This window comes from Delphinapterus leucas, chromosome 3, assembly GCF_059928025.1.
Source record: "Delphinapterus leucas isolate spDelLeu-1000000601 "Yukka" chromosome 3, BTC_Dleu_Yukka2, whole genome shotgun sequence".
NCBI classification, from domain to species: Eukaryota; Metazoa; Chordata; class Mammalia; order Artiodactyla; family Monodontidae; genus Delphinapterus; species Delphinapterus leucas.
Window position 1 is genome coordinate 83,334,545 of NC_143131.1, and position 288,358 is coordinate 83,622,902.

Sequence of the window (288,358 nt, forward strand, 5' to 3'; positions counted from 1 at the left end):
ACAGGTGGTATTTTTACCAAATGTTTCACCACTATCATATGTATGCACCAGCAAATGTAAGTAACCATTCTGCAGTTTCTCACAACAGTTTCCTTATACTTCCCACCCAGTTGTAAAGCTATTTTTTTTTTTTTGGTTTATTGAAGTACCTCATTTCTAGGTGCCAAATCTTGTTTTAGAAATTTGTTGCTCTAAAAATAGGCTATAAAATAAACAACTTCAAGTATCACAATGATAAAACAAGTATTTATATTTCATTCACAGGTCTGCAGAAGGCTAGGAGGTCAGTCAATCAAGACAAACCAGCTAGGATTCTATGCTTTAGGCTATGTATTGATTGGACTTGGCTTAGTGCTGAAGATTAGGGTTTAGAACTGCTCCATTAGAATTTTTGTAGCTCAATAATAAAAAGAAAACTATCTTAATTAAAAATGAGCAAAATTATGAATACACAGTTAACCAAAAATTATATATAAATGGTAAACAGGCATGTGAAAAGATGCTAATCATTGTTGGTCATCAAGAAAAGACAAACTGAAATCACAATGGGATAACCACTACACTCTACAATGGGTAAAATTTTAAAAAAATTATTATTTAGTGTTAGTGGAATTCTCCAATATTTCTGGCAAAAATATAAAAATGGACAAGTACTTTAGGAAATGGTTTGGCAGTTTCTTATTGCTAAATATGCAGTTACTATTTAAACTAGAAGTTCTGTGATATGCGTTCTAGGGCTTGCTCACACTGGCCTCATGAGTGCTTTCCAGGCATATCTCTTCTTGACTCTGCCTTTAAGGTGTAATGTTTGTAGTGTGAAATCATTCATGGTGAGAATATTTACACTGTGGCAGTCAGCAAAGACTACAATCAAAGTTTTCTCCTTCGACATCCAGAAAGCTGGCTGTTAAACATTTACATCATGCCTCTACAGCAATTCCACTCTTAGGTATTTGCACAAGAAATTAAAACATATATCCACAAATATTGTACACAAATAATATAGCAGCATTACTAATAATATGAAACATGTAAAGAATGCCCATCAAGGACTTCCCTGGTGGCGCAGTGGCTAAAAATCCGCCTGCCAATGCAGGGGACACGGGTTCGAGCTCTGCTCCGGGAAAATCCCACATGCTGCAGAGCAACTAAGCCTGTATGCCACAACTACTGAGCCTGCACTCTAGAGCCCATGAGCCACAACTACTGAGCCCATGTGTCACAACTAGTGAAGCCTGCACACCTAGAGCCTGTGCTGCACAACAAGAGAAGCCACCGTAATGAGAAGACCATGCACCGCAACAAAGAGTAGCCCCTGCTTGCCACAGCTAGAGAAAGTCTGTATGCAGCAATGAAGACACAGTGCAGCCAAAAATAAGCAAATAAAATAAATAAATTAAAAAAAAAGAATGTCGATTAAGACATCTATCAAGAGGTAATGTCCATTAAGAGGTAAATGGATAAACAAAATGTGGCATAATGTTCTGCAATAATAAATGGCATAGAATAATGATGTAGAATGTAGCAGTAATAAACAATGGTTGCAGGTACATGCAACAACATAGATGAATCTAAAATCATTATCCAAATTAGACAATCCAGACATTTGGACTATATACTATATATGTCCACTTACATGACATTCTAGAAAAGATAAAATTATAAAAATATAAACAAGAGCAGTAGTTGCTAAGGGCCAGGGCTTGGGGGAAAGCACTGACTGAAAAGTGTTCCCCCAACTTTTTGCGGTGAATGAAATGTTCTAGCTTGATTTTAATGAAGTTTATATGCCTATGTACACTTTATTAAAGTTCATAAAACTCTACTCTTCAAATGGTGTATTTTGATACAAGTAGATTATATTTAGATTAAGAAAATATTTTAAAAATTTAGCACAGTCTAATCTTGGGAATCTAAACAATGAATTTATACTGCATACCTGATAGAATTATAATTTATGTACAAGTGGATAAATGGTAAACAGGGGAAATTATCTAGGCAATTTACAATAAAGAATTACAGAAATAAAATAAACTTTTAAAAAGTGTAATTAAAATGTTAAATGGTCCCTGAAAATATAATCATTTCTGCCTGTGTTTATTTATATATGGAAAAGATTTTAGTTCTATGAATATATACAAATGGCCTCTAGATTTGATTTACACCAAAGCATGACTCTGTAATTTAGGAAAAAATTTTACTGTTAAAAATTTTTTTTTAAAAAGCCCTGCATGTTAAAAGGGAATTAATTTGAGAAATAACACTTTTTTCTTTATGTGAAAATAGGTCCAGTGTCACAAAATCATAGAAGGCTCAGTCAGTGTTTGTAGAATAAATCATGTACTTAATATGAACTCCTAAAAAGTATTCCTAGATTCACATTCTCCTTATTAAATATGAAAGATCATGTAAAAAATCAATACTGGACATAAAATGTTTCCATTAATATATTTGTGAAAGCAGTTCTTATGCTTCACAGTTCAAGAGATGCAATAGGCATAAAGAAACACCCCAAACCATGGTGGAATTTGCTTTCAGTCCATTATCAAATTATCAGCTGTATACAATCATTATTACATAATCAGCATAATGATGTTTACTTACTTTCCCAACATGACTATTAAGAATCTAAGTATTCAGTAAAATGATTTTTTTCCTTTAGAAATACATAAGTATTAGTTATGAAACTGTTGATGTTACAGTCCTTTTAAAAAGTTACATTACTAGAAGTGTTATCAGAATCTCAGGTTAGTGATCCAATTCTTATACAGAGTTTGATATAGTCTAAAATAAAAATGAAATAAAAATATAATAATCATCCCAGAAAAATCTACTCTAACAGTTTCTCTTAGTTCATGGTCCTTCTTGTACTGCAGTAGATACCCAAATTCCCTTGGTTTTAATATAACCATTTAATTTGGCTATTTAAATTTGTATACACTAATCTTTAAATTGATAAGAACTACAAATTTGAAAGAAAATGTGAAAAGCCTCCTTCTTATAGATGGGAAAGTGGGCAATACACAATGGAATTACCAAACCAAAATCGAATTAGGGTAAAACTTATTAAGTAAACTAAAGTTGATATCATTTTTATCCTGAATAGCATTGCAAAGTCTGGTTACATTTTTTAATGTAAACATTTCTATTAACATATTATATACACAAAACAAGTTAAATATTTTAGATATACAATTTGTTGAATATCCACAAAGTCAACATACCCATGTAACTAACATCCAGATCAAGAAACAGTACATTACCAAAACATGAGAAGCCCTCTCCTGCCTTCTTAGTCACTACCTGGCTTACCCTTCCAAGGGCAACCATTGTCCTGAATTCTAACACCATTTATTAGTTTTGCTTACTGTTAAACTTTATATAAAAGAAATCATTCAGTATGTACTTACTTGTGTCTGGCTTATTTTATTAACTGATATATTTGCCATGTGTATTTGTAGTTTGTTCATTCTCATTGCTGAAGAGTATTAAGCTGTATGGCTACACTACCATTCTACTGTAATGATGTTTAGGTTATTTTTAGTTTACACACTCTGAGAATAATGTTGCTATAAGGATTACTGTACAAACCTTTTGGTAAAAATGAATATGTTTATATAAGTGGAATAGATGTTCTTAGTATTACACATATTTATTTTTAGTAGTGTCAAGAAATTTTCCAAAATGTTTGCATGATTTTTATTCCCACTAGCAATGTACAAGGGCTTGAGCTGTTCTACACTGGGTATGGCCTGTCTTTTTCAATTTAGCCATGCTGGTAGATGTCTAGTGGCTCTTACTGTGGCTTTATTTTGTATTTTCCTGATGACTAAAGAGATTAAACACTTTTTTCATATGTTTGTTTAATTGCCAATCTGTTATCCTCTTTGGTGAAATTTATTACCTTTTAATACATTTTCTTCTGTCCATTCTTCTATTTATTTCTCTGCTCTTTTCTTACTGATTTGTAAGAATTTTCAAATATTATTTACACCAGTCTGTTGTACTGTATATACCAGATATCTGTATTACAAGTACCTTCTTTCAATCTGTGTGTTGTTTTTTCACTCTATGAATGGAGCCTTTTGATGATCAGATGTTCTAAATTTTAATGTAGACTACTACAGCAGATATTTTTCTCTCATGATGTGTTTTGCTCATTTCAAGGTCATAAAGATATCTTCTAATATTTCTTTTATATTTATTGTTTTAACTTGCATATTTATATTTGCAATCCATCTGCAACTAACTTAGAAAATAGTTTAACAGGTTCTGTTTCTTTTTCCCCATATGAATATCCAATCAACCCAGAATTATTTGTTGAAAGACTATCCAGACTATCCTTACTCTCAAAATTTTAATGGCACCTTTATCCTAAATCAGGTGACCATAAATATGTGATCTACTTCTGAATTTCCGATTTTGTTCCATTCCTTGGTTTATCTATGTATAATGGATTGTAAGTTCATTTGAATTCTCTGCATTTATGTCATCTCTGAATAACAACTGCTTTATGTATTCCTTATCAATAATTATTTTCTTTTTGATGTACTCCAGTAGTTATGTCCTCTAATAAATTTTTTTTAAATAGAGGTAGCAGGAATATTTGTCACATGCCCAAACTCAGGCAGAAAACTCAATAATTTGCCATTTTATCTAATACCTAGTAGACAGTAGATGCTCAACAAATATGCAGATATGAGTCTCCTCAAGGGAGCAGTGCTGCATAATAATTTGTAACACATCCTGAATCACAGAGATATGACTATGAACACTATATCACTTTAATTTATGAATTAGAAGAAATTACTTTGATCTATGCTTTGGTCAAACATTTGTAAGACAGGTATAATAACTAGTAACCTGTTTCTTAGAATTAATGTTATAATTAAAATGTGAAATCCTTAGCTTAGTGCCTGTCTAAACACTCACTGTATGTTAGTTTAAATACATTTATATTTACATGGTATGTTTATATACATAATGATTCTAGGATGAATATGTGAACATAGCAGTCAAATTTCAAAAATAACTGACTTTTTAAATATGAAACCCCTTTCTCACAAAGAATAGTACCAGGTTTATAACAGAACAACAAAAACACATTTGAGAATTGAGATTCTATTTCCCCTTCAGATTGAAATTCATCTGCCACATTTTGATGTAATCCAAAATTTGGTCTCATTTTGACCAATTTCCAAGTACATTCCTTGCTTTTAGACAGCTGGTTTACTCAGTCTCTTCTTAAAGTAACCTGTACTTCTCTGAAGCAATTCATCCTACCTAGAATACCCTCCTTTCTTTGTTTTACTTCTGCAAACCTCATATACACTTGAATAAGACCAAGATCAACCCTTATATTAAAACCTTCCATAACTCCTATGCTTTGTAATAAACTTTTCAATTTATGATACCCCATTAGCACAAGCTTTGGTTGAAATATCATCTTCTCAATGAGATTTCTAAAGACAACTCATTACTTTCCATTACTGCCATTATTGGCATATTAATACCCCTTACTCTTTCCTGCTTGTTCCATAGCACTTATTCCTTTTCAACACACTCATAATATTTATGTGTGTATATCATTTCGTATTGTCATAAGTACATAAGTACATGTCTATATCTATATAGATAGGTAGGTAGGTATTTATTTGGTTTACTTTTTTATCTGACACTTCCACTAGAATGCAAGCTACTACAGTGCAAGTATTTCATCTCTTTTCCTCATAATAATTCTCCCCAGTTTATGACATACAGTTGATACACAAGAAATATTAGTAAAATGAATGAATAAAAGAACATATATTAATCTTTCCTCGTATGTATGTTACAAAATGACCTGATAATAACCACTGTGTCTTTTTATTCACCTTCACAACAATAAAATTAAATCCCTCACAAAGTAGAATTCTTTAGGATAGTCACCATTTCAAAAAGAGACACATCAAAATCTTAAAAATACAGTGGGGTCAGGATGTTGGTGTTTAATGGTAATATAGAGAAGATGGGAAATGGGGTAAAGGATGTAGTAACAATAAATGTCAGAAAGGCCTGAGAATGTAGCAAAACCCCTAGCCTTTGCAAGTCTGGTTTCAGAATTGATCTATGACTCAGAATATGCTGGGCTGTGGATACTTGCAAGGCTGAGTGAATAAATAGCACTGCAGTTTGGGAAGGGGAGTGGGCCAATATAATGCGATGGTTCAGAGAAGAATTATAATACCAAGTTCAAATCCTGGCTCTGTCACTTATTTGTAGTGTGAGCTTGGCAAAGTCGATATTCCTCCTCTGTTCCACATTTTCCTCAATTGCAATGAGAAGATGAGAACAGCACATGTCAGTTCTTTTGTGTATATATCCAGAAATGCAATTGCTCTACCAAATGATAATTCTATGTGTAAAGTTTTGAGGAAACATCATACTGTTTTCTGCAGCAGCCACACCATTTTCAATTCCCACCAGCAATGCACAAGGGTTCTAATTTCTCCACATTTATGTCGACACTTGTTTTCTGCTTTTTCTTTTAGTAATAGTAATCCCAATGGGTGTGAAGTGTTATCTCATTGTGGTTCTGATTTCCATTTCCCTAATGATTAGTGATGGTGAGCGTTTTTCATGTGCTTATTGGCCATTTGTATACCTTCTTTGGAGAAGTGTCTATTCGTCTTTGCCCATTTTTGAAATGGGTTGTTTTATTGTTGTTGAATTTTAGGAGTTCTTTATATATTTTACATATTAATTTCTTCCCAGATATATGCTTTGCAAATATTTTTCCTCATTTTGTGGGTTGCCTTTTTACTCTGTTGATAATGTCTTTTGATTCATAAGTGTTTATACTTTCGATGTAGTCCAGTTTGTCTTTTTTTTTTCTCTGCTTCTGCATTTGGTGTCATACCCAAAAACACAACATGGCAAAGCTATTCTCTAATTTGTTGGCATAAATAACACAACAATCCTGGAGTCAGAGTTGCAATTCCCAAGTCTTTCCATATATTATTTCCAACGTATAGTTATCACTGACTTATAGGTAAGGCAGACTAGTACTTGGAGTAATATGGGACACATTACACAGTCAAAGTTAGGCCAAGGGAGTGAGTGTCATATGTATATTATATATTACAGATTTCATGAAGGCATTAGGCATGAAATGTACAGGATTTGAAGCCCAACAGACCAAAAGCTAGTATATCTATTCATGGCACCTTGGGCAAGCTTTGAAATCTCCCAGTCCCAAACCCCAAGTACCCAAACTCTAAAAATGACAATAATACTTACTCAGAGTTATGTAAATAACTTGTGCAGTTCTTGGAATCTACTACTAGGAACTCTACTGATGGTAGCTAAAACAACCATTAAAAAAATGATACGTACGTCTCAAGTATTCTCCCATTCTGTGTAGCATATTGGTTGACATATAGGAGTTAAATAAAAGCTGTGGTTTAAGTATATGTATATCACGAGCTCACAGTGAAATGACTCTACTGCCTCTATCCAGAGAAAGGAGACTCAATTTCTCAGTTATCACCTATGCTCTGTTTGAGGTCCTTACAGTATGCATGTGAAAAACATATGAACTAAAAATACTTGAATTTGCTAGAACAAAAGATGACAAAGTATAGTTGTAATAATCACAAAGTCATTGTAGTTGTATGCTTTCTTAAATACCGAAACAATTTTGCTGCTTAAACTGGAGGGGGCACTTGGGGACCACACAAATAATACATAGAAACAAAGGAGGAATTCAATTTGATGCAAAATTGCATTGAATTTGGATACTTTACATTTGCTTTTTAATTGAACAGAAACTGACACTTTTAAAGAAAAACAAATATAAAGCTATTCATTGGGCTTCCCTGGTGGCGCAGTGGTTGAGAGTCTGCCTGCCGATGCAGGGGACACGGGTTTGTGCCCTGATCTGGGAGGATCCCACGTGCCGCAGAGCAGCTGGGCCTGTGGGCCATGGCCGCTGGGCCTGCGCGTCCAGAGCCTGTGGTCCGCAGCGGGAGAGGCCACGGCAGTGAGAGGCCCATGTACCGCAAAAAAGAAAAGAAAAAGAATAAAAGATATTCATTAACATTTTATCTGAAAGCGGTATGGGAATATAATCCAATGTCTTCTTTTGACTGTTATTTTTGCTAAGAACAAGTGAATTGTCTATTTCTTTATAAAGCTTAAACTGCTTTTTAATCAGAGGACTATTTTAAACATGGTGAATTATTTTTCTTATTGTAAAAGTAATATACGTACATTGTTGAACAAGAGAGAGGAGTGAAGAATAATAAAAAATAATAAATAGAAAATAGTTGGTAGTGACAACTATTAATGTGTTAGTGTACCCTCTTTCATTTTTCTTCTTTTTATAAGTTTTAACATTTTAGTATCAACTAATAGACTCATATTGTTTGTATCCTCAATTTTCATGTAATATTATAATGTAAACAATTTCTTAGGTCATTATTTTTAAAATCTGATTTTTCATAGTTGCATAAAATTCTATTATATGAAAGTGCCATAGTTTACTTACTATGCTAAAGCTGGAATTTCACTTTTGTTGCTATTACAAATACAACTGTGAATTAGTCAAAGTCTTATTTTTGAGCAACAGAAATCTAACTCAAATCAACTTAAGCAAGAAGCAGACCAAAATTATTTTATTTGAAAAATACTAGTATATCTCCTGCAGATGAAGGATGACTTCCACCAACAAACCATAACAAATGTATGAGTATGGCAGGGTCTCATGAATCACTGGGACTAGGGTTTCAATTCCTCCAAGATCCATCTCTCACTCTGTATGATATTGTGATTTATAATAAGAAATATATATTTGGTCTTTGTCCTTGTTTCTGGTATAGAGCTCCTAAAATCTTTGAAATTTCCTGAGTGATAAAAGGTGTGTTGTTATGTTAATGGGGTTACTTTTGGACCTGTGGGAGCTGGTTGCCAGGAGAACCAGCCACACGATTAGAGGGTTGGAAATTTCAGTTCCACCCCAGATCTCTGGGAAGGGGAGAGGGACTGGAGGTTGAATCAGTCAACAATGGCCAATGATTTAATCAATCATGCCTATGTAATAAAGCCTCCATTAAAAACCCAAAGGGAGTGGGTTTGGAGAGCTTCCAGGTTGGTGAACATGCAGTGATTTGGGGAAAGTGGCATACTTGGAGAGAGCATGGAAGCTCCAAGCCCTTTCCCCATACCTTGCCATATGCAACTCTTCCACCTGGCTGTTCCTGAGTTATATTCTTTTATAATAGACCAGCAATCTAGTGAATAAATGGGTTTCCTGAGTTCTTTGAGCCATTGTAGCTAAGTAATCAAACAGCAAGGTAGCAGGATACAAGATTAACATACAGAAATCAGTTGCATTTCTTTACACTAACAATGAAATATCAGAAAGGGAATGTAAAAAAAAAAAAAAAAATCCCTTTAAAAATCACATCAAAAACAAATACTTAGGAATAAACCTGACCAAGGAGGTGAAAGACTGAGAACTATCAAACATTAATAAGGGAAACTGAAGATGATTCAAAGAAATGGAAAGATATCTCATGCTCTTGCATTGGAAGAATTAATATTGTTAAAATGGACATACTACCCAAAGCAATCTACAGATTTAATGCGATCCCTATCAAATTACCCATGACATTTTTCACAGAACTAGAACAAATAATCCCAAAATTTATCTGAAACCATAAAAGACCCAGAATTGCCATAGCAATCCTGAGGAAAAAGAACAAAGCAGGAGGCATAACCCTCCCAGACTTCAGACAATACTACAAAGCTACATTAATTAAAACAGCATGGTACCAGCACAGAAACAGACATATGGATCAATGGAACAGAATAGAGAGCTCAGAAATAAACCTATGCACCTATGGTCAATTAATCTTTGACAAAGGAGGCAAGAATTTACAATGCAGAAAAGACAGCCTCTTCACCAAGTGGCATTGGGAAAGCTGGACAGCCACATATGTAAATCAATGAAGTTAGAACACACCCTCACACCATACACAAAAATAAACTCAAAATGGCTTAAAGACTTAAATATAAGATGTGACATCATAAAACTCCTAGAAGAGAACATAGGCAAACATTCTCTGACATAAATCATACAAATGTTTTCTTAGGTCAGTCTCCCAAGGAAATAGAAATAAAAGCAAAAATAAACAAATGGGACCTAATCAAACTTACAAGCTTTTGTACAGCAAAGGAAACCATAAAGAAAACGAAAAGACAACCTACAGAATGGGAGAAACATCTGCACACAATGTGGCTGACAAGCACTTGATTTCCAAATATACAAACAGCTCATACAACTCGACGGCAAAAAAACAAGCAACCCAATCAAAAAATGGGTAGAAGTCCTAAATAGATATTTCTCCAAAGAAGAAATACAGATGGCCAACAGTCACATGAAAAGATGCTCAACATCACTAATTTTTAGAGAAATGCAAATCGAAACTACAATGAGGTACCACCTCACACCGGTCAGAGTGGCCATTATTTAAAAATCTGCAAATAACAAATGCTGGAAAGGGTGTGGAGAAATGGGAACCCTCCTACACTGTTGGTGGGAATGGAAATTGGTGCAGCCACTATGGAAAACAGTATGGAGGCTCCTCAGAAAGCTAAAAATAGGATTACTATATGATCCAGCAATCCCACTCCTGGGCATATATCCAGACAAAACTATAACTCAAAAAGATGCATGTACCCCTATGTTAACAGCAGCACTATTCACAATAGCCAAGACATGGAAACAACCTAAATTTCCATCAACGGATGAATGGATAAAGAAGATGTGATACATATATACAATAGAATACTACTCAGCCATAAAAATGAATGAAATAATCCCATTTGCAGCAACATGGATGGAACTAGAGATTATCATACTAAGTAAAGTAAGTTAGAAAGAGAAAGACAAATACCATATGGTATCACTTACATGTGGAATCTAAAATATGACACAAATGAACTTATCTATGAAACAGAAACGGACTCACAGACATAGAGAACAGACCTGTGGTTACCAAGGGGAGGTGGTAGGGGAGGGATGGATTGGGAGTTTGAGATTAGCAGATGCAAATTATTGATATTATATATAGAATGGATAGACAACAAGGTCCTTACTGTATAGCACAGGGAACTATGTTCAATATCCTATGATAAACCATAATGGAAAAGAATATTAAAAAGAATGTATGTATATATGAATAACTGAACCACTGCTGTACAACATTGTAAATCAACTATACTTCAATAAAATAAATTTTAAAAAAAGAGAATGAGAACCAAAAAATAAAAATAAATATAGCCAGTCAGTCAGAAGTACAATTGATAATTTGGACTTGTGATTGGCATCCTGAGTTGGAGGGGGACATTGGAACCTCCAGTTTGTAGTTGGCTGGTCAGAAACACAGCTAACAGCCCGGGCTGGTGACCTGTGTCTAAAGCGGGTAGCAGTTTGGTAGGACTGAACCCTAAACCTGTGGAATCTGATGCTATCTCCAAGTAGGTAGTGTCAGAATTAAATTGACTTCTCCGGCAACCTGCTGGTGTTTGAGAGTTGTTTGATGATGTAGGGAAACCCCCTCTTCCCAATGGAATTGGTACCAGTACCCTTTTATTCCCTCTCCTGTCATCTTGTTTCCTTCCTTTTTCAGTTTTTTTCTTACCAGATGCAGACTGATTTCCACCACATGGCAAGATGTTCATTGATAGTATCAAGCCTTATTTTCCTAGTTTCTTCCACAAATAAACAACCCAAATTGCTTTACACAGTTTTGGTGAAGGATTTTAATTGGCTTATCTTGGTTCTAGGCAGATGCTACCAAAGCCATGAGGAAGTGAGCTGTGGTGGGGAATGGTGTCTAGGAGAAATGAAGGGTACACTGCTGACCACAGTATAGTGATCCATTCAGTGTTGCAAAAAGCATCTTGTGCACTTATCTTTCCCCATATTCATGATTATTTCTCAGGATAAACTCCTAAATGGGAACTACTCTTTCAAACCAAAAGAGTGCTTTTAAGGCTTTTGATACACATTGCTAGGTTGACTCTTAGTAATGTGTCATCAATTTTATACTCAGTAAAAGTGAGTTTATAATGAAAATTTCACCAATGACATCTTAGCATATTTAAAAATTACGTCAAATTGATAGATGATATTTGTGTATTTTTTATTGCTGAGTAACAAATTATAACAAACAGTGGCTTAAAACAATTACTTGTTATCTTACAATTCTGTAGGTCAAAAGTCCAGATGTGCTTAGGGTCTCTCAAGGCCAATAATAAGATGTGGACCAAGTGGGACTCCTATTTAGAGGCTCTGGGAAGAACTGCTTCTGAGGCCATTCAGGTTGTTGATACAATTCAGTTTCCCGTGATTGTTGAACTGAAGTACACGTTTTATGGCTTGATGTCATTTGTGAATTGCATTTGGTTCCTAGAAGCTGTTCTTCAGTCTTTACATGTAGCTCCCTCAGTCTTCTAGCCGGCAGTGGTATGAGAAATCCTTCTCATATGTCAAATCTGTCTGACTTCCCCTTCTGCCACCATCAGGAGAAAGCTCTCAAGATATTAAGGGCTCATCCAGCCCACCTGGGTAATTGATCTATATTAAGGTCAACTGTGACATACAAAATTAACGTAATCATGGGAGTGATAGCTCATTATATTCAAATTCTAGGGACTAGAGCTGGGTATCTTTGGGGAAACATTTTAGAAATTCTGCTTACAGGATACAGAATATTACAGGTTTAAATACATGGTTTTGTGAAAAGTAATACTATAAGGAAGTCAAGATATTTGATATCTAGATCTGACATATCCACTAGTTATATGTGTCTCCATGAGCAATATATTTACCTGTCTAACCTAAGTTTTCTCCTATGCAAAAAAATTGTATTATATAATCCCTAGCTTTCTTTCTATTCAAAAAGAGCCTAATATTTGAAAGACTAATATGGATCAGTAAACTAAACAATACACTATAGACTCTGTAGGCTGTTTCTTTGTTTTCCAGAGATATATCCCTACACTCTAGTTTGACCTATATCACAAAGCTGGACTTATCCTTCCAATCGGCTTTCTCTCCATAGTATTATATCTGCCAGTATATCCATCTCTTCCTTTGATATCCAACTCCTATGCCACTAACTTCACTTATGATGATCTAGTAGTAGGAATCTCAGATTCTTTACAGGTCATAAATGGGCAAAAAAATCTTCATCAAGAGGGGAGTGTTTTGTTCTGGCTAGCTGTGGGAAGAAGAGAATTAGGAAAACAACAGATCAGGAGATAAGTGAAGAAAAAATGAGGTCTCATTGTTTAGACCTTATTCCATTTGGTGACACATCGAGAACTTGGCAGGAACGTGACAAATTTCTAAAACCGATTCATCAAAATTTTTATGAGTTGGGTACTCTTAATCAATTAAGTGATGCCTCTGAAAACTGTATGCAGTATTGCACTACATTTCAACATATTCTTTATGCCTTAGAATAAATTCCTTATTGTATTCTAGAGGACTTGAATGAAATTTTATAAGACTCTCCTGACATAAGTTGTACACAGGGCTCTTATCTCAAATATTAGTACATCTCGATTAAATGTAAAATGAAATCTTAGAACAAGGGGGATATCTTATATAGAGCATAGGTCCGTATACCTTCTATGAAAAACTAGGGGTGGATTTTTTTGAAGAGAAGCATTCTATAATTAGAACTTTGTAAATGTATCAGTATGTTTCCTTTGAATAGATTAGTTTTGGTAACTTACATAAATGTGCAGAAGATGGTATGTTTGTGCTACTGTTCTGAAAGCAAGGGGATATTCTTATTAGCTTTATCTCCATCTGTGTATAAAATAACCAGACAGCACTTGTTAATAATGTCAAATTATCTTTGTGAAAATTTGACCAAGGAGCTCTCTTTCAAAACCCTTTAGCTAGTATCTTTCAGAAAACTGAATGCCATCTGCTGATGTGAGACCATGTAACATAGCAACTACAGCTCTTTAGCAGGAAGATACTACACTAGCCAGACAGCTGACTTTGGTTGGGTAATAACAATACCATTTGTTTTTAAGAGAAACCATGTTCAAATATTTCAGTTATTTTCACGCTTTCCAGAAAATTATCAGACTTATGGTATCTAGTTTGCTTCCCTTTAACTGGGAATGTATTATATTTATAGAACGAAGAAAATCATTTACACACATAATTTATCTACTTTCATAATTCAGAGTATTTCACTACTTGCATTTAGAATTCAATTCCAATACAAATTATGAAACCAAAAATAATTGACTTATCAAGCACTACCTGAATGTGCCAATAGTTATATTTAATGTGCCCTGTGGATCACTGGACTGCAGGAAACAGTGAATGAATGATGAATACTTCATCATCTGAAAATAACAGATTATATTACGACTCTTTGGTCTGGCTGTGGTTGGTCAGCCTATCTATCTATCTATGTAGAAAGAGAGGGATAGGGTTTTACAGATTTACACAAGATGAACAAAAACATATCATGAAGAAAAAATACATATTCAATAGCATTGATGCATACTGAGCCTGCTTAGCCTACTCCTACCTTAAAATCAACAGCAGATGTTTTTCCCACTATTCTTGCTTAAATGTCTGTTTTCCATTCTCAACTCATGCTTACTCAATTATTTTATCTCTTCGTGCCATAAATTAACACTTGAAAATACCAGTACATTACATAACTGATAAGTATATCCGGGTAATCTTTTCCACCAATGTCTTCTTCTAGCACCTTCACAGACAGCATATTTATTGTGTAAAGAAAAAGAATGAAAAAAAGAAAATAGACAGTTGTAGCCATATTTATTGTGTCTATGTGTACCGATTATCAAGTCATAGAGAGTGAATGTCCTTTTAATGGTGCCTATATTGAATTAGAGAATAGCGACGGGACAAAGCAAATCTGGCAGTATAAAATTTACTCTGATAATAATTTATCCTAATTGCTAGACTACCACTTAATCCAAGTGGTCTGAAAGACTTACTGCACTTCTCTATTTATATTACTCTCTAGGAATAAGTCATAGCTGTATGAAAGAGTTCTTAAATTTTAAAGAACCACAGAAGAGATCTACCCAACTTATTTTGATCCAGAAAATGATTATTACAACTACAGTTGATATATATCAGCTTTGGTTGCCTTTGATTATGAAATAAGACATGTTCATATATTTGCTAAATTTGCTAAATTAAAACTATTTGAAGCTCTCAACAGGTTTACTCAGAAACTAGCCCAACTTCAAGGGGCCCTTTTATTTTGGGGGGCCCCTAAGACACAGTTCACACTTCTACAGGTCAGTCTACCAGCTGCTCCCACCACATTATGCTACACTTGATAACACATTTTCTTTATTTTTTAAAAGAAATTATATATTTTAAGCTATACAACAAGATGATTTGTTATACACATAATGAAATGATTACTGTAGTCAAACTAATTAAGGTGCTATTACAGGAGTGGTTTTTATGGTGCAAGTGTGCCTCAGCTTTTCCTACCATTTTGATGTGGGTATTTTCTTAGTAGCCCAGTGTAGTGTGTAGAAGTCTCTCAACTAGTTCTGGATTTCCCTCAGAGGGAATTGATCTATGCGTAGCTCTGTATTCTGTGGGTCCCTGCGAACAGGGAAAGTCAGGAGCCTACTATTCTGCCATTTTCTTGACCCATTAATGTATTTTGTTTTCTTGCTTCAGCTACTATTTCTTTAGAGCCATAATGCAGATTTGAGGGTTGAAGATTTGAAGAAAATTGTTAAAAATAAAATCTCCTGCCAAGCCAGTAAGACCTCCTCACAAAAAAATAGAAAATGAAACAGTTTTATTATTAAATAAGCATTAAACCAGACCATTATACACATCACAGGCAATCTTCTAAAGAGATTACAAAAAAAAAAAAAAAAGGAAATCTTACACTTTCATATGGTCAGGCAGATATAATCTATTACATATGTGTTAACTGTCTTTATCCAAAGGAAAGATAAAACTTCATTTTCACCACCAGCAGCAGACTACTACTTGGAGCCTGGCATCTACACTAAATTCCCACAATGACAAGGAGACAGGATGCCAGTCTCTTTAATAAACATACTTAAAAAGATGGTTCTATGTCCCCCAAGAAAGACATTTCTGGGATGCAGAACTGGCAAGAGTCTTATTTAGCTTTTGAAAAGATTTACATACAACTTAAAGGGACAGACAAAATATTTACAATATCAAGTTCTCTAAAGAAAATACTAAAAGAAAAAGGAAGTGGAATTCCCTTTCTCTTTTGACAACAGAAAAAAGTTCTTTATTTGTTTGTTAGTTTTAGATTTGTATTTTCCCTTACATGATCCTTTCACCAATCTGTGCTACAAATATCACTGGAAATGAAGCAGTTCTGCTTAGGGAGGTTTACTCAAAATTATACACAAAACCGTTTAGTCAGTTTATACCCTTAATTCTCCTAATTTGGGGGGTTGAATTAAGGTCTTGAGGCAGATAGTAAAGAGATGCCCTTCTGTGTCCTCCTTTTTCCTCTTCTCTGCACCAAGTCAACTTACCTCCTCCTGTGGTTACAAGCCCCCCCTGCATGACGCTGGAGTCAGGCTATAGTGGTGGGGGTCATAGGATCACAGACCCAAGAGGTTACCAGCCTAAATATGCTATTAGATGGCAAAAAGTGGAATAAGGCATATTGGTATACAGAGGAATTTCAGTCCTTTTATAAAATCAAAAGGTCTGTAAATAATTTATGTTACTGAATGTGTGATTTCCTATTTAATGTCAGTTTGTATGTGTGTGTGAATGTGCAGAAAAAATTACTTTACTTTGAAAATATGTATAACTCTTCTTTTCCTGTAACTGAGTTCCTCATAAGTCAAATATTGGTCTCAAGACTCCTAGTCTACTCTGTTAAGAACTACTGCAGTTCTGTCATTTATTTAATCAAAACTACAGTGAGGTATCACTTCACACTGGTCAGAATGGCCATCATTAAAAAGTCTACATATAATAAATGATGGAGAAAGTGTGGAGAAAAGCGAACCCTCCTACACTGTTGGTGGGAATGTAAATTGGTGCAGCCACTATGGAAAACAGTATGGAGGTTCCTCAGAAAGCTAAAAATAGAGTTACCATATGATCCAGCAATCCCACGCCTGGGCATATATCCAGAAAAAACTAATTCAAAAAGATACATGCACCCCCTATGTTCATAGTGACACTCTTCACAATAGCCAAGACATGGAAGCAACCTAAATGTCCAGCGACAGATGAATGGATAAAGAAAATGTGGTACCTATATACAATGGAATACTACTTAGTCCTAAAAAAGAATGAAATAATACCATTTGCAGCAACATGGATGGAACTAGAGGTTATCATACGAAATGAAGTAAGTCAGAAAGACAAATACCATGTGATATCACTTACATGTGGAACCTAAAATATGACACAAATGAACTTATCTACGAAACAGAGATGGACTCACAGACATACAGAACAGACTTGTGGTTGCCAAGGGTGCGGGAGTGTGAGGGAGGGATGGAGTGGCAGTTTGGGGTTAGCAGACACAAACTCATATATAGAATGGATAAACAACAAGGTCCTACTGTATAGTACAGGGAATTGTATTCAATATCCTGTGATAAACCATAATGGGAAAGAATTTTAAAAAAGAATGTATATATATATATATATAAATATATATATATGTATAACTGAATCACTTTGCTGTACAGCAGAAATTAACATAACACTGTAAATGAAACCATACTTCAATCAAAAAAGCTTAAAAAGCAAAAAATAAAATAAACTTGATTTATTGTATATGTATATCTTTCAAGTATGTTTAAGACCATATAATATAGATTTTAATTGCTAACTAGTTATAAATCTGAAAAGAGTTGAATATAAGTTGCTCAGGCTAAATTCTGCAAGAATGATTTTACCTAAGGGTAGTGCTGACAACCAGCAGTCAATATTTTGATTTAACAATCTAGACCTGTAGTGTCAAATAAGATAGCCACTAGGCACGGAGCACTGGAAATGTGGTTAGTGCAAACAGGGAATTGAATTTTTACATTTTTTTACTCTTAATTAACTCAAATTAAAAGAAACAGAGTTTCAAAATGGTTGTGCTATTTTCTTTCTCACTAATATCACACTGTGTATGAAAGAGATTAACTTGAAATAGCAAGGGAAGGAAAAACTGATTTGTGACCTGACTAGACAGGTATGAGAATTCATGTTGAAACTGAACTTTTTATAATACAACAGATCAATAATAATGATTTTATACATTTTTCTAATGTGAATCAATATACATAAATTTTTATCAACAGCATTATGTTTATTGGGTGTAAAAACTACATAATTTTGTTTATATTGATAAAATTATAGTTGCTTTTCAATTTGATATTAATAATCCTGAGTAGACTCAACAGTGAGGGAATTTTTCTCTTGCTAGTCTTCTCTCCTATGTAAGGGTTACCTTGTGAAGCATATGAAATAATAGTCTTTAGCCTTTCTTCTTAGAAAAGACAGGCAGAATAGTGAGAAGTTATATCTGTTGTTTGAGCCTCCTGGAAAGACTGCTTTGAAACCTGACAAATTTCCTCATATATTCAAGGACTAGAACAATGGTTAAGAGGACACTGAGAAAGCATGAACATATAGAAGAAAACCAGAAGTAAGCATGAAAAAGGAAATACTTTCTATGCAAATCAATACAATTTTTAACCTAAAAATTCACTTTAAATTTATAATATTTAAATTTGGCTTTTTCTGGGTTCCCACTAATATCCATAACACTTTCCCTAAATGCATAACTGCCATCTACTTTACCTACTATTTGTTTCATTACATTTGAACAGTGGTCCTTCAAAGGAAGGAACCCAAATCCAAAATATTATACACATAAAATTGGATTGGGATATTTAAAAAAGACATTTCTTTGAGAACACTATAGGCAATATTGCCAAACTGAATACTCTCTAGTGAGGAGTCCATGTCCTCATTCTTATGCTATTTTCTGATTTTTTTTTCTTTTGCTAGAAGTATGGTCACATTTATTTCCAATAAGGCATTGCTGTCTGTCTTTGAATTCTTGTGCATTGATTTTTTCTTCTACTGGCTCTCTTTTACCATGGTTTCTAAATAGTCTCTTACAAATATGGTTCTCTGATTTGCTTTTGCTTCTCCTGTTACCTTTCTCATAAAGGACTAGTTTCCCAGTAATGCTACTAGGAGAAACATCCCTCAAACATGTGATCAAGCCCTCTACAGATGATATTGCTTGGTTCCTGCCTTTGAAGACCCCTGTTCATCAATGATGCAAATACCAGGAAACACAGAAGTAAATTATGATTTTGAATTTAAGAATATAACTTTAGATTTAACTCTTCTATGTGGTAACTACCCTCAAATAAAAATCGGGAGCATTCCAAAATGTAATCTGGAAGTATCTTAAGCAAAACTTAGTAAGTTTCAGGCACAGGAACAGTTAGAAACACATTCAGTATATTTAGACATTTTATTTTACTTCTTCTGGAGTTAGTTAGAAGAGAAAAACTGAAAGCAGACTCTCTATGTGAAAGGACTTACTCCTGATAATTTTTGTTTTCTTGTACCCTCTTCCCAAAATAGATGGCATTTTTGCAAAAAAGTAAGCTAAGTAAGTCAGTAACAAAATGAAGGGAAGGCTGAAGAGAAGCTAAACATATTTACCCCTCACTGGAGATCACACATACATAAAGACAATGAAAGAAGTTTAGAGCTAGAAAGGAAACCAGTGACCAACAAATCTGATGCTTTCATTCTGAATATGAGGAAAACAAGACCCAGGGTCGTTAAATAATAACTAGAAATTTTAGATCTAACTATTGCTGTGTCCAAACCTTATCCCCTTTTATTCTTAGCCTGGGAATCAGAACTGATGGTTCAAAGGCCCTCAGAGATACCAAGGGTTCTACAACCTGGCTGCATATTAGAACTACTTGAGGATCTTTTAAAATTAACTATGATTGGCCCTGCTCCTTGAAATTGTTGTTGTAGAGTGAGGCGGATATATCCAAATATTTCAAAAGCTTTCTGTGTTTCTCTAAAGTTCAGCCAGAGTTGAGATCCATTTCCAAGGGACCTGAAGCCTTTTTACACCAAAGTGGTCACCAACTTAGAATTAGTGATCTATTAGCTCAAGTTTGATAGTATTCATAATTTTTGTAATCTTTAATACACAACATATTTTTCTTTGTGGAACCCACTAATTCATCTAGATATACTGGATTTTACTTTTAAAAAATCTCCATTCAAAATCCATTACCTGTTTGACACATTATTTATAACATCAGACTCTGATATGCTGGGTTGAAGTTCAAAACATTTATCAGCTGATAAACTTCCATGATGAATGAAACAGGAAAGAGAAATCTTGCACAAACAGCTTTCTCCCTCTGTTCATAAGCAACACTGTCTTTTCTTCTAGTAGATTATAAAGATATATCAAAACAATTTGCCAATAAAATATACCTGAATGACATAATGTTGGCATATGGCCAAATTATATTGAAAAACTAAATATGGTTGAGAAAATTATTATTCCCCAACCTTGAAACCTTTACAGACTGTTGAACACTAAAATAGGGCAATATTTCTTTAAAATAGCTAAGAACAGTAAGTAAAGTTAAATAATATATCCTCCATCAGCTCTCAAGGAAAAATAAATCTGCTTTGTCAATTCACCTCAAGGGAATAGTTTAATTATATTTCCATTGTAGCTGTCCTTTCTGAGGTTATCATATCTGAAATAAACTAGCCATAAAGCCTGAACTAGGCATCTTCTGGGAGCCCTAAAACATACGAACATGGATACAGGAATCAATGAGATTTCTTTCCTGATCCACACTCTTTCCCAGAAAGTACAAAATAGTGCCCTTATATTCCAAACACTGGAAAATGTAGTTTCTTTTTAATCAAGATATGTCTTCAAGCAATAAAATGCACAAGTCTTACGTTCAGGTTGATGAAACTGACAATTACATAGCCCCAAATAACTACCATGCAATAGAAAATATAGACATTTGCATCACCCTGGAGTTTTCCTCAATGTCCCTTTATAGTTATTTTGCCCAACCTTGTCCACCCAGTGGCAGCAACTTTCTAATCTCTACCACCAATAGTTAGTTTTACTTGTTTTCTCAAGTTTGGCTTCCTTCATTCAAAATTATGTCTTGAGGTCTTGAAGTTCAGTCATCATAAGTTCATTCCTTTATACTGTTAAGTAGTATTTCATTATATGGTTGAGCCATACTTCATTTATCTATTCTCTTGTTAATGAACAACTGTTCTTCTGTTTTGTTTTGCCTTTGTTTGTTTCTGCAGTGCTAGCTCTTATGAATAATGCTGCTATGAATATACTGTTATGAGCATATATTTTCATGGAAATTAATTGCAAAGTATAGTGTAAACATATGTTTAAAAGAAACTGCCAAAGAATTCTCTAAATTGTATTACCACTTTTACATTCCCAGCTGCAGTACATGAGGATTCCATTTGCTCTCTATCCTCACCAACATTTTGCGTTGTAAGTCTTTTTGACTTTAGCCCTTATGTTTTGCAATGACAGGGAAGACTTAAGAGCTGCTATAATGTGCAGTTTTTGTGCAGGCATTTTTGTGCAGATAGTATTTTTTTGCAGCTTTTTCTATAGAAATTGGAACACAGTAGAATGTAATATATTTTTATATCAATTATTACTTAAATAAAAATTATTACTCCTGGCAGGAGAGAGTTAAATATTTTGAGCAAAGCTAACATTTTCAAGATTTCTTAAACTATGTGAGTGGGATATAAATATTTCTGACTTTAATCATGTGGGTGTGTATTTTTCTCCTCTAGTTGTCTACAGCTCTTATTTAGAAACTGCTGCCACGATTACGTGAATCAAAGTGTTAAAATAAGCATATATTTCCAAAGCTAAAATATGTATTCTGAAATACTTCTTTGCTCTTACCACACAGGACACTAACTCACTAATAGCAGTGACTGACGCAAATTACTGTCAAAGCCTGTTGAGCACCCTTAGCAGATAATTTTGTTCTTAGGAGAAGTCACAAGTGTGCTATAAAAGACTTTTTCCCTTTGTGCACTGATATTTCTTGGCTCCACTTTCTGTCCCAAACTGTGGTACTTTCTTAATGACCTCAATTGGGGAATATTTGCTTTGTAAAGTTGTTTTTCTCTGTTTGTCCAGTGTGTTCTGTATTTAACATTTTGTCCTTTTCCCTTTGGTTCCAGAACCTACTTATACATTTTCCCTTTTAATGTGTTGTCTAAGGTCATAGGCTAATTCCAGGATACACCCTTGTCTAGTCACTCCTGTGAACAAATGCTGGATCACAGATTTTCCATTCTTGCTTGCCTGAGAGTGAAGTGTAGAGGTTTTTCTCTGAAGCCAGGGTTCTATGTCTGGTTACAGAAGTCACAAATGGCAAGCAAGGTGACCTTAATATTCCTTAATTATAATACTATCCTTCATCTATAGATTTTCCATATGCAGCTGAGGATACTTTTTGCTAAAACTGACTTTGCATATTCTCCCAACCACTGTACCCTCTCAGTGGAAGGCGACTGGAGGCATGGAGCAGTTGAACTAATGTTCAACTTAGACTACTCTCATGCACTTGACACAGAAAAAACCTTCAAGTTCATGATGCTGTCAGTTCTTACACAAGTTATCCTTTAGGACTTATTCTCACATTGTGAGTATGATGGCGCGAGTAGATTCAAGCTTTCTTTCTATGACAACTTACTCCCCTTCTCTTTTCAACTTTTTACTGAAGTATAACATACATATATAAAAGTACACAAATCACAAGTGTGTATAGTGCAATACATTTTCACAAAGTAAACAAGCCTCTGTAACTGCTAATAAAAGCAAGAAATTGAATATCTCCATTGCACAAGCAGTGCTCCTTGTATGCCTTCTAGTCAACACTACCCCCTGCCCCAAAGATAATCCTAAATTAACTGGGACACCAACTATTTGATTTGCCTCTTTACTAAATTATAAATAAAGGAAATCTTACAATATGTCAAGCTCCTTTTAGTCAACATTGTTTTTGAAATTAATCCATGTTTTAGTAGAGTAATAATTAGTTTATCTCAATGCTATACAGCAGAGGTCAGGAAACCTTTCCTGTAAAGGGCCAGATACTAAATTTTGTATGCTTTGCAAGCCATATAGGTTGTGTTGTAATTATTCAACTGCTGTTGTAGCACAAAAGAAGCTGCAGACATATGTAAACAAGAGTGTGACTGTGTTCTAATAAAACTTTATTTACAAAAACAGGTAGTAGGCCAGCTGGGCCAGATGGTTTTAATTTGCTGATTGGCAAAATCCCCTTGAAGGGGGACTGCCCAGTCCCCTTGAAGGCCTGGTTTCTGAACTGCCTTGGCAGTTACTTGGCTGAGTGATGAGATGTGCAGTTCAAAAGGAGTGTGGCAGGTACCACAGACAGGACCAAAGCAAAACAAGCCATTATCCTGCCAGGGTCTGGGTTGATTTTAAAGACCGCTCAAAAAGTCTCATACTGAGACCACTGCCAATTTTCAAGTAGTCGATAAAAAAATTTTATAGAGTTTTATGGAAATAAGGCAGAAAAAACATATGTATTGATTTTTAGAATAATAAAGAATGAAGATACCCCAATACCTTTATAACTAGCTAGTTCCTTTCTTTTTTTTTTTTTTTTTGCGGTACTAAGGCCTCTCAGTGTTGTGGCCTCTCCCGTTGTGGAGCACAGGCTCCGGACGCGCAGGCTCAGCGGCCATGGCTCACGGGCCTAGCCGCTCCGCGGCATGTGGGATCTTCCCGGACCGGGGCAAGAACCCATGTCCCCTGCATCGGCAGGCGGACTCTCAACCACTGCGCCACCAGGGAAGCCCTCCTTTCAATTTTTGAAAAGCTATATAATAAATCGTATTGCCAGATTTGTTTGCTGTTGAGTTAACATGAGCAAAAGAAAACTATTTGTTCCATCATCAAATTGCTGAGCTTGAAATATTTACTTCTATAGAACCCACAAGCCTATGTTGACCATGGGTAATTGCCTGTTTTATGATTTGAGTCACTCTGATTAACTTTATAATTGACTAGGTCACCCTAATATAAAGTTTCAGCTTTTTAAAAAAGTCTAACACTTTTTTGTTTTAATTATAGTTTTACTTCATATCTCAGGGGAAATTCCTAGCCCTTTTTTTTAGTTCCATATTATTTTAATTTTATTTTATGTTAGAATAATCTATGTAGTATACAGTCAATGCTCTTTTTCTAAAGTTTTAAAAATGACTTAAAAATGTCTGTATTAAAGATCAAAAACTTGAATATTTATCCATTTTCATAGTTAGTTTTAAAATACATCAAAGTATTGAATGACATGTGAAAAACACTAAGCAGAGCTCATCATTATTATCTTTCTGTTTCATGAATAAATTAGCAAGTGAAAATTAAGTTTCATGAATTAATATCAAAGGATTAGTCTGTTCCTGATGATAGCTTAATAGATGGCAGAGTAAGCTACAAAGACCTTGCTTTTAAATAATTGGTATCATCTATTGTATACTTAGATATAGGAATTTATTCTATGAATATATTTCCTTGGAAATCTACTGAATCAAATGTAAAGACTTATGTTGCAAGATGAATTATTTTTTCCTTTCAAATAATTTTCAAATGTACACATCACATAAATCAATATGAATGGGTTACCAGTTACCATCAGTTGGCAAAATAAAATGTATTAAATGTCATAAAAGGTAGGCAATACAGTAAAATATCACTGAAAGCAAGACATAAAAATTAATTTGTTACTCTAACAGCTATAAATTATAAAATAGTTGAAGAAATAGTTTTTCAGTGCAATCATATCAGTAAATACTTACACTTCATCTGTTAATGTAATCTCCTAAAGTACTTGGACAAGTTTTTCATTGTCATAAATGGTTTAATAAACATTACTGTAAACATATTTATAAAACTCAATTGCTGAGTAAAACTTGTAAAACACATGGAACAAATCCCAAGATGAACTAGACTTTCCTGTTCTGTTTTAGTTTTCTACCAGAAGACTGAATTGATGCTGCTTTATTATTTATACAGTTTTAATTCATCTGTATCAACTATACTTTCTTAAAGTTGCTTTAGTTCCCAAACATTATATCTAAAGAGTTACAGACCTGGTATTTTGAGCTGTCCAGTTCTTCACAGGAGCTTATAATTAAAACATAGAGCAAAACCTGAAATCAAGGACTACTCTGGTAACTCAGTGTCCAAGAACCTCCAACTTGCTTTCTGAGAAAAGGAAAGAAACAGTGCACTAGACACAGTACATTGGAGGTGTCTCTGGACTTGTATTTTCTGCTAAAGGAGCTCAGAACATTTAGGAAGAGCCACTCAATCATTAATATACTATGGGCCAATCCAACACCACCTCTGACATTGATTAATTAAAATAATTTCTTTTTGTTTCATTCATATGTTTAAGCACTTATTTTTTAATAATGTTTTTAATAATGTTGCCTAATAATGGAAATAATGGAATAGAAACTAAGGATTTTTCTGTTTATTTATGCATTTCAGAAATATTTATCCAGGTGAACAAGCCCATGGATAACTACATTTAACTCTATACTTAAATCTCTAAACAATGCATAAAACAAATATGTTTCTGAAAAACATTTTTTGCTTCTTTATTTCATTATTTATAAATGGAACAATAATTTTTTGTATAGATCCTGGCTATCTATAGATCATAGATTTTATTGACTCTGATCAATAGTAGCCATCAAATTATTAATTTTCTCTGAAAGTAAAAGAGAGTGATTATCAAGCTAGCATTGATAGGTTCACAATAAGTGAAAATATTGGAAGCTGATTTAAAAGTGAAATGACATAAGTTGTGAAAAGACAGATGTGCAATAATTTGGAAGAAAAAATTACACTTAAGTATGTGGAGAGCATGCATAAAATTTTTTAAAAGTCATTTCTGGGCTTCTCTGGTGGCGGAGTGGTTGAGAGTCTGCCTGCCAATACAGGGGACACGGGTTCGTGCCCCGGTCCGGGAAGTTCCCACATGCCACGGAGCGGCTAGGCCCGTGAGCCATGGCCGCTGAGCCTGCGCGTCCGGAGCTTGTGCTCCGCAGCAGGAGAGGCCACAACAGTGAGAGGCCCGCGTACCAAAAAAACAAAAAACAAAAACAAAAAAGTCATTTCCACATAGGTTCAAATACAGCATTTTCTTTGCAGAGAGTATGAGTTAGTACTACATTTGTTTTTTAAACATCTAAAAATAGGCTGGTATCCTGTTAGTAAGGACTGAAGTAACCCAACCTCTGTTTTAGCTGCCATGATAATTATCAGAGAATAATGTTCCAGTTTGAGACCCTGTATTTTAATAATAGCAGAGAACAGCAATCATGATTAATGACTTAAGAAACAAGACCTATAAGATAGATAAAAAGAACTAATTTTATTAATCTTGGAGGCAAAGAAGAAAATATATATAGGTGAACCTGAAATACAGGTTAAACAAAATAATTTCCTTGGTCAAAAAAGATATACTTGAATAAAAATAGGTAGGATTCAGCTCATTATTTATCATTTGTAGGAATTTTTCATTTCAGAAAATATGTATTTAAATAAAACTAGCTTCATTTTTTCCATAGTTGAATATATATTGACCTTAATGTGCTAGTTCAGAAACTTAATCTTAATGCAAATAAATCAGTGAATTTTGAGTTTTTTTCAGTGAATGACACATTTCCTGTTCCTCCTTTTTGTTTCCGTGTACTTGAAGTTCTGGGTGATTTGGACATAGAAGGGCAACTGACAATTAATCAACATATTCTTTCCCTGCTGGCTTTGACTGACATTTCTATGCAACCCTCTTGTTCCCATGCAAGCCATTACGCCTCCTGTTAATCCCAGACATGACCCTTCTTAGATCCCCTGGTCCTCTCTCAGATACTTCCATACTCCTTTAACAGAAATATTTAGATAATCTCTTATAACAGCAGTCCCCAACCTTTTTGGCACCAGGGACCACTTTCATGGAAGACAATTTTTCCATGGACCGGGGGTGGGGGGATGGTTTGGGGATGATTCAAGCACATTACATTTATTGTGCACTTTATTTCTATTATTAGTACATTGTAATATATAGTGAAATAATTATACAACTCACCATAATGCAAAATCAGTGGGAGCCCTGAGCTTGTTTTCCTGCAACTAGATGGTCCCATCTGGGGGTGATGGGAGACAGCGATACCCGAAGTATGTTGCTTATGCCCAGTCTACTCCATAAAATGCAGCTTAATTGTCACTTGCCACTCACTGATAGGGTTGCAATATGAGTTTGCAAGCAATTTATTTATTATGGTCTCTGGGCAGTCAAACCTCTCTGCTAACGATAATTTGTATTTGCAGCCGCTCCCCAGCACTAGCATCACAACCTCAACTCCACCTCAGATCATCAGGCATTAGATTCTCATAAGGAGCATGCAACCTAGATCCCTTGCATGCGCAGTTCACAGCAAGGTTCATGCTCCTATGAAAATCTAATGCCGCCACTGATCTGAGAGGAGGTGGAGCTCAGGCAGTAATGTAAGCGATAGGGAGCAGCTGTAAATACAGATGAAGCTACACTCAGTTGCCTGCCACTCACCTCCTGCTGTGCAGCCCAGTTCCTAACATGCCACGGATTGGTACCGGTCCATGGCCCAGGGGTTGGGGACCCCTGTCATATAACACTCTGAGGCATGAGCAACTTGTAAGGTGTCTCAGACCTTTCTATTTCACTGAGCCAGGGATGTATTTCTAGCCTTCTGTTGCTACAATGGAACTTTGGGAAAGGGACCAGTGCCTCCCAAGTTTTACATTGAAAGGGAAGCACCTGTTGTCATTGTTGTTTCATTCTTTCCATTAACAGATTCTAAAATTTAACTAGGATTCTAACTTTCCCTTATTCCAAGTTGTGGATTAATGAGATGGGTTTGGTAAAAAAGATGTCTTCCCTCAGGGACAACAATACCTTGCTTTAAATCAACATTTAGCCCCTCTCCTATCAATGCCCACCATTTCATTTCTTTCACTGAAATAAAATAGAATCTTACACCATTTTTCCAAATATTTGTTTTTATGCCATAAATTTCATTTGTGAAATCCTTCAGATATTTTCTTTTCTAATCGGATGGCAGGCTGTAAAGACTCAAATCCTCCTCTCCCCCCAAAAAAAAATCAAAAGAAGACTAGTGAGTTGCACTCAGTGTTTTTCTCAGAGATGCAAGTTAAAAAATATTTGAAATTCAATTATATAATTGACTACATTAACAGAATTAGGGAAAAAAATAAAAGATTGGTTTCACTAGGGGCAGAAAAGGCAATTGAAAAATCCAACATTCATTCATGATAAAAAGAAAAGAAATCTTACAGATTTGGATTAGAAGGAAATTTCCTCAACCTAAAAAGTGACATCTAAAAGATGTTATAGATAAATTATTCAATAATTGGTGAATTATTGAACTATTTAAATCCTTCTAAGTTAAGAACTAGTCAAGGATATCAACTCTCCCTCTCCTATCCAACATTATAAAGAGATCTTAGTACAGTGAGAAAAAGAAAAAGTAGTATAAACTTAGAAAGGAAGGCATTAATCTGTCTTCATACAACATAACAGTTCACATAGAAAATCTAAAAGGTTTACGGAGTTTGAGGTCAAGATTTAAAATCATTAATATTGCTGTATATTAGCAACAGACAATTGAAAAATAAAATTTTAAAAATTCTATTTACCTTGACATCAAAGTCATAAAAAATCATATGCTTAGCCAGCTTTACCAAAATATAAATAACTTTATTGAGAGAAATTAGGAATGAAAATAGGTTAATGGTTCGAAAGAACACTCTTCATATGTCAATTTCCTCAAACTGATTTATAGATTCAATTCAATTTCAATGAAAACAACAGACTATTTTGTAGAAATTGAGGAGCTGAATCTAAAATTTACAGATTAGGGAAAGCACTGATTTTAGACAATATGATAGGATCATTCCCTGGTGTCACCCTAAATATATATTTTATTCTTTTGTCCTTTGCAGACAGAACTCTATGCCAGGTGACTTGAAGAAAGAAGTAGTGTGCACATATTTAAACAACTCTTTTAACACTTTATAAGACTACCAATTCAAAGACATATTTTCTTTTATTTCTAAACTTGATCAACTTAATTATGATTTGACAGTTGTAATAACCCCAAAGTTACAAATCTCCTCCCTATATTTTCTTTTCTAAGGTTATATAAAATATGATTACTGCAACTCATACAGACTGTTAAAATTAGGAAATTAAATGTTCCTATGGTCAGAGCACTTTGGGATAAAAAAAAATTCTTCAACATTTTGAGAGTTTATATTTCATTTGATAGGCTATTAATTTTTAATAGCCTTAATATTTGAACACAGAATTTGCTCACAAAAGGTATTCAAAATGAGAAAATATTACATTTTGAAAGACAAATAATTAAATGTTAATAAAATTTATTCTAAATGTTATAGTTTGTGAAATTAGCACAATGCTGTAAATCAACTATACTTCAATAAAAAAATAGAGAATAAGAAAAAGAATTTTTTAAAATTATTAACTGAGCACCTACTAATGCTCATGTACAGTTTTAGCCCTTGGGCTTCAGCTTGTGGAGGGCATAGAGTGAAGGAGATGACCCCTATTTATTCTTTAACTCAAGCACTTAACTCATTTGCCAAATAGCGCTATCTTTTCCGGATAAATTATTCAAACCATATTTTTTAAAGTATATTTAGTCATAAGGTTAAGCATGAACTAATGTGGGACAGAAATGCAGACAATATGGGGCAACACAAACAAATCCCCCCAAATGAAAGTATATTTTGGAAAGTCCATGCAATCTTCTCTCTCTGAATTCCACTTACAACTAACATCTCTGTATTTTCACTATTCTCAACTGGTTCAGGGTATAGGTTTGATATTTACACAACTTACTGGAAAAACATCTTAAAATGTGAATTTTTTTTGTTTTATTCAAAGAACATGACACTGAAAGATGAGAATCCAGCAACACCATCTTGCTAATCTGAAACAATCATACTAATTTTGGAGGGGAAAATCTGGTTACTTGAGCTCAGAAAAACAGCATATTTACCACAAAAATTCAGAAGGCATACTTTAAGCAGATAACATGCATGGTTTCATTCAAACTTTTCCATATTTTCCATAATTTGAGTAAATGCATGTCTAATAAAAGATGTGTGTGTAAATACGGAGTTTAATTTCATATTGCACTGCTCCACTGACTGAATATTCAAGTGATCACCTGCTCAGGAATTTCTGGTTAGCTCATTTGAGAGCTTCTGACCTATGAAACTTATTACAGAAAGCTGAATCATGTGGCCCAGAGTGGCAGTATTAATTAATGTCCTCATAATGATCATTGGCTTAATCACACATATAATTTAACTTTAGGAAGTCCTGTGTCAGCTTTTATCAAGGTGTTTAGAGTTATAACACAAAGAGTTATCCATGCAATATTTGATTAGTAATCTCTAACAAGCTCACTTTTTTCTTTAATTTTTTTCTTTTCTGATTTCCATTTCCATTTGAGGTTTCTTCCAATAATAAAAGGCAAAAAACATTGTAAAGGTAATAATGATGAACAAATACATTCTTTATTACTGTACCCATGTTTTGTATCAGCCAAATCTGTCCATTATAAATAGGTTAATACATAAACAACATTGCATATATACTTAAATAGATATTTAACTAAGCAAAAAACTAAATACATAAAGAAATTTTAGTGCCATCCATCAAGAGCATACTGTCAGACACTCTGTTAGGTGCTTAATATATATTATGTTTAATTCTCACAGCAACTCTACAAGGTTAATGAGAAATCTCATTACATATAAGAAGACTGCTTGAGCAGTTAATGGAAACTCGTTTGAGCCCACACAGCTAACAGAAAAGAGGCCCAATTAAAACCAAGTCTTTTGGCCCCAAATCCTGTTCATCCTGTTATGTTATGTTGCTATCAGGTGCTATGAGGTCAAAATGCAACAGATTAACTGTTTTACATGTTTTATTTTGTTTTATTGAGAACAAGGTTTTCAAAGTCCAGTATGTGTTCACAAAAATTAGAAACAAAATTTTCATTTTGCATAATGATACAAGGACAGTAACCCCGACACTCCTTTCCGTGGCAGTATGAAAATTATGCATTCCTAAGGTGATCCCCAAAATTAGTAGCATTAGGACTCAAAGCCTTCTTCTTTTTTTTTTTTATTTACAGCTCCACTGCATAAAACCAACACCCACCCCTACCTGCTCCCAAAATGACCTTGATAAGAAACAGATATATTAACAAATACATTTTCCCTCTTCCTATCTTCTAAACTTTCTACTCAGTTGCTTCTGTTTTGAACTTTGCAAACAGGGTTTGGGCTTTCTGTGTTGCAGGACTGGTAGAAAAATGAGAGGAACAGAAATAAGAGAAAGCTCTGGTGAATGCTATAGAGAAAAGTTGAGGGAGCAAAAGAAGCTAGAAATTCTCAGCACATAGAAGGTATGGAAGTGGATGAAGTTCAGTGGGGTGAGGTTAAAGTGTTGAGATGTCTGTGAGAACACAGCCTGGAACATGATTTTCTAGACATTGAACAGTGAAAATCTTAGACACTTGGAAGGAGAATTTTTGAGTTAAGAAAAAGGGATTTTTATAAGTTCCATGGATTACATGTTTGGTTTTCTGGGTCACAGAGCCCTTATAACTGTTTGATGGGCCAAGAAATTGTTCATTTTCCCAGAGGCAGTGCTTTCTCCATCTTCGCATATCTAAATCTGTTAACCATCACTGAGAGAGCCTGTTTAACAAGTATGCTTTGTAATATCTCTGTTAGAGAGCAGAGGGTGCCTATGTCTCAAACCCCAAAGAGAAAAAAAAAGGTTTTATCTGGTTATTATTTCTGCCAATACCCCAGCATATAAAAGATGGAAATGAGTTACTTCACTGACAGAGGAGAAAGCAGTGAGTAAATCCGTTGGGTTGGCCAAAAAGTTCAAAACCTGAACTAATGTTTTGTCCAACCCAGTATTTGACTGTCCTAAATCAGTGCTATGGGTGGAGAGTAACAGAATTGTTTGAATCACTGCTCAAATTTCTGTAACTGTTGAAGAAGAGTGACCTCATCAGTAGAGAGCTGAAATACCTGTGTAGGTCAGATCTGATACTCACTATCTACTAAATTAAGAAATTAAATATCACTACGGTCAGAGCCCTTTGGAGTAAAAACGTTTTTCAACATTTTGAAAGTTTTTATTTTATTTGATGAACTGTTGTTAACTTATTTTGTAATTTCCTATAACATTTCAACAAAGAATATTCTCAAAGATGATGCTCAATATGAGAAAATAATATGACACTTTGAAAGACAACGAATTAAATAATATGTTAATAATATGTATTAATTCTATTGAATTATGAGGTTTTTTTTTTTTTTGCCGTACGCGGGCCTCTCACTGCCGCGGCCTCTCCCGCTGCTGAACACAGGCTCCGGACGCGCAGGCTCAGCGGCCATGGCTCACGGGCCCAGCCACGTGGGATCCTCCCGGACCAGGGCACAAACCCGTGTCCCCTGCATCGGCAGGCGAACCCCCAACCATTGCGCCACCAGGGAAGCCCCGAATTATGAAATTTTATTGCATATTTCTTCTCTGTAGGAGATGCCAACATTTTATTTACTGACTTGTTTTAAAAATAATTATTAATTAATGTATATCATAGCAAAGAGAAAGGAATCTCTTCTGATCTCTAATTTGAAAAAATGTCCAAAAATAATCCTTTTAATCCTTAACATAGTATATTTTGTTAGCTTATTTGAAGTCAAAGTCATTAATTTTGGGGATCTTGATGCTTATATCTTAGAAAATACACCTGACTCAGAGCAGTTGGAGGGCAGCACCTCTGTCTTTGGAATAACTCAAACAGTCAGGGTGCAGATATGGCAGAGATGTAACATTTGCTCTGTCTCATCTAGTTTGGCCTATTCATTCATCGTCATATAAGTGATGACCAAAACTTAACCTTCAGTTGTTTTCAGAGGAGACATAAAGAAATAGATTTTCCAGCACTCAATAAAACGGAATTTCATATTAGCCTAATTTTCAAGGCTAGTAAGAGTAAAATATAACAAAATCTTCCATAAAACACTTGGAAAAGCACAAGCTTTATGAAAGTGGTTGATAACAATAATTTTCTTTTTGCTGAAAGGAATATAAAGTGCAGTAAACAAAGCTATGTTTTTAGTGCATTCAAATAACATGCACACTCTGGTCCATTGGATGTCCTACATTCAACAAATTAATTGGGACAAACCACTTCAGGAAAAAAAACCAGTATGCTGAAAATTATTTTATTTCCTTTTAGTTATGCTTGAAAGACACACTGATAAAAAGGTTTTCCAAAAGCAAGGTTGTTAATTTCCAGGGTTGTTCTGCTCTCAGATCACATTTAAACTGCAATTACTCTAAAAGCAAGAATATAGTTACTGCAGTTGCCCAGTTCTAAACCTATATCAACGGGAAGGTTTTATAAGTATTAAATGGATTGTGACTTCACTGTTTTCTCTAATTATTGTGTTTATTTGGGAAAGGAAGATAATTGTCATAAAATTAAATGTCTAATCACATAGGCTCAACTGACAACTTGCAACTAAACTATTTTGTAGACTAAAACGATTTTACAAATGCACTTGGTCCTAAAAAATAATGTCTGTGTTGTATCTCTCAGACTTCAATACCATTCTAAAGCATAAGAAGATTGTATCTTAAAAAAAAATGGGGGAGGAGAAAATATGGTTATAGTAAGTCAATTTTCAAGGTGCTCATCGTGTTCTGTGACGGACTACACTGCCCTCATGAGTTCATGGGAAATTTCTTACAAATTTTATAATATTTTCTTTATAATATGCAACATGTTAGGATATGGAGAAAAAAATGTCACATGAAGAAAAAGTCAGTAATCTGTCTCTCTTTTACATCATAAAAACAGAAAAATGCCAAGCAAGAGCAAACTAACACTTCTACCTCATTGAGAAAGTATCTTACCAAACTTAGACTCCACAGTTCTGAATTATTTTACTACGTTTTACTATTAGTTGTAACCTTGAGTTTATATCTATTGTATATGGTTGGTGGACATGTTATATTAAATGGTCTGCTACTGCACTTATCTTTGCAACACCATGGTCAGTGATGTCACAGTGATAGCTTGGCATTTGCCATGGTGGAGTATTTATATTACAAAAATTAACAAATGGTACAAATCAAGGCTTAATTTGTCTTGGTTCTCCAGACTTTCAAAAGTGACAATAATGCAAGGTTAAACTTAAAAGTGTATCCTGTCTGTAACTAGTGCATTGTGACTAGCACAAAATTTTAAGAAAATGTTCTTCCAGCATTTAACAACTATCACTTAATTCAGCAAAGAAGTTGTTCACATCATTGACAGAAGAGTAAAGGTGTGACATATGTTTTTTCTTACACTGGTCTTATAAATGAAAATATCAACAAACATTTATGTTAGAATTATACTTGTTCATCATTTGCAATCATAATTTGCCTCCAGATGTAACAGTCTGCCAAAAAGCAATGATGGCATTTAATGAGAATAAATTGGCTATGTGGAATTTATTGTTTTGTAGAGTTTAGTATTAGAATTTAGTATTATTTAAAAATTGTATTCTACATATCTTGTATATCAATACAGTTTACAACATAAATTATATATACATATATAAATTATATATGTATACATATGATTTTTTGAAAGGTGATTGTTAAACATTTAACAGCACACTGCTGATTCCAACATATTGTATCAATAATTACATAAGATATGAGAAGACAAAAACCTCATTTAAAAGACAAAGATGGTCAGAGTTGATCGAAAATAATGTGGAGCCTACTATATACTTCTTTGAAGATATTAATCTTACACATAGTTATATAAAAATAATGAAAGTAAAAATATGTTCAAAAAAACATAATACGCAACACTTAAAGCAGTATCAGGCAGAACAGACTTGAATGCAAGAAGTATTATTTGAAAAAAAGAGGAAATTTTCGTTATATGAAAATAGACCTTCTTCCTGAATTTAAATGCTCAATTAATGTGCAACAAATAACATACTCATACAATATAAAAGAAAAATTGGCAAAACTAAAATAAGAACTATATAACCCTCAAAAATAAGAGACTATTTTAAGATACTGTTCTCAAAAACTGATACTGAAAATGTGGAAAAAAATCAGTGAGGATATAAGAGATTTGAACAATAACATGGGCAGAATTGGCACAATGGCTATATAGTTAACAGAAAATTCATCAATAACAGAAAAAAATCCTTATATAGGTACACATGTGACTTTTACCATAATATACTATGGCCTGAGCCAAAAAGCAAGTCTTATGTTAAGTAAAAGGATGAAAATATATTATAGAACATATTATTTGATAACAATGGGATTAGTGTATAAATCCATAAAAAATATGTTTAGAGAATGATCAAATGCTTGGAAATTTAAGAACAATACAATTACAAATAAGTCAGGGGTCAAAAAGAAAGTGCAAATGAGTTTTGTTGCTCCTCTGCCGAACGCTGGTGGAAAGAAACAAACAAATGAACCAACAGACTCTGCTATAACCAAATATCATAGCCTGGGGGGCTTATAAACAACAGAAACTTATTTCTCACAGTTCTGGAGGCTGGGAAGTCCACTTGATGGCACTGGTACTTCCCAGTGTCTGGTGAGAGGCTGCTTCCTCAGTACAGGGCCTTCTTCTCACTGCAACCTCGCATGGTGGAAAAGACTAGCTAGCTCTCTAGGGTCTCTTTTATTAGGTTATTAATCTCATTAGCAGAGCCCCAGTGATTGAGGCCTCTTGACCTAATCAACTCCCAAAGGCCCCACCTCTAATTATTTCACGTTCACCTTGCAGGTGAGGATTTCGGCATCTAAATTTTGGGGTGACAAACATTCAGGCCGTAGCACACCTCCTGCCTCCACACCCCACCAAAGTTGTATATTCTGTATTTGCCGCAACTGATGAGCCTACATTCACACATCATTATCACGCAGAGTCCAAATAATAACTAAGGGAGAAAAGATGAACAAACTGTATAAATTCCTTCTGTGGGGCATTACGGGCATTTAAAAAGAGAACTTTAGATTTATTTGCATTATAAACACACGCAGGGTGTGTCTATGTAGATATGTATACATACATATATATTATGGACTTTTTGTGCATATACACAAAAAATTGTAACATATACAGTGTTGTCACTTTTTTAAAAAGTCAACTGAAAATAATGGGTATAGTTTAATCCAATTTTTGCCAAAAATTACAAAACAAAAACATGTAAAACAACTTACAAAAACATGTAAAACAACATGTAAAAAAACTTAAACAACTTAAAACAACTTAAAGACATGAATGTAGTACCTTCTGTGAGGATGAACATAAAAAATATGTAAGTGAAGTGAAAATGCATCAATAACCTTTAAATTTGGCACATAGTGGCATCATCTGGCCTTCACTAGAGGCCAAGGCATCATTTCACTTAAATATTAAGACAACTCCTGTTTTTATTTGCTTACAATAATAAAGAATTTTTACTTGGCACCAATATAATTATGTAGAAAAATGAAACCACAGGCACTGAAAGCATGTGGCAAAACTCAGGTACAAGGTAGTTCTCTAAAACATTTATAAAATGCTTATATTATTGTATATTTTAACATAGATAAAAAGTGCAAAAACATTGAAAAATAATCTTACAGAAGGAATGTCTCAGATCCCTATATCTATTTGTTTACCATCTATGTTCTGCTTACCCATTTGTGAGAAAAAGAAACATTTTAAACACATATTCTTTTATGCAGAACCCAGCTTCCAGTTATGTTAACCTTAGGTAAAATTATGGAGAAAGGTTTGTCCAGTTCACTGAGAAGTCTCAAAAAGTAATACATGAAACTCAGTGAGTTTTTTTTTTTTTAATTCCCAGATAAATGTCTTTACTGCCATTTTGTCCAAACTCCATACTTTTTAGCATCTTAGATTATTAGGAGGATCTTACTCTATTATTTAGGACTCAACTGAATCCATTTTCAATGCTCTCTCTGCCCCTCAGACACCATTATAACTCAGAAGATAGGAAGTGGACTGGAAGAGAGACAAAGTATTTTAAATGTCTCTAGTCAGCTCTCTTTAAGGCATTAGATCCACAGATGTTGAGGGAGGAGGAAGAAGGAAAGGGAAAGAAAAAGGGAGAAGGTGCTCTTACTTGAATGGCAAGGTGTTAATCCTCTGGGACTCCTGCTATTTTCTGGCTAACACTGACTGGCTTTCAAAAACCCATAAAGGCAGGATTCTGAATGCATTTTCACTTGGGCGTGTATCTGTGAGTACTTTGGAAAGCCCAATGCAGGACTCTACTCAGCAGAGTTTCTTAATGTAGAAGATCCTGCTGGAACTCATCTCCATGCCTGTCTCAGTCCTATCCAAATTTGAAATCTTTCCAAAATCTGGCCTCCTTTCTTCCAGCTATTCCACTGTACTGTTTGGGGAATGAATACCATGATGATGCTGGGACTGGTTCTAGCACCTTTTAAAGCAGCTCTCTACAGAAGTGGCTGAGCCCACTGATTAAGGACTCTGAAAACTTTGATTTTGGCTACTGAGCACTTTTTCTCTAACATTGGGCTTTAGTCACAATTCTGATGTGGTTGGGAAAAAAAAAAATCCCCTGAACATAAAACTACAATAAATATTAACACTTCCAAATTCCTCTGACTGCATGTAGTAATTTTCCTTATTTTAACTAGCTCCAAGACCACAAATTGCCTGATATTCTCCTTCTGTCCTACTCTATCTGGTACATAAAATACATAAAAACAATATTTCTCAATAAAGATACTTCTAATCATGTCCCACATTCAGCCCTATGATTTGTGCATTATTACATGCATTTTGCTTTTAGCTTTTTCTGTGTTTTGACTGATATTTACTCATCTCCCCCAACTCTCTTAACATACAGTTGGTATTTATTCATTAATCAAAATTTATGTAGTTCATCCCATGTACTGTGTACTGGCTTAGAGAATATAAAATCAACAATGAGCAAATTAGATACTGTCCCTATTTTTATGGTATTTTTTTCCTTCAATTCTAGAGAGTATTAAACTAATTTAGGGTTAGGAGTGTCTCAGAGAGTGCTAGTATTGTATAGTAAAATGATAATAAAAAGATTTTTATCAGAGCATTAAAATGAGATATTTACAGCCAACATAATCCTTAATATCCAAGGATAAATGCAAATATAGCTTCATTTATTGTATCTTTCATAGCATTACTATTTAAAAATGGCTTATGCCATTTAATACTGAGCAAAAGGGAAAATCCAAGCTCTCCTTAATAATTAGCACTTTCCATTCAATCATTTATATGTACCAGATGAAAAGTTTATCTCCCTCGCACTTTGTAAACATAAAGTAATGAAGAATACTTCTGAAGACTGTGGACTTTCAGAAATGTTAAGTCTTTATCATAATACTGTACTGTAAATGAAATTCAGAACCACAGCAAAACAAAGCTGTATTACATCCTTGATAAGAAAGGGGCACAAAAGAGCAAGTACGTGGAGGGGGAGTTTTCTAAAAAACGCTGGTAGTATGAGCAACTGTGGAACACGAGAAAGCTTGTTGTTAGTCTGAATATAATGCTATCAAGAAAATGTTAAACAGAGTTAGACAGATTAGAATTTTTACCCAGTTATATACCATGCAGAATTGTATTGCTTAAGGTATTAAAGTCCCTGCATCTATTTTAACGACAGGAATTATTATATGCCTTATGCAATTCAAAGGGGTTCTCTGAGGCACCAATGTACAAATGTATGTAGAGTTCCATGTGCTATAAGAAATATTGCAGTGCATAGTATTATTATCAAGTATATACATCTTTGTCATTTATTAAATAGAAAACATGAGCCAAACGTTTATGTGCTTGAATTATTTACAGTATAAGTTGAATATAACTGGTATAATTAAAATCGCTTGATTTTTCAGCAAGTATTTACCTAAAAACATTCTGTCAAATGTAAAGGAAGCTTAATAATGCTTTAATCACTGCAGAACAACCATATGGAAGCCAGGGACCTTACCTTCTGACACATCTTGAAAATTTCCAGGAGCTAATAAGTTTTTTTTTCCTGCTAATATTCCTAATCAATGTGTCTAGTTAATACAATATTCCATTTGTTGCTTCACTTGCAGCTCTATGATCATCACCATATCAAGTCCATATTCTTAATTTTTGGCTATATTTATAACAACATTAACTAATGTAGCAAATAAACTAAGAATATAAACAAGCAAACAAAATCTCCTCAAAATTAGAATGGAGTAAATCCTCACTGTTAAACAAACAATGTCCTTTGATGTTTTCAGAAGAAGAAGGCAGTCTTTAAAAAATGTAGCAAAATGTGTGGAATACTGTTTTTCTGTGTTGAAGGGTGTTACTTTAAAAAAAAATTTGTTGATGATTTAATCACATCACAGATTTAAGAGCCCTTTGAAAAGCAGTGCATATAGTGTACATATATCCATAAGTGTCCATTAAAATTACCATTATTTTTACTAGTACATATACTACAAATAAGTAGAAATAATGTGCAAGTCTTTTACCCTCACTGAGCATTACTTTCTCCAGCACACTTCCACAAAAATAATGGCATAGATATCATGTCTAAAAAAGAAAATGATTGAATCATCTAACAAATGTGTATATTATATATATTATATACCAGTTACTCATTGTCTAGGCAGTGCTAATCTACCAGTGGCCATGTAAAGAAAAATCTCTATTCTCACATAACATAAATTACGTTAAATTAGATAAAAAACTAATCTGGCACATGAATAAGCAAAATGAATAAAAATTTAAAGTAGTGAATGCAAAGCAACACAATAATGTGAGGAAGGAGGATGGGACTAATCAAGCATAAGAGAAAAAAGGGTTACCTAGAGAAGGCTTTATTGAACAGATGACATTTTAGTGACGATGTGCAAGAAGTATGAGAACAAGCCATGCTAACATCTGGGGAAATAAAATTACACTCAAGGAAAACAGCAAGTGCAAAGCCCTGAGGTAGGAGCTTGCCTGGCGTGTTTGCAGACCAGCAAGTTGGCCACTATGGTTTGATCAGAATGAGGAGGAGAGAGAATTATAAAGATGAAGTCAAAAAAGTAATAACAGGAGCTTAGAAGACATACTTGCTTATAGATCATTTTAAGGAGGTTGGCTTTTACTTTTAGAGAGATGGGAAGCCATCAAAGGGTTTTGAGACAAGACATACCAGAATATGACATATTTTAGTAGATTCACTTTGACTGCTGTATTGTGCATAAATTTCAGGGATGGTGAATAAAGGCAGTTTAGAAGTCTATTAGAATAACTCAGGAGAGAAATTTTACAAAGTTGGGCTGGAGTGGTTGCAGGAGAAAAACAAAGACTGTCATGACTTTAAAGCTAAAGTGAAGGAAATACTTCAGGCAACAGTTGTGATAAGCTGTCTCAAATGTTGATGAGTCAAAGAAGAGGGTAAAATATTGGCAATTAGGAGTAGCATCATATAGATCAACTGTGACCTTGCCTAGAACAAATAGTTATGAAGAGTCAGTATTTCCAAAAGTAAACTGAGTAGATCATATAATTAGCCACTGCTTTGAGACATCAAGTTTCAAAGAAAATTTTAAGAATTAGGTATTTCATTAAAAATACCTCAAAATAATTTCTGAAACTATAATTTTATAGCAGAGCTTATATCAAAATAACTCAGAAATATGATTTTACCATCTGAAGTGGGTCATAAATTTTCATTTTGGTTTTTTTTTTAACATCTTCATTGGAGTATAACTGCTTTACAATGGTGTGTTAGTTTCTGCTTTATAACAAAGTGAATCAGCTATATATATACATATATCCCCATATCTCCTCCCTCTTGCGTCTCCCTTGCACCCTCCCTATCCCACCCCTCTAGGTGGTCACAAAGCACTGAGCTGATCTCCGTGTATTATGAGGCTGCTTCCCACTAGCTATCTATTTTACATTTGGTAGTGTAGGTATGTCCATGCCACTCTGTTCATCCCAGGTTACCCTTCCCACTCCCCGTGTCCTCAAGTCCATTCTCTACCTCTGCATCTTTATTCCTGTCCTGCTGTAGGTTCTTCAGCACCTCTTTTTTTTTTTTTTAATTTGGATTCCATATATATGTGTCAGCATACGGTATTTGTTTTTCTCTTTCTGACCTACTTCACTCTGTATGACAGACCCTAGGTCCCTCCACCTCACTACAAATAACTCAATTTCGTTTCTTTTTACGGCTGAGTAATATTCCATTGTATATATGTGCCACATCTTCTTTATCCATTCATCTGTCGATGGACACATAGGTTGCTGCCATGTCCTGGCTATTGTAAATAGAGCTGCAATGAAAATTGTGGTACATGACCCCTTTTGAATTATGGTTTTCTCAGGGTATATGCCCAGTAGTGGGATTGCTGGGTCGTATGGTAGTTCTATTTTTAGTTTTTTAAGGAACCTCCATACTGTTCTCCATAGTGGCTGTATCAATTTACATTCCCACCAACAGAGCAACATTTCTCCACACCCTCTCCAGAATTTATTATTTGTAGATTTTTTGATGATGGCCATTCTGACTGCTGTGAGGTGATACCTCACTGTAGTTTGATTTGCATTTCTTTAATGATTAGTGATCTTGAGCATTCTTTCATGTGTTTGTTGGCAATCTGTATATCTTCTTTGGAGAAATGTCTATTTAGGTCTTCTGCCCATTTTTGGATTGGGTTGTTTGTTTTTTTGTTATTGAGCTGCATGAGCTGCTTGTAAATTTTGGAGATTAATCCTTTGTCAGTTGCTTCATTTGCAAATATTTTCTCCCATTCTGAGGGTGATCTTTTCATCCTGTTTATGGTTTCCTTTGCTGTGCAAAAGGTTTTAAGTTTCATCAGGTCCCATTTGTTTATTTTTGTTTTTATTTCCATTACTCTAGGAGGTGGGTCAAAAAGGATCTTGCTGTGATTTATGTCATAGAGTGTTCTGCCTATGTTTTCCTCTAAGAGTTTTATAGTGTCTGGCCTTACATTTAGGTCTTTAATCAATTCTGAGTTTATTTTTGTGTATGGTGTTAGGGAGTGTTCTAATCTCATACTTTTAAATGTACCTGTCCAGTTTTCCCAGCACCACTTATAGAAGAGGCTGTCTTTACTCCATTGTATATTCTTGCCTCCTTTATCAAAAATAAGGTGATCACATGTGCCTGCGATTACCTCTGGGCTTTCTAACCTGTCCCATTGATCTATATTTCTGTTTTTGTGCCAGTACCATACTGTCTTGATTACTGTAGCTTGTAGTATAATCTGAAGTCAAGGAGCCTGATGCCTCCAGCTCCGTTTTTCGTTCTCAACATTGCTTTGGCTCTTCGGGTTCTTTTGTGTTTCCATACCAGTTGTGAAATTTTTTGTCCTAGTTCTGTGAAAAATGCCAGTGGTAGTTTGACAGGGATTGCATTGAATTTGTAGATTGCTTTGGGTAGTACAGTCATTTTCACAATTTGATTTTCTTATCCAAGAACATGGTATATCTCTCCATCTGTTTGTATCGTCTTTAATTTCTTTCAACAGTGTCTTATAGTTTTCTGCATACAGGTCTTTTGTCTCCTTAGGTAGGTTTATTGCTAGGTATTTTATTCTTTTTGTTGCTATGGTAAATGGGACTGTTTCCTTCATTTCTCTTTCGGATTTTTCATCATTAGTGTATAGGAATGCAAGGGATTTCTGTGCAATAATTTTGTATCCTGCTACTTCACCAAATCTATTGATTAGCTCTAGTAGTTTTTGGTACCATCTTTAGAATTCTCTATGTATAGTATCATGTCATCTGCAAACATTAACAGCTTTACTTCTTTTCTGATTTGGGTTCCTTTTCTTTTTTTTCTCTAACTGCTGTGGCTAAAAGTTCTAAAACTATGTTGAAAAATAGTGGAGAGAGTGGGTAACTTTGTCTTGTTCCTGATCTTAGTAGAAATAGTTTCAGTTTTTCACCATTGAGGATGATGTTGGCTGTGGGTTTGTCATATATGGCCTGTTTTATGTTGAGGAAAGTTCCCTCTATGCCTACTTTATGCAGGGTTTTTATCATAATTAGTGTTGAATTTTGTCAAAAGCTTTCTCTGCATCGATTGAGATGATCATATGTTTTTTCTCCTTCAATTTGTTAATATGGTGTATCACATTGATTGATTTGCGTATATTGAAGAATCCTTGCATTCCTGGGATAAACCCCACTTGATCATGGTGTATGATCCTTTTAATGTGCTGTTGGATTCTGTTTGCTAGTATTTTGTTGAGGAATTTTGCATCTATGTTCATCAGGGATATTGGTCTGTAGTTTTCTTTCTTTGTGACATCCTTGTCTGGTTTTGGTATCAGGGTGATGGTGGCCTCGTAGAATGAGTTTGCGAGTGTTCCTCCTTCTGCTATATTTCGGAAGAGTTTGAGAAGGATCGATTTTAGCTCTTCTCTAAATATTTGATAGAAGTCGCTTGTGAAGCCGTCGGGTCCTGGGCTTTTGTTTGTTGGAAGATTTTTAATCACAGTCTCAATTTCAGTGCTTGTGATTTGTCTGTTTATATTTTCTATTTCTTCCTAGGTCCGTCTCAGAAGCTTGTGCTATTCTAAGAATTTGTCCATTTCTTCAAGGTTGTCCATTTTATTGGCAGATAATTGCTTGTAGTAATCTCTCATGATCCTTTGTATTTCTGCAGGGTCATTTGTTATTTCTTCTTTTTCATTTCTAATTCTATTGATTTGAGTCTTCTCCCTTTCTTTCTTCATGAATCTGGCTAATGGTTTATCAATTTTGTTTATCTTCTCAAAGAACCAGCTTTTAGTTTTATTCATCTTTGCTATTGTTTCCTTCATTTCTTTTTCATTTATTTCTGATGTGATTTTTATGATTTCTTTCCTTCTACTAACTTTGGGGTTTTTCATTCTTCTTTCTCTAATTGTTTATGTGTAAGGTTAGGTTGTTTATTTGAGATGTTTCTTGTTTCTTGAGGTAGGATTGTATTGCTATAAACTTCCCTCACAGACTGCTTTTCCTGCATCCCATAGGTTTTGGGGCGTCATGTTTTCATTGTCATTTGTTTCTAGGTATTTTTTGATTTCCCCTTTGATTTCTTCAGTGACCTCTTGGTTACTAAGTAGTGTATTGTTTAGCCTCCATGTGTTTGTATTTTTTACAGATTTTTTCCTGTAATTTTTATCTAGTCTCATAGCTTTATGGTTGGTAAAGATACTTGATATATCAATTTTCTTAAATTTACCAAGGCTTGATTTGTGACCCAAGATATGATCTATCCTGGAGAATGTTCCATGAGGGCTTGAGAAGAAAGTGTATTCTGTTGTTTTTGGATGGAATGTCCTATACATATCAATTAAGTCCATCTTGTTTAATGTATCATTGAAAGCTTGTGTTTCCTTATTTTCATTTTGGATGATCTGTCCATTGGTGAAAGTGGGGTGTTAAAGTCCCCTACTATGATTGTGTTACTGTTGATTTCCCCTTTTATGGTTGTTAGCATTTGCCTTATGTATTGATGTGCTCCTATGTTGGGTGCATAAGTACTTACAATTGTTATGTCTTCTTCTTGGATTGATCCCTTGATCATTATGTAGTGTCCATCTTTGTCTCTTGTAATAGTCTTTATTTTAAAGTCTATTTTTCCTGATATGAGAATTGGTACTCCAGCTTTCTTTTGATTTCCATTTACATGGAATATCTTTTTCCATCCCCTCACTTGCAGTCTGTATGTTTCCCTAGGTCTGAAGTGGGTTTCTTGTACACAGCATCTATATGGGTCTTGTTTTTGTATCCATTCAGCCAGTCTATGTCTTTTGGTTGGAGCATTTAATCCCTTTATATTTAAGGTAATTATTATTATTATTATTATTTTGCGGTACGCGGGTCTCTCACTGTTGTGGCCTCTCCCGTTGCGGAGCACAGGCTCCAGATGTGCAGGCTCAGCGGCCATGGCTCACGGCCCAGCCGCTCTGCAGCATGTGGGATCTTCCTGGACCGGGGCACAAACCTGTGTTCCCTGCATCAGCAGGTGGACGCTCAACCACTGCGCCACCAGGGAAGCCCTAAGGTAATTACTGATATGTGTGTTCCTATTACCATTTTCTTGTTTTGGGTTTGTTATTGTAGGTGTTTTCCTTCTCTTGTGTTTCCTGCCTACAGAAGTTCCTTTAGCATTTGTTGTAAAGCTGGTTTGGTGGTGCTGAATTCTCTTAGCTTTTGCTTGTCTGTAAAGGTTTTAATTTCTGCATTGAATCTGAATGAGATTTTTGTAGGGTAGAGTAATCTTGACTGTAGGTTTTTCCCTTTCATCCATTTAAATATGTTCTGCCACTCCCTTCTGGCTTGCAGATTTTCTGCTGAAAGATCAGCTGTTAACCTTATGGGGATTCCCTTGTATATTATTTATTGTTTTTTCCTTGCTGCTTTTTTTTTTTTTTTTTTTTGGTGGTATGCAGGCCTCTCACTGTTGTGGCCTCTCCCGTTGCGGAGCACAAGCTCAGGACGCCCAGGCTCAGCAGCCATGGCTCACAGGCCCTGCCGCTCCATGGCATGTGGGATGTTCCCAGACAGGGGCACGAACCCGTGTCCCCTACATTGGCAGGCGGATTCTCAACCACTGTGCCACCAGGGAAGCCCTCCTTGCTGCTTTTAATATTTTTTCTTTGTATTTAATTTTTGATAGTTTGATTAATATGTGTTTTGGCATGTTTCTCCTTGGATTTATCCTGTATGGGACTCTCTGCACTTCCTGGACTTGATTGACTATTTCCTTTCCCATATTAGGGAAGCTTTCAACTATAATCTCTTCAAATATTTTCTCAGTCCCTTTCCTTTTCTTTTCTTCTTCTTCTGGGACCCCTATAATTTGAATGTTTGTGCGTTTAATATCGTCCCAGAAGTCTCTGAGACTGTCCTCAATTCTTTTCATTCTTTTTTCTCTATTCTGCTCTGCAGTAGTTATTTCCACTATTTTATCTTCCAGGTCACTTATCCGCTCTTCTGCCTCAGATATTCTGCTATTGATTCCTTCTAGAGAATTTTTAATTTCATTTATTTTGTTGTTCATCACTGCTCGTTTGCTCTTTAGTTCTTCTACCTCCTTGTTAAATGTTTCTTGTATCTTCTCCATTCTATTTCCAAGTTTTTGGATCAATTTTCAATTATTTTTATGTTAAAATATTATTATTTTAAAATAATATTAGTCCCAGTAAGCTTCTGAGTATTATTGATCTTATTATTTGTGTAAAATATTGCAGAGATGCTTTAAAGTAAATTATTAAAAGGTACCTGAGAAATCTGTTGCAAAGAGATATTGCCTGAGGTGAGAAAGTGAGTAGTAAGAAAAGGTGAACTAGTAAGCATCCCTGTAACCCATGCCTTCTCTATTCCAGAATTCCCAGGGAAAAGGAATGACTTTTGTCAAATTTCCTTGTAAACATGCCAGAAAACAAACATAAATGGTATTTACCAACTGAAAAATAATAGGAAATCTTCACCTATGAAATGTCCCTGGCCGGATTCATTTGATCTCACTAGGTTGCATAGGATAAATGAACCTGAAATTTATTGACTTGTGGAGCATGTTTGGTAGAGACTTTCATGCAAGCTGACTATTTAATAGGATAATGACAGAAAGATGTTCCATAACTGAAACATCTCTCTCTGTGAAGGCAATATTCTGCATGTATCACTTAAATATTGCATATTAAATCTGATCCAGAATGTATCCTAAAGCATAAAAGAAAGAATTTTTAGGGTTTTTGCTGACAGTCTGGGACTTCTTTTGCAAGAAGAGAATGCTTTACAAGCCTCAAGATGGCCTGTATACTTTGAAATATTAATAAAGTTTGTCACTGGTTAATATTAATGATTCATGTAATTCTGGTTTAGCATTCACTAGACATCTGTGTTTTTTATTTTATTTTTTTGTTTTTAATTGAGGTTTAATTATAGAGTAAAATGCACAAGTCTCAAATATACATGTGAAAATGTATACACCCACGAAAGCAACAGCAAAATAATATAACATTTTTTCTGCCTGAAACGTTCCCTTACAACTATTTCATTTTAATTCACACTTCGCTAATAATGAGCTATACTGAGCTCCTTTTAGGAATTGCAGAGCAATCTGCATTTAGTTTGAATTGTTGATTCATCTCTTTCGTCCCTTTTTTCTGTTATTATTTTTGCATCTCAGATTTAAAGAGATCTTTATATATTACTGATACTGGCCTTTTGTTATTGTATTTTTCCTAGAATTTTATCATCTTTTCTCTTTGCCTATGGTACTATCTTTTTCATGTAGTTTTTCTTTTTATTATGTAGTAAACATTTATATTTTCTATCATTGACTTGGGGTCAGTCACAGTAATAAAAGATTTCTCCATTCTTGTCTTATAAATGTTTTCCTTTAGATTTTGTATAAGTTTCATTTAAATATTTGATCAATTTACCTTCCAAAATGTTATTTTGTATATTTACATTTGGATGTTAAATTGACATATAGAAGGTATATACATTTGTCATGAAAACTCAATTTTCCACCCTAGAACAAAATATCTTATTACATTCTTGATTTTTATAGTGAAAATAGGTGATAAAAAACATTTTTGTTACAATTAAAATTGACTCTAGAGTAATTCATGGGGCCTTAGAGATTATGTATGACATAATCTGTTCAAATAAAACCCACCCAACAACACTGACTGAAGACCATAGGCCTCAATGAACATTTCTAATTATTTGAAAATATTATTTCAAAGAGATCATATATCACTGCTGGAAATACTACATGATTATTCCTTTAGTAAGCCAAACTTTATTTCCTTTCAGTTCTCATCTTTTGATCTTAGTTTTTGTTTTTCCATAATATTACAAGAATAATCCTACCATTTAAGTGACAAATTAACAAAAATTTCAAGTCAGCTGGTAAATATTTTGTAACGTTTTCTTTACTAACTTAATCTTTTCCAATTAATACAGTGATTTCTCATAAAATATTATTTCTAGTCCCTCCTCACCCTGATTATTCTAACCTTGTACACTCTAGTTTATCAATGTGCCTCTTTTAATACGTTGCTATATCTAAGCCTAATTCAGCATAACCATTACTTTCATTGTACTTCTATTAACTAACACTGCCTAAAAGTTCATTTGCATTTCTCATATTGTGACCTTTTTGTTGTACCTAATTTGCTCTGTATTTTCTTCATGGATTATAACCTATTCAAAACTTCTACATTATGCTTTTAAAACTACATGCATGACTTTTAATTATATGACAAATTCATTTAAGCAATTTCTTGGTTTATGTGTGCTAGAGTATGACCCCTACAGTTCATGTTCTAGTCTCAGAGCCACATCTCTTTTTTGTAAAATTGTTAGCACATTTAATAAATAAATGTTTTCCTCTTGAACTAAAATCTGATCTTCATTCAGATGCTTATTTCAATACCTGCCTTCGGAACAATACAGAATAATTCTATTTTTCCATATCATTATCCATTAAATATTTATTTATTTACTTTTAGAATATTTTAAATCTAAGTATGAAGAAGGCTTTTATTTATTTTTTTTTAACTTTTTATTTTATATTGGAGTATAGCCAGTTAACAATGTTGTGATAGATTCAGGTGCACAGCAAGGCGACTCAGCCATAGATATACCTGTATCCATTCTCTCCCAGACTCCCGTCCCATCCAGGCTGCCACATAACATTGAGCAGAGTTCCATTAAATATTTAAAAACCACTTTCAGGGACTTCCCTGGTGGTGCAGTGGTTAAGAATCTGTCTGCCAATGCAGAGGACATGAGTTTGTTCCCTGGTCTGGGAAGATCCCACATGCCACCGAGTAACTAAGCCTGTGCTCCACAACTACTGAGCCTGCACTCTAGAGCCCACAAGGTATAAATACTGAGCCTGCGCCACAACTATTGAAGCGTGTGTGCCTAGAGCCTGTGCTCTGGAACAAGAGAAGGCCCTGCTCACTGCAACTAGAGAAAGCCCATGAACGGCAATGAAGACCCAACACAGCCAAAAGTAAATAAAATAAAAAAAATATATATATCTAAAAAAATAAAAGTAAAAGCAAAAACCACTTTCAAGATAAAATTTGCATATAAATCATTAAAATTATATAAAATATTAGGCTAAAACTGACTAAGATAAGGATCTTAGTTTATCTAATTCCCTTAGAAAATCTATGCTTATCATAGTATTATATTTGGATTTCATACCATTTTAGATTGTGCTCATAAGTTTATACTTTTTTAGAGTTGACCAAATAATTTTGACTTCATAATGACTGATTAGTAGTTGAGATATATAATTTTATTTATCTTAAGACAGCTGTAAATAACTGTTATTTCCTATGTATCATCTTCTAAACGTTAGCCTATTTCTGTTCATTATTCTCTTTAATTTCCCTGATGCAAGAATATCCTAAATATATACAAAGCAGTGATCACTGGTATAGTAGGCATAGTTTTTCTTTGACTCATAGCTAAATAGAATATCTTTATAGATATTAAAGATCAATAATGATCCTATAAAAATGAGCTACAGACAAATGGTATGTAATCAGAAACTTGTGTTCGAGAAAATAAACATGCATGAATAATTCCATTTTAGCTAGTCAACTTTAATTAAAATGAGTCTTCTAACTAGCTAATTTTTATCATGTTTGCTCAGTAAATGGCAGCATATTTAGCTGGAATTTGGGTTACTAATAAAGTGATAACATTCTCTTCTATAATTGAGGTTTGAGTTATCTAGTAACTGGTACCTAAATGAATAAATACTTCTAATTTGTTCAATGGGCTTAGGAAGGAAGCATTACCATATTAGTTGGTAGGGGGATTTAGATAAATTATGACAGCTTTAGAAAGTAAAAAGAAAATCAAATCTACCTACAATTAAAAGGAAAGAACTGAAATTTTTTTAGAGCATAAATGCCTTGCCTACAGTGATAGGAACAAATAAACTTTACACTCTAGCAGAATAGTTGATTCTGTTGGAATGATGAAATGCAATGGTTGGTTAAGTTCCCCTGAGAAAATATACTAGTCTAGACAATAAATCGATCATTTCATTATACCAGTCACCACTACAGATTCTTGAAATACACACACATACATCTCACAATAATCAGGATTGAAGTCTACAACAGAGTATGTATAAAAATAGAACTCAAACATCCTACTTAGTGAAATATAGCCATTCAATCCAGATTGTTGAAAGCTTCTGACATGAAAACAGTTATGGTCTGAATGTTTGTTCCCCTCCCCCAAATTCACATGTTTAAATCCTAACCCCAAAAGATGATGGTATGTGATATTATTCATGAATGGGATAGTGTTCTTATAAAAGAGACCTCACAGAGATTTCTAGCCCTTTCCACCATGTGGGGACACAGCGAGAAGTCACTTACTATGAACCAGGAAAAGGGCCCTTACCAGAACAGGCCCATGTTGGTGCCATGATCTTGGACTTCTCAGCCTCCAGAACTATGAGAAGTAAGTTTCTGTGGCATTTTGTTATACTGGCGCCAAGCAGACTAAGAAATGTACCCTCTGAGATTCTAGATAATGAGGTTTTTTTAGTCACATAGTGGAATAAAAAATAAACATTAGAATGTGGAGAAGTAACATCTATTGAAAAGTTAATATTATTTCGAAAACAATACTTTCCTAACTTTTTATTCTGAATTGTTAAGAGTGTGTGTGTGTGTGTGTGTACATAAAGTATGTTAAGACATACACCTTGAATTCACAGTAGACCTTCTGTGTTAAAGTGACTAACAGACATCCATCAAAGTTCACATGTTGGGTAGATATTGTAGAAGAAATGCCAGGTATTTATCAAAACTTAAAAATGTTAGATGAACTTTTGCCTTTTTGTGGTCAGAATAGCTACATTCTATCCTTGATTTTGTTAAATAGCTCTAATGCCTTGCATAAATCATTTAATCTAATTGGGCTAGAGTTTCACACTATAAAATGAAGATGTTTCAGTAATTTTTGCAGTACCTTGCAGTTCTAAAATTCTACATTATATATCTCTTGTGTGATGGTAATTGTCTTAATTTAATCCATAGACTATGGAAAGTCACTGTTCCTAAAATTTTATTGATTATATTTTTAGATCACAAAGATAAGTGCTCTTGAAATTTACCATAAATGTTTCCTGAAATGTTTTATTGTGATGAATCAAAGAGCTTATTAACTGCTGTAAAGGGAGATACTCAAGTTTTTTCAATTTTTTACACTCATCCTCTGTATGACAGTCTCTAGATCCATCCATGTCTCTACAAATGGCCCAATTTCGATCCTTTTCATGGCTGAGTAATATTCCATTGTATATATGTACCATGTCTTCTTTATCCATTTGTCAGTCAATGGGCATTTAGTTTGCTTCTATAACCTGGCTATTGTAAATAGTGCTGCATTGAAATTGGGGTGCATGTGTCTTTTTGAATTATGGTTTTCTCTGGGTATATGCCCAGGAGTGGGATTGCTGGATCATATGGTAATTCTATTTTTAGTTTTTTAAGGAACCTCCATACTGTTCTCCATAGTGGCTGTATCAACTTACATTTCCACCAACAGTGCAAGAGGGTTCCCTTTTCTCCACACGCTCTCCAGATTTGTTGTTTGTAGATTTTCTGATGATGCCCATTCTAACTGGTGTGAGGTGATATGTCAGTGTAGTTTGATTTGCATTTCTCTAATAATTAGTGATGTTGAGCAGATTTTCATGTGCTTCTTGGCCATCTGTATGACTTCTTTGGAGAAATGTCTATTTAGGTCTTCTGCCCGTTTTTTGATTGGGTTGTTTTTTTTTAATATTGAGCTGTGTGAGCTGTTTATATATATTGGAAATTAATTCTTTGTCTGTTGATTTGTTTGCAAATATTTTCTCCCATTCTGAGCATTGTCTTTTTGTCTTGTTTATAGTTTCCTTTGCAAAATCTTTTACGTTTCATTAGATCCCATTTGTTTATTTTTGTGTTTATTTCCGTTACTCTAAGAGGTGGATCAAAAAAGATCTTGATGTGATTTATGTCAAAGAGTGCTCTTCCTATATTTTCTTCTAAGAGTTTTAGAGTGTCCAGTCATACATTTAGGTCTCTATTTCATTTTGAGTTTATTTTTGGGTATGGTGTTAGGGACTGTTCTAATTTCATTCTTTTACATGTAGCTGTCCAGTTTTCTCAGCACTACTTATTGAAGAGACTGTCTTTTCTCCATTGTATACCCTTGCCTCCTTTGTCATAGATTAGTTGACCATAGGTGTGTGGGTTTATCTCAGGGCTTTCTATCCTTTTCCATTGATCTATATTTCTGTTTTTGTGCCAGTACCATATTGTCTTGATTACTGTAGCTTTGTAGTATAGTCTGAAGTCAGGGTGTCTGATTCCTCCAGCTCCACTTTCTTCCCTCAGTACTGCTTTGGCTATTCAGGGTCTTTTGTGTTTCCATACAGGTTGTGAAATTTTTTGTTCTAGTTCTGTAAAACATGCCACTGGAAATTTGAAAGGGATTGCATTGAATCTGTAGATAGCTTTCGGTAGTATAGTCATTTTCACAATATTGATTCTTCCAATCCAAGAACATGGTATATCTCCCCATCTGTTTGTGTCATCTTTGATTTCTTTCATCAGTGTCTTATAGTTTTCAGAGTACAGGTCTTTTACCTCCTTTGTCAGGTTTATTCCTAGGTATTTTATTCTTTTTGTTGCAATGGTGAATGAGATTGTTTCCTATTTTCTCCTTCTGATCTTTCATTGTTAGTGTATAAGAATGCAAGAGATTTCTTTGCATTATTTTTGTATCCTGCAACTTTACCAAATTCATTGATTAGTTCTAGAAGTTTTCTGGTGGCATCTTTAGGATCCTCTATGTAGAGTATCATGTCATCTGCAAACAGCGACATTTACTTCTTCTTTTCCAACTTGTATTCCTTTTATTTCTTTTTCTTCTCTGATTGTTGTGGCTAGGACTTCCAAAACTATGTTGAATAACAGTGGTGAGAGTGGGCACCCTTGTCTTGTTCCTGATATTAGAGGAAATGCTTTCAGTTTTTCACCATTGAGAATGATGTTTGCTGTGGGTTTATCATATATGGCCTTTATTATGTTGAATAAATAAAATTCCTCTATGCCCACTTTCTGGAGAGTTTTTATCATAAATAGGTGTTGAATTCTGTGAAAAGATTTTTCTGCATCTATTGAGATGACCATATGGTTTTTATCCTTCAATTTGTTAATATGGTATATCACATTGATTAAATTGCATATATTGAAGAATCCTTGCAAACTTGGGATAAATCCTGCTTGATAATGGGTTATGATCCTTTTAGTGTGTTGCTGCATTCTGTTTGCTAGTATTTTGTTGAGGGTTTTTGCAGCTATATTCATCAGTGATACTGGTCGATAATTTTCTTTTTTGTAGTATCTTTGTCTGCTTTTGGTATCAGGGTGATGGTGGCCTCACAGAATGAGTTTGGGAGTGTTCCTTCCTCTGCAAGTTTTTGGAAGAGTTTGAGAAGGATGGGTGTTAGGTCTTCTATAAATGTTTGATAGAATTCACCTGTGAAGCCATCTAGTCCTGGACTCTTGTTTGTTGGAAGATTTTTAATCACAGTTTCAACTTCATTACTTGTGATTGGTCTGTTCACAGTTTCTGTTTCTTCCTGGTTCAATCTTGGAAGGTTATACCTTTGTAAGAATTTGTCCATTTCTTCCAAGTTGTCCATTTTATTGGAATAGAGTTGCTTGTAATAGTCTCTTAGGATGCTTTCTACTTCTGCAGTGTCTGTTGTAACTTCTCCTTTTTCATTTCTAATTTTATTAATTTGAGTCCTCTCCCTCCTTTTCTTGATGAGTCTCGCTAAAGGTTTATCAATTTTGTTTATCTTCTCAAGGAAACAGCTTTTAGTTTTATTGATCTTTGCTATTGTTTTCTTTGTTTCTATTTCATTTATTTCTGCTCTGATCTTTATGATTTCTTTCATTCTACTAACTTTGGGTTTTGTTTCTTCTTCTTTCTCTAGTTCCTTTAGGTGTAAGGTTAGATTGTTTGTTTGAGATTTTCTGTGTTTGAGGTAGGCTTGTATTGCTATAAACTTCCCTCTTAGAAATACTTTTGCTGCAACCCATAGGTCTTGGATCATTGTATTTTCATTGTCATGTGTCTCTAGGTATTTTTTGATTTCCTCTTTGATTCCTTCAGTGATCTCTTGGTTATTTTGTAATGTATTGTTTAGCCTCCATGTGTTTGTGTTTTTTACGGTTTTTTCCCTGTAATTGATTTCTAACCTCATAGCGTTGTGGTCAGAAAAGATGCTTGATATGATTTTAATTTTCTTAAATTTACCGAGGCTTGATTTGCGACCCAAGATGTGATCTATCCTGGAGAATGTTCTGTGTGCACTTGAGAAGAAAGTGTAATCTGCTGTTTTGGGATGGAATGTCCTATAAATATCAATTAAATCTCTCTGGTCTATTTTGCCATTTAAAGCTTGTGTTTCCTTTTAAATTTTCTTTCTGGGTGATCTGTCCATTGTTGTCAGTGAGGTATTAAAGTCCCCCACTAGTACTGTGTTACTGTTGATTTCCTCTTTTATACCTGCTAGCACTTTCCTTATGTATTGGGTGCATATATATTTATAATTGTTACACCTCCTTCCTGGATTGATTCCTTGATCATTATGTAGTGTCCTTCCTTGGCTCTTGTAACATTCTTTATTTTAAAGTCTATTTTATCTGATATAAGTAGTGCTACTCCCGCTTTTTTTGATTTCCCTTTGCATGGAGTATCATTCTCCGTCCCCTCAGTTTGTCTGTATGTGTCCCTAGGTCTGAAGTGGGTCTGTTGTAGACAGCACATATATGGGTCCTGTTTTTGTATCCATTCACCAAGCCTGTGTCTTTTGGTTGGAGCATTTAATCCGTTCATGTTTAAGGTAATTATCGATATGTATGTTCCTATTACTAATTTCTTACTTGTTATGGTTTTGCTTTTGTAGGTCCTCTTCTTCTCTTGTGTTTCCCACTTAGAGAAGTTCCTTTAGCATTTGTTGTAGAGCTGGTTTGGTGGTGCTGATTTCTCTTAGTTTTTGCTTGTCTGTAAAGCTTTCGATTTCTCCATCAAATCTGAAGGAGATCCTTGTGGGGTAGAGTAATCTTGGTTGTAGGCTTTTTCCTTTCATCACTTTAAATATATCATGCCACTTCCATCTGGCTTGTAGAGTTTCTGCTGAGAAATCAGCTGTTAACCTTATGGGTGTTTCCTTGTGTGTTATTTGTCATTTTTCCCTTGTTGCTTTCAATAATTTTTCTTTATCTTTAATTTTTGTCAATTTGAGTACTATGTGTCTCGGCGTGTTTCTCCTTGGGTTTTTCCTGCCTGAGACTCTCTTCACTTTCTGGACTTGTGTGGCTATTTCCTCTCCCATGTTAGGGAAGTTTTCGACTATAATCTCTTCAAATATTTTCTCTGGTCCTTTCTCTCTCTCGTCTCCTTCTGCAACACCTATAATGCGAATGTTGGTGCATTTAATGTTGTCCCAGAGGTCCGTCAGGCTGTCTTCATTTCTTTCCATTCTTTTTTCTTTATTCTGTTCTGCGGCAGTGAATTACACCATTCTGTCTTCCAGGTCACTTATGTGCTCTTCTGCCTCAGTTATTCTGCTATTGATTCCTTCTAGTGTATTTTTCATTTCAGTTATTGTATGGTTCACCTCTGTTTGTTCTTTAATTCTTCTAGGTGTTTGTTCTTTAATTCTTCTAGGTCTTTGTTAAACATTTCTTGCATCTTCTCAATCTTTGCCACCATTCTTTTTCCAAGGTCCTGGATCATAATCACTATCATTATTCTGAATTCTTTTTCTGGAAGGTTGCCTATCTCCACTTCATTTAGTTGTTTTTCTGGGGTTTTATCTTGTTCCTTCATCTGGTACATAGTCCTCTGCCTTTTCCTTTTGTCTATCTTTCTGTGAATGTGGTTTTCCTTCCACAGGCTGTAGAATTGTCATTCTTCTTGCTTCTGCTGTCTGCCCTTTGGTGGATGAGGCTATCTAAAAGGCTTGTGCAAGCTTCCTGATGGGAGGGACTGGTAGTGGGTAGAGCTGGGTGTTGCTTTGGTGGGTATAGCTCAGTAAAACTTTAATCCACTTGTCTGTTGATGTGTGGGGCTGGGTTCCCTCCCTGTTGGTTGTTTGGCCTGATGCGACCCAGCACTGGAGCCTAGGGGATCTTTGGTGGGTCTAATGGAGGACTCTGGGTGGGCTCATGCCAATGAGTACTTCCCAGAACTTCCGCTGCCAGTGTCCTTGTCTCCACAGTGAGCCACAGTCACCCCCTGCCTCTGCAGGAGACCCTCCAACCCTAGCAGGTAGGTCAGGTGCAGTCTCTTATGGGGTCACTGCTCCTTTCCCTGGGTTTCAACGCACACACTATTTTGTGTGTACCCTCCAAGAGTGGATTCTCTGCCAAACCCTTTTTTAATCCATTGAATCTTATGCTAACTTAAGGTCTCCTAGGAGTTATAAGGATTAAGAAAAAACCCTCTTTGTTAAAACAGAGTCCAGTAATTCACAAAGAATAACAAAAACAAAATCTAAATTCTATAAGTTTGGTTCATAACATATCTTCTTTGAGCTATAATATCTTTCATAATATTTTTTTCCTGTAAAATACTAAATTTTTATAAGAAATAGTCCTTTCTTTTATTTTAATAAGTTATCTATCTTCTTGTTTCTGAACATACAGAAATGAGATTTATGTTATACCAAAATTACATTTTTGTTATGCTATGGGTGTAATATTGAGTCAGAATATTCTTCCTCCTCCAAATAACTACTTTTATTGAAAGAGCTCAACATCTCTGCTCCCTGGAGTATAGATGGTTAAAGTTGTAATTTGTTTACATTTTCTGTGCTATTATTTTGCTGAATAAAATTGATGATATTAGAGCTCACAATTCCAACAATTTAGAAAATATTATTTATCTTATTGAATATTTTTTCTTAATCAGCATGCTTGGAAATATCAGTCAATTTATTTATATAATGACTTAACTGCTAGCAAGTTAGCAGTTACTGTATAATGTGAAATGATAAAAATATATTAAATATTTGAATTCTTGTCCTCTATCCTTTGTCAGAGAAAAAAAGAAAATTCCAGTAACTAATTTTTTTGAAAAAACATTTAAATGAGACTATATGCAATACAGTATATTTATACTTTGTTCTCTATTTTTAAAAATATGTTGTTGATGTGTTTAAGTATTATTCTTCTTCCCCTTTCTTTCCTCTGATCCATTTTTTTACAATGTCTGTTTTAGCACATTAGAGTAGACTTGACAGTTGTTTACTTCTTATCTGTCAAATGTTCCAAAGAAAGTACAAAGAAGTAACTGGAGATTTCCTTTGCTTTGTTAAAAGTTTTTGGCAGACACTTTATCTTAACAATACCCATCTCTACTTCTTCCTTGAAAATAGAATCTTTATTTAGTTTAGAGTGTCAAAATAGGAACGAATCATGGTAATCACACCCTGATTTCTCACTTTTCCCGTAAAAAAGGTGAACTTGAGGTATGGTTTTGCCTAATGAGAACCACTGAGAGAAGTAGTCATCAGGAAAATCTTTCACTTTTCTTAGACAGAAGGTATGACCCACTAGCATCATTCTCTGTGTTTACTTCTTCCTCCAGTTTTAAATGCTTCTGTAGTAACTGGAGCTGCACGAGACATCTTGCAGACTCAGGGGAAAGGCCAAGCTAATCACAGGTATATTGGCCCTACAAATGCTAGCAACTTCCTACTTATGTAAGAAAAATACATTGTGTTCTTTTTTTTAACTTCGTTCTTGATAATGTGCTCAATGAGATATTTTATCTGTTAGGAACACATTCTACTGTATGAAATAGTGAACCTGACTGATAGTGGCTTAAACAAACAAGTATTTATTTGTCATCACATGGCCAAAAATCCCTAAAGTAAGAGAGCTGCTGCTTTTTATTCAGCTTCAAAAGTACTACCAGGGACCCCATTATTTTACTTTTCTTCCACATGGCCAATCTGCCAATGTTAGTGGGATAGCCTTCTGATAATTGATGCCTCTCAGTTGCAAAATCCTTGCTCTAGTTTCAAGCATCATGGATATTTTTAAGGCAGGAGGAAGGGAAGCAGGTACTGGCACCAGTTGTCACCTACTCTTTAACAAGGAAAGATAGAATTCCACATGCAACGTTTTCATATGCCTTATTGGCTAGAAGTTGTGGTTACGTAGACAACTGTAGCCAAAAGGGAGTCTGGGAAAGTGGTTATATAGTTGGAAACTTTGCACTGATGAATCTAATCAAGTGGGAGGGGGGTCAAGGAAAATGGTAGGGGAGGGGTTAATATTAAGCACCACACTAATAGTTTCTTTTACAGGAAGCATTTTTTACTCTTTGATTGTTTTGTATCATCTACCCAAATATTCATTATAGACATAGCTTTATGTTATTTAATTCCTATCTTTCTAACCGTACAGTCCTCTTTAACTATTTCTCAACTTTTCTCTCCTAGGTAACTCAGGAGTATTATTCCAAAGGTCTTAATTTTTGTTAATTTCTGTATCTCATTTAAGGCTTCACTGGAACAACCTCTACTTTAGGCTGCTTTTTACCTCAATTTCCAATCTTCAATCCCACTCCTCTGTTTTTAATAATAATCTCAAGTGAAGTGACATTGCAATGTGTGTGTGTGCATATAAATTTTCATGTTTTCCCCAAAATAAAAAATACTGGAATGTATTTGAATATACTAGAAAAATATAAAGTCTAGTAAAGGAAAATATAAAAGTGAGGTGTGTACTTAAAAGAAAACCCTAGGGCTTCCCTGGTGGCACAGTGGTTGAGAGTCCGCCTGCCTATGCAGGGGACATGGGTTCGTGCCCCGGTCCGGGAAGATCCCACATGCTGCGGAGTGGCTAGGCCCGTGAGCCATGGCCACTGAGCCTGTGTGTCCGGAGCCTGTGCTCAGCAACGGGAGAGGCCACAACAGTGAGAGGCCCGCGTACCGCAAAAAAAAAAAAAAAAAAAAAAAAACCCTAACAAAAAATTGTAAATCTTATCGTGTTGAAAATGTTGGGATTATCAGAAGGTATTGATGATTTCTAAATACATAAACACAAAAGGGACAGAAAATAATTACTTTTACAAATTCTACAAAAATACTTCTTCTTAGAGAGATAACATTAATGGGCCTGTCCAGAGGAGAAGGGAACCACAGATGCCCCAGACAGAAATCTCTGACAAAATACCAACCCTCCCCTCTTCTCCCCATCCCATTCCTCAATCTTCAAGCAATGCTCCCATTAGTCAAACCACCCAGAAGCAGATTACACCATAGCCCAGGAAACACAATCTACAGAGATCTGCACTTCTGAAAGAGCAGGGAAAGGTGAGGAAGAAAGATGTAAGGGATAACAACCTCAGGTTCAGCTTGAATTCCTCAGCCATTTCCCACCAGGTTTTGAAATTAAGCTTGTTGGGGTTAAAGACGGGGAAATAACACAATAAATAAACTAAAATAATAAATGGAGATTTTTTAATATATTTACTTAGATTTTGGAAAATTCAAATCTAGACTCTTAAAGATTAACAAATATCTCTTAATTGGATGCTTAATAGCATTTAACACTTCAAAATAACAGGCAACAACAAAGACATATTTTCAAATATATGTTGTATTTTTTTCTAACCAGAGGATGTTCTGAAAATGAATGAACTCGTAACATTTTATTTTGCTTAACTTAAATCATTTATTCTGAAAAAAAAAGAATTAATATGAGCCCAAGCCAATTTACATAGTTAATTAGCCAATTATGTTAAATCATTATATTTACATTCTAAGTAATTTAAAAATGCCTGTTTATGGGGAATAGTGATACCAAGAAACTGGAGGCTACTCAAGAGGTGAACTGAAATTTCTTTCATTGCTGAATGAGTCAAAATTTAGCTGACTGTTCACCCTGGGTTTTATAACATTAATAACCTACCACAATTGGAAATTATCATGTCCTTCCAACTCTCTTTAAATAGAAATTAAGTCAATGGAGTAAAGTGGCATTTTCTCACAAAGTCCCTATACATAAACATAGTTCATAATAGCGACCAACTTTATAACAACTTATTCATCCAAACATCTTGTATTAATATTTTCTGAACTCATACTTAAAAATAAGAATTAATTGCTGAAAAATATAGTAGCACAAGCATATTTATAAACCAAGACCTTAAGAATATAATGTAGTGTTTCAAGATTTTTATAGTTTTAGAAGAGAGGTCGCAGAGATATCTGTTGTAGTTCAAAATGGTAATGATATAGTAAATAATAAAAATAATTTAATCTTGTAATTGTGTAGGTCAGTGAAATTCTGATGAAATGGGTCTAGAAGCTAAACATCATATACATCCTGAATTACTTTTGTCTTATCAGTGAGACCTAGAGCTCCCAGGGCTAACTCTTAACTTAACCAAAATAACTGCATACATTTGTAAGAAATTATGTCCCATGAACCATATTTTTCACAATCTTACTAAAAGAAGTAAAAAATGTGTGTTTGACACAAAGGTTATGTTAGGGGCTGAACTGTGTTCCCCAAAATTCAAATGTGACTATATTTACAGATATAAATCTCTTTAAAGAGATGATAAGGTTAAAATGAGGTCATTAGGGTGGACTCTAATCCAACGTGACTGGTGTCCTCATAAGATGAGGAAATTAGCATACAGACATGTACAGAGGGAAGACCGTGTGAAGACTCAGGGAGAAGACAGCCATCTAAAAGCAAGGAAGAGTGGTCTTAAAAGAAATCAACACTGCTGACAGCTTGTCTCAGACTTCTAGCATCCAGAATTGTGAGAAATAAATTTCTGTTACTTATGTCACCCAGTTTGCAGTAAACTTTTGTTATGGCAGCCCTAGAAAACTAATACAGATTGCAAACAAGGCATTTTAAAAAATCAAGTAAAAAGATAATTGTCATATTAGTAGTATACTCTGCCCTAAATTCATTTCTGTCCTTGACTTAAATCTGCTAAAATGGAATTGTCAACCAGGAGGACTCAATTCTAGGCCCAATTTTGGCATAAAATTCAACTCTGCACTAACTAAATGTTTGTTGAAGGAAGATACACATAAAATATGGAGCAATTATGCAAGATGTGAACATTCTTTGGCCTTTAGTTCCAATTTTCAGATCACCATAAGCTACTGAATATTTCTTTCCAGTCTTTATATTTGCATGTTATCATCTTCTTTTGTATTATTTTCTAGGTCATTCTGTATTTTCACGTAGTGACTGTCTTATTGAAAGTGACTTTTACCATATGTGGAAAAATATAGGATTATTATTTCTAAAATTCATAATTTGACTTGTTTATACAAGAAAAATACCATTTTTCTTTTCTTTTTAAATTTCATGTATTTATGAGTATAATACATTTTAAGTTCTTTTTTAAACAGCAAGGTAAGATGAAGAATTTAAAGGCAAATGACATACAAATTATAATAAGATTGAAGATGATAGCAGCACTAGTTATATAGAAGAAGGGAAATCATAGAAACGTAAAATCATTAAGTCACGTATATTCCAGTCTATAATCTTGTCGACTTCCTGAACCCCATTTGATATTATTTTACCCTCCAGCTCAGGAGATGTACGTGAAACAAAGCAGCTGTAAAAGCCTGGAGTTTTGAAATCATGTTGCTGAAGCACAGGTTATATATGCATTAGATTTATTTATTTTTTATCTGTTTTCCCATAAACAAATCTTTTGCTCCAGGCACACTAGTCAGTCCACTGTCTCTATAGAATTCTATGCATATTGCCAACAACACTTTGTCTAAATCGGAAAGCTCCCCCCTTCCTCTGTCATCTGTCTAAATGCTACTCAACCTTCAAGGCTCTGCTAAAGTCTTATTTCTTCCAGAAGCCACTCCAGATCATATTGAGATCATGTAAATTTTTCACTCCTCTGACCATCAAGCCCCTAGAGTCTCTAATGCACAAAGTAGTGCAGGATGGCTTCATCTGACACTGGAACTTCACCCATGAGATTTTAAGTAGTCCTAGGATAGAAGAAAAATGTCTTTTTTTACGTTTGGTGATGTCTCAGAGTAATGTCAGCAAAATGGTGGGGTAGGCAGCTCCAAGCTCTCATCCATTCATAGAAACATTGAAAAACAAGCATAAACTGGCAAAACCAGCTTTGTCAAACCCTGGAAAATAGTCAAAGGTTTATAGCAACTAAGTAAAGCTGAATCAAGGAAAAACAAGTTGAAAATGCGAAGAAACCTTTGCGGTTCTTTTACCACACTACCTCTCTGGTGTAGCAGTGGTCTTGAAGTGGCAGCAGCCCATGGTTCTAGTGTGGGATCTTAGTCTCCAGTTCCAGAGAGAGCAGAGAAGACCTTATTCACAGGTTATTGTTTAAGTCTGTTCTCACCAGTCTGGAGGGATACCTGAAGGACTGACAGGCAGTGTATACCTCTGTTTTGTATAACTTGGAACTCACACTGGAAAAGTAACATGTATTGCTCAAAAATGTTGTAAGGTGAACTAACAACAGATTGATGGAACAGAAGATACAAATATTACATGATATCACTTATATGAAGACTCTAAAAAATCCAACTTATAGTAACAGAGAGTATAACGGTGGTTACCAGGGGCTGGGAGGTGGGGGAAATGGGGAGTTCTTGGTCAAAGAGTACAAACTTACAGTTACAAGGTGACTAAGTTCTGGGGATCTAATGTGCATGGTGATTATAGTTAACAATATTGTATTATATACCTGAAAGTTTTTATGAGAGTAGATCCTAACTGTTTTCAACCAAACAAAAGGAAACAAATTATTTAATGTGATGGAGGAATGACCTAACTCAATGGTTGTAATCATTTTGCAACATGTAAGTGTATCAAATCAATACATTGTACACCTTAAATGTATACATTTTTTAAAATGAAAACTATATCTCAATAAAACTGGGGGGGGCAGGGGAGAAAACAACTTCACAGACACACACACACAAAGAAATAGAGAACTGAACAATGCTGTAATCCAACTAGCTCTAGCAGAATACACTTTATTTTCAAATGCACATGGAATATTCTCCAGGATATACCATATACCACGACAAAACAACTCTTCTTAAGTTTAAAAAGTGTGAAATCATATACACACACACACACACATACACACACACACATATATATATACACAAAGGAATGAAACTAAAAATCAAAAACAAAAGGAAACTGGAAAATATACAATGTGAATATCAAACAATATATTCTTAAACTACCAATGGGTCAATGAAGATCACAAGGAAAACTAGAAAATACTTAGAAATGAATTAAAATGAAGTACAAAATATTAAATACTTATTGGAGGTAATACTGGCAGTGCTAAGTGGGAAAATTATACCTGCAAATACCAATGCAGAAAGCAAGAAAGACCTCAAATTACTAACCTTAGTTTATAGCTGGAAAGAAAAAGGAACTTTATATCTTGAGGTACTCTCAAACAAATAAACGAACAACAACAACAAAATCAACTAGGAATTAGGAGAGAAAACTAAACAAAAGCTGTCATAAGGAAAATATTAAAAATTAGAGTGTTAATAAATAAAACAGAGAATATAAAAACAGTACAATCACTGAACCCAGCAGTTGGTTCTTTGAAAAGATGGACAAATTGACAAACCTTTAGCTAGTCTGTCAAGAAAAAAGGAAGGAGGCATAAATAACTAAATTTTGCAATGAATGTAGTGAGATATTATTACTAACTTTACAGAAATAGAAAAGATTGTAAGAGAATGCTATAAACAAATGTACACTGACAACTAATCTAGATGAAATTTACAAATCCTAAAAATACACAAATTACTTAAATCGACTCAAAAAGAAATAGAAAATAAAAATCTCAATAGTTCTATAACAAGCAAATCTACAAGTAAAAAGATTAAATCAGTAACGCAAAACCTGCTAACAAAGAAAAATCCAGGATCAGATGTCTTCACTGTTGAATTCTACCAAACATCTAAAGAAGACTTAATAACAATTCTTCTCAAATTCTTCAAAATAATAGATTAGGAGCCACTTTAAAACTCATTCTATGAGATTAGCAATACTGACACCAAAACCAGATTAAAAAGTCACAAGAAAAGAAAATCACAGAACAATATCCCTTATAAATATAGATGCAAAATCCTCAGCAAAATATTAGCAAATCAAACCCAAAAGCGTATTAAAAGAACTATACATCATAAGCAAGTGAGATTCATCACAGGAAAGCAACAGTAGCTCAATATAAGCTAGTCAACCTATGTAATAGATACATCATATGAACAGAACAAAGAAAAAATTATCATATTAATTGATGTAGAAAAGAATATTTGATAAAATATAATAACCTTTCATGATAAAAAGTCAGAAAACTAGGAATAGAAAGGATCTTCTCGAACATGATAATAAGCATTTATGAAAAATCCATACTTAACATCATGCTCAACGGAGAAAGACTGAATGCTTTTACCCAGATATCAGGAACAAGACAAAGATGCTGCTTTCATCACTGCTATTTGACATTGTACTAGGAATTCTCACCAGAGCAATTAGACAAGAAAAAGAAAAACATTGGAAAAGTCAATTATCTGTGTTCACAAATAACATAATCCTACATATAGAAAATTACAAAGAATCCAAAAGGAAGGTACTTGAGCTTATAAACAAATTTAGCAGTTTCATGGTAAAGATCAGCACACAAAAATCAGTTGTGTTTCTATAAAGCAGCAATGACACTTTGAAGAATAAATTATAAAAGCAATTACATTTACAATAGTGTCTATAAAATACAATAGAAAAATATCTATGAATTAATTTAACCAAGTAAATGAAAAACTTGTGCACTAAAAATTACAAAGCATGGTTGAAAAAAATTTAAAGAAAACTTAAACAAATGAAAAGACATCCCACCCCGTGCTCATGGATAGAAAGACTTTATTAAGATGTCAATACTACTCAAAACAAGCTACAGGTTCAATACACACCCAATCAAAATTTCAACAGCTTTTTTGCAGAAATAGAAAAGCTAACGCTCAAATTCATATGAAATTTCAAGGAGCCCCACATAAAACAATCTTGAAAAACAAGAACAAAGTTTGAGGACTCACACTTCCCAATTTTAAAATTTACTACTAAGTTACTGCAATCAAAACAGTGTGGTGGGACTTCCCTGGTGGCACAGTGGTTAGGAATCTGCCTGCTAATGCAGGGGGCATGGGTTCGAGCCCTGGTTCGGGAAGATCCCACATACCGTGGAGCAACTAAGCCTGTGTGCCACAACTACTGAGCCTGCATGCCACAACTACCGAAGCCCTTGCACTAGGGCTCATGCTCCACAACAAGAGAAGCCACTGCAGTGAGAAGCCCGTGCACAACAATGAAGAGTAGCCCCCGCTTGCCGCAACTAGAGAAAGCCCATGCGCAGCAATGAAGACGCGATGTGGGGGAGATACAAACATTCAGTCTGTAGCTAACTAAACAACAAAAAGACAAACAACTTAATTTAAAAATGGGCAAAGTTGAGTAGACATTTCTTCAAAGAAGATATACAAACGGTTAGTAAGCACATGAGAAGATTCTCAACATCACTAATCACTAGGGAAATGCAAATTAAAGCCACAATGAGATACCACTTCATATCCTTTAGAATGGCTATTATGGAAACAACAAACAAAATAAAAAGTGTTGCTGGATGTGTAAAGAAGTTGGAATTCTTGCACATTGTGGTAGGAATGTAAAATAGAGCAGCAACCGTGGAAAACAGTTCAGTAGTTCCTCAAAAAGCTAAACATTACCATATGACCCAGCTATTCCACTATCTCAAAAAGCTAAACATAACATTACCATATGACCCAGCAATTCCACTTCTAGGCATAAAATCAAACGAACTGAAAACAGGGACTCAGACAGATATCTATATGCCAGTGTTTATTGTAGCATTATTAACAATAGCCAAAAGGTAGAGATAATCCAGTATCCATCAACAGATAAATGGATAAAGAAAATGTGGTATATACATACAATGAGGTATTATTTAGCCACAAAAGTGAATTAAATTCTGATACATACTACAACACAGATGATCCTTGAAAACATTATGTTAAGAAATAACTCTGACATGAAAAAAAAATATTGTAAAATCTATTTACATGAAATATCTAGACTAGGAAAGTTTATAAAGACAAAAAAATGGGTTAGAGGTCAGCAGGGGCTGGTGGAAGAGGGAATCTTTTAGATAATAGAAATTATATATAAATTATATATGTCTCCACTGACCTAAGAATAGAGTGGATGAAGGTCTGGATCAGGACCCAAGTTTGTTAGGTCAAATGACAGAACAAAGAAGAGCAATCAACTGAACTGGTCTATTTTAAGAATAGAGAGGGTATGAAGAGCGAGACTGTTTGTGTTGTATACACCTCTCTTCCCTAGTTTTCCCTCCCTCTGAGCCTTTCCTTCTACCCCTGACTTCTCTGGTGTACTGGCAGCCTTTTTCTGTCATGTTTACGAGGAGGAAAAAGAAAGTTAGGCTCCTATACTTTGCCTAATTGAGCCATTACGATGTTTGCTGGCGGCTTTGGCCATATTACTCGTGAGGTGACTTTCTTTTTTGTGTTCAGAGTGACTTTTGATTCTGATCTTTATGTGTTTTGTATGCAGCAGTACTTTGTGTTTTAGCAGAACTGTTCCTCTATACCCTTTATGGTTTTTCCTTGTTTTTGTCTCCTTTTAAAACTATGCATAGACTTTTTGTGTGTGCAATTAAAGCCTTTATTAACCTTGAATAAAATTTTTATACATAATAAAGATTAAGTATTATAACATATACATGTAAAATATTATAAAATTAGGTGCATATAGAATAATTCTTAATATTCTCAACTTTTGTGACACTAATTTACAAAGTTGATTGTCTCTGTGGCTCCACTTTGTGTTTTCTAGAATTAGTTTAAGACTAGGCAACAAACATGCAACTTGTCATTTTCTTTTGCAGGGTATTTACACACCACTAGACATGAAACACTCATGATTCAATGTGATATATTTTTAAAAGAAAGTCCTAACAAGAAAGTAAACGTTATCATGTTGAAAAATGTTGGGACCAGATAGAAATGATTGATTATTGCTGAATACATAAAGGAAAGAGAACAGAAGAGAGTTACTTTTGCTCATATCACTTCATGAAATGCTGTGGTTTTCCTTTTCATGTACCCAGTTCCTAGCTATAGTGTAAGGCTCAAGCTCTGTGTTGTTTGAGGATCCCCTTTATTACCACATTACACAATGAATTCCCTTCTCTTTTAAGGAGCTGGTCTTGAACTTGGTTGTTAATTTACAGAACATTATTATTTATATAAACATAATACTGACAGGTTATATGGTGTCTACTACATGCCATTCTCTATTCTAAGTGCTTTACATATATGAATTCATGTCATCTCCAAGCAACACTACGGGATAGGTAAATTAGCTGCATTTTATAGATAAGGATAGTAAGTCTCAGAAAGGTTAAGAGCCTTGCTCAAGGTCATAAGATAAAACCTGTCAGGAGCCACATATTTTTAGACATTTCCTCAAGCTACTGTATGTCTTCAGGAATAAATATACTATACTATACTTACCTCATAAGGGTCTGTTGTTAAATTGTGTCCCTTGAAAAGATACACTGAAATCCTAACTCCTAGTATTTATGAAAGTGATCTTACTGGGAAATAGGATCTTTGGAAATGTAATCAAGTTGAGATCATATTGGATTAGGGCGGGACTTAATCCAATATGAATGATACTCTTATAAGAGTTGAGGATGCACAAACACATATGCCATATGAAGAATGACATATGAAGACAGAGGCAGAGATTGGAGTGGTGAATCTACAAACCAAGGAACGCCAAGGATTACTGGCAAACACTAGAAGCTAGGAAGAGGCAAGAAAGGATTCTTCCCTGGAAACTTCAGAGGAATCACAGGCCTGCAGATTCCTTAATTCCATACTTTGGTCCCCAGAACTGTGAGAGAACACTTTTTTAAATTAAGTAATTAATTAATTATTATGGCTGCGCTGGGTCTTCGTTGTGGCATGTGGGTTCAGTAGTTGCAGTATGCGGGATCTTATTTCCCCAACCAGGGATCAAACCCAGGTCCCCTCCATTGGGAGTGTGAAGTCTTAACCACTGGACCACCAGGGAAGTCCCTCTGTTGTTTTAATACACCTAGTTTGTGGTACTTTCTTATAGCAGTCCTAGGAAACTAACAAAGTATTTCAGTCTTTTTATTAATAATTTAGAATTCTAAAATTATTTTAGTTCAACAGTATTACCGTAAAATTAGCAGGAATCTTAAAACAAGCCAAAAAACCCAACAAACAATGAAGCAGCTCTGAGGATTTTCCTGCTAACCCCCTGTCACAACTCTATGTCCTAGGGCTTCATAGAGCACAGTTGTGAAAAATAATGAATCCAATGTAGTGTACTTATTTGATTGATGTGGAAACTGAGGCTTAAAGAAATTTCTTCTCTGATGGAAGGTCATCCTGACTGGTGGTGGCAGACCACTCCACTCCAGTGTGTATTTGATTTTTTATTGCTTTATAATATTCTACACTATACTGGCTTTGATTTAAAGACTGACTTTAAAAAATAGCTCTTACTGATTTTCTTGTCATAAAATTAATATTAATACATTTTATCTTATGAAAATGTATTAAATCAAAACAGTAAAAAGATGAAATTAAAGGTCTAATTAACACTTTATAAAAGAGCCCTAAACATTTGGTGGATTTACATGTAAGCATTTAACTCCCAAATTAAACCCTGAGGCCTTTGTTAGCTAGTCAGAAAGCAGTCTCACAAAGGAATAAAATCAATCCAGCAGCCAGAAGATATTTACACAGAAATAATGTTTTTTTTTTCTTTCTTCCTTCCTTCCTTCCTTTCTTTCTTTCTTTCTTCCTTCCTTCCTTCCTTTTCCTCTTTCTTTCTTCCTTCCTTCCTTTCCTTTCTTTCTTTTCTTCTTTCTTTCTTACCTCCTTTCTTTCTTTCTTCCTTCCTTCCTTTCCTTCCTTCCTTCCTTCCTTCTTAATAATCCACAACTGTGAACATTCCTTTTCCCTATCACTCCACAATTCTCTTACATTCTGTAACCACTAAGCACCCTTATTCTCATGCTTTACTTTCCACAACTTACATACTTCCTCTCACCACAAACCTTTTTGTGCCCTTTTTGTACCCTTTTCCTCCACCTCTCTCCTTTAATCTCTCTCTCATTCTCCACATTCTTTATTACAAAACCTAGGAAGTAGTGTCACAGAAAAAAATTTGTACAGAATGTGGAAATAACCTAGGCAGATATATTTTATCTGACCCTACACACACGCACATATACTAGTTTGAATCCTACTTCAATCAGAAGCATTTTCTATTTTCACTGTTTTCTCCTAAAGGTTTGTTTTGTTCATCCTTTTAAACTACATTTTTATTACAAAATTAACAAATATCATAGACCATTATACTTTATACAAAAATTAAGTAGATGCATTTGTGCTACATATTTAAAAAATATATATCAAGGTTATTTTAAGAAAATAAATGCAGTCCATACTGTTGTAAAAACCTAAACCATGGAAAACTGAAATGTGAGACTTCTATCTTCATATCCTGGCTATAGAGAGCTTGAAGGTGCTTCACTCCCATATTTACAATGAAAAGAAAAACAACAAACAAACTTTCAATTATGACTTGTTTTGAACCTATGATAGAACTAAGTTCACAGAACAACCCATGCTCCAAAATCTAATAAGAGACAGGAATCTGAAGAAAGAGAGAAGAGGTGAGCACTGACTCATGTGGTATAGATGCAAATGGATACTTGCAACAAAAGTTCAATGTGAATAACTGATCAATTGCTGAAGGCTGCGTTGGGACCCATGGTACACTGTGATGCCCCTGAGGTTGAAGATATCAGAGGACTCCATACCCTGTTGAAGGCACTTATAACAAACCTCACTGGGCATTCACAGAAAAGATCATAAAGAGCCCTAAGAAAGTCTCCATTGTAGTGCAATGGAGGAAGGGAACGGCAGTTATATGGGATGGACCCATCTCGTCCATACCCACTGTGGAACAGAAGTCTTAATCTGTAGCAGAGGTGGGCAAAATACACCACCATCTTTAGGACACTGGAGACATTTTATTACATCCAGGGGAAGGAAACACAGGAAAAATTCTACTCCTGGGGAGGTAGAAGACTGTACACTGGGCTCAGAACTAAACTGAGAGGAAAAGAAAACACAACCTTCCCCAAATTGAGGACACTGTGACTGCCTAACACTACAGCTTAATCAAACAGACAGAGAATGTCCCTGAAGTCCCCACGGCCAAGCTGCCAAGCCTTGAAAAATAAGTAACAGTTAAAAACTGAAGGAGGAAGGACAGGAGAGCATTCAAGAAGACCCTCGCTGAGGCTCAGAGCAAAAGGAAGATAAAGGTTCAGGGTCAAGCAAATATTGCTCTGGCAAACATCCCACATCCTAAAGAAATGGTATTGTACAGGAATTTACAGCCAATTGTGCAGTGATAAAATAACAACAGCAAAAGCACCCCAGCCCAAGTTCTAAGTAGTTTAACTCAAACCCTTATAGTAAAGATGTTAAAAAAGAAAGGTGTACCCATTTCCAGGGCTAAAAACTATTTACTTTAGTTTCTATTGTTGTACACAAGATGGCAAGCTTTCAACAAAAACTGTAAGACATACACTAGCACATGAGAAAGCACACTCCCAAGACACAGAGTAATAATCAAAAGCAGACTAAAATATAACACATGTTACAATTAATGATAGGAAATATAAAATAGCCATAAATAATATATTAAAAGATCTAATGGAAAAGATGGACAATAAACAGGATCACTTTGGCAATATCTACAGAAAAGTGAAAACAGAAAGAATCAAATGGAAATGCTAGAAGTTAAAAACACAGTAACAGAGAGATAATGTCTTTGTCAGACTCACCTGTAGACTTGACATAGCTGAGGGAAGAATCAGTGAACTAGAAAATAGGTCAATAGAAGTTATTCAAACTGAAAGACAGGGCTTCCCTGGTGGTGCAGTGGTTGAGAGTCTGCCTGACGATGCAGGGGCCATGGGTTTGTGCCCCGGTCCGGGAAGATCCCACATGCCGCGGAGCGGCTGGGCCCGTGAGCCATGGCCGCTGAGCTTGTGCATCCGGAGCCTGCGTGTCCGGAGCCTGCGTGTCCAGAGCCTGTGCTCCGCAACGGGAGAGGCCACAACAGTGAGAGGCCCGCGTACCGCAAAAAAAAAAAAAAAAAAAAAAAAAAATTGAAAGACAAAGAGAAAAAAAAAAGAAAAGTATAGGCATACCTTGGAGATACTGTGGGTTCAGTTCCAGATCACAGCAATAAAGCAAATATCACAATAAAGTGAGTCACAGAAATATTTTGGTTTCCCAGGGCATATAAAAGTTATATTTACTATACTGTAGTCTATTAAGTGTGCAATAGCATTATGTCTAAAAAAATAAGGTATATACCTTAATTAAAAAAATACTTTATGGCTAAAAAATGCTAATCATAATCTGAGCCTTCAGCAAGATGTAATCTTTTCACAATGGTAACATCAAATATCCGTGATCACAGATCACTATAACAAATATAATAATAATGAAAAGCTTGAAAGAGTGTGAGAATTACCAAAATGTGACACAGAGAACACAAAGTACGAAAATGCTGTTGCAAAAACAGACTTCCTTGATGCAGGGTTGCCACAAACCTTCAATTTGCAAAAAACACAATTCTGTAAGCACAATAAAGGGAAATGCAGTAAAACAAGGTATGCCTGTACAGAACACCTGAGATCTGTGTGACAATATTATATGATCTGACTTATGTGAAATTAGAATCCCTGAAGAAAAACAGAGACTACAGCAGAAGAAACAGTATAAGAAAAAATGGAAGAGAATTTGCCAGAATTAATGACAAACATCAAACTACAAATCCATAAATCTCAGAAAACAACGATCAGTATAATTTTTTAAAAGGCATATCATATTCAAAGTGCTGAAAACATAAGATAGTGAAATATCATGAAGGCAGACCAGGCAAAAAGATGCATTACATAAAGATAAACAAATATATGAATTACAGAAGACTTCTTTTCTGAAACCATACAAACCAGAATACAATAAATTGAACAAAATATGTGCAGGATCTATAAAATGAAAACTAAAAACAAACATAGAAAACAATCCACTGATGAAAGAACTGAAGTCCTAAATGAATGAAGAGATACACCATGATCATGGATTGAAGGACTCAATACTGTAAAGATGTCAGTTCTTCTCAGAATAATCCATAGATTGAATGGAATTTCAATAAAAACCCAACTAGGCCTTTTTTTTTTTTGGTAGCTATCAGTAGTAATATTCTTAAACTTACATGAGAAAACTAAGGAACTAAAAATAAAGAAAAAAATTTTTAATAAAAAAAGAAATCTTGAGAATCATATCCAAATATATAAGTAAATGGGGAAAAAGAGAAAAACTCTGTTACAGAATAATTGACAGAAATAGTAAATCACCATAAAACACCACATTAATAATTTCCACAAGCAATATCTTCTGGAGGATGCTAAAATTAGTGGGTAAGAGTTTAAGGAGAAACAGGATATTTGCATAGCTTCAAATATCATCCCCCAAATATTTAATAATTAGAAGGGGAAAAATAGTAACAGTGGAGAATCATTGCAGACACTACCTTAATCAAATGATCAAGTTTACATCAGCAGTAGCACTTATCTAAATTAAGCGCTACCTGATACAGTACACTGAGAGGGGCACATCACACTGTGGCATTGTTCCCAGTAATATATAACCTATATTTAATAATAAAGAAACCCACGGGGGAAAAAACAAATTGGGAGATATTCTACAAAATAACTGACTGGAAATCTTCCAAAGTGTCCAGGTCATTAAAGATTTGAATAAATTCTCTACTTTAGCTAATAGTATGTTACCAGCATTAATTTCTTAATTTAGGTAATGACATTATGGTCATGCAAGATGTTAATATAAGGGGTAGTTGGGTGAAAGGTATATAGGGTACATTATTTTTGCAGTTCTTCCATAAATCTAAAATTATCTCAAAATAAACATTTAAAATGAGGTCAAAATCTACAAAATTTACAAAAAAACAAATGAATAGAAAAAAAATCTACATCTCACCATTCCACATTTAACATTTTATAAGAAAATAATATATACATAATTTTAAGTGCTATTGATTATATCACATGATGTATACACTTTTCTGTAAACAGTTATTTTTACTTACTAGCAAAATATTGAGTTTGTGACCATCAGAATACATATAAATACAGTGCATTTGTTTAAGAAGTTTAATCATATTCCATTATGTGTAGTGCTTGTTAATTTTCTGTTTTCCCTCACTTCTATTCTTGTTCTTTCTTTTTTCTCCTATCTATATCACAGGAGGGCTGAAATTCAGCAAACTACATTTCCTAGACTCCTTTCAATTTTGTTTCAGGTTAGTTTCTCTCTGTGGAAAATTAGAGTAGTTTCTGTCTTCTTGAATGGATATTAATGGATATACATGGTTGAACCATCACTTCTTCAATAAATTCTTTTTAGAATGACAATAGTGATTTTTCTGTCCTTTTATCTTCTATAAAGAATGTTGGAATGAACATACATACGTATCTAGTAATTTCTTTAGAATAAATTATTAAAAAGGAACAATCTGACCATAGAGAATGATCATTCAGTTTTTAAAAATATATATATTCCATATTCTTCTAGAAATGTGAAATACATTTTTACTCTCTCAAGTGGTATATGATTACATACTGTCTTATCTCTGTGATTAAGATAGACTAAAATAGTGGTGTATGGATAGTCAATCGGTGAAAAATGGGATGACACAATGATCTAAAATTTTAAACAAAGATTTCATAAGAACAGAGTTTTTATATAAAATATAAATTTCAGGGAAATAGTTCCCATGTTTTAACTTCTCTCTCTTATTGGATTTTTAATCACACTTTCAGTGATTAAGCTCATAAGAGGCAGAATAACTACAGAAGTACAACTCATAATCTTCAAATGTTTAGATTTTTCTCTGTTTCCTGGCAAATGTGAGTATGTTTGCTTACATCAACAGTTTATTTTCTAATACTATGACACCAGGCAATTTCAGTGTGAATTTATGGTCTTAAAACCTGTCTGTAAATACCTTGACCCCTTCACATCAAGATAGTTAGACCATGCCCATTCTTTTGAATCTGAATGAGTCGTTACGACTGCCTTCTCAAATAATACGCTGTGGAAGTGATTCTCAGTGACTTGAAGCTAGGATAGAAGATGCCATGTACCTTCTGAGAGCCTCAATCACAACGTAAGATTGTCAGTGACTATGTGGCCACTATATAAAAAGACTACAGGAAGTGACAATACAGACAAAGAAGGAGGGGGAGAAAGAGGAAAGAGGGAGTGAGAGAGAGAGAGAGAGAGGGCGAGCAAGAGAGAGCTACTGAATAAATCCAGCTGCTTCAGTGTCCAGATGTTTCTCAGCCAGGCACAAGAAAAGTGACAGAAGAAGCCTTCAGGAGGACTGTAGGCACATCTGACTACAACTGTATGGGTTACCCAAAGAGAATTGCCCATCTGATCCTAGGCATGTCCAGGTTCATGAGCAAAATAAATGATAGATATTGTTTTAAGTCACTGACTTGCGGTAGTTTGTCAGCCATAGATAACTGAGAGTGAATTTATTTAGAATCATCCCTAGGACTGTTACTGCATTTAGATACATAACCTTTTGTTCCAACTAAGTTAATAGCCTTGAATCTTAAACTCTTTGAAGTGATAATCTTTCTGTAATCTCTTTGTATTTTTTTCTGAGATAGTCTTTCTGTGTATCTCAAGAGCCCTTACCTTTATTAACAACTAAATTTGTCAAAATTCCTCCTTCTTCATGAATTCAATTGACTTGCTTATAGTAATGGAAAACAGTTTTGCATGAATCATCTTTCTAAAGCCTTCAATTAAGCAAGTTTCCTGGTAAATCCCCTTCATTTGCTTGGGTGTCTTTTGACAGAAGAAATTTGAACTGTGATGTTTAAGTCAACACTATGCTCTCTATATTTTAGGGTTTTTTTTTCTTTTTTTTTTTTTTTTGCGGTATGCGGGCCTCTCACTGCAGGGGCCTCTCACTGCAGGGCCCTCTCCTGCCGCGGAGCACAGGCTCCGGACGCGCAGGCCCAGCGGGCATGGCCCACGGGCCCAGCTGCTCTGTGGCACGTGGGATACTCCCGGACCGGGGCACGAACCCGTGTCCCCCGCACCGGCAGGCGGACTCCCAACCACTGCGCCACTAGGGAAGCCCCTGCTCTCTATATTTTAAACAGCAAGAAAAGCTCTAGTCAAATGCTTTAATAACTATAGACTATTGTCTTCATTTCTTGGTCATCCTTTTCCTTTCAAAACCTTAGACAAAGTATGTAGTATTTAACTATATCAAGCAATAGGGATACCGGAGTCCATATTACTAAATTCTGTTTTGAGTCTTACTACAGATTCACTATAAGAAACTGGAAAAATTGCTTAAACTTGCAGGGCATAAAATAACACATCTGAGAAATATGTCCTTCATTTTCACCAGTGCTTATTCTTCCAATATTAACATCTGAGTATATTTGAGAAATACTTTTAGAAATGCCTAAATGTTGAAGTACAGCAACTTCTAAATGTGACATCATCTCAAATCTCAAAAGCTGAAACAGAGGTAAACACTTCAGCCAAGAAGTTCAGAAATTAAAAAAAAAAAAAGTACCCATTGCATATAGAAGTCATTGAAAGCTGCCATTAAAAAATGGGGAGGTAAACTTAGCTCTCCTCCTTTCACCTCTGTGGTGACTTGATTCTCAGAATATTCTCTCCTTACAAGATTTGTTTTTGGCTCTTTCCTGCCTTCTGACATCACAAATTACAGGCAGAAAAGAAGAAAGAATACTTAAGTAATAGTGTCAGGAAATGGAAGTAAATTTGTACTTTAACAGCTGTGTGTCATATACATAGTCAAATAAAAACTGAATTAAAATAGGAAACATATTTCATAATACTTCCCATTATTCTCATACTCTAAATTGATGTTAGATATATTAAGATTTTAAACATTCCTTGATCAACTCATTTAGTTATTTTATCAACCCATTCCTTAGCCAATTTATTAATTTTTCCAACTTTTAACAATAGGCTATCTGAAGACCCTAGGAAATGGAAATAGGATGCAAACAGTTATAGTTATTTCCATCAAACTGTACTACTAGAATTTTAAACATGGATAAAACAATTAAATACCTATAAAATCATGATGATTATTAATTCATTCTCAATAGAGGATGCCAAGTGTGAAATTCCTTAAAATTCTGGAAAATCATAAGTAGCCTAGAGATCAACCAATTATGAATTAATAATTAAATTTTAGTACCCAGATGCAATCAAATAGTCATCCATTAAGTGATTAAACAAATATGCATTCACATGAAATAATATTAATTGCATATTAAGTGAAAAAAAATTTTTAATTTTAAAACAATAATGAATTATACCTTGTTCTATGAAATAATGAAATAGCAGAGACTAGATTTACCCTCCAACATTAAAATGAAAACCAGAAAGCTGTACAAATTATATAGAAGAGCAGTTTTTACACACTGGACATCATGCAGAAAAGGACTGTGATATCTAGAGAAAGACTTAAAGGCAAGCCCAGAAGCTATTAAACTGATGACTAAGTATTTAAATGCATGCCAGGACAATGTCAAAACTAATTAAAAGAACACAACAAAACCCTGGAACCAACAATGTAAAATTGACAATGTACATTACCCAATCAAAAGTGACCAGGCATGCAAAGAAACAGAAAAATATGTCTTTTCACCAGGAGAAAATCAATTACTAGAAATAGAGTCAAAATTATAGAGATAATAGAGTTACGAAACATAGATGTGGGTAAAGAAAAGCTTTTATAACTATGTTCCACACATTTAAGAAAGTAGAGGAAAAGATGAATATAATGATGAGTGACACAAAAGATATGTGGAAAAGTTCAAATGAACTGCCACAAATTTAAAATTTATTAAATGAATAATACACTGGATTGGATTGACAACAGATTAGACACTGCAGAAGAGACTAGTGCTATTGAAGACAAAACAATAGAAAATATCCAAAATGAAACATAATAGAGAAAACAGGAGTTGAAAAAATAAACAAAGCCTTGTTAATCAGTGGGACAATATCTCACCATCCAATATCTACATATGCTCCCAGTAAAAGAAGAAAGGTAGGGGAGGACCAAAAAATGGAAGAAATACAGGTTTAGCAAAGCTCTCTTCATTTGTAGGTGATATGATGGTCTATATAGAAAATCTTAAGTAATCTACAAAAATGCTATGAAAAATATTAAATCGTTTCATCAGGTTGTGGGATGGAAATAAATGAAAATTTATATTAACAAAAATCAGCATTAAATTCAGTAGCATCTGAAACGTGAGAGAAAAACATAAAGAGGAAATAATTTGTGGAGTATGTTGAAAAATTCAAATGCAAAGAGGATTATCTTAAGCAATATATTTTCATGTCCCATAAAGGAATATATGTCAATTGCCAAGAAAGGGCTATGTAAAACCTACACACTGTGCTTAATTTCCAGAGCCATGTTTTCTCTTTTCATGAGGAAAAGCCCCAATTTATATGTGAATACTCTGTCTGTGGGAAAAGATTTGCAATGAAACATTCTCAGTTAGGTGTGTCCTGTGCTTGACCTGACAGGAAGAAAATGAAGATCAAAATAAAATCATCTCATGAAAAAAAAAGTTTACCCTCTCATCTCAGTGAATATATCCCTCCTAAAAGGAAATGAGGACAAGGATTACTTTGCCTGAAACAAAGAGTCACTGAACTGTATTAAAAACAAAGTGCTTTCCACAGTTGTAATACTTATCCCTCAGCTAAATAACAGACTGCTTTGTTTAAAGGACTACAGACAAACAAGCTTATTTTCTCTCAGAAGCATATTTTTCTTTATTAAAATCACTAATTCAGTCTGGAATATCTGTTCACTGATGTCAGTGGGGTGTTAAAGTCTCTTATTATTATTGTTTTTCCATTAATTTCTCCCTGTATGTCTGTTAGTTTTTGTTTTATGTATTTAGGTGCATGCTTCCAGACAGAAAATCAATAAGGTAACAGAGATCTTGAATGACACAATAGAACAGATAGACTTAACTGTTATTTTCAGGACATTACATCCAAAATAACCCCAAATATACATTCTTTTCAAGTGCACATGGAATATTCTCCAGGATAGACTACATAATAGGACACAAAAGAAGCCTCAACAAAGTTAAGAGGATAGAAATTATTTCAAGCATCTTTTCTGACCACAATGGCATGAAACTAGAAATCAACCACAGAAAAAGAAAGGAAAAAAAAAACGAATAAAAAACATGCTCCTAAACAACCAATGGGTCAATGATGAAATCAAATTAAAAAAATACCTTGAGATACAAGACAATGAAAACACAAACATACAAAATCTATGAGGTGCAGCAAAAGCAGTCCTAAGAGGGATGTTCATAGTGATATAGGTCTTCCTCAAAAAACAAGAAAATTCTAAATAAACAACCTGACCTACAACCTAAAAGAATTAGAAAAAGAACAAAACGTAAAGTTAGCAGAAGGAAGGAAATAATAAAGATCAGAGAGGAAATAAATAAAATAGAGATCAGAAAAATTAAGAAATCAATAAAACCAAGGGCTGGTTTTTTGAAAGGGTAAAACAAAATCGACAAATCTCTGGCCAGTCCCACCAAGAAGGAAAGAGAGAGAACCCAAATAAACAAAATAGGAAATGAAAGACGATGAATAACAAATGATACCACAGAAATACAAAAAAAATAAGAGGATACTATGAACAAATATATGTTAACAAATTGGACAACCTAGCAGAAATGGAAAAGTTTCTAGAAACATATAGCCCACCAAAACTAAATCAAGAAGAAATAGATTACTTGAACACCAATCACTAGAAGTGAAACAGAATCTGTAATTTAAAAAAATGCCCTGGGGCTTCCCTGGTGGTGCAGTGGTTGAGAGTCCGCCTGCTGATGCAGGGGACACGGGTTCGTGCCCTGGTCTGGGAAGATGCCACATGCCACGGAGCGGCTAGGCCTGTGAGCCATGGCTGCTGAGCCTGCGCGTCTGGAGCCTGTGCTCCGCAACAGGAGAGGCCACAACAGTGAGAGGCCCGAGTACCGCAAAAAAAAAAAAAAAAACCAAAAATGCCATGTAATCAAAAGTCCAGGACTGGATGGCTTCACTGGGGAATTCTACCAAACGTACAAAGAAGAACTTATACCAATCCTTCTCAAACTCTTCCAAGAGACTGAAGAGAAGGGAACACTCCCAAAGTCATTCTATGAAGCCACCATCATCCTGATACCAAAAACAAAGACACTAACAAAAAAGAAAATTACAGCCTGATATCTTTGATGAATATAGACGCAAAAATTCTCAACAAAATATTAGCAAACCAAATCCAACAACACATATAAAAGACCATACACCACGACCAAGTTGGATTCATCCCAGGGTCACAAGGATGGTACAACATATGCAAATCAATCAATCTGATACACCACATCAACAAAAGAAATGACAAAAACCACATGGTCATCTAAATAGATGCAGAAAAAGCAGTTGATAAAATTCAACATCCATTCATGAAAAAACTCTTACCGAAGTGGGTATAGAGGGAACATATCTCAACATAATAAAAGCTATTTATGACAAACCAACAGCCAACATAATACTCAATGGTGAAAAGTTGAAAGCTTTCCCACTAAAATATGGAATAAAGCAAGGATGCCCACTCTCACCACTTCTATTCAACACAGTATTGGAAGTCCTAGCCAGAGAAGACAAGAAAAAGAAATAAAAGGTATCTAAATTGGAAGAGAAGAGCTAAAATTGTCATTATATGCAGATGACATGATACTATATATAGAAAATCCTAAAGACTCCACACAGAAACTACTAGAACTGCTAAACAAATTCAGCAAGGTAGCAGGATATAAGATTAACATTCAGAAATCTGTTGCATTTCTTTATACTAACAACAAAATATCAGAAAGGGAAAGTAAAAAAAAAAAACCCTTTTAAAATCACATCAAGAAATAAAATACTTAAGAATAAACCTGACCAAGGAGGTGAAGGACTTACATGTTGAGAACTATAAAACACTGATTGATAAAGTAAACTGAAGATGATTCAAAGAAATGGAAAGATATCCCATGCTCTTAGATTGAAAGAATTAATATTGTTAAAATGGCCACACTACCCAAAGCAATCTACAGATTTAATGCAATCCCTATCAAATTACCCATGACATTTTTCACAGAACTAGAACAAATAATCCTAAAATTTATCCAGAACCATAAAAAACCCAGAATTGCCAAAGCAATCCTGGGGAAAAAAGGACAAAGCAGGAGGTATAACCCTCCCAGACTTCAGACAATACCACAAAGCTACAGTAATCAAAACAGTGTGGTATTGGCACAGAAACAGACATATGGATCAATGGCACAGAATAGAGACCTCAGAAATAAACCCACACACCTAATGGTCAATTAATCTTTGACAAAGGAGGCAAGAACAATGGAGAAAAGACAGTCACTTCAGCAAGTGGTGTTGGGAAAGCTAGATAGCCACATATAAATCAATGAAGTTAGACACTCCCTCACACCATACACAAAAATAAACTCAAAATGGCTTAAAGACTTAAATATAAGACATGACACCATAAAACTCCTAGTAGAGAACATAGGCAAAACATTCTCTGACATAAATTGTACCAATGTTTTCTTAGATCAGCCTCCCAAGGCAATAGAAATAAAAGCAAAATAAACAAGTGAGACCTAATCAAACTTATAAGTTTTTGCACTGCAAAGGAAACCATAAACAAAATGAAAAGACAATATACAGGATAGGAGAAAATATTTGCAAATGATGTGACTGACAAGGGCTTAATTTCCAAAATATACAAACAGTCCATACAACTCAATAACAACAACAAAAAAACCCCCAGACAACCCAATTAAAAAATGGGCAGAAGACCTAAATAGGCATTTCTCCAAAGAAGACAAACAGATGGCTAACAGGCACATGAAAAGATGCTCAACATCACAAATTATTAGAGAAATGCAAATCAAAACTACAATGAGATATCACCTCACACCAGTCAGAATGGCCATCATCAAAAAATCTACAAACAATGAATTCTGGAAAGGGTGTGGAGAAAAGGGAACCCTCCTACACTGTTGGTGGGAATGTAAATTGGTGCAGCCGCTATGGAAAACAATATGGAGGTTCCTTAAAAAAACTAAAAATAGAGTTATCATATGATCCAGAAATCCCACTCTTGGGCATATATCCAGAGAAAACTATTAATTTGAAAAGGTACATGCACTGCATCCCAATGTTCATAGCAGCACTATTTACAATAGGCAAGACATGGAAACAACCTAAATGTCCATCAAGAGACAAACAGATAAAGAAGAGTTGCCATATATATATGAATACTACTCAGCCATAAAAAAGAATGAAACATGCAGCAACATGGATGGACCTAGAGATTACCATACTAAGTAAAGTGAGTCAGACAAGGAAGGACAAATATCATATGATATCACTTATATGTGAGATCTAAAATATGATAAAAATGAACTTATTTACAGAAGAGAAACAGACACACACAGAAAACCAACTCTGGTTACCAAAGGGGAAGGGGGGAGAGGGATAAATTAGGATTTTGGAATTAGTAGATACAAACTACTATATATAAAATAGATAAACAACAAGGTCCTACTGTATAACACAGCACAGGGAATTATATGCAATATCTTGTAATGACCTAAAATGGAAAATAATATGAAAAAGAATATATATATATATATATATAAAACTGAATCACTTTGCTGTACATCAGAAACTAACACAACATTGTAAACCAACTATACTTCAATTTAAAAGAATGAAAAAAATCACTAATTCAGAAAAAAAAGACTTCAAGGAAAGTTCTAGAGATGACAAAGAAATGTCTGAAATTTAGAATAAACAGCATAAGATTCTATATATATAGGTAGAAAAAAGATTAGTGAACTTTCATGCACAGCAATTGAAACTATCCAACATGAATTACAGAGAAAAAAAATTGAAAAATAAAGAGCATCAGTGAATTGTGGAAAATTTTCATATGACTGAATATATGTGAAATTTGGATATGAATAGGTTCTGAATAAATAATGGCTGAAATTTGTTGAAATTTGTTGAAAACTATAAAAACATTTCCAAGAAGCTCAAAGAACCTCAAGAACAAGAAATATGAAAAAAATTACATCAAGACACATCATAAATAAATTTCCTAAAACAAATGATAAAAATTATAGCAGCTACAATAACTACAACAACAACAAAGGTTTATTGTCAGGAACAATGAAGCAAATATCTTTAAAGCAGTGAAGGAAAAAATAGGTCAACTAGCTCATTCTATGCTCAACAAAAATACATTTTGAAATTCAAGGCAAAACAAAAACTTTTTCAGATGTACAAAGGCTGAAAGAATTCATTAGCAACAGATCTTTGCTACCAGAATTGTTAAAGGGAGTAATCCAGACAAAGTCATTTACAATATCATCAAAAAACAAAATAATTAAGGATAAAGCTGACAAAACATATGAATGTCCTGTACACTGAAAACTGCAAAACACTGCACAAAGAAACTTAAAGAAAAATAAAAGAACAGATATACTGTGTTTATGGATTGGAAGACTAAATATGGTTTAGATATCAATTACCCCCAAATTGATCTATAAATTAAACATAATTCTAATCCACATCCTGGCAGGCATTTGAAAAATTGTATCTGATTTAAAAATTCATGTGGAAATGAAAAGAAAATTGAATAGTCAGAGCAACTTTGAAAAAGGAAAGCAAGCTGGAGGACTTACACTGCCTGATTTCCATACTTACTATAGAGCTATTCCAAAAAAAAAAAAAAAAAGGAGGATATGTGTGCTTGTAAATTAACACTAAAGTCAGGACATGTATAAAGAAGGCTCTATTATTGGTTATTTCTGAGGAGGAAAATATGATTGAGGATTCAACAGAGCTTCCACTTTATTGAGAAGGTTTGACTTCTTTTTTACTAGAACATTGTGTATGTATATTACTTGGGCAATTACAAATACATTTGAAGTAAAATCAAAAATTTTCAATGCCATTTTTTCTTATTATAATTGCATTTATTTGGAACTGCAGTTATTTAGCAAAGACTGGATCAGGTTTTATATTCATTTGACAGTTGGAAAGGAAAAATACTAATACCAAAGAATTAGATAGTATTACTGAAGGTATTTAACACGTTAGGTTATTTTTCTTTTATTCTATAAGTCACAGTCAACAAGCTATGGTAGTTTCTTGAATAGATTTTAAGGAATTGTACAAAATTGCATATAAGAGGATTGCAATTTTAGGTGATATTGCATGAATATTTTACCAATTGGAAATTCTTGAGACCACCATCAATATATTAGCAATATACTGCAAATTCATTTGCTATAAAAGGGGATGGGAGAGTCAGAAGAGACTCACCCTAAAATCACAAATGAGAATTTAAAGGAATGTACTTTTAACTTCTACTGCTGTGCTAACTTTAGTTGTGATGAGTTTTGAGTGTATAAAGTACTTTCAACTATGTTTGACTTTAATGTATGACAAGCATTTGATTTTGCTATTCATCTCGCTATATAATAACTATGCCTGAAGGCCATAACATGCATCTATTTTAGAGTCTCAAATATCAGTCATAAACTCAAGTTATTAAAACTCAAAGAGATAAAAGTTTCTATATAAATTATTATAATACAAAAGGGAAATGAGTCCGTAGCCTGGTTGGAAGATAAGCTCTACATCTGGGAATAGGCTTAGAGAGTTTAGTAGCATTGATGCATTTCACATTGCTCTTCACAGAGAAGAAATTGCCATAGAAAACTCCGGAATGTAAATGAGACAAAGGCTGCATCCTATGCATCTCACTTTTAAAAGTCTAATTTAGGGCTTCCCTGGTGGCGCAGTGGTTGAAAGGCCGCCTGCCGATGCAGGGGACACGGGTTCGTGCCCCGGTCCGGGAAGATCCCACATGCCGCGGAGCGGCTGGGCCCGTGAGCCATGGCCGCTGAGCCTGCGCGTCCGGAGCCTGTGCTCCGCAACAGGAGAGGCCACAACAGTGAGAGGCACGCGTACCGAAAAAAAAAAAAAAAAAAAGTCTAATTTAAAAGATTTTAGCTGTTCAATTTAATTAATAACGAAGCAAAAATTTTCTTCTATGATTACAGACTGCTTCCTTCCTGTTTCCTAGGAGAAGTAAAGCTTAGTGAGATATTCTCACTTTAGGGAAAGAACTTATTATAGGTTCATAGAATGTTTGCTTCAGAAAAAACTCTTAGATCTTAGTTTTCTCATCTCCACATTTTACAAATTGGAAATTAAAAAGATGTTTCTTCAAAAGGCAATAATCCCCCTTATTTTACCTAACCATTATTCAAGAAGTCTTGGCTAACTCCAAAAGACTGCATTGTTTTCTTGGTTACATGTACAGGTGACTCACTACTCAGTCATGAAGTACAGGAAAGGATCAGCTGGAGGATTTTAGGAGACAGTAAACATGCGGATCATAACTCAAGGCAGAATATGGCTTTTATCCTTTTTCTTCTGGGAACAGGTTACAGAGGATCCAAAAGAACAAGAACAACATCAACAAAAAATAAGCAGAGAAACAAAAAAAAAAAAAGAGGAAAGAAGTACTGTTCCCACAAATAACCCTCAATAATCAGTATTCTATTGTTCATAGTGAAAAATATATACTATAGAGGAACATGATATTCTGTGGTTTTGAATGCCATGACCATTTTTATTTTGAGATTTTTGAGTTAGGTCCTTTTAATGTTGTTGCATCATATATTCTTAGCTTCTATGGTAACAGATATTTATGTTCAAGAATGGCATTTTTAAAAAGCCAATAAATACTATAATTAACGATGTTTTCAGGTGATGCTTAGAATTGTGAACTATTACACAGGGCTGGATCAAGTGTCGAGCCACATCATTGATGAGCCACCTGACCAGCAATGAGATCCTCAGAAAGTTGTCTTTATTAGGACAAAACCATGCTGTGTTAAAGATGACATGATGAAAACCGGAATGTGAAAGGTGCTATGCAGGATGCCCACAACTCAATTGCTAGCCACCCTCCTACACACTGTACAATCCCAACCAGTTAGCTAATGTTAATACAAGACAGAGACAGCCTCATATAAAGTAGGAAGGGAAACTCATTTCTAAAAGAGAACATAATGGAACTGTGTGCTGTTGTCAAGGTAAAAACCCCATGGCAGTATGAAATAGAAAGGATCTAATTAGAATATGCAGTTTAACTTCTTACTAACTTAAGATGCAGTTCCCAGGGAGGGGACTTAATCCCTAATTTTAGTCAAAGGGCAAATGTACAATTAAGCTAACACAAATGCCTCAGCCAATCATTTAGGAGAATTCTATTAGTCCTGGACTCCCTAACCTGCCACAGCTTAATAAGAAGTTCCAACTGCACCAAACTGCTGTTTGTCAGGCTGAAAAGAGCACAGCCCAATGCACTGCTTTACAGACACTTTGCTCTGAACAGAATGTGAATATAAAATAAAGCATGCATAGTTGCTAGAACTTAAAACATACTTCATTTCTTCATGCACGGAAAATACCTCATTTAGTTCCAACCCCCAAGTTTCCCTGCCAGCCACTGTTGGAGCCACCACATACAGGCAGACTTTGGCCACCAAATGAATTTGAAAATAAGTAAGTATATGAAATCACAGGCTTTATTTTAAAAGTTTCCAGAATAAGGAAGTTCATAATTATAGGAATGCTTGTGCCAGTACCTCCGGTGGCCTGAGTCTCCTTATGTGTTAACGGAGAGGTATTTCTAATCTACAGAGCTGGTGATGGGTTGAGTACTGTTGGTTCACATTGCTTGCTCCTGTGAATAAGTATCTTACCCTTCCTGATGATGAAGCTTGTCTTTTGACTGGTGAGGGTTCACTAGCCCCTCTTCACCTCCTGCAAAGGACCCTTTAGGAAAAGGAAATAATGAGGGAGCTTTGAAAATTAAACCTGATTTAAGAAAATGGTCTGGCCTTAGCTAATATGATGCACTGCTTCATGGCCTCTACTCAACCAATTTAAATTTCAACTCAAATGCACTCAGTTACGTTTATCCAATACTTTTAACATCCACATATTAAAGTTGAAGTCATCAAGGTTTCTGGGAATGCACAGGAAAACAAAACAGACTCTACACTCAAACTTCCAGTTTATTAATGAAAATTAAAAGTTCACAAATAAAAATATCTCAAATAAGAATATAAAACTATGAAATAGTACAAACAACATGTCAAGAAGAATAAAATAAAAAGTTATCAAACCCACCCAATCATGCATATCTGCCCCTGCGCCTCCAAGTTGGACATACTAGGAAAATTGGTTCCTTGCTCAAATCATGCTACTGTTACTTGCTTAAAATTTGTCACAAGAATCTTCCATGATTAGAAATGTGAAAATTACCTCTAGAGTTGCACTCATATATCAGAGACATGGAATTTTGAAAAGAAGCATTAAAAAGGATCATCACTTGCAGATAATATTATCATTTACTTAGAAAATCTAAAATCTTTTGGTGATTACAGACAAACTATTAAAATTGCTCTGGAGTTCAAAAAGATGGTTGTTTACAGGTCAACATGCTATGTATCAGTGTCAGAACTGTACCTGGAAAAAACATCTAGTTACATAGGCAAAGTATTTGGGCTAGTTTTTGGCAAAATTGTCAGGTAGTAATTAACTAATTTCTCCAATGATCATATTAGACAATGTAAGTTACTCAGTATTCAACTGTTTACCAAGTGTTTACTGAATGTTTATTGTTTTGGTACCTTACCAGGGCAACTGCAGTAAATTACAATGCAGGAATTAGTTACTGACTCCAAAGGCCAAAGGCCATCTGCTCCTATGCATAGATACATGCTTTGACTAAAATCGACATGAAACCTGTGTGTGTGTGCGTATATGGGTGTGTATGGTGTGACGGTCATTTATAATAGTTTACATAATATATTTTCTAATCAGGAACTGAAGAAACAAATCAAAAAGAGATGCATTTATTCCCCATTTTTAAATTATTCTTGAAACACTGCTAAACTGAGATCTTTGTTCTCTTTACATTTTCTTTGTGATTGGCAACATTCTGTGACTCAAACTTCAGGCTGTCATATTATGTAACTTTGGACTTCACAAAGAACACATAATGATTAGTATAAAATTATTACCACTAACATAGTGGTAAAATAAGCATAATAATTATATCACAGACTTTAGGTATTCTTTAGTTTTTGGGGGTTTTTTTTGGCCACACCCAGCAGCATATGGGATTTTACTTCCCTGGCCAGAGATTGAATTTGTACCCCCTTCAGTGGAAGTACAGAGTCTTAACCACTGGACCACCAGGGAAGTCCCTAGTGGTTTTTACATTAATTTCTAATTACACATTTCTAGACACTTAAGCATATATGGTTAGGAGTATTATCTCTCTGGTCTAGATTTCTCTTCTCGTGCCATCCAGACCATGTCTTCTCTGCCTTTTCTTTAGGTTCTGAGTTCTCGTTATTATGTGACTCTATGCAAGAATGTTATTTTTTGCAGGGCCATTGTTATGAAGCACAGCAGCATTATTTAAAAAATCTTGTGTGCAATCAGACTTCACGTTCTTAATTATTTTTGAATCTAGTGAATTTTTTTTTTTTTTTTTTTGCGGTACGCGGCCCTCTCACTGTTGTGGCCTCTCCCGTTGTGGAGCACAGGCTCTGGACGCGCAGGCTCAGCGGCCATGGCTCACCGGCCCAGCCGCTCCGCGGCATGTGGGATCTTCCCGGACCAGGGCAAGAACCCGTGTCCCCCGCATCGGCAGGCAGACTCTCAACCACTGCGCCACCAGGGAAGCCCTCCAGTGAATTTTTAAGAGGACACTGCTTCTCTTAATTATCCTGTTGAACACGTGCCATTTTCTGTTTACTTTAAGATAAATATTTTGTCTTTGGGTTAACCTGCAGCTTTTGATTTCTCTTTCATCAGTCATATTCCGGTGGCTGCTTCTGAGTTCGTTTCTCTAGTCCAATCCCATGCTCTGTTTGTATATATATGTGGGGGGTGATGTCAGGAAGTGAAAGAGGGACAATTTATCATGGATTTAGTCTGGTTTATCCTGGTTCCTAGAAGAAAGTAGAAGTAGATCTAGAATGTATTCACACAGAATGTAAATCCCTGATCTGGCCAGAAATGAAGACACCATAATACTCCTAATGTCATGTTATCATACTTAACCATGGGCTGCACTGGCTCAGGAATTTACTATGATCAAATCATGGTAATTATGAAAGTTTGGGGGACTTAATAATTTATCAACTTTCTCCTCAGGCTGACATACACAACAAGCTAGAAAAGAGTCAAAGAATAGTTTCGATTTTATTAGTGGCCATACTGTGCCTATAAACTTGCAAATATAAGGATTTTGACATATACTGCTAGAAGTAATGACCAGGACTTGAGGCCAAAATGAAGTTGTCTACTGCTTACCCCCCAATCTAAACTTTAACAACCGCTATTGTATTTGTGGGGTTAGGAATTTACCCAACTGGCCATTTGGAAAATATTGGTCTGCTTCACAAACCTGGCATCAGAGCTGCATTATGACTTCCATAGGCCCTAGACAGTTTGCTTTCATGGCAACAATATGACTGCATTGATATAAATATAAATATAAATATACTATACTGTATGTTAAAATATTTCCTCAGCTTAAAAGTTTATTATTTTCTTCCAATTTTAAAAGAAGTTAAAACATTTTTTGGGGCCCCTAAAAGTACTGTATGCTCTAGACAGTGCACCTACTATGCTTAATGGATAATTCAGTCCTGCCTGGAAGAACAGAGATTAGCAGAGAAGGCTGTTGTTGTTGTTGTGTGTGTATGCGTTTGTTTGATGTTTTGTGTGCATAGGAAATTTTTCATTGATTAACATGGCCTAATGGGTGTCTGGCTCTCCTCTAGCATCATAACTTCTCCCCTGAGAAAATTATAGCTTCTCTTACAGAGAGGAGAAAGTGAAAGGATTAGAAGGGAGAAAAATTATCATTTCCATACTACATTGCCCTGCAAAACAGAGTGAAGGTCTCCTTTTTTCAATGGAAAGGTGTGCAGCAACAGGTAAGCCTCCCCTCAAAGACAGGAGGGTCTACATTTGACTCTCCCCATTTCTATAGAGTACCTCAGATACAGCAGGACAGACATGGTTATCATTTATGTGAAAATGTATGTAAGTCACATTTGATCATTTCAGAGGAATGTGGGTTTTCTGCTTTTTCTACTTTTAATAGTGAGTGTCTTCCTTCAAATTATTGAATGCTGGTCCCTAACATCATATTTGACACTTGTAGGTACTTCAGCTCCCCTGTGAAATAAGTTGTCAAATTCTAGAGTCTTTTCTTAAACCATCTCTTACACCTAGGTCTTTATTTTTAAATCCTTCAAAATATTTTTTCTCCCAATTAACTTATTCTAGATTATAGGTACAAGACCAAAAATTCTACTGAGCTCTATCAAAGATATGAGTCTGAATGTGGGAGCTATGTTAATTTCCTTATCATGAGAAAGATATTCCAGATTACAAATCCAAAGTTAGTTGTGAACCAACCTTCTGGGAGAAAGAAACAGTTAAGACCACAGAATTGTTAAAAGGGGAGAAAATGGAATGTGATCCCAGCATAAAGATAATACAGACAGGTAGTTAGTGCATGTCCAAAAAGCATGCAGTTAACAGACAGCTTTAGAAAATATAAAGCATTTATTTATATATCAATAGTATAGATAAATAATGATTTTCAGTGAGATCTGGATGCAGTTCTCAAAATAAGAATCAAATCTCCAGATGGGAAAGGACATCAGACAGGGAATGCAATTCACTAGAGGGCATTAAAGAAAACATACACATCCCTCTTTGTTTTACATGCATCCTGTACAGTCTTGAAAAAAAAGTTTTATTTTGACCTTACTGGCATTTTCCCTATAATAAAGTTTTCTTCTTGTTATCATGAGACTATCTTACTTCTTGATGTATCTATCCCTCTGTAAATGAACTATTTATTATCTTAATTATTATTCCTCCAGTAGTCAAGTCCTTAAAGAATTAAGATTTCTGGGAAAAATTAGGTGCTATGGTCAAGTCAGTAGTGATTTCAAGTTTACAAGGTAACTTAGGGCTGCATGGATGGCGCTGGCCTAGGATCAAACCTGGTCTCACATTCCAGTAAGGAGTTAAACCTACTGATGGAGGTTAATTAGTTGACCTGTGAAGGCTAAAGGAACTTAAGGCAGGAAGTCTGCATCTTTCTCGTCTCTACTTCTATGTCACATTATAAAGCAAGTATGTCTTAGAAGTTACTCCCTTGTTATTCATTCTATAGACCAATATATTTTTTTTCTTAATTGTGAATAATCGTGTTTAGGCAAAAGCCTCCAACTTTATCTCAATATTTCAAAAGAATCAATATTGTCCTACATTTAATGTACATTTCATTGTCCTAAATTTCACGTTTAGTGATTTTTATACTTTGACAGTATATTTTTAGTTTATTAACTCATTTATTCATTCATTTGATATTTATTGAGCACTTGCTCCTTGTGGATACCGCAGTGAACAAGACTGAGGATCCCTTTTCTTATGGAGTTATCAATGATGGAAAGAGATAAAATAAAAACAATTCACTGCCAATCACATATCCTGAGATGTGATGTGCTACAGCACACATATTTTTTTTAACCAATTTACCTAAAGAAAATAATAATAATTAGTCACTTTATATATTGCTTACAATTTCCCAGGCATAATCTTACTTAATTACTTACAACAAGAATGTAACAGATGAAATACAAATCTCTGGGAAATTAAGTGACTTGCCACAACTCAAGAGTCAGGAATTTTCAATGCTGGACTGAGATACAGGTTTCCTGAGGCCAGACGCTTAATTAACATAATATACTTGGTCTATTCATTTTCACAACAGATGTTTGGACAGCATGAACTCCACTTTATATATCCATTAAGACTGTATTGACTGAATCGTCAGGTAAAGAGCACATTTCATTAAATGTAGCTCTAAACAAATTCATTACTCTTTGGGGGAACCCACTTTCAGTTAGGTTACAACATTTTAGAAATCACAGAAGAAAGTCAAAGGTAAAGACATTAATGATGAATAAAATGTCTTTGGAGAATTAAAATGGTAATTTACCTCAAAACATGTGATTTATATATTCCAAATTACATTTCTCATTACAAAGAACAATTTGTAAAGGATTCATTTTATGAAGCTCAATGGATCGTAAAAGTCAAATAAATAAGGTGATTTTACCACTGAGATTTCTTACGTATTTCCTTTATTGCTCCAATAGCACAAAATATTAGGATTTTTCTCTCAATTAAAATTATTATTATTTTTATTCGTTATAAAGTCCCTATGGCTATCTTTGACAAAATTTCAAAATTCAGCTACTTACCTATTAAAAATAACGTTTCGGTTCTCAGAATGTCTTTTCTCAAATCACCAGAAAAAATAATGCCTAAAAACACTACCAAGAAAGTTCCTTTATCTTGATTGCAAGCATTTAAAAATAAAAATAAAACCCTCAATTTCAAGTGATAAAATTCTTCAAATTTTAGACATGGAAAATGTGATCCTATATAACCTAACACACCATTTACCCTCTGGACTACTGCTGCTGAACATTTAATTGTGACCCAAATGAATGTTCTAACATTTTAGAAACCATTTTCTTTTGAACAATAACAGCACTAAGATTCAGGTGGCTGGAGAATACTCACAATAGGTGGCTTCTAATTAAATGGTGGTACCCTTGAAAGCTTTTGTGTTTAGGCAGCAGGGTGGGAGTTATTTATTAGCCATATACTAGCCACTCTAAAAAGAGGAGGTCAGGCCATTGCATAATACACTCACTGTTTTATTTCTGCTTTTTGAAAATATGTTGAACATCAGGACAGTGATAAAGAAAACCATTTATAAGTAAGCATCAGGAACCTGGCACCAAATGGATATATAATAGATATGTTGCATCTCTGGAATTTTATCCCTTATTTCCGACACAGCTCTCATTGTTAGGATCTCCGTGAGTACTGTATGATTACTGCTTTTCACACAGTTCAAGGAAACAACCATGTGGCATCGTTAAGGCATTTCTGTGCAGAAACTTAAAAAGAATTCCCAGAGGTGAACACTGATAAAAAGGATGGATGAGAATAGGTATTAGAGGGAGACCTGTCTAGAAAAGTTAGGTCAAGTCACCTCTGGTCATGTGGCTAGAAGAAAAATAGAGTGTGCACACCAAGAAGCCATTCTATGTCTCCCTTTACCATTCTTCATTCTTAATATTTTTTCATGTAGACATTTAAGATCATCAGGACTCAATTAAAAAACTGAATTTCTCACCTGGCTTCTCATTCAGAGTAATGGAAAAAAGACAACTGTGTTCATTATTTGTCTAGTCTGATTTATATCCTAGAAAAGTCCATGGGAGTAGGTGCATATGTAAATTCTTTCTAGTCATAGTTATTTAAAAAATATATAATGATAAATAAAAATGACATCTTCAGTAGTACAAATAGATAACCATACTGTAAGGTGCTATTTTTATTCACTTGATAATTCTAATGATTTCTATCTGAATAATTTTAATAAATTACTTTAAAATCTCATATATAACTGATTCATATAAGAGAAGTTTTTACAGAGTAGCATAAGTTCAATGTTAGTTATTAATTATTGACCATATTAGAGTTATGACTGACAACTACCATCATGATTTGAATGTTGATATTTGATTCCTTTAAACACCATTGATATATAGGAAATATGGGAAATCCTGGAAGAGTTTAGTTATTCAGAGCACTTGGCAACGTTTTTCCCATGGACAGTAATTCAAGATGAACTTTCTTATGTTAATATAGCTTTTTGATCAGATACTACAGCCAGGAAATAAATTAAAGATGTATTGGACATAGAAATCAGTGAGAGCACAAAATAAAGGCACTGTTCCTTCTCTGAAGGAACATACAGTCTACTTAAGGGGATTATACACAGATCCATAAAATTACAACTAAATATCTCTATGTGAAATTCAAGTTACAGACAACAGCAGAGAGAGAAGGGAGATAGCCATGAAGGATGTGAGGGTGGGGGGTGGTAGAAGCCTGAGAAAAAAGTAAGATACATATAAATGAAGAGCAATGGAATCCCGCTGTAAGCAAGTATTAAGAGGTGAAAGTGGATTTTGCATATACAGAAAAAAAAAAAAGCTCCTGGGCTTCCCTGGTGGTGCAGTGGTTGAGAGTCCGCCTGCCGATGCAGGGGACATGGGTTCGTGCCCTGGTCCGGGAAGATCCCACATGACATGGAGCAGCTGGGCCCGTGAGCCATGGCCGCTGAGCCTGCGTGTCCGGAGCCTGTGCTCTGCAATGGGAGGGGTCACAACAGTGAGAGGCCCGCGTACCAAAAAAAAAAAAAAGCTCATATTGACTCTAATGATTGAAGAGTTCAGATTAGGAGACAGAAAGAAGTCTGGAAATTTTGAGAAACAAGTTCAAAGTGATCTTGAATACTAAGCTAAGTAGCACAACCCTTCTTGTCAAAATATCGGGTTGTACTGATGTCATGTGTGTGTTAAGAGAATGACATGAAGAAAGTAATCTCTTACTATGGTCTAATCGGGCTGTAAAATAGAATGGATTTGGATGAATGAAGAAACTACTCTGGTGGTTAGGATAGAAGTGTTAGGACCTGCACCACAGTGGTTTTTACGTGGAAGGACATTTTAGATAGAGATTATATTAAGAAAGAGGACCATAAAAGGCTTTTGGATCAACCAGTTATACAGAATAAAGTAGGTACAGGTTACAGATTTTGCTTGTCTGATTTATGAGCAATTTAATCATGAAAACCAAGAAAAAGCTTTCTTTATTTCTTCCAGACCATATTTGCCCTTAACCTAAGGTCAAAATTCCCCATCTACTGTTAATTCAAACAATAAATAAATAAACTAGACATCTGAAAGACAGTAACTGATAAAGTGATAACAGCAATCTATCATAACATCCTGCATAAATCATTTGAACCTACCTTTATCCAATATTTTTCAATTAATTATACAATTACACACATTTCTTTTCATTGGAAAGTGACTGGTTACTCATGCTACTGCACTATTGGAATTAAGCAAGATCATTTCAGATACTTTTCTAAGTAAGTGTCTAAGGTCTATAAGGCATCTCTCATAGTTTCATAATATGCAGTTGCTTTGTTTCTCCCCCTCCCAAGAAGAGTTTGATTATGTTCAGGTCACTTTACATTTACTATATCTTAATCCTTTAGCACTTTCAAGGTAATTTAGTCATACCATCCCTTAATATTTAGCCTGGGCAGGGAAATCCCTTCTCTGTATAGCACAGAACAAACTACCTCCCATGTGGAATTTTCCACATACTGGAATGTAGATTTGAAGTATTGGTCACGAAATGATAGCACATGGTTTGGGGTTGGGCAAATCTGAGTTTAAATCCCAACTCAAACTTATCTAATAATTCCTAATTCTTTAAGGCCCAATTGTTTCACCTACATCATGGCTATAATGACCTTAAATCTAAGATTTCTTGAAGGCAGCAAATGAAGAAAAATATGTAAGACACTTGGCATACCTGGAATATAGAGTTAATAAATCAGAAAAATAATAATCATCATTACATTTGTATATTCATTGAGAGAATATATGGATTTAAATTTCTGTTGTGCCACTCACTAATTTCATGACTTTTGTAAGTTATCTGATCCTGGTTTAATAATACACACTTATAAGGCTTTAATTTTTTTTTTTTTTTTGCGGTATGCGGGCCTCTCACTGTTGTGGCCTCTCCCGTTGCAGAGCACAGGCTCCGGACGCGCAGGCTCAGCGGCCATGGCGCACGGGCCTAGCTGCTCCGCGGCATGTGGGATCTTCCCAGACCGGGGCACGAACCCGTGTCCCCTGCATCAGCAGGCGGACTCTCAACCACTGCGCCACCAGGGAAGCCCCTAATTTCCAATATTGACAAAGTGTTATCCTAAACAATCCAGAACTTATACTATTGTTACTATTTCATATTGAAAATATTTGCAATTATATGAGCCAGTTAATTTTATTTACTTTTTTCACTATACTGTATATTTTGAACCCCCATAATGCAGTATTAAATATAACCATTACTATAGCAGAAAGAAAAGACAATTTGGCACAAATAGTGAGTATAACTAATTCTTTGTAGATAATGAGAGTGTATCTGGGAGGCAAAGTTGAAAAAGGTGCATCCCTCTCTGTAAAATGTTGAATTCTAAAATATTTTATATATTACAGTACACATACAAAATGAATTTTTCCAATTATAAATATACACAGGTAAAGTATTATATAAAATAATATATATTCTGATTAAAATATTTCCCTTCCATTTTTTAGAGGTGCAGTTGTATATAATATCACATACTACACTACTGTCAAAGCAAGAAATTCCATATGACCAATGTGGATTTATAATCCTGGTGAAGATGACAATGTAGCAGAAAATGTCATCTTTTGTACTGAGCAAATAACCAATATTTAATATGTTTACATTAGTTAAGTGGTAACAGGAATAAAATATCATTTAAATTTACGTTATTAGTGAAAAGATTGGAAAAATAGAGTTTTGAAAGTTCAAAGGAGAAATCAAGGTGACTATCACAATAAGAAATTCACTTTTAAAACATAAGTTCAGTGATATTCAGAAGGAATTAGAAAGAAAAGGACTTCAAAGGTCTCATAAGCATAAAGAAGTCAAAGAAGGTCAATCTTGAAACTGCTGCTGGAGGGGATCAGAGAGATAAAACTTAAGCCTCATAATTACTGTTAGAAAATTAAAGGAATAAAAGTGGCTGACATCAAATCAAAAGCTTTCAAACTGGAAGAGGAGATTCCTGAGAAACAGCAATAAAATCCATCTGGACATAGTGATCAGAATTCACATTAAAAGATGATTAAAGAAAAAAACAGCCTTCATCAATACACTATCAGAAAGTCCCGAGAAATCATTCAGAATAAGTAGTAAATGACAGAAAATAGGAAAGATGACATTTTCCTGAGTCATGGAAAATTAAAAACCTTGAGAAAAAGAAATAAAATTCTAAATTTGAAATCTAACAAGACCCAAGTCAAGGATGAGCTCCTGAATGGCATTAGTAAATTCAACTGAAGCAGCTCTGATTCTGTGGGCAAACGGTCCAGTGACCAAGTAGATCAGAAAAAATTTAATTTATGTGGTTCTTTGAGATAGCAATTTGTATACTATTCTCAGTAATCAAGTATAGAAACTATGAATCAGTGTGAGTTTTTCTACTTTCTGAGTAAATTCCACCAGAAAGCATTCATATCTATAGGAAATTAATCATACTTAGTAAAAAAGCTTAAGTAGTGTGAACCCATTCTGATAAAATACTGGGTAAATAAATAAATGGAGGCGAATAGACCCATTTCCCTGTGCACAAGAATTCCAAATAATTTACATATACACTCCATACTCAAGGAGGTAGAGCATAACTCCCCATCCTTTAAGTGTGGGCTGTGCAAGGAGACTTCCTTCCAAAGAGTACAGCGTGTAATGGGGGAAGGAGAGTAATGTTACAATGGAGAAACCTGACATAACACTACCTCAAGTCAGATAATCAAGGTCAACATCATCAGTGGTAAGTTATATTGATAGTGTGTACCCTTGATAGGACGTGATGAGAACGGTACTTGGCCTCTGTGCTCTTCCTCCCAAAACCCATAAACACAGTTTAATCATGAGGAAAACATCTGGCAAATTCCAACTGAGGGACATTCTATAAAATATCTGGCCAGTGCACCTTAAGCTGTCAAGATCATGCAAAACAAGGAAAGTCTGAGAAACCATCACAACCAAGAAGAGCCTAATGACACGTGACAACTAAATGTAATGTGCTATCCTGAGTGGGATCCTGGAACAGAAAAAGGATGTGAGGTAAAACCTAAGGAAAACTGAAAAGAGTATGGACATCAGTTAATTAAAACAAAACAAAACCAAAAAACCTTATCAGGGTGATATTAAAAACTATATAAAATATCTTCAATTTTTAAAACTATTCACATACAGGGAATTACTAGCTATAAGTCCTAAAAATTAGGCTATAGCCAAAAGATGACACTATAGTCGAGGGGTGCAGACATCTCTGATTCCACAATTATTCATTCACCTTAGGTTGTCTGCCAATATAATAATAAAGCATACAAGTATAATCTTAACTCTGTGGAAACAGAAATTCAAAAACTGAGAGGTCCAAGTAGAGTGAATTATAAACACAAAAAATTTTATCACTTGCCTTGGGTTTGTCATTAAAATGATTTAAACAATTTTCAAACACTAATTCACAAATATATTGGTGGATGCATACATGTGTTAGTAATATTCTTAAAACTGGGTGAGAAAAACTGTTAAATTTTTACATAGAACCTGTTTAATAGAATTTCTTCCAGAAAATAACTTAAACTACACACACATACACATAGGTACATTCACATGCACATATGCACATATATATACACAAGTATTTTGTTTTCAATTATTAACACATGATTCCATTAACCATCAGCTACTTGGAGCAAAACTGTGGTACTGTGGAAAGTATGTTTTAGCCTTATCTTTAATGGTGGGTTCTGTGATAAATACACTATTTTCCTGTCATATTGATGCTATTAACGAAGGTGTTAGTACACATCAGTAATAGTATTTAAAATGACACAAGACAATCAAATGGAGTTGGAATGTTTCTTCCAGGGTAAAGTTGATAAAAGATTAAGGGTTTTGCCTTTATGAGTTTAATGAGTGGAGAAGAATTATCACATAAAACAAAGTAGTATCTAAAAAAATGTGCTAGGATAAACTTCTATAAATAAACACTTTAAAATTGAAAGTTATAAATGCTCTTCTGATACAAAAAATAGAAAAATTTTATCAATGAGAAATTTAGTTTTGAAGAAAACACTCTAATCAACTATTATAAAAGCAAATGATCAACAAATTGAAAATTATCTGTAAGCATGATAGGTCAGATATATTGTACTCTGTAGAAAGTATTGACTAAGAAATATTAATAATTCTGATGCTACTTCTTTATCAAGCCAACATCACCCTCTCAAATGATTTACTGTAATAGCGTTCTAGATGTTCTCCCTACTTCCATGTTTGCCTTTCTAGAATCTATTTTCATATAGCGGCCAGAGCGATGTTGGTAGAATATTAGATCATTTCACATCTCTATTGAAAACTATATGATAACTACTTGCTTCTTTCAGAGCGGAGGCCAAAATCTTTACAAAGCCTAGAAGGCCCAGTGGACTCTGGCCCTTAATTAACTCGGTGATGACTACCCTCCCTCTTCCTATTCCCCTCCCCCTCACTCCTTTTGCTCCATCCATATGGAATATCACAGCTGAATCTGGTCCTTTTTAATGATTTTTGTTCAGAAATCTAAAAGAGGAGTTATTAGGACCTTGAAAAGGAAACGGAAGGAAGTAATGTAACAGGTAAAAAATATATTAAAGAACATATCCTACTGAAATGAAAAGCAACTCAGCAACCCAAGAACTAAGGAAACTTTATAACTCGGATAAGCTGATGTCTGTGGCATTCAGACAGGTAAGAAATCTTCCAGGCCCTACATTCTACCCATCAAAATTGAGAGTATATAGAGAAAAGCTGTTAGGAGGATTGGTTCTGGAGTCATACTTCCTGGCCTGGAATTCCTGCTTCTTTGCTTTAAGAACAAGCTATTTTATTTATTTTGCTTCAATCCCTGCTTAGCTCATACACTTTATTTATTTATTTATTTTTGCGGTACGCGGGCCTCTCACTGTTGTGGCCTCTCCTGTTGCGGAGCACAGGCTCCGGACGTGCAGGCTCAGCGGCCATGGCTCACAGGCCTAGCCGCTCTGCGGTATGTGGGATCCTCCCAGACCGGGGCACGAACCCGTGTCCCCTGCATCAGCAGGCGGACTCTCAACCACTGCGCCACCAGGGAAGCCCTTTTTTTTGTTTTTTAAAGAAGATGTTGGCGGTAGGAGTTTATTAATTAATTTATTTATTTTTGCTGTGTTGGATCTTCGTTTCTGTGCAAGGGCTTTCTCTAGTTGTGGCAAGTGGGGGGCCACTCTTCATCACGGTGCGTGGGCCTCTCACTATCGCGGCTTCTCTTGTTGCGGAGCACAGGCTCCAGACGCGCAGGCTCAGTAGTTGTGGCTCACGGGCCTAGTTGCTCCGTGGCATGTGGGATCTTCCCAGACCAGGGCTCGAACCCGCGTCCCCTGCATTAGCAGGCAGATTCTTAACCACTGGGCCACCAGAGAAGCCCCCAACAGCGCCTATCTTTGTCAGATTTTTCTGTCATTCCTAGATTTACTTCATAAAAATAAATGGAATATTTTCCTTCCATTTGCAGTAGTTGTCCCACCATCTCTTGAACTTCCATAAGATGGAAGTTCATCTTATGTAGTCTTCTTGATTGGGGATCAGGAAAAAATATTCTTTGTTCACCTAACTTCAGGACTGTTGTCTACAGCAATTCTGTGTGAAAGACATTTTAGCCAAACATAAAATACATTTCTTGCTTCATCTTTCTTTCCTTGAATGAATTTGCAGATTTTGCAGACATGTTCCAATAAGTGAGTGTTTTTATTGAGAATTCTGAAATTCAACCTGATATATTTCATTTTATAGGTGAAAAAAAATTGTTTTATTGTGTAAACAATCTGAAGTTCTAAAAACGTAACAGGTTATGCCAAGGTGTTGACTTTGTATTGACATTCCAAACAATTTGTCCTGTTATACACTATGACATACTAATAAGTCTAATAAGTATCCTTTTTATTGCAGAGAATTCTTCTACAAATACATCTTTAATTTTTGGTTACTTCAAGTGTTCTGGTTTTCTTTTTTGGGTTCTCTAATTATGTGTACATATTAAATGTCCTTTAGGTTCACTGCATTTTTAAATATTTTTAACCCACAATTTATTTGTATTTCATGCAGTTTGAGTCCCTGCTATGCTCTTTTTGGACTAGCAACAAGATAGGATAGAAATATCGATCAATCAATAAAAGTGAACATTAGAAACAGACTCAGAAGTGATCACAATAATGATGCTTATTAGATAATTATTTTAAAATAAAAAAGTCAATATATTAAAAAATAACATTGATTCAAAATATTTAAAGCAAAAACTTGACAGAATTGAAAGGAGAAAAAAAGACATATTGATCATTAACATAGGAGATTTTAGCACTTTTTCAATACGTAATAGAAAAAGAGAAAAAGTCAGTAAGAGTACAGAAGATAAGAAAAATAGAAGTAACAGATTTGGACTAATCAGCATGTGCAGAACAGTACACCCACAAAAGGCAGAAAAATAAATACATATATATATATATATAAATGGCAAATGGCTCTTTTCAAGCACACATGAAATATTTTATAAGTATTGACTATATTTTGGGCCAAACAACAAAATTTAAAAATTAGAAATCAAAACCAATCAATGACAAAAAAATCGAATAACAGAAAGTTAAATTAAGAAGTATACAAATATTTGAATGAATGTAAAACAGTATACTTCAAACATGATTCAAGGAATAAATCTCAAAGGAAATTAGAAATTTTGTACTGAAAAGATAATGAAGATGTGACATAGAAAAATATATGGAATACATCTAAAATTAATAGGAAAATATTTGGCTTTAAATACATATGAGATAAGAAGAAAGGCTAAAATTCAATTATTTAAGTATGAAAGTAAAGTTTAGAAATGAGCAAGAAATCAATCAAAAGAAAGTAGAAGCATATAGTAATAAATAAAATAACAGAAATCAATAAAATTAAAAGCAGTTGTGCAATAGATACAAATCACCAAAAGTTAATGGTAGTTCTCCAGAAATATTAATAAAATTGCTAAAGTCCTAGAGAGGCTGATCAAGAAGAAAGACATAAAACACAAATTTCCAATATTAATAATGAAAAAAGTGGACTTCACTATAAATCATACCTACATGAGAACAACAGCAGAATAACATAATCACAACTTGGTGCAAATGTATTTGCTAATCTAAATGAAATGGGGAAATTCCTTGAAAAACAGCATTTATCAAAGCTAAAAATAGAAAAATCTCAATAGTATTATATTCATTAAAGATATGTGCAATTCCATTTTTGTTTTTTTAATCAGTTTTATTGCTGTATAATTTATGTACAATAAACTACAACCCTTTAAAGTTTATAACTGAGTGAACTTTGAGAAATGTATTTAGCTATAGATCCCTTGTCAGAACTAAGAACAGTTCCATCACCCCCAAAAGTTTCCTCATTCCCCTTTGCATTCCATCATTTCCTCTCCTCCAGGCCTCAAGCAACAAATGATCTCATCCTTGTCACAATAGATTAATTTTATTTTCTAGAACTTTACATAAATGGAACCGAACTTTATGTACCCTTCTTGTCTGGATTATTTCACTCAGCATAATAACTTTTAGATTCATCCACATTATATCAGTAGTTTGTTCCTTTGTTGCTAAAGAGTATTCAACTGTGGTAAATATCACAAAGTCTTTACATATTTATCTATTGTTGGTTGTTTGGTTATTTCCAGTTTGGAGCTGTTGTGAATAAAGCCCCTAACAGCAATTGTATCTGAGCCATTCTCTGGAATATATTCCTTTTCTTTGTTACAAGTACCTAAGAGAGGAATGGATGGTATGGTGGATATAAGCTTAAATTTTAAAATTCTGTTAACTTTTCAAAGTGCTTAACATTTGCATTCACAATAGCTGTGCCTGAGGGTTCCAGTTGCATTATATTATCACCATTGATATTTTTAAAAGCCTTTCAATTTTTACTCATTTTAATGAGTCTGTAGTGATATTTCATTATACTTTTAACTTTAATATTCCTGATGACAACTGATGATGAGCATCTATGTGTGTGCTTACTGGCTTGTTGTACACCTACTTGGTAAGTTTCTGTTCAAATCTTCTGCACATTCTTTTAACTTTTTAAAAATTATTTTTTATTGGAGTATAGTTGTGTTAGTTTCTACTGTACAGCAAAGTGAATCAGCTATATGTATACATATATCCCCTCTTTTTTGGATTTCCTTCCCATTTAGGTCACCACAGAGCATAGTGCAGAGTTCCCTGTGCTATACAGTACGTTCTCATTAGTTATCTATTTTATACATAGTATCAATAGTGTATATATGTCATTCTCAATCTCCCAATTCCTCCCACCCGCCATTCCCCCTTGGTATCCATACATTTGTTCTCTCCATCTGTGTCTCTACTTCTGCCTTGCAAATAAGATTATCTATACCATTTTTCTAGATTCCACACATACGAGTTAATTTACGATATTACTTTTTCTCTTTCTGACTTACTTCACTCTGTATGACAGTCTCTAGGTCCATCCACGACTCTACAAATGACCCAATTTCGTTCCTTTTGATGGCTGAGTAATATTACATTGTATCTATGTACCATATTTTCTTTATCCATTCCTCTGCTGATGGACATTTAGGTTGCTTCCATGCCCTGGCTATTGTAAATAGTACTGCAAAGAACACTGGGGTGCACATGTTGTTGTTTTTGGTTTGTTTTTTTACCTCTTTATTGGAGTATAATTGCTTTACAATGTTGTGTTAATTGCTGCTTTATAACAAAGTGAATCAGCTATACATATACATATATTCCCATATGGCCTCCCTCTTGCATCTCCCTCCCACCCTCCCTATCCCACCCCTCTCGGTGGTCACAAAGCACTGAGCTGATATCCCTGTGCTATGTGGCTGCTTCCCTATCTATTTTACATTTGGTAGTGTATATATGTCCATGCCACTCTCTCACTTTGTCCCAGCTTACCCTTCCACCTCCCTGTGTCCTCAAGTACATTCTCTACGTCTGTGTCTTTATTCCTGTCCTACCCCTAGGATCTTCAGAACCTTTTTTTTTTTTTCAGATTCCATATATATGTGTCAGCATATGATATTTGATTTTCTCTTTCTGACTTACTTCACTCTGTATTACAGTTTCTAAGTCCATCTACCTCACTACAAATAACTCAATTTCATTTATTTTCATGGCTGAGTAATATTCCATTGCATATATTTGTCACATCTTCTTTATCCAGTCATCTGTCGATGGAAACTAAGGTTGCTTCCATGCCCTTGCTATTGTAAATAGAGCTTCAATGAACATTGTGGTACATGAGTCTTTTTGAATTATGGTTTTCTCAGGGTATATGCCCAGCAATGGGATTGCTGGGTCATATGGTAGTTCTATTTTTAGTTTTCTAAAGAAACCTCCACACTGCTCTACATATGGCTGTAACAATTTACATTCCCACCAAGCGTGTATGAGGGTTCCCTTTTCTCCACACCCTCTCCAGCATTTATTGTTTGTAGATTCTTTGATGATGGCCATTCTGACCGGTGTGAGGTGACACCTCATTTTGGTTTTGATTTGCATTTCTCTAATAATTAGGGATGTTGAGCATCTTTTCATGTGTTTGTTGGCCATCTGTATGTCTTCTTTGGAGAAATGTCTATTTAGGTCTTTAGCCCATTTTTTGATTGGGTTGTTTTTTCATATTGAGCTGCATGAGCTGTTTGCATATTGTGGAGATTAATCCTTTGCCACTTGCTTGATTTGCAAATGTTTTCTCCCATTCTGAGGGTTGTCTTTTCATCTTGTATATGGTTTCCTTTGCTGTGAAAAAGTTTTTACGCTTCATTAGGTCCCATTTGTTTATTTCTGTTTTTATTTTCATTACTCTAGGAGGTGGGTCAAAAAAGATCTTGCTATGTTTCTTTTTTTTTTCGCAGTATGAGGGCCTCTCACTGTTGTGGCCTCTCCCACTGCGGAGCACAGGCTCTGGCCACACAGGCTCAGCAGCCATGGCTCACGGGCCCAGCTGCTCCGCAGCATGTGGGATCCTCCCGGACCGGGGCACGAACCTGTGTCCCCTGCATCGGCAGGCGGACTCTCAATCACTGCGCCACCAGGGAAGCCCCTCTTGCTATGTTTTATGTCAAAGAGTGTTCTTCCTATGTTTTCCTCTAAGAGTTTTATAGTGTCTGGCCTTATATTTAGGTCTTTAATCCATTTTGAGTTTATTTTTGTGTATGGTGTTAGGAAGTGTTCTAATTTCATTCTTTTACATGTAGCTGTCCAGTCTTCCTAGTACCATTTATTGAAGAGGCTGTCTTTTCTCCATTGTATATTCTTGCCTCCTTTATAAAAGTTAAGGTGACCATATATGCGTGGGTTTATCTCTGGGCTTTCCATCCTGTTCCATTGATCTATATTTCTGTTTTTTGTGCCAGTACCATATTGTCTTGATTACTGTAGCTTTGTAGTATCATCTGAAGGCAGGGAGCCTGATTCCTCCAGCTGCATTTTTTTCCCTCAAGATTGCTTTGGCTACTTGGGGTCTTCTGTGTTTCCATGGAAATTGTAAAATTTTTGTTCTAGTTCTGTGAAAAATGCTATTGGTAATTTGATAGGGATTGCATTGAATCTGTAGATTGCTTTGGGTCGTATAGTCATTTTCACAATGTTGATTCTTCCAATTCAAGAACATGGTATATCTCTCCATCTGTCTGTATCATCTTTAATTTCTTTCATCAGGGTCTTATAATTTTCTCCATACAGGTATTTTGTCTCCTTAGGTAGGTTTATTCCTAGGTATTTTATTCTTTTTGTTGCAATGGTAATGGGATTGTTTCCTTAACTTCTCTTTCTGATCTTTTGTTGTTAGTGTATATGAATGCAAGAGATTTCTGTGTGTTAATTATCCTGAGACTTTGCTAAATTCATTGAAGACCTCTAGTAGTTTTCTGGTGGCATCTTTAGGATTCTCTCTGTATAGTATCATTTTATCTGCAAACAGTGACAGTTTTACTTCTTCTTTTCCAGTATGGATTCCTTTTTATTTCTTTTTCTTCTCTGATTGCCTTGGCTAGGACTTCCAAAACTATGTTGAATAATAGTGGTGAGAGTGGACACCCTTGTCTTTTTCTCGAGCTTAGAGGAAATGCTTTCAGTTTTTCACCATTGAGAATAATGTTTTTTGTGGGTTTGTCGTATATAGCCTCTATTATGTTGAGGTAGGTTCCCGCTATGCCCACTTTCTGAAGAGTTTTTCATCATATAAGGGTGTTGCTGTTTGTCAAAAGCTTTTTCTGCATCTGTTAAGATGTTCATATGGTTTTTATTCTTCAATTTGTTAATATGGTGTATCACACTGATTGATTTGCATATATTGAAGAATCCTTGCATCCCTGCAATAAATCTCACTTGATCATGGTGTATGATCCTTTTAATGTGTTGTTGGATTCTGTTTGCTAATATTTTGTTGAGGATTTTTGTATCTATGTCCACCAGTGATATTGATGTGTAATTTTCTTTTTTTGTGATATCTTTGTCTGGTTTTGGAATCAGGTGATGGTGGCCTCATAGAATGAGTTTGGAAGTGTTCCACCCTCTGCAATTTTTGGAAGAGTTTGAGTAGGATAGGTGTTAGCTCTTCTCTAAATGTTTGATACAATTCACTGTTGAAGCTATCTGGTCCTGGACTTTAGTTTGTTGGAAGATTTTTCATCACAGTTTCGATTTTATTACCTGTGATTGGTCTGTTCATATTTTCTGTTTCTTCCTGGTTCAGTCTTGGGAGGTTGTACTTTTCTAAGAAAAACTTGTCCATTTCTTCCAGGTTGTTCATTTTATTGGCATGTAGTTGCTTGTAGTAGTCTCTTATGTGCACGTTTTAAAATTGGGATGTTGGGCTTCCCTGGTGGCGCAGTGGTTGAGGGTCCACCTGCTGATGCAGGGGACACGGGTTCTGCCCCCATCCGGGAAGATCCCACATGCTGCGGAACGGCTGGGCCCGTGAGCCATGGCCACTGAGCCTGCGCGTCTGGAGCCTGTGCTCTGCAACAGGGGAGGCCACAACAGTGAGAGGTCTGCATACCACAAAAAAAACAAAAATAAAAAACAAAAATAAAATTGGGATGTTTATCTCCTTATTGAATTGTATGAATTCTTCTATATTCTGGACCCCATTCATCTGACAAAGTATTTCTCTTGCAGTATTTTTCCTTTTCTTTGGCTTTCTATTTTATTTCACTTTAAAAACAAAGTCCATAGGTCATCATAAGTAATGTAAGTCCATATCAGTGATAATCAGAACAACAGGGCAGTTAAAATATATTATAATAAAGTACCTATTAAATACGTATTTCTACTTCGGTTGTTAAGACTAATTGTTATTTTCATCAAATGTTTCTATCACCTGGAAACTCAAGGAAAGTGTGATTTCCCAAGAGATTAAAAAAAAAATTGCATAGCATCAGCATCCATGGAATGATATAAGAAGGCAGATGATCATTTTATGTTCATTCACTATATGAAAAGAAATATTCTAATATCAGAATTGTCCGAATGCTAAGCTTTTTAAAATAATTCATTCACTACATGTTAACATAAAAAACACACTTTTAAAAAATTTAAAATATTTTCCAAAGCAAAATAAATTTTTGAGAACAGTAGCCTTGTTTTACTTTTTTTTTTCCTTTTGGTCTGGCTTACTGGAAGATAGTGGTACTCTCGTATAAGATTCTACATTTAATCTGTTACAATACATTGTTCCAATTGAAACATACAATGAAAATCCAGCCCAACTTTTCAGATAAGTCTGGATATACTTTGATACTACACCAACACTTTAGGTGCGATGTGGTGCTTGTTGCAATAATATTTAACTCTGAGGAAAAAATGGAGGGAAATGGAAAGAGAAGAGTGGTAGGGAGTGGAAGTGGATTCAAAGAGCTCACATTTATCTGTAATGTTCTGTATATTTTACTTTAAAAATCTGGAGGATATCTGAAAAAAATGCTAATGGATATCTATTCCATGAAGTCTCAAAATCAGCACCATAGATTCTCTATTACTTTAAATTTTCTCAAAGTAATGTTTGAAAGTATGGCTTTGATATATGGAAGGTAAACCAGTAACTACTACTTCAGAAAAATGTTCCTTCAAGATTAAAATAATCAAATAAAACAATTTTGACAATTTACCTAAGAAATTTTACTCTGTTTTTTCTAAAGAGTATTTTTTTTAATTAATTTTTAAAATTTTTAATTTATTTTATTTTTGGCTGTGTTGGGTCTTCATTGCTGCACGCAGGCTTTCTCTATTTGCGGCGAGGGGAGGCTGCTCTTTGTTGTGGTGCACAAGCTTCTCATTGTAGTGGCTTCTCTTGTTGCAGAGCACTGGCTCTAGGCATGTGGGCTTCAGTAGTTGTGGCATGTGGGCTCAGTAGTTGTGGCTCGTGGCTCTAGAGTGCAGGCTTAGTAGTTGTGGCACATGGGCTAAGTTGCTCTATGGCATGTGGGATCTTCCCAGACCAGGGCTCAAACCTGTGTCCCCTGCATTGGCAGGCACATTCTTAACCACTGCGCCACCAGCAAAGCCCTTACTCTATTTTTTATGTAATAATTAGGGAGATTAATTGCAATGAATTTAACAGAATAGAACTCTCATGTAATGAAAACCCAGAGAAGTACGATAGCATTAACAAAAGACGCTTAAGTTCTAAATATGAAAACACGGAGAGATATAGGTTAATGTACACATATTTAAAAATTGTGAATATAAAAAACTAAAAATATAACTTTTCTTTGCATGATATATTCAAGAGCATTTGATAAAATTAAATTTTAATATTACATGAAAAACCAGCCAGCAGGGACCAGCTGTAATGAAATGACTGATTCTCCTACTTTCAGGGCTGATTAGTTATGTGATTTGGATGACCTACTGTGTGCTCCTAACATGTTCTGAAGCGACTGGGAAAAATGATTAGAGTTATCACTCCTTATGTTTCCTGGAGTAAGTTGATCACTGCCAGAGCTAAATAACAAATTAAATCCACAGTGCTATATCAATAACTAATTCAGCACCCTGGAACCACAATTTATTTGTTTCTTTCCCATTTAACAGAGGAAAAGAAAAACTTTGTAGACTAGTTTGTTAAAAGTTCACATCCATACACCAGAGACAGACAGGCAAGGTACAAATGAGCACTACTCCCACCAGCTACTCCTTCCTGAACATTTATCCCTTCTCCCCAGTAGCCGAGTTGCATCTATGTCTCTTCTATGAAACTGCTGTACAATGCTGCTGGGAGAACACTTACCCAATCCTTAGGCAAGAAATCTTTTGAAATTGTTATTTTTGGTATATCTCTTCTCATTGTTACTTGACAGGCAGAAGGATTTCAGACATTTACTTATTTTGGTGGAGAACTTAAGCAACCACTTTGATCAACAATGTCAATGAAATCTCACTTTTGTTAACATTTTAATGCTTTCAAGAGCTTTTACCTACATTATTTCATTTGCTTTTTATCACATCTCTGGGGGGGATGAATTTATTTTAAAGTTTGAGGAGTATAAGACATTTAGAGACTTTCAGAAGCTCTTAAGGAAATACTAACAAAAGAAGAACTGGAATCACAGTTCTTTTGAGCCCTTTCAAACACTCTTCCCATGATACCTTGTTTCTCATGATAAGCAGTGCTAGGGGCACTTGAAATAATACTTCTTAAAAATAACAACCCCAGTAGAATGCTGCTCTAGAAACTTTATTTGCAAACAAACACATTAATCCAGAATTTGTCTTTCAATAGACAATCACTTATTAAATCATGATTAACAAATCTTTGTATTAAGTTTCCCCTGTTTAGTCTAGTGTGTGGTTTCTGTTTCTTGCTTAGACTGACCCAGGCTGCTAGAGTTCTCAATTCACACAGCATGAATGTCAAACTTGTCAAATGAGAGTGATCCCAGGCACTTGTTTAAATTCAAAAACATAGAAATTTTTTCAAATTAATTCATTGCTTTCTCTATCTCCTTTGCTCCAGGGGTACAATCTATATACAAGGCATACTAACGGGTTCTCACAGCTTAAGAGAAAATACCTTGTTTGATATTAGCATCTGTTTAAACTTAGGTCTATTCAATTATGCACTTCCAAGAAATTCTAAATTCCTCTTTTTCTGTCTTACTCTTCTTTCTCTGCAGGAAACACTCAACAAATGTTTGTGGGAAGAATACAAAATGAGCAGGGAACTCTGTTGTGTATGCTTGGTCCCACATTCTAGTAGTCATGAAGAATGATAAAAATTGCAGGAAAAAAGTTGCAGATTCTTATTAATTACTTAAAGAATTTTCCCAATAACTGAACGTATTAATGGTTCAAAAGACAGTACACATACCCTAAGTTTATTCTTTCCTTGCTCATCCTCTATGACACTGTATATATCTTTTTTTTGAAAAGATTTTTTTTTTTTTTTTACAAAAAGAAAGAACATATTTTTTTCTTCATGTCCCAAAACTACATGCACACATTTAAGGTACCTAGGAAAAACCCAATGCTAAAATAACAATGTGTTTCAAGGGTGCATATATTTAGTTGCATCCTGTGTTTTTATGAGCTTATTGACTACTTTAAATCAAACCACTTAAATCATTTAGCAAATATCTACCTGCCTACTCATTTGGAATATGTTACTATGTATTTGTGCTCCAAGAAGTAAGAAGCTACTGAATTCATTAAGTTATTTAAAATCTTTTTAGGATTAGAGGGCATTAAAACAATTTTTAATTAGTATATATTTTTGTTATTTATTTACAACACTAACTTCATAACTGTGACAAATATTTCCCTTTAAAACGCTCTTCTATTAACTTTGAAATTTTTCACTATATAAGTGAGAGAAATGTCATTATTTCCTAATTGTAACGCTTTTCCTCTTTTTAAACTTATCAGGATGACAATATCATTTTGTCAACATTTTAATCAAACCTGCATGCATGAGATTCATGTCTGGTACCCACAAAAATGGCCATATATAAATCTGTCCTTGAATGACTACTTCCATGCTCTGTACCCTCAAGATGGGTATCAATGTTTTAGATATAGAAAGTATTGTATCTCTTGGCCTGGAAGAAGTCCAATTATTTAAAACTGTATACATGAAGTTAATAATACTTCAGGATTTCATTAAATAGTTCAATATATGACCAGTCCCACCCATCAGGAAGCTTACACAAGTCTCTTAGATAGACTCATCCACCAGAGGGCAGACAGCAGAAGCAAGAAGAATGACAATCCTGCAGCCTGTGGAATGAAAACCACATTCAAAGAAAGATAGACAAAAGGAAAAGGCAGAGGACTATGTACCAGATGAAGGAACAAGATAAAACCCCAGAAAAACAACTAAATGAAGTGGAGATAGGCAACCTTCCAGAAAAAGAATTCAGAATAATGATAGTGAAGATGATCCAGGACCTTGGAAAAAGAATCGTGGCAAAGATCGAGAAGATGCAAGAAATGTTTAACAAAGGCCTAGAAGAATTAAAGAACAAATACATAGAAGAATTAAAGAACAAACTAACAGAGGTGAACCATAAAATAACTGAAATGAAAAACATACTAGAAGGAATAAATAGGAGAATAACTGAGGCAGAAGAATGGATAAGTGACCTGGAAGAAAAAATGGTGGATTCACTGCCATGGAACAGAATAAAGAAAAAAGAATGAAAAGAAATGAAGGCAGCCTAAGGAACCTCCAGGACAACATTAAATGCACCAACATTCACATTATACGGGTTGCAGAAGGAGAAGAGAGAGAGAAAGGACCCAAGAAAATATTTGAAGAGATTCTAGTTGAAAAATTCCCTAACATGGGAAAGGAAATAGCGACCCAAGTCCAGGAAGCACAGAGAGTCCCAAGCAGGATAAACCCAAGGAGAAACATGCTGAGACATATAGTAATCAAATTAACAAAGATTAAAGACAAAGAAAAATTATTGAAAGCAACGAGAGAAAACTGACAAATATCATATGAGGGAACTCCCATAAGGTTAAGAGCTGATTTCTCAGAAAAAACTCTACAAGCCAGAAGGGAGTGGCATGATATATTTAAAGTGATGAAAGGGAAGAACCTACAACCAAGATTACTCTACCCAGAAAGGAACGCATTTAGATTGGATGGAGAAATCAAAAGCTTTACAGACACGCAAAAGCTAAGAGAATTCAGCACCATCAAACCAGCTCTACAACAAATGCTAAAGGAACTTCTCTAAGTGGGAAACAAAAGAGAAGAAAGGTACCTACAAAAACAAACCCAAAACAATTAAGAAAATGGTCATAGGAATATACATATGATAATGACCTTAAATGTGAAAAGATTAAATGCTGCAACCAAAAGACACAGGCTCACTGAATGGATACAAAAACAAGACCCATCTATATGCCATCTACAAGAGACCCAATTCAGACCTAAGGACACACAGAGACTGAAAGTGAGGGGATGGAAAAAGATATTCCATGCAAATGTAAATCGAAAGAAATCTGGAGTAGAATACTTGTATCAGATAAAATAAACTTTAGAATAAAGAATGTTATAAGAGACAGGGAAGGACACTACATAATGATGAGGGGATCAATCCAAGAAGAAGATATAACAATTATAAATATATATGCACCCAACACAGGAGCACCTCAATACTTAAGGCAAATGTTAAGAGCTACAAAAGAGGAAATCAACAGTAACACAATAATAATGGGGGACTTTAACACCTCACTTACACCAATAGAGAGATCATCCAGACAGAAAATTAATAAGGAAACACAAGCTTTAAATGACACAACAGACCAGATAGATTTAATTGATATTTACAGGAAATTCCATCTAAAATCGGCAGATTACATTTTCTTCTCAGGTGCACATGGAACACTCTCCAGGATGGATCAAATCTTGGGTCACAAATCAAGGCTCAGTAATTTAAGAAAACTGAAATCATATCAAGCATCTTTTCTGACCATAATGTTATGAAATTAGAAAACAATTACAGGCAAAAAAAATGTAAAAAACACAAACATATGGAGGCTAAACAATACATTACTAAATAAGCAAGAGATCACTGAAGAAATCAAAGAGGAAATCAAAAAATACCTATAGACAAATGATAACAAAAACTCGATGATCCAAAATATATGGGATGCAGCAAAAGCAGTTCTAACAGGGAAGTTTACACCAATACAATCCTACCTCAAGAAACAAGAAAAATCTCAGGTAAACAATCTAACCTTACACCTAAAGGAACTAGAGAAAGAAAAACAAACAAAACCCAAAGTTAGTAGAAGGAAAGAAATCATAAAGATCAGAGCAGAAAAAAATGAAATAGAAACAAAGAAAACAAGAGCAAAGATCAATAAAATTTAAAGCTTGTTCTTTGAGAAGGTAAACAAAACGATAAAACTTTAGACAGACTCATCAAGAAAAAGAGGGGGAGGACTCAAATCAGTAAAATTAGAAATGAAAAAGGAGACGTTACAATGGACACCACAGAAATATAAAGCATCATAACAGACTACTTACAAGCAACTCTATGCCAATAAAATGGACAACCTGGAAGAAATGCACAAATTCTTAGAAAGGTGTAACCTTCCAAGACTGAACCAGGAAGAAATAGAAAACATGAACAGACCAATCACAAGTAATGAATTGATCTTCCAACAAACAAAAATCCAGGACCAGACGGCTTCACAGGGGAATTCTATCAAACAATTACGGAAGAGCTAACACCCAACTTCTCAAACTCTTCCAAAAAATTGCAGAGGAAGGAACACTATCAAATTCATTCTATGATGCCACCATCACCCTGATACCAAAACCAGACAAAGATACTACAAACAAAGAAAATTACCAACCAATATCACTGATGAATATAGATGCAAAAATCCTCAACAAAATACTAGCAAACAGAATCCAACAACACATTAAAAGGATCATACACCATGATCAAGTGGGATTTAACCTAGGGATGCAAGAATTCGTCAATATACGAAAATCAATCAATGTGATACAGCATGTTAATAAGCTGAAGAATAAAAACTATATGATCATCTCAATACATGCAGAAAAAGCTTTTGACAAAATTCAACAGCCATTTATGGTAAAAACTCTCCAGAAAGTGGGCATAGAGGGAACCTACGTCAACATAATAAAGGCCATATACGACAAACCCACAGCAAACTTCATTCTCAATGGTGAAAAACTGAAAGCATTTCCTCTAAGCTCAGGAACAAGACAAGGGTGTCCACTCTCACCACTATTTTTCAACATAGTTTTAGAAGTCTCAGCCATGGCAATCAGAGAAAAAAAAGAAATAAAAGGAATCCAAACTGGAAAAGAAGAAGTAAAATTGTCACTGTTTGCAGATAAAATGATACTATACATAGATAATTCTAAAGATGCCAACAGAAAACTACTAGGGCTAATCAATGAATCTGGTAAAATTGTAGGGTACAAAATTAATGCACAGAAATATCTTGCATTCCTATACACTAACAACAAAAGATTAGAAATAGAAATTAAGGAAACAATCCCATCCACCATTGAAACAAAACAAATAAAATCCCTAGAAATAAACCTACATAAGGAGGTAAAAGACCTGTACTCAGAAAACTATAAGACGCTGATGAAAAAAATCAAAGGTGACACAAACAGATGGGGAGATATACCATATTCTTGCATTGGAAGAATCAATACTGTGAAAATGACTATACTACCCAATGCAATCTATAGAATCGATGCAATACCTATCAAATTACCAATGGCATTTTTTACAGAACTAGAACAAAAAGTCTTACAATTTGTATGGAGACACAAAAGACCCCACATAGCCAAAGCAATCTGGAGGGAATAAAAGGGAGCTGGAAGAATCAGACTCCTTGACTTCAGACTATACTACAAAGCTACAGTAGTCAAGACAATATGGTACCAGCACAAAAGCAGAAATATAGATCAATGGAACTGGATAGAAAGCCCAGAGATAAACCCACACACCAAGGGTCCAGTAATCTATGATAAAGGAGGTAAGGATATACAGTGGAGATCTCTTCAATTAGTGGTGCTGGGAAAACTGGACAGGTACATGTAAAAAATGAAATTAAGACACTCCCTAACACCATACACAAAAATAAACTCAAAATGGATTAGAGACCTAAATGTAAGACTGGACACTATAAAACTCTTAGAGGAAAACATAGGAAGAACACGCTATGACATAAATCATAGCAAGATCTTTTTTGACCCACCTCCTAGAGTAATGGAAATAAAAAGAAAAATAAACAAATGGGACCTAAGGGAAGTTAAAGGCTTTTGCACAGCAAGGGAAACTATAAACAAGATGAAAAGACAACCCTCAGAATGGGAAAAAATATTTGAAAATGAAGCAACTGACAAAGCATTAATCTCCAAAATACATAAACAGCACATGCAGCTCACTATTAAAAAAACAAAAAAACCCAATCAGAAATAGGCAGAACCTAAATAGACATTCTTCCAAAGAAGTCATACAGATGGCCAAGAGGCACATGCAAAGCTGCTCAACATCACTAATTATTAGAGAAATGCAAATCAAATCTACAATGAGGTATCACCTCAAATCAGTTAGACTGGGCATCATCAGGAAATCTACAAACAACAAATGCTGGAGAGGGTGTGGAGAAAAGGGAACCCTCTTGCACTGTTGGTGGGAATGTAAATTGATACAGCCACTATGGAGAACAGTATGGAGGTTCCTTAAAAAACTAAAGATAGAATTACTATGTGACCCAGCAATCCCACTACTGGGCTTATACTAAGAGAAAACCATAATTCAAAAGACACATGCATCTCATTGTTCACTGCAGCACCATTTACAATAGCCAGGTCGTGGAAGCCACCTAAATGCCCATTGACAGATGAATGGACATAGACGTATGGTACATATATACAATGGAATATTACTCAGCCATAAAAAGGAACAAAATTGGGTTAATTGTAGAGATATGGGTGGACCTGGAGATTATTATACAGAGTGAAGTAAGTCAGAAAGAGAAAAACAAATATCATATTAATGCATACATGTGGAATCTAGAAAAATAGTACAGATGATCCAGTTTGCAAGGCAGAAATAGAGACACGGATGTAGAGAACAAACCTATGCACACCAAAGGGGGAAAGTGGGGGGGAGGTGGTGGTTGTGGTGGCATGGATTTGGAGATTGGGATTGACATGTATACACTAATATGTATAAAACAGATAACTAATAAGAACCCGTTGTATACAAAAATAAATTAATAAATAAAAATTTTAAAAAATACAAATAAAAATGTTTTAAAAAAATAGTTCAATATTTAATGAACAGTTATGGTGAATAACTTTTATTCCCTCTGTATATTCATGAAAAGAGTAGTTTATTTTTAGGATGCTACATATTATTTACATGGTTTATCAAAGTTATATATGTCTGTAATATGTAACTGATTTTCTTGCTTGGAAGATTCCATATGAAAAATTACACTGGAAAACTGATATATCAATACATTAACATCACTAAAACTGAGACTTTAAATTTTAAATGATTTAATGAGCTAAATTCTTCAGTAAATAACTTAAACCTTGGAGTAAGTCACTTAAGTCATCCCTTTAGTTCTTTCAAGCCATTACAGGTTCCATTTCTGCTCAACAGGCTTATTATAAGCATTAGTAGAATTCTTTTATGATTAAATCATTGCTGTCTCTATGACTCTTCTCCTTTGTTTTCTTCTTGCTCTCTACTTGACTGTGGACTGTGAAGGACATGGAAGATCTTCCAAGACTATTCCACTAAGATCTTAGGTGTTAACTCAATATTGAAAAAAACAACCAAATTAAAAAATGGGCAGAAGACCTGAAGTGACATTTTTCCAAAGAAGACATACAGACAGCCAACAGGCATATAAAAAAAAGCTCAACATCACTAATCAGCAGAAAAAGGTAAATCAAAACCACAATGAATTATCACCTCACACTTATCAGAATGGCTATCATCAAAAAAACCACAAATAACACATGTTGGCAAGGATATGGAGTAAAGGGAACCCTTGTACACTGTCGGTGGGAATGTAAATTAGTGCAGACACTGCAGAAAACAGTATGGAAGTTCCTCAAAAAACTAAACATATAACTACCAGCAATTCCACTCCTGCATATATACTCAAAGAAATTGAAAACACTAATTCAAAAAGATACAAGAACCCTAATGTTCATAGCAGCATTATTTACAATAAGCCACCGAAGTGTCCAACAGATGAATGGATAAAGAAGATGAGGGATATATATGTATATAAAAGAAATACTACTCAGCCATAAAAAAGGATGAACATTTGCCATTTGCAACAACATGGATGGACTTGGAGGGTATTAGGCTTATTGAAATAAGTCAGACAGAGGAAGACAAATACTGTATAGTATCACTTATACGTGGAATCTAAAAAATAAAACAAACTCGTGAACATAACAAAAAAAGAAAAAGATTTGCAAATATAGAGAACAAACTAGTGGTTACCAGTGGGGAGAGGGAAGCGGGGAGGGGCAAGGTAGGGGTAGGAGATTAAGGGGCACAAACTACTATGTATAAAATAAATAAGCTACCAGGATATATTATACAGCACAGGGAATATAGCCAATATTTTATAAAAACTTTAAATGGAGTATAAATTATAAAAATTTTGAATCCTATTTTGTACACCTGAAACTAATATAATATTGTAAATCAACTATAGCTCAATAAAAAATTAGAAATTATATATATAATTATATATATATATACACACACATATATATGTGTATATATATATATCTCAGGTGTTACATTTTTCACTCTGGATTCCTGAAGTCTTTCTACCATGTCACCAGATAATTATAAATTTCACTTCTCCTTATATAAATTATACATGGTACTGGTGCACAGCACATTTTAGTGGTAGGCCTACATTCTTAATGAAGACATATGCTACATTCAATTAGAAGGTTCTTGAAATGGAGAAAGGAAATTATAGTAATAAAGTATATTATGTTATAAACCCATCTGTGCTTTAAGGTAGGGTAAGGCAATTAATGTATATGTAAGTGTGCTATGCAAACATTTAGCTGTTTTTGGAAGTAGAGAATTCATGGATGTGATTTACCTGTTGATCTTTCTAATAACTTTTTCAGAACATTAAACTGTATATATAGATCTGAAACTAAAACCTGATGGTATAATGGCTAGCCACATGAATTGTTTGTGTCTTGGTTCTCTATGTACATATACCATCATCTATATTTCCTGATATCAACATGAATTGAATCTAGCTTTTAGAAAGTTTAATGAAAAGAGTGGATATGTATCTGTTACCTACCATCATGCTTCAGAAATCTAGCAAAACCCCACTTAGTTCACAAGTAGTAGTTATTATTCTTGTAACCTCATATCATACTGCTCTCCATTTCACATTCAGCTTCATGTAAACTGACACAGTTCTTGTTTAGGGTTTTGAATTTGCTATTTCCTCTGCCTAGGAAGTTTTTTTTCTAGATCTACCTTGGCTTATTCTTTCACTTCCTTCAGATATTTGCTCAAATATTACCTTCTCAGTGAAGTCTTCCCTAACTACCCTATCTAAAATTACAGTCCCTTCTCCCTGATATTTCCTATTCTAAATACCTGATACATTTATCTCCATTGCAGTTGTCATGTTCCAATAAAGTTTGTGTGTGTTTATGTATATGTTTGTGTGTGTGTGTGTGTGTGTGTGTGAGTGTTAAGGTTACCAGATAAAAAGGAGGATTCCTGTTAAATATGAATATGAGATATAAGTATGTCCAAATACTTTATGGGATATAATAATAATAAAAACATTATTTGTTGTTTATCAAAAATTCACATTTAACTGCATTTTAATATGTAATATATGGAACATACATTTAAAATACAATATATTGTACATTCTTTAACCATGCAATATTTGGGACGTATTTATACCAAAATTTATTTGTTGTTTATCTGAAATTAAAATTGTTATTTTTGTTTTTTTTTTATAAATTTGGCCATCTGTGGGTACATGTACACACAGTGTGTTACCAACTAGAATGTAATCTCTACAAGCAAATTTTTGCTGTTTTGTTCCCTGACGTAGAGGTGAACAAATAAACAGAGGTGCTCAACAGTATGTATTTAAGAATGAATTTAGTTACTTAACCCTTTATAATCCAGGTTTCATTATGTGTTAACTTAGGACAACAATATCTACCTACAGAGTTTTGGTGTCATTTAAAAGAAATAATTTATGTAAATAGTTTTTCACAGTACCTAGAAAGGTACTAATTTTTTTTTTCCATACAGGTTTGCTTTTTTTTCCACATTCAGCCTGTTGAGACAATGGTAGTAAGTATTTGATGATTATTTATTCTTTTGCATTTGTTATTACTATAGCCATTATTATTGCTATTGTTCTTAATCCCAACAAGGGCCCCTAAATATTCAGGGTAAAAATTTCTAAAAATCTGCAAGTTTTTCATTTAGAAAATGTCATTAACTGCTTTCCCTAAGATTGAGCTCAAAAGAGATTTGCTTTGCTTCTGAAAGACATATGCAGTGTCGATTGAGTCACTGTTGGAGTTCAAGAATATTTTTCTATTTTTCAAAGGATATAAAAATAACAGATTTTTTTCTTTCCTCATTTGGGAAAAAATAAGATGGGTCAAAGAAATCTATAAAGGTTTGGACTGAAGCTATAAAATGACACTTCAAATGTTATATCTCATTTTCAAGTAGAAGTCTGTTGTAGACAGGATGATGGTATGGGTGGTGGGAACTGCTTAAAAAGCAGCTGCAAAGTATTTTTAAATAGCACCATTTCAAAACTTGCAATTTCCTTGTTTTCTGAAATAAGCTTGATAAGAGGTGAACACATCAAACACACTTAATGCATTATGTGCTGATTCTCTTTTATAAGGAGACACCTAAGAAGCTGAGTGTGCTGCAATGGGGCAGGGTTGGGTCCTCTGGAAAACAGAGGGCTACCTCCTCTTTAACAATATAGAGCCACAGGCTTTGTACATGTATCAGACATTGGGGCTTTTGCTTTCAGTTCATCATTATGGCTTCTTCAGAAATCAGGTTTACATAAGTTTAAGCAATAGATGCATGCTTGAAAAGATGGTTGTAAACTGATTATTTTCTATAATGCATCATGTATATCAAATTTCTCTTAGAGGATTTACCATTTAAAGAGACATTTTAGTGAACATTCTTGTGAAGTGAGAAATATTTGGGGATTTCATATAACCACACTCTAACTTATCTGTTTTGTAAATTTGGACATTCACAAAGTTATTTTATTTTTCATGTTGGAAAACAGCTAGTAAGCATCAGATAGACTGAAAGCCAGATATTAGAATTTTGTTGTGATTATATCACTGACAAAATTAAAGAGGTATTTAATGTCCCATTCGGTGACACACATTATTCATAGTACTCTATTGAGCAAAAGACACCAAATTAAAAAAGGGATATACTATTACTAAGATTTATATTTGCATTTTTATAAGTACACTTACATACCAGAATCCTCATGGTTCCTAATTGGGTATAAGAATAAGCATACACTTGAGTTTTCACATAAATGACTTTAATAATAGACATGTATGGAGACACTCTATTTTTGAATTTGCCAATGACTATTTTCCGTGGTAGAAGCAAATAAAGAACAGAGGTTATAAGTATGGACTTTAGAGTTAGACTCCTGTTTAGCCCCTTCCTACTCATATAATCCTGCAAAAGCTACTTATTTTCAAGGCCGATGCTCACTAATTTAATCAATGGGGGACTATAATAGTACCAGACTCAAAAATCTTTTGCGGTGGTATAGTGACATAGCTCATGTAGGGTGCTTACCACCAAACCTTCTATATAGTATAAAACACGTAAATTGCAATTCTTAACTATCATTTCATATCATATCATGAAGAAATGTGCATAACCACTGTAGGGGAGCAAAATTTGCCACCCCAAAATGTCTCTTTGGTATGAGGATTGTTTTGAGCTGAAAACAATCAAGGCCCAAAAGACTCAGAGAGAAACTTTGACCTTCCCCCTAACTGTCTGAAAGAATGTAGATAAGGGAACTGTTCCAGGAAGGGAGCTGCCACCATAGATAACTACAGTATGAACTAGGTGTGATAGGGAGGAACCTAGCAAAGTCTGTTTGTTAAAAGTCCTCTCTGTGTCCCATTGTCTCTGCATGGCCCCTGCAAACACTTTACCAAATACTTGCCTTTCCATCTCTATGTGAATTGCCTTTTTTCTCTTTGAAGTCCTAAACCACTAGCCCCAACATCCTCTTCTATCTTTAGCTGAAGAGGTATTTAAAGGGAGGGTTTTGGCCATTTTGGCAAGTACTCAGTTTTCCTAGGTCTCTCTCATGTGTACATGTTATTAAACTTTCATTCGATTTTCTCCTGTTAATGCATCTCATGTTAATTTAATTCCTAGACCAGCCAGAAAAACCTAGAATGGTAGAAAATGTCTTCTTCCCCGACACCACTTTGAATATGAAGAACTCATGACCCTCTTGGCAGTTATTACCATTACTATCATCGTCATCATTATTTTAGCTGTTATTAAAGATATTAAGAAGTTTTTGTGTTACAGATGATCCTTTTACACTATACAAATCTATATATTCATATTTTCCATTCCATACACACATATATTTTACATGCCATGCTTACATTTTTGAGAAGAGAACTGTCAAATTTTAATAGCATCTTCATATTTTAAAGTAAGGAGGACAAATAGGCTACTTAAAAATTACTTCTCTCCATATAATTTGCAGAATGGCAATTTCTACTCTTTATTTAGTAAAGTTTTATATTTTGTGTAATACTACTGTACTTACAAAAGCTTGTGATTTAAGTAACATATGTAAATGAACTTAAGTGGTATTTGCATACTGACTCATTTAATCATAATATTCATAATCAAATGAAAATCATTTTAGGTAAGCATAGCCCTAAGGAATGTAGTGAATTAGCTTTAATTTGCAAATGAGGGCTTTTAAATAATGCTTTTAAAATTTGACTTCATATCAAAAAAACATTGATCATTCTTCTCCAACTTTAAAGAAAATATTGGAAGCTGACTAGTTTAATTCAACCACTCTTTGTTTCTGAACAAAAAGTTTTATAATACGTTACTGACCTATTGTATAATAAATAACAATGTAATTAGTCAAATGACTGACTGACTAAGCCTTTTAAAATGATAAAATTCTAACTTCCAGTTAGTAACCATCTCATCTATAAAAGCATCTTCAATTGAAAAATAAATCACAAGATACTGTACAACTTACATTTCCTGGAAAATGGAGACAGTATATGCATGAATATAATACATATTGGTTTCTTGTACTCAGTTTATCAAGAAAATTAATAGGAAGTATCCAACAGTTTCTAATTTTTTTGAAAGCAAAGATTAATAAACAATTTTAATAAGGCATAACTCATTTTATTGCACTTCACTTTATTGCTCTTTGCAGATAATTGCTTTTCTTTTTTTTTTTTTTTTAATTGAAGGTTTGTGGCAGCTCTGCTCAAGCAAGTCTTTTGGTGCCATTTTTCCAACAGCATTTACTCACTTCATGTCTCTGTGCCACATTTTGGTAATCCTCGCAATATTTCAAACTTTTTCATTGTTATTATATTTGGTATGGTGATCTGTGATAAGTAATATTTGATGTCACCAGTTGTTTGGGGGTGCTGTGAACCATGCCCATATAAGATGGCGAACTTAACTGATATATATTTGTTCTAACTGCTCCACCAACCAGTTATTCCTCTATCTCTCTCCTTCTCCTTGGGCATCTCTATTCCCTGAGACACAACAATATTGAAATTAAGCCTATTAATAACTCTACAGTGGCCTCTAAGAGTTCAAGTGAAAGGAAGAGTCACACAAATCTCACTTTAAATCAAAAGCTAGAAAAGATTAAGCTTAGTGAGGAAGGCATGTCAAAAGCCAAGTCAGACCAAAATCTAGGCCTCTTGTGCCAAATGGTTAGTCAAGTTGTGAATGAAAAGGAAAAGTTCTTAAGAAAATTAAAAGTGCTACCCCAGTGAACACACGAATGATAAAAAAAAAAAAGAAAAAAGAAAAAAGAAGTGAAACAGCCTTATTGCTGATATGGGGAAACTTTTAGTGGTCTGAACAGAAGATCAAACCAGCTACAACATTCCCTTCAGACAAAGTGTAGTCCAGAGCAAGGCCCTAACTCTCTTCAACCGTATGAGGCACAGAGAGGTGAGGAAACTGCGCAAGAAAGGTTTTACGTGGGCACAGGCTGGTTTATGAGGTTTAAGGAAAAAAGTCATCTCTATAACACCAAAGTGCAAGGTGAAGCAGCGAAGGACTGGGATAGAAGCTGCAGCAAGTTATTCAGAAGATCTAAGATAATAAATGAAGGTGGCTACACTAAACAGATTTTCAGTGTAGATGAAACAACCTTCTATTGGAAGAAGATGCCATCTAGGACTTTCATGGTGAGAGAGAATTCAAAGCCTGGCTTCAAAGTTTCAAAGGACAGGCTGATTCTCTTGTTAGGGGCTAGCAGCTGGTGACTTGAAGTTGAGGCCAATGATCATTTACCATTCCAAAATCCCTGGGGTCCCTAAAAACGATAGTAAATGTACTCTGCCTATGCTCTAAAAATGAAACGACAAAGCCTGGATGACAGCCTGTCTCTTTACAACATGATTTACTAAATATTTTAACCCTACTGTTGAGATCTACAGCTCAGGAAAAAAAAGATTAATGTACCTGGTCACTCAAGAGCTCTGATGTAGCTATACAACAAGATTCATTCTGTTTTCATGCCTGCAAGCACAACATTCATTCTGCAGCCCATGGATCAAGGGGTAATTTTTTTTTTTGATTTCTTTACCAGTATATATATATTTTCTAACATCTTTATTGGAGTATAATTGCTTTACAATGTTGTGTTGGTTTCTGCTTTATAACAAAGTGAATCGGCTATCCTTATACATATATCCCCATATACCCTCTGCGTCTTCCTCCCACCCTCCCTATCCCACCCTTCTAGGTGGTCACAAAGCACCAAGCTGATCTCCCCTGTTATGCAACTGCTTCCCACTAGCTATTTTACATTTGGTAGGGTATATATGTCAATGCTACTCTCTCGCTTCATCCCAGCTTACCCTTCCCCCTCCCCGTGTCCTCAAGTCCATTCTCTATGTCTGCATCTTTATGCTCAAGAGGTAATTTTGACTTTCAAGTCTTATGATTTAAGAAATACATTTCATAAGGCTATAGCTGCCATAGATAATGATTCCTTTGTTGGATGTGGGGAAAGTCAATTGAAAACTTTCTGGAAAGATTCACCATTCTAGATGCCATTAAGAACATTTATGATTTATAGTAACAGTTCAAAATAGCTACATGGGGCTTCCCTGGTGGCGCAGTGGTTGAGAGTCTGCCTGCCGATGCAGGGGATACAGGTTCGTGCCCCGGTCCAGGAGGATCCCACATGCCATGGAGCAGCTGGGCCCGTGAGCCATGGCCGCTGAGCCTGCGCGTCCAGAGCCTGTGCTCTGCAATGGGAGAGGCCACAACAGTGAGGGGCCCGCGTACCACAGAAAAAAAAAAAAAAAAAAAAAAAAGCTACAAAGCTACATGAACAGGAATTTGGAAGAAGTTGATTCCAACCCTCATGGACGACTTTCAGGAGTTCAAGGCATCAGTGGAGGAAGTCATTGAGACGTGGTGGGAAGAGCAAGGGAACTAGAAGTGGAGCCTGAAGATGTGACTGAATTGCTGCAATCTCATGATAAAACTTTAATGGATGAGGAGTTGCTTCTTATGGATGAGCAAAGGAAGTGGTTTCTTGAGATAGGATCTACTCCTGGTGAAGATGCTATGAAGACTATTGAAATGACAACACAAGAATTAGAATATTGCATAAACTTAGTTGATAAAGCAGCAGCAGGTTTTGAAAGGACTGACTTCAATTCCGAAACATGTTCTGAGATCAAAATTCTATCACACAGAGTTTCATGTTACAGAGCAATTGTTCATGAAAGGAACAGTTGATTGATGTGGCAGACTTCATTGTTGTCTTATTTTAAGACATTGCCACAGTCACCCCAAGCTTTAGCAACTACCACCCTGATCAGTCAGCAGCCATCAACACTGAGGCAAGACCCTTCCCCAGCAAAAAGATTATGACTCACTGAAGGCTCAAATAATGGTTATCAATTTTTAGCAATAAAGTACTTTTAAATTAATGTTTGTACATGCTTTAGACATAATGCTATTGCACACTTAATAGACTACAGTTTCGTGTAAACATAACTTTTATAGGCACTGGGAAACCAAAAACTTTGTTTGTGACTTGCTTTATTGCAATGTTAGATTTACTGTGGTATTAGATTTATTGTGGTGTCATGAATCTAACCCACAGTACTTCCGAGGTATGCCTATATATTGTAGCCACCTGTCTATATGTGAAGGTAAGATAATATAGTTTTTAAGAATATGGATATCTGAGTCAGAAGGCTGCTGTTCCAATTCTGGTACCACAGCTGCTGTGTGACCTTGGGCAAATTATTTAACTTCTCTAATACTTTTCTCATCTTTAAAATAGCAATGATAACAGTACCTAATTCATATATTTATTGAATTATGTAATATCATACTTGGCAATCTTTTAAAAAGTAAAAGTACTTAATATATACTAGCTATTATCACTATCAGTACTGTTATTTGCTAGAAGGAAAAGCTTACCTTTATATACTTCTTGATATTTTGCCCACCAATATGGGACCTGTTTAAGAGAAAAATTACAGGGTATGGCAGACCTCCTACAGCAACCAGAAACAGATAAATAATCTCCTCTGTATCCACTCCTGGAAGAATCACATGAACCCTGTGGCTTCCAAACCTGAGACTTCCAAACCAAAAATGTTTGGCCTGCCCCAGGTTAGATTATATGTGCTTGGAGCACTTAACTAACAAACATGTGTTCCATAAAACTACTATGGCTCTCACCCTCCTCTCACTTCCTCACTGTGAAACTTAATTTCCACACCCATATTTAGATGTTACTCTATTCCACTGGTCAATCTGCAATACAGCAGATATCTATAAGGAGACAACCCAGTTTCCTGTACTTTGAAACAAGCTAAAAGTGGTTTATGCCCATAGATTTGCGCAGTGCCCAAATTAAACTGAGCTGAAATACAAACCCATTTCAAAGTGACTTACTGTCATGCAAATTAGTTTAGATTATGTATTTTCTCATCCTATTTAAAAACATATTCCAAGATAAACTATTTTAGTAGTTAATGTTATTACACCTGAAAATTTAAAAATTAACTTATTTTAAAGGCTTCCACATCACACTGGCATAATTGCCTCTCCCAAAAACCTTGTCAAAGAGACAGGGCATAACTAACTGTTAGTTATATTTTATAAATGAAGATCAAAGAACAGGAAGACACTGAGGTACAGAAGAAACTAAATTCAAAGAGTTGGATTGTAAGCAAAGGATTCTTGTTTTTGGACCACTAGATAAGCGCGTGTGCATGCACGCACACACACACCCCTAAAACGAGGGGATAATAAATATGTGGTAGGCAGGTACCAATTCAAAAGTTTAATTTTCAACCTATTACAAATCTCTATCTTCACAGTAATCATTATGAAGTAACTAAAAATTCTACAGATTTGTCCATAAACTTGAAGCCCAAATCTTAATGTGTCACAAGGTTTTCAAATCATCCCAATTTTTTCACAAATTTTCAGTGAAAACATTTTTACATTTTACCTAAGATATTTATAAATAGTAGAAATACAGACTACGTACAGTCTACAGGCTGAACAAATGAGAAAAATGAGAAACATCTTCTTTGGGCAATAGATCATAGTGACCCTTCACATCAAATGCGGGCCTCTCCCCGCTGTGGCCTCTCCCGCTGCGGAGCACAGGCCCTGGACACGCAGGCCCAGTGGCCGTGGCCCAGTGGCCCAGCTGCTCTGCAGCATGTGGGATCCTCCCGGACCGGGGCACGAACCCGTGCCCCCTGCATCGGCAGGCGGACCCCCCAACCACTGCGCCACCAGGGAAGCCCACATCAAAGTAAGCTTTACAAAGAATCATTATTAAATTGACCATGTAGAGGAGTTGTTAATTAGGAAACGAATACACACAGCAACTCACACACAGAGAAAGACATACACTAGAACTTGCTTGAATCTTCTAGTCTGATAGCTGAATAGACCAATAATTCTGAAGTAGAAAATAATTTTGAATTTTAATAAATATAAGGTAAAAAAGAGAGTTTAGGTTTATTAATTTAAAGGACATTCCTTATGTTAGTTTTGAAATTTTTGTGCATTATATGAATTTCACAAAGATTTTTCTTTTGTCTTGTTCAAATTTGATTCTTGAGATAGAGTTACCGGTGTGTTTATTTTCAAAATGTTGCAAAAGAGAAAATGCTGGTATTACTTAAAATATGAATAGGGAAAGTATATCCAGTTAAATAGATAAAATTAGTTAAAGCCATTGTTTTAAGCAAGAGGAAGACTCTACTTTAGTTAATATGGATCAGACCCATCTTCAGTTATACCTTGCAAACATGACATTTCTAACATCGAACTAATTCTGGGAGCAAAATATAAACATTTTATCTTTCCTCATTTAAGAAATGTTGGCCAAGTTGCTAGGTATGATACATAAGCATTATTTCTTCTTTACTTAACATTTGTTGATAGAGCACAGACCTCCAAAATGCTGGCAAATACCTCCTTCATAACTAAAAGCATTTATCTATGTACTATGGTGTCAGAAGGTATAAATTTTATTGTTACCAGGTTGTTGCTAAGGGGGAATTTGTATATTCTTGAAAGATAATGGTTATGGGACTTTCAATATTTTTTCCCACATCACCTATATAATTTAGCCAAATAATTTATAATTAAAATAGAAGAAAGATATTTAAACAAATCAGCCTTACTAAAACTTTAAGAAACTACTGACAAAATTGAATGGGCCTTTAATCTATGGCCTGTAAACCACCTTTCAGGATATCAAAACATACAGACAAGATGATTAATTAATGCAATAGTGAATATCTGTCTTGGATGTTTTAAGCATTGCTGGCTTGAAGGCAGAGATGTGGGCTCATGATTTCAGTCTTTTCAAATTCTTAAATATAGTGACCTTTGAAAAGCTGCATTGTGAGTTACCATCTATTGATATATTTCACTGTGATATGCAGAGAAAATAAAAACTTACTTTTAAGAACTTACATGTCAACTTTTTAATAATGCAACACTTTAGTGTATATTATAGCGAGCCTATAATTTTCATATCTTGAAGATAATTTACTGATTGCACGTAAGGATAGTAGTGCCTAATCTAAATGTGCTTGCCACCATCCTGACCACACACAGACCCTGGGGAAAAATAAATAAATAAATAAGCCTATGAGCCTGAATGAGCCTTAATAAGTTGGGGGTGAAATGCAGGGAAGGAAGATGAAACTAAAAGTATATTTCTATGCATAATAGTGTCCATTATTTTTGTTGTTGTTATGGAAGTGAATATGAAGTGGAAACCAGAGCTGGAGTGTCTAAAAAGTTATGTCAGCTTAACATTTTATTAAATACTTATAATTTGTCTTCCACTGCACTAGACACTTAGAATTCAAAGTTGAAAAAATGAGGCATTTTGCCCCCTCAAGGAGCTCAGTGTCACAATCAGTGCGAGATGAGTAAAATGGTTCTGGCAGTATGGTGATTGATGTGCTAACCGCACAAACATACTACCATGAGAATACAAATAAGAATTTGTTCATGTTGAGCAGAGGGAAGACTTTGCTGAAGGAATGATGTATGAGTTGGACCTTGTATTGTATAATACAGTAGTTAAGCATGTAAAGTAGTTAAGCATGATGGTATAAACTGAAAGATTCACAAATGGCACTATGGTCATGCATATAAAATTTTGACTCCTTGGCTGTAATTTTTTCCATAAAATTGAAGTACTGTTACATGCAATGTCATATTCTAGATCAGATGCTGGGACAGAAAAAGGACTAAAGTGAAAAAACTGGTAAAATCCAAATAGGGTCTTGAGTATAGTTAATGGTAATTTATTACTGCATTTGTTTTAGTCAGTTATATTGATGAGGGTCACAGTCACTTTCTTATAGTACTAGTTTACTGCTGGCTATCACACTATAGCAACAGCTTGCAAGACTACTCCTACCTATAGTTCACCTTGCATCTGAGAAGAAGATGCCAGCCAAACCCCTTTTCCAATTTCAATGGGTTCTATGGGGCCTAGTAATGGAAATATTTGGATTGTAGAGGCCCCAGAATTAAGCTGATAGTAAATTCCTTTAAAACATGGAGTTTATAAATTTAAAAAAACTTTATAAATTTAAAAACACTTTATAACTTTTAAAAACCTTTTCACTACATTTGACAAATTCCTAAAAAAGAAGCAACATACCAATAAAAAGTTGTGAACCTAAAAGCAACTTTTCTAAGATATCAATAATTAAAACAAATTCTTATAGATCATGCCAGAGGAAAGCTTGAATTGTCTTTCTATTTGCTTTATAGAAAACAGTATTTAAATACTGTCAGCAATCAAAGAATATTCAGTCAACATACATAAAGCATTATGGAAATGGGATGGCAATAATAAAAATGTTAATTTTCTCAATTTTGGATTATTTTTATAAATATATATTTATATAAATCCTTTTATGTCCTTTTTGCATATTGTACCTTATTTTTGAAGTTATGATTTTTATAATATATATCATAAAATGACTCCTCTAAACTTTGTAAGTTAGAGGTCACAAAAATTCCTGGATTCATCTCTGTAAGTAGAGTCCCTAAAAATGACTGATGGGAAATTAAAACAATGGCATTTGTTAGAAAAACTCAAATGCCCATAATTACAAAATGTGCTTTATGAGGTATATTCTGCATACAAAGAGTAAAGGTGGTCTAAGTCTGATGAACAAAAAAGTCTGTGTTATGTGAATAAATGGCAAAAAAGGAGAGGAATTACATGAGGCCTGTGCTGCTTGTCTTCTGTGTGAGGAATATTTTCAGAGATTGAACTAGGTGTATACCCGTCCCTTAACCCTGATGCATCACCTCCTAGAACCCTGAGGGTAACTACAGATGAGTTATTGAAGCTGCTTACAGAATGGTTCACTAAAAACAAACAAACAAAAACAAAGACAATAAAATAATAATGATTTTAACTCAAACTGACCTGGGTCCTGAGTTGCCTTCAAGCCTGCAGTAAGTATACTCTATAAAACTCTACTCATAGATCACTTCCTGACAACACATCTCAACTGCAGACATGACTCTTTAAGAGGGATGCTAAGTCCTGGTTTTTACAGAAGAACAGAGCCATTATGGAATAGTTTATCATATGGCTGAGAAGGAAGAACAGATGGTCTAGTGGTCAACATGCAATCTCTGTAGCCAGATTGCTCAGCTCATATGTAAACTCCACCACTGAATAATGCCAGGGCATTGAACAAGTTACTTAGCCCCTCTGTGACTAGATTTCCTCATCTATACAATGCGGATAATGATATAACCTATCTCAAGCTGTTGTGATGAGGATTAATTGAGTCAGTACTCATAAAGTACTTAGGATAACGCCTGGAAGATAATATAAAACTTATTTAGTTAAAAAAAATCACTAAACAAGTTGTTAATCTGTAGGCAGAAAGAAGGAAACTTGGGAGACAGGATCATTATTTTGAAAAATCTAAATTTTCTTTCTACAGAAAAGGACCTGGTCTAATTGTGATAAAAAACAAAAATGACAGTATAAACTACACGAGATTCAGAATCATATATGGTAGGACTTTTGAATCTATTTCTCCATATCATTCTACCCTCACCTAGGCAACTACTCTAATGTGCTTAATTAATATTTTATTTTGTGAAATTGGCATCATTGTTTTATGTGTGCATGTTTTTAATTTGCAAAAATGGTATTGTATCATATACCTTATTAAATATCTTTTTTCAATAATCCCCATGCTATGGATATTTACCAATGTTGTTTTCTGTATCTCTAAACCATTTCCTTCAAACACTAATACTTCATGGTGTTCATTCAGTCCATTTTACCCATTTTGCTCTTCGAGTGACAGACATACAGTCTGACTGGCAAACATTTGAAAAAATGTGCCTATTGTTAGTAAGGACCAGAAACTGCAAGAACATCCATACACTCTGGTTAAAGGACAGATTGATATAGGCATTCTGGGAAGTAATCTTTTACCAACTATTCAGTTTAAGTAATAGCTCCTTGTTTCAACGTGCATGTATCTCACAAATGATTATTTTATGCTTTCTTCACATATGTGCTTTCAGATTTTTCACTTTTTTTCTGAAGAGTCTACTCATGTCACTTAACAAATTTTTCTACTAAAATTTCTCCTTTTGAAACAGGTTCTTGAATATTTTACATAATAATCCCCAGCTTATTTTAGACATTGAAAGATCTTTTCCCGTCAGTCATCTATTTCTTAACTTGGTCTGTGGTATCCTTGGTTAAGGAGGCGTTGATTTTCTTAACCTTTAATTTCAAATTCACAGAATAAGCTATAATAATATTCAAATTATCTCATATGCCGTGTACAAATACGCATCAGTTGTTTACAATTTGCTTTTGCTAAATTATATATAAACCTACATATATAAACACATCCACAATATCATAGATACATATTTGTATTTTTTTCTCAATCATTTGAGAGGAAGCTGCAGAAACTATGCTCCCCTACTTTTAAATATTTCACTGTGTGTGTCCTAAGAGCAGAATTTTCAAAGTCAGAGAATAACATTGATTCAATATTTTCTAATCCACAGTCCATATTTAAATGTTGTCAGCTATCCTGATAATGTTCTTTAAACTTCTTACCATTCCCAATCTGGGATCACACAACATATTTTGTTATTGTGTCAGATGACAAGAATATTGCAATTAAGTCATGTGTTTAATGACCTTTATTCAAGAGAAAACAACCCATGGTTGGGGAAGTGCAGTGGCTCACAAGCAGTGGAGCACTGTTCCTGAGAGAACTACATTATCTTCGATTTGCTTTTTTAAATCAGGGAGAAGATCTTCAACTAAAATGGAAATCAAAAGATCTTGTATTCTAGATTTAGAGCTGTTTGTCTTTGGAATGTTTTTCTTTCCCTCTGAGTACATAGTTTCATTTAAGCTTAGGGGAGAAGGCCTAAAACAAAAAGTTCTTATCAGGCTCTGAATATCAGCTTCCAACCTGGCAAACTTCTGACCATAAAACTGTTTAAAAAAGTCTTTCAAATATTTTGTCAGGTTTCAGCTGGTACAAATAATAAATATACCTGGTGGTACTGAATAAACACATGGAGGAAAAAGGCATCCTCAAAGAGGGTGCAAAAGATCCTATCCTCCCAAGATCCAGAGGCACTCCAAAAGATAGCCAAAAGAAAAAAAAGACTCAGACAACTCCCCTGAGAACTGGCAACAGTTGGTATGACCCTACCTGCAAATGGAGTGCAACCCACATTTCTGTCTGGCCATATTTTGGGGGCCCCAAACCTGATGGTTGAGCTGCCTGCATATGCAAGAACCCAATAACCTGTGTGCCCCAGGCAGGGTAGAAAGCCAAGCCAAGCTCTCAGAACACAAAAAGGAGACAAACATGAAGGAAACTGCTGTTCCTGGGAGAGAAAGAACCAACAAATGGGCACCGCAAAACCAAATCCGCAAGAGTATAAATTTGGAAAGGAAGAGACAATGTGAAATGTCACCTTTTCTAGGTACTACTAAGGTCTGGAAGAGCTGACCCTGGTAAGAACTCTCACCCTTCACTGGCTTCTGCCAATTTTCCCAGGATACCATCTGTAGGCTCTGGAGTGAGTGGTATTTAAAGAACAGAGTGTAGCTCTGGTATCTACCAAAATTTAGCAAGGTTTTCTATTAATTTTTTTTTTTTTTTTTTTTTTTTCGGTACGCAGGCCTCTCACTGTTGTGGCCTCTCCCGTTGCGGAGCACAGGCTCCAGACGTGCAGGCTCAGCGGCCATGGCTCAAGGGCCTAGCCGCTCCGCGGCATGTGGGATCTTCCCGGACCGGGGCACGAACCCGTGTCCCCTGCATCGGCAGGCGGACTCTCAACCACTGCGCCACCAGGGAAGCCCGGTTTTCTATTAATTTTAATTTTAGTTTCCTCTTGGTTGCTTAAGGGAATAACTGGTAGCAGTTTACCACAGAATCCCTGGAATTCCCACCAACCCGGAGAGGGGAACCATAAACTTTCAAGGACAATCTCTTTTTCCAGTATCCTGGTTGATGGCGAATGAGACAACAATTTCTGGGCCAGCGTTTTGATGATGCACGCTTGGTAGGGTCCAACAGGGGACACTAGATCTTTAGTTTAGGTTTCTGGCCTTGGAGCTGTTGTAGTTGTCAGGGCACTAACTTGATGGACTTTGTTTACAGTTTTGTAGTCTCTTCAGAGTGGAGAGTTAATTCAGTTAGAGCAGGGGTCCCCAACCCCCGGCCCATGGACCAATACTGGTCCGAGGCCTGTTAGGAACTGGGCCACACAGCAGGAGGTGAGCGGGGGGCAAGAGAGCGAAGCTTCATCTGCCGCTCCCCATCGCTCCCCATCACTTCCATTAACCTCCTGAACCATCTGAACTATCTCCCCAGCCCCTGCATCCGTGCAAAAATTGTCTTCCGTGAAACTAGTCCTTGGTGCCAAAAAGGCTGGGGACCGCTGAGTTAGAGGATTAGTAGGTTGAGTGCTCAAGAGAAGGAGGCTAGAAGGGGTAATTAGGAGTCAAGTCAGCTTTATAGTCTTTTGTTTTAGGTACTTCTTGTGTCTTTAATTTTTCATTAGCCTTTTGTAATGAATCTTTCAACAAAGCTATTTTGGAATCTTGAGGCCTTTTGGAGGCTTCTGCATGCCAGTTAAAATAGGTATCCCATTCTGTGTATTGATTTGGGAACACCTGCTTTCAAGTACGTTTCTTAAATAAACAATCTTATCTAACTGGAACATTCCCCATAACAGCCACTTTGTAAGATTGTGCCATATTTGTAGATATATACAGTTTCTAGGATCACAGTTCAAAGACATAAAATATGCAGGTGTGCTGGAAGGTGGTATGCTCATTTCTTTGAAACTAGAGGATCCTGTTTCTTTAGCTAAGTGTTGGATCTCTTGGAGCCAAATTAATACCTAATAGGGATGCGCCACTGGGTTGGGGATTTTGTGGTGCTTTACAGTGCACCTTGTTACACAGAAATTTTCTTGAGGTTGGGAGGTGCCTAGTGTCAATAGAACCCATTCCATGACCAACTTATCCTAGCCTGGGAGTCTTTACAATTAGGTAGCAAAAGTTCAAACAGCTTTTAAGCACTAAACCCACTACCAATTTTGTGAGATGTGGCTTCTTAGATTCCCATTAGCAATATATCTCTTACTCTTTCCATGAGAATATTTCTTTATAGTGGTAGATTCCCTAATGGCTTTGAATAGTCTGACTTGTGCCTAGTTAGATTTTGATGTGCCATTGGTCAAAAAACCTTGGACTTCTTGTCTTAATTTATTTCCCAAATCCCACAGTGGTTTCTGCTATGGACTTAACCTCCAGGCTTTGTGAGTCTCCTAAAGGCTGCCATCTTGCTTTCTTAGATTTAGGGGTACCCATTATTTTCCCTTGAAATAATCCTCCATAATTCAACCAGACTTACTGTTTCTGGATGCCTGTGCACAGTTCTTAAGAACTGAAAGTGTCAAAATGAAAATCTGGAGTCTCTCACACTCCAATATACACTCTGTGAAAATGTGGAGTCTCTCACATCCCAATTTTCCACCCAGAAGGATTAGGACAAACAAACTCAAAGAGCTCAGAACGCAAAATAAGCGGAGCTCAATTCAAGAGAAACTTACCAGAGACTCTGGAGAATAGCCAAAGAGGCAGCAAGCCAAAGGGGATCTGTGGGTATCTTCACCTGCATCTAGGAGCTGTCCCTGGAATCTTCACCAGCTGTCTTCGAGTACCATCTCACCCCCAAACTATCAAATGACAAAAATAATACAATTTAGTAATGAGTTTCTTGTCCGTTATTCAAGGGAAAACAATCTATGGATTGGAGGAATACAGTGCCTCACAGGCAGAGGAGCACTATTCCTGAGGAATTTGGGCCAAAAGTAAGTTGTATAGAGTGTTAGAAGTAGAAACACAGGAATGGGGCATGATTGGCTAGGAAGTTGAAGATTTCCTTACAGGGCTACCAGGTCCCATTTTGTAGGGTAAAGTAAGCTAACTAAGGCTGAGTTGGAGGATTGTGATTGGTATATGTTAGGATTCCTTCACAGGTGTTTCCCGTAAGCATAGGCTGACATAGATTTAGATTTGTTATGTGACCTGGGCCACTGAGGCGGCCTCCATTTTGTGGGTCCCAATATATGAATTAACTGTATCACTCATGACTATTCTTCTTTAATATAAAACATTTTCTCAACTTTTCTTTGTTTTTTGACCTTGATATTTTTGAAGAGTATGGGCTAGTTGTTTTGTACAATGTTCTACAATTTGGGCTTGATTGATATTTCTTCATGATTGGAGTTATGCACTTTTGCAGGAATAACACAGAAATGATATTGTGCCCTCTTAGTGCCTCAAATCAGGAGGCACAATATTGTTCCAATATTAGTGATGCTAGCTTTGTTCTCTTGGGGAAGGAGGTCTCGGCCAAATCCTCCACCATAAAGTTATCAATTTTTCCTTTACAATTGAAAACTCATTTGTGAAGAGGTACTTTGGGTTCACACTACCCTGTTCAGAGTCAATATTCTTCCCACTAGTTTTAGCATCCTTGGATGATGTTTTTTAACCATACAATTCTTCCTTATTAGTTAGCATTAAAAGGTAAAACAGCTTAGACTTCTTCCCTAAGTATTTATTTATTCACTTTTTATATCTGTATGGATTCATGGATTTTTATTTTATTCAATGAGCTATAATATATTGCTAACTTTATTTATTTTGATGCTCAAACTGTCCCAGATTTGGCCAGTGGAGGTCCCTTTGAGAAGGCTCCTGTGTCACTTTGACATGGGCCTATAATTTTTTAAAGAATTTCCTTACTTTCTGGAAATATGGCATTTGGGGCTTATCTTATATGTCCCCTATCTCTGCCCTGAAATTAGCCATTCCTCCAAGGAGCACTAGATTCTTGTAGTTGAAAATAATATTTAGAATCCAAGATCTGAGCAAGCTAGATATGCTCATTGTGACTGATGAATCATTGCATCTAGGCCTCTCTATTATGTATATTAAATATACATATTAAACAAATATATATAAATGAAAGCCAAGTTTTTCACTGATGAAAGAGTTTCAAATATAAAAAGAAAAAGAAACTAGGTGGAATCCTGAAGTAATAGAATGGAACTGGAGGTTTCAATGAAAACTCATGCTGTTATAGTTAGGTTGATGGGGGATATAAAAATAGACACAAATAACAAATATACTTAATCACACACATATATATATATATATTTGTATCTATTTTTATATCTCTCCATTGATCCATCCAATAATAGTATTTTACAATGTGTTAGAACAAGTCCTTCCCTCTTTCCTTTAGATTGAATGATCTCTTTGCAGATCTTATTCCCTCTGATTAAATCTTAGAGTAAGTTTATTGTGTCCCTCAAAAAAATTCAACAGGAAAAAAAAAATTCAACAGGAAAAAAAAAAAATTCAACAGGAATTTTGATTGGGATTGCTTGAGTATGTTTATAACTATATGAACGTAGAATTAGATAAGTCCTGAGACAAGAAGTCAAAAGATCTGGATTTGAATATTGGTTATATAATTAGCTGGATAAATCATCAAGGGCAGATTACATTCTAAATAAGCTTTACTCTTCTCATCTGTAATATGCATACAGTAATGTATATTATAAACTATTGTCAAAATAAACAAATGAAAAATTATGATTATTGTTTACACATATATTTTTCTTCTCCTTCCAAATTATTTTCCAGTTATTTCCTAAATACCACAGAAAGACAAATCCCAATAAGCTGGAACTAATTAAATAAATACACTCATAGGATGATGACTTCATTTATTTTAATTTACGTTTAACTGATATGAATTGTAGCATTCCAATTATGGAGCAACTCAATATTCAGATCCTTATCCTTAAATTTTGATTAAAAAAACTTTAGCATCTTTAAATTATAATATTTATATTGTAGATTTTATCTGTAAAGCTATGCTTTATAAATCTAGATAAAGTATGAATTAGATACACATATCATTATTTTAACAATTTTAGAAATTATAACAATGGAGAAGTAACAGAAGAGACAGACCCACTAAATTAAAAATAACAAATAGAATATTTGTTTGTTTGTTTTTAAGTGTTCCTAGCAATCATTTTCTAAAATTCTTAGTGACTAAGAAATTTTGTCCTTAACATCACTGGGTCATTTTTGTTATGGTAATGAATGCATTTAGTCCTCAAATTAAAAAAACAACAACAACATATATACTGTTTCCTTTTATAATAAGATTTGTTTTTATTATGTAAGTCCTTTGTTAATCTTAGCTAGGAGACGGTTTTCATTCAAATATTATTGCATCCACATTTAGGAGGGCCTGCTTTACAAAGTACTGTCTGATAATGTTTTTCAATCAACAAAGCCCTTGAAACTGTTCGGCTTGTTAGCCATTTTCTGTTGAAGAGTGCATCCATCTCTGAAAACAAGATGCAAGGAAACACAGTCCTCATTTTCTCCAGTAGTTAGCTGTTCAAAGGACTGTAGCCATTTCAAGAGGTGCTAGATAAGCATGCATAAGGCTTGATAGAGCTAACAATGAAGAAGTATAATGAGCATTTACAATTTGAATTGAAGAGTTTCAAAAGAATGCAAATCAGTATCTTATCTAAAAGGATAAAAAATATCCCAACAAGTTAAAGAGCAATTTTTCAGATTTTAAGCTTATCATGAGTATTTAAAAAACAACCAGTGTTTACTACCCTGCTGAGAGTACATCACATCAGTTCATTTCCCCAGTGGGAGAGTGCTTCAAAGATATCAAGGACTCTCACAAATCTTAACAAAGTACACAAGTACGGAAGGGGTTCATGATAATAACTGGGAAATGTTATCTGAGAAAACAGAGTACAGTATACATTTAACTGTCAAAGTTAAGAGAAAGGAGATGTCATTCATATTTATCTTTATTAGTTTTATACTGCTGTGTAACAAACTACCACAGACCTACTGGCTTAAAATAACACCCAACAGTTTTGATTTAGTTCTGCTGGTGAGAAGTCTGGGCAGACTTGGCTGGGCTCCCTGATGAGGCATTCCGAAAGCCAAAGTCAAGAGGTCAGCTGGGCAGAGCTCTAATCTGGATGCTCTGGGGAAGAATCTATTTCCAAGCTTATTCCCAACTATGTCAAAATTCAGTTCCTTACATCTGTAGGACTGAGGAGGAACAGAAGAAAAAGAAGTCACTAAATCTCTCCCTAATAAGATAGGATAAGTGAAGGGTAGCAAAGTATACCACCCAAAATATGCCTCATTGGCATACTGAGTATTTTGAACTGGTTATTTTTAAGAAACAGACAAAATATCTGAAAACCTAGTAAAAGTTACCCTTTTGTAAGAGACATTTACATTTATAAGGGAAATCTCCATTGGTAAGGGTCTCCCTCTCTGTACCAGGAAGAAGAGGATAACCAGATCTCAAGAAACTCATATCAGTAGAAAAGCAGGACTTAAATCTGCCTAACAACCCATACCCTTGTTTACTGGGCTTTTCCTGGTAACCTCCCATAACTGACCTCCCACACCCTTAATAGTTTTCTTCTGGCTTTAGCTGGAGACGGTATTTAAGGTGGTGCTTTGGGCCATTTTGAGGAGTTACTCAGTTTTCCAGAGTTTCTCTCCTGTACACAGGAGGTATGCATGTTATTAAACTTCTGTCTGTTTTTCCCATATAATGTGTCTTTTATTACAGGGGATCTTAGCCAAGAACCTAGAAGGGTAGATGGAAAGTTCTTTTTCCTCCCCTATAACAGAAATTTCTTATTCTTCCCTCATTCTTCCTTCCTAACTTTCTTTCCCTCAGATACTCCCTTTGACACCTCTACAGGGGCAATTGAATGAATGACAATAACTTTCCTTAATGTGAAGGACAAGACTATAAACACACCTTCCAGTCCAGGTGTCTATAGAAAGCTATGCTCAGGCAGGCACATATTGAGCTGCTGCAGTGAAAAAACCTACTGCTCCTATATACCATGTCTATTTTTAGTGACACTACCTAAACATCAATTCAGGAGTTGATAAAAACTAAATAACTTCCCACAACGTTACCACTAAAGCATTTTATGCTACCATAAAAGACATACTAATTAGCACACAAAATCAGGGACGGTTTTGTCTTTCCTCTAAATTATAGAAATCATGAAAAATTCTATATTTAGTATCATTCTTGTTGTATGTTCTTTAGAGAGAACTATAGACCACTTGTAAACTTTTGCAAAGCCCACACATTCACAAATCATTAATGACATGTATTTACACTGTAAGAATTTTTTTAAAAGGATATACTGAGTTTATTTTAGACAAAAAATTTTTTCATTTTTGCTACATAATCATAAAAAGGAGTTCCATAAGTGGGTCTCCAGTTTTCTACAAATATTCCACATCAGAAACAATAAAGCTTTTCTGCAAAAGTAAATGTTTTTTTTAAAAATGACAGATTCAGACGAAATGACTCAAAAGTTATCTTTGTCTTCCACATGCTAAACCTGGACACAAGAGGAAGAGGACTGAGGAGCATTATTTTATTTCATTTTCACAAATTATTGTCTAGAATGTGCTACTCAAAATGTGCTTCTGATGGAGAGACCTTCAAGATGGCGGAAGAGTAAGACGTGGAGATCACCTTCGTCCCCACAAATACATCAGAAATACATCTACATGTGGAACAACTCCTACAGAACACCTACTGAATGCTTGCAGAAGACCTCAGACCTCCCAAAAGGCAAGAAACTCCCTACGTACTTGGGTAGGGCAAAAGAAAAAAGAAAAAACAGACAAAAGAATAGGGACGGGACCCACACCAGTGGGAGGGAGCCGTGAAGGAGGAAAGGTTTCCACACACTAGGAAGCCCCTTCGCGGGCGGAGACTGCGGGTGGTGGAGGGGGGAAGCTTCGGATTCATGGAGGAGAGTGCAGCAACAGGGGTGCGGAGGGCAAAGCGGAGAGATTCCCGCACAGAGTATCGGTGCCGACCAGGACTCACAAGCCCGAGAGGCTTGTCTGCTCACCCTCCGGGGTGGGCGGGGCTGGGAACTGAGGCTCGGGCTTCGCAGGTCGGATCCCAGGGAGAGGACTGGGGTTGGCAGTGTGAATGCAACCTGAAGGGGGTTAGTGTGCCACAGCTAGCCGGGAGGAAGTCCGGGAAAATGTCTGGAACTTACTAAGAGGCAAGAGATCATTGTTTCCTGGTGCCCAAGGAGAGGGGATTCAGAGCACCACCTAAAGGAGCTCCAGAGATGGGCAAGAGCCACGGCTATCAGTGTGGACACCACAGACGGGCATGAAATGCTAAGGCTGATACTGCAGCCATCAAGAAGCGTGTGTGCAAGCACAGGTCACTGTCCACATCTTCCCTCCCGGGAGCCTGTGCAGCCCGCCACTGCCAGGGTCCCACGATCCAGTGACAACTTCCCCGGGAGAACACACGGTGCACCTCAGACTGGTGCAACGTCATGCTGGCCTTTGATGCCGCAGGCTCACCCGGCATTCCACACCCTGCCCTTCCCCAGCCTGAGTGAGCCAGAGTCCCCTAATCAGCTGCTCCTTTAACCCCTGTCCTGTCTGAGCAAAGAACAGATGCCCTCAGGCAACCTACATGCAGAGGCAGGGCCAAATCCAAAGCTGAACCCCAGGAGCTGTGCGAACAAACAAGAGAAAGGGAAATTTCTCCTAGCAAGCAGCCTCAGGGGCAGTGGATTAAATCTCCACAATCAACTTGATGTACCCTGTGTCTCTGGAATACCTGAATAGACAACGAATCATCCGAAAATTGAGGCAGTGGACTTTGGGAGGAACTGTAGACTTGGGGTTTGCTGTATGTGACTGACTGCTTTCTGGTTTTATGTTTATCTTAGTTTAGTACTTAGAGCTTATTATCATTTGCAGATTTATTGCTCTCTTCCATTTTGGTTGCTCTCTTCCATTTTTTAAATATATATGTATATATATATATATATTCCTTTTTCTCTTTTTGTGAGTGGGTATGTGTATGCTTCTCTGTGTGATTTTGTCTGTATAGCTTTGCTTTTACCATTTGTCCTAGGGTTCTGTCTGTTTTTCCTTTTTTTTTTTAAATATAGTTTTTAGAGCTTGTGATCATTGGTGGATTTGTTTTCTGGCTTGGTTGCTATCTTCTTCCTTTCTTTCTTTTTTTCTCCCTTTTCTTCTGAGCCGTGTGCCTGACAGGGTCTTGGTGCTCCGGTCAGGTGTCAGGCCTGTGCCTCTGAGGTGGGAGAGCTGAGTTCAGGACGCTGGTCCACCAGAAACCTCCCAGCTCCACGTAGCATCAAACAGTGAAAAATCTCCCAGAGATCTCCATCTCAATGCTAAGACCCAGGTCCACTCAATGATGAGCAAGCTACTGTGCTGGACACACTATGCCTAACAACTAGCAAGACAGGAACACAACCACATCCATTAGCAGAGAGGCTGCTTAAAATCATAATAAGGTCACAGACACCAGGTTAAAACACACCACCAGATGTGGACCAGCCCACCAGAAAGGCAAGATACAGCCTCATCCACCAGAGCACAGGCACTAGTCCCCTCCACCAGGAAACCTACACAACCCACTGAACCAACCTTAGCCACTGGGGACAGACACCAAAAACAATGGGAACTACGAACCTGCAGCCTGCAAAAAGGAGACCCCAAACACAGTAAGTTAAGCAAAATGAGAAGACAGAGAAACACACAGCAGATGAAGGAGCAAGGCAAAACCTCACCAGACCTAACAAATGAAGAGGAAATAGGCAGTCTACCTGAAAAAGAATTCAGAATAATGATAGTAAAGATGATCCAAAATCTTGGAAACAGAATGGAGAAAATACAAGAAACGATTAACAAGGACCTAGAAGAAATAAAAAGCAAATAAACAGTGATGAGCAGCACAATAAATGAAATTAAAAATTCTTTAGAAGGGATCAATACCAGAATAACTGAGGCAGAAGAACGGATAAGTGACCTGGAAGATAAAATAGTGGAAATAACTCCTGCAGAGCAGAATAAAGAAAAAAGAATGAAAAGAATTCAGGACAGTCTCAGAGACTTCTGGGACAACATTAAATGCACTAACATTTGAATTATAGGGTTCCCAGAAGAAGAAGAGAAAATGAAAGGGACTGAGAAAATATTTGAAGAGAATATAGTTGAAAACTTCCCTAATATGGGAAAGGAAATAATCAAGTCCAGGAAGCACAGAGAGTACCATACAGGATAAATCCAAGGAGAAACACACCGAGACACATATTAATCAAACTATCAAAAATTAAATGCAAGGAAAAATATTAAAAGCAGCAAGGGAAAAACAACAGATAACACACAAGGGAATCCAGATAAGGTTAACAGCTGATCTTTCATCAGAAACTCTACAAGCCAAAAGGGAGTGGCGGGACATATTTAAAGTGATGAAGGAGAAAAACCTACAACCAAGATTACTCTACCCAGCAAGGATCTCATTCAGATTTGACAGAGAAATTAAAACCTTCACAGACAAGCCAAAGCTAAGGGAATTCAGCACCACCAAACCAGCTTTACAACAAATGCTAAAGGAACTTCTCTAGGCAGGAGACACAAGAGAAGGAAAACACCTACAATAACAAACCCAAAACAATTAAGAAAATGGGAATAGAAACATATATATCGAAAATTACCTTAAATGTAAATGGATTAAATTCTCTGACCAAAAGACATAGATTGGCTGAATGGATACAAAAACAAGACTCATATATATGCTGTCTACAAGAGATCCACTTCAGACCTAGGGACACATACAGACTGAAAGTGAGGGGAGGCAAAAAGATATTCCATGCAAATGGAAATCAAAAGAAAGCTGGAGTAGCAATTCTCATATCAGACAAAATAGACTTTAAAACAAAGACTTTTAAAGATACAAAGACAGTATATAATGATCAAGGGATCAATCTAAGAAGAAGATGTAACAATTGTAAATATTTATGCACCCAACATAGGAGCACCTCAATACATCAGGCAAACACTAACAGCCATAAAAGGGGAAATCAATAGTAACACAATCATAGTAGGGTACTTTAAAACCCCACTTTCACCAATGGACAGATCATACAAAATGAAAATAAATAAGGAAGCACAAGCTTTAAATGATACATTAAACAAGATGGACTTCTGATATTTATAGGACATTCCATCCAAAAACAACAGAATACACTTTCTTCTCAAGTGCTCATGGAACATTCTCCAAGATAGATCATATCTTGGGTCACAAATCAAGCCTTAGTAAATTTAAGAAAACTGATACCATATCAAGTATCTTTACCAACCATAAAGCTATGAGACTAGGTAACAATTACAGGAAAAAATCTGTAAAAAATACAAACACATGGAGGCTAAACAATACACTACTTAATAACCAAGAGATCACTGAAGAAATCAAAGAGGAAATCAAAAAGTACCTAGAAACAAATGACAATGAAAACACATCAACCCAAGACCTATGGTATGCAGCAAAAGCAGTCTGTGAGGGAAGTTTATAGCAATACAATCCTACCTCAAGAAACAAGAAACATCTCAAATAAAGAACCTAACCTTACACCTAAAGCAATTAGAGAAAGAAGAACCAAAAACCCCCTAAGGTAGCAGAAGGAAAGAAAACATAAAGATCATATCAGAAATAAGAGAAAAAGAAATGGAGGAAACGATAGCAAAGATCAATAAAACTAAAAGCTGGTTCTTTGAGAAGATAGACAAAATTGAAAAACCATTAGCCAGACTCATGAAGAAAAAAAGGGAGAAGACTCAAATCAACAGAATTAGAAATGAAAAAGGAGAAATAACTGACCCTGCAGAAATACAAAGGATCATGAGAGATTACTACAAGCAACTATCTGCCAATAAAAGGGACAACCTGGAAGAAATTGACAAATTCTTAGAATAGAACAACCTTCCGAGACGGAACCAGGAAGAAATAGAAAATATAAACAGACCAATCACAAGCACTGATATAGAAACTGCAATTAAAAATCTTCCAAAACACAAAAGCCCAGGACCAGATGGCTTCACAGGCGAATTCTATCAAACATTTACAGAAGAGCTAACACCCATCCTTCTCAAGCTCTTCCAAAAGATAGCAAAGGGAGGAACACTCCCAAACTTATTCTATGAGGCCACCATTATCATGATACCAAAACCAGACAAGGATGTGAGAAAAAAAGAAAACTACAGGCCAATATCTCTGATGAACATAGATGCAAAAACCCTCAACAAAATACTAGCAAACAGAATCCAACAGCACATTAAAAAGATCATACACCTCTTCAATAAGTGGTGCTGGGAGAACTGGACAGCTACAAGTAAAAGAATGAGATTAGAACACTCCCTAACACCATACACAAAAATAAACTCAAAATGGATTAAAGACCTAAATGTGAGGCCAGACACTATCAAAGTCTCAGAGGAAAACATAGGCAGAACCCTCTAGGACATAAATCACAGCAGGATACTTTTTGACCCACCTCCTAGAGAAATGGAAGTAAAAACAAACAAATGGGACCTAATGAAACTTAAAAGCATTTGCACAGCAAAGGAAACCATAAACAATATGAAAAGACAACCCTCAGAATGGGAGAAAATATTTGCAAATGAAGCAACTGACAAAGGATTAATCTCCAAAATTTACAAGCAGCTCATGCAGCTCAATATCAAAAAAACAAACAACCCAATCCAAAAATGGGCTGAAGACCTACATAGACATTTCTCCAGAGAAGATATACAGATTGCCAACAAACACATGAAAGAATGCTCTACATCATTAATCATTAGAGAATTGCAAATCAAAACTACAATGAGATATCATCTCATACCCGTCAGAATGGCCATCATCAAAAAATCTGCAAACAATCAATGCTGGAGAGGGTGTGAAGAAAAGGGAACCCTCTAGCACTGTTTTTGGGAATGTAAATTGATACAGCCACTATGGAGAACAGTATGGAGGTTCCTTAAAAAACTGAAAATAGAACTACCATACAACTCAGCAATCCCACTACTGGGCATATATCCTGAGAAAATCATAATTCAAAAAGAGTCATGTACCAAAATGTTCATTGCAGCTCTATTTACAATAGCCAGGACATGGAAGCAACCTAAGTGTCCATCAACAGATGAATGGATAAAGAAGATGTGGCACATATATACAACGGAATATTAGTCAGCCATAAAAAGAAGCAAGGTGGATGGACCTAGAGTCTGTCATATAGAGTGAAGTAAGTCAGAGAGAGAGAAGCAAATACCGTATGCTAACACATATATATGGAATCTAAAAAAAAAGAAAAAAAAACTGTCATGAAGAACCTAGGGGCAAGACGGGAATAAAGACACAGACCTACTAGAGAATGGACTTGAGGATAGGGGGAGGGGGAAGTGTAACCTGGGACAAAGTGAGAGAGTGTCATGGACATATGTACAGTACCAAACGTAAAATAGATAGGTAGTGGGAAGCAGCCGCATAGCACAGGGAGATCAGCTCGGTGCTTTGTTACCACCTAGAGGGGTGGGATAGGGAGGGTGGGAGGTATGGAGATGCAAGAGGGAAGAGATATGGGGACATATGTATAACTGATTCACTTTGTTATAAAGCAGAAGCTAACACACCATTGTACAGCAATTATGTTGCAATAAAGATTAAAAAAAAAATAGTCCAGCTTGGAATCACAAAAGAAAGGAGTAGTGCCTAACAGATTTGACAATTTTTAAAGACAGAGCACTAAGAGTCAGCAGGAGAAATCTGAGGACTAATTTGCCTCTGGTTTGAGAGTAACTTCCTCGTACTACAGCACACAAAAGACTAATTTAGGAAGTCTGGAAGCATGGCATCATGGAGTGAGCACTGAAAACAATCTAGAAATATTTAGATGGTAAAAGGCTTCAGGCAGAAAATGCTTTAAAATAAAGTGTCTGAGAGAATTGTTACTCAGATAGCTATGTAGTTTTAGGCAATTTAACTATTAATGACATAAGAAAGAAGAAATATGTCATGAGGTAACAAAATAACAACTAGAAAATTCAGACTACTGGTAAATCCGTAAAAAAGTAAAATAAAATAAAACTTTAATGGTTTGACTAGAACATCAGAAGAAAGCTTAGTTATAATTCTTTCTTTTAAGTAAATATCTACCTAGCACGAAAAAACTGAGGTAATATAGGGCTAAATAGAGGGTAAAAAGTTATTAAGAGTTAAAATATTAGGACCTTGTTTATAATATTGATTGACAGTAAAATGGAATAAAATATGCAAATGTAACTGATCAAAATCAGTTCAGATTAAACAGGTAATATCTTTGAGCAAGAACACAGTTGCCTACTACCCAAAATGAATTTTACATTATTTTGAACCCATAATTTCTGTATTTTAAAAACTTAGCCCATTTCTTTACTTTTTTTCCCTGGCCACAGCAAATCTAATGTTGCACATACATGACTTCTATGCTTCCAACTCCCACACCTCCACACACAAATACTTAAGCTTCTACGTATGCCTCAGAATATCTGAATTCCAGTGCAGCTATATTAGCATAGAGACAGGTCTAAGCACAACGTTGTCCTCTGTAAGTCCTATCTCAGGTATCCCCATTTTTCCCCCTTGAGTCTGCATTTTCTAAGTCACTGATGGTATCCGTTATGCAGGAGGACTTTACTAAAGTCTTGCTTCACGTGTGAAATTTATTACAATTTTAGACATAACCATATTTCTCACTAGCTGTGCCATCAGAATAAGTGAATGGATATGAAAGTGTGAATAGCCTATAATGGCATAGTAGGATATTTCATCAGAGCATTTGTGTGGCATTATATTGAAGATTCCTGTAGCTAAGAGAGCAGCTATTTTTGAGTGTCTATGATTGTACAGAGGCACTCTTCTGATACTTTACACAAATTATCTAATTTAATGTTCACAAAAAAAAAAGCTGTCAGGTAAAAATTATTATTTCTATCATACAGTTAGAAATTTGAGGAAGAGAAAAGTAACTTCCACAAAATCATAGTATTCAAAAACTCATTTTGTCATAGCCAGGACACAAGCTTTATTTTATCTTTCTTCAAAACTTATACTTGGAACCACTCTGATACCTGTGTACAGAGAAAGAGGATAGCCGAAAAGTAAGTGGCTCACAACATAATTTCACCTAAGATCAGCCTTCTCCTAATAGGATGTTAGTTGAAGCCAAGATAATTATCATTACTGAAAAATATCTATAAAATGTTCTAATCTTGATATGCCTCAAAAAGAAGAGGGACTCTAGCATATTCTGCAAAGGGGAGCTATCACTTGTCAGTAGGTCTAAGTGATAATTAGTAAAATGTAATTCTTTAAAACAGTGATACAAATCCCTCACTCAACTGGGTTCATTTATATCTCACTAAACTGGCTTTCAGATAGGGTATCACAACATAATAGTTAATTTACAGTATTAAGCACAGAATTCAAGAAACAGATCCATGAATATTTTTAGCTTCTTAAGAGAATACTTTGTACCTTAAACTAATTTTATTTGTACATTTCAGGCAGATTAAGAAAAGGCATAGTATAAATATACTGTTAAATATAATAATGTACTGAGATCTGAGTATATTCTGCAGTTGTTACATTGCATGATAAAAATAAAAAGTAGCTGGTTAAGTGAAAGAGGCAAAGGGATATCAAAGGATAAGGCAAAGAATAATACAGAAAAACAATAAGGAGAAAGTGGAAAATTCAATCTGTTACTTGCTAGGCAAACAATAAACACCAAGGAAGAACTTCACATAACAGTACTCTGAGAGGGAAAAGTCAGGAGATATTAAATGGCAGAAAGGAGGAATTCATAATCCTGGTCTTAATTAATCATTTAAAACTAGTTCTCCAGATGGAACAGAATGAATTACTCGTATGTTTATATTCGAGTAAAGGAGTCCAGTTGTTCATTGGAAAGCATCTTCAGTTCAGGCCAGCAATGATTTCCCAGATGATGTTACTCAGAACCAGTCAAAATGAAGCAAACATTTCCAGGATTTTTAGAACTAAGCCAGCCTTTAAAAATGTTATAACAGTTTAAGATTTACATAAAACTTGTGAAAACTGTAGAGTTCCAACAGAACCTAAACCCAGTTTTCCTTATTATTAAATTCTTACATTAGTATAGTATATTTGTCACAAGTAATGGACCATTACTGATGCTCTTGTTAACTAAAGTTTATACTTTATCTAGATTTCCTTAGAACCCCATGCAGGACTCCACATTACATTTAGTGGTCCTGTCTCCTTAGTCTCCTCTTGGCCATAACAATTTCTCAGACATTCCTTGTTATGAATGACCTCGACAGTTTTGAGGAGTACTAGTCAGATATTTTTTTAGAATGACCCTTAACTGGAGTTGGGCTGATGTTTTTTCTCATGGTAGGCCTGAAGTTAGGTTATGTTTGGGATAGAAACTGCAGAGACAAGTGTCATTCTTGTCACACCCTATCAAAAGAACACAGTATAACCTGGTATCACTTTTGAGGTTAATCTTGACCACCTGATTGAAATAGTGTTTGTCAGATTTCTCTATTGCATAATCACTCTTTTTTTCTTCAATGCCATATGGTACTCTTTGGAGGGTAGCCTATGTACACACCGTATTTAAGGGATAGGGAGATATGGACCACCTCCTAGAGGGCAGAGTATCTACATAGATTCTTTGGAATTCTTCTACTGGAAAGAATAGTGTATTTTCTCCACTTACTTATCTATCCAATCATTTATTTATATAAGTATGGACTTAAATATTTATTTTATACTATAGATTATAATTCAGTATTATTTTATTTATTTTGTTGCTCAAATTATTTTAGGTTTAGCTATTGGGAGCTCTTTCAGTTGGCTCCTGTGTCTTTTTGAAATGTCCCCATGGTCACATTGGTTTGCTTTTGTGAGCACTTCCTTATCTTTCTGTCAATATAAAATGTCGCTGGCACATCTTGTGCATTTGCAGCAGCAGTTGTGCAATCAGTCATTTGCCCAAGGGTACTTGGTTTTGTTTTGTTTTTTAATGAAGAATATAAAAATTTAAAAATATATACAGTATATATAATACACATGCATATAAACAGATATATTTTAGATATTCTATATATCATATATATAATTTCATATGTGTATTTAGATTTTTATATATATTAGAAACAAAAACTGGACACTAGTGTGCATGTTGCTACAGGGATTTAGTACTTCTAGGCCCTTTCAGCTGACAGAAAAAGGAAATATTATGTGTGTATTTTAACACACACATACAAACATTCTATATGTATCGACATGTATCTACATAACATTAAACATGTGTTCATACTGATGTCTCCAACTCTAACCAATTACTAGATGGACCATTCTAACCTTTTCCCCTTCATGGTCTCTAACTTCTCATGGCCACAATAAGACACCTTGCCCCAGCATCTGTCATTTATTTAATTAATTGTTCAATTCCATTATAAATATATAGTGGTTTCAAAATTGATAACCTTACCCCCATAGGATACAACTTTATCAACTAAAGTACAGCGCTTACTTATAGTCCTTTTGCCTTTAGTCTTACAGCTGCAACTCATTTCCAAAGTTACAAAGGTCAGCATGTTTTCCTCTACTCCATTTAGTGAGGTTACTTCATGCACTTGTATTACGATTAGATTGCTTTGTTCTGTAACTTTTTACAAAATGGGATCCTCTGTTCTCCCAAATGTTTTGTGTTGTTGTTTTTAATTACTCTACATTAAAGTTCTCTCTTTGTGCTGTAAAGTTTTATAGGTGTTGACAAATGCATAATGTCATATATTCACGAGCATCATTCTTACCAAATAATTTCAACCCCTTAAAATATTCAAAGTACTGGTACTTCACATATTCAGCCCTACCCCCAAACACCAGGCAACAGCTGATCTCTTTAAAATTCATTTAGTTTTGCCTTTCCAAAACATATAATTGGAATCATGCAATATGTAGCCTAGCTTCTTTCACTTAGCATTTAGATTCAGCCAAGTTTTCGCACAGATTGACAAATCATTATTTTTATCTCTGAATGGTAGTCCACTGAATTGATATAGTAAAGTTTATCCATTCACTTATTGAAGGACATCTTGGTTATTCCAGATTTTTGTGATTATGAATAAAGTTACTATAAAAATTCACATGCAGGACTTTGTAAGTACATAGGGGGATGATTTTTATATCATGTGGTAAAACTATGATTTGTTTGGGAAGAAACTTCCACACTGTGTTTCAAAGTCCTGTATCATTTTTAATTTCCACCAGTACCGAATGAAAGGTTCTGATGCTCCATATCCTTGGCTGTCTATTTTTGGATTTTAAGCATTTTAATATGTGTTGTGTTTCACTCTTGCGTAAATTTGCAGTTCCCTGATAAGAAATGATGTTAAACATCTTTTTAAATACATACACGCCATCTATATATTTTCTTTGGTGAGCTGCCTGGTCAGATCTTTTATCTATTTTTTTTTGATTGGAGTATAGTTGCTTTACAAGGTTGTGTTAGTTTCTGCTGTATTTTATCCACGTTTTAACTGGGCTGTTTAAATTTTTTTGTTGAGTTCTAAGAGTTCTTTGTGTACTGTGGGCACACATTCTTTATCAGAGATGTGTTATGAAAATATCTTCTTCCAGTATGTGGCTTGTCTTTTCCTATTCTAACACTGTCTTTTATAGAGCAATGGTATTTATTTATTTATTTATTTTAAAATTTATATTTATTTATTTATTTATATAGGGGTATAGTTGTTTTACAATGTTGTGTTAGTTTCTACTGTTCAGTGAAGTGGGGCTCCCTGTGCTATACAGCAGGTTCTCATTAGTTATCTATTTTATACATGTTAGTGTATATATGTTAATCCCAAACTCCCAATTCATCCCACCCCCTTTCCCCCCTTGGTGTCCATATGTTTGTTTTCTACATCTGTGTCTCTATTTCTGCCTTGCAAACTGGTTCATCTGTACCATTTAGTGGTTTGTATTGTAATAAAGTCCAAGTTATTAATTTTTTCTTTCATGAATCAGGCTTTTAGTGTGGTATCTAAAAACTTATTGACAGGGAATTTCCTGGCAGTCCAGTGGTTAGGACTCTATACTTCCACTGCAAGGGGCACAGGTTCGATCCTTGGTCAGGGAACTAAGATCCTGTAAGCTATGAGGCATGGCCAAAAAAATTAAAAATAATAAAAACTTATTGACAAAGACAAACTAATTTTTCTCCAATGTTTTCTTTTGCAAGTTTTAATATTTTTGCATTTTACATTTAGTGTTACTATATAATTCGTAATAACCTTTGTGTATGACGTAAGGTATATGTCTAAGTTCGTTTTTTTGTAGACAGTTGTCTGATTTTTCCAGTATCATTTATTGAAAAGCTATCTTTCCTCCTTTTTTGTGCCTTTTTTTTTTTTTTTTTTTTTTTTTTTTGCGGTACGCGGGCCTTTCACTGTTGTGGCCTCTCCCGTTGTGGAGCACAGGCTCGGGACGCACAGGCTCAGCGGCCATGGCTCACGGCCCTAGCCTCTCCGCGGCATGTGGGATCTTCCCGGACCAGGGCACGAACCCGTGTCCCCTGCATCGGCAGGCGGACTCTCAACCACTGTGCCACCAGGGAAGCCCCTGTGCCTTTTTTTAAATTACTTTTTTTATTGTAGTTTAGTTGATTTACAATATATTAATTTCAGGTGTACAGCATAGTGATTCAGTATTTTTACAGATTATACTCCATTAAAATTTATTACAAAATAATGTCTATGATCCCCCATGATATACAATATATCCTTGTTGCTTATCTATTTTATGTATAGTAGTTTGTATCTTTTAATCCTATACCCCTAATTTGTCCCTCCCACCTCCCTCTCCACTTTGGTAACCACTCCTCATTTTCTATATCTGTGAGTCTGTTTCTGTTTCACATATTCATTCATTTGTATTATTTTTTACTTTCCACATATAAGTGATATCATACAGTATTTGTTTGTCTGACTTAATTCATGAAGCATAATATTCTCTAGGTCCATCCACATTGCTGCAAATGGCAGAATTTCATTCTTTTTTATGGCTGAGTAATATTCCATTATATTTGTACATACACAGATACATGCATACCACATTTTCTTTATCCATTTGTCTGTTGATGGGTATTTGGATTGCTTCCACATCTTGGCTATTGTAAATAGTGCTGCTCTGAACATTGGGGTGCATGTACTTTTTCGAATTGGTGTTTTCATTTTTTTCCAGATACATATATACACCCAGGAGTGGAATTGCTGGATCATATTTTAGTTCTATTTTTAGTTGTTTGAAGAAACTGCATAATGGCTGCACCAGTTTACATTCCCATCAACAGTGTACAAGGACTCCCTTTTCTCCACATCCTCTCTAACATTTGTTATTTATAGACTTTTTGATAATAGCCATTCTGACAGATGGGAGGTGATATCTCAGTGTGGTTTTGATTTGCATTCCTCTAATAATTAGCCATGTTGAGCATCTTTTCATGTGTCTGTTAGCCATCTGTGTGTCTTCTCTGGAAAAATGTCTATTCAGGTCTTTGATCCATTTTTTGATTGGGTTTTTTTTTTTAAAAAAAACATTGAGTTGTATGAGCTGTTTATATATTTTGGATATTAACCTCTTGTCAGTCATCTAATTTACAAACACATTCCATAGGTTGTCCTTTTGTTTTGCTGATAGTTTCCTTTAAGGTCCCATTTGTTTACTTTTGCTTTTATTTATTGTGCTTTAGGAGACAGATCTAAAAAAATATTGCTATGATTTATGTCAAAGAGTGCTCTGCCTATGTTCTCTTATAAGAGTTTTATGGTTTCATTCTTATATCTAGGTCTCGGATTAATCCATTTTGAGTTTATTTTTGTATATGGTATAAGGAAATGTTCTAATTTCATTCTTTTACATGCAGCTGTCCAGTTTTCCCAGCACCACTTGTTGAAGAGACTGTCTTTTCTCCACTGTATATTCTTCCCTCCTTTGTCATAGATTAATTGACCATAAGTGCATGGGTTTATTTCTGAGCTCTCTAGTCTGTTCCATCGATCTATGTGTCTGTTTTTGTGCCAGTACCATACTGTTTTGATTACTGTAGCTTTGTAATATATAGTTGGAAGTCTGAGAACCATGTTATCTATAGCTTTGTTCTTTTTTCTCAAGAATGCTTTGGCAATTTGGTATCTTCTGTGGTTCCATGTGAATTTTAGGATTATTTTTTCTAGTTCTGTGAAAAATGCCATGAGTATTTTGATAGGGATTGCATTAAATCTGTAGATTGCTTTGAGTAGTATGGCCATGTTAACAATATTAATTCTTCTAATCCAAGACCACAGGATATCTTTCCATTTCCTTGTATCATCTTCAATTTTCTTCATCAATGTTTCACAGTTTTCAGAGTATTGGTCTTTCACCTTCTGTCTTTGTGCCTTTGTAAAAATCAATTAATTATATTTATGTAAGTCTATGGGTTCTCTATTATATTATACTGACCTATGTATCTATTCTGTCACCAGTAACATGCTACCTTGATTACTAAAGTTTTATATATTAAGTCTTGAAATCATGCAGTGTGAGTCCTCCAACTTTGTTTTCCTTCTACAGCAGTGTGTTGACTCTTCTAGGTCTTTTGCCTTTCCATAGGAAGTTCAGGATCAGTGTGTCAAGACCTCTAAGATAGCTTTCTAGGACTTTGATTGAGATAGTTCTGAATATATAGATCAAGCGTGAGAGAATTTATATCTTAAAAATACTGTTTTCCAATAATACACATGTAATAACTCAATTTATGTAGATCCTCTTTGATTTCTTTGATCAGCATTTTATACTTTTCAGCAAACAGATCCTGTACATATTTCATTAGATTTACACTTAGGTTACATTTATATTGGTGCCACCATAAATGATTTCTTTTTAAATTACACATTCTGATTGGGTATTGCTGGCCTATAGGAAAGTAAGGCTTTTGTATAGTGACCTTATATGTTTCCAGTGAATGTGCTATAATTACTTGTTAGTTCCTAGAGATTTCAGGTAGATTCTTTGTTTTCTACATAGATGATCACTCTCTCTGCAAGAATAGTTTTATTTCTACCTTTTGAATCTGTATTTTTTTAAATTTCTTCTTCTTTATAAAATTTTTGTCCTATTGCACTAAGTAGAACTTCCAGTAAAATGTTAAATAGGCATGCTGATCTTAGGAGGGAAGTGTCCAGTCTCTAACCACTTAGAATCATCTTAGTGCTAGGTGTTCTGTAGGCAGGGTTTTTTATTTGTTTGCTTTTGTTTTGATCAAGTGAGGAAGTTTCCACTTATTCCTAGTTTGCTGAGAGTTAGTATCATGAATGAGTACTGGCTTTTGTCAAATGCTGTTTTTAAATCAATTGATATTTGGGTTTTCTTCTTTAGCCAGTTACTGTGGTGAATTACACTGATTGATGTTTTAAATGCTGAACCTACTCTGCTCCCCTGGCATATATCCCATTTAGTATATAATTTTTTCTCACATTTTTGGATTCATTTGCAAATATTTTATTTAGAACTTTTTTGTTCTCTGTTCATGAGAATTTCTGGATGATAGTTTTCTCCCCATGTAATGTCTTCATCTGATTTAGTTTATGGTAGGACTAGCCTCACAGAATATAGTAGGAAATGTTTCTTCTGCTTCACTGTGTTGGATGGAATATTCCATAAATGTCAATTAAATCAAATGGATTAAAAGTGCTGTACAGGTCATCCATATCCTTACTGATTTTCTGCCTGCTTTATAAATTCATTACCAGCAGAAGGGTTTTGGCGTCTCCAACTATAATAGTGTATTCTGTCTCAAAATAAAAGTTAAAAAATGGAAGAGAAATCAACTTTAAAAAATCAGCAACTAAAATATCAGAATATGGAGCAGGAAAAGAGTAAAAATCCATCAGGGCTGTGTTCTGAGTACTGGGGAAAGTGTGTCCATGAATATTTAGTCCTTAGAAGGCCAGCTGTGGCAGGTTCACGTTTCCCCTTTGCAGTAACAAATTTGGGGGAAGGAATTGCTCACTTGGAATCACATTTCCCAGCCTTCCTCCAGCTTGAATTTAGGTAGGCTCATGTGACCCTTTCTAGGCCACAGAATGGTTGCAGAAGTGAGGTATATATATTTCAAGCCACAGTTTGTGAAAGACCTATAACTTCTTCACCTTTTCTCTTTTCATTTCAGACTTGATGGCAAAACTCAGGGCAATTTGGGGAGTTACTTTTCTAGATGGCACAGCTTTTGTAGCTGGAACCCCAAAGACTGTGTGGAACAGAACATGGCTCACCCACCCCTGGAATGTCACATAACTAAGATATTTTTTTTTTACTGTGTTCAGCCACCGATTTTGTCTATGTCTGTTATAGTGCGTATTGTTACCACAACAAATACAATCTGCTGTCCATCCCTTACCATAAGACTTGGAGGGATAGAAAAAAGGACAACAGACAGCTGCAGAAAATGACAGGCAACTTACAAAAGCAAAATAAAACAAAACTACAATAATAATAGCAAATTTTTAAAATGCAGGCTTATTTAGGACTGTCATTTAAAGAGAAAGTAATATTTCTTGCCAGCCATGAAGAATTAGAATCTAGTCGTTTATGTGATGTTGTAACTACTTACCTAATTAACTTTCAAGTTTCTGGAAAACCACAAGTGAAAAACTCCCTCACTAAAAGTAAATAACAATATATTCTTACCTGAATACACAGTGTTTTGTTCATGTCACCCCCATAACCACAAAATGAGAAAAGGTATACATATAAATTCTTTTTCATTGAAGTAAAATTATGCACTTTAACATTTTTAGTGTTATTTTTAAAAAGCATAAACCATGAGTTGACAAATAAAATTGCATAAGTTCATTTTCAAGTAATTGGGAAAAATTATCTCCAAAACCAACACATGCACACACATACACACTCACACACACACGTACACATACAACAATTTTCCTTCTTTTCTAGGAAATAAAAACAAGTTATGGAAGATAATTCTCCACATATTCCCACATTTAAACAATATACCATCAGATAAAACACAAAAGATTAAAAGGGAATTGAAACTTGACAAAGTAGCTTCTTTAGCATATCAAAACATAACTAATAAAAATATGAAAATAAAATTATAGTTCAAAATTTTTGTCCGAAGTGTAAAAAATGACTGAAGGAAATGAATGAGATTCACAGATTTTAGAAAACAACAGCCCTGAATTACACAGTCCTTCATGAGCTCTGTTAGCATTTACTACCTCTCTCAAATTACAACATTTTCATTTGGTAATGAGAAAAGAGTATTTGTCTTTAAATTTTATATGGTATGCCTGTGTTCAAATTCAGATCTCTAATTGACATTCACGTCATAATATATTAAAATAAACAATTGTCTTGGGAAATTTTATTAATAAGGATGGGTGTATTTTCAGCGTAGTGCATATGAGTAAATCTGAGCCACAAGGCTCAGAAGAAAAGGAAGAATAAAAAAAGGGAAAAAAATAATAAAAAAAATAATAAAGTAATATAAAAAATAAAATTAAAAAAAGGAAAAGAGCAACCAAACCAATAAACAAATCCACCAATGATAACAAGCACTAAATACTAAACTAAGATAAACATAAGAGTCAGAAACAAATCAGTCTCAGAAAGCAAACCCCAAGTCTACAGTTGTTCCCAAAGTCCACCGCCTCAATTTTGGGAACATTCGTTGTCTCTTCAGGTATTCCACAGATGCTGGGTTCATCAGGTTGATTGTGGAAATTTAATCTGCTGCTCCTGAGGCCGCATGGAGAAATTTCCCTTTCCCTTTGTTTGCACAGCTCCTGGAGTTCAGCTTTGGTTTTGGCCTCGACTCTGCATGTAGGTCGCCCTCAGGTGTCTGTTTCCCACCCAGAGAGGAGCGGGTTAAAGCAGCGGCCGATTAGGGCTCTGTTGCTCGCCAAGGCCGGGAGGCGGTTGGGTACAGTAGTCATAATTGGAATGTGGTCTGAGCCTGCAGCGGCAGAGGCCAGCATGACATTGCAACAGCCTGAGGCGCGCGCTGTGTGTTCCCGACCTGTGCTTGCACACAGGATTCTTGGTAGCAGCGACAGCAGCATTAGCATATCATGCCCGTCTTTGGGGTCCAAGCTGACAGCTGCGGCTTGGCCCATCTCTGGAGCTCGCTTAGGCAGTGCTCTGCCTTCTGTGGGCAGACAGGGAAGGAATCCCCTCTCCTCTTGCACCCTGAAACAATGGCCCCTTGCCTCTCCAGCAGGTCCAGACTTTTTCCCGGACTCCCTCCCGGCTAGTTGTGGCGCCCTAGCCCCCTTCAGCCTGTCTTCAAGCAGCCAACCCCAGTCTTCTCCCTGGGATCTGATCTCTGAAGCCTGAGCCTCAGCTCCCAGCCCCCACCTGCCCCGGCAGGTGAGCAGACAAGCGTCTCAGATTGCTGAGTGCTGGTCGGCACCGATCCTCTGTGCGGGAGTCTCTCTGCTTTGTCCTCTGCACCCCTGTTGCTTCACTCTCCTCCGCAGCTCTGAAGCTTCCCTCCTGCCCACCTCGCATCCCTGCCAGTGAAGGGGCTCCCTAGTGTGTGAAAACTTTTCCTCCTTCACAGCTCCCTCCCAGAGGTGCAGGTCCTGTTCCTATTCTTTTGTCTCTGTTTTTTCTTTTGCCCTACCCAGGTACATGGGGATTTTCTTGCCTTTTGGGAAGTCTGAGGTCTTCTGCCAGCATTCAGTAGGTGTTCTATAGGAAGTGTTCCACATGTAGATGTATTTTTGATGTATTTGTGGGGAGGAAGGTGATCTCCACATTTTACTCCTCCGCCATCTTGAAGGTCTCCCTTGTGGGCGGTGCGTGCAGCTGCCATGCACTGGAGGAACTCAGGTGTCCAGTGGTTCCAGAAGTCTCACTCTGAACCGCTCCTTTTCGTCTCAAGCTTTACCAAAGTGCCTCTTCTCATGGCACCTGAGGGGCTGGGAGTATGGTGCACAGGGCAGCAGGCACTGCGCTCCACCATGTCTGGGCACCCCGACTGGCTATGATGATTCAGTGAGTTAAAAGAGTGCTTAGAAGAGTGCCTGGTAACTTGTAACATTTAAACAAAAATGAGTGAATGATGGTGATGATGAGGATGATTCTAATTTGCTGCCTAAACTTTCTGTACTACCACACATTGTGGCAAGAGGGTATAAATTACAGTTAATATGTACTATTTGCACAGATAAAGACCAGAGTTGGGAGAGTAAAAATGCTATGTATTGCCATGTGACAGGAGCTAAGCGAAACAATGGAGATGGTGATGAAATGGTGAACAAAATATATGAGTAAATTAATAAGATTTAACCATCTAGTATATAAAAAGGAAGTATATAGGATACGATATGAACATGCTACATGATAATAAGTTGTGCATACACATACATTTTGGTCTCTGATCTCTTATGTATGGAGTATGTATCTTATAAAATTTGTTGAATTCCGTTGATTTTTTTGTATGAGCTACAATATCTTACTTATATGTTTAATTCTAGGAGCACAGTTCCATGTCTTCTATATTTCTACCACCCTGCACTTAATTATATCTCAACTTTGGACCTGTGTGCCTTAGCACCTAGGATAAAATTATAGGATAAATTCTATAAATTTCATGTTTAGCTAATGTGAGATTTTATGCATTTCTCTGAGAACCTTGAGAAGATACTCCTTTATAAATTAGCACAACCTTAAAATAGAAATGATAGGAATTATAATCATATGGCAGTGATTAGGGACTGAACTGCTGACCCTCAAACTTTGCAGATCTTCTTGAACTGAAACCTATTTCTTTCTTGAAAAAGACATATATAGTCCAACACTTCTCCTTCATGAACCAGGGAGCAAAGCAATAAATCTCCTTCAGAGGATGGCAGAATTCATTCTCCTATGAATGGGAGAAAAAGAGTCCTGGCTGAATTCAGCCTCAAAAGCCACTACAGAAAACACAGCTTTGAAAAAGTTGTCAACCAAATGTGGAAGAAATGAGTAGACTATGGTAGGCTAGATGGGAGTGCAAAAGGGGGCATATTGATAATTAACATCAAGTGATAATGCTATAGATGATGTTATGCTGAGATCAGTGAATACAGCTGTCCATTCACTCACTGCTCACTAATTCCAGTGCAATCACTACCACTACAGAATCAAAAATCAAACAGCAAACACTGCTGTATGATTTAAACACTGAAATATGTTAGATAATGAACTTTTTGCAACAAGTTATATGCTTAACTAAGTACATAAAATAGCTAACACCCAGAGAGCACTTCATATGTGAAAGGTATTATTCCCATTTTGCAAATACTGCACATATTAAGTAATTAAATGCTCACAACAACTCTGTGAGGTGGTGCTATTTATCCTCATTTTACAGATGAAAAGACTGAGGCACAGAGAAATTTAGTGACTTGCCCACAGGAAGCCAGACTCTATAATCTGATCGCTGATTATTCACGGTAACTCAACAGTTATTTTCCCATTCATCTGCCAACCATGACCCCAAATTAAAACAGATAAATAAGTACAGCAAGAGGCCTACAGTACACTGAGAAGAAGCCTAGAGGTAACAAGACTCCTGAAGAAACTGAAGAGCTAATGAGTCATCTGTGAATAAACTGTGAATTTCTTTTTTTAGTGTCTTTCTCAATCTAGCATCTTTCACAACCACTAAATAAATTTTCAGAAACAATGAACAGTGGAAATAATAAAGCCTGTGGTAAGTGTTGGTTTATTTGCCTTCTAAGCTGTAGCCATAACTTTGCACTTCTATCCTTCAGCAACTGAATTTATAATTCCAGCCAACATGAATGAGAAATTCTCAAAATGTTTAGAAACCCCTGCAAATATCTACATGGTCCTGAAGCTCTTGAACCTACTGCATACCCACTGAGGCACTGTGTCCACTGTCTGGAGAGGGAGCCCCTGATGATCAGGCTGCACCACAGTATCTTCCCTGATCATGCAGTTCCACAAAGATATAACAGCACTTCAGTTCTGGAGTGAAATTATTCTTCCTACACACCATACGAGGCCCTGATTCCTCTTAGAAATACTGAGGAACCGAATGTGGACAAAAGAGTTAAATATTATGGTCACTACTTAATGAGCCAATAGAGAACCTTATGAGCTTGTCACGATGCTGATGATGTTCTGCCCTGCAACACAAGCATGCATACATATGTGTGTATACATACATACATACATATACTGTTTTGCCTTTTTGTAGCAGTGGCTTTGTCCAATTCATCTCTATGTTTCTTAAAATAGTTACTACAAAACCTGCCAGTTCTAGGCACTGATACTTACACCTGTATGCATTAGGTTTAATTATTTATATGTTCAGCCCTCTGCTTTGCTCATCTTTGAAAGAAAAATGGAAATAATACAACACAGGATTTGGAAGAGAATTAAGGGCAATAAAATATATAAGCACCAGCACCTTTTAATCTATCAATAAATATTATCTGCTATTATCATTATTATTTTATCAGTTAATTTGAACTTCATGTTAACCTTTGAGATAGCTGAGAATTTGAAAGTAAAGAGACAGTTTCAGAAAGGCCAACTTAATTGCTGAAATTATTATCTGTAATAAGGGGAAGACTGACAATTCTTTTATTGAGTAGTTTGTTAAAACTGAACTCGATTTAGAAGTTAATAGATCATTTTTCATACCTGAGCCTCAACCAATCCTATTTTAGCCATCGTTTTTCATTTTTAAAGACATGTATAAAAAAGGCTATGGTTAAGTCAGCATTTTCCAAATTATTTGGGACATATGTTCATATGTATCCTCCTTCCTCCCTAAACAAAAAGGATTAGAGATTTCCAGTTTACGCTCACGCAGATAAACAGCTTGGGAGTCATCACTCCCATCCTGTCAATATGGAAAAAGCTGAACAAACTAAAAATTAACAACTCTGCTTAGATCCATCAGAGAATTGAGGGCAAACTTCTGACCAGAAAACTGGAGAGAAAGAAGAATATAGTGAAGAGCAGCTTACTCAGAGTAGAAGGAGCTGGAGCCAGTAACTTCCAGGAACGCATAAACATTAACTGATTAATTGCTGGAGGCTGACTGTGAACTAGCTTCAGAACTAAAAACTCCAAGAGGCCCAGTTTTAGGGGGGGGCCTCACACTTGGACAAGATTTATCTCCAAGAGCCCCTAGGTTCTCATGGTGAAGACTGGACTGTGCTTCTTAGGTCAGGAGGAGGGGGACAGTAACTGTTCTGAAATATGCCCAGAGCTTTCTATCTCCATAACAAAAGCCTGCCCTGAAGAGAAAAAACTTTACCAGAACCTTAAATGATTTAGGGGAAGAGGAACACACAACATGACTCCCTTCTAGGCTTCCTGTATCTCCTAAAGGGAGGATAAAAGGCTAAACAACTTTTCTGAAGGCCAAAGCCAAGGGACTCTGGCCCTCCAAAATATGGAGATTTAGTCATAAGATTATAGAAAGCTTCCCCTCCTAAATATCCTATGACCACATCAAGAGGACTCCAACATAACATGGATTACAAATTAAAGAACTGAAAGCTACAGGGTCTAGTTTAGATGGAGTTTCTAGGGAAATCCAAAGACAAAGGAGAAGACAAAACAAGGACAGCAGAGGAAACTGAATGCTCTGACACACACATTAAACATAGCTTAATTCCAGCCAGATAAACATAAATCCACACATTAAAGGCCTATTTAACTAAGTACATATTAGGTGATACATCATGTTTGGGTTTCAACCAAAACTTAAAAGCCATGACAAAAGACAAGGAAAATACACAGCCTAAGAATAAAAAGCAAGCAAGAGAACTAGACACAGATACGGCAGAAATCTTGGAATTTTAAGACATGAATTTTTAAATAACTGTATTTGAGGGTACTAATGGAAAAAGTGGACAACATGCAAGAATAGATGGATAATGAAAGCTGAGAGATGGCAACTTTATGAAATAATTTTTTTTAATAGTAGACATTAAAAAAAAACCCACAACAACACTGTAACAGAAATAAAGAATGCCTTTGAGGAATTCATTAGTAAACTGCACGTAACTGAGGAAAGACTCAGTGGGCTTGAAGATATGTTAATGGAAACTTCCCAAGTCGAAAAGCAAAAAGAAAAAGGAATGAAAAAAAAATAGAACAGAATATCCAAGAATTGTGGGACAACTATAAAAGATGTAACATATGTTTAATGGAAATGACAGAATGAGAAGAAAGAGATAATCAATAAACAACCTATAACAACAGGAACAGAAAAGAGTTTTATTTGAGCCGAACTGAGTACTATAGCCTGGAAGACATGGAATCAACAGCACTTGAATTGTGTTCTGCTTGACTACAAAATGGGGAAGTCTTATAAAGGCAAAACCCACAAAATTACATAAGTTGTTTGCCAAGAATTAGGATTGGAGCTGGCTAGAAGCAAGGGTGCTTATTAAAAGTAAGGATTTACTGGGGTCCGAAATGGCTGCATAGTTACAAGGGGAGACCTTGAGACCATAAGGTTGCTGCTGGCAGCTGCTATAGCAGATATTGTTTTGAGAAAGGCTAGTGGTGTCCTTGGGTCTGATACAGTTCAGAAAATTCAAGTTCTCAGTGATGTAGGAACGTGTCTGAAACCACATCCATAATGGCCACCTGGCTCCATCATGGATGCCTGAACCATAGTTATTCCATTTCGATTTTTAAATGCATTCTTTTCTTTAATGGTTAAAGCAGACATGTAATGTACGTTTGACATACCACAAAACAGATTCTTCTGGTTAGCATAAAATTTAAGTAAAATCATGTAGAATCTAGAATGACTTCCTCATGCCTCAGTATGTGAAAATTTCTTCCATCAGAAAGAAAGAAACAGAAGATATACCTGAAATAATAATGGATAAGAGTCTTCCAAAATTAATGACAGATAACAAATCACAGATCCAGGAAGCTCTGAAAAAACCAAGCAGGATAGATATCAAAAATGTATAACTAGGTATATCCATATTCAAACTGCACAACACCAAAGGTAGATAAAAAAATCTAGAAAGAAGCCAGGAGGTGGGTGGGGGGTGGGATAACTTACCTATAGAGAAACAAAGATATATATTACATTGGACTTCTCTTTAGAAAACTTGCACACAAGAGGATGGAGTGAAATATTTGAAGTGTTGAAAGAAAAAAATTCAGTAAAACAGAATTCTGTATCCAACATAAGTATCTTCCAAAAATGGAGAGGAAAAAGTCTTTCTGAAACAAACAAAAAATGAGGGAATTTTGTCACTAATGAATGTTAAAAGAAGTCCTTCAGAAAGAAAGAAGATATGTTGTACACTCAGATCTACATTTGGGGGCAGATAAGAGCAAAGTGAAAAGGGTGGTTGGCTTACTATATCTGATATGGCTCTGTGAGATTGAGAAGAGGCATAGAACCCAAGGTTTCTCCACCAGGTGGGAGAGAGAGAACTGTAGCATGCCTCCAAAGCCCCAGCCTTTGGGTGTGCCGCTTAAGAGGCTGGTTTCTGTCTTGCCTCCGTTGGAGATGGAACCCTTATAGTTTGATGGGGGCAACTAGGAATAAAGGAAAAGGGGCAGGCAATCTGCTGTGCCCAGCATACCTCAGCAAATTTGGGAGAAGGCACAGAACTCAAGGCTTCTCCACAGGGAAGGAGGAGGAGAAGTAAAATGTGCCTCCAAAGTCCTGGCCAGAAGTATAGCAGTGAGACACCAGAGAGAGCTAGAGATTATGGGCTCGTTCAAAAAAAGAGAAAGCAGAAAAATCCACTCTAATTAGGAATCTGAATGAGTCCAGAGAATACTCATCCATAGGAAGATTAGATAGGCTCCTAGAATCTCTAGTGAATTAGTGAAGGTCTTCTCTGTCAAAGCCAGTCTATAAAGACTGAGAAGTGGCTGTTTCTTCAAATGCAGATACCAATACAAAGCTACGAGGAACACAAGAAGCAGGGAAACATAACACAATCAACAGAACAAATGTCTACAAATAATATCAATAAATGCTGCACAAGCTGTGGAGAAAAGGGAACCCTCTTACACTGTTGGGGTGGAAAACAATATGAACATTCATTCAAAAACTAAAAATAGAGCTACCATATGATCCAGCAATCTGACTCCTATGCATGTATCAAGAAAACATGAAAACTCTTAATTCAAAAAGATACATGAACACCAACGTTCATAGCAGCACTATATACAATAGCCAAGACATGGAAGCATCCTAAGTGTCCATCAACAGATGAATGGGTAAAGAAGGTGTTTTATATATATGTGTGTGTGTGTGTGTGTGTACATGGATGGATGGACCATGGATGGACCTAGAGATTATCATAGTAAGCGAAATCAGAGAAAGACAAATATCACATGGTATCGCTTATATGTGGAATCAAAAAAAATGATACAAATGAACTTATTTACAAAATAGAAACAGACTCACAGACACAGAAAACAAATTTATGGTTACCAAAGGGGAAAGGTGGGAAGGGATAAACTAGGAGTTTGGGATTAACAGATACACACTACTATATATAAAATAAATAAAAGGACCTACTGTATAGAACAGGGAACTATATCTTGTGATAAGCTATAATGGAAAAGAATCTGAAAAAGAATATAAAAAACTGAATCACATTGCTGTATACCTAAAACTAACACAGTATTGTAAATCAACTATAGTCCAGTAAAAAAGATTTTAAAAAATCAAGTACACAATCAACAGAACAAAATAAATCTCAAATAACTGACCCTAAAGATATTGAGACTGAGGAGTGATATCAACATCATGATGGAATAAACCTGAGAAAGCAAGCAGGGATCCTCCTCTAGAGGTTTAAGTGTGACCACAGCCCTGCCAACACCTTGAATTTGAACTTCTAGCATCCCAAACTGTGGGAGAATAAATTTATGTTGTCTTAAGCCATTCAGTTCATAGTAATTTGTTATGGCAGCCCTAAAATGTTAAGACAGTTTGTGTTTGTTTGTTTATGGCTGTGCTGCATGGCATACAGAAACTTAGTTCCCCCGCCAGGGATCAAACCCATATCCCCTGCAGTGGAAGCGTGGCGTCCTAACCACTGGACTGCCAGGGAATTCCCTAAGACAGTTTATTTAACAACAAAAGCAGAAAAAACAATTCCTACCTCACTCTATGAGGCCAGCCTTGCCATAATACCCAATCAATGAAGACATCACAAGGAAAGAAACCTATAGACAAATAATTTCATAAACATAGACCCAAAAATCCTAAATAAAATATTTGCAAATGAGTCAAAAAATTTAAGAAAAGAATTGTACCCCATGACCAAGTAAAATTTATACCAGGCAATCAAGGAAGATTCAACACACACACAAAAATCAAAGTAATTTGAGACATCAACTGGCTAGACAGAAAAAAACATAATCATATCAACTGATGCAGAAAAATCATTTGACAAAATTCAACACCCATTCATGTTAAAAACTCTCAGCAAAATAGCAATAAAGGAAAACTTACTCCCTTGTTAAAGAATCCCTGCAAAACATCTAGAGCTCATATGATTCTTAGTGGTGAGAGACAGGAAGCTTTTCTAAGATGGGAAACAAGGCAAGGATGTCCTCTCTCATCATTCCTATTCAACATTTTATTGGAAGTTCCAGATAGTTCAATAGGCCCACAAAAAAGAAAGAAAAGGAAAGAAAAAAGGAAGAAAGAAAGATGAGAAGGAAAGGAAGGAAAGGAAAGGAAAGAAAAGAAATACAAGGTATACAGGTTGAAAACAAACAAATAAAACGTCCTTTGTTTCAGACAGAATGAGTATCTAATTAGAAAACTCACAATCTACCAGAAATCTGTTGTAACTAATAATCGTTTATAATAATCTCACAGGAAACATACAAGATAAATATACAAAAGCAAATAACTTTCCTATATAACAGCAATGCAGAATTAAATGTGAAATCAAAAATAATTTACAGTAGTACCATAAATGTATTCTAAGTATAAATCTACTAAAATATGTACAGGTGTTGCTGAAAACTACAAAGCCCTGATGAAAGACTTCAAAGAGGATTTACATAGAGGGACCTTCAAGATGGCGGAGGAGTAAGACGTGGAGATCACCTTCCTCCCCACAAATACATCAAAAATACATCTACATGTGGAACAACTCCTACAGAACACCTACTGAACACTGGCAGAAGACCTCAGACTTCCCAAAAGGCAAGAAACTCCCCACGTACCTGGGTAGGGCAAAGAGAAAAGAAAAAACAGAGACAAAAGAATAGGGATGGGCCCTGCACCTCTGGGAGAGAGCTGTGAAGGAGGAAAAGTTTCCACACACTAGGAAGCCCCTTCACTGGTAGGGACAAGGGGTGGGTGTGGGGGGGAGCTTTGGAGCCATGGAGGAGAGCACAGCAACAGGGGTGCAGAGGGCAAAGCAGAGAGATTCCCAGAGGATCAGTGTCGAACAGCACTCACCAGCCTGAGAGGCTTGTCTGCTCAACTGCTGGGGCGGGTGGGCACTGGGAGCTGAGGCTTGGGCTTCGGAGGTCATATCCCAGGGAGAGGACTGGGGTTGGCTGTGTGAACACAGCCTGAAGGGGGCTAGTGCACCACAGCTAGCTGGGAGGTTGTCCAGGAAAAACTCTGGAACTACCTAAGAGGCAAGAGACTATTGTTTCGGGGTGCAGGAGGAGAAAGGATTCAGAACACCTCCTAAAAGAGCTCCAAAGATGGGCACGAGCCATGGCTTTCAGTGCGGATACCAGAGACAGGCATGAGACGCTAAGGCTGCTACTGCAGCCATGAAGAAGCCTGTGTGTGAGCACAGGTCACTATCCACACCTCCCTTCCCGGGAGCCTGTGCACCCTGCCATTGCCAGGGTCCTGTAATCCAGGGACAACTTCCCCAGGAGAACACAAGGCGTTCCTTGGGCTGGTGCAATGTCATGCCAGCCTCTGCCACCGCAGGCTCACCCTGCATTTTGTACACCTCCCTCCCCCCTCCACCGCCCCCGCACTGGCCTGAGTGAGGCAGAGTGCCCTAATCAGCGCTACTTTAACCCTGTCCTATCTGGGTGGGGAAAAGATGCCCTCAGGTGACCTAAACACAGAGGTGGGTCCAAATCCAAAGCTGAACCACAGGAGTTGTGTGAACAAAGAAGAGAAAGGGAAATCTCTCCCAGCAGCCTCAGGAGAGGCAGATTAAATCTCCACAATTAACTTGATATATACCCTGTATCTCTGGAATACATGAATAGACAAGGAATCATCCCAAAATTGAGGCAGTGGACATTGGGAGCAACTGTAGACTCGGGGTTTGCTTTTCACATCTAATTTGTTTCTGGTTTTATGTTCACCTTAGCTTAGTATTTAGACCTTATTACCATTGGTAAATTTGTTTATTGATTTGGCTGCTCAATTCCTTTTTTTCTTAATATATATATATATAATTTTTTCCTTTTTCTCTTTTTGTGAGTGTGTATGTGTATGCTTCTTTGTGTGATCTGGTCTGTATAGCTTTGCTTTTACCATCTGTCTTAGGGTTCTGTCTGTCCGTTTTTGTTTTTTTTTTTAGTATACTTTTCAGTGCTTGTTATCATTGGTGAATTTGTTTTTTGGTTTGGTTGCTCTCTTCTTTCTTAAGTTTTTTTTATTACTCATTTATTCTTTTATTTTAATAATTTTTAAAATTTTTTCTTTAATAACTCTTCCTTCCTTCCTTCCTTGCTTCTTCCCTCCCTCCATCCCTCCCTTCATTCTCCCTTTTCTTCTGAGCCATGTGGCTGACAGGGTCTTGATGCTCCACCTGGGTGTCAGACCTGAGCCCCTAAGGTGGGAGAGCCGAGTTCAGGATATTGGTCCACCAGAGACCTCCCAGCCCCATGTAATATCAAATGGCGAAAGTTCTCCCAGAGATCTCCATTTCAATGCTAAGACCCAGCTCCACTCAACGATCAGCAAGCTACAGTGCTGGACATAATCCACCAAACAACTAGCAAGACAGGAACACAAACCCACCCATCAGCAGAGAGGCTCCCTGTAATCATACAAAGTTCATAGATAGCCCAAAACACACCACTGGAGGCAGTCCTGCCAGCAGAAAGAAAAGATCCAGCCTCATCCACCAGAACCCAGGAACCAGTCTCCTCCACCTGGAAGCCTACACAACCCACTGAACTGACCTTACCCACTGGGGGCACACACCAAAAACAATGGAAACTATGAACCAACAGCCTGTGAAAAGGAGACACCAAACACAGTAAGTTAAGCAAAATGAAAAGACAGAGAAATACACAGCAGATGAAGGAGCAAGGCAAAAACCTACCAAACCAAACAAATGAGGAGGAAACAGGCAGTCTACCTGAAAAAGAATTCAGAGTAATGATAGTAAACATGATTCAAAATCTTGGAAATAGAATGGAGAAAATACAAGAAATGTTTAATAAGACCTAGAAGAACTAAAGAGGAAACAAACAATGAGGAACAACACAATAATTTAAATTAATAATTCTCTAGAAGGAATCAATAGCAGAATAACTGAGGCAGAAGAATGGATAAGTGACCTGGAAAATAAAAGAGGAGAAATAACTACCACAGAACAGAATAAAGAAAAAAGAATGAAAAGAATCGAGGACAGTGTCAGAGAACTCTGGGACAACATTAAATGCACCAACATTCTAATTATAGGGGTTCCCAGAAGATGAGAAGAAAAAAGGGACTGAGAAAATATTTGAAAAGATTATAGTTGATAACTTCCCTAATTTGGGAAAGGAAATAGTCAATCAAGTCCAGGAAGCGCACAGAGTCCCATACAGGATAAATCCAAGGAGAAACACACCAAGACACATATCAATCAAACTTTCAAAAATTAAAAAAAAAAAAATTAAAAGCAGTAAGGGAAAAAAACAAATAACACATAAGGGAATCCCCATAAGGTTAACAACTGATCGTTCAACAGAAACACTGCAAGCCAGAGGGAGTGGCAGGATATATTTAAAGTAATAAAAGGGAAAAAACCTACAACCAAGATTACTCTACCCAGCAAAGATCTCTTTCAGACTCAAGGGAGAAATGAAAACCTTTACAGACAAGAAAAAGTTAAGAGAATTCAGCACCACCAAACCAATTTGCAACAAATGCAAAAGGAGCTTTTCTAGGCAGGAAACACAAGAGAAGGAAAAGACCTATAATAACAAACCCAAAATAATTAAGAAAAAGGTAATAGGAACATACACATCAAATAACCACCTTAAATGTAAATAGATTGAATGCTCCAACCAAAAGACATAGACTGGCTGAATGGATACAAAAAACAAGACCCGTATATTTGCTGTCTACAAGACACCCACTTCAGACCTAGGGACACATACAGTCTGAAAGTGAGGGGATGGAAAAACATATTGCATGCAAATGGAAATCAAAAGAAAGCTGGAGTAGCAATTCTCATATTACACAAAATAGACTCTAAAATAAAGACTATTACAGGAGACAAAGAAGGACAATACATAAAGATCAAGGGATCAATCTAAGAAGAAGATATAACAATTATATATATTTATGCAACCAACATACGAGCACCTCAATACATGATGCAAATGCTAACAGCCATAAAAGGGGAAATCGACAGTAACACAATAATAGTAGGGGACTTTAACTTCCCACTTTTACCAATGGACAGATCAACCAAAATGAAAATAAATAAGGAAACACAAGCTTTAAATGATACATTAAGAAAGATGGACTTAATTGATATTTATAGGACATTCCACCCAAAAACAACAGAAAACACTTTCTTCTCAAGTGCTCATGGAACATTCTCCAGGATAGATTGTCTTGGGTCACAAATCAGGCCTCGGTAAATTTAAGAAAATTGAAGTCATATCAAGTATCCTTTCCAGCCACAATGCTATGAAACTAGATATCAATTAGAGGAAAAAATCTGTAAAAAAAAAAAAACACACATGGAGGCCAAGAATACACTACTAAATAACCAAGAGATCACTGAAGAAATCAAAGAGCAAACCAAAAAATACATAGAAACAAATGACAATGAAAACAGGATGACCCAAAACCTATGGGATGCAGCAAAAGCAGTTCTAAGACGGAAGTTTATAGCAATACAATCCTACCTTAAGAAATAAGAAAAATCTCAAATAAACAGCCTAAACTTACACTTAAAGCAATTAGAGAAAGAAGAGAAAAAAACCCCCAAAGTTGGCAGAAGGAAAGAAATCATAAAGATGAGGTCAGAAATAAATGAAAAAGAAAGGAAGGAAACAATAGCAGAGATTAATAAAACTAAAAGCTGGTTGTTTGAGAAGATAAAAAACATTGATAAACCATTAGCCTGACTCGTCAAGAAAAAAAGGGAAAAGACTCAAATCAGCAGAATTAGAAATGAAAAAGGAGAAGTAACAATTGAAACTGCAGAAATACAAAGGATCATGAGAGATTACTACAAGCAACTGTATGCCAATAAAATGGACAACCTTGAAGAAATGGACAAATTCTTAGAAAAGCACAACCTTCCAAAACTGAACCAGGAGAAATAGAAAATATAAACAGACCAATCACTAGCACTGAAATTGAAACTCTGATTAAAAATCTTCCAACAAACAGAAGCCCAAGAACAGATGGCTTCACAGTCAAATTCTATCAAATATTTAGGGAAGAGCTAACACCTATCCTTCTCAAACTCTTCCAAAATATAGCAGAGGAAGGAACACTCCTAAACTCATTCTATGAGGCCACCATCACCCTGATACCAAAAGCAGACAAAGGTGTCACAAAGGAAGAAAACTACAGGCCAATACCACTGATGAACATAGATGTAAAAATTCTCAACAAAATACTAGCATTCAGAATCCAACAGCACGTTAAAAAGATCATACACCATGATCAAGTGGGGTTTTCCCAGGAATGCAAGGATTCTTCAATATATGCAAATCAATCAATGTGATATACCATATTAACAAAACGAAAGATAAAAATCATATGATCATCTGAAGAGATGCAGAAAGAGCTTTCAACAAAATTCAACACACATGTCTGATAAAAACCCTCCAGAAAGTAGACATAGAGGGAACTTTTCTCAACATAATAAAAGCCATATATGACAAACCTGCAACCAACATCGTTCTCAATGGTGAAAAACTGAAAGCATTTCCACTAAGATCAGGAACAAGACAAGGTTGCCAACTCTCACCACTATTATTCAACATAGTTTTGGAAGTTTTAGCCACAGCAATCAGGGAAGAAAAAGAAATGAAAGGAATCTAAATGGGAAAAGAAAAAGTAAAACTGTCACGGTCAAGATGCTACCAGAAAACTATCAGAGGTAATCAATGAATTTGGTAAAGTAACAGGATACAAAATTAATGCACAGAAATCTCTTGCATTCCTCTACACTAAAGATGAAAAATCTGAAAAAGAAATTAAGGAAACACTACCATTTACCACTGTAACAAAAAGTATAAAATATTTTGGAATAAACCTACCTAAGGAGACAAAATACCTGTATGGAGAAAATTATAAGACCCTGATGAAAGAAATTAAAGATGATACAAACAGATGGAGAGATATACCATGTTCTTGGATTGGAGAAATCAACATTATGAAAATGACTATACTACCCAAAGTAATCTACATGTTCAATGCAATCCCTATGAATCTACTAATGGCATTTTTCACAGAACTAGAACAAAACATTTCACAATTTGTATGGAAACACAAGAGACCCCGAATAGCCAAAGAAATGTTGAGAAAGAAAAACGGAGTTGGAGGAATCAGGCTCCCTGACTTCTGACTATATTACAAAGCTACAGTAATTAAGATAGTATGGTACTGGCACAAAAACAGAAAAAAAGATCAATGGAACAGGATAGAAAGCCCAGAGATAAACCCACGCACCTATGTTCACCTTATCTTTGATAAAGGAGGAAAGAATATACAGTGGAGAAAAGATAACCTCTTCAATAAGTGGTGCTGGGAAAACTGGACAGCTACATGTAAAAGAAAGAAATCTGAGCACTCCCTAACACCATACAGGAAAATGAACTCAAAATGGATTAAAGACCTAAATGTAAGGCCAGACAGTATAAAACTCTTAGAGGAAAACATAGGCAGAACACGCTATGACGTAAAAGACAGCAAGATCCTTTTTGATCTACCTCCTAGAGTAATGGAAATAAAAACAAAAATAAACAAATGGGACCTTTTGCAGCTTAAAAGTTTTTGCACAGCAAAGGAAACCATAAACAAGATGAAAAGACAACCCTCAGAATGGGAGAAAATATTTGCAAATGAAGCAACTGACAAAGGATTAATCTCCAAAATATAACAGCAGCTCATGCAGCTCAATATCAAAAGAACAAACAACCCAATCCAAAAATGGGCAGAATACCTGAATAGACATTTCTCCAAAGAAGATATACAGATTGCCAACAAACACATGAAAGGATGCTCAACATCACTAATCATTAGAGAATTGCAAATCAAAACTAAAATGAGGTATCACCTCAGACTGGTCAGAATGGCCATCATCAAAAAGTCTACAAACAATAAATGCTGGAGAGAGTGTGGAGAAAAGGGAAGCCTCTTGCGCTGTTGGTGGGAATGTAAATTGACACAGCCACTATGGAGAACAGTATGGAGGTTCCTTAAAAAACTAAAAATAGAACTACCATACCACCCAGCAATCCCACTACTGGGCATATACCCTGAGAAAACCATAATTCAAAAAGAGTCATGTACCACAATGTTCATTGCAGCTCTATTTACAATAGCCAGGACATGGAAGCAACCTAAATGTCCATCAAGAGATGAATGGATAAAGAAGATATGGCACCTATATACAATGGATTATTACTCAGACATAAAAAGAAATGAAATCGAGTTATTTGTAGTGAGCTCGATGGACCTAGAGTCTGTCATACAGAGTGAAGTAAGGCAGAAAGAGAAAAATAAATCCCATATGCTAACACATATATATCGAATCTAAAAAAAAAATGGTTCTGAAGAACGTAGAGGCAGGAAAGGAATAGACTCAAATGTAGAGAATGGACTTGAGGACACAGGGAGTGGGAAGGGTAAGCTGGGATGAAGAGAGTGGCACGGACATATATACACTACCAAAGGTAAAACAGATAGCTTGTTGGAAGCAGCCACATAGCACAGGGAGGTCAGCTCGGTGCTCTATGACCACCTAGAGGGTTGGGATAGGGAGGGTTGAAGGGAGACGCAACAGGTAGTGGATATGGGGATATATGTATATTTATAGCTGATTCACCCTGTTATACAGCAGAAACTAACACACCACTGTAAAGCAATTATACTCCCATAAAGATGTTAATAAATAAATAACACCTAAGAATAAAAAAAAAAAGAGGATTTACATAAATTGAGTTACTTCGTGTTCATTACTGCAAGATTCAAAATTTTAAGATTCCAGTTCTTTCCAAGTTTATTCATAGATTCAACACAATCCCAATGAATATTCCAACCCAATGAAAACCCCAGAAATAATCCTGTGGATATTGACAAATTAATTACAAAGTTTATATATAAAGGAAAGACCCAGAACAGTCCACAGAATACTGAATTAGAACAAAGTCAGATGACCACCTCTTCCCAAATTTAAGAGTTACTATGAAGCTACAGTAATCAAGACATTGTGGCATTGGCAAAAGAACAGACAAACAGATCAGTGGAACAAAATAAAATGTCCAGAAATAGATGCACACAAATATAGTCAACTGACCTTTGACAAAGGAACAAAGGTAATTCAATGCAGATAGCATAACATTTTGAACAACTGATACAACTGATGCTGAAACAACTGGGTATCCACATTCCAAAAAAAAAAAAACCTAGACTCAACTCAAACGGAATCATAGACCTAAATATATAATACAAATCTATAAAACTAAAAGATAACATAGGAAAAAAATCTAGGTGGCCATGAGTTTGACAATGAACTTTTAGATACAACACCAAATACACAATCTGTGGAAGAGAAAAATCTGTACTTTATTGAAATTAAAAACCTCTGCTCTGGAAACTGTTAAGAGAATGAGAAGACAAGCCACAGACCAGAAGAAGATATCTGGAAAACATATATCTGATAAAAATACTTGTATCCAAAATGTACAAAAAACTCTTAAAACTCAATAATAGGACAGCAGACAACTCAAAAAGCGGGGAAAATATCTGAACAGACACCTTCCCCCAAATATATACAGACAGTAAATAAGCGTATGAAAAGCTGTCCAATATTGTACTCCATTAGTAAATGTCAAATTAAAACAAAATGAGATACCACGACACACCTACTAGAATGGCTAAAATCGAGAACACTGTTAACACCAAATTCTGGTGTTGATGAGGAACTGTCATTCATTGCTGGTGAGAATGCAAAATGCTACAGCCACTTTGGAAGACAGTTTGGCAGTTTCTTGCAGAGCTAAACGTAGGCTTAACCATGTGATCCAGCAATTGTGTGCCTAAGTGTTTAACCAAATGGGTTGAAAACTTATGTACACACAAAAATCTGCACATGGATGTTTATGGCAGCTTGATTTATAATTTCCAAAACTTGGAAGCAACCAAGATGCCCCTCAAGAAGTAAATGTATAAACAAACTGTGGTTTATCCATACTATGGTATATTACTGAGTGATAAAAATAAACAAGTTATCAAGGCACAAAAAGATATGAGGAAAGCTTAAATGCACATTTCTAAGTGAAATAAGCCAGTATGAAAAAATTACATATCATATGATTCCAACTATGTGACATTTTGAAAAAGGCAAATTATAGACAGTGGAAAGACCAGTGGTTGTCAGGTATCTGGAGTATGGAGCAAGGAGGGATGAACAGATGAAGTATAAAGAATTTTTAGGACGCTGAAACTACTCTATATGACACTGTAATGTGGATACATGACATTACACATTTATCAAAACTCATAGAACTGTACAATACAAAGAGTGAACTCTAACATAAACTATGGACTTTAGTTAATAATAAAGATTGGTTCATTAATTGTAGCAAATGTACCACACTAATGCAAATGTTCAAACAGAAACTGCAAGGAAGGACAAAGGGTATATATGGAAAATCTGTGCTATCTGCTCAGTTTTTCTGTAAAATAAAACTGTTCTAAAAAATAAAGTCTATTAATAACAAAAAAATTAGGAAAAATCTGCTAACTAAACACCCACTCAAAATGTTTCATTGGACACTGACTTGTTAAAGACTGAGATATCTTTCAATGAACAATTTATTTAAGCCAATGTTTCCCCATCTTATTTGACATTATCTTTTTTTCTTTTTTTAGCAGAATGCCCATTTATAACAAAGATTTTCTTGTACCATGCAATATATATTGAAGCATCATGCTGGTTCTTCACTCACATTCACACATTCCTAGATGGAACAACTAGCATCATGAAAAATAAGAGCTGGCCAATATTCTTTTTATCTTCACTCAGGCAGCTTGCTGAGTGAGGTATCTCTACACAGCAGTTACTCTTGCAGTGGTTACTGACATTCTCAAGTCAACAGCTGTCCCAAGACCTTTCCAGTTGTTCCTTTCCCTCCTTTGTCTATAAATTTTTAGCCTCCAAAAGTATCACTTTTACTTTCTATTATTGATTGTCTTATATTTCTTTCTACTTCCATCTCATTGTAAGCTGGGAACAATTTCATCTCATAGTAAATGGAATAGTATCTGTTTCTGAAACCTTTCAACTCATTAGCAATGGCATGAGTGAATAGATTAAACTACTTGAATCTACCCAGGCACACTTCTTGCCCTCAGCCCTGTCTACAACTTTACCAACAGGTAACTTGTGTATCACTTTTATCTCTGTATAACTTCTAACATCATTCTAGTAACCTGTTGAATGCAGTATACTTCTCTCTTAAACTCCAAACCATTATCTACATGTAAAAAGGCCTGTCATGGGGCTTCCCTGGCGGTGCAGTGGTTGAGAGTCCGCCTGCCGATGCAGGGGATATGGGTTCGTGACCTGGTCCGGGAGGATCCCACATGCCGCCGAGCAGCTGGGCCCGTGAGCCATGGCCGCTGGGCCTGCGCGTCCGGAGCCTGTGCTCCGCAACGGGAGAGGCCACAACAGTGAGAGGCCCTAGTACCGCAAAAAAAAAAAAAGGTCTGTCATAAAGTCATAGATTTTCTCACACTGTATTTTCAGTGTCTGAAATCCCTGTCCCAGTATGCTTAGTAAGGCATTCTATTACCCTTGTGTAAATGACTCACTCTTTTGTCATGAACTTTCTCCTAAGGTAGCCAGGTATATGACACAGGCACATATTGACTGAATTTCCTTTCATTCTGAGGTCAAAACTTATTGATCCAGGAGAATTTAGAGGAATTTTAAAGTAACTAGCAGATCCATACAGCTTAATCACCGTTAGGATTCAAACGAATCTTAGTAATTATTATCAGAGTACATTACTCCCCAGTAAGCATTGCTGTCATATTACTATTGCTGTCAAACTTAATCGAACAGCTTCCCCAACATTTTAAGACTTCATACTAAGTTGATCTTTAACAACTGAGACATTAAAAATAAAACTTTTAAAAATAAGGAAAGAAACAAAGAAAGAAATCCACTACCTTCATTCTAATGGACACATTCAAATTACTTGGGGAATCAACCTGGTGATTGGAAAAGGAAATGGACTCTCTGAATTGAGAATACAGAGGAAAATGTATAATTAAAGGAAACAACAGCAGCAAAACAATTCAAAACCATCCAATATACAATATAATTATACCCAGTCCTATCCTTCATGTCTCTACTTCAAAATTTCATTCTCTCATATTATTTAGTTTGAGTAAACATGTGTAGCTAATGGCTAATTAAGTTCAGGCAGAAACAACCCTCTTGAAGCAGCCAGTTGTGTGACAGTTTAGTTTTCATTTTGGAGTGGGTTATTCACTCTAAAAGCAAATGCAGACACATCAGTGGATATAAAAGAATACCATGAGATCATTATGGAGACAATACTTATATAATGATTTTAAATTTGGCCTTTTTTAACACTTCCGAGATAATGATCTCTTTTATCTAAGAAGGATTTCCTTAGTTTAAGTCATACCATAAACACTCTTTCTCATTAACATCCTTTGTACAATGAACCTTCAAGAACAGAACATACTATCAGTAATCTTCCCAAGTGTTTCATCACCCTCATTATCATCATAATTAACTCCTAACTTTCCCCACATCTGTTTCATTAAACTTTTATTTATTTATTTATTGGATTACAGCTGCCAACGTGTTCCAATATTTGAAAAATTTTGAGATAAAATTATATTGTTGTTGATAGCGGTATTCTCTTCATATCTATTTGAAAAAGACAAATAGAGACTATCATTTTTAAGATTGCTCAACACAATGAATGTACAGATGGCTGAATCAAAACAGTAACAGTCAAAAGAGAAACAACAATAGTAATAATCTCATTGGGTGCTTATACATCCTACACACTTTGTGTTTTTATGCCCATCTTTTTTACCCTCATAGTAACACTAAGAAATAGAAATATATGAGGACTAAGTAAATTTTTCCATGAACACACATAGTAAAGCCGAAGTAAAATAGGCATTATAAAACCGATTTTTTCTTTTACACTTATAAACACAACTTCAAAAAGTGGATGCTAATATTTTTTATTAGAACCCACAATTTTCCAAATAAAAAATTCTGTCACAAACAGGCTACAAAACTGTAAGAAGGATGAATGTGACTATATCCACAATATGAACCCACTAGCTCATCTTTAAGAAAACCCAACTACAAATGAGTAAAGGCAGCGTTTTCAAATCATGATTTATAGATTTAAATTTATGAGGCAATTTACTCAATGATTACTCAGATCAGTTGATTAAAATCTGCATTTATGCTTTTTAAATGCAACATTGTTTTGTAATAATGGATCAACTTGATCAACTATTTCTTTCATGTTTGTTTCTTTCTTTTTGGCCTCAGATTTTTAGGCAACTATATCCTTGATGTGATATAACATAAAAGTTATTTCTATATTTGGACCTTTCAAAGTAGGTTTATTCTTATTAAATAAAAGTTTTCTTTAGTTAGAATATATTTCCTATTTAGAATTTCCATAACAATAACTGTAGCAGAGACAAATATTCACTGACAAATATTCACTGACAAATATTCACAAATATAACTGAGCAGGACAGACGCCTCCCCCATATCCTCTGCTTTAGCTCCTCTCTGAAGTACCTAGATAACAGTAAATGGTGCACATTTCCTGAGTTGTTTTACAAAGGCTAAAACCATCACCAGATGGAAGAAATTAACTGCTTGATGATTATGAGCATGTAGCCCCCTGATCTACTGGTGCCTAAGGATTGATAATGTGACACTCTGTGACACTGCCCTGTTACCTCACCATCAACAAATCAGAGAATTGTGTGCAAGCTGACAGTATACACTGGTATGCCCCTCCCTCACCTTGCCTTTAAAAATGCTTTGCTGAAACTCATCAGGGAGTTCAGGCTTTTCGAGCACCAGCTGTCCCAGACTCCTTATTTGGCACCCTGCAATAAACACTGTACTTTCCTTCACCACAACCAGCTGTCAGTGGATTAGCTTTACTGTGCGTGGGTGAGCGGGCCCAAGTTTGGTTCAGTAACAACAGCACCATTCCAGGCTCAAGAGAAATTTATCATAATTAAGTGTACAAGTTAGGCCTGTAAAGGTCCCATTACATTATCTATAACAGGTAGCTATATCACAAATTACAACTCATGTATGGGGATTGAATTATTTGCTTAATAGTGAAATGTGGTATTTGACCCTGGGGGGGAAATGATACAAAATGATCTCTTTCAACTCACTCAGAGAGAGCACAAGATCTTCTTCATGTAAGGTATAGCTTTATTCCCTATGATTACTCTAGATTCCATTACAATGCTTGAAGCAAACTCATGTGTGGATTGGATGGTGTTAAGAAAATAATCAAATCCAGTTCTCCATGGTCTATATTCCTTATCTCACTCCTAGGTCTTCCTGACCTGAGGTATCTTCATTAGTCTTCTACAGTTGGATTCATTCTGAGAAAGCTACTTCCCCATCATGTCTGTCCATGAGTTACTTAGAAATCATTGGTATGGTAGTAATGTAATCACTGAAGAGATTACGTTAGGCTCTGTATTTGGTTTTGAAGAATAGACCAGTGTTTGAAGAGGCCAGAAAAAATTATTTTGCTTTGAGACAATGCAATGAGAAAACCACCATGGATTCTTAAGTAGGATTAAAGACAGTCTGGAAAAAAACCCACTATCTGTTTCTCAGTCTCACAATCATTTTTTTTTCCCTAAATTTCTTCACCTGTAAAATAACACTGACAATGTAATCTTCCCTGCAGTGACTTTGTAAGGTATGACTAATGATGCTAAATCATGCTGAAGAAAAACCCCAAAGCTTTATATTTAGTATAAGTTGTAACAATAAGACAAGGGCATCAGCAAAGCCTTTGAGCAATTCCACATGCTTCCACTTTCATATTTTGGATTATTGCATGTCTTTTTTTGAACACATGTAAAATTGGCCAAGATAAAGGCTACTGGAGCATTTTCTTGTGTCCCCTAATAGATCCATGATGAAGCTTGTTTTTCGGTTTCACAAAGAAAAAACAAGATTCCCTTGATTCATTATTTTAAAAATAGGACTACAGAAGTTGAATAACCTGACAGATGGGGGAAGAATTACAGGATACTCTGCAGATGTCAATTAGAAATATTTGGTACAGTGTTATTTCCTGCCGATACAAAGTGCTAGAACTGAAGAAGATCAAAATTAAACTGTAAAGGTTTGAAGAAAGATTGGAAACTTTTAAGTGAAATACTTAATGGAAAAAAACATCTGTGACAAGGTCACTTGGCTACTTGTAAGGGAAATACTGTTTACCTGGAAATGTTAATTTTATTTTCATTAGCAGGAAGAGACAGAGGATGCTTACAACAATAGAATTTATAAGGAGAATGCAATTAATTTTATTCTGGATGAGAGGCTTTTTATTATTCTGGATCTAGGACAAAGCAGTTTGCACCTTAATAAGATTTCCTCAAGGACTTTCAAGAAATCAGAATAGCATACATTCATGCTGGTTTTTATAAAGTTAGTTATCAGATTATTTTTCATCTTAGTGGCTCTTTTCAATATAAAATCACTCTTACCTCATCTTTTCCTATTTTTCCATGAAAAATACAAGGTTCATTAAACTTTATGATCTTTCAGGTACCATTATTAAATAGTTATATTAGCTCATCACCTGATAATCATTATGTACTCAAATTAGCCAATCAGTATAACAAAAACAAGCACATAAACAATAAATAAATAAAGAGAAACTTCTAAGAGCTGATGGATATATATTTAAAAGTCAGAATTTCCTAGCACTGTGTATGCATAGTGAGATTAGGTTGATTTGCAAATGTATTTATTGCATGTTATGGTTTTTCCTTCATTGTTAATCCTCCCCCACCACCCATAGATAGGGATTTATATGAAGCAGCACTAGTACTGTAGAGTGTTTTATTTTAAGTTCAGAGGTATACAGGGAAATTGTCTTATTTCCTACCAGATAGCATTGGTATCATTATTAGAGATAGAACTCAGGAAAGTTCATTTCTTACATTATTCCATATCACATATTTGGTTACATGACAAAGGGAATAACATGGCAGATGTAATTAAGTTTAGTAATCAAGTGATCTTAAAGTAGGGAAATTATTCTACATTATTTGGTCATGCCCAACATAGTCTCAAGAGTCTAAAAAATGAGAAAAAAAAAAGGCAGAATAAGAGTCAATGTGGGTGTAATATGGTGTGAAAAAAAATTAACTGGCCAATGCTGGCTTTGAAGACAGAAAGGGGAGCACGAGTCAAGGATTTCGAGCAGCATCTAGAAGCTGGAAAAGGCAAGGAAACAGATTTTTCCCTCAGAGCCTCCAGAAAGGAATTCAGCCCTCCCAATACCTTGATTTAGTCCAGAAAGATTTGTGTTGGACTTCCAAGGTACACAACTATTGGATAAATTTGTGTGTATTTTTTTTTTTTTTTTTTTTTTTGCGGTACGCGAGCCTCTCACCGCTGCGGCCCCTCCCGTTGCGGAGCAACAGGCTCCGGACGCGCAGGCCCAGCGGCCATAGCCCACGGGCGCAGCCGCTCCGCGGCACGTGGGATCCTCCCGGACGGGGGCACTAACCCGCGTCCCCCAGCACCAGCAGGCAGACTCCCAACCACTGCGCCACCAGGGAAGCCCAAATTTGTGTTGTTTTAAGCCACTAAGTTTGTGGTGATTTGTTACAGCAGCAACAGAAAGTAATACCATGGCTAGCATGGTGTGATATCTCCTCTAAAATATAGGGCTGAACACTGCTCAGGCTGACCAATACCGCAGCTAGGTATAATGAAAGATGGGTCATAAATTTCAACAAGTAACAAAATAATTTTCACGAATCCTAATCATTTCTATTGATCAAGAAGCATGCGTGCACACACGCACACACACACACAGACACACACACACATTACCAGGATATAGTATTTGAAGAAATGACTATAGTTTTTCGTTGTGAATTCCACCTAATTCCTCCTGTGTTACCATGTAAATGTAAAATCCTTGCAGGGAGGAAACACACACACACACACACACACACACACACACCCCACAGATAAAATCTTTCCTATCAGTCATTAATATCTAGGAATTCTTAAAATGATAGTTGAATAAACGTCTCTTCCTGATAACTTGAAACAAATGATAGCCCTTTTTTTCGCTCATCTTTATCTTTTCGGTGTTTGCTTTTTGAGGACGGCGCTAGTTGTCTCTGTCCATCTTTAGACACCTTTCCAATTGTGCCTTGTATTCTTTCAGAAATCATTAAAAATATGATGACTGGGTTTACTTACTTAAACAGTTCTAGCTAATCAAAACAAAAGGAAAAATGTTACTGCTTAACAGCTAAATAATTCAGACTCTTCCCAGGGTTAAAAAGAAGAAAAATTATAGAGTATATAAATTCCTTTTAATATAGTTATAGGTGTAAATATTCCGAATATTTAAGCTGTTTCCATTTTATCTAAACCTAATGAAGCAAAGAAAGTTAACCTCATAACCCTTAATTAGAAGATTCTCCAGTATTATGTAGTTGTGATTTATACCCTAATACTAGAATGATACATTGCTGACAATTTCATATTACTCACTACTGTTGTCTATTTCTAAAAATAGGTACTTTTATGTTTCCCTGGGCAGTTCTTTACAGATCATTAGGAATACTCTCAGAATAACTGAGACATATTAAACCTAAACAACGATTAAAGAAACACACTAGCAAGACTTCCTTATCTAAAAATTGCAGAATTTAGGCCAATACAGTATGATCTTATTCTAGGGCACGGAAAGTAAAGTACACTGTTTAGGATGAAACACTCAGGAAGTTAAAAGTAATCAGGAACAAACATATTTTTAAAAATATCTCAGTGGATACCATGTGCACCTATTAAATTCATGAAGGCCAAAATAATGATAATCTCCAATGAAAATAAACATTTAGCTTAGTTTTCAATGAGTGACAATGCAAATTTCTAGAAATACTTATGAAAGAATTTTGAAAACTTATGTTTTAAAGGCATTAAATATATCTATCTATTACCTTACAGTGTTAAGGGTGATTATCTCTAGGTGGTAAATCACTTCTATATTCTTCTTATTTCTTATATATTTTCTGATTTTTCAGTATTGAACAGTTATTACCAATATCATTTAGAGATTATTACCATTTTAAAGAGCAACAATGTCCCAAACATTTAAAAATATCTTTATAAACTTTTTTCTCCTATTTTTAAGGATTTATCTTAAGTAATTTCTGGAAAAAATATGTAAAATAAAATTTATTCATTTTCAATAATGATGCATTAAAAAATCTATTTTTAAATTTTTTCTCTTGCATTTTTCTTGGATCAATCAGGTAAAATAAAATAAAATGTGCATTAAAATTTATTTTTTGTTCCAAATAGTGTACCCTTGCAAAATGGCCAGAATCCATCCCTTTTATCAGCTACACTCTCAAGCACTACAAAGGGTTATTAGATGAAGTCCTGAAAAACTGTGTCCTGAATTCATAATGAATGGAATAAGCCACTGCATTTAAAAAAATTAACTAGAACATACATTCATGTTATGGGAAAGCAGTTATTTTTACACTCAGGATGAGATAGAAAATTTACCTCCCCGAAAAAGAAAATTCACCCTAAATTAACTACTGCTGATGAAGGCTGAATATTAATTCACATTATTTGCTCTAAACCTATTTATTTTGAAATAACTTTTTAACAATGTCATTTTTTCTCAGTCATCTCACTTTCTTCTTACTTTCTCCTTAATTGTACAATGGTGTCTTAGGATTCAAATAGTGATGTTTTAAAGAAAGCGTCTATCCATAATAAAAAAATCAATCTTGACAAATATTCAACAAGTAAACATATCTTTTAGCCAGGGCCTTACAATTAAAAAATAAAACATATACCTAAAGATAATTATCTTATAGGGAAAAAGTACATTATGACTGCAGTGTTCATCCCTAGGAAGTTAAATGCAGTCTTTCCAAATTAAATGTGGCCTTCTAGATTTTGCTTTCTACCTAAGAAAAATAACTGCCTCAGTAGCCTGATACGCTCTATGTAAAAAATGTTTTCGATATTTGTTGGAGCATACTAATAACTAAGGACAATAGCAACAACAAAAAGTTGAAGGGTCATATTTCAACATTCTAATGATTCAGGGAAGAACACTAAAGGAAGGTTAAGGCTTGTCAAAGAGCTAGCCGTGACCTCCAGAAGCCAAAGCACATGGGCTCCTGCACTGCTGCACAGCAGAACTAAAAAGACACCTTGCGCTTACTGAAAACACATTTGATATTCAAGGCCAGACACTGATGAATCAAGCATGTCCTCTTTCCTGAAGAGACTGCCAAGGAGATCCTGAGGTCATTTTGGTCAACATACAAAGTGTGCGAGCAGAGGGCAGACGAGTCCAGGGTAAATATTCACTTCCCCTGACATCTACCATCTCATGCTATTCAGTTTGCAAAGGAACAAGAGTTTCAGCACAAATATTGTAATCAGAATGAAAAAGCACTTGGTCCAGGGGCTTCCCTGGTGGAGCAGTGGTTGAGAGTCTGCCTGCCAATGCAGGGGACACGGGTTCGTGCCCCGGTCCGGGAAGATCCCACATGCCGCAGAGCGGCTAGGCCCGTGAGCCATGGCTGCTGAGCCTGCGCATCCGGAGCCTGTGCTCTGCAACGGGAGAGGCCACAACAGTGAGAAGCCCGCGTACCGCAAAAAAAAAAAAAAAAAAGCACTTGGTCTGAATAAAAAAGAAAAGTTAATTAGATTGTCTTCTTTATCCAGTGAAATCTACAATAATTTTGAATGGTTTTAAGATTTAATATTTTGCATTCATTTTTTTTGAAGAACTAAATGGCAAGGAAATCTACATATTGATTTATTTTCATTCCTCAAACTTTGTGTGATCTAAATATTATTCAGAAAACTAAGAATGTGGAAGACATAAATTCATCACTTGAGATTATCATGCAACAATTAGATACTGGGGTTAGAAGACAAAGAAAGGCATTACTGACTTTAAACCAAACACTGTTCACTGTTATACCACATTGCCTCATTTACTGAAAATTTTCTTTCACACAAAAATCTTCTACCACATCACCTCTTTTTCTTTTTAACTTTTTGGTTGGAAGTCTAGTTTTAGGCAGGTGGGAGAAATAGCACAGCAGAGCTGCCTTACTTAGTTCTTACTTATCTCTGTAGCAATGGCAACAACCCTTGGTCAAACACAGCACTGAACTGTAAAGTTCTCCTAGTGACTGTGTAATGTGATGGGTCAAGAAGAACCAAGCTGTCATCATATTTAAAGAAAATATGAAGAGTCATGATATATTTGTTCCTGGTTTAAAGTCTGTGTCTTTAAGAATTCTAGACCCCAAGACTCAGGTGGGCTTCTTTGGGTAGAGACATCTCACAGGAGAAAACTGCATCCTATGCTAGGCTATCAGAGAAAGAGGGAGAACATGGAAGCCTGTGTGTGACTCCTTTGCATATGTGTCTTTGTTTCATGTTCTTCCTGCAATATATCTTTTGCTATAATAAAATCTTAGCCATGATTATAACTTTATGTGGAAGTGTGTTAGTCCTTCCAGCAAATAGTCAAATAAGTTGGGTACTCCCCTCCCCCTGAACAGTAGTGACTAAAAATATATGGTGATGGAGCTAACACATTGTATTGTTTTGCTTTTATTACATAAAAAAAACACTTCCTAATTTATTGGCTTCATTACTAAATTAATATTAATGAGTTTTTTAAGTGTGGCTGTTCAAGGTTTCCAAGTCATCACAAAGGTTGGAAAGCATCTCCAAGCTTGATCCATAGCTTGGCTTAAATTAGATACATTCATGTCTGTGAACTTCATGAATTTTATGTTTTATTCTCTGCTTCTGTTTATCAGCACAGAAATCAGCTAAGATTAGACTTTCAGAGTTCGAAGACCAAGGTTTTCAAGGTAGAAAGAATCACCTATGAGCTTTATTTAATGTGAAAATTAAGAGTAATTAATGAAAAGTAAGTAATTAAAGAGCTTACAGTATAGCCAAAAGCATAGGAAGTTAAGTCTCCTGAGGCCCAGTTCCACTAAGCAGAAAAGATGACCACGGTCCAGTAAAACAATTTGAAGCTGAAGAGGCCCAGTCTACAAACAGGCCTGGGGGAAGCATATTCAATGGGGAACACACTAAAGATACAGTCCAATATGGAGAGAAGGGCTGAGGATTGCAGACTATCACAGCAGCCAACCATTGAACTGTTAGCTCACCAGCAAGGGTGAGTTCTCCTAAGAAAGAAAACAAACAGAACTGTCTTTCGAGCTTCAGTAAGCCTTGTAAAAAGTATTACAAGATAACCAGTGAATTATGGAATTGGAGTTCTAGGTCGTATGTTTTTATAATAGGGAGGAACAAATCTGACCCCATATTGGATCTGTTTCTTTTACTTTAAGCTTCATATTCTATTGGTTTTGCTATAAGTTAATCACTAAGGGGATGTTGCCTGTAGCTTAAAGCACACATAATGGTCCATCTCTGGGAACCCTGCCTACCATGCCTGAGCTTATAAGCTACAAGGCCTTTGTTTCGCGCACAGCCTGACCAGGCCCAGGTGAGAATGGTTGCAGTAAAGAAGAAATGAACACATCCTCTCTGGAGTCTGGCTGGAACCAGGAAATATTTGCGACAACTTACTGCCTTTTTTACTTTACCTCCTCACCTCTCCCTCTTTGTTCTATAAAAGAAACTAGCATCCAAACCCTGTCAAGATGGTTCTTTGGGACACTAGCCCACCATCTTCTTTTTCAGTCAGCTGGTTTTCCAAGTTAAGTCGCTATTCCTTGCCCCAACAACTCGTCTCTTGGTTTACTGGCTTATTGTGCAGGGAGCAGTACAAGCCTGGACTTGGTAACATTTTCTGTCACAAAACTTCTGATCATTCATTGCTTCTTAGATATACTTCTCCAAAACAGTCACACTATTTTCTACATACAATTTTCAAATGTAACATGCAGTGTTCTACCAATGAGAAAAAGTGTATCTATCGTACAAGACAAGTATAGTTATTAATACATATATTTCTCCAGAGTTTCAAGTCCTTTTTGAGGAAACATTATAAAAATATCACATACAGACACCAACTTTTGAGGATTGTTGTCAAAAATGGATAAAGATTTTCTAATAGCTTGCATTTTTCATATTTTCTTCATATTATTAAATGGCATTATGACTATTCCCAACTGGATTTTGTTATCAATGTAATACTCCTTATGTGTCTAAATGGACTATTAATTAGTTGTTCCATTTATTAACTTATCTGTTTATTCTTTGGCAGTGAATCAAGATTCGTGCATAAGTACCTTCTAGTGCAAACATTCAGCAGTTAGTAGCACATCTCAATGAGGTCAGAAAAATACCTCAGAGTGTACACAATTCATTCATTCATATTCAACATATTAATAAGTTTTAACCCTCTGGTGATGCATAAGGGTCCTACATCAAGTGAATGACAACTTTTGGGTTAAAAGAAAGCAGTTTTTTTTCCCCCTAGGGAGAAAAGAGGGAATATAGGTGAGTGAGGGGGAAGGAAGAACAAGGGGAAAGAACTGAAAGAGGAGAAAATGAAAGTTTGTTCAATTCAAAAGCAAATATTTTTTGAAATGTATTGAACATATATGAAAATATATAAGTATAAACAAGAGTGTATCAATTTTCAGAGCTCAGTAATATAGCCACACTGCCCTCCGGTTTTCAATTCTGGAGTAATCTCACCAAAGTCATTCTATTAATGTCTTTAATGAATGTTACATCAGCTGTGTTAACCAAAATTTCAGAAATGGAGACCTGATTGAAACAAAGAGGCATTTATTGGGGGTTTGTTAGAACTGCAGCCTGGGAGACACAGATTCAAGAAGTACTTGAATTGTGTTCCACTGGACTACAAAATGGAGGAAGTTTATGGAGGCAAAAACTTCAAGGCCACAATTAGTTACATGAGTTATTTATCAAGAATTGTAATTGGAGCTGGCAAGAAGTGAGTGTGCTTGTTAAGCATGGATAGGTTGGGATCCAAAATGGCTGCATAGTTACAAGGGGCAAAAACCTTGAGACAAGGCTGCAGGTAGCCGATGTTGTTTTAAAAACGGCTGATGCCCTTGGGTTATGTATAGTTCACAGAAAGTTCAAGTTCTCAGTGGTGCTGGGACTTATCTAGCTGGGACTTATCTAAGCCCTGGTCCTCAATTGTCCCCCAACTCCATTTTTATATGCCTGAACTATGATTACTCCATTATCATTTTAATTTGTCATCAGCCAGCATCTTTAAAATTATCTCATTAGTAAGTATGTAAATATTCGATGATAACATAGGCATGCTTTGCTTGCATTGAGTTTTTTCAATGTCAAAAACATTTAACTTTTGTATTAAATAGTTTGCTTTCCATTATATTTAGGGACTCTGTAATGGATTTAGAATCTTTTTCTCTTTTCTAGATGTTTTGTTTTTCTTGTTTGATTTGATTCAACTTCTAATATATGTTGTTTTTTACCTAAAATACTTTATTTTATTTTAAGAAACAGTGCATATTTATACTAATCAAAAGCTTATAGTATTATCCATGAGAAAATGATGCCAGATTAAAATGAAATAAACTAAATTGTACATTATGTTGATATATTCTTAATTTACAATTTTATCACTAAAGCAGTGCTCCTAACCATCATTAAACCCATTAAACCCACATGGTATGATTAAATTACAGCAGTTGTATTTGAATCAGGGAGTCACTAATCTAGATTATTTTAAATACTTATTCTTCAGGAGAAGATAGAAATTATATATAAGCTTCAAACATGTATTTTGGTACTAGAAGAAATTATATATAAGCTTCAAACATGTATCTTGGTACTAGATGAATGACTATAGCCTATATATATGTCCATCAATGGATGAATGGATGAAGGAAATGTATATACATACAATGGAATAATTTAGCCTTAAAAAAGAAGGAAATCCTGTCACATGCGGAAAAATGAATGAACCTTGAGGTCATGAGGCTAAGTGAAATAAGGCAGCCATAGGACAAATACTGCATGATTCCAGGGGTGTGGGGAAAATGAGGGGTTGCTAATTAACATACATAACGTTTCAGGAACGCAAGATGAATAAATTCTAGAGATCTCCTGTACAACATTGTGCCTATAGTTAACAATATTGTACACTTAAAAATCTATTAAGTGGGTAGATCTCATGTTAGTGTATTTAATACAATAAATTACAATTTTAAATTCAAGAAAACAAGGTAACTTACATCCAGTGAGGGTCCAGGGCGTCGGGTGTGGACCCTGATGCTACAGCAGGTCCCTGAAGTACAGGCTTCTCAGGACGGTGATGGAGACACACCGCTTTAATGGGAACGAGACCACGCCCTGCGCACTGCAGTGCCCATGCGCCGCTTGGCTGCATCCGGCGCGCTCAAGGCTGCTGCTCTCCTGACGACCTAATAAGCTAAGAGCTCTCTCGTGCCCATGCGCCGCTTGGCTGCGTCTGGCGCGCTCAAGGCTGCTGCTCTCCTGACGACCTCACGAGGTAAGAGGTCCCTCTCAGGCTGCTCTTCCAGGGCCGCTCGCTTCAGTATGCGCTCCAGCCGCTGCTCTTGCTGTGGTAAGCCCGTGGCTGCGCCCCTTCCTCTCCAGTTCCCCCAGTGGATCCTGGGGCCCCATCCACCCGGGGAATGACTCCAGCCTGGGACAAGGCCTCCACCCACTGCACCTTCTCCACTTCATCTCGCAGGCGACCGGCTGCTTAACTTGGCAGGTGAGGAGCTTGCGGGCGGACGGGCAGCTTGAGAAGGCGGCACACCTCCTGCACGTTCGACTCCATCTTGGAGACACGCTGCCCGTGGGGCATGCGCTCCTGGCGTAGCATAGGCTGTAGGCAGGCATGGTGACCACGAGGCAGATCAGCTGCAGCTTCTCACCAGTGCATTACATCTGCGTGCTTACGGGGGCGCATCTTAGAAACGTGATGTGCGTCACCAGCATCTGGATCAGGGTTTGCGTCTGGCTCAGCGTTTGCGTCTGGCTCTTCCTATTATGGGCTTCCAACTGGCTGCTGGTGAAGGACATCTGGGCAAGTGGTTGGAGGCAAAGAGCTTGCGGAAGCCTGGGGCCAGGAAGGGCACGTGGCGCAGCTGCTGGAAGCTCTTACAGTGATGGGTGGCCTGCTCTAGCAGGTTGTGGAAGGCTGGGCAGTCAATCGAGGGCTGTGCATACAGCACCCAGGGCCCCAGGCTGAGTCCTGCAGCCACTGACGAATTAAAAAAAAAAAAAAAAGAGAGAGAGCTAATTCTGAGGCAAAGTTGGTAGTCAGAGCAAAAGTATAGAACTGAAACAATTAAAACAGATGAAATTTGGTGTTATGAAGGAATATACAATTAGAGAAGCAAAGGAGAGCAGTTATGGGTAATCTTGTTTTACACTCTCGTGGGTGAGAGTATAAATTAACCATATCATCTTTGGAGGTTAAGTCTGATAAATTTGACAGATATATTCATATATGGTTATATATATTCACTTAAACTATTGTAAGTAAATGATACTCATTCACAATTAGGAGTGAAGGCGAAGGGCTAGAAGCAACCTAAGTTACCCATCTATCCATCCATATGGGACCAGTTGGAAAAATCATGATTGATTCATACATAATATTATATAAAGTATTATGCCATTATTAAAAGGTATGAGGCTATTCTATATATACTGACACAATTAATTTGGAGGTATATTGTTAAGTGAAGACAAAGTGTGTGTGGGAGGCTGTTATTGTGTAACAAGGTGATATTTGCACATGCATAGACTATTCTTGAAGGATAATTACTACAATGCAAGTAGTTATGGAAGAGGGGAGGAATAGGAGACAGGATGGGGAGACTTAGTTTTTACTAGACTCCATTCAGTATAGTTTTGTGTTGTGTGTGTGTGCATAATACATGTTGGAAATATTTTAGATAATTTAAGAAAATCGTAACAAATAACCATTTGAATGAAGTGTTCAGGGTAGGATTTCATCTAGGTGTATAAATTGAAGGGTTTTTTTGTATTTGCAGAGGGGCAAATCTTAATATTGGAAAATTGTGATTCCTGGTGATTTTGCTAATGGGTATGAGGCCTCTAGAAGAGTGTTTGGGGTATTTTCCTCTCTTTGGTAGGATAACCAAAATATTGTTGAAAGTCTACTTGTCCATCCTGATTCCTGCATATTCAGTGGATTGCTTCCCTCACTCAAAGGTTTGCTTTGCTGACAACTGAGATTTAAAACAAAGTAACAACAGAAAACAAGCTCCAAGTGATGCAGCTCCATTGCCAGGTTACTCTGCTGTTCAGTCACACTGGGCTCTGTGAGCGACTTGGAGAAAAGCCTCCACATTGGCTTTATTCTGCCTGTTATCAGCCCCCAAACAACACTGAGCAGTGGGTGATGCAGCAGTCTTCACCCCTTGTCACCCTTGTGACAAGGGGTGAAAGCTGGAGGATTAATCTTCTCTCTTCCATGAAGCACTCAAGCATCTTGTTCTGCTGGCAGCTTGATTTTCTCTTCCCTCTCTCAGCATGGCTTTCTCTTTCATTCTGTCCACAGAGACTTTGTATCAAAAACCAGAAAAGGAATCATTTTGAGAGTCTGAGCTGGATATTTGTGTTATTCAATTTCCTGAATTGTGTAGGTAGGTGTATTTGCTATTTTATACTGTGTTCAATCACCTATGGTTAAGGGATTTTTATTATCTGTGGGAGGAAATATAAATATAGCTTTTTCAGAGTTCACATATTCCATCAAACCAAAGAAATTAACTCAGGAGGCCCAGGAAAGACTAAACATTTTACAAATTATTTACAAATCATTTGCTCATGATTTTTTGAAACACTTCCTCTTTTGTTTACTTTTCTTTTTTTACACTGGCATAAAAACATACAACGTCTACTCTTAATGTCCCTTTTTTTTTTTTTTTTTTTTTGCAGTACGCGGGCCTCTCACTGTTGTGGCCTCTCCCGTTGCGGAGCACAGGCTCCGGATGCGCAGGCTCAGCGGCCGTGGCTCATGGGCCCAGCCACTCCGCGGCACGCGGGATGCTCCCAGACCAGGGCACAAACCCGCGTCTCCTGCATCAGCAGGCGGACTCCCAACCACTGCGCCACCAGGGAAGCCCTTAATGTCCCTTTTTAAGAACCACAAAACGTATTTCCAAGTCTATTAGAGATAGTTAAGGATGAAATTAGGGTTCATGTTTCCAGGGTCATAAATATCCCTCATTTGTAATCTCAGTTATACCTGGTAGGGTGAACTGAAGGTATTATAAGTAAATGTCATCTACTAGCCCAATAAATATTTCCTGAAAGGTTGTAAATTAGCCTCATCTGTTATGCTCTGAAACAGATGATGTGGCACATAGGATATGTGAGTCCTAAAAGGAGCCTCTCCTGAGTAGTTTGTAGGCTAAGGATGCACAGCAAATATCTGGGCTACTCTCTGGTCCATGACAAAGATCATTTAGGTACTTCCAGATCAGAGCCTAAAGGCCTAACTATTCCCTATGTCATTTGTCTTATTTCAACCTCCACTAAGTTGTAATGTGACTTAGAGACATCTCTGTTCCTTCCTTCTTAACCAAACCTTTTATAACAGTTCTAAGCCACCGAAGCTTCTCTTCATTCTTCAAACTTAAACTTACTGCCTGTGTCACACAAGTTGGCAACTCATAGGTACTATTAATTTCCTGAATTCTTCTCAGTGTTTTCAAAATACTGCTTTTCTTGGGAATGGAGCTCAGAAGTTTGGCTGTACTGTACCCACATATCCCAAGCTCAGTGCTAGTCTTAGAAGAAAGTCAATAAGGGCCTGTTCATTAATGGTAGAGGAGTGCTTGAAGAAATAATGGCTTCATTTAGTAATACCTAAATGGATCAAGGTTCAAATCCTCTTTAAAACATTCAATTTGAGTCATTACATAAATTATCTCCCGACCTTCCTGTGAACCTTGTGTCAAATTTCTATTTTTGTCAACAGTAACAGATGAGGTTGTGGGAAAGTGGCTTTGTGCTGTTGTTCTGAGAAATGTTTATCATTTTTATATAACAAAATTCAGTTTTCAATGAACAACAGACATTTTAAAAACATCTGCCAAAAGGTTGTTTACATAAGACTGTTTTTTCCCCAAGGGAAGCTGAAGTTTTCAATTGGAAATTCATATGTCCCACTTGGTCCCCATAGGCAGCATTTCACTTAAATATATTTACTTGCTTCCTCCAAATGGATAAGCTGAACTCATAGTCTTTGCATAAAACATAATATTTTAGGTGGATAGTTCTCTTTCTGCTCATATGTTGGTATTTTACATTAACAAAGATTAAAATGTGCCCAAAACATTTTTTTAAAAAGCATTCTTAGTATTCTTAGAAACATGTTGCTCCCACTTTTATTTAAGTGACTGCTGCCAAAAATATTGTAGATGCATGGACTTCAAGAGTAAATTTAAGAAACAACAATACTAAATTCATGCTATAACATGCTGATTTGGGGAGCCTGTGTATTATACATTCTCATAGCAACTTCTGTTTCTAACTTTGTTCCATTTATAAGATGTGGATTACTTTTTTCTACACGTTTAATTACTTAATGAATATTTTCTTTTCCAAGCTCCATGAAGGCATGATCCATACTTGTTTTTGTATTAATACATTTGTATCCTCAGTGCTTAATACTTGCAAATAATAGGTGCTACATTTATATTTGTTCAAAAATTAGTGAACAAATAATGAAAAAACAGATATGATAGATTCTCCTTGAAACTTACAAATTAGCATCCCCTAGAGAACTTCTAATTCCAGTTGAGATGGACTATTTTATATTAAATTTACTCTCCTATAAAAAAACTACAAAATCTGGACAAAATATAGTTAGCAATCTTTTGCAAGCATTGGACAGCACACAATGCAGGGAAGCATTCATTCTCTCCTACTGTCTCTTTAAGGAGATTTTCCAAACCATAAGTCAGGAAAATACAGTCCAATCAGGAAACAGCAGGAGGAAACAGATTTCTCTGTATGGGTGGCCAAAGTTACTGGGATTTGTGGTCAGAAGGCTGAGAAGGAGACAGATATAGAGAAGGAACACCAAGAATCTGGGTAAAAGTTCACGTTGGGTTCTGGGCCAACTTCTACACTTCATATATGTTAAGTGTGTGTCTGGAAAGCCTAGCATAGAACAGTGCTGAGTGGCTGAAAACAGAGATTTCCCAGAGTGTTGAGGAGATATTGAAGTTCCAACTCAATCAGGGTAGAGAAAGCTTTGTGGACACAACTGGCTTTCAGGTGAGACTCCAGGGAGGCCCTGCCCTAAGCAAAGGATAAGCCCCTCAAAATAAGAGCCACACTTTAGAAATAAGAACAAAGCTCATATAGAACCACTATAACAAAACCTGAAACCAAGCTATGACAAAATCAGGATGAACTACCAGTAATTTTACTGCATGAACAGATTTTAACATTCCTAAGTAATATGTTCATTTAGAACTTCAGTATCTGGTTATCTAGAAGGGGCAAAATATAAAATTGTGAAACATGAAAACAAGCAGTAAAGTAACTGATAGGAGATAAAATAGGAAAGAGGATCAGACCCAGAGATGGTCCAGATTTGGAATTAGTAGATAACGGCCTCAAAATGACTATGAATGATATATCAAAGATAAAAGAATTCAACGGAGTACCTAAATCTGTCAAAAAAGGAACCAAATGGATGTTTTAGAACTGCAAAATGCAATGTGTTAAATTAAGAACTCAATGGATAGATTCAATGGTAGCCTGGATAGAGCAGCAAGCATGATTAATAATTTCCAAGACAGGTAAATAGAAGATACCCAAATTCTTCAGTTTGAAGAGGAGAAAAACAAAGTGTAGAAAAGGACAGATTGGAAAAGAAATACGTGACTTTGACAAAAGATGTAATATATATGTCTGAAAGCCAAATGCGTAGAGAAAATATAAAAATTATGCAGATCAGAAAAGCATGTACAATAATGTTCATAGCATCTTTACTCAAAGTAGTGCTAAACTAGAAAACATATGAGTTTATCAACATACAGTGTGTATACAAAATGTACAAATTCCTAAGATGAAATATTACTCAGCTATAAAAACATGGGCTACACAACCTAAGTGTCCGTTGACAGATGAATGGATAAAGAAGATGTGGCACATATATAAATGGAATATTACTCAGCCATAAAAAGAAATGAAATTGAGTTATTTGTAGTGAGGTGGGTGGACCTAGAGACTGTCATACAGAGTGAAGTAAGTCATAAAGAGAAAAACAAATACCATATGCTAACACATATATATGGAATTAAAAAAAGAAAAATGGTTCTGAAGAACCTAGGGACAGGACAGGAATCAAGACGCAGGCATAGAGAATGGACTTGAGGGGAGTGGGAAGGGTAAGCTGGGACGAAGTGAGTGGCATGGACATATATACACTACCAAATGTAAAGTAGATAGCTAGTGGGAAGCAGCCATATAGCACAGGGAAATCAGCTCGGTGCTTTGTGACCACCTAGAGAGGTGGGATAGGGAGGAGATATGGGGATATATGTATATGTACAGCTGATTCACTTTGTTATACAGCAGAAACTAGCACACCATTGTAAAGCAATCATACTCCAATAAAGATGTTTAAAAATACATAAAAAAAGAATATAAATTCAAATTTATTTCTGATAATGTTAATTAACCTAAAATTGAAAATAAAATCTTAAATTTCCCCCCCCCCAGAAAAAAAACAAACATGGGCTATAGATACACTAAAGAATTTTGATGGATCTCAAAAACATTATCTTCAACAAAAGAAGCTATACTCAAAAGAGTATATACTTTATGATTTGATTTATAAAAGTCAAAATCAGTGCAAACTAATCTGTGGTTATAGAAGTCAGAATAATAGTTATCTCTGAGGGGGTATTGAGTGGGAAAGGGCACTAGGGAACAATCTAAGAAAATAAAAAATATCAGTTTTGACTTTGTGTTATTTACTGTAAGCTTATTACACTTTGTTTTTAAAATGCAGATTATTAAAAAATATCTATGGATAAATAATTAAACTCAATAACATTTAATATATTTATGATTGTTAATGGCTATTTATTCCCCAGGAATATTACATTGCTGGGCCATTTGCAGGGATGGTGTGTAGAGGAACTTAATTCTTACTTGGGAAACAGAATCTATAAGTTCCAGTTCCAGCCTCACGGGTGACAACACAAAACACAAGGGAGATCACTGGGTGCTGTCTTCTAGGAGTGCTGTCTTCTAGTGGGGAGGGGAAAACAATGTGTAAGGAAACCCATCCATTAGTGAAACAGGAATAAGCAGGGAGATAGGAGACATGGGCAATTAGAGTGAATTACTTTAAGGTAGGGTGGTTTCTGAGGGATCTCTGAGGGTTTAAGACTTGAGATTAAAAAACCAAACAAACCCAACCTTATGCAGAGTCATATGGTGCTTTATGAAAAGAGCATGCAGACCCCTTCTTGTCTGGGGGGGTCTTACTTACTTAAATACTTAACTCTGCTGGTTTGTCATAACATCATCTGCTTTTTTACTAGAAGACATAAATTGTCCCTATATCCTCATCCATTGCTCCTTCATTATTTACTCATCCATTTGTTCTTTCCTTGAAAAATTACGGTGTGCAAAATTTAAAAACTGAAAAATTACAGAGTACCACAAGGTTTCAGGTAAAGCCAAGGAATCTCCAGTTCTAACACATACCCAAGTTCATTCTTATAGAGGATTTTCATACAGTACACTGAGAAAAACAGGGCTATTCCTTTTCTTTTTCCCCTAATACATGCTATGATTAGATTCCTGGATTTTTCTCTTTTGCTTTTATGAGACACCTAAAATTTAGAGGCACTTCTATAGAGAATCAGTTTTAACTTTAATGTTTTTATTTCATTGGAGTAACTCTCAGGGTCATAACCTTTTTTTACAGCATCAGAGACATGTCATTGTCCTTCCTGTGTTTTTAGCGTATTTTTCATGCAAACACTTGAAACACTTTGAACTGCAGAAACATACCAATATAAATGAGTTTCTTCCTGGTCAGATAGATTTGACAGGCTTCCTTCTATCTTTTCCCCTCTCCAGATACTATTCTTCAGAACTTTATATTTTCAATGTAGAGTACATATCCAGACACATGGATACACTTTTCTATTATGACCTAGGTATCCTTCACACCATTCCTATAGCATTAGAAAAATCATATCATATTAAAATTGAGTGGGACTTTAGAGGTTACTTTGTCCAATCCACATATTTGAAAAAACTGAAAATAGATTTTAAAAAGTCTCAAGAAACACAGCAAATTAATGACACAACTCAAGTCAAGAGCCATATCCCCTGATTCATTATATAGTGCTCTAAATCCAACCATGCTTACCAAGACTAGCTGCTATTTAATACACAATGAAGTACTTCCTGTTATTGCTAGTTTAGTTTTTGTTTCTTAATCTGTACCTATTATGCTTAACCTAGATTGTAAATTCTGTCATCACAAATACTATGGCTTAAACCACCTTTCTAATCCCCATTAGAAGCTACTAGCATAGGGCATTACACATAGCAGTGATTTTAAAGGTAGTTGGTGCATGTATTTCTTTTTCTATTGGTACAGTGTATAACCATGTTCATAAAAGAGTAAATTCATGTATTTAGAAAGAACAGAAGGAAGATGGCCCAGGGAAAAGCAACCAGAACAAGCCAAGCAGGTCACCATGGTAACACCAGTTTCAAAATTGTCATTCTCCTAAAGTTTCTGACTTTTCTGGTATGTTCAGGGTGCAGGACGCCATCTAGTGGTTTGATTTAAATTCCTGACATTCCACACCTTTTCAAGCTCAATTCCCAAATAAACAAAAGAATAATGTTTCTTTTTTAGGGTGCACCCGTGCAGTTGCAGGATACAGTCAGAATCTGGTTTGTAAGATGTGTGGTTAGATGTCTTGTCAATTACTGAATTACTGTCTCTCAATACTAAAAAAATCACACGGAAAGAGGCATATGAAAATTTAAAATTATTACTAATGCTCTGTAAGATAATAAGTAGCGTTAAGTGTATGACATATACAGGGTTTTGTTCACACAAAGAGCTTTATTATGAGGAATTTTATTCCAAAATCACTCACTTATTTTCTTCTTTCTGAAAATAAAAGAAAGGCCTGGGGCTTCCCTGGTGGCGCAGTGGTTGAGAGTCTGCCTGCCAATGCAGGGGACATGGGTTCGTGCCCCAGTCTGGGAAGATCCCACATGCCGCGGAGCGGCTGGGCCCGTGAGCCATGGCCGCTGAGCCTGCGCGTCTGGAGCCTGTGCTCCGCAACGGGAGAGGCCACAACAACGAGAGGCCCGCGTACGGCAAAAAAAAAAAAAAAAAAAAGGCCTTATTTTTTCTCTGAAATCTAGGTGCATCAAAATAAGTGCATTTAAGTCCATTTGCAAAAGGAACAAAGCTTTAACTTTACAGATACAGTCTGTGTTCCTCACAGGGGAAAAAAAAGACAATTCAGCCTTACTGGGGTATCAACCAACCACCCATGTGTATAAACAGAAAATTTAAATATTAAAAACCCAAGTTTGTGTTTTCCAGATATATACAGAGTAAAAATATGAACCTGTAGAGATAATTTATATTACTTTTGACCCCATAACAACTAATTAATAATTAAATTTATTATATAGTTACATAAAATATAATAGAGTAGAACTATTTCATAGCCCTAGTTTGAATGACCTCCAACTATTTTTAAGAAATATTTTTGGTGTGTTCAAATCTGTGCAATAAGTGAAATTTTCATAGTATCTATTGCATACTATACCACATCATTTAAATAACTCTCTTTCACCTATCTATCTAGTAACATTTAGAGACGCATGCTGTAAAAATACCAAGCAAATAATATGGAAATTATCTACAAAGCTCATTTATTCAAAAAAATTTGTCAGCATTTAAGATAAGCTGATGGGTTTATGGACCATGCCCCTCTCAGTAGTATTTTCTATGTCTGGAACAGTCATCCTATGTCCTGCGGCCAAGATAGCTCTCATCTCTCCCTCATGTCTTAGTTCAAGCACAAAGCCTTCATCAAACCTTAGGCTATCTCGTATGCCTGGCCATCGGTGGGCCTCAAGCTTGGCTGCAAATTGAAATCATCTGGGTAGTGAGGACTCTTCTCATGCCTGTGTTTTCCTTCAGAGACTTCCATTCACTTGGTCTGGGGTGAAGACTTGGTGTGGGGAATTTTAGAGACTTCATAGCTTAGTCTAATGTGAGCTCCACATTATTCCTCCTCCTTTATATTGACATAATCTGTCCTCTACTTCAATATATGCTTCTTCATGGAAGAAGTTTAGTTGGCCTTTTTTCACAGCATTTAACATAGCAATGGTATAATATTAGGCATTGGAAGAGTGTTTATGAGATCATGCTGACTACAGGAACCGATGAATAATGATGCAGTGGTGTCTAGGATAGGTGTTATTAGGGAAATGTGATGAGAGTATATAAGGTCTGGTATTCTGAGAGAGGTATGAATGAGCTAAGAGTCAGGAATATTAGAGCTAAAGAGGAAAGAGGAATTCCTAGAATATTTGTTGTACTGGTAAAGAAGTATCAGAGGCAAAGTAGCAGAAAAAGAAATGTCAAGTGGTGGGTCAGTGACTTTCCCTACCTCATGCTAGTTTGTGTCGGGATGCGTGGCACCTGGCTGTGCATCATTCCATTTGAGTGTCTTTCACCAAACTGACAAGACCCATTAACATATTCTCCCATGACCCCAGCAGCCTGGACATGAAACCTAAGGAACAAAGTGTTCAGAACATTCATAGCACTTTATTATGAAGAACGAGGAGATGAAATCTGGTGCTGTGTCTTGTAGTCGAGATGCCTGATCACTTGACATTTACACAGGGCACGGCTGAGTGATAAGACCATGAGAGCTCACTGCTCCAAAGAGTAAAGACAGTTTTATGGTTTTGTTTGAGAGTTTTCTAAATGTTATTAAACCCCAACCACTTTTAATAACTCATGGAGTTCCAGTCTTGTTAATAGCTGACCAACTCTTTGAAAGTAAACATATAAGGATTTGCTTTTATATTTGTGTTAACACAAGCCCACCCTCTACCCACCTCCCACACCAAAAGAAGAATCATTAAAGCTGAGCACAGGGTAGTTGCAGAATAACTACTAGATATATCTTAATCACTGAGGTGAGTAGCCAGAACAGTCCAAGGCCTATCTTTCTGAAATCACTAAATCAAATGAGTTTTTTGAAGAGATGAGTCATCTTTACAAAATGAAAAATTAGTAAGAACACTGATCTCAAGATCAAGAGTCCCAGAGAATGTCCCAAGATTATAATTTAAAAAATTACTTAAAATTAGGTTTTTCTTTTTATATATTTAAGAAATGAATTGGGGGCAGTTATTAGTGATGGAGTGAGCTAATGAGCTGTTAACTCTAAAATTTCCAAGGAGCAATTTCAGGATTTTTTGTTTGTTTGTTTATCTTCAGGTTATAATTAATTTATGAAACCTAGTTCAGCTGAGAACTAATATCATAAATAACAGTGTTATGTAGACAACATTTCCTTGGAGAAAGAACTAAAGTAAAACAAATCCACTCCATCTATTAGCCAATCAGCCATAGCAATATGATGTGTTTTTCTTTATAGAAAAACACTAAGAAATACAGAAGTTAGTGCCTTTTAGGCTGTGTTAAAGTTTTTATAAAATGATATGATTTAACAGTAATAAATCTCAGGGAGGGTAAGTACTATTGTTTTATTGTTTATACATATGTAGATATTCATATTTACATATATAAATATTTATATACCTATATATGAAGAAACATAGACTTAGAGAAATTAAACAGTGTTTCCAGTGTCACATATGTTGTACATTCATAGAGGAATAATTACTGAGAAATTAATGTGCACCAGTACTTTAAAAAATGTATTCAATTCATTTAAATTAAAAAAAGAAAAATTAAAATTGACCCATTATTCTAACCCTCTACCCCCCACCATCACCTCTGGCAACCACCAATCTGTTCTCTGTATCTATGAGCTTTTTTAAAAATTTGTTTTGTTTTCTGCTTTTGTTTCTTTGTTTGTTTTTTACATGCTACATATAGGAGAGATCATATGGTATATAGAATTTGGCTCTTTTCTGTCTGACTTATGTCACTTAGCATGATGCCCTCAAGGTCCATCCATGTCACAGATGGCTAAATAATATTCTATTGTATATATATTACAAATCCTTTATCCATTCATTCATTGATGAATACTTACTTAGGTTGTTTCAGTGCTCCAGTAATTTTATGGGACAGAGGAGGTGGTAGTGATCAAAATACATAGACACTTGTGAAGAAGCTTACTTTTTAGCAGGGAAAAAAAAGCAATATAAGTAAGTTAAAAAAGTAATCCAATAGAGAAATAACAAATGGTGAAAAGATTTATACAAAGAATAAAAACATGCCAATTGAAAACTTAAAATACCATTTAGGATAGCTTCAAAATATGAAATTGTTAGGAATAGATTTAATAAAATATGTATAAGACCTATAAACTTAAACCTATGAAAGCATTCCTCTTTAATAGAAATTACAAAACCTAAATAAATGACGATATATACTATGTTCACAAATCAGAAGAATCAGTATCGCTAAGATATATATTGCACCCAACTTGATTTATAGATTTACTAAAATCCTGATCAAAAAACCCCAAAAGCATTCTCATAGAAATTTACAGGCTGATTCAAAAATTTATATGGAAGTGTAAGGGTCTAGAATAGCCAAAACAATTTTAGGAAAGGACTAAATTGATGACTCACAATATGTAATTTTAAGACTTTTTATGTTTTTTTCAATTTTTAAAAAATTGGAGTGTAGTTGCTTTACAATGTTGTGTCAGTCTCTGCTGTACAACGAAGTGCATCAGCTATATGTATACATATATTCCCCTCCCTCTTGGACCTCCTTCCCACTCTCCACCCCATCCCACCCATCTAGGTCATCACAGATGAATGGATAAAGAAGATGTGGTACATATATACAATGGAATATTAGCCATAAAAAGGAACGAAATTGGGTCATTTGTAGAGATGTGGATGGACCTAGAGTCTGTCATACAGAGTGAAGTCAGAAAGACTTCTTATTAAAGTACATTAATAAAGTGAGGATAAACATATAGATCAATGGACAGAATAAAGAATTCATAAATCAACCTGTACATATATGAGTGATTTTTTTTTTGGCAATAGTGCTAGGGTAGCTCAATGGAAAAAGGACAGTATTTTCAACATACAGTGTTTCTATATCCGTATGAGAAAAAATGAATCCACACAATGCACAAAAATGAACATGAAGTCAATTGTATAACACTTTGAAATATTTTTTTCAAGGTTATACATATACTTCATCGTACAACTCAGCAACTTCTCTCATAGGAATGAAAAATAATGTCATATGAAAATGACTCAAATGTCTATAGCAACTTAAATCATAGTAGCCCAAAACAGGAAACACCTCAAAAGTCCATCACCTGGTAAATGAATAAACAAATAGGTGGTGCATCTATACAATGCATAAAAAGCAACAAAAGGAAATGAACTCCAAATTCATTCAATGAAACAGTTGAAACTACAAAAAATAATCATATGTAAAAGGAACCAGACACAAAAGGCTGCATATGGTTTGATTTCATTTACTTGAAGGCAGATCAGTGATTGCCATGGGCTCAAGGTGAGGGCAGTTTGTTAATAGCAAAGGTCCTCAAAGTGAGTTTTAAGTTTTAAGAGTGACGGAAATGTTTTACATCTTGATCTAAGTGATGTTTACACGCCTGTATATTGAATATATTCGCCAAAACTCATTGAAAAGAAAACTTATAACTGAATATAAATTACACCTCAGTGAAGCAGACTTTAAAAAAATATAAGATATTCTATAAAGAATGGGGGATTGAAGGGGACATCTCCGAGAAAATGATATATTAAAAGTGTATCTAGAAAGCCAATAAAAATAGTGCAAATGCTAAACCTACTGCTACTTCCACAGCAAGAATCAAGCTAAAATTCCTCCAGCTCCATTTAAACCCTCTAGAAAGAATATATACAACAAAGTTTGGGAGAAAGCACATCCCCAGAAGAAAGAATGGATAGGCAGAAATGATTAAATTATCCTGCAAAAAGAGAAGGAAGGCCAGCATCTCTGTGTAGGCAAAGGGAAAAGACATAGGAGACAAGGTCAGAGAAGTAGCCAGAGACTAGTCACTCACAGCTCTATAATTCAAGGGAAAAGCTGGGATTTTATTCTAATTGTGAAAGTGGGGAGAGGTATTATAGAGTGGAGTGGGTTGTATAATTTGTATTTTAAAAATTTACTCTGGGGACTTGCCTGGTGGCGCAGTGGTTAAGATTCTGCCTGCCAATGCAGGGAACAGGGCTTTGATCCCTGGTCTGGGAAGATCCCACATGCCGTGGAGCAACTAAGCCCGTGCGCCACGACTACTGAGCCTGCGCTCTAGAGCCCGCGAGCCACAACTACTGAGTCTGTGTGCCACAACTACTGAAGCCCATGCACTCTAGGGCCCGCGTGCCGCAACTGCGGAGCCTGCATGCTGCAACTACTGAAGCCTGTGCGCCTAGAGCCCATGCTCTGCAACAAGAGAAGCCACCACAAGGAGTAGCCTGCGCACCGCAACGAAGAGTGGCCCCTGCTTACCGCAAGTAGAGAAAGCCCTCACACAGCAACGAAGACCCAATGCAGCCAAAAAAAAAATTTACTCTGCTTTGTGTAAAATAGATCTTATGAGGGAAAGTGTGCAAACAAGGAAGCAATTGGGAGACTATTGCCATAGAGAAGTGTTGGGTCAGAGTGGTAGCAGTGGTGAATTGTTTAGAAGGTTAGTTAATAGGACTAATGATGGATTGGGTGTAGAAAGTGAGGGAAAGAGAAGAATTAAAGATGCTACCAAACTTTTTGTTCTAAGGAACGGGGTAAATGTGGTTGCTATTTGCTGAGGAGCAGAGGTTTGGGTATACAGTTTTGGGGATGGGTGTACAGTTGAGAGCTTGGACTTGAATATCCATCTTCTTTTGTAAGAGATCACACCATTGTATGTCAGAAGAAAGGCCTCTTAATAGATAACACTTTGTTTCTATTTTCCTGTAACTTTGGATACCTTCTTGTACCCAATTTACATTGCCTTTTATTTTATTTCTCCTGCAGTCTGCAGTATTTATGGGCACTTAAAAGATCTAAGTCACTAATTTTCAGACTGTGTATTGTCCTCAATTTTTGCAGACAGACTCAGAGACCTTACAAGTGAGGAAGAAACCACTCAGGCTCCAGACCTCTGTCCTCAGGCTCTCTGTGGCCAGAAGACCCGCACTTTAGTATCTGGGGTTGACAATTTTTATTTTCGTAAAGGGCCAGAGAGTAAATATTTTAAACTTTAAAGACAGTATAGTTCCTGTTGCAACTACTCAGATTTGCACTGTAACACGAAAGTAGCCATGGGCAATGCGCTAATGAATTAATGTGGCCATCCTTCAGTGTATTTACAAAATCAGATGGCTGGCTGAGAGTGGCCTGTGGGTTGTAATTTGCGAACCCTTGATGTAAGGAAATGGTTTCATTTATTTCTAAAGTCCTACTTCTCCATGTTTGCTGACTGAATCTTACAGGTGATATAATTTAGGGTGACTAGGAAATTTGCATGAAAATATGGGTCTTTGAGCAACCCTCATTAATCCTGTAGATTCTCACTCCCATTTATTATAGCAAGAGCTATAAAAAAAACACTCAGCAATCAGAATGAATGTTCTTTGAAATTAAGAACTTTAAATATTCCTTCATATTTGATCAGTTTATTCTTTCATTCTTAAAGATGAAATACTGAGGAAAAAAGCAAACAAACAAAGAAAATGAGCGTGGGTATATCGGTGTATGAGAAAGCAATTAAGAAGTGGCTTATGATTGGACTTCCCCGGCGGTCCAGTGGTTAAGACTACGCGCTTCCACTGCATGGAATACAGGCCAGATCCCTGGTCAGGGAACTAAGATCCCGCATGCCACGTGGCGTGGCCTAAAAATAAATAAATAAAAATTAAAAAAAAAAAAAAGAAATGCCTTATTAGTGCTTTTACTTTTTTACATGTATGTCTGGGGTTTGAGTAACTTTGGACCAAAAATGGAAATATCACAGACTTCATGGGATCTAATAGATGTCTTTGTGTTTCTTAACCACAAGGACTGGTTTTAACTAACATCCAGGTGGGGGAAGAGAAATCCATAAAAGGAGACTTAGGGCTGATAAGCGCTAGACCAGTATTTCTCAGCCTTGACACTCTCGACATCCTGTGGTTGTGGTTATGTATCCTGGCACCATAGGAGATTTCACAGCATTCCAGGCCTCTACGCAGTAGATGCTGGTAGCACCCTCCACTTGAGACAACAAAATATGTGTGCACACCATGACAGATTTCTCCAGGAGGATGATGAAACTGCCCCCCGTTGAGAACCACTGAGATACAGGATTCAAAGTAGTCCTAACACCACTACTTTTCGCTCCAGGTTCAGGCAGAGATTATATTTCTGCTTTTGTTCTTTTCAAGCACAGATACTTTCTCCCTTGACAACAGCATCTTATATTTTAGAAGATAATGAACAAAATCTGTGCATGAAGGATGAATTTTCCTTGATTCTTCTAATTTCTGTGGATAGCATTTATGAAAAGAAAAGTATGAGAATAAGTATGTTAAATTATTACCAAAATGACTCTATTATGTTTCTGATAGTTTGTAGGGACCATTCACATACACAGACCTATTAAAAGTCAAATGATAGAGGGTATGTATTTTGCATTTACTTTCTGACTATTTTTAAACACTTGCCCTATCAAATGGGAAAATTGCATTCAGTAAAATTCCAGTTTTAAAAAGAAGCATAATGGGAAAATTGTTATACAAGAAACCATATTAAAAGTTGCAAACCAAATCTGTTCAGGTAATTGATCTTAAATTCGGTAATAATTTTATATTGATTTTGCTGAAATCACTGTATTAGACCTGACTGCAAATCTCACAGACATTTAAACAAATATTTTTAAAAGGCATTTATTTCTTACAAAAGATGGACCATCATGTTTATTGTGTCACAGTATAATAATGTGTTTACAGAGGAAAGAAAGTCTAATCCTGTGCAATCTTTTTTTTTTTTTTTCTTTTTACTTTTTGGTTGCACTGTGCAGCATGTGGGATCTTATTTCCCTGACCAGGTATCAAACCCACGCACCCTGAAGTGGAAGCATGGAGTCTTAACCTCTGGAAAGCCAGAGAAGTCCCTAATTCTGTGCAATCTTGAGAAACTAAAATATCATATAAAATATAGTTTTTTGCATAAAACATTGACATTGCTATAGACTTTCAAGTTTTAGGGATTTCAATGCATTTTGAACTATTAAATCTTTAACCATATAAAATTCTATGAAATCACTTATATTTATCGAGCATTTAAAATGTGTTAGGGTTGAGGACAAATGGATGAATAAGAAATAAAGATTGTTAACTAAAGATCTCACTGATTTAAATATTGGCCCAAAGTTCAATGAAGATGTTGTCCAGAATTCGGTAGGGAGCCAGTCTTACTGGAAATGTTGAGTATTAGACATTGCTCTGCTGCACTGGTACACAGAGCCCTCAGCTGTGCCAGAAAGACTTAATGCTCCCCTTTGCTCTTCACTTTCAAAATTCATATTACTCTGTAGAAATGTAAAAAACCCTTGATGTAATATTTAGCATATATCATAAACACCTAAACCATACTCCACAAGGTCGAAGCTACACTTACCATAGGAGATATTTGATGTAATACAAATATTGGATATATATCACTTTTTGAGCACGGCATTTGGGGACCTGCAGGCGTGGCTACAACATACTCTGCCCCAGGCCTCTTGTGAGGCACAATGGGGAGGATGAAAATACAGTCTCACATACTTTTATTACATGGAGGTTCATCTGAAGTGTTTGTTAGAGACATTAAATACCACAGAAATGCAAACTGGGGAGCAAAAGTGTTATCCAAGACAACACAGACTTGGGCAGTGAAGTTTCATAGAAGACGTGTCTTTCAGCAGCATCAAAACCCCTGACATGTTTTAAACAAGAGGCAGAGATATGCAGTTGAATCAAAACAACTGAAAGGTTTATTGTTACTGGATTACAGTAGTAGTGTGAATGGATACAATTCTAGTGGGCCAGGAGACTCGAAAATCTACTGACTAGTTGAACCCAAATGGTTGAAAACATCGTGTTAAAGAGTATATAATCTCTCTGCAGAAAATGGTAAGGAAACCAGATCTCTGCACAGTACATTTCAAATGCCACAAAAATGAACATCCCTAGCAAGTTCTTGTAGGGACATATTAGGAATTCTAGTGGAAAAATTTAGCTAAAATGATGACCTTAGACACATTGTTTAAAATCACAGAATAATTTATAAGCTTATCAATAGGGACGGATAAGGTAAATTGTGATCTATTTACTTAATGGAATATTATATTGCTGGTATAAAGATAAGTTTTAAGTTAAGTAAACACTATTTTAAGAAGAAGAAATTGTGGCTCCTCTTAACTAAGTAAAAAAGATGGGTCTATCTTGGAGGAGAAATTAATGCAATGGAATATGTTTACAGAACATTGAAAACTAGGTTAAACCAGTATATATATATACAATGATTTTTCAGTAAATTTTATAAATTAGTATTGAAACAGGAGGGAAGGGGGCAGGGCACAACCTTTAAAAGAATAACATAGCCCAAGGACACAACATAAACTGATTAGAACCAAATAGGTCCAAGATGGCAGAAGATTTGACTTCCAATGGACCTTGAGCCTCATTATATGCTCATTGTAATACAATAGAATATGCTAAATGACACACTCACCAGCACCATGTCAGTTCCAAGGTGGAACATAAAGGTCAGAAGTGGGAGGGGGCCCAATTTCTGGAAATCCCCACCCCTTCCCCAAAATAGCTGGAATACTCCTCCCACTCATTAGCCTATGAAATCACCCACCCCTATAAAAACTGACAACCCCATAGGTTAGGGCCACTCTCGCCTTCTGAGACAGCCCACACTCTGTCTGTGGAGTGTGTTTCTCTCTAAATAAATCCACTTCTTACCTATCACTTTGTCTCTCACTGAATTCTTTATGCAATGAGACATCAAGAACCTGAGCTTCTTTAAGTCCTGAGACCAGGTGTGTGATCTCAGTTAAAAGACTGTGGGTTCAAGTCCCAATCTGGGTTTTGGCTGGGTTCGAGTGCTGGCACTGGGTTCAAGTCCCAGTCTGAGTTGAACAGTTTCAATATGAACATTAAATGTTGTAGTAATGAACACCATAATGTTAATGGTAATACTCTCTGGTTTGTAGGATTATAAGTAAGGATTAATTTTACCTCTCAGCTCATCTGCATTTTCTAAATCCTCTACAATGAACATACTTTTATAATAAGCTAAAAGGCTATTGAAATTAGTTTTTAAATTAAAGAGAGTTTCTAATAAGCTGAATGAAGTAACTGATATGAATTCTTTCGGAAGATGTCTAGGGTACCAACAGGAAATGGAGAAATCAAAGATGCTGCTGAAATTTTAAGTTTAACACACAGGGATGTTTAGTGATTTTATTATGTGAGACAGTGATCAAACGGAGGTTATATTGGAAGGAGGAAAATAATTAATTTGGTTTCTTGTATTGTGTTCAAGATGAATTTTATTTGGAAGTGTCAATAAGAAACTGGAACTACTTCTTCAGAGCTCAATACAGGACAGAACTTGCTAGAAAGTGCTTGAATAATAGCCAGCTTGCAGGTGCATGGGTGCAGAGTCAGTTGTGCCAGAGCTTGACTTAGTAAGCCCAATCTGCTGTTCTCATTCAGAATCCTATTCCTCTGTGAAAAACACTGAAATTTTATCATCTTAACTGAAGTCCTTGGAAATTTGATAAATTCAAGGGACTATTTAAATTTGCAAAATAGTATTTCAAAATTCCTGCCATTGTAAGTAATATAACCAGTAAACGTGAGGGTGTGACACTTTCCGATTTCAGTGATTTTATAACCCTAATTACTACCCCAGTAGTGCATAGGTGAACCAATTCACTATACTTAGAAAGCAATGAAAGTCTAATAAGCCTCAGTTAACTTATACCTATTTATCAAATTCCATGACATGTGTTATTGACACTTTACAATTAAGTATCTTTAAAGTTTCAGGAATTACCTTTTAAACTAAATTAATTTTTGTATATTTTCAAAGCTCACATTTTATTTTTTAATGAGAAAAATTTTCTCTATATTACCATCTTTTTTAAATTTAATTTTTCTATACACCAGGTTCTTATTAGTTAACTATTTTATACATATTAGTATATATATGTCAATCCCAATCTCCCAATCCATCCCACAACCCGCTTTCCCCCCTTGGTGTCCATATGTTTGTTCTCTACATCTGTGTCTCTATTTCTGCCTTGCAAACCAGTTCATCTCTACCATTTTTCTAGTTTCCACATATGTGAGTTAATATACAATATTTGTTTTTCTCTTTCTGACTTACTTCACTCTGTATGACAGTCTCTAGGCCCACCCACGTCTCTACAAATGACCCAATTTCGTTCCTTTTTATGGCTGAGTAATATTCCATTGCATATATGTACTGCATCTTCTTTATCCATTCATCTGTCGATGGGCATGTAGGTTGCTTCCATGACCTGGCTATTGTAAATAGTGCTGCAATGAATATTGGGGTGCATGTGTCTTTTTGAATTACGGTTTTCTCTGGTTATATGCTAGTAGTGGGATTGCTGGGTCATATGGTAATTCTATTTTTAGTTTTTTAAGGAACCTCCATACTGTTCTCCATAGTGGCTGTATCAATTTACATTCCCACCAACAGTGCAAGAGGGCTCCCTTTTCTCCACACCCTCTCCAGCATTTGTTGTTTGTAGATTTTCTGATGATCGCCATTCTAACTGGTGCAGGGTGATACCTCACTGTAGTTTTGATTTGCATTTCTCTAATAATTAGTGATGTTGAGCAGTTTTTCATGTGCCTCTTGGCCATCTGTTTGTCTTCTTTGGAGAAATGTCTACTTAGGACTTCTGCCCATGTTTTAATTGGGCGTTTTTTTTAATATGGAGCTGCATGAACTGTTTATATATTTTGGAGATTAATCCTTTGTCTGTTGATTTGTTTGCAAATATTTTCTCCCATTCTGAGGGTTGTCTTTTCATCTTGTTTATGGTTTCCTTTGCTGTGCAAAAGCTTTTAAGTTTCATTAGGTCCCATTTGTTTATTTTTGTTTTTATTTCCATTACTCTAGGAGCTGGGTCAAAAAAGATCTTGCTGTGATTTATGTCAAAGAGTGTTCTTCCTATGTTTTGCTCTAAAAATTTTATAGTGTCTGGTCTTACATTTAGATCTTTAATCCATTTTGAGTTTCTTTTCGTGTATGCTGTTAGGAAGTGTTCTAATTTCATTCTTCTACATGTAGCTGTCCAATTTTCCCAGCACCACTTATTGAAGAGACTGTCTTTTCTCCATTGTAAATTATTGCCTCCTTTGTCATAGATTAGTTGACCATAGGGTGCGTGGGTTTATATCCTGTTCCATTGACCTATATTTCTGTTTTTGTGCCAGTACCATATTATCTTGATTACTATAGCTTTGTAGTATAGTCTGAAGTCAGGGTGTCTGATTCCTCCAGAAGCATTTTTTTCCCTCAAGATCAGTTTGGCTATTCGGGGTTTTTTGTGTCTCCATACAAATTTTAAGATGTTTTGTTCTCGTTCTGTAAAAAATGCCATTGCTAATTTGATAGGGATTGCATTGAATCTGTAGATTGCTTTGGGTAGTATAGTCATTTTCACAATATTGATTCCTCCAATCCAAGAACATGGTATGTCTCTCCATCTGTTTGGTCATCTTTGATTTCTTTCATCAGTGGCTTATAGTTTTCTGAATACAGGTCTTTTGCCTCCTTAGGTAGGTTTATTCCTAGGTATTTTACTCTTTTTGTTGCAGTGGTAAATGGGATTGTTTCCTTAATTTCTCTTTCTGGTCTTTTGTTGTTAGTGTATAGGAATGCAAGAGATTTCTGTGAATCTTGTGTCCTGCAACTTCACCAAATTCATTAGTAGCTATAGTAGTTTTCTGGTGGCATCTTTAGGATTTTCTGTGTATCACTGTTTTCATGTCATCTGCAAACAGTGACAGTTTTACTTTCTTTTTTCTGACTTGGATTCCTTTTATTTCTTCTTCTATTGCTGTGGCTAAGACTTCCAAAACTATGTTGAATAATAGTGGCAAGACTGGACATCCTTGTCTTGTTCCTGATATTAGAGGAAATGCTTTCAGTTTTTCCCCATTGAGAATAATATTTGCTGTGGGTTTGTCATAGATGGCCTTTATTATGTTGAGGTAGGTTCCCTGCATGCCCACTTTCTGGAGAGTTTTTATCATAAATTGGTGCTGAGTTTTGTCAAAAGCTTTTTCTTCATCTCATATGAGATGATCATATGGTTTTTATTCTTCAGTTTGTTAATATGGTATATCACATTGATTGATTTGTGTACATCGAAGAATCCTTGCATCCCTGGGATAAATTCCACTTGATCATGTTGTATGATCCTTTTAATGTGCTGTTGGATTCTGTTTGCTAGTATTTTGTTGAGGATTTTTGCATCTATATTCATCAGTGATATTGGTCGGTAATTTTCTTTTTTTTGTAGTATCTTTGTCTGGTTTTGGTATCAAGGTGATGGTAGCCTCATAGAATTAGTTTGGGAGTGTTCCTTCCTCTGCAATTTTGTGGAAGAGTTTGAGAAGGGTGGGTGTTAGGTCTTCTCTAAAGTTTGATAGAATTCACCTGTGAAGCCATCTGGTCCTGGACTTTGGTTTGTTGGAACATTTTAAATCACAGTTTCAATTTCATTACTTGTGATTAGTCTGTTCATGTTTTCTATTTCTTTCTGGTTCAGTCTTAGAAGGTTATACCTTTCTAAGAATTTGTCCATTTCTTCCAGGTTGTCCATTTTATTGGCATGGAGTTGCTTGTAGCAGTCTCTTAGGATACTTTTTATTTCTGCGGTGTCTTTTGTAACTTCTCATTTTTCATTTCTAATTTTATTGATTTGAATCCTCTCCCTCTTTTTGTTGACGAGTCTGGCTGAATGTTTATCAATTTTGTTTATCTTCTCAAAGAACCAGGTTTTAGTTTTATTGATCTTTGCTATTGTTTTCTTTGTTTCTACTTCATTTATTTCTGCTCTGATCTTTATGATTTCTTTCCTTCTACTAACTTTGGGTTTTGTTTGTTCTTCTTTCTCTAGTTTCTTTAGGTATAAGGTTAGATTGTTTATTTGAGGTTTTTCTTGTGTCTTGAAGTATGATTGTATTGCTATAAACTTCCCTCTTAGAACTGTTTTTGTTGCATTCCATAGGTTTTGGATCATTGTGTTTTCATTGTCATTTGTCTCTAGGTGTTTTTTGATTTCTTCAGTGATCTCTTGGTTATTTAGTAATGTATTGTTTAGTCTCCATGTGTTTGTGTTTTTTACGTTTTTTTCCCTGTAATTGATTTCTAATCTCATAGCGTTGTGGTCGGAAAAGATGCTTGATATGATTTCAGTTTTCTTAAATTTACTGAGGCTTGATTTGTGACCCAAGATGTTATCTCTCCTGGAGAATGTTCCATGTGCACTTGAGAAGAAAGTGTAATCTGCTGTTTTTGGATGGAATGTCCTATAAATATCAATTAAATCTATCTAGTCTATTGTGTCATTTAAAGCTTGTGTTTCCTTATTAATTTTCTTTCTGGATGATCTGTCCTTTGGTGTAAGTGAGGTTGAAGTTCCCCACTATTATTATGTTACTGTCCATTTCCTCTTTTATAGCTGTTAGAATTTGGCTTATGTACTGAGGTGCTCCTATGTTGGGTTCAAAGCTCACATTTTAAAATTCCAATATTTATTTCTTTATTGCTGTTTTATGTCTCAACTACTATCAAAAGCATTCTAATTCAAAGTGGAATAATCAGCAGTAATCTTATTTATCTTATTTATCTTTGTATAGCAGATCCAAAGAAGAGAAGATAAAAAGGATTAGACTGTAGTATGCAAAAATTCAACTTTACATATTAACGTACATATTGTCTGTTATCTACCCCATAAATCATGACCTTAAGTTATCAAAGGAATATTTACTATCTTGACACTTCTTAATCAACAGTTTTTTGATAATAACTGCTATCTCTGCTAGGTTGTATTGGGACATCAAATGAAATGTGTTGTGAGCCTTAAGAAAGATATATTGTCTTTGGTTTTTGTCCTCCAGAGGTATTTTACAAAATTTCTCCTCTCCTTTGCCTAATGTCATAAATAATGTCATCATTAGTCTTCTAGTAACTTAATCATAGAAGCCTCAACATCGCTTTTGACTCTTTCTTCATCACCTTTGTTTTTTTGTGTGTGTGTGTATGGTACACGGGCCTCTCACTGTTGTGGCCTCTCCTGCTGCAGAGCACAGGCTCTGGACGTTCAGGCTCAGCGACCATGGCTCACAGGCCCAGCCGCTCCACAGCATGTGGGATCCTCCCGGACCAGGGCACAAACCCGTGTCCCCTGCATCGGCAGGCGGACTCTCAATCACTGCGCCACCAGGGAAGCCCACCTTTGTTTCTGATTGCTAAGAAATATCACTATTTTCTCATCAACCTAGTATTTATTTCTTCTCTGTTTCCTATGGGGATTTCTCCTCATCTTTTAAAATTTCTAAACATCAGATTTTTACAGGATTTGTTCTTAGATAGCTTCTCTATCTTCATTAACTACCTGGGAGATAACATCTCATCTCGGTTTTAAATATAATTTATTTGCAGCTGATCACAAAGTTATACTTGCAGCCCAAACTCTCCCCCTGAAAAACCATTCATGCAACTGTTAGTCGGCCTGGCATCTCCACCTACCTGCTGAATAGGCATCTCACATGTAACATGTCTGCAGTGAAACATTTTATACCATGCTCCCTCAATCCCCAAAGTTATCTTATTAGTTTGAGTGTGTTCCTCATCTCAATAATTAGCAACTCCCTTCCTTGAGATGCACAGAGAAAAATTACAAAAGACATCTTTTCCCGCTCTCCACATCACACATCTAATTTGAAACCGTGTAACTTGATTGGGACTTGAACCCACACGCCAGGACTCAAACCCTGCCTAAACCCAGATTGGGATTGAACCCACGTACCCGGACTCAAACCTGGGCTAAATGCAGATTGGGACTTGAACTCACAGTCTTTTAACTGAGATCACACACCAGGTCTCAGGACTTAATGAAGCTCAGGTTCTTTTTCTTTTTTTGTTTTTCTTTTTATTAGTTATCTATTTTATACATATTAGTGTATATATGTCAATCCTAATCTCCCAATTCATCCCACCGAACCCCCCTCCCCCATCGCTTTCCCCCTTGGTGTCCATACGTTTGTTCCCTACATCTGTGTCTCTATTTCTGCCTTACAAACCAGTTCATTTGTACCATTTTTCTATATTTCACATATATGCGTTAATATACAATAAGTATATTTTGTATATTATTTTTCTCTTTCTGACTTCACTCCTTATGACAGTTTCTAGGTCCACCAACAGCTCTACAGATGACCCAGTTTCATTCCTTTTTCTGGCTGAGTAACATTCCATTGTATATATGTACCACATTGAAGCTCAGGTTCTTGATGTCTCATTGCAGAAAGAATTCAGTGAGAGACAGAGTGATAGGTAAGAAGTGGATTTAGAGAGAAACACACTCCACAGATAGTGTGGGCCATCTCAGAAGGCAAGAGTGGCCCTAACCTATGTGGTTGTCAGTTTTTATAGGGGTGGGTGATTTCATAGGCTAAGGAGTGGCAGGAGTATTCCAGCTGTTTTGGAGAAGGGGTGGGGATTTCCAGGAATTGGGCCACCGCCCACTTCTGACCTTTATGTTCCACCTTGGAACTGACATGGTGCTGGTGGGTGTGTCATTTAGCATATTCTATTGTATTACAATGAGCATATAATGAGGCTCAAGGTCCATTGGAAGTCAAATCTTCTGCCATCTTGGACCTATTTGGTTCTAATCAGTTTATGTTGTGTCCTTGGGCTATGTCATTCTTTTAAAGGGTGTGCCCTGCCCCCTTCCCTCCTGTTTCAAATTCATCATCCATTTTTCAAAATAATATCATAGAAATTATCCAGAAACCAACCATTTCTTACCGTCTCCATGGTAACCACTCTCATGTAAGGCAGCATTATCTTTAGCTTGGATTATTTCAGTAGTCTCATAACTGGTGTCCCTACTCCATCTTTGCACTTATCCAGGCTACTCTCCACTCAGCTACCACAGAAATCTTTCTTAAAAATATACCAAATTTAAAAGAGTGACACATTGCTCCAAATTTTCCAGTGGCTATCCATCTCACTCAGACTAATAAAAATCAATGTTCTCACCATGGACTATCAGTTGCTCTGTGATTTGGTCTCCTATCCTCCCTAACTTCGTAATCTTTTCAACCTTCTTGTTCACCGTGCTGTGCCCACATTGGCCTCCCTGCTGTTCCTCAGTCATGCTGTGAAAGCCCCTGACTCAACAGGCTTTCTTTTAGTTGGTCCTGGAATGTGTTTTCTCCAGTAGTCACATGATTCCCTCCCTCACTTCTTTCAGGTCTCTTTCAAGTTATTCTCATCCTAGAGTCTACCCACTACAAAGTAGTTTTATTTATTTATTTTCCTCTTCCTAACATGAATCATCACTTGATAGATAATCTATTGATTGTTTAATGTCTGCATTTTCCTAATCAGAATGCAAGCTGTATGTGTACAGGGGGCTTTGTTTCTGGTTTGTTACTATAGTATATCCCACTTCTAAATCTGAGACAGATGCTTAATAAATGTTTGTCCAATGCATAAATAACTAAATAAACATACTCAATATTAACACAAATGAGCCCCCACTTTCTTACATAACAAATTTTTGAAGAAAAAGATATTTGAAATAAAATTGCCAAAAGTAAACTGAAAAGGAACAGGAGTTTTCAATACCAAGAAGCAAATGCTTTATGAAATCACCAAATATACCTGCCTGTTAGACAGCGACATGAAAGATATATTTCTAGAATGCATTTTAATCATTGATTTTATTTTTCTACATAATGTAACATTCAGGATGAGGTTAAAGTATCACTATTTTTTGAATATATTGTGTTATTTTAAAATCTTTTTTCTAATACAATATTTTTTCAAATAAATTGTATTTCCCCTCTTCTAACATTTCACTAAATAAGGGAAAATGCAAAGAAATTTTCAGATACAAATCAACTACACTCCAATAAAAATTTTTAAAAACTGCTAAAAAATATTCAGATACATATTTTTTATATATTAATTGGAGTATAATTGCTTTACAATGGTGTGTTAGTTTCTGATTTATAACAAAGTGAATCAGTTATACTTATATCCCCATATCTCCTCCCTCTTGCATCTCCCTCCCACACTCTCTATTTCACCCCTGTAGGTGGTCACAAAGCACCAAGCTGATCTGCCTGTGCTATGCAGCTGCTTCCCAAGAGCTATCTATTTTACATTTGCTAGTATGTAGAAGTCCATGCCCCTATCTGACTTCATCCCAGCTTACCCTTCCCCTTCCTCACGTTCTCAAGTCCATTCTCTACATCTGTGTTTTATTCCTGTCCTGCCCCTAGGTTCTTCAGAACCTTTTTTTTTTTTTAGATCCCATATGTATGTGTTAGCATATGGTATTTGTTTTTCTGACTTATTTTGCTCTGTGTGACACTCTAGGTCCATCCACCTCCCTACAAATAACTCAATTTCATTTCTTTTTATGGCTGAGTAATATTCCATTGTATACATGTTCCACATCTTCTTTATCCATTCATCTGCTAATGGACATTTAGGTTGTTTCCATGTCCTTGCTGTTGTAAATAGTGCTGCAATGAACATTGTGGTACATGTCTCTTTTTGAATTATGGTTTTCTCAGGGTATATGCCCAGTAGTGGGATTGCTGAATCATATGGTAGTTCTATTTTTAGTTTTTTAAGGAATCTCCATACTGTTTTCCTTGGTGGCTGTACCAGTTTACATTCCCACCAACAGTGCAAGAGGGTTCCCTTTTTTCCACACCCTCTCCAACATTTATTGTTTGTAGATTTTTCGATGATGGCCATTCTGACCAGTGTGAGGCGATACCTCACTGTAGTTTTGATTTACATTTCTCTAATGATTAATGATGTTGAGCATTCTTTCGTGTGTTTGTTGGCAATCTGTATATCTTCTTTGGAGAAATGTCTCTTTAGGAGTTACGCCCATTTTTGGATTGGGTTGTTTGTTTTTTTCATATTGATCTGCATGAGCTGCTTGTAACTTTTGGAGATTAATCCTTTGTCAGTTGTTTCATTTGCAAATATTTTTTCCCATTCTGAGCGTTGTCTTTTCGTCTTGTTTATGGTTTCCTTTGCTGGGCAAAAGCTTTGAAGTTTCATTAGGTCCCATTTCTTTATTTTTCTTTTTATTTCCATTTCTGTAGGAGGTGGGTCATAAAGGATCTTGCTGTGATTTATGTGATACTGTGTTCTGCCTATGTATTCCTCTAAGAGTTTTATAGTGTCTGGCCTCACATTTAGGTCTGTAATCCATTTTGAGTTTATTTTTGTATATGGTGTTAGGGAGTGTGCTAATTTCATTCTTTTACATATAGCTGTCCAGTTTTCCCAGCACCACTTATTGAAGAGGCTGTCTTTTCTCCATTGTATATTCTTGTCTCCTTCATCAAAGATAAGGTGACCATGTGCATGGGTTTATCTCTGGGCTTTCTGTCCTGTTCCATTGATCTATATTTCTGTTTTTGTGCCAGTGCCATACTGTCTTGATTGCTGTAGCTTTGTAGTATAGTCTGAAGACAGGGAGCATGATTCCTGCAGCTCCATTTTTCTTTCTCAAGATTGCTTTGGCTATTTGGGTTCTTTTGTGTTTCCATACAAATTGTGAAACTTTTTGTTCTCGTTCTGTGAAAATGCCATTGGTAGTTTGATAGGGATTGCATTGAATCTGTAGATTGCTTTGGGTAGTATAGTCATTTTAACAATGTTGATTCTTCTAATCCAAGAGCACGGTGTATCTCTCCATCTGTTTGTATCATCTTTAATTTCTTTCATCAGGGTCTTATAGTTTTCTGCATACAGGTCTATTGTCTCCTTAGGTAGGTGTATTCCTAGGTATTTTATTCTTTTTGTTGCAGTGGTAAGTGGGAGTGTTTCCTTAATTTCTCTTTCAGATTTTTCATCATTAGTGTATAGGAATACCAGAGTTTTCTGTGCATTAATTTTGTATCCTGCTACTTTACCAAATTCACTGATTAGCTCTAGTAGTTTTCTGGTGGCATCTTTAGTATTCTCTATGTATAGTGTCATGTCATCTGCAAACTGTGACAGTTTTACTTCTTCTTTTCTGATTTAGATTCCTTTTATTTCTCCTTCCTCTCTGATTGCTGTGGCTAAAACTTTCAAACTGTGTTGGATAATAGTGGTGAGAGTGGGCAACCTTGTCTTGTTCCTGATCATAGTGGAAATCGTTCCAGTTTTTCACCATTGAGAACGATGTTGGCTGTGGGTTTGTCATATATGGCCTTTATTATGTTGAGGTAATTTCCCTCTATGTCTACTTTCTGGAGGGTTTTTATCATAAATGGGTGTTGAATTTTGTTGAAAGCTTTTTCTACATCTTTTGATATGATCATATGGTTTTTGTTCTTCATTTTGTAAATATGGTGTATCACATTGATTGATTTGCATATATTGAAGAATCCTTGCATCGCTGGGATAAACCCCACTTGATCATGGTGTATGATCCTTTTAATGTGCTGTTGGATTCTGTTTGCTAGTATTTTGTTGTGGATTTTTGCATCTATGTTCATCTGTGATATTGGCCTGTAGTTTTCTTGCTTTGTGACATCCTTGTCTGCTTTTGGCATCAGGGTGATGGTGGCCTCTTAGGATGAGTTTGGAAATTTTCCTCCCTCTGCTATATTTTCGAAGTGTTTGAGAAGGATAGGTGTTAGCTCCTCTCTAAATTTTTGATAAAATTCGCCTATGAAGTCATCTGGTCTAGGCTTTCGTTTGTTGGAAGATTTTTAATCACAGTATATATTTCAGTGCTTGTAATTGGTCAGTTTATATTTTCTGTTTCTTCTTGTTCAGTCTCGGAGGGTTGTGCGTTGTAAGAATTTGTCCATTTCTTCCAGGTTGTCCATTTTATTGGCATATAGTAGCTTGTAATAGTCTCTCATGATCCTCTGTATTTCTGTGGTGTCGGTTGTTACTTCTTATTCATTTCTAATTCTACTGATCTGAATCTTCTCCCTTTTTTTCTTGATGAGTCTGGCTCATGGTTTATCAATTTTGTTTATCTTCTCAAAGAACCAGCTTTTAGTTTTATTGATCTTTACTATTGTTTCCTTCATTTCTTTTTCATTTATTTCTGATCTGATCTTTATGATTTCTTTCGTTCTGCTAACTTTGGAGGTTTTTGTTTTTCTTTCTCTAATTGCTTTCGGTATAAGGTTAGGTTGTTTATTTGAGATGTTTCTTGTTTCTTGAGGTAGGATTGTATTGCTGTAAACTTCCCTCTTAGAATTGCCTTTGCTGTATCCCATAGGTTTTGGGTCATAGTGTTTTTATTGTCATTTGTGTCTAGGTATTTTTTTGTTTCCTCTTTGATTTCTGCAGTGATTTCTTTGTTGTTAAGTAGTGTATTGTTTAGCCTCCATGAGTTTCTAGTTTTTACGGGTGTTTTCCTGTACTTGATATCTAGTCTCATAACGTTGTGGTTGGAAAAGTTCCTTGATATGATTTCAGTTTTCTTAAATATACCAAGGCTTGATTTGTGACCCAAGGTATGATCTATCCTGGAGAATGTTCCATGAGCACTTGAGAAGAAAGTGTATTCTGTTGTTTTTGGATGGACTGTCTTATAAATATCAATTAAGTTCACCAGGTCTGATGAGTCATTTAAAACTTGTTTTTCCTTATTTATTTTCATTTTGGATGATCTGTCGATTGGTGAAAGTGGGGTGTTAAAGTCCCCTACTATGAATGTGTTACTGTCGATTTCCCATTTTATGGCTGTTAGCATTTGCCTTATGTATTGAGGTGCTCCTATGTTGGGTGCATATATATTTTCAATTGTTATATCATCTTGTTGGATTGATCCCTTGATCATTATGTAGTGTCCTTCTTTGTCTCTTCTAATAGGCTTTATATTAAAGTCTATTTTGTCTGTTATGAGAATTGCTACTCCAGCTTTCTTTTGGTTTCCATTTGCGTGGAATGTCTTTTTTCATCCCCTCACTTTCAGTCTGTATGTGTCTCTAGGTCTGATGTGGGTCTCTTGTAGACATAATATATATGGGTCTTGTTTTTGTATCCATTCAGCCAGTCTCTGTCTTTTGGTGGGAGCATTTAATCCATTTACATTTAAGGTAATTATCGATATGTATGTTCCTATTCCCATTTTCTTAATTGTTTTGGGTTTGTTATTATAGGTCTTTTCCTTCTCTTGTGTTTCTTGCCTAGAGAAGATCCTTTAGCATTTGTTGTAAAGCTGGTTTGGTGGTGCTGAACTCTCTCAGTTTTTGCTTGTCTGTAAAGGTTTTAATTTCTCTATCAAATCTGAATGGGACCCTTGCTGGGTAGAGTAATCTTGGTTTCTCTCCTTCATCACTTTAAACATGTCCTGCCAGTCCCTTCTGGCTTGCAGAGTTTCTGCTGAAAGATCAGCTGTTAACCTTATGGGGATTCCCTTGTGTGTTATTTGTTGTTTTTCCCTTGCTGCTTTTAATATGTTTTCTTTGTATTTAATTTTTGACAGATTGATTAATATGTGTCTTGGTGAGTTTCTCCTTGGATTTATCCTGTATGGGACTCTCTGTGCTTCCTGGACTTGATTAACTATTTCCTTTCCCATATTAGGGAAGTTTTCAAATATAATCTCTTCAAATATTTTCTCAGTCCCTTTCTTTTTCTCTTCTTCTCCTGGAACCTCTATAATTTGAATGTTGGTGCATTTAATGTTGTCCCAGAGGTCTCTGAGACTGTCCTCAGTTCTTTTCATTCTTTTCTTTATTCTGCTCTGCAGTAGTTATTTCCACTATTTTATCCTCCAGGTCACTTATCCGTTCTTCTGCCTCAGTTATTCTGCTATTGATCCCATCTAGAGTATTTCTAATTTCATTTATTGTGTTGTTCATCGTTGCTTGTTTCATCTTTTGTTCTTCTAGCTCCTTGTTAAATAAATTTCATTTATTGTATTGTTCATCGTTGCTTGTTTTATCTTTTGTTCTTCTAGGTCCTTGTTAAATGTTTCTTGCATTTTCTCTATTCTATTTCCAAGATTTTGATCATCTTTACTATCATTACTCTGAATTCTTTTTCAGGTACTGCCTATTTCCTCTTCGCTTGTTTGGTCTGGTGGATTTTTACCTTGCTCCTTCTGCTTTGTGTTTCTCTGTCTTCTAATTTTGCTAAACTTACTGTGTTTGGGTTCTCCTTTCAGCAGACTGCGTGTTCGTCATTCCTGTTGTTTTTCGTGTCTGCCCCCAGTGGCTAGGTTGGTTCAGTGGGTTGTGTAGGCCTCCTGGTGGAGGGGACTTGTGTCTGTGTTCTGGTGGATGAGGCTGGATCTTGTTTTTCTTGTGGGCAGGTCCATGTCCGTTGGTGTGTTCTGGGGTGTCTGTGACCTTATTATGATTTTAGGCTCCCTCTCTGCTAATGGGTGGTTTTGTGTTCTGGTCTTGCTAGTTGTTTGGCATAGGGTGTCCAGCACTGTAGCTTGCTGGTTGTTGAGTGGAGCTGGGTCTTAGCTTGAGATGGAGATCTCTGGGAGAGCTTTCGCTGTTTGATATTACTTGGAGCCGGGAGGTCTCTGGTGGACCAATGTCCTGAATTCAGCTTTCCCACCTCAGAGGCACAGGCCTGATACCCGGCTGGAGCACCAAGACCCTGTTAGCCACTCGTCTCTGAAGAAAAGGGAGAAAAAAAAAAGGAAAGAAAAGAAAAGAAAGTCATTAAAATAAAAAATAAGTTTTCAAAAATGAAAAAAATTCAAACTAGTAAAAGAAGAAAAAAAAAGCAAGCAATCAAGAAAGAACAAAGCAATGAAATCAAAAAGCAATTCCACCAATGATAACAAGTGCTAAAAACTGTACTAAAAAGAAACCAAAAAGACAAAATCACACACAGAAGCATATATATACACAGTCACAAAAAGAGAAAAAGGAAAAAAATATGTATATCGTTGCTCCCAATGTCCACTGCCTCAATTTTGGGATGATTCTTTGTCTATTCAGGTATTCCACTGATGCAGGTACATCAAGTTGATTGTGGAGATTTAATCCACTGCTCCTGAGGCTGCTGGGAGCGATTTCCCTTTCTCTTCTTTGTTTGCACAGCTCCTGGGGTTCAGGTTTGGATTTTTTCCCCACCTGTGTGTGTAGGTCACCTGAGGGCGTCTGTTCTTCGCTCAGTCAGGATGGGGTTAATGTAGCAGCTGATTCGGGGGCTCTGGCTCACTCAGGCCGCGGGAAGGGAGGGGTACGGAATGTGGGGTGAGCCTGCGGCGGCAGAGGCTGGCATGACGTTGCAACAGCCTAAGGCACGCCATGTGTTCTTCCAGGGAATTTGTCCCTGGATCACAGGACCCTGTCAGTGGTGGGCTGCACAGGCTCCCTGGAGGGGAGGTGTGTATAGTGACCTGTGCTTGCACACAGGTTTCTTCGTGGCTTCAGCAGCAGCCTAAGCATTTCATGCCAGTCTCTGGTGTTTACGCTGATAGCGGCGGCTCTCGCCCATCTCTGGAGGTTGTTTAGCCAGTGCTCTGAATCCCCTCTCCTCGGCACCCCAAAACAATGGTCTCTTGCCTCTTATGCAGGTCCAGACTTTTTCCCGGACTCCCTCCCAGCTAGCTGTGATGCACTAGCCCCCTTCAGGCTGTGTTCACGCAGCCAACTCCAGTCCTCTCCCTGGGATTGTCGGATCCCGAGCCTCAGCTCCCAGCCCTGCCCACCCCGGCGGGTGAGCAGACAAGCCTCTCAGGCTGGTGAGTGCTGGTCGGCACTTATCCTCTGTGCTGGAATCTCTCCGCCTTGCCCTCCGCACCCCTGTTGCTGCGCTCTCCTCCGCGGCTCTGAAGCTTCCCCCCCCCACACCCCCTGTCTCTACCAGTGAACGGGCTTCTTAGTGTGTGGAAACTTTTTCTCCTTCACAGCTCCCTCCCACTGGTGCAGGTCCTGTCCCTATTCTTTGTTCTTTTGCCCTCCCCAGGTACATGGGGAGTTTCTTGCCTTTTGGGAGGTCTGAGGTCTTCTGCCAGCGTTCAGTAGGTGTACTGTGGGAGTTGTTCCACATGTTGATGTATTTCTGATATATTTGTGTGGAGGAAGGTGATCTCCATGTCTTACTCTTCCGCCATCTTGAAGGTTTCTCAGATACATATTGAATGCATTTTAATACATTCAAAGATGAAGATTTTGATACTGCTGGAGCAAAGTCCTGATTGATAGGCAACATCATAATGTAATAAATTTTAACTTTCATCAGTTGATGTACAAAAGACATAAGTTGGTTTCTAAAAGACAGAATATGAACATCATTGTGTGAGAGTGTGGACTTTCTAGAATCGAAGGTAAAGTTGGTACAAAATCAGAGCAGTGCAGCTGACTCAGTCACTTCTAAGCTGTGAATGAAGGGGATAAGAATTCCTCAGGTTACATAACAACAATTCATATTCCTCTACCCCCAGAGATGCAGAGTTTCTGGAACCACAGAAGACCACAAATCATGGTTTTTAGCGAGAAATTGGGATGCTTCTGGTGTAGGTAGTATGCCTGAGACATTAAGAAACATCTAATACATGAGGAAGACATATTATTATAATGTATACATTTTTTGTTGGCAGTTGTCTTAATGCTTATGTTCCATGTTTCTTGTATTTCAAGTTTACTGACAATACAAAGGCTTGAAAACTGCATCAAGGACCTCCACTTCCTCAGCTTCGCCTCTTCAATCTTCTCGAAATTAGGAGCATGAATAATCTTTTGCCTTCATACTTATTTTTGGAGAGTGTAGATGATAGGAATTTGTCTACCACTGGCTTTTTTAGCCTTAACTACCCGGTAACAACTTATAAGTATTCCTTCCATTAGTGTGTCAGTTTGATAGACATTTTGTCAAAGATAAAATGGAAAATTGGTAGGTAGAAAAAAACAGACATTCATCACAATGAAGATTGTTCCATAGTTGGTCTTCTAAGATTAGAGGGAACAGGATCAATGTACTTTTTGCTTTTGATCAGTTTATGAATATCATGACTTTAGCTTCCTCCTACATTCTGTTGCTTGATGTTTGGAATAGCCAGTCAAGGTTTTGTATAGTAATGTAGGCCGTCTTTGGAGGAATAGATGAGGGAAATAGTGAGAGAATTAAACTCCCTTATCATTCTCCTTGCATTCTTACACTAATTTTTTAGTATTTTTTTGAAGCATCAGTATGACCCCACACCAGCTCTACAGTTCTATTTCAAAAGATAGTCACTACGTTTCCAGAACTAATGTGACTGCTTTGTTTTACCCACTCTGGAAAGAAAATTAAGTTTAATTTGTTTTAATGAAGTGAAATCTCCAATGCAAACTCATCTCCATATAACTAAGGAAACTTGTATTTTCCTAGATATTTATAATTTTTTTTGATATTTCATTACCAAATCTACTTCCATATTTCAGTTAACATTAAATCTTCTGTAAAAGTTAACCAGTAACCTTTGGAGAACATTTTGTGCAAAAAATAAAAGGCAAATACGAGTTTAGATTTGTTTAATATACTTTGTTTCTTCCATCATAGAGTACTTCATTGTCTTGATCAGGTATATTGATAATGGGCTTGAGACAAATCAGGAAATTAGACTGCTAGTTATTAATTCAGGTACAGAAATAAATTTAATCTCAATATTTACATTTTATTCAGCATGATAAAGCTAGATTATGATATAAATCTATCAATTAACTGTGGCCTTAAAATTGCATGTATCAAAAATTGGCCAAGAATATGTTAAAAGATTACTAATCTCTTATCACAGTGACTGAAATGGTTCTTTTTCTTATCCATTGAACATATCATTTAATATTAAAATTAAAAAAACCTGAAAATTCATGTAGTTTAAACCTTTTCCCTTATAAATGTGTTATTTAAGGAGCATAGAGATTAAAGGTCTTGCCACAGAGACATAACTATAAATTACCTTGAAAATAAAGCAAAGATCCCTTGTTCATAGACCAGTAGTCCGTCACTTATTTAAAAATATATGGACACATAATGTCCTAAGTCCATATCACATATAATGTCTTTCATTAAGCTATTACTGCTTTAAAACCTACTTCAATAAGCAATAATGTGCAATCTTATAAACTAAGAAGATAACAAAGAAATACCTGTTGTGCTGAAAGAGTTGGATAAAAAGAGACAGGAAATTTTTTTCACTGTGTAAGTCCACTATTTGTTGTCATTTCATTAGAAAAGCAATGAAAGGCTAAGTATTATTCTGTTAGTCATTTTAACATTTGAAAGTAAAGATTACTTTCAATTTTAAAGTAATCTAAAAATAGAAGAAAGCGTTCATATCAGGTAAATAGTATAAATTACAAAAAACTATTAGTTTACATATGCACATAAATCTGTTGTCCTAAAGCATGTCTGTTACATGAGTTACTGATCAGTAAAGACATATTAATTGTATGCTTAGTTCTATATGGTCAACACTGCACTGGGAGGTAATAGGGGGGGAAAATGTGACAGTCCCTGTCTAGGAAACTCTAAAAAGTAGATCAGGGAGAGAAGACTTCAAATGAGGTACCATTTGAGAAAATTACAGAGCAGTGTATAATGAAGGAATAAACATATTTACTCAATCTAAAGGATAAAACTTTGAGAAAGGGAAAAAGCGTAATTCAGTTATATTGCATTTATTTATCATCTCAATCAATTTGCTTTAGTCTACTTCTGCTATATTTTCTAATCCACATATCACTGTACAGTAGATTGCAGCTTAAAAACCATAAGAGAAAGCTCCATATGGAAGGAAGCTCAAATTTCTTGACATAGTATACAGAGGATCACCATTTGGTCCCTGCCAAATTAATATAAACTATACTTTTTTCCACATTAGATGTTACTATTACAGTGAATAACTTGAAGCTTCTCCAGAGTGTCAGATTATTCACAGCCTCCCTGGAAAGCCCTTGCTTCCACCATTCCCCAAAACATGCTTGTTTTTGATGACCTTGACAGTTTTGAGGATTATTGGTCATAATTTGTGTGATATCCTTCAATTAGGATTTGTTTGATGCTTTTCTCCTAATTAGGCAGGGCTTATGTGTTTTGGGGATGAAGACTGCAGAGATAAGGTGCCATTTTCATTACATATCAAGAGTCCATATTGTCAACATGACTTATTACTGTTGATATTCACCTTTATCACCTGACTGAGGTTGTGTTTGTCATGTTTCTCTACTCAAAGGATATTCTTCTTTTTCTCTTTCCACATTGTTCTCTTTGACTACTATGTGCAGCCCACACTTAAAAGGTGAAGGATTATGACCCATCAAATTGAGGGGTGGTGGAATATTTACATAAATAACTTAGAGTTATTCTGCATGAGTTTATTTGTCTCATCCTCAATTTATTATTTATTCAATCATTTATGTAAATATGGAATCCTGGGCATTTATTTTATACTTTGGTTTATAGAAAGGATAATTTTCATCCTCATTTAAACATGGTAAATATATCCTAAGAATTTGCACAATTTTTGATTGTAAAGGAATTTTATAGATACTACTGCCATTGAGGAAGTTTTACTTTAAAGTTAACATTAAATCAAATAGATCAAAAACAACAAAGTACAAATTGAACTTCCACTCAAGAAATTTAGTGTAAAAGGAGGGTATCAAGAACTAGGTCTCCAACCATGTTCTTTTTCATAAGCTTTATTTTCTAAGGGTTATAGGAAAGACTAAGAACTGATGTGCTAGAGATAATTCTACTTTTTATTCCCCATTTGAATGGTATTAAACTAGGTCAGACAAGGCTGGAAGGGAAAGAAAAAATAATTGTGGGGTTTTTTCCATCTCAGAGGTGCTTATTTCTCATTTCCAAGACATAATTTTGAGAAATACAAGCACATTTTTGAGGCTATTGACACAGAAGGTGTTTAGACAGATAGACCTTTTCAAACCTATGGACTGGGTGTGGTACAGATGGAATGAGAAGTTTTCTACATATCTTAGGGTGGGATACAGAAAGCCTAAGTGAAAGGAACTAAGGTTGAGCTGCAAAAGCCACATAGTAAGACCTCAGTAGCAGAGACCATGGCCTTCAGCATGTTATATAAGCAAAGTACCCAAAAAAGACAAACCAGAAAACTTTGAGTAGGTCTGAAGAAACTCCAATGAATAGATGAAGGAAGATAGAAGCTAGGTCACAGCTGATAGCATATAAGCCATTTAAGAACTTAGGTAGAATCTCAGACTGAAAGAAAAGAGAAAGATAGGTTGGAGAGAAACTATAAGACTATGTGTTTATATTAAATATAATTAATTAACATGTAACTGACTGATATTTGATATTGAAAATGACTAACTCTAAGGTAGAAAATTTGAGAGTTTCTCTTCACCAACAAGATTGAGAAATATGACCAATTTAAATACAAAAACAATCAATAATTATTCAAATATTTTTGATGAACTGGGCTTCTCATAGTTGTTAGATGACTCCAACCAGCTGGATCCTCTGAGTTCAAATATACTGATCAAATAAAGGGATGAGTCAGGTGGCATGTTAACCCTGAGGTCTAAAGGAGGCCTAAATTTGCAAGGGACTCATGATTTTGCATAGCCCATGGCTGATGCTAGAAATCACTCTCATCTACTTCCATCTGTGACCTTCAGGAAAATTAGTATGTGTGTGAACTAAAATTTAACTGAATAACTATACCACACTGGGGTTTTTTTTTTTTCATGAGACCACTTGACAGAGTGTGACATTGAAAAACATTTATTAAGGGATCCCCATGACCTTGAGAAATTATGATGGAATTATGTTAGTTAGATTGAGAGTGTCACTAGGTGAGTTTGTCAGGAGATGTTTAGTATTGGGCTACCAGGGTGACACCAAGGCTCTTTCTTTTGGGGACCATGGTAAATGAAGACTCTGGTCCAGAAAAATTGATGATAGGGCCTACCTCCTTCTTTATGGGATGGCTGTGGTTTTCACATAGTATTCAGCAAAACGCACAAAGAAGAGAACTAGAAGCGGTAAAAACCAGGTGGTTGGGCCAACTACAAGTAATGGAGTTTTGTTTTAGAAGGTTCTCTTGTGATGATCTGACTTTCCTGGCTGGCGGCAGCTGGCACAGTAATAGAGTGGACATATGATCCATATTCAAATGTGAGAAAACCTGGAAATCCTTTGAGGCATTTCAAGATGGCTACCATAAGATATGGCAAGTCTTTCTGATAATTTTGTAGGAAATGTGGACCTAGTTTGTAATCACAGGCAGATAGGTATAAATATTTATATTACATAGGTAATGCTCTTTGAATGTTTGGAACTTTAACAGATTCAGTGAATTGTAGTTACATGCCCTCACTGCAAAACTCTTCATTAAGAGTTTTTTTTTTCTGACAACCAGCCAACCTTATTATTCTGAAGGTATTAAAGCTGTAAAGGGAGTTTAGAGAAGGACATGAAACATGAAACTCCAATAAAACACAACTTTTCAAGATTACAGTTTTATAAGTTAAAACAAATATCTACAAAATGTGAGATTCCAAATTATGTTATTTGTAAAACTATATAAGTATCATGATGGTAATCTTCTTTCTTTTAGGCTATGCTTCACCTATTCTGGAATCTTTTTATTCTTTGTTGATGTCACTAACATGGGGATAAAAACTGAATTATTTCAATGTAACAACTGTGGGGGGCGTATTCTCCTAAGACTATAAAAATAATTATTATACCCCCATTATATAATAGGCATATAATGAAACAAGCAGTAATCTCAATCAGATGTATATTGACCAAATAGTTTTTAAAGAAATTAAAGTACCAATAGATCAATACTAATATATTTTCTACCATAAGTTGTTTTAGAAAGAGTGAGTCCTAATCAAGTCAAGTTGAAACCGCACACACCTACACACAAATGCCAAACGAATTTGGCAATAAATAGTGCATAGACCAGTTTATCTTGGCATTATATTTACAAATTACTGGATAAAGAGAGACATTTCTATGACTATTGGTTATCAGGGTATTTTTCTTTTTTCATTGAGATATAACTGACATAAAACCTTGTGTAGGTTTGGTGTGTACAATGTGTTGATTTGATAGTGCCTTTGAAAATATCTGATGTGTTCCACAGTGAAGTGCCTTTTTACAAGTACTCTCAAGTCTTGCTTATTAGACTGACTGATGCCAGTATGTGGTTAAATGGTTAGTTCCAGGAACAAGAGCCATTTATTCAAAATCTGAATGTGATGCCTAGTGAGTCAGAAATTCCAGGAAATCAAGGAGGTGGTAATGGCTTAAAAAGAAACCAAATGTCCTATTTAGAATAGCATTAACATTTTGGAACCCAGCATTACATATTGTACTGCCTAGCTATTAGTCCCCAATTTATCAAAATGGGAAAAATTCTATGTATAGTAACATTTAAACTATGGATCTGTTAAACCAAACATCTGCTTGTGAGATTTTAAATGCATCAAGAATCCCCTTGAATTTTCCCCTCCCCCAGTTTCCCTCCCCAGTGTATATCCTGTATCTGAAAATTTTCTATCATATGTCAGTTATTTTACATACTTTAAAAGGCTTCTCCTATACCAAAAAGCAAATGCCCTAGAAGAAAAATATGCTAAAGTTATTTGCTCATGGAAAAAAAATGGCAGAGACAGAGCAAACTCATCAGAAATAATTTTTGCACACAACCCTTCGGTGTTGAAATAGGCAGTGGGATGGAATTACAGTTTTTGAATGGCAGCCACTCCTAGCTGTCATGTTCAATTGTGCAAACTCTTCTACATTTATGGGTGACACAATTCTAGCAAACAATTTTTAAAGGAAGATTTCTAGGAAAGCATTTTGCTTCAAGATAAAAACAGTAGCAGAAGAGAACTTTCTTATAGTGCCTCTTTGTCCTTTCTGCCTTCTTGAACACATATGGGAAAACAGGACCTGTGACAATCTTCTCATTGCTTCCCTGCTGAAATCCTGACTGACTTGTTGCCTTGAATTATAATTTTAGTCTCCATAACCCAAAATAATGCATTATTTCAATGTCACTCTTTTCTTGTCATCCTCCATGCCATGCATTTTGGAGGAGAAAAAGTCCCAGTGGAAAAACAAAGTGGCCATAAATATTTTTTGTCCATATATCTACATGTATTTCAAAGAATGTTTATAAGATATACTATCCAAATACTCCTTACTTTATATTTATAATGTGGATTTATTATTAGAAATTTTTTCAGTAGTTAAGTTGGCTTAAAATAATGCCTGGTGAATGGTCATGACTTCCAAATTATTGCTTGATATTTTTTACCTTCGAATTCTAGCAAAATTGAATGGAGAGAAACAATAGCTAGAGGCAGTGCAAACTGCTTAATCTAAAAGAGCTTATGGGAGTGTTTGTCCTTCCCCATTGACTGCATTCTTGCCCAGTTAGACCCAAGATCTGAACCAAACAGAAAGCTTTGTCAATTCTCTGTGACATTTTGGTAGTGGTTTATGAAATCACCAGAAAATGATTCCCACACTCATATCAGTATTATATCTTATACCTTCATGTAAAACTTCAACTATAAGAAAACTCTACGTGTGTGTGTGGGTGTGTGTATGTGTCTGTGTGTATTGTACTGAAGATAAGAGCCTAGGAAGATATGTAATTGACAAGGTGCATTTCATAGCAGCAATGTTTTTAATAAGCAAGGTGTTCTAATGAAGGTAGAGGTTAGAGAGAGTGGCTAAGTGTATAGTGATCAAGAATAGGCCAAGATTCAAATTTCAATATGGCAAACAACTATTTGTTTCTAGCATGTTTATTAACCTATGCTAGTTGAACGTGTAGTACATGCAGAATATTGGGACAGTAGCTGTGCACAACTGGCTGCCCCTTTAGTTCATACAGGATTTTGTAAATACCCACAGGACATGTGAATGGGCATGGTGCATACACCGTCTCTTTATGAACACCTGTTATGCACTGAGTTCATCTCATTCTAGAATAAATAACCAGAAAGGGAAAAACACTACAGAACAAAATAAAAAGGATAAAGAAGCATTATGAGAAAATTCTCTTCTGCTTCTGTTTTATGCATATTTTATGAAGAATAGATCAGACCAGAAGTGATTCATTGTTGGGAGGGGGGTACAAGAAATGTTTAAAAAGATATTTGGTATCTTCTAAAGAATATAAAGCAGTATCTTCTTTTTTTTTTAACATCTTTATTGGAGTTTAATTGCTTTACAATGGTGTGTTAGTTTCTGCTTTATAACAAAGTGAATCAGTTATACATATACATATGTTCCCATATCTCTTCCTTCTTGCGTCTCCCTCCCTCCCACCCTCCCTATCCCACCCCTCCAGGTGGTCACAAAGCACCAAGCTGATCTCCCTGTGCTGTGTGGCTGCTTCCCACTAGCTATCTACCTTACGTTTGGTAGTGTATTTATGTCCATGCCTCTCTCTCGCTTTGTCACAGCTCACCCTTCCCCCTCCCCATATCCTCAAGTCTGTTCTCTAGTAGGTCTGTGTCTTTATTCCTGTCTTACCCCTAGGTTCTTCATGACATTTTTTTTCTTAAATTCCATATATATGTGTTAGCATACGGTATTTGTCTTTCTCTTTCTGACTTACTTCACTCTGTATGACAGACTCTAGGTCTATCCACCTCATTACAAATAGCTCAATTTCGTTTCTTTTTATGGCTGAGTAATATTCCATTGTATATATGTGCCACATCTTCTTTACCCATTCATCCGATGATGGGCACTTAGGTTGTTTCCATCTCCAGGCTATTGTAAATAGAGCTGCAATGAATATTGTGGTACATGACTCTTTTTGAATTATGGTTTTCTCAGGGTATATGCCCAGTAGTGGGATTGCTGGGTCATATGGTAGTTCTATTTTTAGTTTTTTAAGGAACCTCCATACTGTTCTCCATAGTGGCTGTACCAATTCACATTCCCACCAGCAGTGCAAGAGTGTTCCCTTTTCTCCACACCCTCTCCAGCATTTATTGTTTCTAGATTTTTTGATGATGGCCATTCTGACTGGTGTGAGATGATATCTCATTGTAGTTTTGATTTACATTTCTCTAATGATTAATGATGTTGAGCATTCTTTCATGTGTTTGTTGGCAGTCTGTATATCTTCTTTGGAGAAATGTCTATTTAGGTCTTCTGCCCATTTTTGGATTTTTTGTTATTGAGCTGCATGAGCTAAAGCAGTATCTTCTCTACGAAATGGAAGCAAAAAGTCATAGAAAAGTTCAGGCTAAGATAAAAGAAAACAGGGTGGCATAAAAAGGTAAGTAAATTATAGAAAGAGCTCAAGGAAAGTAAAATGAAAAGGTAAAATTAACATTTGCCTGGGAGTCAGTCAAATAAAGCATTTGCTCTGCGTAAAATTGAATCAATGATAATGAATAGCAAAGCTGAAAGTTTTTCCAAAATGAAGAAAATAATCTTTGATGAATATGATGATAAAGAGAACATAGTAGGGCTTCCCTGGTGGCGCAGTGGTTGAGAGTCTGCCTGCCGATGCAGGGGACACAGATTTGTGCCCCGGTCCGGGAGAATCCCACATGCTGCGGAGCGACTGGGCCCGTGAGCCATGGCCGCTGAGCCTGTGCATCCGGAGCCTGTGCTCCGCAACGGGAGAGGCCACAACAGTGAGAGGCCCGTGTACTGCAAAAAAAAAAAAAAAGAACATAGTAAACAGATTATAACAAAAATAAGTGGTACATTATTCTTAAGCTAAGAGAGAGAATTACAATTAGAAAAAAAATGAATAAAATGAAATAATTTTACTACTTACTTCTTATTATCCCATACTTGTATATTTCCAAGCCGCCAACCTGGGTTAATCTCCCACAATAGAGAAATTCAGGCTTTCATAAGCCAAAACTCATTCTCAGTCCAGAATATAAAAGAAACTGTAGGCATAATACCTGATACTGCAAATTAGAGACATTTCTCTTCCTAGTAAGTAAAAGATTAAAAATGTCATTGAATAAATATCTTCTTCATTCATAAGACATTTTAATATCCATAAACTATAACTAGATACAATATTTTAAAAATATGTACAATATTAATGCACTGGAGTGATAATTTTGGGATGATGCTTTCCGTAATGTCTAATTTTATATCCATAAAATAACATTAAGTTCTGAAGTACAAGAAACTTGTATTAAAATATATACAAAATGAAAGTTATTAATAGGACTTGCTATAAAGGCCCTGCACAATCAGCTGTTGAATGTTAAAATTGGTATTATACCAATAATGGTAACTTCAAGATTTTAGTAAAGGTTTATTTAGAAAATACATTTTCAGTCCCATTAAAGAACCATTTAAAGGCTACCAATGTATAAAACATTATTCTCATCATAACCAAAAATATACTAAACTCTTTATTATGTCTTATGATCAGGAAGTTCCAGTGAACCCTCCCCCTTTTAAAATGGATGTGATATAGTATAGTTTTTACCAGAAATAGATAATAGTAAAAACGTAAACATGGTAACATCTTTTGTGCCAAGAGAAAATTAAATTACTTTGACCAAACTGGATCAAAATATTAGCTTTTATCTGTTATTAAATAAAACCCTAATTTTTAATATTTTTATAATATCAGACATATAGTTAATTTACCAGGTAATAGTTTTACCGCAAAAAGTCTAAAGGAATAAACTGATTATTTTGGAGATAAACTTTCATTATATTTGTGAAGCAATCTAAAACATTCCTTATTAAGATTGGGCATCGTTTTCAGGTTATAACTTCTCATAAGGTGAAACTAAATGAGTATTTAAAAATTACAATAGGCTATTTGACATTTTTTATGAAGGATAATATTTTCAGCATCACTGTTCAGCTGCCTAATGAAATAAAGGCAAAATTTCACTTCAGTGAGTCTTCATATGTCAGGCACTGTCCTGTGTGTTCATGCATTTACACACTACCCTCTTGTATCTCCCTTCTATTTTACATGAGAAGAAACTGAGAGTCATAGAATAAACACCGCTGAAGTCAGTCACATAGTCTATAAATTTGTTTCTACTACAGATTTACAGTTTGCAAGCATTTGCAATTTCCTCCAAAGAATGACAAGAAATTGTTCCTTTATCTTCTTTTAAACTTTGATTTAAAACAAAATTAACTTTTTTTTACAAATCTACACTAAATCAAAAATAATTTGAAGTACTGTGAGCAACATGCATCCAAATCAAGAATCATTGCATCTCCTGGAGTCACCTTAGTGTCTGCTTGCATTGGCCTCGAGCAAGTCAGCTAACTTCTCTTTCCACTAGACATGTAATGGGAGCTGCCAAATGAGCTGGTAGAAATTGCATGGAATGATAAATGAAAAATGCCTAAAACAGCATTGTAAACCAGTAAATAGCATGAGCTGTTGCATATATGATTGATATTAAGCTATGTGGGTTTACTTTCAAATGTATAGTCCTTTTAACCAAGAACCTAAGGAGTCACCTTCTCCAAAGACATAAGGATGCTGAACCATAAAACTCAATTTCCTGTAATCCCTTAATTGAGAGAAAGTTCTTATTATCTCTACCCATCTAACGATGAAAAACTCGAATGGTGTTATAGGAATACTATTTTTTTATATGTAGGGAAATAAATTGTTTTTTACTCAGTTGCCTAAAACATTGAAGCAGCTTTCTAGGTAAGAGATGTAGGCAGTTTGTCTTTGTCAGAAGACAAACCTTCCTAGGTGATTTGCACAGATCACAAAGAGCAGTGGGAAGTAAATGGAAAAATAGAGACTGGAAATGATGTAGTAGCCAAATCTCGTAGAGTGTAAAGGGAGAAAAGCATGAAAGGCAAGAAAAGAAATAACAGCTAGAAGGGAAGAACTGAAACCATATTTCCATGTGTCCTGGGAGCAAGGTCAGCTGTATAGTTCTCTGCTAACCTTACTGATAACGTAAACTAGTTTTGATATAAATGCTTAGTGATTATCAAAAATGATACATATAAAATCAAATTTGGTTGTACCTCAGTGTAATCCACTTTTCCACCTCTCATTATTGTATTCCAAGGATTTTTTTATTATATTAGTTGCTTAGAAAGAAAGAGAAGAGGTAAATCAATAGCAGTAACAGTATAGTAGGTACTTAATAAATATCTACTAATTTATTAATTAAGATAACTTAAATAATCAGTGGCAAAAAATAGTTTCATATCTGGAACATCATGCGACAGTACTTAACTTTTTAAGCTCGACAGTACTTAACTTTTTAAGCTAGAAGCTCTTACTGTAGTTTTTATAGAAAAAGGGGTTTGAAATCTAGTGATTTATTGGAGTTTATTGAGTAGTTAAGAGAATGACTAGGATCAGAAACTTTGTGATTCTTATTAAATGTGTGTCATTGTATATTGTGTGTTATGTGTGCCAGAGATAGACAGAGAGAAGGAGAGAGACTCCGAAAGCCAACTTTATTGTGTTTCTTTTTCTTTAATAATGCACCTTTTCAGAGTCAGTGTATGATCTGTGCAGATGACAGCCAGAATCTTTCATTTAAATTGCCACTGAGTTCTAATTACCCTATTCGAACAGATTTCTAAGGGACATTAATAATAGTAAATACAGAATGGTTGGTTAGTTGCTGATCAATTAGGCAATCTATAACTATGTATTAGCTAACCAGTCAGTTTGTCAGTGGATTCTCTGCTATGTGAATCTCTGTGTCTCCAGGCAAATCCCTAACCACTCACCCTCTCACATTGTGTGCTCCAGCTGTAGAACCACTAGTTCCCTATTTACTTCACAGTCTTCCTAGCCTCCAGATCCCTGCAAAGTGCCATTTCCTCTACTATTTCCTTTTATTTTGTTACCTTTAACAGATTCTTACATTCACAAGGTCGTAATGTATATGTCACTTTCAGGAGCTCAAGGCTTGGGTTAAGCATCTTCTCCTAGAGGGATCAATAGTGTGCTGTATTAACTCTTTACATTTCCTATACACTAACTTGTCTCTCTTGTCTACTGTAAGTTCTTTACAAAGCAAACACTTTTTGTCCAATGTTATAGTCCCAATATCTAGTAGTATAGGACCTGACACAAAGTGTGTGCTCAATAGAGAAATATTGTAAAATGACTCGGTGAGCAGATGAAACAGAATTGTATGTGGCACACAGAATAGTGGTAGGAAGAGGAAATACTATTTACATTTGGGCCATATATGAAATAATTGAATATTCTTTATGCTAATAAATTCCCTCAATATTTTACCAACAACCTTCATGGAGATTAACTGCCTATATACATAGCTAGATTATTGAGACTGACACATATGAAAGAACAGAAAACAAATGTTGAATGTAAATGTATAAAATGCATATTTCTGACTAGATGTTCTATATGGATAAATAGATGAAAGAAAGTGATTTGGGCTGGAGGATAGAGTGGGAGGTAAGATGAACTTCAAGACATAAACAAAACAGGGGTGAACCAACTGTTTTTTGAAAGACTAGTTAGTAAGTAGCATGAAAGCAGCCATAGATGATATGTAAGTGAATGCGTGTGGGTGTGTTCTAATACAACCCTAAAAAAATCAAGCAGTGGACTGGATTTAGCCCACATGTACTAATTTGAAGACACTTGAACTAGAGGAAACTGAGCAAATAAGGGTATTTTCTTAGAAAAAGAGGACTGACTTTCTATATGATTCCTCAAAGATTAGGTAAGTCAAAAGTTGATAGTAATTAACTAGCTACATGTAGCTTCCAGAGAGAACTGGTCGCCTCTGCCCACCCACCCATCTAATATCACATGCTTCATACATAAATCATTAAGAACATTTTCCTCACCCATACACATTTTCTAGAATTACTGAAACACACACACACATAAATATACAGAACCTGAGAGAGAGAACACATGCATGCAATGTGTGATCCTACTGTATGATTTTGGTTATGACTGTGATAATGAATATTTAATAAGTGTCTTGTAATTATGAGAGAAATTAGATAGACTAATTTTTATTCTGTAATATTGTTTCAATTTTTCTATCCAGAATGTAGAAATAACCATATTTTGTGCAATTTAACTCATTATACTCAAAAAATTGTAAAGTTATGTTTTTTCTTTCATAATTGGCGTTACCTACTAAAACCCAGTGTACTATTAAATAAAATCACTGTGAAAAACCATTTAAGTATGATTTTATTTTATATATTTTAATTATATCTTTAGACTTTGTGATATAGGAATATAAATTATAAAGCTTACCCAGGTCAATATTTCCCTTTACTTAATAACTGTCCGTAAGTTCACTCCTCTAAGAGCTGATAAAACACAACTATCTTTATTTTAAAAGCTATGTATTGAAAAAGGATGAAATCTTAATGGTATAAATTATGAAATCCACCTGGCAAAACTAATTGAGTAAAATGAATAAAGAAGACTTCTATTTCCATTATCATTTCATTACTTCTTCATATCTGATGCTTTGAGATTTTTCTGTTAAATACAGATAAACTATAACGAGACATAACAAACATAAAGTGAAAAAACAAGGAGGCTCTAAAAACACCGCAGTGCTTAGCAGTTAAGTTATGAAAGACATTAAAAAAAGTCCTAATAGATATACAGTGTTTAAATAGTTACACAGTTATAAAGATATAATCTCAATATTATGATTCTTTTTGGGTGAAATTCTCATAGTTTCAAATGTCTCAACAATTAAATATTTCTATAAAATATTTTAAAATAACTTTCAGTGTTTCATAAGGGTAAGCTAAATGTCATTACCTTTTTCTTCTTTTACAGTCTATGGCATGGATTAAAATTAGCCCTAAATTTTATTTTATTTTTTTGTTTGTTGTTATATTTTTTAACATCTTCATGGAGTATAATGGCTTTACAATGTTCTGTTAGTTTCTGCTGTATAACAAAGTGAATCAGCTATATGTATACATATATCCCCGTATCCCTCACTTCTTGAGCCTCCCTCCCACCCTCCCTATCCCACCCCTCTAGGTGGTCACAAAGCACTGAGCTGATCTCCCTGTGCTATGCAGCTGCTTCCCACTAGCTATCTGTTTTACATTTGGTAGTGTATATATGTCAATGCTACCCTCTCACTTCGTCCCAGCTTACCCTTCCCCCTTCCCGTCTCCTCAAGTCCATTCTCTACATCTGCGTCTTTATTCCTGTCCTGCCCCTAGGTTCATCAGAACCATTTTATTTTTAGATTTCATATATATGTGTTAGCATATGGTATTTATTTTTCTCATTCTGACTTCACTCTGTATGACAGACTCTAGGTCCACCCACCTCACTACAAATAACTCAATTTCGTTTCTTTTTATGGCTGAGTAACATTCAGTTGTATATATATGCCACATCTTCTTTATCCATTAATCTGTCGATGGACATTTAGGTTGCTTCCATGTCCTGGCTATTGTAAATAGAGCTGCAGTGAACATTGTGGTACATGACTCTTTTTGAATTATGGTTTTCTCAGGGTATATGCCCAGTAGTGGGATTGCTGAATCATATGGTAGTTCTATTTTTAGTTTTTAAAGGAACCTCCATACTGTTCTCCATAGTGGCTGTATCAGTAGTTTACATTCCACCAACAGTGCAAGAGGGTTCCCTTTTCTCCACACCCTCTTCAACATTTATTGTTTGTAGATTTTTCGATGATGGCCATTCTGACCAGTGTGAGGTGATACCTCATTGTGGTTTTCATTTGCATTTCTCTAATAATTAGTGATGTTGAGCATCTTTTCATGTGTTTGTTGGCAATTTGTATATCTTCTTTAGAGAAATGTCTGTTTAGGACTTCCGCCAATTTTTAGATTGGGTTCTTTGTTTTTTTCTTATTGAGCTGCATGAGCTGCTTGTATATTTTAGAGATTAATCCTTTGTCAGTTGCTTCATTTGCAAATATTTTCTCCCATTCTGAGAAAATTTCTCCCATTGTCTTGTTTATGGTTTCCTTTGCTGTGCAAAAGCTTTTACGTTTCATTAGGTCTAATTGGTTTAATTTTTATTTTATTTCCATTACTCTACGAGGTGGGTCAAAAAGGATCTTGCTGTGATTTATGTAGAGGTTTCTGCCTATGTTTTCCTCTAAGAGTTTTATAGTGTCTGGTGTTACATTTAGGTCTTTAATCCATTTTGAGGTTTTTTTGTGTATGGTGTTGGGAAGTGTTCTAATTTCATACTTTTACATGTAGCTGTCCAGTTTTCCCAGCACCACTTATTGAAGAGGCTGTCTTTTCTCCATTGTATATCCTTGCCTCCTTTGTCATAGATTAGTTGACCATAGGTGCATGGGCTTTTCTCTGGGCTTTCTATCCTGTTCCATTGATCTATATTTCTGTTTTTGTGCCAGTACCATACTGTCTTTATTACTGTAGCTTCATACTATAGTCTGAAGTCAGGGAGCCTGATTCCTCCAGCTCCATTTTTGTTTCTCAAGATTGCTTTGGCTATTTGGGGTCTTTTGTGTTTCCATACAAATTGTAAAATTTTTTGTTCTAGTTCTGTGAGAAATGCCATTGACAATTTGATACAGATTGCATTGAATCTGTAGATTGCTTTGGGTAGTATACTCATTTTCACAATGTTGATTCTTCCAATCCAAGAACATGGTATATCTCCCCATCTCTTTTTATTGTTTCTGATTTCTTTCATCAGTGTCTTATAGTTTTCTGCCTAAAGGTCTTTTGCCTCCTTATGTAGGTTTATTCCTAGGTATTTTATTCTTTTTGTTGATATGGTAAATGGGGGTGTTTCCTTAGTATTTCTTTCTGATTTTTCATTGTTAGTGTATAAGAATTCAAGAGATTTCTGTGCATTAGTTTTGTAACCTGCTACTTTACCAAATTCCTTGATTAGCTCTAGTAGTTTTCTGGTCGCATCTTTAGGATTCTCTATGTATAGTATCATGTCACCTGCAAACAGTGACAGCTGTACTTCTTGTTTTCCAATTTGGATTCCTTTTATTTCTTCTTCCTCTCTGATTGCCATGGCTAAAACTTCCAAAACTATGTTGAATAATAGTGGTGAGAGTGGGCACCCTTGTCTTGTTCCTGATCTTAGAGGAAATGGTTTTAGTTTTTCACCATTGAGAACAATGTTGGCTGTGGTTTTGTCATATATGGCTTTCATTATGTTGAGGTAGGTTCCCTCTGTGCCCACCTTCTGGAGAGTTTTTATCATAAATGGGTGTTGAATTTTGTCAAAAGCTTTTTCTGCATCTATTGAAGTTATCATATGTTTTTTATTCTTCAGTTTGTTAATATGGTTTATCACTTTGATTGATTTGTATATATTGAAGAATCCTTGTATTCCTGGGATGAATCCCACTTTATCATGCTGTATGATCCTTTTAATGTGCTGTTGGATTCTGTTTGCTAGTATTTTGTTGAGGATTTTTGCATCTATGTTCATCAGTGATATTGGCTTGTAATTTTCTTTTTTTGTGGCATCTTTGGTTTTGATATCAGAGTGATAGTGACCTCGTAGAGTGAATTTGGGAGTGTTTCTTCCTCTGCTATATTTTTGAAGACTTTGAGAAGGATAGGTGTTAGCTCTTCTCTAAATGTTTTACAGAATTCACCTGTGAACCTATCTGGTCTTGGACTTTGGTTTGTTGGAAGAATTTTAATCACAGTTTCATTTTCAGTGCTTGTGATTGGTCTGTTCATGTTTTCTATTTCTTCCTGGGTCAGTTTTGCAAAGTTGTACTTTTCTAAGAATTTGTCAATTTTATTGGCATATAGCTGTTTGTAGTAGTCTCTCATGATCCTTCATATTTCTTCAGTGCCAGTTGTTACTTCTCCCTTTTCATTTCTTATTCTGTTGACTTGAGTCTTCTCCGTTTTTCTTGATGAGTCTGGCTAATGGTTTATCAATTTTGTTTTTCTTCTCAAAGAACCAGGTTTTAGTTTTATTGATCTTTGGTATTGTTTTCTTCATTTTCATTTATTTCTGATCTGATCTTTATGATTTATTTCCTTCTGCTAACTTTGGGGGTTTTTTTTTTGTTGTTGTTGTTTTGCGGTACACGGGACTCTCACCGTTGTGGCCTCTCCTATTGTGGAGCACAGGCTCTGGACGCGCAGGCTCAGCAGCCATGGCTCATGCGCCCAGCCGCTCCGCGGCATGTGGGATCTTCCCGGACTGGGGCATGAACCCGTGTCCCCTGCATCGGCAGGTGGGCTCTCAACCACTGCGCCACCAGGGAAGCCCATAACTTTGGGGTTTTTTTGCTCTTCTTTCTCTAATTGCTTTAGGTGTAAGGTTAGGTTATTTGAGATTTTTCTTCTTTCTTTAGGTAGGATTGTATTGCTGTAAACTTTCCTCTTAGAACTGCTTTTGCTGCATCCCATAGGTTTTAGGTTGTCGTGTTTTCATTGTCATTTGTTCTAGGTATTTTTTGATTTCCTCTTTGATTTCTTCAGTGATCTCTTGGTTGTTTAGTAATGTATTATTTAGCCTCCATCTGTTTGTATTTTTTACAGTTTTTTTCCTGTAATCGATATCTAGTTTCATAGTGTTGTGTCGGAAAAGATACTTGATACAATTTCAATTTTCATAAACTTACCAAGGATTGATTTGTGATCCTAGATATGGTCTAACTTGGAGAATGTTCCATGAGCACTTGAGAAGAAAGTGTATTCTGTTGTTTTGGGCTGGAATGTCTATAAATATCAGTCAAGTCCATTTTGTTTAATGTATCATTTAAAGCTTGTGTTTCCTTATTTATTTTCATTTTGGATGATCTGTCCATTGGTGAAAGTGGGGTGTTAAAGTCTCCTGCTATTATTGTGTTACTGTCAATATCCCCTTTTATGGCTGTTAGCATTGCCTTATGTATTGACAAAGAAGGACACAAAGAAGGACATTCATCAAGGGATCCACCCAAGAAGAAGATATAACAATTGTAAATATTTATGCACCCAACATAGCACCTCAATAAATAAAATTTTAGAGTATATATATGTCTACAGAAAGAATCCTGGACATTAACAAAAGCCAGGAGTAATGTATTACATTTTAAAGAAATTATGGCATCTCTTCTTTCTGACTTGTGCCAGAACAATTATGGGACTCTTTTTTTTTGCGGTACATGGGCCTCTCACTGTCGCAGCCTCTCCCGTTGTGGAGCACAGACTCCAGGTGCGCAGGCTCAGCGGCCATGGCTCACGGGCCCAGCCGCTCTGTGGCTTGTGGGATCCTCCCTGACCGGGGCATGAACCCATGTCCCCTGCATTGGCAGGCGGACTCTCAACCACTATGCCACCAGGAAGCCCTATGGGGCTCTTAAATCCAAGTAATTGACGTAAATGAAATTATTTTTGTATATCCTTCATATTCAGATTCTAAACATCTAAAATATTTACAAACAAGCCCTGGTTTGGGGTCAAACTGGTCTTACTATTGTAATGCAATAGGCTCTTCTTCCCCATTCAGCAAGCCATAGTCCTCACGGTGCTCCTAGAATATGGGTCTAGAGGGTGTTACCAGACAGTCTTCTCCAAACACAAAGTTTCCTTGTAGTGTAACCACAGAAGTCCAATTGCACATTCAATGAATGGATTTTTGTCAGTGGTCTTATGAAGATAAATATTATGAATTTAATTAATGTTCAAGAAATTTGATTATTGAAACTATTGTTCCAAGCTAAAGTCCTTCTGTAACTTTTGTCACATTTACCCTGTCTGATGTTCTGGGTTCTGTGAACTAGGGATAAAAGTGTATTCATGTCATATGAGATCTTTTGACACTCTGCTTCTTGATTACAATGGTATTGGTTGCCTGCATGATCAGAGGACGTTATTCTAGATGAGGTCAAGTCACTTACACTCTGTTTTTCTTTATATATTGTTGTGACTTGCTTTGCTAATTCAGCCTCAAGTGGACTGTAATTTCACCTGTAGCACAACATGAAAATCAAAATTTTATTTAAATTAGTATCATGAATATTTCTAACATGAAAAAAGAATGGCTCTCTTATATGGAAAAACTCTATTTCTCTTGATTAAAAGGAAGCAAAATTATAGCCATTTTATGACCTGATAGTAATTATTATAATTAGTCTTTAATGTATATGTGTCTACCATCTTAGAATTGGCTACTTTTTGTGTGGCCAAGAACAACTGGCATTGGGATTACCTGAGAGCTTTTTAGAAATGGTAGAATCTCAGCCTCCACCCACATCCACTAAATAAGTTTAAGAAACACTTTTCTAGAATATTTTACTGCCACTCATAAGCTATTCACATTTCCTGATGCCTCAGCATCCCCAAAGACAGGCTATGAGCAACCCTCCAGATGACCAGGTGCACCAATGTGATCAGATTTCTCCCAAGTTCCCCTCCTTTGCCCTCCTCTGGTTTTGGCCTGGTGACATCCAAATGCACCAGTGAAATACCTTCATGCCTTTTGCTTGTGTCCTCCACCCTGATCCTCCAAAGAGATCCTTACCCAGGAGTCCTCACACTCTCTCTTAGCTCCCCAACTACTAGGTTGCACCACTCCCTTGGTGCTTCTCCCACGTGTTCCTTGCATGGTGTGCTGTGCCTCCCTCTTCTGGAACCAGTGAATATAGTAAATCCTTTTAATCTCGTATACTTTTCTGAGTGTAATTTCCACAGTCATGTTGGAATAATCCTTAAAGACCCCACATGGGGGCCTTGCTCCTCCGTTTACAACACAAATGGGAATAAGATAAATTATCCATGGTCCCTGCATGAGACCATGGCCTAATGGGAAGGACGTTAGGTACATAGGGCGATTTGGTGAACAAAAGGCAAAATAAAGAGTAAAGAGGAATTCTATTTTTCCCCCTCCGGTGGTAAGGAAACTGGATTTGGCCTTAATAGGTGGGAAACATCTTCTCATTTGAGATGAGGATAGTGTATTTTTCATTTGGAAGACATCTACTTTCCAATAACAAGGGGCATGTGAGAGCTGAAATTATAATAAGACTTTCTTCAAGTCCTTAATTCTATCAAAAAGGTCAATGTGAAAAACTGCACATTTGGAATAAATGCACACATCATGGACAGGGATCAGAGTAAACTCTATGAAGGGATTAATATGAAACACTGTCCATGACTTATGCTCTGCATGGTTAGGGGTTAAGAAGAACCAGAGCATCACTGCACCTCACTTACAACTGCCCTGCCTACCACTAACAATCACAGCCCTGCTGTCACTCTGTACCTTGAGTTCTCTAAGGTGTCATTATGTTTCAGAATGTCAGTCATCACAAGAAGCTGCAGACTACCAGATTACCCCCTAGTCATCTGTGTATCCTACCAATCCTGGTAACCCTTAGCACATTTTCTATTTAGCTCTCTTTTTTAATTGTTCCCAACATCCCAAATGCTTCCTTTGTGCCCTCTGGAATTCATGGCAGATCAACAGAAAAATCTCCTATGTTTTCTACCTTTGTTCTAAGCATTTATTTTACCTTTTTACTCTGAGGGAACATTGGCTCTCCACTGGCTCTCCACTGGGGACCTTGTTTTCCCTGCAGCCATCTCACAACTCTGGGATCACTCGGGTTGGAGGTACAGGATTTGTGGTTCTGGCTCCTCATTATCACCTCCCAACCCTTCTGCTTCTCTCCAACCAAAAATCCAAGTTTTAAAACTTGTCAATGTACTATAGCACTACTTTCCCTCCTTGTGTTGTCATCTACAAAAACTCAGTCATTCTCCCTCATTTTTCAGTAAATGTACATCCTAGATCATTGCCTTTCTTTTCAGGACTTCTCCTGCCTTACTTCTTGGTAGTCTAAAGTACAAATTTAAATAATCTTTCTAATGGCCAGACCTCTCAATCTTTTGAGACATTCTCCTCCAGTGATATTAACTTCTAATTATTTGAGCTCTTCACTGGCCTGGTCATAAACTAGACCCTGTCTTTACTGATATCTGCAACCCTTCCATCATATAGATTCTATAAACCTCAAAGTTTTATAAACCTCATTCGCTCATTACCTCCTAATTCACTCGTTACCTCCTAATGTCTGACCTCTTTTGCTCTAGAACTACAAATCCTCACTGTATGTCCTATCCATTGTTTGTACCAAGCTTCTTCAAAGTTCCTGCCTTTCTCCCATCTTTTAGTCCTGTGAACCTTTCTCTCTCTTAAAAATTTACCCTATTTTCCTTATGATCTCATTAGTTTCATGGCTTTAAATACCATGTATATATTGTCCAGGTTCATATTTTTACCCACTTCTCTCTCTTGAACTCCAGATTTACATCAAAAAGTAAGCCCAAGGAGGGCAGAAATCTCTGCTTATTGTTTACTTTGGGATATGGTAGTTCTGCAATAAATACTTGGCCAATATATTTAATATGTAAAATTACACTAGAATACATCCACACAAGGTAATAAACAATCACTTATTTAAATGATTTTGTGTAGTAACATTGTTTATGCCTTGTAAGAGTTCACAAAATCAAAGGTTTAGTTACTATGTTTTCACAGAATTAAATAATCAAAGGTCCTAGATCATCCTGGGTAATTTTGCTGTGAGAAAAGAGAACTCAGAAACAGATACTAAATAACATGATTTGAAAAAACTAGAGACTAATTTATTTGACATATCAGGTATATTTCTGTGAATTCATTATTTTAATAACCATATAAAATATAAGCATAATAATTCCTAGGGTATGAAAAAGTTACATAAAATTTTTATTGACAATATATTGATAAATATAAAATAGTGTTTAGCATCTTATGTTTGTTAAGATTATTTTTAAAATATATTGATAAAGAATAACTCATTCCTTTATCCAAAGGAATAACACATTCCTTTATGCTTAAGTGCTTCATGAGAACTTGGAAAAATAAGGATGTTTTAACTTTGTGCAGTTTCACCCCAACTTATAAAGGTTTCTGGACTATTATGACTGTTCCAGTCCCAGCTTATTATATGTTAGAGCTGAGTGCAAGAAAATTGGCCAGAATTCACTGTAAGAACCCTATGTTGTCTCATTGCGTTTTAGGAAATCACTCATCTTTGTGTCACTTTGAGTGGACTGTCATTCTTCCTTCCTAACAGTGCATGAACAGGAATAATGATTTATAATAAGTGGGCCATTCTTTAATAAAAGATTTCTCAGATTGGGGCTAGTGTAGAGAGCTGTGCTCCACTGAAGCAATCATAACTGTCCTTGGCTGTGTCCTCAACACTCAGCACAGAGTCTCAGTAGAAGGAGCAGAAGAATTACATCTATTAAATTTCAATTTTTTATCTCTTTCCTGTTAAGCAAGGCAGCAAAATATTATTAACCCTCCACTATTGCTTGTTAAGCAGCTTATGGTATACCTATTGAAAGAAGTTTCTAGCCCTATGTTCCTAAACTTATTTGCATTTATGCACATGTGCATAGACTTTCTAATACCAAAATAATAACTTTTTTCAGCATCTCCAGCTTTACTTTCCTATATATGCACCAACTAAAAAGGCTAAGATGAAATTTCAAGCCAAATACTGAATAGGTTTTATTTAATAAGGTAAATTATCAGAACTGGAAAAATATAAAAATAAAAATATTCTACCAATATTAAACTTTTATAATATATAAATTTACTTTCAAATCCTAATTACTAAAGTATTACGATCATAAATTTACAGGATTTTCTCCATTTATCTTCAGACATATTCAAAATATTTTTTAAAACTTAGAACTAGCTTCTTGTCATTCTCTTCTTCTCGTTGTTCTTTTGCAATTTTTGTGTTTGTTCAAAAGAGTCAGGAATGCTATATTCAAAGAAGTTACATTTCTGAGATGGAATTAATTAGCAAGTTCTAGAGTCAATATTAGAACTTAAAGAGACAGGTCTAGAGTCATTTATTTTACCACCTGGTCATATAGCCTTATTAGACACCTTCAGAAGAAGCATGCTCTTAAGTTTTTAGAGGAATTGACACACTATACTAAGATAGGGGTGGATCTCTGAGGTATTTATTTTTATAATAGCAAGATATTTTCAATTGCTGCCTGGTATACTAGGGTTTTTCCTCATTATACAATATATTTTATTTTTCATTTTCATGTGAGTTAATGTTCTGTTTAATTATACAAAAATAGTTTATTGTGATTAGTGAAACAAAGCAAAGGTATGTTTTAAAAAATTAATACCCCATCACCCACACTTCCACTAGTGATCTCCTGATGTAACAAAGATTAACAGCTTTGTGTAACCTTCAAATCTTTCTCCAGCTCACAAATTATACACCAGTATGGGCGATTTTGTCATAGTTTACACATTCCTCTGAACCCGATTTTCTCAATTAGCATTATGAATTGATATTTCTTCATTTAAATAGCTTCAGATAATTATATGTTATGCATGTATTGCAATCCCTCCAACTATGCCCATCTGGTGTATATTCAAATTCTTTTATAATCTTAGCCAGTGTCACAACTCTTCAAATAAATATTACTGTACACATATCTTTCCATGTTGGTAGCATTGCTTCTAAAATAGAGATTCTTACGTATTTACCATTACTAACTGAAAGAGCATTTTGCTTTAATGTTAATATATAGTCAGATTATTCTTAATAAAAAAAGTTATAGGAATATACATTCCCACCAGACTTATGCATGCGTCTATTTCCCACATCCTCAAAAACATAGGATGTTTTCACACATATTCATACTTATGGCTTTTTCTGATCTAATTTTAAAAGATTTTTTTCACTTTTTAATTTTCCTAACCACAAATGAAATACAGTGTTTTTTCTGTTTTGTTTTGGCTTTTTCTGTGGTATGCGGGCCTCTCACTGTGTGGCCTCTCCCGTTGCGGAGCACAGGCTCCGGACGCGCAGGCTCAGCGGCCATGGCTCACGGGCCCAGCCGCTCCGCGGCATGTGGGATCTTCCCGGACCTGGGCACGAACCCGCGTCCCCTGCATCGGCAGGCGGACTCTCAACCACTGCGCCACCAGGGAAGCCTGAAATACAGTATTTTCTGCACTCATACTACAATGTATTTGTACCCTATTATGAATTTCCAAATATATATTTTACCTGTTTTTCTGTTAGATTCTCTCTTCATTTTTTTTTTTTTTTGCCTAGTTTAAGAATCTTTGTATATTAGGAATATTAGCTATTTTTTATCATATATGTTGCAGGTAACTTTTGGAGTCTAGTACTGATTCATTGACTTCATGATGTATGGTGTCTGTACAGATACACAGACATTATTTGGGCGCTGACATGGCATAGTACCTGTTATCTAAAACCCTCTGTCTAAAATCAGTTAGAAAATTGAACAGAATGACGAATAAATGATTTTGGAAATTGGGCAACAACACGTAGCCATGATTCCTCAGAAGGAATAAGAATACAAAGCCTGAGAACACACAGGCTTTCTACCTGGAATAGAGGGTTGGCCTAAGGATATTTTGGTATTTTTATCTGTTGAAGAGACAAGGGTTAGTCTTTGGGGATATTGAGGTGGCTGGAATTTGTAGGCCAAACAGCCAGAGAGGAAGAAGTTAATCATAGAAAGAAGTCCTGAAATTTGCATAGAGGGTCTTTTAAATGTTTGGCTCAGTCCTAAACTGTTCAGGAGCAGGGTTAGATTCTGTGAGGCCAGGGAAAGAACAACCAAAAAGTACTACCTGGGAAGTTATGAGCTAACCAATTTTCATAGCTCATTCAGGGATGGAAGATTTTCCAGATTTTGCCAGGCAAAGTGGAAGATTTCCTTGTTCAGAACATGGCCATTCTGTAGGAACCTTAGTTATAGAAGTACACTAGCCTGCATCCAGCAACAGTATTATTAAAAATTGAAGGTGAAAGTAGTTTCATGTGTACATTTTCTTATATTTTGCTCTAGTATCTTTATTCTTTTATTTTTAAATTTAATTATTATTCTCTCTAGATTTACATTGAGATATAGCATGAGTTAGTAACATAAGGGTTTTTTTCCTTTGCTTTTTCTCTTAGAGAAATAGACAGATGCAGTCTCCCAGTTATTAAACCATATTTTTCTTACTGCATTGAAGGACAATCTGCCTTAGTTGTATGTTGAGTTTTCACAAATAGTTGGATATCTATTTATGGACACTTTATTGTGTTTTGAATATTTATTTTTATTTTTCTGTGACATTCAATCTTTTAAATTATATAGTGATTACAGCAAGTCCCCTACATACGAACCTTCAAGTTTCAAACTTTCAAAGATGGGAACCTGCCCCTGTATGTCAGCTGTTGTACTGTACTACTGTACTTTTCAGGGTACTGTACTGTAAGAGTAAAAATGTTTTCTTTATTATTTGTGGTTTTTTAAATGTATTATTTGTGTGAAAAGTATTATAAACCTATTACAGTACAGTACCTTATAGCTGATTGTGTTAGTTGGGTACCTAGGCTAACATTGTTGGACTTATGAACAAATTGAGCTTATGAACACGCTCTCGGAACAGAACTCGTTTGCATGTAGGGGACTTACTGTATATAGTAACATTTAATATTCAGTACAGGATTACCCCACACATTAGTTTTTACTTTTATTGTCTTCATTTAAAAAAATTTCATGGATATTCTTGGGAATGAGTTCAAAAGAATATGACTGTTTCAAACGGAGAAAAAGAACAAAAAAAGCACAACAGCAAAATTCCCTTTAGGATTCTAATTGCAACTGCATGTAAATCATAGAATACTGTGAATAACTGAAACTTTCGTGATCTTCCTATCCAAGAATAAGAGTATTACTTTTCGTTATTTCAATGCTCATTTTATTTATATATGTATATGTATATTATGTGTATATATATATCCTGTTGAATATACTTATAGACATAAATATTAAATATAATATATATATTTCATATTAAATATGCTATATACTATAAAATTCTCATAGTCATATATTTGAACATATATAAAATAAGAAATATAACAGATATTTGGTATTTTTCTATATTTGTGTGGCCTGATAAAGATATTTCCCATTAAAAATATTGCGAAATATTATATACTTTTGAAACATCTATAAATGGTGCATCAGTTAACTCCTGATTACTGATTAACAAACTACTCCAAAATTGAACTTATTAAAAAAAATAACAAGCCTTTTGTTAACTCTTGAATTAGAAAGCCAATAATTTAGACTGGGTCCAGCTGTTTTTTCTGGTATCAGTAGATCTTTCTCATACCTCTGTCACCAGCTGCTGGTTTGTTTTTACTCTCTGTTTCTGGGTGTTGACTAGCATGACCTGGGGTGCAGTTCCTCACCCTCTTAGAGATTAGCATGTGTTTTCTTGAAGGAGGCTGGGTTCAAAGATAAGAAATGAAAGCACAAAAGACTACTAAATGCCTAGAATTTAAACTGGCTAATTAATGTCAGTTTCTCACTAGACTCAGTTGGTGAAAGTAAGTCACACAAACAGCAGATTCAAGGAGTGAGAAATAGTGGAGACTGTGGCAGGTTTTGTTCTGGGGAAAAGCTACCAAGTCAAATTGCAAAGTATGTACACACAAGGAGACTGGTGATTGAGGTCATTGCAGCATTCAGTTCACCACAAAAGTATTATTTGGTAATTATATTTTTTAAATGGTTATTGTAAAAACAGACACATCTTACAAAATTCTGTATTTAATTTTTGTAGATATTTTAGAATTGCATATTAGGCCTTGGATATATCTGATTATATCATCTAGAAATGCATAAAATTTTATCTAGTCTTTTGTAATATTTTTCCTCTAAAAATTTATTTTTCTATCACATCAGCCAGAAGTTGTAAAACAATATTAAAAAACATGGTGATAGTAGGTTTCTTTAACTTGTTCCTTACGAATTCCATGGATTAAATAAGAAATACATGTTATTTTGATTATACTTGCTTTCTACATGATTTCCAAGTAACAAAAAATAATTCAACTTAATAACTATAAAAATAACAGATTGATATGTATATTAGAAATATGACTACTTCAATATTCTGAAAATATTGTTTCTTTCAAATAGTACTTGAATAATGTACTTTATTTAGGGTTCCAACAAGAAACAGAAAACACTCTGAATGAGCATAATTCAAAGAGTGTTTATTACAGAACTTTAGAAACCACAAAGGGTAGTGTTGGAACTTTGGACGAGTAGTAGACAAACACTCACCACCCCTAGGTTTGTGGCTCAATAAGTTACCTCAGAATGTCCATAGAAATATCTGGGAGTCCTATGAATACTTCAGGAACCTTGTCACTCCCCAGTTAAAAGAGTTAGAATCTATTTCCCCTCTTCTTAAAACTGGACAGGACTTTGTAACTGCCTCAATAAGAAATGGGGTGAAAGTGATGCTACAAGACGTCTGAGGGCAAACCTAGGCTAGGTTTTTAGGCTAAACCTAAAAAGCAGTAGAGCTTCTATCTAGTTTCTATCTCTGTCTTTCTCTCTGTCTCTGTTTCTGTCTCACAATCAGAACACTCACATTAATTTAGTCACCGTAATGTGAGGAGGTCCAGGCTATTTGGAGGGTTCTGTGAAGGTGTTCCACAGCACAGCTAAAGTTCCAGCTGATATTTAGCTTCAAACAGCAGACGTAAGAATGAGCAAGCCTTCAGATTAATTCCAGTCCCTGGTTATTTACTATTCCTGACTCTTACTTTTCATCAGAGGCCTCAAACATCATGAATCAGAGACAACCTGATCTTGCTTTGCCCTGTCTGGACAAAGCAAGTTGTTTTATACCACTGTGTTTGGCAATAGTTCAAAATGCAATTAAACAAGATCAAGGGACAGGGGAAGGACAGTTATTAGAACTAGAGAAAGGAGAGAGAACTGCAGCGGGTCATCCATACTGAAAGGATCTGTAATCTTCATTGCAAGGTAACAGACAGCTCAAGGCAAGAATGCTGGGACAGAGTCAAAGGAATCAGCACCCTGACCTCACTCTTCACTATATGTTCTTCCAATTCCTGACAGAGCTCGGCATTGTTTGGACCCAGGAAGAAGAAAAAGGCCTGGGAGTCCTCTTGATCTAGTTTATACAGCTCAGCTTCCCAGACAGAAGGCAGGGTGGAGAAGTGTACACAATGTGTACTGAGTCCCAAATGAATGATTCCAAGCATATGTACCACAACCAGAAGTACATATTCACACACAATATTCTAAAAGATTTTTCCTGAAGCCAACAATCGAAAAGATAGGCATAGCTACAGTAATCAAGACAATATGGTACTGGCACAAAAACAGAAAAATAGATCAATGGAACAAGATAGAAAGAAAGCCCAGAGATAAACCTACGCACCCATGGTCAACTAATCTATGACAAAGAAGGCAAGGATATACAATGGAGAAAAGACAGTCTCTTCAATAAGTGGTGCTGGGAAAACTGGACAGCTACATGTAAAAGAATGAAATTAGAACACTCCCTGACACCATACACAAAAATAAACTCAAAATGGATTAAAAACCTAAATGTAAGACCAGGCACTATAAAACTCTTAGAGGAAAACATAGGAAGAAAACTCTTTGACATAAATCACAGCAAGATCTTTTTTGATCCACCTCCTAGAGTAATGGAAATAAAAATAAACAAATGAGACCTAATGAAACTTAAAAGCTTTTGCATAGCAAAGGAAACCATAAACAAGATGAAAAGACAACCCTCAGAATGGGAGAAAATATTTGTAAACGAATTAATGGGCAAAGGATTAATCTCCAAAATATATAAACAGCTCATGCAGCTCAATATTAAAGAAACAAACAACCCAATCCAAAAATGGGCAGAAGACCTAAATAGACATTTCTCCAAAGAAGACCTACAGATGGCCAAGAAGCACATGAAAAGCTGCTCAACATCACTAATTATTAGAGAAATGCAAATCAAAACTACAGTGAGGTATCACCTCACACCAGTTAGAATGGGCATCCTCAGAAAATCTCCAAACAACAAATGCTGGAGAGGGTGTGGAGAAAAGGGAACCCTCTTGCACTGTTGGTGGGAATGTAAATTGATACAGCCACTGTGAAGAACAGTATGGAGGTTCCTTAAAAAACTAAAAATAGAATTACCATATGATCCAGCAATCCCACTACTGGGCATATACCCAGAGAAAACCATAATTCAAAAAGACACATGCACCCCAATGTTCATTGCAGCACTGTTTACAATAGCCAGGTCATGGAAGCAACCTAAATACCCATTGACAGATGAATGGATAAAGAAGTTGTACATATATACAATGCAGTATTACTCAGCTCTAAAAGGAACGAAATTGAGTCATTTGTTGAGATGTGGATGGATCTAGAGATTGTACAGAGTGAAGTAAGTCAGAAAGAGAAACACAAATATCATATATTAACGCAAGTATGTGGAACCTAGAAAAATGGTACAGATGAACCAGTTTGCAGGGCAGAAGTTGAGACACAGATGTAGACAACAAACGTATGGACACCAAGGGGGGAAAGCCGTGGGGGGGTGGGGATGGTGGTGTGCTGAATTGGGCAATTGGGATTGACATGTATACACTGATGTGTATAAAATTGATGACTAATAAGAACCTGCTGTATAAAAAAATAAATAGAATTTTAAAATTTAACACTAAACTTTCTTTGGGTTATTTGTATGGAAATATGTTAAATGATTCAGGCATGACATGAAATTCCTAAAAATCTTATATGTTCTGGTATAATGTTATAAGTCATAATTTTAGTTATTACTTTAAAATGTATATCTCAGAAATAACTAAATTTCCTTGTCAATTGCATTATTATGAACGTTCATCAAATATTTAGCTGTGGTCTTTTTTTTTTTTTTTTTTGCTGTACACAGGCCTCTCACTGTTGTGGCCTCTCCCGTTGCGGAGCACAGGCTCCGGATGCGCAGGCTCAGTGGCCATGGCTTACGGGCCCAGCTGCTCCGCGGCATGTGGGATCTTCCCGGACCGGGGCATAAACCCGTGTCCCCTGCATCGGCAGGCGGACTCTCAACCACTGCACCACCAGGGAAGCCCTAACCGTGGTCATTTTTAAGTCTTTTGTCATTTACAGACAGTTCTGGGTGTACTCTGATGCTTTTGCAAAAGTGTTCCTATAAAAGGGTTTCATCTTCAAGGAATTCATGGAAAAGACTGTGACAGGTACAGGTTTCTGGTAACTGACTATACTGCTGAACTGAATGAATAAGCATTTTCAGAAATCTGATGAATTCATAAAAGTGCTAACAAAAGATCAAGATGAAAAAAAATTACATGGGACTGAGTGAACTGATGAGGATGATTATAATTTTTGTGACTTTCTGTTTGAATTAAAAAAAGGAGAAAAAAAAATAAAAGACTGGCCTAAAAGAGAAAAATACTATTTATTGTGAATGGAAAGCTTACTTCTATACCACATTGATATTTCTTTTGGCATTCTGAGATCAGGGAAAAGGGGCGCAAATTCTCTGAGTTCTTGGGAATCAGAATCTCATTAGCAAAAGTAGTGAAACAAGTTAGGGCAGTCATGCCAAAAAAACTACTGTCTTTTCTACTTCAATCTGTTTTTACTCGGAATTTATGAAGAAATTTTAAAAAGATAATTATAATTTTTATTTGTCTATTAATATGGAGAGCAGCATAAACTAGCAAATATGGCTAGAAATTAGAGATACTGATAGTAGTATGGCCAGCATCAGTGCCATTATCTGGGCCACATAAAACTGTTATATTAGAAATATTTTTCCATACTGTTACAAGCTGTGCAGTAGTTCAGTAATGGCACCTAGGAAAAAGAATGTATTCTATAGTTATCAGCCCATCTTTTGTGTCCTTTTATTCTCCACCAGAGTTTGTAATAATATGAAGAGTTCACTCCTACACAGATGTTTGCAGTGTAACTAATTCAACACTGTAGATTGATTGGTTGAATGGCAAAGAAGAGTTGTATGTGATCTCTGTTCTGATTGGTCCAAAATAGAAGATTATAATCATTATTCATGTGCTTATTTTTGTTTTGTGTAAATTTAAAATGATACAGTTGGGATTCCCTTTGTATAATCCTTTATTTCCATTTCTCATTCTCTCTCTCTCTGTCTCTCACACACACACACACACACACACACACACACACAAATGGCTATGGCTATTAATTTCAAATCCCATTATAACACTATTTAACTATTTCTTTAAGTAATGCATTTACAGTATAAGGGAGGACCTTCAAGATGGCAGAGGAGTAAGACATGGAGATCACCTTCCTCCCCACAAGTACATCAAAAATACATCTATATGTGGAACAACTTCTACAGAACACCTACTGAAAGCTGGCAGAAGACCTCAGACTTCCCAAAAGCTGACAAGATGTTGGTGCTCCAGCCGGGTGTCAAGCCTGAGCCTCTGAGGTGGGAGAGAGCCGAGTCAGGACATTGGTCCACCAGAGACCTCCCAGCCCCACATAATAGCAATCAGTTAGAGCTCTGCCAGAGATCTCTGTCTTAGTGCTAAGACCCAGCTCCACTCAACGACCAGCAAGGTCCAGTGCTGGACACGCCATGACAAACAACTAGCAACACAGGAAAGCAACCCCACCCATTAGCAGAAAGCCTGCCTAAAATCATAATAAGTTCACAGACACCCCCAAACACACCACAGGGTGTGGTACTGCCCAACAGAAAGACGGGATCCAGCCTCATCCAGCAGAACGCAGGGACCAGTCCCCTCCACCAAGAAGCCTACACAACCAACTGAAGCAACCCTACCCACTGGGGGCAAACACCAAAAACAACAGAACTACGAACCTGCAGCCTGAGAAAAGGAGACCCCAAACACAGTAAGGTAAGAAAAATAAGAAAACAGAGAAAAATGCAGAAGATGAAGGAACAAGGTAAAAACCCACCAGACCAAACAAATGACGAGGAAAAAGGCAGTCTACCTGAAAAAGAATTCAGAGTAATGATAGTAAACATAATCCAAAATCTTGTAAATAGAATAGAGAAAATACAAGAAATGTTTAACAAGGACCTAGAAGAACTAAAGAGCAAACAAACAATGATGAACAACAAAATAAATGAAATTTAAAATTCTCTAGAAGGAACCAATAGCAGAATGACTGAGGCAGAAGAATGGATAAGTGACCTGGAAGATAAAATAGTGGAAATAACTCCTGCAGAGCAGAATAAAGAAAAAAGAATGAAAAGAATTCAGGACAGTCTCAGAGACCTCTGGGACAACATTAAATGAACTAACATTTGAATTATAGGGTTCCCAGAAGAAGAAGAGAAAATGAAAGGGACTGAGAAAATATTTGAAGAGAATATAGTTGAAAACTTCCCTAATATGGGAAAGGAAATAATCAAGTCCAGGAAGCACAGAGAGTACCATACAGGATAAATCCAAGGAGAAACACACCGAGACACATATTAATCAAACTATCAAAAATTAAAAAGAAAAAATGTTAGAGGCAGCAAGGGAAAAGCAACAAATAACATACAAAGGAATCCCCATAAGGTTAACAGCTGATCTTTCAGTAGAAGCTCTGCAAGCCAGAAGGGAGTGGTAGGACATATTTAAAATGATGAAAGGGAAAAACCTACAACCGAGATTACTCAACCCAGCAAGGATCTCATTCAGATTTGATGGAGAAATTAAAACCTTTACAGACAAGCAAAAGCTAAGAGAATTCAGCACCACCAAACCAGCTTTACGACAAATGCTAAAGGAACTTCTCTAGGCAAGAAACACAAGAGAAGGAAAAGACCTACAATAACAAACGCAAAACAATTAAGAAAATGGTAATAGGACCATGCGTATTAATAATTACCTTAAATGTAAATGGATTAAATGCTCCCACCAAAAGACATAGACTGGCTGAATGGATACAAAAAGAAGACCCATATTTATGCTGTCTACAAGAGACCCACTTGGGACCTAAGGATACATGCAGACTGAAAGTGAGGGGATGGAAAAAGATCTTCCATGCAAATGGAAATCCAAAGAAAGCTGGAGTAGCAATTCTCATAGCAGAAAACATAGACTTTAAAATAAACACTATTACAAGAGACAAAGAAGGACAGTACGTAAAGATCAAGGGATCAATCCAAGAAGAAGACATAACAATTGTAAATATTTATGCACCCAACATAGGAGCACCTCGATACATACAGCAAATGCTAACAGCCATAAAAGGGGAAATCGACAGTAAAACAATCATAGTATGGGACTTTAACACCCCACTTTCACCAATGGACAGATCATCCAAAATGAAAATAAATAAGGAAATACAAGCTTTAAATGATGCATTAGACCAGATGAACTTAATTGATATTTGTAGGACATTCCATCCAAAAAAAACAGATTACACTTTCTTCTCAAGTGCTCATGGAACACTCACCAGGATAAATCATATCTTGGGTCACAAATGAAGCCTTGGTAAATTTAAGAAAATTGAAATCGTATCAGGTATCCTTTCTGACCACAATGCTATGAGACTAGATATCAGTTACAGGAAAAAAACTGTAAAAAATACAAACACTTGGAGGCTAAACAATACACTACTAAATAACCAAGAGATCACTAAAGAACTCAAGGAGGAAATCAAAAAATACCTAGAAACAAATGACAATGAAAACAATATGACCCCAAACCTATGGGATGCAGCAAAATCAGTTCTAAAAAGGGAAGTTTATAGCAATACAGTACTATTGCAAGAAACAAGGAAAACCTCAAATAAACAACCTAACCTTACACCTAAAGCAATTAGAGAAAGAAGAACAGAAAAAACCCAAAGCTAGCAGAAGGAAAGTAGCCATAAAGATCAGATCAGAAATAAATGAAAAAGAAATGTAGGAAACAGTAGCAGAGATCAATAAAACTAAAAGCTTGTTCTTTGAGAAGATAAACAAAATTGATAAACCATTAGCCTGACTCATCAAGAAAAAAGGAAAACACTCAAATCAACAGAATGAGAATGAAAAAGGAGAAGATATAACAGATTTGCAGAAATACAAAGGATAATGAGAGATTACTACAAGCAACTATATGCCAATAAAATGGACAACCTGGAAGGAAAGGACACATTCTTACAAAAGCACAACCTTCCAACACTGAACCCGGAAGAAATAGAAAGTACAAACAGACCAGTCACAGGCACTGAAATTGAAACTATGATTAAAAGTCTTCCAAGAAACAGAAGCCCAGGACCAGATGGCTTCACAGGTGAATTCTATCAAATATTTAGGGAAGAGCTAACACCTATCCTTCTCAAACTCTTCCAAAATATAGCAGAGGCAGGAACACTCCCAAACTCATTCTACGAAGTCACCATCACCCTGATACCAAAACCAGACAATGATGTCACAAAGAAAGAAAGCTACAGGCCAATATCACTGATGAACATAGATGCAAAAATCCTCAACAAAATACTAGCAAACAGAATCCAACAGCACATTAAAAGGATCATACACCATGATCAAGTTGGGTTTATCCCAGGAATGCAAGGATTCTTCAATATATGCAAATCAGTGTGATACACCGTACTAACAAATTGGAGGATAAAAACCATATGATCATCTCAATCGATGCAGAAAAAGCTTTCGACAAAATCCAACACCCACTGATGATAAAAACTCTCCAGAAAGTGGGCATAGAGGGGACCTACCTCAACATAATAAAAGCCATATATGACAGACCCACAGCCAACATCATTCTCAATGATGAAATACTGAAATAATTTTCTCTAACATTAGGAACAAGACAAGGGTCCCACTCTCACCACTCTTATTCAACATAGTTTTGGAAGCTTTAGCCACGACAATCAGAGAAGAAAAGGAAATAAAAGTAATCCAAATTGGAAAAGAAGAAGTAAAACTGTTATTGTCACTGTTTGCAGATGACATGATACTATACATGGAAAATCCTAAAGATGCAACCAGAAAACTGCTAGAGCTAATCAGTGAATTTGGTAAAGTCTCAGGATACAAAATTAATGCACAGAAAACTCTGGCATTCCTATACGCTAACAACAAAAAATTAAGGAAACACTCCCATTTATCATTGCAACAAAAAGAATAAAATACCTAGGAATAAACCTACATAAGGAGGCAAAAGACCTTTATGCAGAAAACTATTAGACACTGATGAAAGAAATCAAAGATGATAAAAAGAGATGGGGAGATATACCATGTTCTTGGATTGGAAGAATCAATATTGTGAAAATGACGATACTACCCAAAATAATCTACAGATTCAATGCAATCCGTATCAAATTGTCAATGGTATTTCTCACAGAACTAGAACAAAACATTTTACAATTTGTATGGAAACATAGAAGACCCTGAATAGGCAAAGCAATCTTGAGAAAGAAAAATGGAGCTGGAGGAATCAGGCTCCCTGACTTCAGACTATACTATGAAGCTACGGTAATCAAGACAGTATGATACTGGCACAAAAACAGAAATATAGACCAATGGAACAGGATAGAAAGCCCAGAGATAAACCTATGCACATATGGTCACCTTATCTTTGACAAAGGAGGCAAGAATATACAATGGAGAAAAGACAGCCTCTTCAATAAGTGGTGCTGAGAAAATTGGACAGCTATACGTAAAAGAATGAAATTAGAATACTTCCTAACACTGTACACAAAAATAAACTCAAAATGGATTAAAGACCTAAATGTAACACCAGACACTATAGAACTCTTGGGGGAAACATAGGCAGAACACTGTGTGACATAAATCAAAGCAAGATCTTTTTTGCTCAACCTCCTAGAGTAATGGAAATAAAATAGAAAATAAACAAATTGGACCTAATGAAACTTAAAAGCTTCTGCACAGGAAAGGAAACCATAAATAAGATGAAAAGACAACCCTCAGAATGGGAGAAAATATTTGCAAATGAAGCAAGTGACAAAGGATTAATCTCCAAAATATACAAGCAGTTCATGCAGCTCAATATCAGAAAAAACAAAGAACCCAATCCAAAAATGGGTGGAAGACCTAAATAGGCTTTTCTCCAAAGAAGATATACAGAGTGCCAACAGACACATGAAAAGCTGCTCAACATCACTAATCATTAGAGAAATGCAAATCAAAACCACAATGTGGTATGATCTCACACTGATCAGAATGGCCATTATGTACAAACAATAAATGCTGAGTAGGGTGTGGAGAAAAGGGAACCCTCTTGCACTGTTGGTGGAATGTAAATTGATACAGCCACTATTGATAACAGTATGGAGGTTCCTTAAAAAACTGAAAATAGAGCTACCATATGACACTGCAATCCCACTACTGGCATATACCCTGAGAAAACCGTAATTCAAAAAGAGACATATACCACAATGTTCATTGCAGCACTACTTACAATAGCCCGTACATGGAAGCAATCTAAATGTCCATCGACAGGTGAATGGATAAAGAAGATGTGGCACTTATATACAATGGAATATTACTCAGCCATAAAAAGAAACGAAATTGAGTTATTTGTAATGAGGTGTATGGACCTAGATTCTGTCATACAGAGTGAAGTAAGTCAGAAAGAGAAAGACAAATACCACATGCTAATGTACATATATGGAATCTAAAAAAAAAAAAAAAAAACGGCACTGATGAACCTAGTGGCAGGGCAGGAATAAAGATGGAGATGTAGAGAATGGACTTGAGGACACGAGGTGGGGTAGGAGGGGAAGCTGGGACAAAGTGAGAGAGTAGCATTGACATTTTTACACTACCAAACGTAAAATGGATGGCTAGTGGGAAGCTGCTGCATATCACAGGGAGATCAGCTCAGTGCTTTGTGAGAACTTAGAGGGGTGGGATAGGGAGGGTGGGAGAGAGATGCAAGAGGGAGGGGATATGGGGATATATGTATACTTATAGCTGATTCACTTTGTTGTGCAGCAGAAAGTAACACAACATTGTAAAACAATTATACTCCAGTAAAGATATTAAAAAAATAAAAAATAGTAAAAAAAAGCTGAGCATTTCACTTAATGTAATTTATACTTTAAAAATAAATTAATACAAATAAGAAAAAGTACCCTCAGTATATAGCAAGTAATTCAAAACAAATGAAAGATATAAGAAAATAATATGTAAACCTCACCTAGCAAAAAGCAAAACATTATTTGCCAAAGACTTTTTTTTAACATTTTTAAAATGTCTGTGCCCATTTTTTTCGTAACTCAGGCTAAGTCATTGGGAAAATTATACTTACTGGAGACAGTAAAGTCATTATTTTGTGTGGATAATTTATTGTGCTTTAAGTTTTATTATGAAATGAAAATCATTTATAAATTTCTATACTTTATTTCCTTTAGTAACAATACTTTATTAAAGTCATAAGTTTATATACAAAATTTGTGTATAAGCTAAATCTGACTTTGGATCAGACCAGTGTGAGCAGGCTATAAGTAACAGTGTGGTTCAGATGTCCTGACACTTCCATAGCAGACCTCACCACTGTCTGTAATTGCTCAATGGATCAATGCACAGCACATTTTGATGGTCCACCTCAGTTTATGTTGTTGCCATCAGTATATTATGATTTGTCAGTTACTGTTTTTAAAATGATTTGAAATCCCCAAAGGGAAGCTTCTTTGCTGCCACCTACTACCCTTGGCAGATACAGCAACTAGCCTACTCAGAAATTTCAAGGCTGGAAATATAAAACAATCCAGAAGTTGACATACTTTCCTCTTTTCCCTGATTGAGTTAATAAATTCCCTGCTTTCTAATGTAATATATTCAATATCTTTTTAAAAATTGAAGTATAGTTGATTTACAGTATTAGTTTCAGTGTACAACATAGTGATTCAATATTTTTGTAGGTTATACTCCATTTAAAGGTATTATAAAATATGGGCTATATTCCCTGTGCTGTGCAGTATATCCTTGTAGCTTATTTATTTTATACGTAGTAGTTTGTACCTCTCCATCCCCTAACACTATCTTGCCCCTCCCTCCACCCCTCTGCCGACTGGTAACCACTAGTTTGTTCTTTATATCTGTGGATCCATTTCTGTTTTGTTATATTCATTTGTTTGTTTCATGTTTTAGATTCCAGTCAATGTTTTTTTTTTAAGTAGAAATAAAAAGAAGGCTTAGTTTTTCTTTGAAGTTCTGATTTTGTCTTTTGCTAATCACTAATGATATGAGCTGTTTTTCAGAAGAGGATAGGCTGCAGTCAGGACGGCTAGATATTTTGTTATAGAAGGAACAATAATGTCACAAGTCTCCCCTGGTGTGTAGCTGAGCTTTTAATGGCTAAACTAAAAACACTGAACCTCTGTAGCAGAATCTGAAATAGGGACTCTAGATTAAACTTTTTATCTCAGGTGACTTTTTCAGTTTCATCTCTGAGGCAGATTTCTACCTTGAAGCTTAAAATATGGGTCAGAAAAATAAAGAAGTACGTCACATGATAAAATTAGCTTCTCTCTCTCACTTGGGAGGTAGGAAATAAGATATTACATGTCCTACACGAAGGCTGTGCCTATACTCACCCGTCTTAAACCTCTTAACCATCTCACCTTAAAACTTAAGCCACCTCATCCTATTACTGTTCGTTCCTAAATTAGGCAACTTGGCTGAACTAGCTTATGTCTACTTACAGTGCCAATAATGATGCAGTTTTTCTTCTCTATGGTGTGATGATGTTGATGGTAATAATGTAATTTTAAAGCTTTTCACTAATTTCTTTCCACAGCAACTTTTGTATCTTCTTTTTCCCTCACTAATCCAACTCCTGTAGTTTTAGTAGGAACAAAATGAAAAGATGATTCTATATAATTATAAAATGACACTGTTTTGACTATAACTAGGTCTTAAACCTGCTAACATATTTTCTGTATGTCCTTTTGAACAACATTCCTTAGAAGAAAGGAATATGTTTTAGGTTTCTAATGAAGCTGTCAACCTCAAGCGTGTGACTCTTATTCTTTATCTAAAATTAATTGTGTAACCTTGTATAATGATTTTCTAAAATGAATCCATCTCTCAGCTGCCCATATTATATACTGATATATCCAAGAATAAGATGTGTGTGTGTGTGTGTGTGTGTGTGTGTGTGTTTTCTGAGTGATAGCTATCCCTGCATTGCATTTATAAAATGTATGTAAAATACTTGAAATAAATCATCCATTTTTAATTTAGCAAAACTATCAGGAATATAAATAGGATTATATTTCTGGAGAATATATGTAGGCATAAACACAGACATAAGACATCAAAGATAGGTTTTTAGTAGATGATGATTAAAACAAAAGTAGTTTAGTCCTCTGTTTATATGTTTACTTAGAAAAGCACTAAAACATTACTTCAAACAACTCTTTTCTTATCACTAAAACACAACAGCATAATGGTAAAATATGCCAATAATTCTAACAATGTGCTTTATAGTTATACTTTAGTAATATTAAATATTTGATAATGTATCCTTTATATTGATACTTAAGGATAGAGTAAAATAAATCACTGATTAATAGAATTACTCAGCAATAAAATAAGTAAATAATTTTGTTTATTTATATTTTAAAAAACCTTTTTACTGACAGCTGATGTCATAGCTCAGTGCATTATTTTGGGTGAACTGTGGGTATAGAGGAAAGGCAGGTGTCCACGAAGAAGGTAAAACTGTGTCACACGACAGATGAGATACAAAACAATATATTTAAAACTTAATATTAAATAATTGAACAAGTTCTCTATAGTAGTGGTAAGACCAATGATCTTAGAAGGCTGAAAAAGTAAAAACAAGCTTATTTCATTTTTGTAGCAGGCTCATATATCAGAATGCAGGTTCATTTAACATAAACTTGTAGGAAAATGATCAAACAAAGGCTACATAAACACATGAGTCTCTTTGGAGCTGTAGCAACTATCATTTTGCAAAAATTTGCTAGTTGTATCTGTTAAGTGCCACAGGGCACACAGATTCTTTAAACATGGTCGCTGTCTTAAAGTACTTACAATCTGGTTGAACAGATAGGACCTGAACAAACAAAAGTACAAATCAGGAAGGTATAAGTGGAAACAGGTGGAAAACAAGTGGAAAACAGGTGGAAATTTTTTCTATTGAAATTCAAAGGGAAGAAAATAACTGGTTAGAACTTCATGTGAAACCTTGAAACAATCTCAGAGAAAAAAAATAATGATGAAATGTTCTGATTTTGGTTAAAGGTAACATAGTTTCCTTAGATAATACTAAATTGATAGTGTAGCATCAGGGCCTCTAAACACCTTATATGCAATCCACAGAATAATTTCAAAGAAATACATTTAAAGTGATAAAAATATATGCAATATATAAGCAATAAACACAATAAATTCTAGTTTGTATCCTCTTGAATACCTTTATAGTGTGTATTAGGAAGCATACTTCATAGTAAAACAATGAAAATTCAGACAAAAGAGAAGTTGTTGAGTTTTGAAATTTCCCTTTACATACATAATCAGGTCACATTGGTTTATTGGAGAGAGAGAGGGAAAGAGGGAGAGACGGAGAGATAGGAAGAGAGAGAAAGTTTTTATTAGTGATAGAACACGTTCGTTACTTAAAGTTAAATTCCAATTATAATTACTTTTATGTAGGCATAAAAATAACTAATGGGAGTTAGTGGCTTAACTCAATAAAGGTTGCTTTCTTGATTGAATCACAGTCTAGTATTGGTCAGACTACTCTCTTAAGTTTTTCCCTCCATGAGGTGAGTCAAGATGTTGGTTTCTTCCTTAATTTGTCTCTGCTATCTCCCTCCAAGGCTTTCACTTTCAGCTCCTTAGATAAAGGAAAGAGAGAAAATAGATACTCATGGTGGGTATCTTAGTATCTAGACTTGTAATATTCAATATTCCTACCCACATTCACTATTTGGTGCTATTTAGATATAAGGTAGGGAATAGAAATGAAGCCCGTGTGAAAGAAATTATAGCAAAAAAGAATTGAAATAACTAACATGGGAAGACAGGCAAAATCAGACAAAACTGAATAGAATAATTTTTTCCTTAAGGTACTTTGTTGAAAGCCCAAAAATTTTTTCCAACATATTTATAATTTTTCTTGATGAAAATAACATAAAAGGAAATAAATAAAAGGAAAGTATCTGAAGATATAATAAAAGTGTTTCCAAAATCCTGAAATGGCACTGCATTTCTCAGGTGAACAACAAAAATAATCAGCATGGTGATATATTCTAGTAAAGTTTTCTAAACTTTGTAAACAACAACAAAAATCATGCATATCCCTTCACAGGAAAGCAGCTACAACAATAACAACCACAAACAAATTTTGAATATTGAATTAATTTACTATAAACTGTGGTGATTGCAGAAAAGAATATAGAAAAGAATGTTATACACTTTGACAATTTATTATAGGAGACAGGATAGTGTAAGTAGGAGAATGTGAGATGTTAATTTCACAATCTTCTCTGTTTTATAGCATAAAATTTATAGATATAGTTAAATGTGTAACATATAGCACTTAGAGAAATCAAATGCCTTATTGTTTTAATTCCTTTAAACTTTAGAGGTATATTGTGTATATACATATTCCTTGTTAAGAAAATACTTATCTAAAATTCAGCAGTTTCTCCAAACTCTTTTGTCTTACAAAGGAATGTAATGCATTTGAGTATTTTTTTCATTTTTATAAGCAAGTATAATCCAATTGCATTTTATTAAGTTCTTTCTAATATGTAGCTCTTTATAGGCAAAGAGAAATGTCTATAATTTTGCTTAAAAAGCTTCCTTGTGATAATTTGTGAGTAAAGAGATTTCAAGTGATATTGTAATTCTTTCTTCATTTTTTCAAGGTGCTTGGTACTTTTCTGAAAGTCATGTGTTTATCTAAAAATAAACAAAGTTCTTTTAAAAGACTGGATTACCCAGATATGTAGAAATACTTCCACTAGAAGATCAACTTTTGAAAATAGTAGACCAATGTTTTTGCATATATGTCCTTGGTATTCTTTTTCAGTGCTACTTTACAAGTAAAGCAAAAAGGGCTTGATGAAGTTCAAAAATCATGTTGAATGAAAGCTTTTACTCAAATTAGTAGTATTATAAATATCACGTCTAAAAGTTTTGTTGTGGTAGCTGTTATTGTTGTTGAATTTGTGTATTCTTTTTCCACACACCCCTCTGTTATTTCCTGAAAAACGTAAGGAAAAAATCAGAAATGTTAGTTCAGGGAATTGAGTATTACAATGTGAAAATAACAACTGATGCTTTTACTTTGAAATATTTATTAACTTATTATAAAAACTACAAATTAGGCTAAGGGAGAGCAGACCATTGCATTCTAGTTAAAAGCAATTATATGTCTACTCATGTTATTTGTTAAGATAGCTCAAATGAGAAAATTATAGAGTACTCCTAAAATCATAGGTCCAATATTGATGATGAAGATTAAGTACTAAAAATATTTATTTAGTTACTATCAATATCACAGATATCTGGCTTGAACCCCATGAAGCTCGTTTGTATATACAGTTAATTATAACACCTTTCACCTGTTACAGAGCACAGCTTTTTAACCCAAAAGTTGTATAAATAAACTGAGATTAAATTTGTTAAAAACTAAAAAGATTATCAATTCATGAATCAGTTGTATACTTGTTTGAGATTTTTGGATATATAAAATATGGAATTTTAAAATGCTGACAAAGAAAGAAAGAAAAAAGAAGGAAGGGAGGGAGGAAGGAAGAGAGGCCGGGGTAAGGAAGGGAGGGAGGAAGGAAGAGAGGGAGAGCAATGAAGGAAAGAAGGAAGAAAGAAGTGAAAAATTAATATAGATATAACAGAAAATGAGTTTAGTATGAAAAGAGCAATAACACAGTGGATGCCCGGAGGGGAAATCTCATCTGCTGTAATAAACATCAAGGAAAGAGGCCAAGATGAATTTCAACAATTTTCTTTTTTTTTTTTTTTACATCTTTATTAGAGTATAATTGCTTTACAATGGTGTGTTAGTTTCTGCTTTATAACAAAGTGAATCAGTTATACATATACATATGTTCCCATATCTCCTCCCTTTTGTGTCTCCCTTCCTCCCACCCTCCCTATCCCACCCATCCAGGTGGTCACAAAGCACCGAGCTAATCTCCCTGTGCTATGTGGCTGCTTCCCACTAGCTATCTATTTTACGTTTGGTAGTGTATATATGGCAGTTGCCACTGTCACACTTTGTCACAGCTTATCCTTCCCCCTCCCCATATCCTCAAGTCCATTCTCTAGTAGGTCTGTGTCTTTATTCCCGTCTTAACCCTAGGTACTTCATGACATTTTTTTTTCTTATATTCCATATATATGTGTTAGCATATGGTATTTGTCTTTCTCTTTCTGACATACTTCACTCTGTATGACAGACTCTAGGTCCATCCACCTCACTACAAATAACTCAATTTCGTTTCTTTTTATAGCTAATATTCCATTGTATATATGTGCCACATCTTCTTTATCCATTCATCCGATGATGGACACTTAGGTTGTTTCCATCTCCTGGCTATTGTAAATAGAGCTGCAATGAACAATGAACATTTTGGTACATGACTCTTTTTGAATTATGGTTTTCTCAGGGTATATGCCCAGTAATGGGATTGCTGGGTCATATGGTAGTTCTGTTTGTAGTTTTTTAAGGAACCTCCGTACTGGTCTCCATAGTGGCTGTACCAATTCACATGCCCACCAGCAATGCAAGAGTGTTCCCTTTTCTCCACACCCTCTCAAGCATTTATTGTTTCTAGATTTTTTGATGATGGCCATTCTGACTGGTGTGAGGTGATATCTCATTGTAGTTTTGATTTGCATTCCTCTAATGATTAATGATGTTGAGCATTCTTTCATGTGTTTGCTGGCAATATGTATATCTTCTTTGGAGGAATGTCTATTTAGGTCTTCTGCCCATTTTTAGATTGGGTTGTTTGTTTTTTTGTGATTGAGCTGCATGAGCTGCTTATAAATTTTGAATATTAATTCTTTGTCAGTTGCTTCATTTGCAAATATTTTCTTCCATTCAGAGGGTTGTCTTTTGGTCTTCTTTATGATTTCCTTTGCTGTGCAAAAGCTTTGAAGTTTCATAAGGTCCCATTTGTTTATTTGTGGTTTTATTTTCATTTCTCTAGGAGGTGGGTCAAAAAGGATCTTGCTGTGATCTATGTCATAGAGTGTTCTGCCTATGTTTTCCTCTAAGAGTTTGATAGTTTCATTTAGGTCTTTAATCCATTTTGAGCTTATTTTTGTGTATGGTGTTAGGGAGTGATCTAATCTCATACTTTTAAATGTACCTGTCCAGTTTTCCCAGCACCACTTATTGAAGAGGCTGTCCTTTCTCCACTGTACATTCCTGCCCCCTTTATCAGAGGTAAGGTGACCATATGTGCATGGGTTTATCTCTGGGCTTTCTATCCTGTTCCATTGATCTATATTTCTGTTTTGTGCCAATACCATACTGTCTTGATTACTGTAGCTTTGTAATATAGTCTGAAGTCAGGGAGCCTGATTCCTCCAACTCCATTTCTCGTTCTCAAGATTGCTTTGGCTATTCGGGGTCTTTTGTGTTTCCATACAAATTGTGAAATGTTTGTTCTAGTTCTGTGAAAAATGCCAGTGGTAGTTTGATAGGGATTGCATTGAATCTGTAGATTGCTTTGGGTAGTAGAGTCATTTTCACAATGTTGATTCTTCCAATCCAAGAACATGGTATATTTCTCCATCTATTTGTATCCTCTTTAATTTCTTTAATCAGTGTCTTATAATTTTCTGCATACAGGTCTTTTGTCTCCTTAGGTAGGTTTATGCCTAGATATTTTATTCCTTTTGTTGCATTGGTAAATGGGAGTGTTTTCTTGATTTCACTTTCAGATTTTTCATCATCAGTGTATAGGAATGCCAGAGATTTCTGTGCATTAATTTTGTATCCTGTTACTTTACCAAATTCAGTGATTAGCTCTAGTAGTTTTCTGGTAACATGTTTAGGATCCTCTATGTATAGTATCATGTCATCTGCAAACAGTGACAGCTTTATTTCTTCTTTTCCGATTTGGATTCCTTTTATTTCCTTTTCTTCTCTGATTGCTGTGGCTAAAACTTCCAAAACTATGGTGAATAAGAGTGGTGAGAGTGAGCAACCTTGTCTTGTTCCTGATCTTTGTGGAAATGCTTTCAGTTTTTCACCATTGAGGACGATGTTGGCTGTGGGTTTATCATATATGGCCTTTATTATGTTGAGGGAAGTTCCCTGTATGCCTAGTTTTTGCAGGGTTTTTATCATAAATGGGTGTTGAATTTTGTCGAAAGCTTTCTCTGAATCTATTGAGATGATCATATGGTTTGTCTCCTTCAATTTGTTAATATGGTTTATCACATTGATTGATTTGCATATATTGAAGAATCCTTGCATTCCTGGAATAAACCCCACTTGATCATGGTGTATGATCGTTTTAATGGGCTGTTGGATTCTGTTTGCTAGTATTTTGTTGAGAATTTCTGCATCTATGTTCATCAGTGATATTGGCCTGTAGTTTTCTTTCTTTGTGACATCCTTGTCTGGTTTTGGTATCAGGGTGATGGTGGCCTCCTAGAATGACTTTGAGAGTGTTCCTCCCTCTGCTGTATTTTGGAAGGGTTTGAGAAGGATAGATGTTAGCTCTTCTTTAATTGTTTGATAGAATTCGCCTGTGAATCCTGGGCTTTTGTTTGCTGGAAGATTTTTAATCACATTTTCAATTTCAGTGCTTGTGATTGGTCTGTTCATATTTTCTATTTCTTCCTGATTCAGTCTTGGCAGGTTGTGCATTTCTAAGAATTTGTCCATTTCTTCCAGGTTGTCCATTTTATTGGCATAGAGTTGCTTTTAGTAATCTCTCATGATCTTTTGTATTTCTGCAGTGTCAGTTGTTACTTCTTTTCATTTCTAATTCTCTTGATTTGAGTCTTCTCCCTTTTTTTCTTGATGAGTCTGGCTAATGGTTTATCAATTTTGTTTATCTTCTCAAAGAAACAGGTTTTAGTTGTATTGATCTTTGCTATTGTTTCCTTCATTTCTTTTTCATTTATTTCTGATCTGATCTTTATGATTTCTTTCCTTCTGCTAACTTTGCGTTTTTTTTGTTCTTCTTTCTCTAATTGCATGAGGTGCAAGTTTAGGTTGTTTATTCGAGATGTTTCCTGTTTCTTAAGGTAAGATTGTATTGCTATAAACTTCCCTCTTAGAACTGCTTTTGCTGCATCCCATAGGTTTTGGGTTGTCGTGTCTCCATTGTCATTTGTTTTGAGGTATTTTTTGATTTCTTCAGTGATAACTTCGTTATTAAGTAGTGTATTGTTTAGCCTCCATGTGTTTGTATTTTTTACAGATCTTTTCCTCTAATTGATATCTAGTCTCATAACATTGTCGTCAGAAAATATACTTGATACAATTTCAGTTTTCTTAAATTTACCAAGGGTGGATTTGTGACCCAAGATACGATCGATCCTGGAGAATGTTCCATGAACACTTGAGAAAAATGTGTATTCTGTTGTTTTTGGATGGATTGTCCTATAAATATCAATTAAGTCCATCTTGTTTAATGTATCATTTAAAGCTTGTGTTTCCTTATTTATTTTCATTTTGGATGATCTGTCCATTGGTGAAAGTGGGGTGTTAACGTCCCCTACTATGAATGTGTTACTGTCGATTTCCCCTTTTATGGCTGTTAGTATTTCCCTTATGTACTGAGGTGCTCGTATGTTGGGTGCATAAATATTTACAATTGTTATATCTTCTTGTTGGATCGATCCCTTGATCATTATGTAGCGTCCTTCTTTGTCTCTTCTAATAGCCTTTATTTTCAAGTCTATTTTGTCTGATATGAGAATTGCTACTCTAGCTTTCTTTTGTTTTCCATTTGCATGGAATATCTTTTCCTATCCCCTTACTTTCAGTCTGTTTGTGTCTCTAGGTCTGATGTGGGTCTCTTGTAGACAGCATATATATGGGTCTTGTTTTTGTATCCATTCAGCCAATCTGTGTCTTTAGGTGGGAGTATTTAATCCATTTACATTTACGGTAATTATCGATATGTATGTTCCTATTCCCGTTTTCTTAATTGTTTTGGGTTTGTTATTGTAGGTCTTTTCCCTGTCTTGTGTTTCTTGCCTAGAGAAGTTCCTTTATCATTTGTTGTAAAGCTGGTTTGGTGGTGCTGAACTCTCTCAGCTTTTGCTTGTCTGTAAAGGTTTTAATTTCTCTATCAAATCTGAATGAGATACTTGCTGGGTAGAGTAATCTTGGTTGTGGATTTGTCTCCTTCATCACTTTAAACATGTCCTACAAGTCCCTTCTGGCTTGCAGAGTTTCTGCTGAAAGTTCAGCTGTTAACCTTAATGGGTATTCCCTTGTGTGTTATTTGTTGTTTTTCCCTTGCTGCTTTTAATATGTTTTCTTTGTATTTAATTTTTGACAGTTTGTTTAATATGTGTCTTGGCGTGTTTCTCCTTGGATTTATCCTGTATGGGACTCTCTGTGCTTCCTGGACTTGATTAACTGTTTCCTTTCCTACATTAGGGAAGTTTTCAACTATAATCTCTTCAAATATTTTCTCAGTCCCTTTCTTTTTCTCTTCTTCTGGAACCCCTATAATTTGAATGTTGGTGCATTTAATGTTGTCCCAGAGGTCTCTGAGACTGTCTTCAGTTCTTTTCATTCTTTTTTCTTTATTCTGCTCTGCAGTAGTTGTTTCCACTATTTTATATTCCAGGTCACTTATCCGTTCTTCTGCCTCAGTTATTCTGCTTTTGATCCCACCTAGAGTATTTTAATTTGACTTATTGTGTTGTTCATCATTTCTTGTTTCATCTTTTGTTCTTCTAGGTCCTTGTTAAATGTTTCTTCCATTTTCTCTATTCTATTTCCAAGATTTTGGATCATCTCTACTATCATTATTCTGAATTCTTTGTCAGGTAGACTGCGTATTTCCTCTTCATTTGTTAGGTCTGGTGGGTTTTTATCTTGCTCCTTCATCTGCTGTGTGTTTCTCTGCCTTCTCATTTTGCTTATCTTACTGTGTTTGGGGTCTTCTTTTTGCAGGCTGCAGTTCGTAGTTCCCGTTGTTTTTGGTGTCTGTCCCCAGTGGCTACAGTTGTTTTAGTGGGTTGTGTAGGCTTCCTGGTGGAGGGGACTAGTGCCTGTGTTCCGGTGGATGAGGCTGGATCTTGTCTTTCTGGTGGGCAGGTCCACGTCTGGTGGTGTGTTTTGGGGTGTCTGTGGACTTATTATGATTTTAGACAGCCTCTCTGCTAATGTGTGGGGTTGTGTTCCTGTCTTGCTAGTTGTTTGGCATGGAGTGTCCAGCACTGTAGCTTGCTGGTCGTTGAGTGAAGCTGGGTCTTGGTGTTGAGATGGAGATCTCTCGGAGATTTTCACCGTTTGATATTATGTGGAGCTGGGAGGTCTCTTGTGGACCAGTGTCCTGAACTTGGCTCTCTCACCCCAGTGGCACAGCACTGACTCCTGGCTGCAGCATCAAGAGCCTTTCATCCACACTGCTCAGAATAAAAGGGAGAAAAAGTAGAAAGAAGGAGAGAGAGAGAGAGAGGAAGGAGGAGGATAAAATAAAATAAAGTTATTAAAATAAAAAATAATTATTAAGGAAAAATAAATTTTTTTTAAAGAAAACCAAAAACGGACGGATAGAAACTTAGGACAGATGGTGAAAGCAAAGCTATACAGACAATATCTCACACAGAAGTATAAACGTACACACTCACAAAAAGAGGAAAAGGGGAAAAAATCATAAATCTTGCTCTCAAAGTCCACCTCCTCAATTTGGGATGATTCGTTGTCTATTCATGTATTCCACAGATGCGGGGTACATCAAGTTGATTGTGGAGTTTTAATCCGCTGCTTCTGAGGCTACTGGGAGAAATTTCCCTTTCTCTTCTTTGTTCGCACAGCTCTCGGGGCTCAGCTTTGGATCTGGCTCTGCCTCTGCATGTAGGTTGCCGGAGGGCGTCTGTTCTTTGCTCAGACAGGACGGAGTTAAAGGAGCAGCTGCTTTGGGGGCTCTGGCTCACTCAGGCGGGAGGAGGGAGGGGTGCGGATACGGGGCGAGCCTGCGGCGGCAGAGGCCAGCAGGACGTTGCACCAGCCTGAGGCACGCTGTGCTTTCTCCCGGGGAGGTTGTCCCTGGATCCCGGGACCCTGGCAGTGGCGGGCTGCACAGTCTCCCCGGAAGGGAGACCTGTGCTCGCACACAGGCTTCTTGGTGGTGGCAGCAGCAGCCTTAGCGTTTCATGCCCGTCTCTGGGGTCTACGCTGTTAGCCGCGGCTCACGCCCGTCTCTGGAGGTCCTTTAAGAAGCGCTCTTAATCCCCTCTCCTCGCGCACCAGGAAACAAAGAGGAAAGAAAAAGTCTCTTGCCTCCTCAGCAGGTCCAGACTTTTCCGCGGACTCCCTCCCGGCTAGCCGTGGTGCACTCACCCCTGCAGGCAGTGTTCATGACGCCAACCCCAGTCATCTCCCTGGGATCCGACCAAAGCCCGAGCCTCAGCTCCCAGCCCCTGCCCACCCCAGCGGGTGAGCAGACAATCCTCTCGGGCTGGCGAGTGCCAGTTGGCACCGATCCTCTGTGCGGGAATCTCTCTGCTTTGCCCTCCGCACCCCTGTGGCTGCGCTCTCCTCCGCGGCTCCGAAGTTTCCCCCCTCTGCCACCCGCAGTCTCTGCCCGGGAAGGGGCTTCTAGTGTGTGGAAACCTTTCCTCCTTCACAGCTCCCTCCCACTCGTGCAGTTCCTGTCCCTATTCTTTTGTCTCTGTTTATTCTTTTTTTCTTTTGCCCTACCCAGGTACGTGGGGAGTTTCTTGCCTTTTGGGAGGTCTGAGGACTTCTTCCAGCGTTCAGTAGGTGTTCTGTATGAGTTGTTCCACGTGTAGATGTATTTCTGGTGTATCTCTGGGGAGGAAGGTGATCTCTGTGTCATACTCTTCCGCCATCTTCTCCCTCCTCTTATTTTCTTTTCAGTTATCCCCACTAGGTCGAGTTTTATGAGGACATCTTCTGGAAGCTCTAGGAGAGAATTTGCACTTTGTCTTTCAAACTTCTAGGGGCTATCTGCATTCCTTGGCTCATGGCCGTCTTCCAGCAATGGCATCACTTTGACCTCTGCTTCCATCATCACATCTTCTCTCTGAACAATTTTCTTGCTCTAAAAGAAATTAAACAAGAAAGTTGTTAATTACACCTGGTCACCTTCCCTGCTGTTATATGGAATTGCTCTAAAGACTTTCTGGTTAAAAAGTGATTGGTTAGAGATTTATGTAATATGTTAATTGAGATAGTGGCAGACAGTCTCTAAAGGTGTTTGGAGGTAAGCTCTGAAGGAGCACATTTTGTTAATTTTATGAGTATTTTTAGCTTTTCATCTATCAGACTGAGTGTAATGGATACCTATCTTTTAATTTCCATTAAGCCAATCAAGAAGCATGTTGAAATGAAATTTTCTGTTAAAGATGAAGAAAGTTGCAGATGGTAGCTCTTTGATTCGAAACTGGGAGTATGTAGATTATAGGAGTATAGAATTTTACATAGGAGTAATAAATGTGAGGCCTTTTGCAGAATAGGAGGGAATGAAAGAAAAACTACTAGCTTCAAATGAGAAGACTTTATTTTTTCCTCAAGATATTTTTTCCTCAAGATATTTAGATCTGCTAATGTGGTTGCTTTATTCAAATCAAGACAAGAAGCCTCAAAGTTAAATTAGATCCAGGGACTTCCTTGGTGGCGCAGTGGTTAAGAATTCACCTCCCAATGCAGGGGACGTGGCTTCCATCTCTGGTCAGGGAACTAGATTCCACATGCATGCCGCAACTAAGAGTTCTCATGCCGTAACTAAGACCCGGCACAACGAAAAATAAATAAATAAATAAATAAAAATTTTTAAAAAGTTAAATCAGGTCCAAAAGCACTGTGTTACGTTGATCTTGTATTCCACTCATCTAGCTTTTGATACAAAATAAAAGAAGCTAGGAGATGAAGGGGCTTCCATTTTACAGCATCAGAACTCTGAAGTTATTACATGCATACCTTTTTAGACCTTTGCTTAAACATATATTTTCTATTTCTAATGATGAATTGCATTTAAAACATATGCAGGTCCTAACATTCTTCCATTTTATTAACTTGCTTCCTTTGCACTTTTTAATACATGTGGTCATGTTCTATAGTGAGATTTTACTTGTGCATGGCATTTTGGCTGTCACAGAGTTGCTAAATCATAGACGGTGGAGTTCCTGCCCTTAAATTTAAAGAATCAAATCTAAAGCATCAAGTTTAAAGCATCAAATTTGATTCCTCTTGATTGGTGTTGATCAAAGTGCCTGATTTGCTCATCATCTTAACCTAATTTAGGATCAAAAGAAAATATTGAAAACTTTCTCAGTGCTTGAAATTTTTCACACTATTAATTTGAATTTAGGATTGAAACAGTTTAGGATTGAAACAATTTCTGCTTTGTGAAGCAGAAATATTTTGGATGGACAGTATTTTATTTATCCTTAAACAAAAGAATCATGGTGATGTGGTTTGGTAATGTAACAGTTTTTATACTTAATAAAATAAAAAGACAAAGTAAACAAGAAAACAGTTGAACAGTAGCATAATCAATAAAGTATCTTTCCAGTGGTGACAGATTCTAAAATCTGCCATAATCTGGAAGGCAGCGCTTCAGACAATAAGGAACTTTCTGCCCCCCCTCCACCCCCATGTTCTCTTCTTTTTCTACATTTCCAGTTTTTGGAACAAGGGGTTTAACAAAATAGGGCTTAGGTGTTTGAATCTTATTTGTACACAGCGTTTTTAGCAGTATGACTGAGAAAATCACCTAAACACTCAAGGTTTGTGTCTAGTTTGTAAATAATGATAGTAATATGTTCTCTGTCAATTTTCTGTTTAAGATTGGAGATCATATGAGGAGATGTATAAAAATGTTACTCATATAAACATTTATTATAATAATTGATAGTTTTTTTTAATATTGTGATTTTTAAAACAATCCTCCTTAAGCTAATTTACTTTGATTTCATTCTTCTATCCTTCAGTGACCACATACTGATGCCAAACACCTGTGTGTTTCAGTGTGTGGAGGTAATTCTTTTTAAATAAAATATTTATGTTTAGAAATGAACCTGAATGGTTTGTAGTAATTGTCATTGAACCTTATAATCACAGATAAGATGGAATATGGATAAATATTGGAAATAATAAGCTTTCTTCTCTTGAAATTATTAAAATAATGAACATTGGATGCCAATTTCAATGTTCAATCAAAAAACATTTATTTTGTACATTCCAGGTAGGGCAATATTTGATGCTGAGAAAATGGGAAATATTTCATAAGTGTGTTTGCCATTTTTGTTAATATTATCTGTTTATTATTATGGTTTTGATTATTATGCCACTTCATATTTAAGGCAATGTTTTAATATATGCATAATGTTTCACTGTATAACTATATGATGGTTTATTATTTTTATTTATTTAGGTTATTTCTAAATCCTCATTATCATAGATGCATCAAGATGTGAATATCTTTGTTCATAAAATTTATCTCATATTTTTGTTTCATTAGAATTGTTTCTTAAAAGAACATTTTAAGGCTCTTGAAGGCAGCTGACTGTCTTTCCAGATAGGTTCTACCAATATACACTGAAGTTTACAATCTTTAAGATACCTACATCACCATATCCTTGCTAGCGTTTGATTAACCATCATTATTTTAAGTGGTGATACCCTTCCTCTTCTCATCTTTCTTAATGTGTTTATCACTATAAAAGTTCCACTTATGCTTAGTTGAGAAAATAACTGTGAAGTTAAAAGACAGAATTTAATAGCTATAACCCAGATTTTCACTGCCAAAGGAGGATTTCTTAAAAAATTATTTTGTAGAAATGATGCATCTTGATTTAAGTATATTTGAATAAAGCCTTTGTTTGTGATAAATTAGTAACCTTAAACTTTCTTAGAGATTTGCATTATCTACAAATCAACAATAATTACAGTTATAATAATAAATTCCCATGTTTCTAAAGAACAGAAATATATATGTAAATATGATATAATATAATAACCTTTGTATTCATAGAACAGGCAAAGCTTATTTGGGAATGACTAAAAAAGTATAAACTAAAAAGATAAAATTTGGATGTTGACTATTAGGGTGAGGCATAGTTTATGAAACTATATTATACAACCCCTTTAATAGGGAGAGTTTGTCAACTGCATTTAGCTATTTGATAAGGGTTGAAATTTTAACACTCTATTTTGAAGAGTTAGGAACAACTGAGTTGAAACCACTCACCATACATACCTCAAACAAATTACAGGATCATTGATGAAATGGATATTCATATAACGGTCCTTATTTATCATATATAATCATGTAACCACCACCATAAGGAAACCATCAACCCAGAATTTTATATCCAGCAAAAAATATTATTCAAGATTAAAAATTAAATGAATTCATTTTCAGATAAAAATCTAATATTTTTTTTTGGCCAGCAGAATTTCTAAAGGGAAGCTCTTCATCTTAATGGGACAAGATACAACTTGGAAACTCTAATCCTCAGGGAAAACAATAAAGAAGAAGATCAGAAATGGTAAATAACTGGGTAGGTAAATTGCAAGAGATTATTTCTGGCCATTTTCCTCTTACCTTGTTATAAAGCATATGGCTATTTAAATTGAAAATTAATAGATAGTCTTAGAGTTTCTTAATTCATGTAGGTTTAATACATATGATAACTATAACATAAAATACAGAGGGAGAATATGGACTTTCAAATTTGTAAGATTTCATGTATTAGAAGATTCACTACAGTTAAGCTGTCAATCAGCTAACCCAAAGCCCAATCAGAATTCAGCAAGCTTTTTTTGTTTGCAGAAATTTACAGGTTGATTCTAAAACTTATACAGAAATGCAAAAAAAAAAAACTAGAATAACACAATATTTTATAAAAAGATCAACATTAGAAGATCTAAACTACCTTAGAGTTGCTCCATACCTGCATTAATGAAACAGGATGGTATTGACATTAAGGACAGAAATGAGAAGTTGAGAAATATACAGATATAATCAATTCATTTTTAACAAGTGTGTTAAAACAATGAGAACAGGTACATGTTTCAACAAATAATGTTGAAACAGATAGCCATTGGACAAAAAAATGAACTTGACCCATGCCTAAAAATGTTTTTTAAAATAATTAACCAAAAATGGAATAGAGATATTACTGTAGGAGTCAAAACTATGAAATTACTAGGGGAAAATTATGATAAAGTACGGGTGTACTTGGCTTAGACATTATCTTAGGATATTAAAAGTAAGTATGAACCATATCAGAATTACATAGATACTTAGACTTCATCAAAATTAAAACTTACACTCTTTGAAAACCACTAAGAAAATGAAAACATAAGGTGCAGAATGGGAGATATTATTTGTGAAACATACCTGATAAAGGACATGTATCTAAAAATGTCAAGAGCTCGTACAAATGAATAACGAAAAGCCAAAAGAATTAATCTCAATGGACTAAATATTTATATAGGCTCTATTTTGAAAAAGTTATATAGAGGTACACATGAAACGATACTCAAAATCGTTAGCCGTTAGGCAAATGCAAACAGGAACCACAGAGAGATACAACTACACTCTCATTAGAATATCTACAGTTAGAAATGCTGATAATAACAAGTATTGAAAATATGTGGATTGATTTGACCTCTTATGTATCACAGGTATTTCATTGATATATAAGTGAAATAAAGACATATGCCAACACAAAAAATGTGTAAGCAGATATTCTACATTATTCATAATAGCCAAAACCTGGAAGCAAACCAAATGTCTATTAGTCATGGAAGAATACGAAACCTGTGTTATAACAATACTGTAAATACTACTCAGCAACAAAAATGGAACAAAGTGTTGATACCACCAACAACATGAATGAATCTTCAAAGCATTATGCTAAGTGAAATTAGGCAGACACAATATACTATTATATGATTATATTTGTATGATTTTATAGACATGTCAAATCTATAGATTAAGTGGAATGTTGGCTGCATGACATAGGGTATTGCTGATTACCTGGGGGCAAGAGGGAACTCTTTTGGGAGATGGCATCATTCTATATCTTGATTTTGGTGGTAGTTACACAAGAGTATATGTTTATCACAACACATTGAACTCTAAACTTAAAATCACTGAACTTTATTTTATATAAATTATATCTTAATCAAGTGGATTAAACAGCAAATTAATCAATATTACGTGATTTTAAAATGAAGAATATACATTTCAACCAAATTAATGCATACCCCTAGCCTCTTCCCTAGACCCAGTATCTCTAGAAGTAAAGCTCAGGAATCAATCTGTTTGAAAATCTTGCCATGGACTCTCATTACTGTTTAAACCATATCTCAATAGTGTATTACATATACACTTTGGAAGAGACTATAAAGAAAGTAAAAACACAAGTTAGAAAGTTAGAGAGACTAGGGAAAATATTTACAAATCATATGTCTGATTAAGAATTAATCCAAATTAGACAGAGTATAAAAAAATCCTTCAAAACTCAATTATAAAAAAAACTCAATTATAAGAAAACAAAATACCCAAATATTTTAAAAAGCACAAAACTTTGAATAGGCCCATTACCATAGAAGATACATAAATGACAAATAAGCATTGGAAAACTATCAATATCAATAGTTATTAGGAAAGTACAAATTAAACCAAAATGAGATAACGGTACACACCCTACACACCAATTACAATAACTTAAATCAAAGAGACTGACCATATGAAATTTTAGTAATCATATGGAGGAATTGAAACTCTCAAACCTGGTCATGAGAATATAAAATTTTGTTACTACTTTGGAAAATAATTTGCCAGTTTCTTAACGTGTAGACAGACACCTGTCATACAATCCAGCCATTGCATTCAGGAGCATTTACCCAAGGGAAAACAAAGACTTTTACACAAATGCATATAGTAGCTTTATTTGTAATAACCAAAATTTTTCATCTGTAGGTGAATAAACTGTCAAATAGCAATACAACATTATACTATTCATCCATACATGAATGCACTATTGATATATAGTACCGTATAGATGGGTCTCAAAATAATTATGCTGAGCAAAAATACTAGACAAAAAAGAGTGCATAATATATTAGTTATCTTATATAACTCTAGAAAACACAAATTATAGTGACAGAACAGAGATCAGTGATGTCTGGGGAAGGGGATTCAAGGAGTGGTAGAAAGGAAGCGTTATAAAGTGGCACAAGGAAACTTATGAAGGTGATAGGTATGTTTAGTATCCTGATTATGGTGATCATTTCATGGGTGTATGCAAATGTCAAGAGTTATCAAATTGCACACTTTAAATATATGCATCTTATTGCATGCCAAGCATACCTCAAATTTAAAAATTAAATAAAAAGATGCAGGAGAAAAAAACCTCCTAGATTTTCTGAGTATTTGGCTGATATGGTAACCAATAATGCAGGAGTAGTCCAATCTGTGGGATTTCACTTGCAAGAAATAATGAGTATTTTAGAATGTTTTCTTTCCTTCACATTCTTCCCAGCATGTCACTTGTATTTAATAATTTAATGGCTATGAATTTGTCTGAAATTGCTTTGTAAAGAAAATAAATTGGTTTCAAAAGCAACCAGTGATTCATTAGCAGGTGGTGACTTTTAGTAGCTGATAATTCTTTTAAAATTCTAGCTAAATAGTGATGTCAAGTTATTAAAGTTTGTACTTTAAAAGTGTTAAGCACTATAATCACCCTCTGAGCTATATATCTTTGTTAACTGCTATAACACCAGAGCGTTTTTTTGTCCCTTCCTATAAAATGAATCATCTGCTGTTGTGATGCCTGAAAATAGACTTTAGTTAACTTGTCTCTATCGGGTAGCTTTCTCCAAGGACCTGTCTTATCTTATTTTTACATTTTTTTGAATGGAGTTATTTCTTTTTGCCATCACTATTTTGTCTTTAAATCTTATTTGTAATTTTCAGTAAGCCTTTTAGAGTCGCCCAGGTTTGCCATCTTTGAGACATAACTTTCCCCTTGACTCAACTACATGTGAAAATGCAGTTTAACTTTATTGGAAAAGATAAGCAGGGAGGCAGAAAAAAATAAATGTTATGAAGACTCCATGTGCTAAGAATTTATTGGGGTTTTTAAGACCCCCAGATTTCTGCTAATATCTCACAACAATTACTAATTGATTTGGTCTGTGGAGGGAGTGCAAAATTAGGAGAAGAAAAGCTTATCATCCTTGACGTTTCACAATAAATTCATTTTATTTCTGTTAATATTTTAATGTTTTCAAAATAACAGCAACTGACAGTAGGACCTTGCCTGTAAATATTTCTCTAAATAAAATAAAATTCATGATGAATTATCAAGAACTATATAAAAAGACATGTACATGGCTGACTATATCTTTATTCATTGTCTACCTGGAACCAGATATTGTGTTGCTCTCATAGAATCAGGGAAGGCGTTGTAACCATCTGGAAGAAGTACATGTATCCTTCCACTTTACCAGCAAACCACCTGCTATGCAGTGCACTGACATAGCAAGTGCTGAAGCAGTTGATGGATACTTCATATGTGTATTTCCCTGAATTTTTGCCAAAATAAATGTGAATAACTCTGTACCCCATCCAACTTATATTTGAGAGTTAAACATTTTAGAAAATTGTAAATACTGTGTTCAAAGTGGTTACAGCTAAAGCTGATGCTTCAGTGTTGGAAAAGTCTTGTTTGCAAATCTGCCACAGCATCGAATTATAAAGATCCTTCTGTGTATGGAGATTGTTGTGGTAGATCCACAATCCTATACCTGCTGTGACTTGTGCCATTAATTGGGTATGTCCACAAGTCAATCCCAATCCTTTATAGTTCATCGCTGTCCAAATTAATTCCTTTTTAATAGAAATGTAACAAATGAAAAGCTGAATTGGATTACAGGCTTTATGAGAGAACATAGTAATTCTTATAGTTGCACATAGCAGCAATTAAATATGTAGCAAGGAAAGAAAAGATATCAGTCAAAATAAAACCACCAAGTTGAATATTTGGTGAAAATATATTCCTTATGGGAGAAGAAAATATTTTAATTTACTCAATGTTATTGTGAAAATCTATTTTAATTTGTTGATGGAAGCAGAATTTTTAAAAATCAGATTTGGTTAAAATAGTTTCCTTGATGGGGTATAAATATGAAAACTATTTTCTAACAGTTTAGAAACTGTTAGAGTTTTTCTAAGCATCTTCTACATCCTTGTATTTATTTTAAGATAAAATTGGTTATACATATAAACCAGAAACTTGAACAACCAACAGTCAGTGAAAAAGATGATTTTGTAAAGAATTCTATGAACCTGCCCCAAATTATCCTGCAGCCCAGTCTGAAAGAATTACTTTCTTAATTGTTAACCCTTTTCTAGGTTATCACTACATTCAAGCACTTGTTTAGAGGTAACTTTTATTTTTTAAACTCTTAATCTTTTGGCAGAGCTGTTAGAATGGCATATGGAATGAAATCTATTAAATAGGATACCTTCAGTGATTTACTATGCAATCCTCTACTGGGGACAATAATATAAACGAGAGAAATGAATGATTTTGTTAGAACGATCACATTTATTTAATAGAAGTGACAAATCCTACAAGTAGTAACTGCCATGTGTATGAGGAAATCCATATGTATGTCCTCCTCTTTTACCCCATCTCCTGTGATGCCAGTTGGTAGCGTCCTTAGGGTCTCCAAATTAATTCCTCCCTTGATTATTGTATTATTAGCCCCACATGATTTCTCGCATGTGTACACTCTGCTGAACACTCTCAAATCACAGCCTTTTAAACACTTCTATGAGATGTTTAATTGTCTTGCTGCTGTACAGTGGTTTAATTTCCAAAAAATAGCCATAAGAGTGTTGACTTTTTGGCGTAGAATTTTATATTATGTTTAAACAATTTCTAATATTTTTATTTAAAAACACAGAAATATATGAATATAAATACTATGTAATAATTTCACTGATGAGTTTGATGAAACTTAGTCACAGTTGATATGCAAAAGTACCAAAAAATAATCTTCTGTGCATCCGTGAAATTCTCATTATCCATTCTCCAAAAGGCTTTATTTGACCATCTTATCAAAAGAAAGTCTTAGTTTTTATACAGTATCTTTCCTTATTTGTTTGACTCACAGTAATTCTCACAATCTCTTTTCTTAATAAGTCACCTCCTCTTCAAGAAAGGATAAGCTTACTATAAATGATAGAATATTTTATTTTTTAAATTCAACTATAAACCCAAGGTCAAACTCTGTAACCAGAACATATTTTTATTAAATGAATTACTAAATAATTTGGATTATAATATTTTTGATAGAAGTATCTTAGAGCTTAGTGATCATTATTTATCCTTTTATTCTCCCCAAAATTATCAGGACTGAAAACGTACAATTGTTATGTGAGGTACAGAGGATATTATGTTGAGCAATATTGATATAACCTATGCTTTTAGAGAGGAAATAGACTATAAACTACTAATTACTCAATTTAGTCATAACTTTATTATATGTTATAAAAGTATAGAAAGAGAAGTCAGTACAGGAAGTTAGTATGTTTTAGAATGCATTTAGCTGTCCTTTTTTCCACATGATATTTTGTGTTTTCTCATATCATAGTTTCTTAAAAATCATCATTATAATGAATATTATTGGACAAAATTTTTTGACAATATATATTTTGGCAATATATCTTTAGTGTGTGAAAGCCAATCTTCCAAGTAAAATACCAGAAGATCCAGCCTTACAGCTGGTAGAGATATATAGAGACTTACGAGAATATCTGATATTGTGGATAATATTGTATGGACGACCATCCATTATTATAAAGAGAAACAGCATTAATCAATCCCAATCTCTCCACCGCACTACCGATATTATCCCCACTTCCCCTCAGATCATAGGGTTGATTTCAAAGAGATTGTCTTTAGAAATTGGAAAGTTTCAATAAGAGAAAAGGACAAAAATGGTAGATATATATCAGGAGGAAAAACATGAAATACAAGAAACCAATAGTCCAAATATGAAGCAAAGTAAAATGTGGCATAATTTTTGGAACATGAGAAAAGAGAATATTATTCTAGAATTCATTTCCATTGTATGACAGGGAAATCGTGTTGTTGAATCATAAGGACAAAAATAACCCTAGTGCATTCTTGGCTCTTTAACAAAGAGAATTTACCAGGTTATTAAAATGTGTACTTTATTTATTTTTCAACTTTTAGAACTTTTAGAGGTATTATACCTCAGAAGTATTATAGTAAATAGTGTAAACATTGGAAGGGGAAAGTTTATGATGGGGTGGGCAGATGGAAGTAATGCAGGGCTGTTAATATGGTCATATTACATAATGAGAAGCCGAGATAAACTCTTAGCTTAATAAAATAAGAATTAGAGATTTATATATGTAGTGTATGTATATAAAGTATGTAATACAAATATACAAATTCTGAAGTTGGGGCATGAAAAGTTGTGATGAAATAACTTGTATGAGAATGGCCTCATCTTTTATTTACTAAGGTTAATAAATAAATAACATTTTGCATTTATATATTGTTTAGAGTTATAGAAGCTAAAAACAGAAAACTTTAACTGTAAAACAAAAGTTATTGTTTCAGGAGATTAGGTAAGAGTGAGGAGCAGGCTTAGGGCAAGGAGAATGTTATTTATTGTACATCTTTCTGTTGACTCAGCCTTAATCCATGTCACATTTATTTAAATAATATGTCAATTTGACAATAATTTGAAATTTTCAATTTTGGCATTAATATTTAATTTTTAAATTGCCATTAAGAAAAATAATTAAGCTTTAGGATACAAATGCTAAAATAACAATCAAATTATATTAACCTCTGTTGAAATATTTGTAGTCATTCATCACTTTTTAGTGAAAATATTTTTTCATCTTCAAATTTTTCTTCTTTTTAAATTCTGCACAGTATTTTTTATTAATTAACAAAAAAGGTAATACTAAAAGCCTAAGAAATATAGCTCGGAAAAGTAACATTTTATTAATCCCCAAACAAAATCAAATAGATCTTCATGATCATGTGTATACACAGTCGTAACCAGAACCGGTCATTTTGATGGAATAAATAAAATTACTGCAAATTTATTATTATCTCAAACCCTCTTTTTTTGGTATTTTAATAGATACCATAAACATTCCTTAATGTTTTTCTTATATTAGTACTACTGTGTCTATCAACACACACACATACATACACATACTCCCTTATCTCCTAAAGGTAGCAGTCTGCAGGACATATTTTTGGTCTATTTTTAATATTATGTGTTTTAATGTACCATCTAATATATTTTTTAATTAACCTTTTTATTTTTGAAATCATTGAAGCTTCACATTCTATTTAAGAAATAATACGGAGTCCCTGTGTACAGTTTGTACAGTGTTCCTCAGTGGTAGCATCTTGAAAATTTATAGTACAATATGACAACCAGGATATTGATATTGATTAAACCTACCAATCTCATTGACTCGTGTGTGTGTTTGTGTGTGTGTGTCTGTGTGTGTGTGTGTTTGTGCTTAGCTCTTTATAATTTATCTTTTATCACATATGTAATTTGAGGTAAACACTAATAAAACTTTGCTTTTCTAAATCTAGTACTCATTTATATGATTATTATCTATAGGTATATAATTGCATTAATCTCATACAATTAAACTACGGTTTACTCTTTACTGAACACCTGCACAGTGTGAAACACTGTAAACATATTTTTAAATTTAATCCACATCAGATATGATTCACTGTCTTTTAAAATTTAATCCATCTGATATGATTCATAGTCTGTATCACAAAACTAGAGAACTGTGATTCTAGTTTTTTATCCTTTTAAATTCTTTACACCTTATTAAAACAGTCACTTTAATTAAAATAGACTAATAAGAGGAATTTTCCCTCCCCAAAATTGTACCACTTTAGATGTAAAATTCAAAGTTGAAAAAGGAGAATCAAATAGAAATGGAAGTCCTTAGTATAACTTTTCAATAAATCTTTCCAGCAAAAGAAACTTCACAATAAATTGATGCAGCTTTCAAGAGCAAGATAAAATTATGTTTTTGAAAATTTGATTATATATACTGTATTAGTTTCTCAGAGTTGCAGTTACAAATTACCACAAACTTGGTGGCTTAAAACAAACAAACTATTCTGTCACAGTTTTGGAGGCTGGAAGTCCAAAATTAAGGTGTCAGCAGGGTCATGGTCCCTCTTCTAGGGAAGGATCCTTCCTTGCTTCTTCCTCGGTTCTGTATGGTTGTGGGTAATCCTCAGATTGTAGCTCCATCTCTCCACTCTCTGGCTACTTCACACGACCTTTTTCTATGTGTATCTCTGTGAATCCCTTCCTCTTATGAAGATGTCAGTCATTGGATTTACAGCCCACCCTAATTCAGTATGACGTCATCTTAGCTAATAACAACTATAAAGACCCTATTTCCAAATAAGTCAGATTTTGAGGTTCTGTGTAGACATGATTTTTGGAGGAACACCAGTCAGCTCACTAAATGTACAGAAGAAACAATTCTAATTGGTAGAGTTATCATATTTAGTTAGCTGCAATGGTAGAAATACGACCATTTGTCTGTGGTACATAGAATAAGTGCTCAATACCATCTGGATCTCCTTTTGGGCTCCCAGAGAAAACAAAATTTTCTAACAATTTTTCAATAAGATAGGGCATTAAAATTTATTCTTGTCATAGTGGTGTAAGTGGAGTGATATACCTTTACTTCTAGGCTAAATCTTTTAACTATGGGACTTTCTTTCTACCTCTTTCCCTTCTGCAGTGACCAAAGGGACCTCATCTTTATAGAGAGTGGATTGACACAAAAAAAACAATGCAGCCTCCATTATTCTGGATCATTCATGACTTTGTGGGGTTGAACCAACCAAATGTGCATTGGATATTTGGGTGAGTGAGAAACAGTTAATGATTTTGTAGGAATTAACCTAGTATAGGGTTTGTTTTTTTTTTTTTTTTTTTCTGCAGTATCTTCCCTACTTGAACAGATACTTCCTTTCTAGATACTCCCTGTTCCAGGCTCCCTTTCACCCATTATTAGCCAAATGCTCCAGTATTAAATTATTGCCTTTATTTGTAATTTGGTAGCATAACCAACCAAATCTCAACTGTTCTATATTACAAAAAACATAATTATAAATTATATTCAATCTGATGCTTAGTAAATCCACAAACTTCAGGGGCTTTTTATTTTCTCATTTATGGTCCTCAAATAATAAACATTCATCTCTCAGATTCCTTAGTTTCTTAAAAATGTTGTATTAGAAAATATAAAACAATTCAAATTATAGGTATATCAATGTAAAGTATATAAATGTCTTATTAAAGGGATTACATATTTTCTTTTTATTTCCACATATTCCATAATTTTACAGTGAGTTTATAATAAAAAATCAGGGTTGCAGACCATAAGAAAGTGTTCTAAAATGTTTTATTAGTTGATATACGAAGTGACTCCTTTCTAGATGATACTATTTCCATGAAGCTATATAAGTGAGTTCATGTTGTTACACATTCTATAGTCCTTGAAATGAAGAATTTGCAGTGGATATGGATTATAAAGAGACTCCAAGGCGGAAATATATGGCAATAACATAAAAATTACAAGTCAATTACGTGCAGAACTTAAAAAAAACAATTATGTGTGACAATTTAGGAATACAATGTAAGGAATATACGCTTGTTTTCCAT